Source organism: Ixodes scapularis, unplaced genomic scaffold (assembly GCF_016920785.2).
Source record: "Ixodes scapularis isolate PalLabHiFi unplaced genomic scaffold, ASM1692078v2 PGA_scaffold5__190_contigs__length_132052651, whole genome shotgun sequence".
Classification (NCBI taxonomy): Eukaryota; Metazoa; Arthropoda; class Arachnida; order Ixodida; family Ixodidae; genus Ixodes; species Ixodes scapularis.
Window position 1 is genome coordinate 13,604,397 of NW_024609880.1, and position 288,358 is coordinate 13,892,754.

At 44.3% G+C, this 288,358-nt stretch overlaps 1 pseudogene; it reads right to left on the minus strand.

Moving 5' to 3' along the window:
- Positions 1 to 9,395: 9,395 nt before the first annotated feature.
- Positions 9,396 to 133,920, minus strand: LOC120850147 (annotated as a pseudogene).
- Between the last annotated feature and the right edge of the window lie 154,438 nt (positions 133,921 to 288,358).

Consider the following 288,358-nt stretch of genomic DNA (forward strand, 5'->3'; position numbering starts at 1 on the left):
TGGTTAACATCAAAAAAGTTCTCAGCCTCCAAAAAATAAAGAAGACGCCGATTATGAGCCTTTCATATGACTTCCCCAGGCAACTAGTGAGTGCGATGGGACGGTAGCTTGTGGGGACAGATGGATCTTTTCCATGTTTCAAGAGAGGTATAACATGAGCACATTTCCAGCAGTGAGGGAATGCAGCTTGTTTCCATAGGTAATTAAAAAACGTCAGCAAATGGCAAAGTGATTCAGGGGACAGGTGTCTAAGCATTTCATAATGAATTTTATCTGGGCCTGGTGCAGCCTGCTTTTTTGTAGCAAGTGCTACTTTGTGTTCACCCATAGTGAATGGTTTGTTGTATGAAACAGTGGCAGACCCGAACATGAAGATTGACTGCTTTTCAGCAATAGACTGGAATTTCTTAAACTTTGCGCTGAAATTTGAGCAACTACTGATAAGCTGAAAATGCTCGCCAAGGATGTTTGCTTGATCTTTGAGTGATACAGAGGAGGAGGAAAAGAGAGGAGTTCGAAAGGATTGGTAATCTCCTCGGACCTTCCGCAGGCGGTCCCACACTTCTTTTAACGGTACAAAGCTATTAAGGGCTGAAATATATTTAACCCACGATGCCTTTTTGGCTTGTTTTCTCGTCCATCGAGCTTTGGCTCTGCTTTTTTTAAATTCTATCAAGTTAAGAGGCGTCGGATATCGGCGGAAGATTCCCCAAGCCCTATTTTGTTTCTTTCGAGTGGCTGTACACTCATCGTTCCACCAGGGTTTGCATCTCCTGGCGAGCTTACCAGAGGTTTGTGGGATAGACGATGCAGCAGCATTAATTAAACATTCAGTGACATAAGTTGTCGCCTCCTCTGCAGACATACTAGTAAATAAAGAGGGGTCAAACACAGCTTCTGAACCAAACAGAGCCCAGTCGGCCTTCTCAAACTTCCACCTCGGAAGGCGGGTCGAAAGCGAAGGAAGAGGTATAACTGTTTCTAAAATTATGGGGAAGTGATCCCTTCCAAAAGGATTATTTAAAACCTTCCACGAAATACATGGAAGTAAAGATGGTGATGATATGGAAAGATCTATTGATGTGAATGTGTTATGAACAGAGCTAAAAAAGGTTGGTTCTCTCTTATTCAAAAGACAGAGTCCAGATAGCGATAGGAGCCGTTCAATAACTCCACCGCGGGAATCTTGATGAGAGCTTCCCCACAAAGGATGGTGGGAATTAAAATCACCTAAGATTAAAAAAGGTTTGGGCAGTTGATCTACCAGGCCTTGGAGTTCATGAAGATGCAATGGACTGTTAGGTGGAAGGTAGAGCGACACAATGGTGATGAGGCGATCAAAGAGGACACGAACTGCCACTGCCTCAAGTGGTGTTTGAAGAGGTACTTGAGCACACACCACTCCATTCTGCACTACTACTGCAACACCACCGGAAGGAGTGGGGGAAAGGCGATCCTTCCTAAAAACTTGGTGACGACGTAAGATCTGTGTATGATTGTCATTGAGATGAGTTTCTTGTAAACAGAGCGCCACGGGACGGAGCTCATCAAGAAACATGTTCACGTCATCAATATTACGAAGAAGGCCGCGACAGTTCCATTGCATGACGCCCATATGTTTACTCATAGCAATAAAAAGGTCAAAATAAAAAATAGACTAAAAAAACAGGACGAAACATAAGATGACATCACTATGGTTTAAAATCAATTTTTACACGTGGAGCGTTTTTCTTTTTCGACGTATCAGCCGGCCTCCCAGTGGGGTCACTGAGGGCAGAGAAAGAAAACACCGATCCTGAGGAGGGAACCTCCTCGTCGGATCTGGGCCCACTCTCGTCCATGGGCTCCTCATGCGTCGCCGACGGCCGCCCCTGGGGGGTCGACTGCCGTGACGGCTCACCAGGTCTATTCGGACCAGAGGTGCGGGGTGGCCGGCCCCGACGAGGGGGGGCCTTCCCCTGCTCTGAAGTGGATGCTAGCGAGCCAGCATCCACCCTGGGCTTGGGACCCGGTGCCACTGGCACCGCCCCTGTGGGTTTAGGAGCGGACTTCAACGAGAGCCGCAGATCATCCGGAGACGTCTGGGTTCCCGTCGACGCCGTTACTGGTCGTGCCGGTCCCCTGCGCACGACCTCGGCATATCCACCCTTTGATAAGAAAGAAAATCGTTTCTTTGCTTCTACGTATGATATGTTTTCTTTGGCTTTCAGCGTCAGTATTTCTTTTTCTTGTTTCCAAAGAGGGCAGGAACGCGAGTATGAAGGGTGGTTACCTTCGCAGTTCGCATATTTTGGCTCATTGTCACAGTTGTCAGAAACATGTTCTTTGCTTGAGCACTTAGCACATGTGTCGGCCCCCCGACAGCTACGTGACCCATGGCCGAACCGCTGGCACTTGAAGCAGCGTTGGGGGTTTGGCACGTAGGGTCGGACTCTGCACTGTAAGAAGCCTGCCTTTACAGTCGCAGGGAGAGTGGTGCTGTCAAAGGTTAGGATGATGTGCTTTGTTTTCCGTTCGCTGCCATCACGACGAATATTGATTCGTCGCGCAGCAACAACTCTTTGGCTAGAGAGCCCCTCCACTAACTCTGCGTCTGATGTGTCTAGCAGGTCGTCCTCGGAAATAACTCCTTGGACAGTGTTCAGTTTGCGGTGCGGAGAAACAGTGACTTTGTAGTCCGACGCAAGTCTCAAAAGATCACGCGTGATCGCCGAGAAACCGCCAACCGCCTCTCGGTGTGTCTAAACGGGGTCGCTCGCGAACCGCATTCGCGACCGCTTCGCGAACGCGGATCCGCTTCCAGTGTGAATGCGCCATTAGACGGCAGAGCTAACTGTGTTTTCCCGCTAACCACAGTTAGCCTAAACTGAGCTTGACAACCTCAGTTTGGACTCGGAACCATCGGAACTGATAAGATGGCGGCGCCCGAAGGGGCAAGCCGTATCACAAAAACGCAGTGCCCAAAATTGTCGCAATAGGGCAAAAAGCGCATAAATCCGCCTGTCGCGACAACCAAGGCCGTAATGAGAATCTGGGAGGACAATCTGCCCGCGCTGCGGTCAAACACGCGGAATGCGGCGATCTACGCCGCAATGGCAGCGCAGCTCAGCGCCGGGCTACACTCTTAGAAAAAAGGGTACCAAAAGGAGATAACAGACCCCCTTTACCACCCTCCTCCCGGCCAGGGGTGAAGCGCTCCACTTGTTACCTCCTCAGGCGCAGCAGGCACTAAGAATGCGGTGCTACACGATGAAGTTCGCCGCGAAGGAGCACCAAGGAGGTAAGTATTACCTCCCAGAGGTGCACCTGTTTGGGCGCTGCCAAAGCCTGGGCTCTGCGATTGGCTGTGGAAAGGCGCAAACGAGTTTACTATTTGGTCTCCTTCTATGACACGTCATTCTTCGCGCATGCGTGGGAGAGTTCCTGCCCGGTTCCGAGCGCGTTCCCCGCCGACGCGTCGATGCCACCGACGCAACGGTCATTCTTCTCGAACGTTCGACGGAGGCGTCCCAGCGCAGGAACGTTCTTCATTGTTCTGTTTGGCTCAGTATCTTCTTACGAAATCACCGAGAGCGCTGCATTGACTTCAGTCGAAGATCCAAGTCGTGTGCACCGTATGCAGGTAAGGAAATGTTCTGCGCTTCCCTCTTTCCCCTTTCTCCGTGCGAGTGTTTATTGTTCCAAATCAAATGAAGAAAACAAATAAGATCTAACCTCACGACCGGCTGCCTTCATAAAATACTTGAACCCGTTGTTATTAGCTGTTCTTTCATATTTTTTATTCTTTATTCTACTTTTAAAAATTCGTACAAAGAAATTGCATTAGAAAGGAGAAAAAAAAAAACGACTAGGAACGAGCTAACGCATTTCTCGCTAAATGAATTGCACCAAAATAAAGAACACGCGATTTGGACCTGTGCATTTAACTGACCTGCCCTTTTTTTTTTGTGTGTTTTTCTTACGGGAAATAAGGTTTTGGTTTTCACATCCAAAATGTGCTTTCTAAAGAAAAAAAAAAGAAAACGCGCGAGTTCGCTACACGAAGAAACGGATCTCAATGTCCAGGTTTTCTTTTTATACCCTTTCTGTAGGGTTCGGATCGCACACGCGGGGAGTTTGTTGGGAATGAAATATAATGGTGTCAACATGCACGACTGCATTCGCCTCTTTATTAACTGTTTCAAATTGATGTGACAGTTGTTGCTCATCCGACACCGGGTGTAGCGTTTTTTCGTATCCATTTCCTACGTTTCGCTACGAACATAAGAAGCGTCAAACGTGGAAGGATGAAAGTGAAACACAGTCCGCGAAACAAAGGACGCGCAGCTATAAAAGCTGCACTTAATTTTGTTTTCCAGTTAAAGTAGAACGAGCTTTGCCTCGGTACGAGTCTTTTTTTTTAAGTTAAAGTTTTATTGGAGATGCAATAGAGTGGGTTGCGATATTTTGATCAGCGGAAGAGCCTCTTGTTTGAAGTCATTTAGTGTGTTTTCTAAGTTTTTTGAGTAAATTCTCTGAACACGCAAGTAGCTTCATCACGAACCACAAAGATTGACTGGATTGTTTTATTCCACAAGAAATCATGACTCTGTTTATTTCGTATGTGACACATATTTGCAATAAACTGCTTATTCCGTATTACTTGGCTGATACTTCGAAACGGTTGTGTGGTATAAATATTAAAATCCAATTAAAACCCCGAGAAATAAATCCAATTTGTCCGACTGTGTCATGGGCCGTATGCAGGACTGATCGTCTGACAGGAAAGTACAACTTGCCCAGCAATGACATTTGTAATTCCTATTCACCATCTTTTTTCTGAGCCTTGAACAGGAGGCGCTCGAAAAATGACCGAAAAACTCCAACTCATGGCTTTGCTTCCATCTAGCCCCCACAACAATAATCATCTCGAAATAGCGCTGCTACATGCAACCGTCACATAAAAGAAAAACAAACGAGACACAACACGATAGCAGTTGACAAAAATCACCTTCTGATTTTTAGTTCTGTTTACTGTCCTTCCTTTCTTTTCGCTCTGTCTTATATCATTGCTAACCTTCGTTTCTGTCTTCTCCCAACTAGAACACAGACAACCGCGACGGCTTGTTTTTTGGGGAAAAAATGGAACGAAAGCGTCAAGCGTCAAGAAGAAACTCGACCCTATGGCGAACTGAAGTTGGTGTGGTAGCTACCTCCCCTCCACGATTCAATAACATTCAAAGTAAGTAAACAGAAAAGAATAAAATAATTGACTTGATTTTAAGCGTAGGAAAACAATGGTAGAGAAGAAGTTCAAGGTCAGATGGGCAAGTTTGAGAGCATAATCACTTCGTTCTTTGGGTAAGAGTGTGATAATTTCAGATGGGATGACGAGGTAGAGGTGGTGAAGCACTGTTGTCTTTCATAGTTTTTCTTGGAAATATGAATCCCGGGCTAATGGCGGGATGGTGAGCGAAGTAGAGAGGAAAAATAGCGGGGGCCAGTTCGGATCCTGTATACGTCAGAAGATTTCCGTGGCTTAACTATACTTAGTTTTTGTGTTTTATATATATGTTAGAGTGATAGAGCTCCTTAAGATGGAGGTTTGGGCGCAGGCATGTAGCCAGAAAAGGGGGGGGGGGGGGCATGGGGCCCGGGCCACCCCCCTCCCCCCCTAAATCTTTCATTTCGTTGGGGCCTCCTCTCCCCCCTCCCGCTCATACAGCATTTTGCCATGGGCGCATACCCCCCCCCCCCCCCCCCCCCTTCCAAATCAAAATCCTAGCTACGTGCCTGCTGGGGCGAGTTGGCTATTCATGAGCTAAAGTTAACCGCGCAAAATATAACTCACACAGAAGGTTCCTGTTTGATGGTGTGCGTGTGGTCTTAGTGTTTGAGTTATCTTTTGCGCTGTTAGCTTTAAGGCGACATCAGTTTTGATTGACGGTGATATTTTTTCGAAGTTGACTTGTCCTGTAAGGTTGAATAAAATGAGTGCTCGTTGCTTTAAAGACAATCGGTTTTACATAACTAGACAAAAACGCAAAGTACCTTGATAGTAGGAAACTCTGAAGTATTGTATTTTGTTTTGTGATGTTGTTAAATGGGGCCAGAAAGAAGAAGGCCCCTCGATAAGGGGGGCAGCGCATCCTAGACAACAAAGCCGTAGCATTGATAGTGATCTCGTCATCAGTGAAGGCCGACGCTGGGCGCAGATTGGGCAAAACGATTGAGACAACGTTCGGCTCAAACTTGACTCGAAGCTGAGCGCTGACGCCTAACTGATTTCCAATCTGTGCCCAGCGTTAGACTTCGTTGGTGACGCAAAAATATCAGTACTCCGGCCTTGTCTTCTAAGAGGTGTTGGAGAGGAGCTTTGTGATCCCATCTCTTCTCATGAGTTCTTCTCATTTTCTTTTATTTACAGAGAGTTATCAATAAGATCAGAACAAATTTCTTTCTCTATAATTAAGCAAGCACTAAAGGGATTATTAGTCTTAAAAAAAAAAAAAACTGAACCTATAACAAGAAATATATTTAAACCTGGTTAGCACAGGAAGAGTTAATAAAAGTTTTCGTCAAAGATAATTTTTTTGTTCTGAATATTTATGCTACAATACCAATTTTTCGATTTGCGGGCGAAACACAACTTTTCCCCTATGGGATGACGATTCTACCGTTTGTACGAAACTTGTGTGCGTTTTGAGTTCGCTGAACCCCACAGCGCAGATAAGTTGTGTACAAGCGCAATTATCATCATCCCACAGGGGTACAGTCCGGTTTCGCCCGCAAATGAAAAAAAAAAATCATGTTGTAACATAAATATTTATTTAAAAAATTGTTTGGAGGACCCCTAATCTTAGAACGTCTTTTTCCAAACCATGCTAACAAAATATTCCTGGGTTTATTGTTTTTCAAAGCATTTAGGTGGCTGTCAAGGCCTTTTAGGTTACCACTTGGTGATTGTTCGAGTATGTGGAATGTTTTCGGTTGCCACCGCTGGACTGTTAGTTACTGTTGGACTGTCAGCTGCTGACGTCGATGCCGATGTTGTCGCTATACACCGTTGATGCAAATCAGTAATTTCTGGCGAATCTTCTTGTTGAGGCATTGCCCACATCAGGTGACCATGACGTCCTCTTTAAATGTTATTCGCGGGGTTTTTGAAATGACAATTCTAAGTGTCCCCTTCTGTGATCCCCGGTACTTTTTCACGCAGGTGTCATGCCCCTACGATAAAGAGCGTTCATGACCCGGCCTAGACTTCTGCTGCTTGAGTGAGAGCTCAACACTGTATCGGAGATAGCGGGCTTGAGAAGGCTCAACATATTCCGTAGCTCTCTATGCAACATGAGATTGGCTGAAAATTCTTGTGTTATAAGAAGTGTCGTATTTCTGTAGGACAACAGAAATCTGGAGACATTATATGCGAAGTACTGTTAGACTTGGTAAAAGTCTTGAAGTCCTGGACACAAATTGTAGACCACTGTTTGAAATAATGGTGACAGGCAGTTCAAAGTGTGCGAAGCAATGGTGCAGACATTTGATCACTGCTTCGGATGGCGTGGAGTTCAAGAGAAACAATTCACACCTTTTCGAGTGAACATCAAACAGCACGAAGAACATCTTGTTCATGAAAAGTCCAGCGACGTCTATAAGAACTTTCTCGTGGTTACGTTGGCGACATTCATGGATGTAATGATGCTTGTGCTGGGTTTTTAAGTTCTACTTGTCACAGCTGGTAAGTTCCTACATCCCCCTTTATGTCTTCGTCCAGCCAGGCCCACCAGACAGTGTTTCCAGCAATTTCCTTGGTACGAACGATACCATAATGATCACTGTGCTGCTCTTGCTAGCACTACATAAAGCGCCCTTGATGAATCGATAGTTCCACACGATATGTGAAGAACAGGGCCATTTATTCTGCCGGGGTTGCACTTCGCAATGCTTAAATATTTTTGCAGAGATTAGTCCAGCCTGCCAATATTTGCTTGAGATTTCTGCTAATTTATTTTAAAAAAAGGAGTAGTATGATGTATAATCTTAAACTTGAGGCGGCCACTAGTCGTTTTTGTTTTTGTCACATTTTTTACAGTGACGTAATGTGCTGTAACCGGCTGGGTGTTCTGAGCCCGGTTTAAAAATCATTTTGCACGTGTCTAACCACTAGGAAACATCGTCATTAACACCTTTAGAGAGACCTTTCTAACACAATTGAAATTTAGTAAAAGGTTCGAGTGCATAACATTATGTGGCGATTGACGCTCTCGAGAACACGGACGCCCATTGCTTTGAATTGGTTGACTCTGGTGCGTGAAATAAACGAATAGAGAAATAAAAGAATTTACCACTGAAAAAAAAGTCAAATTTGGGGGTTTTACGTGCCAAACCAACGACGGGCATCTGGCACGCCCCAGCGGAGGACTGAAGATTAATATCGACCACCTAAGGATCTTTTGACGTGCAACCGAATGCTCGATTACACGGCGCCTCCTCCGCAATAAGCCTCCGTCAGATTGCGGGCACCTCGGCCGGGATACGAACCCGCCACATGGGGATCCGTAGGCCGGCGCTCTCGCCTCGGACCCACCGAGGCGGCGGATTTATCACTGCTCTGTGTCGGAAATTGCCAACTAATGATTAAGCTGGCAACGTTTTTGAAAAAAAAAAAAAGAAACGTCAGCGAAATGTATTAATTTCATCTAATGCAACGGCAGACACTTTATAAAATATTGACGATTCTTTTATTCAAATTCAGTCAAGTTTGAGCTTAAAACTGTGTGGTGACAAGATTTGGTGGTATTCAAGCATTGCCTCCTTGATGTTCGCACGAAGATGCGGAGATCATAGACGTTTCTCACCGCAGATAAATAGCCGGAGAAATTGAAGTCTCTTTTCGCTAAATCATCGTGCACAGTTCCCTTATTTTTACAACAATTCATACCCTGCTTTGTCAACTTTTAAAGTTCAGAGGTGGTTGGTTTGTCCCAGGCCATTCCCCTTTCTTAAAAGCGAATGAGCTCTGGGTTGGCGGTGAAAATGCTCTCAGATGATGTTAATATGCGATCAACTCTTGAGGCAAAATATTTCCAGCCTAGTTCTAGAAACGGTATCAGTTCAACATGCCCTTCTTGCGTACTCATATCGAAGGGTTGACATTTTCTTTCTCCGAAGTCGAGTCGGTTCAACCGGTTCCCAACCCCGCTTAATAAGACACACAATTTGACTGTCGTTGATGGCTTGTCACAGTTTTTCACAACCACTTTGCGGTCATGATTGTCCAGACGTGGTTACCGAGATCACTGAGCGCAGGCTAATTCGACGTTTCCACGAAAGAGGGGGCAGTGGCGTGGTCCGGTCATTTCTCTGGGGATCACTGTACATGGTCTGTGAAAGCCATGACAAAGGGCCTAACCTTAGAGGCACGTCTCTTTCTGGATGACCCCTTCGAGAAGGTTGTTTTCGCTCGTGTCGGCTGGTGCACCGCCGTCCGAGTCGGCATCGTGGCACTCCCAGCGGATCGGACAACCTCCGTTGAGTTTTCACTGGCTGCCTGTCTTGTCCTCGGGCGTCCGCTTGGCTGGGTCCTGGTACACCGGAATGGACATCCTCTTGACCGCACCCAGTGACTCCTGGTCGGCGTTGCTCAGTAGCCACTGGCTCATCCTACTCTTGATTGAGTTTGGAGACGGGCTCTTGGCTACGCCTTCTCTCCTGTCCACTGTGTACAAAACAAACGAAAATAGGAAGGGAAAGGGTGTTAGGCAGATGATATACGAGTGTAACTGCAACCCATTGCCGTAAACGAGAGTGTTGATGGGAGGATGTGAAGAATTGGAAGAGAACCCCCGTGCAGCAAAACTAAGGACAGCCGCTTCTCACTGGGTGTGATCCCTTAATTAGTGCTCAGACGATGCTAATTTTCAGTGAAAAATACCGACTGAAGGTCGTACAGTCCATATTAAGAGTGCATAAATGGTGTTTCAAATTGAAAAAAACGCAGTTTTTTCTTTAGCGTCAACACTGCCAAGAGAACCGGAATATTTCGTGGATTTTTCTTTCAGTGCGAAGGCTGTGAATTACGCGGAGCTTTTCAATTCGTACCGTTGATGGCACATTCCTAGTGCAGACCAAACACAAAGAGAACACGCCAATCATGACTCATCTTCTCTAGGAGCACAGTCCTGTTGGCAGCAGAAACGCTACGTCACAACCTAGAGCTCACTGGAACAGCCCGCAGAGGGCAAGCCTCTTGTTAATGATCGAAATTACGGCTGGGCGGTGAACATCGCATTTTCGGCAGCCGCCTATGCATCGTAGTGCGAATGGATAGCGACAAGCGCGACTACCTAGGCAAGAAAAATAGGTTCGGTATCCCCACTTTAGCCGCGATTTTGACGCTAAGCAAGCGTCTTCCTCCGCACCGGCTGTTTCATTAAGCTCCTCGACGTCCTGGAGCAGATCATGAGCTGCCTCTGGATAGTGGTTTCATTAAACAAAACATCGTTCTCGTGCTCAGTATATTCTTGGTGAGCAATGTACATTATTTTTAATGCATATCATGCGATCAGCTGATAAAGTTTTCGTGCATATTGTACACCTTTTAGTAAAGCTTTGAAGTACTTTAATTTTACAAATATATTAAGATATGTACCCGTAACCAATTCAAAGCCACACCACATACGAGTGAATCATACGTATGACCAAATTGGCTGGCAATCATTTTTAATCATAATTATTTAAGCACAGCCTTATTGATGAAAGTTGTTTCATAAATGGCCACGCGTGTTGTAAACTATAGAAAGGTTTTAGAGCAGAAAATCTCCTTCATCAAAATTTAAAACATGTTATTTAACTACTTACTATTTATTCTAGGTTTCGCTAATGTAAAAACAAAACTTCTGCGTAAGTAGGTGTAACTTGGGTTTACGAATTGATCCAAGAAGCATAACATCTGGAACTAACGAGAACTGCTACATCATGCAGACAACTTAATTACTTTCGATACGGGGTGCATTGTAATTGGTAGAAGGCATTAGAACGGCAGCTTGGATTCTGATATCACTGTGAAAATATGAAGATGTCTCTTGGTGTCATTAGGCTATTATTGGGGATGCTGTTCGTCAATAGTTTGTGCCTTAATCCTCCTACCGAGAAGGGCGTCTTAATTTAATTTTATGCCATGAAGAATTTTCGAAGGTTTACAACTGTCATCATCGCCACTATCATCATCATCGGTTTATTTTATATGGTCATCAACAGCGAAATTGCCCTGATCATGATTGAATAAGACAGAATTGGATATGTTGAAGTTCATTCAATATTATCGTTATACCAAATTCTTTTTCAGTTATGAAACCAGGTATAACTGTTTAAGTAACCCATGGTGGTCTAGTTATTTTTTTTTCTCGAAAAGTTGTTTCCCATTCTCGTGTTTTGTTTTAAACAAATAGTATAAAGGAAGCGTAAATGCACCAGTGATTCCTTAATAATTTAGCGGGAACACGTAGAATGCTTGCACCCTGTTTAGGTTTAGAAGGATCAAATTAAAATATTGAAGGCCACAAGTTGTCACCGTATTTTCTTCCACTTGATGTTATTTTGGTGCATCCGCTTCAGCGAATTTCAAGAGGTTTCATATTTCTAACCGGAGGTACACTTTACAGAGCTTCTTCGTTCAATGATGAATCCTCAGTCTCTGACTTTAATTCCTAAACGCGTTAGAAGTCTGCATCGAAAGAGTCAGTGCTTCCATTGTTCCTACCACCGAAGTGGCCGATATTTGAAGTGATCATCACTGCACGGAGCGTCTAATATAGAAAAACATAAATATCCCAGCAAAGCGACACACCGCGTGAATATAGCGTTTATAGATCACCGAAGACGTAACAGGTAGCCACACCTCTGTCGGTTTGCTCAGTTTTGCGGTTAGCTGGGCTCATTGAAATATGTGATCGACGCAGTACATCTATGGTGACGACCGTCAAATGGTTAACAAAAGGAAATAGCAGAAAAACTCGATGACATGTAAAAACAGTATACACAAAATAACTTACACAAAACTCACAACAAATATCTTGTTTAGAATACATAATAAATACTCACGTATAAGTTGAAGATGCTCTAAACGCCTGAATTGAGGATATTGATACCGGTTCTGCTGAAGGTGTTAAAACGACGCTCAGTGCGACTCATTAGGCTGGTTAGCTTTATTTTTTATCTGAAAAACGGGAAGTAACTCACAATATTACTCACGGTACGGAGATACAGTCGACGAAAGCGAGGCGTCTCTTAGCACAGGCTTGAGCGTTGGGCCTTCGGGATATTTTTTGCCTCGGAACAAAAATCTCCGGTGCTTAGTACATCTGGTAAAAATGTCGCTGGGTAGACAATAGTCTTAAGAAATAAGGGAATAGATTTGTAAAGGACGAGGCCTATAATTCGCAGCCTAGAGTTGCCCACAGTAGAGCCTGCGGCACCTAAAAACCTTCCTTTTGTCAGTACAATTCTCGCATTAAATAAAAACCGTTATCTACTATCCTTCACCATTGAAACCTACGCAATCTCGAGCTCCCCGAAATATTGCCCATCGGTTCGCTTGTAGAAGTTGCGCCCCTTGAAGGTTCGCTTTCAAGGCGCACGTTCGTACATCCGCAAATGTCGCTCGAGGTTGACTGGGAATCAATATTTCTGCAAATACATTTAAAAAATCACAAAGTACGAAACTATCTCATTTTATAAACTCCTGCATGCACGTCCAGACATCGCTGCCTTCGTTTTGGCAGCTCCCTGATTACCTTGCCGTAGAAAGAACTGGAATGCATGACAGCGGTCGAACGAACCTGTGTGTGTCATTCATTTTTCAGCAGCGGTCGTCCCTCACCAAACTGCTTACAACATACGTACGCTTTTTAACGTGATAGAGACTGTCCCCCTAATGCTTCATCAAACTTCCACCTGGTTACATTTATCATTGCCCCTAACTATTAGTATGCACCACCGTTCCCCAGGTACAGACACAATACTCGCCGCCATGATAGCTGGAAACCTTGCATATGCTTCATGTAATATAGTGCAACAATGCCGCGGGTGCATGACCGGCAGGCGTGACCGGCGCGTGAACTCTGAGGTGCGCGAGCTGCCCCCGCGCTAGTGTGGTTCGATCATCGGCAACCAGCCATGGTCACTGAAGAACGCCTGTCTCCATTAAAGATGTATGTTGCCGTCATGACTCGGCTTGCATAAGCCACAACAATTGGCGACGAAGCGGACGAAGACAACGGGCAAGCGTCCGTTGTCCGGACCTCAAGGATGGCTGTGGGCGGTAACAGCGAGTATCGCCTCAGCACCAACGCTTCCTGGGACGAGTACGTAGAACGACTCGAAATGTACTGCGTAGCCAACTGTCTGACAACGCCTGAGCAGAAGCGTGCCGTCCTGCTGAGTTGCTGCGGAGAAGAAACGTACTCCTTAATCGTAACCTTGGTGAAGCCGACGAGACCGACAGCAGCAGACTATACCACGATAGTGACAGCGGTCAAGGCTCATCTGCACCCCAGGCCGTCGGAACTCTACGCAAGGTTCCTGTGCTACAAGCGCGATCAGCACGCCGGCGAGACAGTTGCAGACTACGTGACAGCGCTCCGAAAGCTGGCAGAAGACTGCGGTTTCGGAGATAGACAACTGCCACTTGAAATCATGATGCGAGACAGGTTCGTCTGCGGCATCGCGCCCGAGAGAGTGCAGCAACGGCTTTTGGCTGAACGGAACTTGACGTTCGACGTAGCCTACGACTTGGCCGTCACTGCAGAGGCAACGTCACAGCAACAGCGAGACATCAGGAAGCAACGGCAACACAGCGGCAAAGTTGACTCTGATGGTGAAATTCAAGCGACAACTATGAAACCTCAGAAGCAACCAGACAGCGAAAACTGCTACCGTTGCACCGGTAAGCACAAACCTTTCATGTGCAAATTTAAAGACTCCGTCTGCTACAAATGCCAGAAGAAGGGGCATATAGCGAAGGCATGCCACAGTAAGGCAGCCACATCAAAGAAAGGAAAAGACACAAAAAAGGGAGACAGCGTTTACGAAGTAGACGAACTCTGTTCGATCTGCGAGGTGCACGAAACCGAAGAAAAGTTTCTAGTGCCAGTAAAGATAGAGTCACAAGAAATAATCATGGAAGTTGACTCTGGAGCGTCTTGCTCTATCATGAGCGAAGAAACGTTTCGCCAGATAGACCAGAGACTGATTCCCATCGAGAGCACACCCACCAAGTTGTTAACCTGGTCAAAGCAGACATTGCCTACACTTGGCAAAGCAATGGTGAGCGTCATGTTTAAAGGACGCAAGGCTGTTTTGCCAATCATGGTTGTGGCACAGCACGGAAGAAGCTTGATGGGACGAAATTGGTTTCGACCACTAGGTATCGAGTTACACGGCATCCGACACCTCAGCACGTCCGACGAAGCGCTAACAGCGCGGTTTTCCGAGGTTTTTCGCACCGATTTGCCCGGATTCAAGGGAGCTTCGATCCACATCGAGCTCAACGACGTGCAACCCAAGTTTTAAAGAGTCGGCCAGTGCCGTTCGCCCTTCGAGAGGATGTGAGCAAGGAGTTAGATCGCCTGGAGAAGCAAGGCATCCTGGAGCCGACCCAGTACTCCGACTGGGCCACACCGCTCGTCGTGGTGAGAAAGAAAAACGGAACTTTACGCCTGTGCGGAGATTATCGTAGCACAATCAACAAGGCGGTTAAGAGCAACGTCTATCCACTACCGACTGTCACCGAGTTGTTTGCCACTCTAGGGTCCAGTAAGATATTTACGAAACTAGACCTAACCCAGGCCTATCAGCAGCTCGTACTTGACGACGAGTCATCAGAAGTCCTCACCGTGAATACGTTGAAAGGGCTGTACAAAGTTCGCCGACTTCCTTTCGGTATATCAGTCGCACCAGGATTGTTCCAGCGTGTAGTAGACAGCTTACTGTCAGGTATACCTGGAGTCGTCGTATATCTTGACGATATCGTTGTCTCGGGCTCGACCGTGGCAGAGCATGATGAAAGACTAAGAGCAGTCATGCAGCGGTTGCAAGACTCGCGTTTGCGGGTAAACAAAGACAAATGCGAGTTCGGTAAAACAAGTATAGAGTATTTGGGTCACAGAGTTGATCCTACTGGCATTCACCCAAGTGAAGAAAAAGTGACTGCAATCAAGAGTGCGCCGAGCCCTAAGAACAAAAAAGAACTACAAGCTTTTTTGGGACTTGTCAACTTTTACAGCAGATTTCTTGAAGGGAAAGCTGAAGTTGCTGAGCCATTGCACCGCCTTCTAGACCAAGGAAGAAAATGGGCGTGGACGCGGGAGCATGAGAAAGCGTACCGGAACCTAAAAGGGCTTCTCAGCTCCGACGCAGTGTTAGTACGCTACGACCCAGCCCGTCCACTGGTCTTGTCGTGTGACGCTTCACCGGTTGGTGTTGGTGCAGTTCTTTCGCACAAGGACGATGATGGTGCAGAAGTGCCGATAGCATATGCGTCACGAACATTGGGGCGAAGTGAGCGTAATTACGCTCAAATCGACAAAGAAGGGCTTGCTGTAGTTTATGGTGTTAAGCACTTTCACGAGTATCTCGCGGGAAGAGAATTCACGATCGCGACCGATCATCAACCGCTTCTTGGGATTTTTGACACAGAGAAGCCAATGCCACAATTCCTGTCACCGAGGATGCTGCGGTGGAGCTTGCTGCTGGGAGCGTACGACTACAAGCTTGTGTTTCGATCAGGAATCGACAACACCAACGCAGACGGGTTAAGCCGCCTTCCAGCACCAAGCGATGTCGACGAGCCAGTGCCACCAGGTGACGTACTCCTCCTCGAGGCCGTCCAGTACCCTCCACTGCAGGCAGCAGACATCGGAAAGCTGACAAAGCAAGACCCTACGCTGGCAAGAGTCAAGCAATGGATACTCTCGGGTTGGCCACAAGAAACCATGGGAGGATCTTTTGCACCTTTTGAGGTGAGACGCACAGAACTTTCCTTGCATCGAGATTGTATTCTGTGGGGAAATAGAGTGGTCATTCCCGAGCAAGCCACAAGGAAGGTCCTACAATTGCTTCATGCCAACCACCCAGGAATGACAGCAATGAAAACGTCGGCCAGGGCGTACATTTGGTGGCCTAAAATCGATCAAGCGATCGAAGACTTTGTGCGCCATTGCCAACAGTGCCAGGAAAACAGGCAGAGCGATCCAAAAGCACCTGTTCACTTTTGGATAAAGCCAGAACAGCCCTGGAGCCGCCTGCACGTAGATTTCGCTGGACCCGTTCGAGGTGAAAGTTTTCTCGTTGTGGTGGACGCCTTTTCTAACTGGGCCGAAGTCGAGATTATGCCATCCACGAAATCAGCTGCAGTGATTACGGCGCTGAGGAAGCTATTCGCGACACATGGGTTGCCCGACGTAATTGTGTCGGACAACGGAACGGCGTTCAAAAGTGCAGAAATGAAAGAGTTCCTGAAACTTAATGCTGTTCGCTTCATCTACACAGCCCCGTATTATCCTGCGAGCAATGGCAGGACAGAAAGAATGGTGAGGGAAGTCAAGTCTGCCTTAAAGAAGCTAACTCAAGGCGACACACAGTGCAAGATTTCACGTTTTTTGTTTAAGCAGCACACGACACCACACTCGGACACCGGGAAGACTCCGGGAGAGGTGATGATGGGCCGGAGGCTGCGGTCGCCGTTGGACAGACTGCATCCTGACCTCCAGAGAGATCCAGGAGCGGATCAACCAAAGGTCAAGCGGTTCTACGTAGGCGACACCGTCTACGCCCGAAATTTTGTGACGGGACCACGATGGAAAGCAGCAAAGGTTGTTGCAGTCACAGGACCAGTCTCCTACAAGGTACAGCTGGCCAATCGAGAAGTTCATCGCCGTCATCGTGATCACCTCAGGAAGGCTTGGCTTGACTGGGATGAGAACCTTGAAGCTGACATTGACTACGACGTCAAGCTGCCACTAACGGCTGCGCCTGGACATGGAACGCCACAAGCATCTCCTGCCAGGCGAAACCCAGAAAGACCTGTTCCTCAGGTTGTGCCATCGCCAGCGGCTCAGCCGGAGCAGCCGCTCAGAAGATCAGCACGAGAGCGACGTCCAGTCATCCGCTACGGAACTGATCCTACCTAAGGGGGAAGGAATGTAATATAGTGCAACAATGCCGCGGGTGCATGACCGGCAGGCGTGACCGGCGCGTGAACTCTGAGGTGCGCGAGCTGCCCCCGCGCTAGTGTGGTTCGATCATCGGCAACCAGCCATGGTCACTGAAGAACGCCTGTCTCCCTTAAAGATGTATGTTGCCCTCATGACTCGGCTTGCATAAGCCACAACACTTCAAATATGCCATTCAAGTTGCAGAATATTCAAGAATTGCATTAACGTTCTCCACAAGCTTGATTTACTGCACTTATTCAGATTTCTTATAAACAAAAGTCCCGGTGAGCATTTGTAGGTTTTTTAAACCTACTTCCCTCTCCTCATATAGTTCTCTTTTGATTTGTCGTTCTTAAGAAGGTCTTAATCGCCGCTAAGGTGTGTGTGTAAGATGATGTTTATGCCTGTCTCAATTTTCGGTTATGTCTGTGCTAGTTGACAGTATAATGATATCAAACGAAGAACAGCGCATGGTGCATAATTGCACGCTGCCGAAAAGACGTGACTACCAGAAGGAACTAGTCTCTTGAGCAAAGTTAAAGCTACCATATTTATTTTGGGAGGTAACATGGCTCTCGCTCGTTGGATTTCATGGCATATTATTTTAACAGAAATAATACGGCACGCCCCATGACATCACAGATGTTATTTGAAGCCGTGCCAGACGTCGTTTGATATGACAGCTATCAGAGCTTAAATACCGTATCTAAGTGCCTATGAGTTTAAGTATTGCGATTTTCATTAGCTTCACAAGGGGTAGTTCCGACCCTAATAAAAAAAAACAAGCTTACACGAGCGAGAATATGCATCAGGCTGCGGCTTCATTACACCTAAAATAACCCTATCGGTGTTCTCTCTAGAGGCGTCACAAGATTCCTGGTTCTTGTCTAGATAAATTCACCAGTCTTTTCCAAAGCTGAAAGTATTATGTATCAAAAGAAGGAACTTCAATGGCGAGACAAATAAAACCTTCATTTATTTTTGTAAAAAAGAGAAAAATAAAGCATGACAGATAATGCCTTGAGTAAACTGACAACCCTGAAGGAACCATGCCGAATCGAGTGGCAAAACAAAATTATTTAGACAGTCCTGTTCAGTATGCTTCTGGGCTACGTTTTATTGCTTCGTTTTCAGTCCACTATTTCACATATCGTAGTGTAATTTTAGTTTACCACGCAGATTGACAGGGCTCTTGAAAATGTCTCCTTTTTCGCGCAGAGAAGTTGGGTAATACAATCAGACAATAACGTAATTTGGCTCGTGCTGAAGTATTAACACAAGTTGGCAAATTCTGCTTGGGCCTAGATTTGCGGCGGTAGAGGGACTCGCAACTTTTCAGATTGCGCTGCCCTGCCATTTTTGCTAATCCCACGACGTCGAGGATCAGGAAAATACGACGCTCTGTAAATAGGTCGTTTAGGGCGTTGCCACGTGGGTAGTGTGGGTCTATGCGGATGTACACAAGTAATGTAAATAAACGTAAATGTGAGTGCCGAAAGCCTTCCCATCCCCTGCTCAACTCATGCCAACGATGCTTGCTCGGTAGGACCAAGCGAGTCACCTGTCTTCCTCTGGGATTACGGATTTTCTCGGGATTGCCGGGCTTTCAGTTACGTTTTGTTTTTGAGAGTATTTACCTAAGATCGTTCTTAGAAAAAGCTTGTTCGTAATTGCAGCAAGATAGGTGACAAACGGTACGGGGACAGGCGCTCGCTTCCGAAATTGCACTCTTGCTGCTCGGCGGAGTTAGTCATAAATCTCCATTTCGTGTCGCGCGACTAGGATATTTGTTCACGTGTCTAATACCAATACTGTGTTCTTTTGTTTGCATCTGTGAGGTAAATACATGAAGGTAATAGTGTACCGACATCTTTTTTTATTATTTGTCTATAATGCTAACAATAGCAACAAAAGAGCCTTACTACCCCAACACAATGAGCTAAAATAACAAAGTAAATACGACTCCCAAAAACATTGAAGCTGGCGACTCGAATTATGTGTGTTCGAGGGATTTCGCTTCATTGTACGGGCCGTTACGGAAAAAGATCCATAAAGCGGTAGCACATTGCGAGGATAGTTGTAAACAGCTCGTAGATTGAAGTTTTATTGTTTAACTAAAATATCGGCCCAAATCTTTAGGTGATTTAATATAGCGTCAGAAGACTACTCATTAAATATTTCTTCTGCAAATTGGCGTATACACGAACTCAACTCTCCTACGTCACGCCGCGGTGGTGGCGCGTCGGGCGCACTTCCGTCTGGGGTGGTGGGCAGAAGTCGCGGTGCGAGACATGCATTCCTGCGTTCTTTTGGGGGAAACCAGACAAAAAACCTGCCTTCTCGTCGAAATGCTGCGACGGCGGCTGTACCAAGGGAGTCTGAAAAGGTTTGAAGATCAGTTTTCATGTCTTTCTGCCCCCTCCGTTCGTCCGAGAACATGGATAGTAGCCGTGACAAGGACAAACCAGACGCTGTCGAACTACGATTGCTTGTGCGGGCAACACTTTCTGCATCTCGCCAGATGTAGTTGTTGTGTTCCAACATGAACGAGAAAAAACCGCCAAGTTGTCCGGACCACCCGCGGGTTCAGTGCGTCTTCAAATTCACACGGCCGCCTGATCGTTCGAACTTTCGTCAGCTCTTTCGAACTTGTCTGCTTTCTGTCGTCTGCTCGTTCAAACAAAAGCGGCCCGTAGACCAACCTTTGACCCGGTGATTGCAATAAGATGTAATTGCAGGCCTCAAAAGACTTAAGTGGGCTCGGTGTAAACAGTAGATACAAGATGTTAATCATTGGTACCAGTGACCATCACCGACTTGTTACGCTTGGTCTGTTCCCGCTTCCGATTTTCAGTATCGACGTCGATCATCGCCGCTACCTTCTACACTTTTGCAGAAACGAGCGACGTTGCGACCTAAAATAGCTAAAAGAATCTCATCATGATTGTGAGGTTCTGCGGCGCCCATGCGAATGAATTATCGCACGTGAAATTAGCGGCGTAACGAGCCTTGATAATTTCGCTCAGGTGATTGAAGTGGTAAGGCATTGCTATGAGGATGTCGAATAGACACTCCCAACGCGGAAAAGAGTATGCAGACTCACACAGACGCCCACAACGTGACATTCCAATGGTTTGCTGACGCGGGACGCGGTGCTTCTTGCCCGCACTCCATTGCGCATCCGTTCGACCTGCCGTGTGCTCTTTCAAACTTGTCCGCTTTTTGTCGTCAGCTCGTTCAAACGACAGCGGCCCGTAAACAAAACGTTGACCCGGTAATTGCAATAAGAAGTAAGTGCAGGCCTCCGAACTCTTCTGAAGGTTGGTTGGGGCAAGTAGGCTAAGTGTAAACAGAAGATACAAGAAGATGTTGATCACTGTTACCAGTGGCCTTCACCGACTTGTAATGCCCGATTATACTTGCGTTTTTCAGTATCGACGTCCACATCTCAGCTACGGTCCAGGCTTTTGCAGCCCGAGTGACGTCGCGACTGAAAATAGTGCGATGAATCTCATCGTGGGAGTCAGGCTTTAGCGCCCATTCTGCGGCGTCCACGTGAAATGAATCACCGCACGTCACATTATGCACTCAAACTTTTGTGGTGTAACCAGCCTCGATAATTTTGCTGAAGCCGCTCAAGTAGTCAGACATTGTTAGGAGGACATAGAATCAAGAATTCCAACGCAAAAAAGAGCACGGGGACTCACACCGACGCCGACAACAACGCAATTCAATGGTTTGTTTATGGGCGACGGCGAGCTTCTTGCCCACCGTCCACCGTCCACCGCACATGGGCGGCGCCGGTGGCGTCCACTAGGGGCGCTCCGGTTTGTTTGTAAACATGATTTGGTGTATATAATTAATACATCCAAAAAACGCAACTGTTCGAAACCGAAACCGAAACACGAGGATTGAAGCTAATAGAAGGAAGTCATCTGGATAGACTCGAACGCGTTTTCTTCCCTCAGCTGCTCCGGCCTCCAAAGCAGACGACGACGACGACAATCTTGCGTGAACAGTTTGTCGTGCGATTATTTTGCACTCGATGTTCTGCGCTCGAAGGTTGATTGGCCGGTACCACGAAGGATAGTTCCAAAGTAGCGGCCCCAGGTCCGTCGCAACGTTGGTCCGTCGTGCGCCACCATCGCGTCGTCCAGCCCGTGGCACGTCGCCATATTGAGAATAACGCGTACATGTACTTCTGTGATCTGTGCAAAATACCTTTAGTGTGCGGCTCTTAGGCGCCCGTTTCCGGCTTAAGCGGCGTCGGCGTCGCCGTCGGCGTAATCGCGCGGTGCATATGGGACGCGTGATGTCACTTATGACGTCATCGGCATCGTTATCGTCACTGGTGCCGTCATCAGTGGCGTCACTGATGACGTCATTGGCATCGGCTTCGTCATCGTCACTGATGACGTCATTGGCATCGGCATCGTCACTGATGACGTCACTCATGACGTCACCGGCATTCGCATCGTCATCGTCACTGATGACGTCACTAGTGATGATGACATCATCAGGGACGTCACTGATGACGGTACCGGGGACACGTTACCTATAGGGGTCACATGGCCCCCGTGAGGTCACGTGACCCCGGTGACGTTACATGACCCCCGTGAGGTCACGTGACTCTCGTGAGGCGACGGCGACGCCGCTCGGAGGGAGGAGTAGCAGGCAGGACGAGGAGGGAGGAGGGGTATACCTTCCCCTCAGTACCATTTCCTCCTCCTCCTCAAGAGCTGCGCTCTAATTCGGCGTTACATGGAGTTGTAAACGGCTTTCAGTTTTTTCCGGAAACACATTTGCAGCTTTTTGGATGCCACGAAAAAAAAAGTTAAGATTATTTTCTATTTTTAATATTGCATTTATGTCTTAAATAACCCACAGCTTTGAATATATTCCTTACACATAGTTTGAACGCCCCGTGAACATGGAAACAACAGTGAGCTCGATGGAAACAAGCCAATTTTACACGGACTGTTTTTGGATGGAAAGAAAACGAATTTCTAGCCGCAAATTGCGTTACGGGTAGATGGGCTCTACAGGTCATGTTCAAATGTAAACCTCGGCGAGCATAAATACACTCTAAGTGTCTTTAAGATTCCAATGATTCAAGCAATCAAAACTAGGCGCAGTAGCGACGAAATTCTCGCCCCGGAGAAATTTATATGCTTTTTGAGGGGGCAGGGGGGGGGGGGGGAGGTGACGAATAATTGCGAGCCAAACTGAAAGCCAGCGGTGCGATACCTTTGAGCAACGATCCCACTGAAAAGACACGTCTCACACCAAGGAAGTACCTTAGCATTGTTGGCCTCCCGTAAGCTTGCACATCGTTCAGACCGGAGACGACGAAAAGAATGGAGACAGGACACAGGTCTCAATAGTGAGTTTTAGTATTGCGGATGCAAGCGAACGAAAGCCCTGTGTGTTAGCGTTAGCGTTGCGTGTTCCACGCTGCGCTTGCGCCGAGCCCAAACTGCGGCATTAGATATCTGCATGGCGACTTCGCGCATGCGCCGCGTGGAGAACGCAACTTTAACGCAAACGCACAGTGCCTGCGTTTGCTCGTATACGCAATATTAAAACTCACTATTGAGACCTGTGTCGTTTCCCCATTCTTTCCGTCGTCTCCGGTCTTAACGATGTACAACCTTGAAAAACTCGCGTGTTTACTAGCTTTCTAATCCCGTAAATATGCCCGATAAAAATAGGCATTTTTAGCAAACTGTTACTGTATTCCGCGTATCGCACTACCGGACCCTTTACAGCATGCACTTAAGCGCGTGCTCGAGTGATACCGTGACCGCAGGCGCGCGCTTAAAAGCATGCGTCAAAGGCTCAGGCAGCTGCGGTACACAGAACACGGTAACGGTATGCTAAAAGTGCATAATACTATAGACGATTGCTAGCAAGGCCACTGTCCGCCGCCATGTTTCTGCTCGTGTGGACAGGTTCGTGCTATTTCAAGCTTGCCAAAGATATGTCCACGCGCAAACTGCACGTGCTTGCACTCGTGGGGTACCCGTCGGGGTGACAGGCTTGCGATTGTCTATGAAGCGCGAAAGAGGAAGCGGAGTACCGGGTACTGCAATCGAAATGCAAAAACATATTGTAACAAACATATCTTATGGCTTCGAATTTGTTGCTTTTGGCGATTGCTCTCATCTTAATTTCCGTTTCCGGAGAAACGAAACTCGCTATTTGATAGCGGGAGGTAGCTATTTTTTTATGTTAATACGACTGGTATCTCCTATTTTGACAACAAATTAGGAATCTTCATCTGTAATTTGTCTTCAGAGATGACTATTTTAATGGTTTAGTTTGTAAACATTATATGTTTAGTTGGCCCGCTATCACGTAATAAGAATATTCCAGGGATAACTTTTTTTTAAACGGACTTTCCATTTAGTTTATGATAGGAAAGAGCACAATGTAAAACCTCAAACGATGAAAACATAAGAAAATTTGATAGGCGACCATTATCTGAAAGTCGTATGATAAATGTGCGGCAGTATTTCAGGGGCGGTCGACTAAGTGTTTCTAGAAGTGCGCTTGGCGTTGGGTAGGCAAGGCCAGCCGTGTCTGCGCGGTGCTCACCGGAGTGCAGCGATTGGATGGAACTCCGACCTCTGCTGAGGAAAGTGACCGACTGGCTGAAGAGCAAGTGCCGGCGCTGCAGCTGCTTGTCCCCGCAGCCCGGACCGCGACGGTCGCAGCGCCATCTCTGGAACAACTTGCGCAGCTCCGTCTGCACCTGGGGCCGGGAGGCCAAAATACGCGAGCAGTCAGCGCGGAACGCTTCGTGGGGCGGACGCCCAGTTAGCGAAAATGAAAGAAGACACCCTTTGGTAATGGACTGCCCGAAGACAACAAATGATGATACAGGTTACATAAACGGTAGCGATAATAGAGAGTTTTAGTAGATCGTTCCCATGACTCCGATAACGATATCCCGATACTCCGCCACCTCCTCCCTTGCGCATCCATAGTATCGTTATCGGGGCTATCGGAGGTATCGGAACGATCTACTAAAACTCTCTAGTAAAGGACATGTGCTGCAATAGTTTTATAATGCAGTTATTAGAATAATCTGGCCGTTATCGAAAGGGGCGCATACAGAAAACATTCACTTTATTTAAATCAGAGCATAAAATTATCAGGGATAAAACGCAATGAGCTTAGAAGATATATTACAGTAGTATGCAAGGTTACACATGAACTTGCAGTTTTTATAAGAACTGCGACAATTCTATTTCTATTTTGTCATTGGGCAACCTGTCCTAGCCTAGGCAGACCCCGGGAAAAGTTACGATTGGAATACGTCGGTCCCGCCTTTGAACGAATGACATTTATTTTTTTAGATCGCGTCTCTTATGCGCAACGCAAGTGTGGCTCGAAAATATATTTACATTGAAGTCACGAAACTTATAATGTAAAAGTCTACTACATTGCAATAACAACTGACAACTTAAATATTGAAGACAGAACATGGCCAATCCCGAACATTTTGTTAGAGCTCCGCAGGCCAATGAGATCGGGGCGTAGGCAGATAAGAAGAGCAAAGGACGAATGATGAAGTAAGAAGCGTGAAGGTATCAGGCCACGCCCTGCGTTTCTTATGCTCTCGCCGACTATGCGGAGCGCAAGTTCGTCTGCTTCTTTTGCAGGGGTTTGTGGTGACGGATGAACGCCAAGCTCTGATTGGCTCTGATCGAAGGCCTCAAACCTCAAAGCAAGCTGCCTTGAGGTCTACCGACTCTCCTTCAATCGGAGCCAATCAGAAATCGGCGTTCTCACGTCCCCAGAACCCCTGCGAATGAAGCAGACCAACTTGCGCTCCGCACAGGCAACGTGTATCACACGGTGATACGGTAATGTAAGCACTTTTTACGATGGTACTTGGAACGTGTCCCCGACTATTGTGTTTACCGCGTTAAAATAAAAAAGTGGTCTCTCGATGTACACGTGATGATGTCATAAGAGTTTCACGCTGTCGCCGGCAGCGATCGTGGCGGCGTCGCAGCAGCGGTGGTGAATGTGACCGACGCCTATTCTGCTCCAGGTAGATCTTCGGCTTGACAGGCCACGGAAGCTTCGGCAGCCAGGAGTCGGGACGCCGTGACGAGAGGGACACTCACGTTCGCTCGTACGTTTCGCCATACGATGGCAAGACACCCCGATGTTGTGACGTCACTTGTCGCCACTTTTGGACCACTTTGGATGCAGGCGGAATGGAACGCGAAACACACCGGGCGGAGATGCGTTCCATGCATTGTCCAGGGAGGAAGAAGGACGGAAGGGGATTGGGGCGCAGCATGGGGGCGGACGTAATAAAGACGCGTATGTTGTTGGACATTTACAACTTTATTTTATACGAGACAAAGGGCATATGCCTGACATTTAATGTGTTGTTTAGATAAATGTGCACTTTCTTTCCAGGGCTTTTGTTTGGTTTCGTTATTTCCCGTTATGTGATCACGCACAGCGGCTTGTTTGTGGCTTTGTTTAAATCGGCCAGGTCATCGTCTCAGCGAGTCATATCTCTGAAGTGCAACTGAAGCGCTCGTTAGTGCTTATCAGAAGCACCTTATGCGATAAAAATATCGTGAAACATTCGAGAATCGTCGTGACGGTAAGTTTTTGTTTTAATCTTTTTTTTTTTTTTTTTGGTGTTGCACACCTAAACTCGAGCTTGTGCAACCTAACAAGGGCCTCCCCGTTGGCATGCTTCCAGTATGAGTACGCTGCCTTTATGACGCTGAGCTATAAACACAACCCGGTAGACACGAGACTCCTGCCGCTCGAGTGCAATGCAGCCCGGGCGCATTAAAAAGAAGGAGCTCGTGCTAGCTCCGAATTCACGCGATGACTCACGATAATGTCAGACAGCTGAAAAACTTCCGCATCGTTCCTGTATTTCTCCTCCGAAAGTATGGCTGTTCGAGATGTTTTAAATTATATAGCAAGCTTAGTAATGTGCCCGAATCTGATAGAGCTTCGAAGCAGGCCGAAATCAGACAAGTGAAGATCATTTCATCTAATGTGCACTGCTGTCTTCTAGGCGTCCTCAAACCTTTCCTTGTCCTTCATTTACGCTACTACGCTTTTTGGGTCAACCTGATTAACCAACCAGTTCGCTGTGGCTAGGGTCAAGTAATCAGTGTACCAAGCAGTCACGGCCAATAGTCACAACTTCCAGGAAAAACAAGTGATTTAAGCTGCGCGGTTCTAGACATATGTTCCTTTTATTCGTGTGGCATTTTACTTAACCTGGGGCATCGTTCAGGACAGTTTTGACAGTACTACTATACATGCGTGCATGGCATTCAGAAGGAAACCTGATGACTAGAGCCTCAAACAAGTGTTATAGGTGACTGTGTTTTCTTCATTAAAGGTCGTCATTGAAAGGTGCGACCGTACTGTTCCGGTTTGGGTATTCAAAGCAATTCTAAGTCACAAGCGCGCATGGTGTGACCAGGGCTGCAAAAGAAAGCCCCCGTCGCCCCAACTGATCAGATATTATCACTCGAGAGTGCTATACACAATTTTAAGTTTCAGACAAATCGGGCATGGCCAGTGCCTGGATGCAACATTGGTGCTTCAAAAGAAGTCAAACGGCGCAGAATGTTGGTCCTATGAATATGGAAGCCCCTTAATAAAAGCCCAGTGTTGCAAGGTGACAAGGATATGTCCACTGATTTCAGTGTATTGATGAGCCTAGCTCATTGTACTTAATGCAAAGTAGTCTCAGAAGATGGGCTATCTGTTTGCCAGTACCACGACGCGTGAAGCGCACTTTGATGATTTAGGGTCCCCGCTGCGTTGATGTCGCTCATTAGCTGACGCTCAGCTGTCTCATGACCTACGTTAGACTTGTTTTATTTTGATAATTTGTTTCAAGTATTGTGTATAGTACTGTAACCATGCAGTAACTGTGATTATATCACCTGATAAAATTATTCTGATGACTTTCAATCCTGGAACAATTAATGTATGTCAAAACATTTTTATAATTGGTGGTTTATTGTCCTTCAGTAACATTTGGAGTGTTAGAGGTCTTGCCATATGTCGCTAATAGCTGAGCTTGACGTCAAATCTGTCTTTTCAGCAAGTGACACTGAACGGTGTTCAGTGCCGGTGGATGAATTAACATGCTCCTTTTAATATTTATCATCCCATGCATTAACGATGAGTGTCTGGCATTGTAACTATGAAGCATGGGGAGGGACATTACAAATGCAAAGATTCAAAACTTCAAAGCTGTGTCCAGTTTTGATTGTTCGTCTCTTTCTGTCTTTCAGCCCAGGGTTATAATGTGTGTTCTCAACCAGGTTGCTTTCATAATCGCTTTGACTGTGTATCTTCAGATCTTGAATCGAAATGCATATTTTACTTAAATCTCAACCACGTTTTCCCAAAGGCGACGCTTTAGGTCCACAATAAAGACGCACAATCAGAGAAAAGCAAACAGAAGAATGGGTAACAAAAAGGTTTCAAAATACAACAAGCAGCCATCGTGCAACACTGAAGGTGTCCAGCTTTCCTTCCCTTCACCGGGCATCATTTAATAAAATATGGAGACCTTATTTGCTTTATGTGACAATAACTTGTCTATAGACCTCCATGTTGTACAAGAAATGTACCTTGGATCCAGGGACAGTGCCGGAGAGAGAGAATGCAAATGTTGGTGATATCAAAATAAATGCAGGATATCTTGATCAGATTATGAACACCCGTTCACTATTTCTAAGATGCTAGAATTCTATCTAAGAATCTTATTACTGTTTAGGTTCAAAGCAAGGAAACAAAATACCTTGAAGGTTTTTAGATAGAAAGTCATCCAAGCGTTTGCACGGTCCAGCACGGTAGAGTAAGCAGGAGTATTAAATATCATGTAAGCTAATAGTAGAAACTCCCTCGGATCGCGGGCAAAAAGTGATCGCAGCGCCCCTGGCGAGCTCGGAGTTTCCGCTAGCAGACGAATTCTACAGAACGCATTGCTTTTGCCTATCTCCGTGCGAGGTGACCAAGGAAAACAAATTGGCACGGGCATTCGCTGCTTTCAATGTTAAAAAATAGGTGCCTCCTCATGAGTCAAAGACATTTTCTTCACGTGGGAAATATGTTACAGCTTGCAGGGTACAATTTTCGGGCTCTCCGTAAGAAAAAAACTCTGTCAGAACTTACGTAATCCAGGCAAAACGCGAATGTACGTTCATCCTGTTTCCTATAAAAGAACAATGCAAAAAACAAAATTATAACAACGAATTTAGAGCTACGTTTGAACTTTACTATTCATATCGATCAATTTACTTTGTTGCAATTTCAATTTCTCATGAATGTATTGATTGGAAAACCGTTACGTCGAATAGGCGAGCAGGCGAATCCCGATCGTCTCCGGATGAAGAAGCAAAATGCAATTTGGGACCACATATGTTACTGCATGTCACTATGCTCTGGGAGAATTCGATTTTGCAGATGCAAATCTGACGCTATTACAAAACTAATAAAAGCGGAGTTACAGAGAAAAAAAAAAGAAAACATCCGTTGGACGGTCGTGCACTTCCTTCCGTTTTTCGAAGTCTACTTTCTTTTTATGTTTGAGGCGACGCTACGCCACCGCGATCTTTCTTCCTCCTGCGTTTATGCTCTTTGTTGCTTTCTATTTCTTTTGTTTACTTGACGTTCCGACCATCACGTATTTTGCTTTTTCTTCTTTGGCTTAGTTTTTACTTTCTTTCCTTCGCTTTGTCGCTTACTACCACCGGTTCGTCTGCTGCGCTATGCCCGGACTTTGGAGGGGCCTCTGCAACTTTGTTGTTGTTGTTCTTGTTGGTTCCAGTGTCATCTGCGACAACCTCCTATGTTCGCCTTCGATTGAGTTTCTGATCCGAAGCGTTCGTATCTACTTTTTGATACTTAATTAATATATTACGAAGTGTAAGCTCGTTATACGTTTCGATTCGGATTTTGTTTGAGTACATGGTCACGTCTGGCTATGGGTAATCGTTGGTTGATCAACCGGCCGCCTTCGGGCATACACCAGCGCATACATTGGAGATGGCCATGAGCCTGCCATCTCCACGTCCAAAACAAGTTTTTGTGATGTGGTGGAAAATCCTTCCGCTTCCCGAAGACCGAACAAACGTGAGTAATTAAGTTACTTCAAATTAAACTGAAAGATCTATCCAAGTCTGGCCTCAAAATTGCTACTGACGCCTCAACAGACGAATATCTGATCAGGCAAGAGTTCAGCTGAAAACGCACTTGAGGCCGCCGATCGGCACTCAAAACAAAGGCGCGGTGTGCAAAGATTGCCTGGACATGTACTGAGCGCGACACTGTTAGCGCGAACAGGCGATCGCCGGTTTTTTCAGTTTTTCTGTTTGAAACCAACAGATGTCATACAATTTATTATTGCTACGGAAAGAGCCCATTTAGTTCCATAGTGTAAGCAATAAAATTTGGTGCTCGGTAATACTATTTAGAAGCAAAAAGCGAAAATGCGCCGATGTCGTGTTTGCTCTAGCAGTGTCGCGATGTGTACGTCAACAAGTACTGGAATGTACTTTTTAACTGCTGCGCCAAGCGAGCCAACAAACAACCTGTCAAAGTCGCTGGGAAAAAAAATGCGAAAGCAAAAAAAGGTCACATACTGCTAGCTCGAAGCAGATTGCAGCTTGCGACTCTTATTTACCGGGCAGTGTGAACTGGACTACGCTATTCCTTTCCTTTCTTTTGTTCTTAGTTCCTACCAACGCCGCGAAAGCAAATAAACAAACGCGTAACGTGCAGCTGCAAAAAGAAAAAAAAAGTAAAGCTCTTTTTTTTTAGTCGTTTCGTCGTATTGCTTTTGCTTTGTTTGTTGTGGACTCAACACCAACGGCGAGCACCACCTGCTAATTTTCAATGCTCCTACCGACGCCCCATGCGATCGTCGTCGTTGAAGCAAATCTTTGCTGGGTGATTTGTACCTTTGTATCGTCTGCTAACTTCTTTGTTTCATTCGCCGTTGTTTGCGACTGTTCCCCATTTGTTTTTATTTTGGGTTGGGATGGGGACCCTATTTTTACTGCTAGCTTCGGAAAGTGTTTCCACGGTCATTTTTTTCTCGTTACTTTTGTTTTTGTAATGCTGCAGAAGCTGATGCGCTTGCTCTGGTAATTTTAACATGTTGTTTGAGCACGTTTTAATGATGACCTATTCAGGTAGAAAATTGTGACAACGCAGTCTGTAACGGATAAACAGTAACCTCTTACGACGTAGTTCGCGTAGCTAAACGCTTTTTTTCCGCTTCCCAGATGCGCTTCAAACGCATGTAATTCCCCCGAGTGGCGTTTGAGACTTCTAAATAAACTGCTCTATCTTTGTTTATGCGCGCGTTGTTATTTGTTTGTCTTCGCACTTGCGATCAGTGGATTCCACTTTGCAAGCGGACTGACCGTAATGAATTGTTTCAGCTGTTGGGGCGAAGAAACGGGGCTCGCAAAGCTCAAGGGCGTCGCAGGGCCTATACTTTTCTATTGCCTCGTCTGCTTCCGTAGACTGCGAGTCCGCTACAGGCGCCACTGTCACGTTTGCCGTCGTTCCGACAAGTTTTGGGAGGAGTTCCCAGTATTGGCGAAGCTATATCGTGTTTGGGAGTACTTACTGCTCATATTATAGGTGCCGGGAAACTTCCATATTGTGAAACCAAATGAAAAATATTTTAATTCGGTAGAAGTCACCGCGCACTTCAGCAGCTGTCAACTGGCAAGATTGGTATGAACGGTTTGAACTTCAACAACCGAGGCGCTGCGTTTCTATCTCCGTCGCATGATTGTGTCGCAATGTTGCAGCAAACAGAGTAAAACACCAGTTCTACGCGGACCGACGAAGCCTACGCACTGCCGTCGACGGAGAACGAATCCTAGCTTTTAATTTGGCTTTTGAAAGGATCCGCTCGCTCTTTTGGCCGTTAAAGTACTTCCGGTGGCCTCAAAAATAACCTTCCTGCTTTCAGTCACATCACACGAACAGTTTTAGCATGTATTCAACACAAGATCACGAAAAGCAAGGACACCAAAATACCGGCGGGAACTTTAAAATGCGTTGTTGCCAGTGTTGTACAGCGCACTCTTGGTCCAAACAAAACCAAAAAAAAATCAAAAAACACTCGCAGGGCAGCCGACGGTATCGGCCGCCATGAAAAAGACACACATGTGGTCAGACTTTCCCGTCAACTCTAACTCGAAGAGCTGCCTCAACATTGGAGACCAATATTGCTGTCATGGCCGCCACCATGGAGCGCCGCAAAGGGGGAGGGGAACGCATAGCAAACGACACCACGACCCCCCCCCCCTTACCAACCCGAACACCGTACCCTGACTATCCGCGACTCAAAAGGTGTGCATCCAATCCCAACTCCTCATTTACAGATTTTCTCGGCCGGACCGCTGACGTTTCCGCTGCAGGTTTTGACTGGCGCAAAGTCCGCTTTCCACAAAATCGCGCCTTAGACGCTGGGCGTTGTTGCATGCTTCCTCTTGGGTGTCGAATGGGAGCGTACATCTGGAGCGCTTTCTCAGGCGGTTATTCCGCAAGTACGCAAAACAAGATATGCCGCGAGTACCCTTGCTGTAATGTTCCATACCCCATATTCAGGCGCGGATTTAGAGGGGGGGTCCGGAGGTCCTGACCCCCCTCTAGATTTCTGCATCTGTAAAATTTAGAGCGTGAAACGAGGGAGAGGGGGAGGGGGTTCCTAATCATATGGTACACTGACCAACACCTGACCCCCCCCTCAGGAAATTCCTGCATCCGCCCCTGCATATTGTATTAGGAATTTCTCATAGAACTCCTCACTTTTTAGGGAATTCAGTACACACCTTCTTGCAAGTCTCATTTAAATATCATACCTGCAAATGCTCAGTTTTATTGTCGTTGCGCCAAATTGAATTAGTGAGTACTGCTTACTTTTATGCGCGAATATGTTCACAAGGAAGAGACAGACGTAGTGTTTTGAGCCTCAAAGTCAAAGGTATCACGAAAGAAAGCGCAGAACACATTTCTGGGCTTTTCTATTTATTTGTAAGCACAGGGTTGCAAAGGTTAACAAAGAAGAGCACGCATGCCACATCACGAGAATTCTAAATACATTCCTGTTACTTCTCCTGTAGAGACATATATAAAGCAGCTCTTGTTGTCCCTCATTGTTTTACATATTATGATGCATGGAACGCCGTCTTGACTAGGGTTCGATTTGAGTGATGAAAAAGTGAGAGAGTTTTCGGCTGATCCTTGCACTTTGCGGCACAGCGTGCGCAAATCAGCCAGTTAGATAGCTTTGACTCGTTCGGCAGTACACAATCGGACAATATTTTTGTGAGAGGGTATCACCAAAATACACACTGCGAGAGAAATCTCTCGGCCTTTGATGTGCTTGTCTTTAATACTACTGTATCTACCGGTGGATGCCACCTTGCGCGCGGCGGCCGACGAACTTGAGAATTGCAAACAAAGCGCGGGTTGTTCGAGATTTGCAGCTTGAAACAGCAAACTATCCCATTTTCAACCTGCGTCCGATGTCACTTTGCCGCGGCGCACAATTCGTAACAGACGATCAACTTTTTCCCCTGTCTGTCCGCAGACGACGTTCGTTGTTCTCTTTTTTATGTCTGTCTGCTAATGAGGATTCGAAGCAGACGAACCGCACCATCGCTCGCGTTAAAAGACGAACCGTCTTCTAACGCTATTCTCGCTCGCTCCACGAGAAACTAATTATATATTGCCCCCGCTCTCGTATTGATCAAAATCAGAGCCCAGGCGATAGCGCGACGGTCGTATGACATCTGGAATTCACACATCAGTTCAATAAATTGGGCAGCAGACAAAATCCTCCCCTCCCCCCCCCCCCCCCCCCCCCCCCCCGCCGATAAAGCATAACGTGACATGACTGAAATCGCCACACTTATTCTAAAAAAGTACGGGTAAAGACTGGATGTAATTTTAAGACTGAAGAAGTTTCCGCGGAACTAAATATCCGTACTACGAATTTGACTTACCTTGCCGTTCAAAAAGCAGTAGAGCAGCGCCACCACGAACCCCTGTTTCAGAAGAGGGAACGAACCATGTAAACTGAAAACTAGACAAAAATAGTCACCCCTTTTCACTATTGCTGCTGATGGGGGCAAACCTCCTTTACATGTATGGTGAGATCTACTTTGGATTACACTTGTGTTATATGGCATCCGTATTATGACTACCTTGAAAATATACAAAAGATCTTGAGAATCTGGCCATACATTTTGTTTATTAATAACTATTGGCCTCACTCTGGCATGTCAACACCCAGGGTGAGCAGGAATGGGAAATGATTATAATTAAAAAAGAACTGAGACGTAATTGTTTTATTTTACATTTTACGATAATGAAACTGATAAAAGAGGATATTATTTGAACAAAATGATTGATAAGGCGCAGGCGAGCTGGTTTACGTTCATGATTTAGAAAACCCTGAGACTGGAAAAAAAAACAGGAAGGACAAACACGACGAAATCTGTCCTTCTTGTTTTCCCCAGTCTCAGAGTTGTCTTAAATCATTTTTTTTAACCATCATACCTTTTATATGTAATAAATTCAAAGAAGTTTATGGGTGTAGCTACAGTATAGACTATTTTGAGAATTCGCTGTTAGGGCGTACAATGATTGGAGCATCCTTCTGGAGCAGTCTTTGCGCATGAAATACATTTTTTTTCTCACGCTTTTTTAACTGCACAATTTATCCACATTCAATGATGTCCACGAGGCAATTTACAGCATCTAAACTAACGCTCTTAAAGGACACATTAAAAAATATATTTTTTTTTAAACAGCTTAGATGGAAAAAGGATATCATAGAACGATTTTACAACGAAGGAAAAACATTTTTAGAGCTATATTTACGGCGCTATACGAATTTGTAGTTGGCGCCCACGAGAGCCGCCGCTGGTCACGTGGTAGGCCTGTGCGCCGTCGCGCTGCGTCGCCGCCGCCGCAAAGTCACGCCGCCGCTGCACTCTGAGCGTTGTGCGACGCCGCTTCAATGCGTTTCTCCACGTCGCCGTCGTCGCCGCCGCACAAGTTCGTCTGCTTCGGGGCGCCGCCGCCGTCATCTGACCGGCGCACAGGTCTATCATGTCTGCTTGCGCTTTTTCAGGAGTTTCCTTTGGGCTCTAAAAGTTACTTATTAATCTCAGTTTTTTGTTATACTTCACACAAAGATGAATAAAAGTTACTTTTAGAGACCATAGAAAGCTTCCGAAAGAGCGCAAGCATCACGTGATAAATAAGGGCCAGTCACGTGATAAATAGGGGCCACTTTTTAGCGGCGCCCGTGGGCGCCTACTACAAATTCGTATAGAGCCGTAAATATAGCTATAAACATTTTTTCTTCGGTGTAAAATCGTTTTATCACATCCTTTTTCCAACTAAGCTGTTTTAACAAAAAATGTTTTTTTTTCCTTTGCATGTGTCCTTTAAGGAAATTTCGACGGCCAGCAAAAATCTTTTTACAGCGTATTGCGCTGCACTTTACTACAGAGGTGGTAAGTGAAAAAAATTAAAGAGCAAACTCACCTTGTTCAGAGAAGAAAAAAAACAAAAACAGGAACCGGTTTTGAGCAGTCTACGCTCCCGATTCGCAGACGATGCACGCGAAGTGAGAAGTGCTGTCGACCGGTGGCGTAAGCTGCGTCCAGGTAGCGCCGGTCGATTCAGGTTCTTTTGAGGGATCGTCTGCTATCCTAACCAGAATCGACCGGCGCGCTCTCGGCGCGGCGTACTCCACCTGTCTGCAGCACTTCTCACTACGCGTGCATTGCCTGTGAACTGGCTGCATAAATTTCCCCAAAAAAATTCCTGATTTTTTTTTTTTTTTTGAACGAGGCAAGTGTATTCTTTGATTCTTTTCTTTTGGAAAATTTCACTACCGGCTTACACCTCTATAGTACATCGGAGTGCGATACATTGAAAAGCTTTTTTTTTTTTTTTGCGGGCCGCCTAGATTGCTTTTAAAGCGTTGTTTACACACTGTAGAATAATCTAAACATAAAAGTATTTCCAGGTCACATTAGTTCGCCCGTACAATTATCAGACAAATCTAAAAAAGTTATCAACCCAGCATGAAACTGCGGCGCTGCCATCTTGATTTAGAAATATGTGTTAAAAAGAAATCATCGGCAGTTATTATTACGATCGGTGTATACGCACAATTTTAGACTATTTCTCATTTCATTTTCATCAACAAGTTTCGTATACAAATTTGTAAATCCACGAAGGCCAAAAAAAAAACAACATAATTTAGAATGTAAAAAAAAAAAATTTTTACGAAGGATGACGGCGCACTACTTCTGCGTCGTTGAAGTGAACGGGCTAGAGTGAACACAATATATATTTCGATTCGTTTTAGCTTAGATTGGACACATCATTTTCACGCGTTAAAGGAAGTAAAAATGAGAACTCGTGAAGAGTGGATAGAGGCAAAGCAAATAAAATACCGAATTCATGAAGTGTCGCTGCCCATCTGGAAATAGCTAATGCCAAGAACAAGCAAACGATTTACGAACCAGCAAATACACACAGCAGCCGGGATCCTCGCAAAGCGTTTTTGTAGAAACCCTTCGAAAAAGGAGCTTCAGAGCTTTCAGCGTTCGCTTACTTATTTGTGCCACGTAACGCAGGCTTTTGTTCCCTATTCACCGAAGCAAATATACAGCTAGTGTTTGCACACGCCGCTACGCCGCGCCACAAGCGAGACCCCAGCATCCAGTTTCATCCACGCCGCTTTTGGATTGTCCTTTTTTGGCCGAGTTGTCGGTTTCGTAATCGAATTTCGTTCGCGCTTCTATTTGGACAATTGGTAGCGATACAACCGTAACAGCTCTTACAACACTGGACTAACGTTTATCCTGAAAAGTATTTTTTTATATCTGCGTTTTTATTCGCGCCGTGTTGCTAGGACCGGACACTTCAACCGAAACTGTGAGCGCTTGTTCTTCTATGTCTGGTCGTACTGATTCGCCAGTGGTATTTCGTTTCGTCTTTTCACACGTCAAACTCGAGTACACTCTGGAATGTGTCATTTTGCGCTGCGACGTGATAAGTTGCAACGATTTGTTCTGGTTGGCGCTGTTTCGGGGAATACTCCTTGCGTACCCGTCTTTCAAAGCATTTTCTGCTTCGAAAAAGCAAGAAGGTAACTGAAGTGCCTTCTTGCTTCTATCCTTGTTTTACTCCGCTCATATTTATCGACGTCCCACGTTGGCACAATGCATTGTATAGAATTGTTTTGAAAGAGTAACAACAGTGTTCAGTAGCAACACAAAGTGACATTGCATTATCAGTGTATTGAAGATAATTTATAAGCAAGCGAACACCTTCAAGTGAAGCTGCACGAAACCTCTTAATATTAAAGACTTTCGCATCATTTTTGAATTTAGTCATCGGCAGTGGTGGTCTTATTATACAGGGTGATTTTTTTAGGCTTTGCATAAAAGTCTTTGAAATGTCATGTAAGCTACGCGGCAAAAGGGAGATGATGAAGGCACTAATCGTCGCGATAAATCGGATTATGAGCTAAAATAATTATCTTACTTTTTTATTTGGGAAAGTGAATACTTGATACCAGTTCATAAAGGCCCGTTCACACATTTGCGTTCGGAGCGACCACTACGCTTACGGACGAATGCAACCGCTGCGACTTCAACGACAACTGTGCGCGACGTGTACACATACATGCAACCGCATGCAACCACACGAAGCAACAGCCAATGAGAAACGAGCTTCAGCTCTTGCTCCTAGCCAATAGTAAGCAACCCAGCTACGCTTACAAACATGGCGGACGGTTTCCTGCAAACGCGAGGTTGGCGAGGTCCTCAGACTCCTCACCGGAGCAGCCGGAGGTTTCGGCTACTGTGAGCAGTCACGAAGATCTGCTGTGCGCCTACAATAGCTGTGTAAAAGCTAGTTCTGACATCTGTAACGAAGCCGTTATCCACGACTGCGTCCGTTGTGACCAGAGCGACCGGAACGACCGCTCTGCGCCGCGCGTACACTCCTGCAACCGCTGCCACAAGCGCAGCTGGTCGGCAGCACGGCGACCGCCTCTCCGCCTCCGTCAGCTGTTTCGGCGGTGCCTCTAAAAAGAAGGGGACGCTCTGCCACTCACTTGCGTAACAGAAAATAGACAGACCATCTTCTATGACCTAAACTTTATTAATTTTTTCTTTTCAGGATACGCTTGCAGCGTAACGCATTAAAAAAAAAAGGAAACTATGCAGTACGCCGTCTTGCACGATCACGACTTTAATACACGACTTTGCCAACAGTACAAATCTCACCACACGCCTTTTCTACGATCATAAAAGACAATGTAATTTTAGCAGCGATATAGCAACGCCGAAATATAATTTCGTGATCAGATAGACGTTGCGAGCGTTCAGGATTGTTAACACTAATCACCTTTCTCGGGTGATGAAAACGCGTGAAAACTCGCATCCTTTATACGGTACGCACCAGTAATACCTTGAACTTGAGCACACGCATGGAATGCGCCAAAAAAAGAAATCCGGGTGGAGTTCGAGGACACAAATGCTAAGAAAGCACCAGTGTAGTCGAAGTAAACAAACACGACTGCACGGGCGTTTCTGCTGTCTTGAGAGTGCCGCCACGAGATCGCCGCTCGAGTATTTGGATCTTCCCTTCTAGAACGTGCTGGGTTATCATAACGACGCACGACGAAAATTCACAGTCAAGGATAGCGCTTTTACGGGGAGCGATAAGCGTCCACCACGCCGTCCATGTCGACGATCACCACCGATGCCATGTTTGTAAATAGAAGGAGCCTGGCACGACCGGCATGCAACGCGCGCGACCGAGCTCTCCTCGACCTGTGATTGGTCTGTCGTTCCCGCCGTTCCCGAACGTAACGAAAAAGTTCAGCCCGGCTCAACTCCTTGCGTTGCGAACGAACACGAAAGAAACGACCGTTCGGCGCTTCGTTGCTATGGTAACTTGTCGTTCCAACCGGTTGCATTCGTTCGTAAGCGTAGTGGTCGCTCCGAACGCAACTGAGTGAACGGGCCTTAAACCTTCAGGGTGTAGACGAAAGCACTCAATCTATACATTTAGAAATGCTTTAAGCGAATGAGAAGCGCGGTTGTTTTCGAGTCAGCGATACTCTTTGTACGATCTAAATGAGGTTTGCTAAAAGGTTTGTTTGGGCTGGTTGCTTGATGGGCGGTTAGGGGTAGCACAACGCAGCGTTCTTTCTGTCTTGGTGCAATGCTTAGGCGGATTTTGCCATTGTATTTATTTAGAGGAAGTGAGAAAAAGAAATTTTCAGATCACAGTCACCGAAGTGCACTACCTTGTCTTCCCCTCGCCCTTCTCCCGTTGCGCAGTTTTACCGCGAAATGTTAAATGACGAATTTAGGATGATATAAGCACGAACTTGTAAAGCGTTCACGTTTTGGTGTAGACGAACTTAAAATCGACGAATAGAAACGCCAAAAGACAACAGATTACAGTCAATGCGAATATTTTCTTTTTAAACATTGTTAAGGGACTATGGAGTTTCCATACAACTTTTAAAAGTGTAAACCGTCAGCATATCTGTGAACGTTTTAAATTCTACATGCAGTTAACGAGGATTGCTGCAAAGATTAAAATCGCGAGTGAGTAACCTGCATACCAACTCAGTAGCGCATCTCGGGTGATTTTGAGTGCAAAAACGCTCGCGGATATAGCTTTCGCTGCGGTGTTGTATATGAAGAGAGAGTAGAACTAATATTTGAGCCAAGAATGCAAGCTACAAAGTATCCGAATAACTCGTGTGAAATGGTGAGTAGGAGAAACGAAAGCTTATGCACAAGACGCCTGCAATATTTCCTGGTGCATAGTTCATCCCCTACCCCCTTTGTACCTGGATGAGCACTAGACCGGTGTACGGTCCTGAAGCCACAACCCGTTTATGCAGGCTATACCTGCTAGTTCACCAGCCGTGCTTCACCGTCTAAATTGCCCATCTACAGCCAGGACGCGAGGTGTTATTTCCGGGCCACCTAACTTTGCGCTCTCTAAATCTCAACAACATACATATATGATGTTTTTGGTCTATGCCGTTAATCCCCATAGTTTTATTAAATGCCCGTGTTAACCACAGATAGGCGCTTTGCTTTTCATTAAAAATGTACCTTCTGTTTGTAAAAGGTTATTCTGGGTTTTAACCAAAAACAAAAATACACCCCGGCAGCGATTGCAAAGCATGAGTGTAATTGTTTCGGCAGCGTGGCACACTTCACTACCCCCGAAACATGCAAACGACCTGCACATTATCTGGTGTCTTGCGATACAGAACTTAATCGACCAGGCCCAAAGCGAGAATTCCGCGTTCCTTTCAAGCCTGTGTCGTCGCGTTACCCGCATATTTTGCACTCATGCTGTGGTAAGCAAGGTATGGCCCCTTTACTAAATGCTCGTATGCTCGGAAATACTACGAACCCCACTAGAAAAGAACTTCGGTGTGGTTACACCAATTTAGAATAAATACATATTCTCAAAATTATTGCGCTGTCCCCACTCATGAGTTGCTGTTGTTTTTGTTTCTGAACAGTCGTTATAATTCATTTATATAACTGGGAATTAATTTGATACATAAAAATCAGATTTTAACCTGTGGCCCTTGGGGGTGCTACTTTAAGGACAACACAGTAAGTTTTGTTAGGAAGCTTTTAACTAGTAGTAACCTGCTACCGGCTGTAGCCAGAAGAGCGAAGGGTTAGGGAAAACTGTAAGAAAGACCTGCGCACGAATTATCGACCTCTAGTTCTAGTGGACGCCCCTTAGGCCTCCTCCGAGTCAATTGAGATAATTAGCTTTTCCAATTTCTTATTCGTGACCTAGCAATCCGCCTCACAAACACAAATGGAGAGGTCTTCTACAGACTAGGCACCCTGAGGAAGACTGCGGAACGTCGGACATGCTTCGTCCAACCGGAGCCAGGAAGGGCAAACTGAAGCTCATGTTTTGTGCCTAGTATTTGATTTAGCCGGCACTCTTCCAAAGTGGAGAACTGAAGTGTTTTTATTATTTGATTACAAATAAAGCCAGCACGCTTGACTGTCAGGAGTTTCCTTCCCTCACGCCGGCTGAAGCAAGTTGTATCCCTAGACAGTTATACGACTTGTGTAATTGAATTAACGTGCAATTTTCTTTCATGTTGTATTCCCTGGATTTAGGTTTCCCTGCCCTGTTTCCTTGTTGAAATAGTCAATGGGTTGTGCTACAGTGATTCATTAACGCTAACAACTGAAGATGCCGAAATAAAGAAGTTCAATCTTCACGCCTGCCTTTTCGGTAGGGGTGGGAGTCGTACCGGTCATAATTTGTAAAACTCGCTGTCGCATAATAGATATATACAAAAAAAAAAAAAAAAACAGTATAGCGGCACCTTCACCAGCGAAACTACACAAGCAAGTATAAGACGCTTTCTGAAAGCAACGTGATTTAATACCTTCTAGAAACATATCAAACAATTCTTGATCATCAGGCTGATGGTGTCGTTGAAGAAATCAATTTAAACGAAAGCAGAAGTTTATATTGTAAGAATAATACCAAGAACGTTTCTTATGACAAAAGTCGTTATTGTCGAGGTTTTGAGGTGGATCCCGGAGGTGTGTAGTGTGCACGCTGTGACGCGCTAAATTTGGTGGAGGATCAGTGTCACCTTACATCGTGATTCCCAACTAAATATAAAAAAAAAAAAGAAAATGTGTCTTCTAAATTGGGCGAAGGAGCACAGTGTCACCTCATACCGTGAATTGTCTGCTAAATTTAGCGAGATTCTATAGTCATATGACATCATGGTATCAGTGAAGTCACAGTGTCGACTGACGTCATTGTGTCGTGTGGCGTCATGGCGTCACGAATCATCCATGAGGGATTCAAATCCCTGTTTTTTATTCAGTGCAGGCGTTTAAAATTAGTAAGTTAACGCACTTTCAGAATTGTACATTAGAAAGACGCTCGCTCTCATAGTATGGTACCTGGAACGCGTTCCGGACTGGTGTGTTTACCGCGGCGTCCCAAAAAAGTGGACCCTCGATTTCCGCCAGGTGGCGTCATAGAAGTGTCACGCTGCAGAGCCCTGTATTGGGAGAGTTTGGCCAATAGGCGGAGCAAAGGCTGCCGCCAGCGCCGAATATTCCCCTCACGCTTAGAGTGTAAACTAAATTTGTGACACAGCGTCAACCAATCAGGAGACCCCGACGTCGCAATATTGCAAACGACATTTAAAGCGTGAAATAGAAGCTTTCAATCTCGGCTTCTCTACTTCATCTCACAAATGTCGGCAGTGAAGAGAAAGGTACAGGTCAAATTTGGGGGTTTTACGTGCCAAACCTACGACGGGCATCTGGCACGCCCCAGCGGAGGACTGAGGATTAATTTCGACCACCTGGGGATCTTTTGACGTGCAACCGAAACTTCGGTTACACGGCGCCTTCTCCGCAATAAGCCTCCGTCATATTGCGGGCACCTCGGTCGGGATTCGAACCCGCCACCTGGGGATCCGTAGGCCGGCGCTCTCGCCTCGGAGCCACCGAGGCGGCCAAGGTACAGGTACAGTGTACTAGAATACTTGGGTAGTGTTGGGACCGAAGGGGCTCGCCTGAAGCGCGTGGTATTGATCGCGACAGGTGTCGCGTCCGGCGCCTTATCCGGAAGGTGTGCGCATGCGCGGCTGCACGCGCGAAAATATGAATCTTTGGTGCCGCTTTGGTGGAGTGCACGTAGGATTTCTGATACAGCTACGACCTGCCAGCGGTCGTACCGCGGCATCAATTACGCTGCGGCACGATCGTTAGCAAAATGATGCTTCAGTGTATTGGACGGTACAAGCTACATTACCCTTCCTTCACATAAAAACAATTGCAACTTTAAAGAAGCGGTTTCGGTTTGTCGGATGGTGAGCATTTTAAATGAAATGCCCATTTCCTTGGTCGCAAATGCCGAACATTAGATATTTGAAAGGGATATCTAAAACTCGGAAGCGTTTTTTTTTTTTCCTATCTTATTTTATAACGGAACGAAACGGCACATACTAAAGTTCGAGATTGTTTTAGTATGTTTTTAATACCCCAGGTTAACTTCTCTGTCTTCTTTTCTGCCCGTCTTCTTTTTCTTGACCTTAATCAGCTCGCATCACTTGTCACTCATTCTTGTGTCCATTTATGCGACGAACGACCCAAGCGACGGTCGCAAAGGGGTGAGAACCTTCTATTTCTTCGCGGCTGCCACGACCATCCGAGAATCACCCGACGTTCACTTGAAAGAAATGGCTTATAAGCCGTGACAATTTTTATCACGCGTTTTAACATTTAACTTAAGTCCAATAACTGAGACAATGTGGGCTGAACAAGCAATGCTTTATAAAATTCAAAGAAAACAAGAAACTATTTCACATCATTTTGAGCAGAAAACATGAGCACACGTAGATCAGGCAAGGAAAAAGTTATAATAGTTTACAGCACGGCATTGAAATAAAGGCCACAATGTGCAGCGCATACATGGTTACAATATGCAGCGCATTATCCTCTTGAGGGTAAACCATCTGAAACCTACACGCTCACAACCATACATTTAACCGGCAGCTGCTTTCTGACAACCAGGTAAGTCTCGCCTGAGCTGGGTATTCGAAGGGAAACACCCATGGTTCCACAGGGGGCGTATCTGGTTCACGCAGACATTCAGGGTGTTTTTGTTTTATTCTTTACAGAACTTTACATATTTTACAAAAAAAAGATGTGTCAAATATGTGGATGCTGTCTTTCGTTATGTCTGTAGGGTTCGGTGGACAATGAATGGGTGAATAACTGTTGCAATGTTTAATAATGAACCAAGATCTGTTAGTTAACTTGTTTATTAACGGCTTAATTGGCCTTGGTGCAACTGCAGTTTTAAAAGGAGTCATTATTAAAGGCAAATACAATTTCGACAATTCGCGAAAAGGCAACGAGGTTCGCAAAATTAATTGTAAAAGTTTGCCTTTCTTCGCTTGATTCAGAAACCGCGGTGTGAAAATAATACGTAGCATAGTAACTTAGTCGTCTTGATGTGTGGCGCCGGCGAGTCCACCGAAGAAACGCTGTCGAGTTAGTGACGAGGGGACAGAAACAACCTGCGTCATTCTTCTACGCATCAATATCAGCACAACCTCATTCGCGCTTTCAGCGCGGTTTTTTTAATTAAGTGAAGAAAGGCAAAATTTTAGCGATGAATATCTCAGAACAGAACGAGCGGGTTGGTAGAGATAATTAAGCTTGAGGAAGAAACGAAAATGGACGGACAAACACAACAAAAACGAACGCTTTGTTACTTTCGCACAAAGCTCGTTGTTTGTTCGCGAACTTTTTAAATTAAGTTGGCCTTTAATGATGGCTCCCTTTAAAGCTGCAATTGCAAAATGGCCCATCAAACATTTCATTAACCCTTTGCCTACCGCAAAAATTTAAAAAAAAAGATTTGAAATTACCGATTTTTTTTACGTGCCCTATACTCTGTTTCACGTTGTGTTGTACCGCAGGAAAGGCTACAAGCGCGAGCTCCTTGCTCTAGGGCACATCTCGGCGGCACGAGCTCCCGTGCACCAAGGGAAGCTGCCAACGCTCTGAGCTCGCGCTCCTAGCTTTCGCTACATGCACCGCTCAAAGAAAAAAAAGAAAAAAAAAAAAAGGCGGGCTGCGCGAGCCGGATAACTTGACTACAGCGCCGCCACGAACTGTCAATACACGCGTCCTCACGAGCTCCCGTTGCCGAGCCGCTCCGGTCCCAACACTACCCAAGTATTCTAGTACAGTGTAGTACAGGCGTGTGAGCCTAGCTCAGCAAAACGCTTTTGTTCGTACGAGAACTCGTGCATAGGAGGCACTTTCCAAAGCCACTCGCTCGTGCCCCTCCCTTTGTCTGCACTGCTGATGTTTGTTCCCTCTGGCCGGCTTGCTAGAACAGCGTCCTGAGACTGGCTGAAAGAAAACAGTGAAAAAGGTGGGGCGCGCGAGCGTCTTGAGACGCGGAGTCCCGCTCGGCTCGTGCGCTGGCTTTGGCAGTGCTTTCTTTCCCCGTCTCAGCTGAGACGCTGTTTCTAGCAAGTCGGCCGAGGTTTAGAGCGCACGTTCGTTTTTTCTACACTTGAATATTGGCGTGACTAGCACCTCACATGCACCAAGTTTTCAGTCACCGAGAGTTAAACCTTATCACTCCAGCGACGCTAAAACGGCTTAAATTAGTCGTGTCACAAATCTAGAGCTCGCGACCACCGCTAGGGGCTGTTTCGAGGCCTGTGGTTGGCCCCGAGATGCTCGCCTATTCAAACCAATGTATGGCCAAACTCTCTCAATAAACGGCTCTGGTCACGCTGTCGCCGCTCGCGATCCTGGCGGCGTCCCAACAGCGGCGGTGGATGCGGCAGACGCCTGTTCCGCTGCAGGTCGCTCTCCAGTGTGACAGACCACGGAAGGTTCGGCAACCAGAAGTTGGAACACCGCGACGACAGCGTGATACGTGTTCGTTCGTGATTTTCGCTAGCGTTTCTGCGACCAACCGCCAGGATCGCAACATCCGACAGCGGGACACTCCAGATTCCGTGACGTCATTCGTTGCCACTTCGGGACCACTTCTGATGTATGGACAGCATGGGACGCTAAACACACCAATCGGAGACGCGCTCCAGACACTATAATCATAGTAAACATTTTCAGAAGATCGTACGCTAAGCTCAGCACCGACGTGTTACGGCGCGCTCTCAACGCTCCCGACATCTGTCGGTGACCGATAAAACTAGGCAATCACGCTCAAGACATCATCTGCATATGCCGCCGCAGATTGCCCGTAACGGGTTTTTAATTTTTCGTTCTTGAAGGAGGTACACTCTTAAAAAAAAAGGAGTAGTACTTCGTCCTTTTTGGGGACTAAATCGATGTCACTGAGAGTGATCCCCCAAAAACGGCAAAACCCCAGTTTAGTCCCTCCCTTTTTTTTTACTCCCTTTCCATTGATCCCTTCAGGTCAAAGTTTTGAACCGTTTAGAGGAGTGCTTTTGATCCCTACAGCAGGGCATCAGGGACTAAGCTTAACTCTTCAGGGGATTAATTATGGTCCCTTGAGCGCCGTCGTGTTTATAATTGGGGGAGTAACTTTGATCCCTTTGGGGATCAACAGTGGTGATTGGGGGACTAACTTTTTTTTTATATTGGGGACTAAAATTCGTCCCTTTGAGGATCAATTTTGATCCTTTTAGGGATTAATTTTATAGTATTGTATAGTACCTCAGACCTTTCACTCCCATTCACAGCTAAATATTGCAGTACATATGAAAAGTCGCACACCTTTATTTGGAAAAAGCAAGCTTTTGTTGTGAAAGAAGCTGCGAAGACTGGATATGCAGACAACACTCGTAGAACTTTCAGGCAGGTTTTTTTACAGCTAACATCACCATTTTACGAAACATTGCACCAGCTATCTGTAGAAAAAAAAACTAGCACTTTCATTGTGGAAATATATTTATTCTAGAACTACACAACACTGTAAATGAAAACAATTGCACATGACAAGAAAGTATACAAGAAAATACTGCCATCTTGGCACTGAAGAACTTGCCGAAATTTTATATGACTAGCATATATATAGGAATCTACAATGGTTCTTAGTGCTGCTGAACGAGCCCCAAAAATTGGTGCCTGCACATTAAAAGTTAAAGCATTCACTGAATGTGCATGTTACCTGTTGAAATTGTAAGGAATTTCGCCTCCTTCCTGTGAAAAATTAGACGAACTTGCCAGGGCCTACGGTGGACATGCTTGCAGCGTTAGCAATGCTTGTAAACTGCGACGTCATTTTGTTCTAAGCAAGGGAAGCAGAAGGCGATCTCATCTGCTCGTTGTGCCTACCGTGAGTTACAACCATCGCTAACTCTATCATCTGCAGACATGACTGCTATTGACACTGGCCAGTTTGTTCGTCTTATTTTTCATGTGAAGGGAGCTAAGCTTTGAAATTTCTGCAGGAAAAATTCACATTTGGTGAAATCTTAATTCAGCTTTCTACATTCAGGATCTGATTGTTCTGGCTCGTTTCACAGCACTAAAACATATTGTAGACACCCTAATATCCATTCAAAAATAAGAAAACTTGTAGAGAAAAAAAAAAGCTAACAAGAGACAGCTCTTTTTAATGTCGTTTGTTCCCTTTTTTAATGAAAATGACTATAAAAAATCAAACACCTTAGTAAAAGAGCTCCCAATCATAAAATGTGGGGCAGTAAAATTACTAGTATATTTATAAATTTAAAAAAAGAAAAAAAACCTGGGAAAGGTTTTTGGCCTGTAGGAACATATCTGCTCAAGAAATTACTAGTATAAAAGATGACTCAAGTCCCCAGGCTCGACCTAAAATGGACCGTAAAAATTGACGCCTGTACGTAGCGATCTAAATTTTTCGTCATAGGTGTATTTCACAGGTCGTTTTTTTAATTACAAAGCGTAGCTCTTTTTCTGTAAATAATAGGGCGAATAAACTTGCCACGGTCTACGACGTGAAGGCGACGACTTTTACGGTCCATTTTTGATTGAGCCCGGTGAGTTGGGTCACCCTATATTTATAAAAAAAAAAAAAAACGGAACAAAAAATTTGCCATGGGTTTTAGACCTTCAGGAAGGCATGTGCTCAAGAAAGTAAAAATAATGTTCACTTAAATGCGAATGCATTCCTTCAATGAATTACACAAGCCCAGAAAAACATTCTTTTAACAACATGTGTGGAAAAAACTTTTTTTTTAAATTTAGGATGGTCAGCAGCCTTGTGTCCATGCAGCCCAGCTTTGAATGTTTGAGACCTACAAGTCTCTCTAAACAAACAAATGTGCAAAAATATTTAACGAAGTACTGAAGGTCGAAAACCCATGCCAGGCAAACACAAAGTGCCACAGCTTCCAGAGGGCCCTCTGTCTCATAAGCCAGAATTACAAAAAGCACACTGCAGCGCTCTGTTGGGGTCCTGGACACACTTCGATGGAATAGACTGCGGAGAACGTCTGAAACAAAGGTTGGGAATTAAAACAAATCATAAAATCGAAGGCTTTCTGACAAAAAGAGAGGCCTGCCCTTAGAGCAGATACAAGTAACTGATGATAAGCAGATACAGGTAACTGATAGACTACCTGAAACAGGTTCAGTACATACTCCCTAAACCTAACACCCCAAACCAGTTACCCTAATATTGTTCTTGGCAAATCAAAGCTAAATTGGTCAATGGAGCAGCTGGAATATCCTCTCCAGGCTAGGTCATCATCGGGTACCCAAACTTCACCACGTTGTTCGACTGGTGAGCAAAGGAGTAGCACAAACAACGCAAAAGATGGACCATCTCCGGTCAACAGTAAGTTTCGGGAGCACTGCGATATCTAAAACTCCTAGATGCGGTTGATGTATATGAAAAGGCTCTTAACACGGATTCATCTAATGCCTTGCATTAAAGCCAGAAAGGTATTTCGTTTATAACGAAAAATTCAGCCTTCAGGCTCAAAATACAAACGCGAGATTTCATTTACGGATATTGTTGATCATATTCAGCCCATATCTGAACAGGACGGGTATATTTCAAATTTCGTTAAGTATCCCTTTAAAATATTTTCATACCACAGAGCACAGACACTTCAGAATTTTTTTGTCCAACCACCATCTACACTATACTCTGTATCACCTTAGTCAGGGCGCAGCGGATGCTGCGAGCCATCAGAGCAAATCCAAAGCTGTGCGGGTGTCATGTGTCCTTAGAGAGTGGGCGCGGCGACATGTGTTATGTGCTATGTTCAAAGAGCACGATTAAATGGGATTGCTCTTAGCATCCGCTGCATCCGGACATAGGGTGAAACAGTAATACCATGCAGTAAATCCTACCAGGTGAGAAATAAGGGCCTGATTTTGTTTCCTCATATGCACACAGTTAATAACAGAATAATCACCCATGCTAGTAGATTGTTTTTTAAACTAATCCTTTCAATTGTGCTCAGTGCCAAGTGTCACAGCAATTCAACACAAAATATGAAGGCTCTATTTAAGCATCACATCAGTAATGCAAATTTATATTTCTTTTTAAATACAGCCATTCCTTCATTTTTTTTAATGTTACTCATCACCAGACGGTCACTCACAATTTAAAATTAATGTACAGAAGCATTTGGAATTTCAGATGCCGTACAGATAACTGTTAGATATCTCGAATTTAATTTACATAGTTTGCACCCACCTATCACATGAACTGAGTCGGCACCAATTCGGTTGCAATAGAAAGCTAGCTGGATTGGGACTTCCGCTAACAGTCAATGAAGGCTAAATTGTAAAGCAGGTATACCTTGTTTCTCCGATTCTTTAACATCATCCATCCTTTCAACAGTCTGGTAGAAAATGTCCGGCTTTGTCTTGCGCTCTGTCAGTTCAAGGGCGGTCGCCAGGTTTTCTGAGGCAATTTAAAAAGAGAGTTGCTCGGCATCGACGCTTGTGATGCGATTAAACTCAGCAAAAATCTGAAATAAAAATAGATGATCTTTAGTGAGCCAATAAATCGTAAACTACCCTGTAGAAAAGCAGGAGATAAGAAAAAAAGATTCCCAATTTATTATGAGAAACAGAATCGTAATTGCAAAGATGTCAGTGGGATAATAAAAGACTCGTGGTGCTTGCTTTTGCCATGGAGGAAGTGCCAGTTAATAAGACTATGATGTTGTTATCAGTTTTCTGAAAGTAATTCGTTCCAAGCACATCTCATTATGCTTGTGATCACATTTAGTTTTGCCCGTGAATTGAGAAGTGCTGTTAATACTTACTTTAAAATAAACAAAGGAATAAAAACAAGTATGAAGTACCCCAATTTTCCACATAAGCCAACTAATTCAGAATGTGCAGTGTTTTTGGTTGGCCAGTTACGATCAGATACATCTCAGCTGCACCAAATCTCGCTCAGCAGGAGGAACCTACCAAAATATAAAGCTATTTGCTCGGTTTTCTAGCCCTCCAAAAATATAACTAAAACGCAAGTATTTTCTTATAATGCTGCTATAAAAAAGGCAAGCAAGAAGTGGCCTATGAGGAGAATTTTTTTTAAAGGCATGTTGAACTTGAATAATCCACACTGAATTGAGCAACAGGGCAAGGACAGTGTGCTTGCTCTCTTGAAAACTTCCAACAGGTTGGCAGGGCAGTGCCATTTTAAACCTTGTTATCACAATGGGTATGCTCTCAGATCCAGCCAGCTGTCGATCATAAAACTGGTGACCATGCTTTCTGCACATACTCATGTGCATGAGGGCAGGGTCGGGTGATGAAATACTTGTCCCGAGAGCCCGAAGTTTCTGCCAACCCGTAAGCTGAGCCCTTGGAAGGAAATTAATAGCAAAAGACGTACGGCTTCATTTACTGCAAATGTGCTGAAAAAGAAAAGTGTAATACAACAAAGGGTAAAGTGCACCTTTTTTATATCTTCTGCATCATGAAGCCTTACAATGATCTCGCAGAACAGGGCCGGTCTTGGTTTTCCCTCAGTCACCATGAGAACAGTTGGCAGGTTTTCTGAGGCAACATTCATAAATCGCTCCTTTGCCTTGGCGCCAGTACTAATACAAAAAGACACTGCAAAGATCTGCAAGAAACATTATTTTCACATTTTCAGTCTACTTGACGATATTTGTAAACTGCTCTTTTTAAAAGAAAAAGCGAAAAAAATCATTACTTATCAGTTGTAACAAAATCGTGATTGATGTAAGTGGGATAAAAAAGGAGACCCATCATGGTGCCAGACTTCACCATGACAGGACTAACGGCGCATTTGTGCCAGGCCTGGAGCCGCAACTGCAAAGCAGATCTGTGCGTTGAGGAACATTTTCCCCAACCGCGTCACCGAGATCTCCCTGCAGGAGCTTCCATTCGCTAGCAGCGCGAATGCACCATAATGGGGGTGGTCGTGGTCTTCTCAGGGAACTTACTGCTCCTAAAAGCATGAGCAACATCGCTAGTAAGCAACATATTACCTGGTCTGTGAGCTTTAGGGCTGGATAGTCGTGTACGGTGTTGAAGATTGTAGGGTGTATGCTGATGTACCCTCCTTGCCCAAAAAGTCCTCGCCATGGCATCGTTCACCATCTCCATATACGTAGTAGCTCCCTTCCTTTCTCTTCTCATTGCGTCCAAGTGGCCGGCTATAAAATTTCAATCTTCAGTCATGGGCGAGGATGCTTGCAGCTTCTGAAAATTAGAAGGAACGAAGTAAACCAACCTTGAACATAGTAAAAACACTCAGAGATTTCGAAAAAGAAAGGACAGGCAGACATAGTCTTAATTAACTAGCACCAGCTCGTTTTCGCCCTAAACCTCATAAATCAACCCTTTTCCATATGTCTGTTCTCCACCTGTGGTCGAATTTTTTTTTTTTTGCTACATCAAAAGCATTTTTTTTAATAACATTCAAGAGACAAAGAAGCCTACAAGTGCGAAATCACTAGCTTAAGGAGCTCATTAATCAAAGATTACTCAGTTAGTTCAATGCCTCCTAGATCGCAAGGCTTCAGTGTTGCTGGATTCTACCCCCTCTCATAGGTCATCGCAAGGCTGAGTGGAAAAAGTGCTGTATTTGCATTCAGCTGGAACACGTATTCTCACCAACTGAACACGAGTTCTAGGCCAATGCTAACATAGCACTGTCCACTATATACCCTGCACTGAAATATGATAACCGAGAAAGAAAATTAAGGGCTAAGGTGTTGGTATTTAGGAGATGCTAGGCCAACTAAAAATTAAAGTGTCCTTTAAATGAAGCTATAGCAACATTTTGTGTCGTGATAACTGTTCATGGCATGTGCAAATTTATTTTTACGTGACTTGTTTTTATTTTTGATTGCAGCCACTTCTGTTCCAAAATTACGATGCTATGTGGTAATACCCTATTATTTATGTAAGATACTGTCATAAAGCATAGTGTCTGTCATAACCAGAATTTATTAATGCGAAATCGAATGACAGTCAAGACGAGAAAATTGCACCCTAAAGGAAACCTGAAAAAAAAATTCGTTTAGACAGTTTATAAGGGACACAAGTGGCAAAAAAAATAAATTTTGCGCAAAAACATTTTTTAGCAATATTGACGGCGCGAGATTAATTTTCTATTAATTTCATGACGTCACGGAATAATAATACGCAATTTTCTCCTCAATAACATTGGCAGATTGGCTGAACGCGATGGCCAAGGCAATCCACCCCTCCTCCCCGCACCCGAAAGAAAACAAGTGGAAAGGACGTGATTACCGACTAAATCGCGTCTGTGACCCATGACCTGTCGATTTTTTTTTTGTTTGTTGCAAATTTAATATTGTTCACTTGTTACTATATTAATATCTTTATTTTATGTATGTGCCTCTCCCCCTCTGTAATGCCTTCGGGCCCTGCATGTATTTTCAATAAATAAATAAATAAATAAATATATAAATAAATATTACTCTAATTTTTTTTGTTGTTTATTCGCGTAAAATTTATTTTTCGACACGCGTGTCCTAACCAGACTGTTTGAAAATGCTCAGAGCCCAAAGGAAACACAGCTATCAATAACAAGCATAAAAAAAAAAAAAAAAAAAAAAAAAAAAAAAAAACTTTGAACGAAGATCACAAGAGCAGCTTTGAAGAATACAACACACATTTCGAATCCACGAGCACAAGTTACACAGGGCGAAAGCAAACTCCGAAGTGAGGATCTCAAAAGCAGAAGTATTGCAAGACAAAACACCTCTACGCTGGGCTCTATAAACAATAGTATCGTTACAGCGTTCAAGTTCAATTCCAATGTGGTGATTCCCGACCATGGTTGAAACTATAAACTGTGCCGCGGAGCCGACCAGCATCGGCCGAAACATAGAGGGCCAAAAGACACTCGGAAACCCGCAGAGAAAGTAAAAACATAAAATAATGCTTCACTAAACGCGCGCGTGCACGACTTCGCGGCACCGCTCAATTTCGTCGATACGTGCTCCTACAACGTTTCGTCGAGTTTGTTTTGTTTCGTTCACCACGGGGATTGCATTATTGGTTTAATTTCGTTCGCCGCAAACCTACCTCAACTAAAGCGGACTTGCCCAGGCGACTCTGATACGCCACAAATGAATTGGCGATCGCCGCTTTCAAACCGTCCGCACTACGCGCTGAAACCCTTCGCTCCGCTCGGAGACACTTTAATATTGATCGAGAACATGTTTATTTACGCATATCGGATACGACCATACATTTCGCCTAAGAGCGTAAGCGCGAAACAATTACTCTCGAGGCGCGAACTCGCACCAGGCCTCATGCGAACCGCAACGGTTTCGTCAAGCTCGCATCGCCTTGGTCGCCGACCGAGGCGATATGTGCGGAAAGACGCTTCCGATGAAGCGTCGCAAGGTTGGTCGATGAAACGAACACGGGTACTTTTCGATGAACCTAAGTGGCATTAAAACGCTGCTGCGTCGACGAAACCATCTGCCGGTGTTATATCGTTTGTTTGATGAACTGATTGCCGCCGGGTCTAGTTTTGAAGTGCTAGGCCTCGTTTGCACGCTAACATGGACGAGTACGAGCCCGACCGCGTCAGAGAGCGAGCGCCTATCGTACAGGGTAACCCTGCGACTTTATGAAGTACGTTCTGAAATGACTATAACATTTCTGCTGCTCAACAAGTAGCCAAAGCAATCAAAACTCACCGTCCAATCGGTTGCCACTCCGACTGCATCCGACGAGGCTTCCACCGCACCGCCACAGGTCAACTGGGTCAACCGTCACCTCCAGTTCAAACTCGGGCGCGCGCGCGGCAGTCGGAGAGTAGGTAGCCTCGTCTCCGGCGCCTCCGCGTCGCTCGGATTCCGTTCTCATGTTTTTCGCGGCCGGAAACATTCACCGAATATGCGCGTGTAGTCACAATTTCTAAATCCCGGGGCCAAAATCTTGTTTTGCCAAGGCTTCTTTCCAAAATAGCTACTCGAGTGATGCTTCGTCCACTTCATCGAAGGCTTGCGGCAGCCATTATTGGCGAGGGGACTAAAGTATTCGTTAGGGGATCAACTCCAGCGGGAGCAACGAAATGCCCGCGGGACGAGCTGCTCGAGTTACCGCTTCTGAATAGAGGGCGCTAGGGTCGCGGGGATGAAAGATGGCGATTGGTCCCTTTGCGCACCTTTTTTTTTAAGAGTGTAGCTCCATCCGTGGATATTTTTGCTGCAAATCACCACCAGCCAACCTCACCTCTATGTTAAATTTCAGCATGTTTGTTTGATAAACTGAATTTTGCGAGCCATCTAAAGTGGTTTCGAAGCGTTAGTGTATACATGCTGTATTTTAGCGAAGACTTTCGAAATACCTAAGAGTAGAGCGGTTAATGAAAAAATAAACGCTTGCTGGGAATAAACTGCCAGCCTCGGCAGACGTCAAAGATTGCAAAAAAGACGCTGATTAGCTGACTAATGAAATAATATTGAATAATGCACTTTCTAATCAAGGAAAATAAACAGACGATTTAAAGGAGAAGTTGTGTTAAGCTTATTCGAAACGCAATAAAGCAACTAATTTTCGAAACATATAAGGCTGGGACAGAATTCTACGGCGTTTTGAAACAACTCTTCATTTAGACGCGTTTCTGGATTTTGCTTTCTATCCGCCGAATCTTTGCACCAGAGGTCCTGCCTCGGGGTGCCCGAGGCGCGAAGCCACCGCATCGCCTCGCTCACAGGGTGAAGGGAAACATGACGCACGTTTGGTGCCCGTCTCGGCCGCTGGGTGCGGGACCGCTCGTGCAAAGATACGCTCTGATGGGAAACCGAAACCTAGAAACACCTTCAAACGTGAAAACAGCGCAAAAAAAATTGACAAGGGACGAGTGAAAGAAGTGCACGGACAAAGCGCTGACTACGAACTAAAGTTTAATTTTCAAGCGAACCAGAAAAATAAACACTGGGAGCATAGGAAAGAACCAATCAAAAAACAAAAAGTACAACCCAACCGACAAAATTTCTACCACTCATCACCCTCACACGTGCCTGCCATTCTCCTTGATAAAAATGACTTCATCATCCCCCAAGTGCACCGACGGTGCGCTTACGCATTTCCCTTCCCCTTTTGATAAAATAAAAAATGCCTCTTCAATCTCTCTGGCGGTCTTACTTTTATTACGCGCCAAGATCGTCAAGTCATGAAATACAGGTACGCAGCCGCATCTACTGCAATGTACCGCTAAGTGGCCAGCGGGGGAGGAACGCAGAGAAAGGGAATGCTCCCTCGCCCTCACGTTCACGCACCTCCCCGTTTGCCCAATGTACACCGGGTGCACATTGGACAGTTAATCAACAAAAAGTTAAAAGTTAATCAACAATCTTTTTAGTAAACTGACTTACCATTACAATTGTTTCCTCATTTAATGTCCGTCGACTCTGCCACTCACATGGCGAAGCCGGCACCCGAGTAATTCACACCTTTCATTAAACACACTTCCTCTAAATATCGTAGTGAGTTCCCATTTCGAGATATGTTCTACAGGCCTCCAGTGATTTGCGGAGTCTAAAATACTGTACACGTACGACACCTCGGATGTGTGAGGCTTCCGCCTTAAAGAGAGGAATGCTTTTTCCATCATTACACTGCTTTTGATAGCACTACATTGCCTATCATAATGCATCTAAAGGGGCATTAAAGAGGATTCTGCGATCATCCGTTCTTGGTCATATCTGATTCTACGGGCCCTAAGCACCCTAAACATTAAAAAAAAGTACACCCGTGAGCGATATGAAGATGAACAGCTCTCTTCTTGTTTCTGACGCTCCTGCAAGTTTTGGAACAAGCTCTGTTCCAGAAGGGGGCTAGAACGCAAAGTTTAGACCCTTGGCCATGTACCATTTGAGACGTTGAGTATTAATATAGCTTTAGGGAGCCCTAAAACAAGCAAGAAACCAGGTAAGGTGTTCACCTTCATATTGCCGGCGGGTGTACACTCACGCGACGCCGATTTCTCTATTAAAAACGTGATACAAGGTTGGGACACACCCCTTTGTGAGCGTAATTTTCCGCTCAGGAAAGGTGGGGCATTCCCAACCAGTTGTGTCAACGCGAGGACGATGGGCGCTCGACGGCCAATCGTACGCCACCTCTCTCGAAGAAACGGCTTGCAATTGAGAGGCGGCTTGCGATTGGCCGACGAGCGCCCATCGTCTTCGCGTTGACACAACTGCTTGGGGATGCCCCACCTTTACTGAGCGGAAAATTGCGCTCACAAAGGGTGTGTGCCGACCTTTCATCCTGTTTCTAAAAGGAAACTCAGCGTCGCGTCTTTGTAATTTCTGAATCTTTAGGATGCTTAGGGCCCGTGCAATAAGTTACGACCAAGAATAGACAATCGCATAATTCTATTTAGCGCCCCTTTACATGCAATGAGCAAGTGGAATGGCCCTTATCATTTCGCATTGGTGAAGAGCTATCAGGTGTGGATTGTTTTTTTTTTTATATCTGGATATACAAAAGACGAATCCGACGCGCAGTATGCATTTCCAAGCTCTGGAAGCGGACCAATGCAGGCGTGTTCTTCCTCAATCACGCGGGCAGAAATATTAGCGTAAAATTGAGACGGCAGTATTATTGCGGAACGTAAAGAGGATACGGATGCATTGAAGTGAGGATAATGTCCGCTTCAACTGAATAAAGCGTCTTTTCAGGAGAGCGTTGAAGACTTGGCGTCGGCGTCTGAAAACGTTGACGGCTCGCTGGCGAACGCCGGCGTGCGTCGCCCACGATGCGGCGCCTGGAGAGAAAAAATCAAAATAACTCCTCTTAGAAAAAAAAAAAAAATAGCAACAACAGCATTTTTTTTTTTATATGTTGAGCAGATGAGGTGGGTTCAGCTTTTCGCTATATTGAAAGTTGCGGGCACCGCTGCTCACAGTGCTTTTCTGGCTCTCAATATGGGTGTTTCTGCCTTCCTTATAGTTTTTGTCATTTTAATGAAGGCAAGAAAACGAGACTTTGAAAATTTAATACGAGCAATTCTATTATTAATTATTAGAAAAAAAAGTATTGTACCTATTACCCCAATCCAAGTTGAATAACAGAAAAAAAAAATCTCGTAACGTCTCTTTTTTTTGTTTCGAGCTCTCATTTGGACTAGAATTGACGTCTTGCAATGTTTGAGTGTGGGGCATATTATTAAGTAATTAGTCGCCCACCTAAAGTTGTGCTGTACGCCACCGCTTTTTTCAATTTTTTTTTCTTAACTACATGGGTTTCATGCAGATTTCGTAAATTTAGAACTTCATATCAGCAAAAATAAAGATAAAACGAATTTGAGAACAAAAAATCTTTTCTGTGAGTTTAGATGCTTCGTTATACAAATTAATTTTATCGTACATATCCCAGATATGAAAAAATTGCAACGTCTCCTTTGGCATGGAATGACCCAGCATCCTACCAGGCACGCAACGTCGTGTCAGCGTCGCCATGTCATCGGTTTGTACCGTTTATTTTCCTTTTCTTGTTGCTTTTAAGGCATTCGCAGCTATTTTGTTCTCGGTTGTCGTTTTTGTTTCCAATAGTGTTGTGTGGCCGGCCCAGCTTTCGGCAAGTTGAGCCGGTCAACTAGACCAACTCTCTTCGACAGTTGTACGCTAAACTTTTCAAGGCGACATCGGAGTAAAGGCCCGTTCACACTCTTGCGACCGAGTTAGACCGAGAGAGACCAAACCGGCTCTTAAGCCTCTTGCGACTTCTTAGGACCAGCTCCGCTGCATCGCATCCGGTCCTAAGAAGTCGCAAGAGGCTTAAAAACCGGTCTGGTCTCTCCCGGTCGAAGTCGGTCGCAAGAGTGTGAACGGGCCTTTATAGCGTCAGTTAGTGTGAAATTCAGCAATTAAAAACCATAACAACCCTTTATAAACAAACCTTCCAGGCCGTTGGCAACACAATCGCCATCATTGTCGAAAGCTCAGTCGCACAACAGATCCTCACCTATAGGTAATCGGCTCTTTAAAGTGGGTACTATATATTATTTCTTCAACGGCAGTGAATAAAAAACCTTGGAGGGCTACTCCTTCAGGGAACGGGAGTGCATCGCTCACCTGAGATGAAGAGAAGAGCTGGTCAACGTAGAGTCATATCAACTCCACGAGGTCCCCGGCGGCAGCCAGGGACATTCCCAGCAGGAAAGCATAGTGCGCCCCGAACAATGGGACTAGAACCAGCGTGGACATGAACCATTTCCTGCAAAACAGCAATTCAACTCCCCGTTAGCGAGGTCAGGCGCTCACGTTGAGAGATTGTGTAGCCATGACTGACTGGATAACAAATGAGGAAGACTTTGATGTGCACTAAAAAGGTCTGTGAGTTCGGAGTCGTGCAGAACACGGAAGCGGTCAATCTAGTCGAGCAATTGAAGGGTCTCAGGAATCACAAAACTCAGAGCACGATTTGACCAAATGAGCCAATATGGGTACGGACAGTGAGGATGACGTTTCGCTTTCCTTGGAACCTCACGGATGTCGTTTTTTTTCATCCAACTGCATAATAAACTTCGCCGTTTGCTGCGATGTTTTTATTGTCCACCGTGATTTGCTGACTTCGTGTTTAGCCGAAAATTAAACTCACAACCTTTTTAGTAGTGAATTCCGGTGACGTAGAGAAACTAATGGTTTTGGTGGGTTTCATCCAGGTGCTCTTACTTTTATGTAGATTTTGGTATCAGTGAAAACCCTTACTGACTGATAGAGTGGACCACAAAATTCTTAGGTCTGAGGAGCGGAAGTATAATAAGTTTTGTTGCGAAGCTCACTGGTGCAGCTTCTACCACAGCGATTCACGTACGGTACACTGTAAAAAATAACCGTCAAATTTACGGCGCTATACGCTAATAAAAACTGCAAGTACGCTGTGAAGAGGAATTACCTGAAATGCACCGTAAACGAGCAAAAAGAGCGAGAGGGAAACGCAAAACTTTATGGAGCAAGAAAACAGAAAGAAAAGACGCGCATCGCTAATTGGTCACCACGCTTGACCTTCGGAAGCTGCGGGAACCCAGAAAGCCTCCTCTCGCCCCTTCACCTCCTTTCTTTGGCCGCGCCAGCCGCGCCAACGCAGAACGTAACTGCCTTAACTAAAAAAAAAAAAAAAAAGAAAAACTATAAGCAAGCAATAGAGCAACAATGCAACGAGCTAGAAGGATAGACATAAGAAAGCAGCGTTGGTTGGGACAACGCGGGAAGAAGTGGAAGAAGCGGACGTTCGGTTCATTTTTCCGCCTTCCCGCCCGTCTCCGCGCCATTTTGTCGTCGTTCGTTCGTGGCATTCCCGGATTTTTGTGCACTTGAAAATTTGGAGCAGAAAGCAACTGGATACTCTAGACAGGTATTTCATCAATCTGCTGCTTGCTTGCCAAGGATAGTATAACGGTGGCATAAATACAACACACTAAAAGATGTTTACTTGCAGAATTTGTAGTTTCTGTTCGAGCACGCTTGCTGGTTGCGCAATTCGATGAGCACGTTTTCAGCTCTCGAATTCTTCCGTGTGTGGACGAAGGATGCTGTCGCTAATTTGCTACGTATGATGCTCTCAGGTGTCATAATTTGAGAAGACATAGGCATTCGAACGCCTAAGGGTAAGTTCGGTTTGCTTCGAGGAGTTTGGAAAATTTTCAGTGCACTTTGCCAGCATGCTTAGAGGAGTGTTACACAAGGGAGGATTTGCTAAAACATGTAAAAGGCCACATCACCGACGGTATTTTGGTTTCGTGTTCGTGCTCCAACTGTCAGAAGGTGTGAAATCATAGTTCACGGCACATTTGAACTGGGCACATTTACGAGTGACAGGTTTCTTGGGCAACGGCGCATCGCCTGCAGGCCCGCTTCAGGTTGAGGACTCTTCGACTCGGTCGACTAGTGCGGATTCTAATGAAGACGGTGCTGTTAACGTGATTCAATCCCCTGATAATAACTACGACGTGTTAATGTCCCTGTCTGCAGAAGAAAAAAAGAAAGGCCTTAAAATACGACCTTGTTTTTTTTATGTTTTTTTTTTTGTACCTGAAGGTCAACGGAAAGCTTCTTATGCCGGTATCAACAGTTAAAAAAAAAAAAACAATTTATGGATTTCAACGTCGGCATTTCTTGTACGAACAATACATGTTCGGCAAACTTGCTGAAAGCCTTCAAAACGTGCTTGGTTCAGTCGAGGTTCATAACATCATTGAGTTCATAAGATCATTATACAATGATGTTGTGACCCTGAATGCTACCACCTTTTTTCCAGAACACATAAAATCTGCATATTTGAGAAAGCACTTTTCTTCTGTGGAAACGGTGAGTATATGCACATGGGACGTAGTTATGGTCAAAATGACCGGTTTGCCCCGCATGTCCCCGTTAAAGAGGCACTAAAATACCCCTAGAAAACAAATCTATGGGCCAGGTATTTATCGAGCCTCGCAGCGAGTCCCACTTACCCAGTGGTTTGGAGGAACTTTGTGATGGTGCCTGTCAGTAAGGCCAGTCTGTAACTGACATGATTCAAGATGCACCACCCATCCCCCCATACATTCTAGTTCCTGGTGAGCATTTACTGATCGCTTTCCGAACCCCAAGTAATCAATATTGCCTATAATTTTATAATGATTTTGAACTACAACTATAGTTCTGCAATTTACTACATTTTTTATCTGCCTTCACGCCTTTTGTTTTATCCTTTCTTTTCTAGGGGAAAGCATCTACTCAGCCAGCATGTACTCGACAGGGTGTCGAACCGAAATTTTTATCGGTTCGGTTCCGGTTCGGGTTCGCGGCTTTCGGTTCGGTTCTGGTTCAGTTCCGGGGAGCAAAAATAACGGTTCAAACCGGTTCGAACCGGTTCGAACCGGTTTGAATTACTAAATTGAGAATATATTTTCCGCGTTGTTCTGGCGATATACACTATTTACGCCGTGAAGCGATTAACTAATAGTTTCTTCGATCGTCCGTGCAATTTACTTTTGTTTTTAGGTACCAAAAATATTAATTTCAGTTATTTAATTTCCACGCAAGAGTAGAAAAAAATACATACATAACGTTGTTTATACATCCCTCTGTTTACGAGTAAAATATATTTTACCTGAATCGAAATGTTTAAGTACGAGAGCAAAAAGGTTGAGCTTGTTGGTACATACCTGCAAATAGATCAGCTTCTAATTTAGAACTATACTATATTTTCTTGTCATTTCTTCGTGTTTAAATAAAATTCTAAAGTTCAAGCTGATCTATTTACATGATATAAAACGTGGTCGCGAAGTGTGGTAGGTCGTCTAAAATACCCGTGATTGGTACAACTTTGTGTCACAGTATTAAAAGTGAAATCGTGTCCTTGAACAAAGGAATTAATTACATCACATAAAATTATGAAATGAGCACCTCGGTGGCCATAAATACCCTAAAATAAGGTTTACGAAATACACTTCACAATATATATGTATATGATGACGACCCTACTGAGCTAAAAGCAATGAAATTTTCAAAATGTAACAAAAGGTTTGGGATAGTTCCTTTCATACTATTTACAGAAACACCGAGCGGAAATCCAAATACCTGTTGTTCTAACCAAACATTGTTTACACTCAGCACCGCATGCATGCGACTAATCATGCAGCAAGAAGTAATCGCAATTGTTTACTCTAATCTATACGCACCTTCGAACTCAGATCAAATCTGGCCCAAAACAGCACTTGCCCAAGTGAACATTTTCTTATACAGGGGAAGCTGGCATAGCCTGCCTGTTGAGGGTCGTTCTTGACAAGATGCCGGACAATCTAAGTTGCAAATAAGCATCACCCTTGGTAATTGATTATTTTTACACGATAGCGTTAAGGAGCTCATGTCGCAGGAAATCCGATGCCGGTGGCGTGACTACAAAAATCCATATTGGTCGATAAATTCATGACGTCAGAGCTAAATATCATTGCGCAAGATTTTAAAACAGCCCACAATGCTTACGTGAAACGTGACATCACGCGTGGAATGAGTGATTAAAACATGACATGTAATGTGAATTAAAGGTCGCCGTATGTTTCAAATGATTTTACTTTTGAAAGTAATTCCTTTGCCTTAAAGAAAAAAAAACATTTTAGGCGGGATTCGAACCTACGACCCTTTAGTTGCGAGTCAGACGCCACGCGAGGCACGCTTGCGCGGCAAATGAGAATGCGATGCAGACGAGACCCGTTGACGCTATCGCGTTCCACTTTTAAAGACGAAGCTTAAGCGTCATTTAAGATTCTTCATTGATAAGTAAAACGAAGTAGTATGTCACGTTCTACTCGACATGGCAGCTACTGAATTGGACACTTTCTGACGGTTTGCGTGGTTTACGTGCGTAATCGTCATAGCTTCGACGCGCGCCCCTGTTTACTTTGTTTTTGCCCAGCCCACAGACCCATAAAAGTAATCTTCACCACATGAAAGAGGCAATAACAGAATTCTATATTTTTGAGAAGTTAGATGTGTGAGGGAACACATAGTTATTTAAATTAGCTTCAATATCAGAAATGTATGTAAGGCCGCCCCATATCACTTACAACGTGCCTGTCGAGGATAAAAACGCCGGAAAAGATTGGCAGAACACCTTTCAAATAATTTGGGGGGCACTGCTTTAGGGTGGTCGGCCCTCTGTTTATTTCGTCAAATATTCAGTTAGTAATTAGATATATTTTATATTGATCAATAAATTTTACTTTATAAAGTTCTCATAACCGCTTGAGACCGATGATGAAGGACGATACTCGAAACTACGCGAGCTGTGGAGTCTGCGTAAAAGTGTTTTTCTGCTTGGCTGATTGGCAGTTGTGAAACATCGGATTGCAGGGTTCGCAAAAAAAGACTCTGTGCTCACATAATGGATTGGAAGTCAAATACACGAAATGCTTAAAAAGAGAAAGATAATTAATGTTATTTTTTTCCAAATAATTCCTCGCAGAGCGCCTCACTGCAAAAAGAGATGCGTATAGATGCGCGCAATGAAATTCATGATTTTGCATAAATATCGCGAAGGACAGACATAGATTCTTAAAATCTTAGTATAAATCACATTTAATCAGTTTGCATGAGCTCGAAACTTCGCGAAATACTGCCTCGGGAGGCTGATGTTATATTTGGTTTTACCTGCACTTGTTTTGGGCCCTCACTTTACACACTATGCTAGAGTAGTCATGCGCTCTAACATTTCTCTAGGCTGCCGTATATCATCGCGAAACTGCTATAAATACTGCACAACTTTACAATTAGGACATTTATTGCTAGTGTTGCGAGCATCACATTTCACCAGAAAGCTGAACTATTTAGCATGGTATGCACCTGATGTCATCACACTATAGGCTAGTGGTCATTCTGATTTCTTCTTGCTGAGAAAATCGAATTCGACGGTGCAAAAGGCACGCTGCAGAAGGTTCAAGCTCAGTGAAAGCAAAGTATTTGAAAGGCACGTATTATTCGTAGTGCATCGTCGCGAGGAAAGGCGCGAGCGTCCGGCACGACAAAAACGTGTTTTTTGTCAAGAGCGTTTTTGCAAACAAAGTAGTTTCCGGGGTCACGCTTTTTGGACTGCGCCAAAGATGGCAGGAAAGAGGAACCTTTACAACACAGTATGCTTTTAAAACTCCCCCCTCCCCCCCTCCACACATACACACAGACGCACTTCTTTATACAACGGTGCTGTTAAGGGCTAGTTTCCCAGTGTCGTGTCCGTCAACAAACGATTGATGACACTAAACTCCGCCATCTATAAATGACGACGGCAACCAGACAACCCGCTTGCCGGTTGTCTGGTTGCCACCGCCGTTCGTAGAGGGTGGCAACCCCTCCAGCCTTTTCATTCTGGCTTACCGACTTGCGGCCGGCCATTACTTCATTCCCACCATTGTACAGCTTTATTGGTCGTCACCAGAGTGGAAAGACTGAAAGTATTCCTGAGGAATTACCTCCTTCGTTTGTGTCTGTTAATTTGACAATTTTATTTGACACTTGTTAACCGCAACCCTTCATTGCTTTTATTTTGCACCCTGAGAAGTTCCAAGGGGTCATATGAAACGATATCGGGTTGGAATGTTCATGACCTTTCCGAGGCGTACTGGTCCTCTGGCCCAAGTGTACTCGCACAGGCCGCCACTGATTCAGAAGCTCCTTCGTCGTGGTGAAATTGCCAAGATTAAACGAGATTATTTCTTTTAGTCTTGCCGTCCCAAAGATTGATGACGTAATTGTGGGATTGAAACCACCCGCCTGTTGACAGTCGAGCGCGGCTCATGGATTGGATAGGAGAACTGCGTCAGCACTGGACATCGGCTCGTAACAATCAATGCCTCGGCGGACATTTGGGTAGTGGCTCGTGTCCAACCACTGCGATGATGAGAATAGCCCAACTCTAACAATGCCTGGAGCTCAGCACGCGTTTTCGTCCTTTAAAACCCCAGGGCGGCGGTATGATCAACGTTGGCAGCATAAGATCGGCACCAGGCCACGTGGCCGCTTCTGGCTCCGAGTTGAGGGGATGAACGATGCTCATATTTCTCTAACTGTTTGGCGACTTCCATTGCCTAGAAAAATAAGCAAAGCCAAGTTCAATCAGTTATTAGCGTTAGGGAGTGATCCTGAGTAGTATTTAGTAATGTATAGAAATATTTGTATAGCTCATTCAAGCAAAATACAGAGGGGGTCGAAACTTTGGCAATATTTTGAGAACAACGCTCGTGTGAGATTTACCGCGACTGCCAACCTTCGGCTGTTCCTCTGAGGTCGCTAAAATATCTTATTTTTTTAGGTATTCCTTCCGTACACACATGTAGTTCTATGTAACGTCATATTAATAAGTCGCATTTAGTCATTTCAGAACTTCTATTCTCAAGGCCATATCTCGAATGCAGTTCAGCAACAACGAAAAAATGTTTCGGTGCCTCAATAATGTAAAATTGGTCTTGCAACATTTTTTTTGTACTTTCAATAAATAGTGTTAAGAGATAACCCCTGACGTTGATAGCTTGCGGAAACATCCATTAGTTTTCCCCTAATAACAGATGCAGAAAAATAAAGGACAGATACAGCTGTCGATATCTCCTCAACTCGCAATTTGAACAAGCGGCCACGTGATCTGACGCTAATTATATACCGCCAGTGTTTGTCACAGTCATGCCCTCGGCGGCTAGGGTTTGGAAAGCAAAAGCTTGGGCAGAGCTTCAGATATTGTTGCAGTTGGGCTATTAATTATCATATTTAACTGACACGAGCCGTTACCCGAATGTTTGGTGACGCTGATTGTCACGAGCCCGAGCACTCGACTCGGGGTTATGAAAATAGCCTACGTCACGGTGTCACGTGACCCTCGGTGCGAAATCGTGATGTCATGTTTCGTCATGCTGTGAATAATGTTAATACATCTAATGACTTCGTCAAATTAAATCGAGTTGACGCAGTGTGTCACGTGACGTCACGAGGCCACGTGACATTACTTGACAACATGTATTGACACCATGACGTCATTTGACAACGTGACACTTGGTTAATCATACTGCCAATACAAAGGTGCCACGAAAACCCACAATTTCATACATTGGAATTCTGTATATGACGATCTGATCGATAGATAGAAATACAGCTGCCAATTTTTTTATTCCCATATGTTCATTTTGTGATATATACTAACAAAAAAACATATATTACCTTGAACCGTTTTGAACCGGTTACCGTTATATTTTTTTTCGGTTCGGTTCCGGTTCAGTTCCAAGATGGCGGCGAAGATTTCGGTTCGGTTCAGTTCCGGTTCGGCTAAAAATAACGGTTCTGTTCCGGTTTTCGGTTCGGTTCGGTTCCGGTTCGACACCCTGGTACTCGATCTCAATCGATGGAATAACTGTGATGGACGACATTCACATGTTCGACCACGCACTGGCTGTACTATTCAGCGCGTACTACGTTTTCAATATTCCGTACACAGAAGAGATTTGCATCACCTTGGAGTTTATTCAAAGGTATTGAGCTAATTTCTGCTTCTTGGCATCATTCCGTGTGTTTTTTGTTTGTTGTTTTGTATACTTCATCTGATCTAGCATATATTTCAGCAATGGCTCCAGACTGAGCTCCTTGTTTTAGAATGTCCATTGCTTGCATGAAAACTTGCGCAGCGAGAGTTCTTTTCAATGCTAGAGGCATGCTATGGTGAGATAGTGTAAAATAAAAAGCAAGTCTGATTATTTTATTTCGTGTTCCCTGTCCTTCGCTTACTCAACTATATTTTGTAGTGTGCGAATACACGCTACCAAACGATATTTTAATGAGAGGTACTTTTCGTTTAAAAAATTCAAATATAATTATCTTTTCATAGCATTGTCCCCGTTATAACTTAGGATGAGCTATATACTTCAAGGAATGACTGTACCTGCCTCACGACGCCACTGGCGACTAGTCTTCATTCAAAAAGACTTAAAATATTTATTCAAAATAACAAGGCTTTTATTTCCACTTTTAATTTTTACAGAACAAAAATATGAATCAGTTCCAAGGGCTACTGTTGGAGCTTTGGATCCAGTAGAGATATATATTCTGAACTTAAACATTTTCAATATCCCGAAGATGTAAAGGTCTTGTTAAAGGTGGCTCGATTGAATATTGTTGTTACATAATAATAGCAGCGTGTATATTCCAAGACAGGCAAGTTGCTTAACATAAAGACAACTAATTGGAGAGTAATTTATTAGCGCAGAACGAGGGAAAAAAAAGCAATGATCTATTTTACAGTTCTCAATACGGTTCCCTATATAGCAACCTCCGTTACAATTGTAAAATGTTATAATGTGTTGCTTTATAAACGACTATAGTTGAGAACTGGCAGATATTCCTTTCGTTCTTTATTTGCATTTTACAAGTCATCACAATATGTAATTCAGTGAATGGCTGTTCGGTCCTTAGCCTGGTATGAGTTTGGTAAAAAAGTGACTATGTGAATTTAGAAGTTCATATGGGGGAGTTTTATTAATTTACAAGATTAAGTGCCTGGCTACTTAGGCATATTCAGAAGATCAGTGTTTCAAAAGCTTTAGTCACTAGCCAATTTAGGTATTTATTGTCTCATTATTTTTAACGCGTGTTATGAACTGAGATTGTAAAAAAAAACACACACACACACAAAAAAAACGACTTCGTATATCTGTTCTTACAGGTGTCGTTGGGATCAACCCTGATCGAGGAACCCGAATAAAAAACAAGAAATCATACGTAAACAAAAAGGTTCTTCAGTTAACTGACATGTCAGAATATGAATGGAAATGCGAATAGATATAACATCTTTTTACTGTTCTTTGACAGCACGGTCACGAATATTAATGCATCGGGCGCTGCAAGAGCAGCCGACCTCGCCGCAGACAAATATTTTCTGTGCATATCTGCTTATTCACTTTAGATATGCGCGATTAAAGTCAGTTGAACAGTGCAACACAACAGCTTCAAAATACTCGGCCGACCTTTTATTTTACGTTGTATGTTTTACTTTGTTCAAATGGCTATAATGGTGGGGTCCAGTACCATAGTTTTCAAGGCTTTACGGTCGCATAAAAATGGACCGTAAAATTTACGGTCAAATACCAGGCAGCTGATGCTGCCAAAATTGTGCTGTAAAAATAACAGTGCACTGTAAATCTGGTTTACGATAAATTTAAACGGTGACCGTAGAAATCTACGGTCGCCGTTTATATCGCACCGTAAAAATAACGGCGCGCTGTAAATCTTCGTACCGTAAATTTGAAGGCCGACCGTAGATTTCTACGGTCCCCGTTTAAATTTATCGTAAACCAGATTTACAGTGCACCGTTATTTTTACTGTACAAGTTTGGCAGCATCAGCTGCCTGGTATTTGACCGTAAATTTTACGGTCCATTTTTTACAGTGTAGTTTTGAGTAGATTCCTCGTGCAATAATTGGCTAAATGATGGGCAAGGAAGTATGCTTTGCCAAAGGTTTTTCATGCGTGTGCCATTTGAGCGACGAGTTTCTGTTAAGCAGTGTTGGTGGTAAAGCGTTACAAGTAACGGCGTTACCGGTAACCCGTTACTTTTTTCGGTAACGTAGTGGCGTACTCGTTACGTTTTCAAAACGGTAACGGGTAGCGTGCTTACGTTACTTATTTCGAGTAACGGGTAACTTAGTTACATTACTCTCTACATCTTATTCGCAAAACCTAAACAAAGTACACTTATATTTTTTTCGTGTTTCAATACTTCGTTTTACCTTAGGTCCAAACGCAGCGGACGCTATAGAGCTAATGACACCAATCAGACAGCGTCAAAAGGGCGCCATCATGGCGTTCCTCATGTTTATGTACGTGTTCTATCGTCGCTGAGCCAGTCACAAACAAAAAAAGGCCCAAGTGACATGCGCTTTTGACGCTGCTCGATTGCCTCCGTTAGCCCGTCGCGTCGATTGCATTTGGACTTAACCTGAAACCAAGTATAGGAGTCAAGTAATTGTTCATTGAACTCATTCCGCATACCTTAAGCATTTTGGGTGTCTTTCCTCCACGCAAAATGTCCCATTTTAGAAACCCCCAACGTCCACCCCCTTTGTCCCAGTGTCAAAAAACGCTGTCGACAACACAAAAATGCTCTTACCGGTAATTGATAAATTAAAAGTAACGCAGAAGTAAGGTGCGTTACTTTTTATCGGTAACGGTAACCCGTGCCTCTTAATTTTATGTAACGTATGTCGGTAACGCGTTCCTTTATTTTAGAAGTAACGAGTTTTGTTTTTTGGTAACGACTACAATAATGCTGTCGAGTAAATGTAATTTACTCACAAAATATCTTACTGCACTCTGTTTTTGTGCTGTCCTATTTAATTTTAAAAAGAAAATTAAGCAAAACAACCCTATAACAAACTCACCAACTCTTAGTTCCAAGCTCATGCGAAAACTTCGAGCTTTGAGGTAAGATGAAAACAAATCTTTCGTGCAAGAAGATTTTTAGGTTGCCCGATATATGGTTGGTTGCAAAAGCGGAGTCTTGTTCGTTATTGGTAAAAATAAACATAAACAGCGTCATGCATGCAATAGCGTTTCTGGTCACCTCAGCAAAAATAACGCAAGCGTGCCGGGACACAGTTGAATGAGAATTATGCAATCGCTCCACTCCCAATAACAATAAAAAAAGATTCCACTAAATTTTCTTCATTTGTTTTATTTTTTTGCAAAAACTACGTACAAAAAAAACGTCCAAAAATATATGTATTACAATAGAGTATTTTAGTATTGTAATTATCTTAAGTGTTCGTTTACAAAAACAAAGTGTCACCGAAAGGGGTAGGCCGCTTACAATAGATCACAGAATAACTTTCCTACTTCTTCTATTTTGAAATTTACATCCTTCAAATTTTCACGCAGCTGGAATTCAACTTCCAAACTGAATTGATGTCGCACTGCCATCCCACACGCTCAGAAATCGGGGATGTAGTACTTACCCCCCTTGCATCATATATCCCAAACCTACACTTCGACGTAGAGTCCACTGCCGTAGGCCTGACGATACCAATTTTTACAAGCGGCTCTGTGTGACATAACTTACTAAAGAGCTAATATAGGTACCAAAGACGACAGAAATAAAAATAAATACTGAGGTTTTTGCAGCAGGTTTAACAAAACTTTAAGAATATTCATGTAGTCTTTAATGTTTCCATAACATATTTCAATAAGTAGTATAACTCGACTATCAAGCCGCTCATGAAAGTTGGTATCGTCAATTCGATGTCGGTGGAATGAAGGGCGAGATGTATTTTTTGGGGGTGGCTATATATAGGACAAAAATGTAAGTACAGGGAGCCCCAAACACTATTTACAATTTTTTATCGCAAAAAAAAAAGGCATTACCGAACGACATGTTTCCACCGAAATATAACCCTAGCGGCCAAAGCTTTCGAAGTAACCGTGAATCTTATTGAAGAGTTACAACCGATATTCTGATATTTTTATTGGGAAAACGGTGGCCGGTGCATCTATTATAATGCATGTAGCTAAATGGCTCCAGTCACAGAAAAATAAACTTTCTTACTGACAATTTTTGAGAAAATCACCACAAACTTTTTACAGAGAGAACGGTTAGTTTTGAAGCTTTGGCATATGGTTTCGGGTCGCTAGGGCTACACGGGGGGCTGAGAATTAGAGTTTTGTAATAAGTAGTTATGTTTTGAAGTACTTCTTGATTTCTATTGGGAGAGTCGGTTTATTTTGTTTGGAAGTAAGAGTTTAGCTGTTTAGCTGTGAAGCGAAGAGTTTAGCGAACAGAACCCGCGTGATGTTAAGAAAGAGAACGAAGTTCACCTGTAAAGAGACAGTAATGGACGAACATTAGATCAGACTCCATGGTGTTACTGTTCCACGGGAAGTAGAAAATAACAGCAGTAGAGCGGGTTTGGAAAGGTCATATCCAGAGCGTGTTCTGACATTTCGGAACAAGCGGATTCATTTTAGGGGTGTAACGAGGGTTCCGTGTTCCCGAGATTTATTATTTCCTTGTGTTTGGGGGTGCGTGTTTTTTTTTTTGTTTTTTTTTTATAAATTATGAATGGTCATAGTTATATGAAATGTCATAGTCATAACACTCAAGGAAAGTGAGTGTTAAAACTGGCTCCGGAGGTAATTGTGGAAGGTTTACTTGTGCATACCGAAAATATTAAACCCTAGTCATAGCCCACCTTGGTGTGCCTCTCCAAGCAAGACAGAAACAGAAGTCTGGAAAGTTCTCCAGGAAACCTCTGAGTGTCTTATTCTCCATTGAGCTTCCCATCGAGAGCGAGGGTTTCCAAATAAAATATTACTAAAAGACTGTGGCTCACGGATGACCGTCTTTCCAATGAAGCCCGGCTCGCGGCCCTCTGCTATCAACGCAAAACAAATCCGAGATCATTTACACACCCCTTAAGGTGTGCCACAGCGATAGTGTTTCGGCACTCGCGTAATCCGATATTATTGTAGCATGGTTGTCGCTTCTGTGCCCTCTCCTGATCGCGATTCTGAGGACTTTCCCACCATCTTCGCCTCTGTTCTGAATTCCGCTCCCGTGCCTCATTCGTACTTTGTTCACGACAAGGCTCGCCAGCATGACGTAATTTGAATTTCCGTTCTTCGGATCCTCTACGGATTTCCGAGGCTCACCTGGGCGGAGCACAAGTTCGTCTGCTTCTTATGTGGTGACGTCAAAATACCGAGCTCTGATAGGCACTGATTTAATGATAATGGGTAGATTTCAACGCAAGCTGCCTTGACGTCTAGCCGCTATCCTTCCATCAGAGTCAATCTGAGCTCGGCGTGCTGACGTCACCGAAACCCCTGTAAAAGAAGCAGACGAACTTGCGCTACCCATACGGCGTGCAAGATTGTCTGATTGGATGGTCATACAGGCGCCGGAACAACTCACACCGCTCCCACAAGCGACATGAGTAGCCTCGTTCGGTGTAGCTGCACTTCCTGCACCGGTGCAGAAAGGTGTAGGGCAGCGGTACGTGTATTGAAATACGACCGGCAGTACACAACTCTACACTTTCCTGCACCGGTGCAGGATTTGTAGGTAAATCGAACGAGGCTACTATAGTCACCGACAAGGTGAGTACGACAAGAAGGAGTTTCAGTTGCCCTGGCTCTTGCCAGAGCTTTTTAGATATTCGACAACGCTTCACCGCCACGTGCACTTCGTGCGCGCGCGCGCAGCCGAAGCGGTCGGGAAGTATGGAGCGCGTGCTGGAGGCTGGGCGTTGGAAAGAGACACCCTGACCTTTGCATTCTGTCAGTGAATATTAGTGGCGAGATGCTTTAGTGGCGCCATCCCATGGCTAGCTTTCGTGACGTCATTACCTTGCCAACAACAAGTTCGATGGTGTTGGCAATGAGCATGGTGGAAGCTTGAAATCATTACCCTCTCAAAGCGACACTGCCAACACCACCAAAAATCAAGCTCTTGCTTTCCCCTTATTTTCGTCGATGAGAAATCCTTTCCTGACGTCATAGTCAGCATTGAGTCAATCATGGCCGGCCGACCACAGCGACGCTTTCGATCGCGCACGTCGCCAATAGACATAGCCTCCTCTATACTAACAAAGCCTGGCAGTTCGCCACGAGAAGCGACCGCCGAAATGCAAAAGGTGGAGCGGCAGACAACGGGTGAGAGGAGAGCCATGTGACGGGCGCCCCGTTGCGGCGAGACGCCGAAACACACCTGTCCCGTGCGGTGGGATGTGCGCCCGTCTTCCTCGCGTTCTTAACGCTACCGCATCTTTTCTCGTCGGGTTTAGAAACCATGGTTCGGGTCCTCGCCGCTGCAAAAGCTGTGCGCTGACGTCCAGGTTGCCCGAAAAATTCTCTCTGCTACCAGATTTTCGCGCTTCAAATCTGTGACCGGGCAGTCTATGGCTCAGTTGTCGAACTGCCAGGCTTTGTTAGTATAGAGGAGGCTATGATATAGTAGATCCACGCAGCGCCACCTAGCTGACGTATGCGCTGCAGGCAGCGCGTCTCGCAGCGTCTCACAGCGCCTGCAGGAATGTTGACTAAGTGAGCCAGTGCCTTAGAGCATACCTTCTCAAAACAGGAGCGGGAAGTGTTCGCTGCAACCATAATTTTCAATTTAAGGTTTAGCTGCGTCCTATATTTGCTTTTCATTGAAACCACCGGACAGAAGTCATGTTCACATTGTTTAAATTTCATCAGGCGATTCGCACCCCCCCCCCCCCTCCAATATCCTGCAGTTAATTATGTATTGTAATCGCTGGAGCATCGAAAGTTGAAACGCAGTCAGGACACCCTACTGATCTCTATGACAATTGCTGGATTGCGTTTGCCCGCTCCGTGAATGCGGTCACTGGCTGCCATGTTTTTGGTAGAGTTATATCACCTCTAGCCAAGGTACAGCTGCTGCAGCCACTATCATCCATCCATGGCAGACAGCGTTGTGGCAGTTGTGGTGGCAGGCTGTCATCAAAATAGTGTGGGTGATATTTCGTGCTTGATTGAAATTGTTTGACAAAAAATATTTTTGAAACGAGGCGTGAACGGTAGCCCGATCTTTGAGGACCCGGTGAAAGTTTCACGAAATCGCAGCACCGGGGAAAAGCTGAACAGCACGCATCGAAAGTTTCATCGAAAGAAGCATCGAAAGCAGACGCCGGTAAAAAGTCTGCTTTCGATGCGAGCTGCGCTGCTTTCCCCCGGTGCTGTGCTTTCGTAGAGCTGTCACCCGGTTCTCAACGATGAGGCTACCGTTCACGCCGGGTTTCAAGAATCTGCTTTGTCGAACAACTTCAGTCAAGCAAGAAATATCACCCACGGTACAGTGTACTAGATCTACGGCTATATTATGGCAGCCTGCCACCATTGCGTTGTCAGTCATATTACTACGATGGCTAGAGATAATATAACTCTACCAAAAAGATGGCCGACCGTGGCCGCATTCCCGTCTATAGGCGGAGCTGGTCAAACGCGATCCAGCAAATAGACATAGAGATCAGTGGGACACCCTAAACAGGCAGCGGGCTAGGTCAGGGTGTGAAGCTACTGTCACGCATACGCGTTCACGCGTATGCGTGACAGTAGCTGCACTTTGCTTCACATCTTGCAACATTGCTGCCCTGCCTGAACAAGAGATTCGCTACCTTGATAGTACCGAATATTACACGGACATGCGTCTAATTCATCGTGTAACAGACACAGCCAACGGGAAGCTGCATAAATTTTCCTCCTAATGATGTGAGTGTGTTATTGTGAAGCTACGATACTTTTCGTCTCTTTCGCATGCAAAGAGTGCAGTACAAGCTCTTCCTTCAGAGCCCTTTATTCTTTTAACTTTATCACAACGAAAGCGAAAAAAAAAAAAAAATAACCCGCCTCCTCTCCATGGTTCGCCCTTCTAAAGGGGAGATAGTGGGGGCTCTGAGAGAAGTGCTTATTCTGCATTCTTAACCTCCAACAAAATAATCATCAGCTGCAGGCGCTGTACTTCTCCCTTACAAACTACCCGTGGAGATGTGTGGAGTATTGAAACTCGTCTTCTGTTATACGTCTAGCGAACTCGATTAAGCAAAGGTATTACCTATGCTCAGTCGAATATTACTGAATTTTCTGTTTGAGGTATGAAATCGTTTTTAATTGCATACAGCTTTTGCAGTGAAGGTATCTTTAGGTTGACAACGAAAATAAGCATTTTCGAAACAAAAAATATTCGAGGAAGATTTAATATCGTTATGGTTTTTTTCTAAAGTCATACATTTTTCTGAAATATAAGCAACAGTAATTCTATCATACATTTTCCCCCAGAACGATCGATGATATTCTATCTTTCATATAAATTTACGTTCGATGAACAAGCAAGTTAACTCACAGGCTATGCAATTTATAAATGAATCTAATGAACAGCTAAATTTTATCAGACGTGTACCGCACGAGGGTGTTACACTAAATTCTGCTTGTGCGCATGCCAATCACACGCTTCAAAGTTTGGTAAGTTTGTGTTGGTGTAAAAAAATACAGTGCTGAAGAGTTTCTACAAGCGCAAGAAAACAAAGCACAAAATAATAGTAAACACTAGTAGTCAGATACAAGTTAAAGAGATCTGAAAAGAAGACAAAATGTTTTTCTAATAATTTGGTTCGGGCCCGCTTGTCAAAAAATTAATATTACACCAAATAAAATATTTTTAGATCAATATTGACGACCGATCTCACCAGCTAGTATGAGTACGCCACCGCTGCCGATATGCATCGTGGGAGCTGTAGTCGTTCTGCACACGCGACAACCCTGCTGGAGGTCTGCGCGAGCAGAGCACGAGGCGGCATGAGCTGTCGCGTGAACTGGCGTCTGCCTCCTACTAACTACAGTTATGGCGGCGTCACGCATGCGTGGAACGCTTGGTGGGATCGGTCTATTGTTCTCTCTCTCGGCATTTTGGGCACGTGAAGGAGAGGTCGATCGGCTTCGCCTTTACGACCCATATGGTCCTTCCGAATCACCCGTGACGTCATGAACTTCCCGCAGTAAATTTCTAATTAATCTCTCGCCGTCAATATTGCTCTAAAATTGTTTTTTCGCGTAAAATTTATTTTTTCGCACACGTGTCCCAACCAGATTGTTTAAAATTTTTTTTTTTCTTTTCAAGGGTTCTTTAAGAATGTGATAGAAGCTCCTTTCAGACCGTCATGTGCGCCAGCCACTAGGGACGTCACATACATAAGTCGTCATGGCAACTGCCTTCTTTTTTTTTTTTTCATCTGTGGAGCTACGCTATGCCGCGAAAAGCACGTGGTGGTATTTATTTTGAGCATTATTAACTTAAATTTGACCATAATCTGTTGTGTACACATTTCCCATGTCTAGTGTCATTGGCTGGATAAGAAGGACAGTGTATACCGGCAAACGCACAAACCACCACTGTTCATCGAGCTAGAATGTCCTTCTCCGCAACCCACAGGTGCGCGGAAGTTCATATAACACGAAAAAGTGTTAAAAAAAATTATTTTACCCAAGACATTTGGTCAAACTCCGCCTATACTTTCCCCTTTCGATTACGTAATCCCTCTCCTGCTAAATTCGGCTCACGTGTTACTGTTGCTTGTAATAGAATTCAACGCATTGCCGATTATCTAATGCACTGAATTACGAGGAACGAAGAGCACACTAGCAAAGCTAAAGACATTCTGGTTTCCTTCTTATCCGGAAGAAAACTGAAGATAAGACTGCACGGGCATGTCAGGGCGTTAAGTTCTGATTGGAAGCAATAGTGGGTAGACGGAAAGGATGTATGTTTTTTACTTTACCCACTCTCTCCCTTCAATCAAAAAGGACGAGAGCGTCATCTGCTCTTGGCCCATTGTATGGCGTTCGAACGCCGGACACAGGCGTTCGGCGTTTGAGCGCGTTCGAACAGTGTGTAGAGACGATTTCACAACCAGAGTCCCGTGATTCGACGCTCCCGGCGCTCTCATCTTCTTCCTCTTCCACCATTCATATACGTATAAACTATGAGCAATACAGATAACAAAATTAAGTTTCGCCATATTTAGATCCCTACGCACCTTATAGGCGGTCAAGAATGGTAGTACCTTAACGTGCTTTATGGTGTATTCGCACGACGGAGTTTCTTCCCGAGGAGAAAGATAAACGTCATCGAGTTTTGAGGTCACGTGCTCCGCGTCACGAATGTTCGCTGATCCCCCGAGCTCGCGGTGTGGTCGCGGGGTCCCGAGGAGAATCTGTGACAGGCCTACAGAATCTCCGCCGTTCCGTCGGTATCCGTCGGAGCGGTCGGGCCCCCTCTTTTGTCCCCCTGCTTTTGGGGAGGGGTAATAACGAACAGCTTTGAAGTCTGGGGGGCCTTTTCTTTATTATTTTTTGCCTGCCTTTTTGTTGGATGAGCCCCCGAAAGTCGCCAGCAGGCTTGAAGTGTGGGGTGTCTTTTGTTTATTATTCTTTCCCTGCTTTTTGTTCAATGAGCCCCCGAAAGTCGCCAACAGGTTTGCGAAAACCGTCGTGCGAATGCCCGCTTAGATTTTCTCCACTTCCTCCTCCTCCTTGTGCCGTTTCCTTCTCTCAGCTCTATGACGTACTCGGCTTTCTCCGGGGATAAAGATCTCTCGTGCGAATACACCATTAATGTCGCATTATCTGGAGTTCAGAATAAGCAAGTGGTTAGAGAAAAAAACAACAACAACAGTGAGTGTTCAGACAAGCTGGCGATAACTAATATTAATGCAACACCTCAGTCTGTGTTGAGAACAAAAATTTGAATTCGAATGAAAAAAAGAAAAAAAAAAAACAGGAGTAGGAGAACGTCTAGAAAGAGACATTCTGGGACTTCTCTCTTTTTTTCGAATCGAAAGTTTCTTCACTTTTCCGCATCAGAGTCTCTGGTGTCACATTATCGTTCAGAAAGCGGTGCTGGCCCTTCATCCATCATATTCAAGAACCAGATGGATGCAGTGTTCTTCTGTCTTGAATTATTTCGCATTTGCGGTGTTTCTGAGTTCCTGTTGCCGTGAATATCGCAGGGCCTATTTATAGCAACAAGGGTGCGTTGTGCGGAGTAAGTCAAAAGCAAGTAATATTGCTGAAGTCCCCGTTAAAGAACAAAGGAAATGTCCACAAAAAAAGTACCCCTTCCGGTCTCATAAAGACAGTTATTATAAATATCGTTACTGTTTACTCTCGCGACACGACTGGAAAGTTGTACGCAAATTCTTCGCGCCAAGGTGCTCAAAGCTTTTTAAAGAAAGTCAGGGTCGTGGACATACATTTTTCAGTGACTGATTCGAAGGTGCCACGCATTCGCAATATGCTGCGTCATAATTTATTTAACTTCTCTCGAAAGGCGTTGTAGGACCGGCATTCTACGTAAGGAGTATAAAAGGACGATCTGATTTGCGAGCACGGTTTAAAGTGAATGAGTTTATTCGCAAGTTTCGGTTGAAGCCAGCTTTAATATCAAATACAAGAGTGGTGCCGATGGACCTCACATACTCTTCCCTTCCTCGATGAAAACTTCAGGAGAAGTTTTCAGATCTTTCATCGAGCTTTTTTTTTAACACATGAAATTACGCCCCTCTTAGTCTAAAATATTTCGAATCTATATTATTATATCGCTTAAACCTTTTATGTTCGCCCTAGTCACCAGCCGTGCGATTCCGTTATAGAGCATGCAATACAAAAAAATAACACATTTTGACCTGCAAAAAGTGGGAAAAATGCAGGCAAGTCAAACTAAAAGCAAGTGCACGTTACGCTTGAAACGTGAAAACCATTCTATGCCACTGCGAAAGCCGATAGAGGTTTTCACCCTCACAGAAGTTCAGCATATCAATGCGGCAACTGCCATGTAAAAAAAAGATGCATACCCTGGGGAGGAGTACGTTCTTACAACACTAGAACGTATCATAGAGAGAGAAAAAAATATTCAGTCTAAGGCGAGATATTTTGACTGACGTAACCAAAGCTACTTACTTTTCGTGAAAAACAAAAAAACAAAAACAAAAAAATAACACAATAAACGTGGCGACACGTAAACAGCCTTACTTAACATTTGTTTTTCTTTTTTCTAGCTCTTTTTTTTTTTTCAAAAAGTGAAATTGGATGTGAATTTTCCCTCATCTCCTAAGTTTATTCTGCTCGGGGTATTCCCAGAACACGTTTGGCGTCGCGACATTATTAATGCATACATTTCGTCACCATCTGCGTAATTTTCCGCGAATTCTGCCTTCAAAAATGACCGGCGCGTGAGAGAAACAAAACAAGAAAATCAGTAACCAGATGCAGAAATAAACATGAGGCCCAACTACGGCCCTGCCAGGTCAAAGCGTAATGAGGGAGCAGAGTGCGCTGCCCACGCAGTCGTCCATTGTCGGCGCGGCGCCTGGCGAATGCTTTCCTCAAAATAGACGGACCCCGCGCTCGTTACATGAATAAACGATACGTGGCGATGAACTCTCACCGAGCAGATTGCAAGGTGCAGCGGAGTGGCTGCCCTTTGGCCCCTCGTCCGGAGATACTGCTCTCCGTTTCACCTTACCCTGGGACCGACAGAGGACGCCACAAGCCATTGGAGCCATTCAAGTGCCGTGTGAGAGTCGCGTCACCCCCGGAAGAGACTCATCGACGCGCGAGGCGTGTATTCACGTGATGCCTTCGCAGCGCTGGGTTGGCGGGAATGGCTCGTGGCGTCCGTGGCGGTACATCGTAAGCTATAACGAAGTATAGACAGAAAGGGTAGAGTCCCTAGCAATTGGCAAAGGTCGTATGATTGAGAAAGAAGGTGCCTATATACTAGTGAAAGCTACATTTTTTTTTTGCTGTTTGCTCGAATAGGAAGGTGTACAAAACAAGACTCTGTCTCCTTGTGGATAAAGGCGGAATTACCGGCAGGGAACCGATACAACAGGAACTTTTAGCAAACCGCTACCGTGTTCCGCGTACCGCACTACCGGAGCCTCTGAAGCAACCTTTTAAGCGCGCGCCCGGATGATATGCGGAATCCCGGACAAAAGCTCACCGGACAAAAGCTCACCGGACAGAAGCTCACCGGACAAAAGCTCACCGGACAAAAGCTCACCCATTCTTTCACAGACCCGGACAAAAGCTCACCCATATTTTCACAGACCCGGACAAAAGCTCACCATGAGAAAATTTCATGTTGGTGTTAACACGAGTGCGGACAACTTAGGTGCATGCGCGCGACACAAAAAGGCAACGATAAATTAAATCTGACAGGCGCATGGCTTGTTGATTTTAATAGAAACAAGTTTATTTATCGATTGGTTAGAAGCGAATGCAGTCCCCCACTAGCTCCAGCTGTCTTGGTAGGTCTCGATGTACATGCAAGCCCTCGCAAATATTTCTAAGACGATTCTGCAGGTGCAGAGTAATTTTTCGCACCCGCTTTACTGTAGGCTCACCTCTCCGGGCTTTTGCCAATGCCATGGCAACGAGCGCCTGATTTTGCTGTAGGTATTCAATCAGCCTCAAGACGCTTGGATGGGCGTGGCCGACGAGCTTCTGGAACCCGGTACTCTATCTTTCGGAGGTGTTCATCCGGTCTTTATCTTGAAGAGTGGTGTCGTACATATTCCACCGTACCGGGGGAAACTCCGGTCGCCGTCGGCGCAGAGTCAGGCTAAGGGAAGAATTCGCTCTGGGTGCCGCCGCAGATGGAACAGAAGCATAAAGAAAGCGGCCGTTGACATACGTGCAATCAAAGTAGTCCAGCAGGTAGCCGATGTCACCGGTAGACTTTTCCCTGGTGGTTAGTTCTTGTGGAACAAGCTGTGGTGGAAGGAACCCGAGCCTATCTAAAATCCCTCACAATTTTCTAAATTGGTCATCTATCTGTCTTGTACTTTTCCAAAAGGCCGAAAACCCGTTCTTTCAAAGTATTTAAAAAAAAATTCGTAACTCAATGGTGGATGAGCTACAAGGTCTCCTAAAAGTGGTCCAATGTCCATTGCGTCCGCCTTTATTTCAGCCCGTGTTTCGCCCGTGTATGAAAAAAAAAAAAAGAAATCGAGGTGAGCTTTTGCCCGGGTCTGTCAAAAAACGGGTGAGCTTTTGTCCGGGTCTGTCAAAAAACGGGTGAGCTTTCATCCGGTGAGCTTTTGTCCGGTGAGCTTCTGTCCGGTGAGCTTTTGTCCGGTGAGCTTTTGTCCGGTTACCGATATGCGACACCTGTGCGCGCGCCTAAAAACATGCTGCAAAAACTCCGGTAGTGCGGTACGCGGAACACGGTAACGGTATGCTAAAAAGCCCCCAATGCGATGTCCCAACCGTATACATAGTAGGTAGGTTACCGGATTCTTGACGACAGCGAAATGGAGTGAACTTAATACTGTGTTTGTGACGCGATAGAAGCTTCGGAGGCTATTTAAATCCACGCAGGAAGCAAAATGATATTTATCCAACTGTTTCAGAATAATCAATTACGTAATCAAAATTATGTTTGATATGCCGTGTTTCAGAGGTGTACACTAATAAAATAATAATAAAAAAAGAAGATAACTCTGCCTCTTTCCGGTCAAATTCAGAATTACGTAAACGTGACTAGTAAAACTTGATGCCCCAAACAGATTTGTCAGATGACAAAACATGAGCAATGTCCAGAAACGCGTCTTCTTTGTGAATGGTGTAACATATAAAAACGTTTTGTGTGTTGTCCCCTTTTTTGTCCGCCGTCTCCGGTTTTTCCAAACTGTAGCATCAACCTGCTCGCCTGCCTACTTACTCTATCTTCAACAATATACAAGATGAGAGAATGCAGTGCGCATAATTTCCGATGATGAAGTAACACTTAATCATCCTATACTGTACTATCGTGGACACTGTTAGCTACAACACGGCAGCGGCGGCCGTCCCGTACCCCAGCGCCCCACAGCAGGCGCCATCCGAAACTCCGCGCTTGCGCCGTGTGGCGGACTCGCTCTTGCTGCCTGCGAGCACACACTCGCTTTGTTGTCTGCTAGGCACAGAGCAGACGACGCCACAGCGCTCGCCATCTCCGCTGAACACGGTTCAGCGAGCCACCGCGTAAGACGTGCCCACGGTTAATTCCCTGACTCCGCTGGCTAAGGATAATCATCGCCACTAAATGTAATATCACGGCAGATTCAATTTTTGTTATGGTACAAACTTGCAGTAATGCTCCGTTTCACTTTAGGTCTAAGCGCAGCGGACGCTGCGAGACGATAGGACCAACCAAGAGCGACAAAAACACACTTTTTGCACCTTATTGGGTCCCCCGGTGATGCACTCCGTGAAGTTGCGCTTTTGCCGCTATTTGATTGGCTCTGTCGTTTTGTAGCGTACGCTGCGGTCGGACTTAAGGAGAAACGGAGTATAACAGTCTATTTATGTATCACAACTGCTGCGCTCATACTGTTTTGCGAACGCATATGTTAAAAATGCATTGCGCACGCCTGTTTCTAAAAAAAGCAAAAAAAAATTAGAGAGGGGTACGTAATGCCTTAATGACTCTGCAATCTGCCCCAATAAAAATCGCCGTTTGAAAATGAGTTTGCGACCAGTTCGCTATGGCGAGGGTACCAGACCAGCAGCACTGTGGCATCGCCTGCTGTGCGCCTAGCAGACGACAAAGCGAGGGTGTGCTCGCAGGCAGGAAGAGCAAGTCCGCCCCATGGCGTATGCGCGGAGTTTCGGACGGCGCCTGCTATGGGGCGCTAGGGGTACGGGACGGCCGCCGCTGCCGTGTTATAGCTAACAGTGTCCACGATAGTACATATAAGACGATTAGTGCCAATAATATATAACTAATCAGGAATATGATATATGTAAGCGCTCAGCTTGTAATATCTGTGATATCTAATTACTATTTGCAACATACGGTGTCATTCAAAAAGAGCCAAGCCATAGAAGCGTACGTCATAAATGAAGAAATAATAAATAAATATATGGTCGTGTCGCGACAACAGTTTGCTCAATAGCTTAATTTTAAGCTCAGACTAGACACGCGACTTAATTTGGCAACGATCGTAACCACTCGAAAAGGGCACCCGCCGGTTGTGGTATAATTGCCGACATGATGACAACTTACTACGTGCCACCTAACGCTCAGTGTTTGCTTATTTTACAGTGTGGCGTAAAGTACATCTAAAAAGTAGTTGAAGTAAGGCACAAAGTAAACGGGAGGTCATGTACTTGAAGTAAAGTAGTAAGTACACGGGTTCCAATGTACTTGAATTAAAGGACTATAAATAGAATGTGCTTCCAAAATGTATAAGTATATTCAAAACTATCTTTCATTGTGTTCTTTCATCCTCTATGCAGTGTTTTCATTTACCAAAAGTATAGCAATCAGCTTCTAGTGAGTTTCTATTGCGCGACACTGTTAGCACCAACAAGCGATCGGCGGTTTTTTTCAGTTTTTCTTTTTGAAACAAAGGGATGTCATCCAAGTTATTATTGCTACGGAAAGAGCTCATTCAGTTCTATATTGTAAGCGATCAAATTTCCTGCTGGCTAGTAGTATTAAGTAAAATGCGAAAATGCGCCGATGCGTGTTCGCGCTAACAGTGTCGCGATGTGTACTCTATAAGAATACATTAGAAACTTTATAAGAACACATTAGAAACTCATTTAAAGCTCCAATTATTTGTGCAATTTATTTTCCCGCATGCATTGTTTTAGGAATATTTAGAGGTGCATCGGTTTCTTTTTTTTTTTTTTTTGGGGGGGGGGGGGGGCACCTATTCGTATCGGTCTTATTCCGCTATTTATAAGGCACCTATTTGTATCGGTCTTATTCCGCTATTAATTTCATCAGAGAAATGACCAGATAATGTTTCGAAATACAATAGCGCGTTTTCACATGACAATACGCCTTTTTTTTTTTTTTTTTGCTTTCAAATTTGGGGATTTTATTTCGAGGTCGCGAGTAGTATTTTCCTCGAAAAGGTTGAGAAAAAATGCGTTAGTAATGTGCAAGTACTACGTGCCAATAAAATGTACTTCAAGTAAAGCACAAGTTTCCTCAACCTACTTGAAGTCGTACATGAAGTAAAATGCACTTAAATTACTCCTCAGCACTACATTTTTTATGTAAAAACGTTGAGTAAATTATTAGGGTTTCCCGAACGATCTTTTAATCTTGGAAGATCTTTACATTCTGAGTTATGGTAGGAGAGCCTACGCAAAGAGGTCACCTTTGCGTTACCCTTTAGCACGCGATTCTTCAAGTTCAGCACAAACTACAGGAGCCCGAGATGAGCTTTATAGCTGATGCAGCATTTTGTTGCCTCCTTTGAGTGAGGATGCAGTGTGTAACATTCCAGTAATGGGCGAGAGTTCCTACGCTGGGTAGAAGTGAGGACAAGCATGTTTTCATATGCGTCCTCTCCTTGAGCTCCGGGAAAGAAAGAAACACGTCTTCAGGGGTAATTCCGGAGTTACTCGCAGACTTGTACGTAATCCGTTACAAGTAACGAAATTACTTGTAATCCCTTACATTTACCAGTAATTTAGTAACAAAATAATTACATATTTTCTAGAGTAATTTTAAAGTAATTCCCTTACATTTTTTACGTAACGGATTTCTTGTAATCCGTTACTTTATTTTTTTTAGGACCGACCCCCCCCCCCCTTTTTCTAAAGCAATTTTTTTGCGTTTTTGTCTTTTGATTTTTTTTAAAGTCGAGGCGCAGTGACACTATCACGCGAATTGACCTGCGCAAAGGGAGGCTTGGCACTCTTCAGTTCCGCAAAGCTTTTTTTCGCAACACCAAGCCCCTGAATCCATTTTTTTAGACCCTAAAAACAATGGCAAGAAGTCCAAATAAGCAATTCTACAAAAAAAAAAAAAAAAAGAAAAGAAGGGGGGGGGGGTAATTTATATCCGATTTTTTAGTCCCTTTGTTTTTTCTTTGCGATCGAAGATACGGAGAGGAGGACACCAAGTTTTTGTGTGCCTCTTCGAGAAGCTCGAGGAGGTAAGTGCACAGACGATAACTAACAATGGCCTTCTCGGTTATAGTGACTACGACCATTTTCATAATGCCACAACACAAGACAACGCTCCGTCTACCCTAAAATCCGCTAAAAGAGATGTGATAATAGGGAATTGTAGTAGGCCGTTCCCGCAGCCCGCTAAGCACCCGGATAGCGCTCCGTAATCCGCCACAAGACCTTGAACTATGCAGAGAAGGCTAGCGGCGCGCATGCGCAGCTGCGGCGTTTTCTTCAGGGATACCGTACCGGAGGAGAAAAACGATCTACTACAATTCCTTAATATGTAAAGGTGTTACTGTCACAAGCATCCTTGTTCGTTGCTGCACACTTATCATCCTCTCTTAGAAAACAGGATGCATTTTTTTTCTGTTTCTTTCACCTTATTTTACCCTGTTTTAAAAGCTACTTACCTTTTGTAAGGTAGGTTGTAGGGTTGGCCCACTTTATTTGTGAATTCCAGCCAAGTTATCTGCTTCTCAGTCGCACTTTTTGTGAGTCAGCGTTCTTCTTCCTGTTTTTACCCCAGCAGGACGCATCTTATCTCAAGCAGATATTTTTACAAATTAAACATATTGGTGTCTAACGTAGACTTGATATTCTGGGCTTGAGGAGAGAGTGAAACTCGTGAGTGTGGCCATAGCGGGGATTAGCTAGTACTATGCCCTTCGCTGCCTAGCTGTGGTATCACCGGACGTCTGTCTGGAGAACACCGGAGTAAACTGCAGTCTGTTCGTGCTCCGTGCGTTTTTGAACGGCATCAAAGAAGGTACGCACGGCAAACGTACGTTTACATTTCCTTGTTTTAATCGACGTTCTAATTAATTGTTGTTATGAGTGTACTTTTTTTCGATTACTTATGTTTATATACTCGAAACTTTCTTTTATTCACCAACGTCTCAACCGAGGCTCGACATGTTCAGAACCAAAGGAAGAAGAATATCGAGCCAAACTTTATTTATTGTTCAATTATCACCTTACTGTTACAACTATGTTTTGCTATTCTCTGGCAATATGTGCCGGTATAGTAAGATGGACATAAATAAATTATTATCCTAGTTTTGGCTAGGTGTACGATGACTTCTACTGCTTCGCGATTTCGACAATGGAGAATTTTAGTAGATCGGTCCGATGACTCCGAGAAGGATACCCGATTCTCCGCCGCCGCCTTTTCGCATTCATCACATTGTTATCGGTGGTATCGGAGGTATCGGAGCGATCTACTCAAACTCTCGAATATCAGGCGCTGGCTACAACGACGAAGCTTTGCTCTATCTTCGAGGTAAAGAGTGCATCCATTGCTTTGCTGCAGAAGCCCAATGCAGAGCATAAAACATTCATGAGGACCAACACCCGTTGCACTGAGGCACTGGATGGGAGCGCCCTGTTAATAGGGCGCTCCCATCCAGTGCCTCAGTTCAAAGGGTGTTCAGCGTAGCAGTTTACATACTCAGTAAGAAACAACGCAAAACGTCTGACGAGACTTTCAAGAGTCAGCTGTTGCTCAAAATACTCAGGGTCATTAAATGGAACAGGTTGCAACAATAAGAACTTGAATAACCGGCTCCCCTTTGTGTCTTAACTGAAGACAATAATGTTGAAAGTAACGGCACGAAAGTAACGGATTACTTTTTGGGGTAGCGGTCACTTACTTTTATGGCAGAGTAATTGTAATTGTATTAAATTACAATTTAGCCTTGAGTAATTGTAAATGCAATTGTAAATGTAATCCCCATCTATCTATCTATCTATTACTATTTTTCAGTAACGTGTACAAGTCTGGTTACTCGGCCTCACCTGCGACGTGTCTTTCCACTCCCCCCTCCCCGCTCTGCCTAAGTCGCGTGTTCTCCCTTTTTTCCAAATATCAGCTCAGTTTCGAACATCTTATCGATGTTTATGCAGGAATGTTTGTTTACAAGCAAGCCTACCACTGAAATTTGAAAGTAATTGATAATTTGAGTTGAAGTTAGTCGGGAAAAATAATTAAAGTAAACTTCAAATCACCGAAATAAATATGTAATTGAAAATTGCAAAACTGCTCAGAAAAGTTGTTGAACTACATAACTTGAGTAGAGCAGTTGAAGTACGTACAAGTCTGGTTCTATGCCACTAAACTGATAAAAATCTAATAAACCTGATTTAATATATATAAGTCAAAGATGCGTACTGTCGGAGTTACTAATTCGAAGTTTAGTAACTCCGACAGTACGCATCTTTGACTTATTAACTTTTCCCGGTCCAACCACAGAGCCACCGGCACGAGCCGGTGGCTCGTCCCGTGGCGCCGAGACAGCCCGTCGTCTTCCTCGTAGCAAATGCCCGGGTGGAAGCGTAGGTCGTCCCGACCGAAGGGCGCAGGCATTGAAGGGGATGGAGGATGGTGCTATGGTGTGAATTGTGGATGGTACGGTTTCATGCGGCTGACGTGTACAGTGTCTGTTGAGGCACGACGGCGATCGTGGAAGGGTTGCGGGAGTTCCACTCTGTAGGTCACGTCGGAGATATGGGCGACGATTTTGTAAGATCTGGCATATCGATGAAGCAGACTGGTTGCTTTGCCTTGTTGTCTAGTTGGCAACAAAATCCAAACTAAGTCGCCGACAAAACACTTTGCAGTCCGATGGGTGGCGTTGTGCCGCAGTGATTGTCTTTGGGGCGAAGCGCGGGTACGTTGACGTGTATGTTGGCGTGCTGCTTCCCAGCTCTCCCCCAGCTCTCCAACGCTGGGGGAGAGCTGGGTGACAAAATAGCGGGAAGCAAAAAGTGTGTCTAGCTGGGTTACTGGGAAAAGGTTGTAAAGAAGAGAAGATGGAGAATAGCCATGTGTGTCATGAACTGCAGTGTTATAAGCGTGTGTTACAAATGGAAGCACTGCGTCCCAGCGGCGTTGGTCGGCTTGAACATGCATGGACAGCATATCTGCAAGTGTGTTATTGAATCGTTCGACCATGCCATTTGCTTGAGAGTGGTATGCAGTCGTATGTGTGTGCACAGTGGCGCAAACATGCAAAAGATCTTAAAAAATGTGAGAAAGAAAAGCGCGACCACGACCGCTGATCAGCTGGCGAGGTGGGCATGGCGTAAAATGGCTTGAGAAAGAAGAAATGTGGCTATTTCTGTGGTTGTACCTTGAGGAAAAGGGAAGCTTCAGCGTCCCGGGAGAAATGGTCGATTGCGACAATCACCCAGCGGTTGCCTGAGAACCACTTTAGAAGCGGACCGAGGAAGTCAATGCCGACTCGCTCAAATATATAGTGAGGTGGTGGCAGGGATTGAAGGAGACCGGCTGGCGGCTGGGTAGGTTTTTTTCGCCGCTGACATTTGATGCAGGATGTGACGTATTTGAAGACATCACTGTGCATGCCTTGCCAGTAAAAGTTTGTACGGGCAGGCAAGTACGTTTTCTAAAGGCTCATATGACCGGCAGTAGGGCCGTCATGCAATGCCAAAAGAATATTCGCTTGGGGGTGTCTGGGGACGACAAACAAGAGATCAGGACCATGCGGATGATAGTTTCGGCGATACAGTATGTTATTTTGGAATACATAAAGGCGGGTTCCACGTTTGTCTCTCCGAGTTAGGTGAGGGTTTTGAAGAGTATCGACAATCTTCTGCTTTTTGGGGTCCTTCTGCTGCTCAGTGCCGAAGTCAACGGAGGATGCTAGGGACACTGCGGCGACGAGTACTCCATGGTTTTCGGGGCAAGTATCAACTGGATTCCGAGACAGGCAGTCGGGAGCTTCAAGGTTCTTTCCAGATTTGTAGCAGATAGAGATGTACTACTCTTGCATCTTGAGCGCCCATCGGCCAGGCGTTCAACTTTTCACCTGGTTTCCCAAGGACGAGAGTCTGCACGAGTGCAACAACGCCACCAAAGGCGGAATACCGCCGCGACCGACGAGCGCTTGCGGTTAAGTGTTCGTAGCTAGGCTTCGCGGGGTTTGCGGAACCTCTCCCAAACGTCATCCCCTGCATGGGAGCCCAAGCACCGGGGGTCGGGGGACGTTTGTACCCATTTAGCCGGTGGATGTCCGACGGTGGGTTTCGAACCGACGACCTCCCGTAGCCAAGGCGGACGCTCCGTGCCACTAGGCCACTTCTACTGTAGGTGGTCGGTTTCGGTTCGGGCTGCCTCGGCGCCACCGGCACGAGCCGGTGTCTCGAGCCCGTGGCGCCGAGGCAGCCCGCCGTCTTCTTCCTCGTAGCAATATATATATATATATATATGTATGTACAGTCGCCGGCCATCCCCGCAGGGGGCACCTGTGAAAGCAGGTGTGTGGAGAGTGGCGTCTCCACGTACCCCGAGCCCCACAGGGGGCGCCTGCACCTTGTGTGCTAGGTGCTTGGTGAGTAGCGTCACCACGGACCCCAGCCACGTGGGCCACCATACCCGCACGCAGGGGGCACCTACTTTAGAGTAGGTGCTTGGTGAGTGGCGTCACTACGAACCCCGAGCCATGTGGGTTCGCCCACCCACGTCTGCCTGTGCGTGGCGTACCCGTGTCCGGGGAAAAGGGGACCCTGGTGGTTGAGCTGAGCCCGGGGTATGTTTGGACCCTTCGGGGCCCCCCGGGCGAGGCAATACACCGCTTCGGCCCCTGCTTCTCGTAGACGGGTGTCCTGGCTTGGCCCGACCAGGATGATTCAGCCAGTCGCCTCTTCTACCCTATTCTTCCTTCTTTTACTTTTCCTCCCACCTCTTTCTCTTTTCTTCTACACTCTCTTTCTTCCTTTTTCACCTTCTTAGGCGGCAAGGGCCAACCTTGAGTGGAAACAGGTCCTGTCCCTGCAACCACACTAGGGTATAGTGCCCGGGCAGCACTGGTAGAGTAATTGTGTCAGCCAAGCCCATCTTGCTATGGCACATTACCTACCCTTTGTTGGGCTCCGTGGTGGGCGGTGCACCCGGGCACTGAACATTCCTCCCCATGTTATGGGTTCTCACGCTAAAACCTCCCTCGATCGGCCCCTGAAAAGGGTCCGCACCGAAGTCCAAGCCACAAAGAATACACCACCTACACCTACCAGATTCCCGAAGTTTTTGGTTCTTCACTCTGAAAGTGAGAAACAGCTGTCGAAATTATCTCCATTCCTTGTCGCAAAAACACTCGAAGGTGTTGTCGGAAAGGAATTTAAAGCCAAGAAAATGCCATCAGGTGACCTACTTGTCGAAATTGAATCAAGTGAGCAAAGTGCTGCTCTCCTTGCCTTGAGGACTGTAGCTGATCACGAAGTAACGGTCACACCTCACCGCACTTTAAACTCCATCCAAGGAGTTATCTCCGAGGATGACCTTCTTGAGACGAGTGACACCGAAATAGTTGAGGGCCTTTCTGATCAAGGAGTTATTGCTGCAAGGCGCATCTCTTTGCGTCGTGATGGCCAATAACGTAAAACCAAGCACATAGTTTTAACTTTCCAATCCACCACACTTCCTGACGCGGTGAAGGCTGGGTACCTGCACTGCAGGGTTCGGCCTTATGTTCGAAACCCTCGGAGATGTTTCAACTGCCAGCGGTTTGGCCATGGCTCCCAGCATTGCCGTGGAAAAGCCACATGTGCGAAATGTGCCAAATCTGACCACCCCGCAGAGTCCTGTACCAACGACCCACACTGTGTAAACTGCGGCGAACCCCACCCTGCATACTCTCGATCCTGCAGAACGTGGAAGGAAGAAAAGGAACTACTTACTCTTAAGGTCAAAGAAAATCTCTCCTACCCAGAGGCACGCCGTCGTTTCGCATTCTCGCGCAAGGGCAGCTATTCGCAGGTGGTGCAGCGGGGACCTGCACCACTGATGGTAGCGGTGGCGACCCAAACGTCCTTTCTGGACTATGGGAAGCCACGGCAGTCCCCTACACCCCAGCTGAAGATTCAGCTCCCGGGTCATGCAATCTCGGCTGGGCGGTCCACGGACCCTCCCAGCCAGAGTGCGAACCCTCGCACTCCAACAGGGCAACAGCCGGTGTCCTCTCAGGCTGTTTCCCAAACCCAGGATGGGCCGGTGGCTACCGCAACCGTCCCTCCTCCGCAGTCTCCTTCCAGGGAGAAGGGTGAACACTCTCGCCCACACTCCCTGGAGAGAACATCATCGAAGGAGCGGCATGGCTCTCGTGCTGCTCCTGCAACATCTAAGGGGCAGGAACGGGTGCACTTGGGCGATTCTCCGCCCAGCACCTCCTCCGCCCATTTGACTGGGGCTGGTCGTGGACGGGGCATGGCGCCCCATCCTCCGAGCCTGCCCAAACCAGCAGCAAAGGCCTCGCCTCAAGAGGTAGAGGCAATGGATGAGGGTACAGAAGTCTCCACTAATGCGTCTGAGCAAGACGACATGGAGTGGCAGACTTCTAAAAGTAAGTACAAAAACAAGAAACCTGTAATCCCTCCAAAGTGACGTTGATTTTTTGTTGCGTTATGCGGCAGATTTACAACTTTTTATATATTCTTAACTAGTTTTACTCTTTAGTTTAGCAACTTTTTAACTTCTTTTTAGAGGAATGACCAACTTTTACTTTATGCAGTGGAACTGCCGCGGTCTTTTACGCAATATTGACGATGTTAATTTTTTTATGGATGATCTACATCCTATTGCTCTCTCCTTACAAGAGACTCATCTTAGCGATCATCATAAGTCAGTGTTGTGTCGCCATCAAGTTTTTAGAAAAGATCGCCCCGCATCTAATTCATCTGGTGGATTGGCAGTTGTTGTCCAAAATGGGGTAGCCTGCTCTCAGGTTCCTCTCATTACGCCTCTTGAGGCTGTGGCTGTGCGCCTTCTTTCGGACCGCCTTATCACTGTTGTGTCTATTTATATTCCACCAAGCATTCCGCTGCATCTTCATGATCTCCAAAGACTTATTGCACAGCTTCCTCATCCTTTTTTACTTTTAGGAGATTTTAATGCTCACCACCCCTTGTGGGGTAGCGCCCGTCAAGACTCACGTGGTGGGGTTCTTGAGCGGTTTTTATTAACATCTGGACTATGCCTTATGAATAAGAGAGAGCCAACCTTTTTTAGTGCACCTCACAATTCATTTACATCTATTGATCTTTCTTTCTCATCCCCCTCATTGTTTTCTTTATTTACATGGAAAGTTTTAAATAATCCTTTCGGAAGTGACCACTTTCCAGTCGTCCTGGAGAGTTTGGTTTCTGTACCAAGCCTTATGAAACGCACCCCTCGTTGGAAACTGGAAAAAAGCAGATTGGAGTCTTTTTAGCCTAAACTCGGACCTAAAACCTCGCATGTTCCAGTCCTTAACATATGATGAAGCCACAACATACATTACTGAACAGATAATTAATGCCGCTCTTCGTTCCATCCCTCAAACTTCCTGTAAAATAGCCAAAAATGTAAGCCATGGTGGAATGATGATTGTTCCATCTCCAAGAAGAAACAGGATAAAGCTTGGGGCGTATTTCGCAGGTATCCAACATTTGTGAACTTAATAGAGTTTCAGCGAAATAGGGCTCAAGCTCGTTGGACAAGAAAGCAGGCCAAGCGGAAGTCTTGGAGGGGAGATTTGTCCTCTATTAGTAGCTATGTCCCAGCAAAAGAAGTGTGGGACCGACTTCACAAGGTCGAAGGCAGATACCGTTGTTTCACAGTTCCCCTCTTTCCATCTGCATCCTCATTGCACGACCAGGCTAATCTGTTAGGTGCACATTTTGCAGCCGTTTCAAACTCCTCGCACTACTCTTCGGCATTTTTGAAGTTAAAATCTGATGTAGAGAGAATGAGAATCAGCTTGGCAGGAGGAGCCTCTGCACCCTACAATCAACCGTTCACAATGGTGGAGCTCCTAATGGCTTTGAATATTCGGAAGCACTCTTCCCCAGGGCCTGACCGTATACACTATGAGATGATTCGACATTTATCGAAGGAATCACTCTCAGCTCTCCTCATTTATTTTAATGGCCTGTAGAGAGATTCATGCTTCCCACCGAGTGGAAACGGGCAGAAGTGATTCCGGTACTGAAGCCTGGAAACGACCCTTCCCTCCCGTCAAATTACAGGCCAATAGCATTGACAAGTTGCCTGGGAAAAACGTATGAAAGGTTAATCAACAAGCGTCTTGTTTACTTCCTTGAGCAAAATAATATTTTGGATGTAAATCAGTGTGGCTGTCGACCTGGACGCTCCACTACCGACCACTTAGTTCGGCTGGAGACTTTTGTACGGGAGGCATTTGTCAACAGGCAGCATTGCGTATCGGTATTTTTCGACTTGGAAAAGGCTTACGATACCACTTGGCCGCATGGCATCCTGCGTGACCTTTTTGAATATGGAGTACGCGGGAGATTACTTCACTGCATCAAGAACTTCTTATGTGATCGCTCTTTTCGTGTACGGCTAGGTACAACACTTTCCGACTCGTTGGTTCAGGAGAGTGGGGTTCCTCAGGGTGGAGTCTTGAGTGTCACCCTCTTTGCTGTAAAAATTAATTCTCTATGCCATGTTATACCTCCCTCCGTATCATACTCCCTTTATGTAGATGATATTCAAATTTCTGTAGCATCGTGTAATATGTCTAGCTGTGAAAGGCAGCTGCAGCTAACTATAAATAAAATGACTAAATGGGCAAATGAAAATGGTTTTAAGTTTTCTTCAGAGAAAACAGTCTGTGTGCCCTTTTCTCTGCGGCGTGGACTTTGGTTAGATCCAAATCTTACTTTAAATAGAAATAACATTGCAGTTAGACCAGAGCATAAGTTCCTTGGTGTGATTTTTGACCGCAAGCTGAACTTTTTATGCCACCTTAAGTGGTTGAAGCAAAAATGTCTACAGGCGATGAACATCTTGAAAGTTCTTTCACACAAGTCTTGGGGTTCCGATAGGAGGTGTCTACTTCGTTTGTACTCTTCTCTTGTGCGATCGCGCCTTGATTATGGTGCTATCGTGTATGCGTCTGCCCGGCCATCTGCCTTAAAAATGCTTGACCCTGTCCATCACCTTGGGTTGCGTCTTGCAACCGGTGCTTTTAGGACATCTCCTGTTTTAAGTTTGTATGCTGACTCCAATGAAATGTCTCTTGAAAAAAGGCGGCAGTATCTGAGTCTAGTTTATGCCTACGAGGTGTTATGGGAACCCAGCCATCCAACCCACAGTAGTATTCGAGAGTCAAAGTTTTGTTCCACTTTTAACCATAAACCAACTGTTATTCAACCCTTGAGTCTTCGTTTTGAGAACCTCCGCCACTCCCTTAACCTACCACGTGAGGATGTTCATTTTCTAGAAAGGGCATGTCATACTGCCCCATGGGATATTAAACCTATAGCTTGTGATTGGTATTTTACAAAATTTAATAAACATAACGTCTCTCCACTTATTCTACAACAGGAATTCCTAGCTCTGCAAGAAAAATACAGACATTACTGCCAGTTTTACACTGATGGTGCCAAGTCCTCAATTTATGTCGGCTCCGCTGTTTATTCAAATTCGTTTAGTCATGTCACTCGCCTCAGCAATGTCGCCAGCATTTTTACTGCGGAACTATATGGTGTTCTAACAGCCCTTGAATATATAATCAGGAGCAAAGTGATGAAAGCTATTCTTTTTGTAGACTCTCAAAGTGTTCTTAGTGCAGTATGTTCTGTTACATCAACTACGAATAAGTTGACTCAACTCGTACGGGCCAAAGTTCAACAAGGACTCGCTGGTGAGAATGACATCATAATTTGCTGGATCCCGAGCCATGTGGGCATTGCAGGCAACGAGGCTGCAGATAGACTAGCCGCCTCTTCACGGAACCTTTTACCATCGAATATCCGCATACCTTACCAAGACCTTAAAATGTCTGTGAGATTTTCACTTTCACTGTTATGGCAGTCTGAATGGAAGTTAGCCGATAATAATAAGCTTCATGCCATTAAACCAGAACTTGGCACATGGGAAACGTCCTATAATAAAAATCGTTTCCACGAAGTTCTCCTGTGCCGCTTGAGAATTGGCCACTCGTTCATTACTCATCAATACCTGCTGATAGGTGAGGAACCGCCATTATGCAAGTACTGTTGAGAAACTTTATCTGTTCTACATGTTCTCTTTCTTTGCCGTGGCCTTCTACAACAATACAAGACCTTTTTTCCTGAATTTTTTAAATACAGCACCCCGTTTCACCCTGTCTTGGTTCTAGGGGAACAGCCTCTCATATCATTTGAACGTCTTTTAGCTTTTCTCAAAACTACAGATATTTTACACAAACTATAGCCAGCTTCTAGTCTAGTCTTAGTGTACTTTTAACAATGTATTTTTAGCTTACCTAGTTTGGCGCAGTATGGCCATCGGAGCTCTTGCGCCATAAAACCCGCAAACAACAACAAGTCGCCGGCCATATGAGCTCCCCCGGCCGAACGCCGAGCGGATCAGCGAAAATCCCGCACGCGGCGCGTCGAGCGTTGCCGCGTTTTGGGAGCCAGGCTATTGGGACCAAACCATTCCGTTATCAGAGGGGTGGACGCATAACTTTTATCGGAATTCCAGCCTTTACAAGTGTGAATCGCAAAAACATGGCCGATTAGAATTGCCGTCTTCGGGTGTTGGTCCCAAGTGCTCAGAGATGATTTTATAACTGCTGATAAACTGGAGCTTGCTTTAGGCGTAGATAAAGCAGCAGTGTTCGATCGATGCTTATAAATGTAAAAAACCCATCTTTTATATAATATTAGGCGTGACAACAATGAACCCCCGGCAAGCGAGAAGTGGCCGACCAGGAAGCCATCTGCAAAGTCATCGTGTAGAGAATTACCCTTGGCGAAGCAACACGCTACTGAGCGCAGAACAAGAGGGTCTCGATAAAACGCGTTAATGAAAAGTGCCCGAATCTTTATTCTGCTTCGACACAAAACTTTTTTTTGTTGTTATCTATAGCATATTCTTATTGATTGAATAAATTATTTCAAAATAGCATGTCATTGTCTAGTCTAGGTTTAAGAAAGATTGTAAGAAAGCTTGTGGCATAGGATTACTTTTCCGTAGGAAACATTTAAAATGACACACCGGTTTTACAAATAAAAATAGCATATAACACGTCAGAGATATTATGCAGTGAAGACTTTCGATAGGCCGTGTGCGTTTACCTACAACCGGAAGCGGGACTGTAATCGGCCGTGCTTCAGATTCGCGTTCCAAAACGCGTAATGCTATTAAACTTCCTGTGTCCACCCCTTTGTTACCGGAATGGTTTGGTCCCAGTAGCCCGGCTCCCAGAACGCGACAACGCTCGACGCGCCGCATGCGGGATTTTTGCTGCTCCGGTCGGCGTTCGGCCGGGGGAGCTCATATTGTCACGAATGAAGGTGACGAAAAGCCGAACAGTGAACTGAAAATAAAGATTTAATGGGCGAACTTGTGCCAACCAAAAATAAATAACGAAAGAGCGTCGAAGCAGCAGAAAAGCAGGCGGCGATTCGGCGGCACTACAAAGCGCTAGCGAGACTGCGACTGACTCGACAAGGTCGCGGGCAGCTGCTTATCTACCGTGCGTCACTATCTCGAAAGTTCGGCAAGGAAGCTTCGAGCGTCGCGCGCTCGGGGCGAGGATGAACTGGCACTTTCGAGAATAACAAAGCAGGGGGAAAGTTACGTCTGCTGCGAGAATGACCGGGAATCTTCTAGAAGACCGTGACCAAGCGTTGCCTTCTCGGCTCTGCGGGTGGCATTATCCCCCCTTTAAAAGTGCATCGCCCCGATGCAAAACGAAAGGAAAACGGAAATGGCTAAAACAATTACGGCCAAACAAAACAAACATGCAGTTTCACAATCCTAACGCGCGTAGAACGGCTTGAGTCGAACTACGTGGACGACTTCGGGTCGTGGCTGGCGGCGTCCTGATGGGCGAGTTCCGTCGGGGAGCACCTCGTAGTTCAAGTCCCCAAGGCGGCGGATGACCTTGTAGGGTCCGAAGTAGCGTTTTAACAGTTTCTCGCTGAGGCCGCGGCGGCGAATGGGCGTCCACACCCATACCCTGTCTCCGGGCTGGAACTCCACGTCGCGGCGGCGAAGGTTGTACCGGCCAGCGCCCACACTTTGCTGGTCCTTTATTCGAAGACGGGCTAGCTGACGTACTTCTTCTGCTCATTGGGTGACCAACTGGGCGTCGTCGGTGCCGTCGTTCGTCGGTGCCGTCGTTCGTCGGTGCCGTCGTTCGTCGGTGCCGTCGTTCGTCGGTGCCGTCGTTCGTCGGTGCCGTCGTTCGTCGGTGCCGTCGTTCGTCGGTGCCGTCGTTCGTCGGTGCCGTCGTTCGTCGGTGCCGTCGTTCGTCGGTGCCGTCGTTCGTCGGTGCCGTCGTTCGTCGGTGCCGTCGTTCGTCGGTGCCGTCGTTCGTCGGTGCCGTCGTTCGTCGGTGCCGTCGTTCGTCGGTGCCGTCGTTCGTCGGTGCCGTCGTTCGTCGGTGCCGTCGTTCGTCGGGTCGTGAGGCAGCACGGCGTCGAGCATCGTCGTCACCTTTCTGCCGTGCACCAAATCGAGATCATGTCGGCGATGGTCTTGTTCAGTCGCTCCGTCAGCCCGTTGGTCTGCGGGTGGTATGCCGTGGTGCGGCGGTGGTCGAGGTCTGCGACGACTGGAGGTCCATTGTTGACCTCGTTGGTTGCTTGATCTTGGTTGGCAGAAATCCGAGTTCCGGGGGTAGCTCTTGGTTGCGGCGACTTGATCGGGTCTTGCTTGTGTCTTCGTTGGGTCTTCGTGGGCTTGGTGTCGGACTTGCACTGCGGGCCCTTGGAGGAGTACGCTGCAGGGACATGCGTTACCCCGCACCTCCACCAGAAATGTCACGAATGAAGGTGACGAAAAGCCGAACAGTGAACTGAAAATAAAGATTTAATGGGCGAACTTGTGCCAACCAAAAATAAATAACGAAAGAGCGTCGAAGCAGCAGAAAAGCAGGCGGCGATTCGGCGGCACCACAGAGCGCTAGCGAGACTGCGACTGACTCGACAAGGTCGCGGGCAGCTGCTTATCTACCGTGCGTCACTATCTCGAAAGTTCGGCAAGGAAGGTTCGAGCGTCGCGCGCTCGGGGCGAGGATGAACTGGCACTTTCGAGAATAACAAAGCAGGGGGAAAGTTACGCCTGCTGCGAGAATGACCGGGAATCTTCTAGAAGACCGTGACCAAGCGTTGCCTTCTCGGCTCTGCGGGTGGCAATATGGCCTGCGACTGTTTATATATATATATATATATATATATATATATATACCGGGTGTTTGTGCGAAGACTTTCAAAAATCCTAAAACTTAAAGCGTAAAAAAAAAGAAAAAAACTTTCTTCGGGAACAAACTACCAGCCACGGCGGACGTCAGGAATTGCCAAAAACATAGTAATTAGCCAAATAATTAATTAAAATTTGTTAATTAACTTTTTAATTAGTGGAAATAGACATATGGTTCTAATTAGAAAGTTGCTGAGCGTTTCGAAAACCACTAAATCAGTCACTTTCAAAAAGAATTTCGGCGCGTGAGAAGCGTAGTAGTGCACTAAAGTTACCGCTCTTTGAGCAGGTACAAGGCTGGGGCTAGATAAGAGACGGAAAAATCGCGCGGGCGCCTTATCGCAACCGCTAGCTTTGTACCTGCTCAAAGAGCGGTAACTTTAGTGCGCTACTACGCTTCTCACGCGCCGAAATTCTTTTTGAAAGTGACTGATTTAGTGGTTTTCGATAACGCTCAGCAACTTTCTAATTAGAACCATATGTCTATTTCCACTAATTAAAAAGTTAATTAACAAATTTTAATTAATTATTTGGCTAATTACTATGTTTTTGGCAATTCCTGACGTCCGCCGTGGCTGGTAGTTTGTTCCCGAAGAAAGTTTTTTCTTTTTTTTTTACGCTCTAAGTTTTAGGATTTTTGAAAGTCTTCGCACAAACACCCGGTATATATATATATATATATATATATATATATATATATATATATATATATATATATATATATATATATATATATATATATATATATATATATATATATATATATATATATATATAGGGTATATATATATATATATATATATATATATATATATATATATATATATAGGGTTTTTTGTTTTAAGCTTAACAGATTTGTTTAAAAAAAGCCGTGAAAGTTACACTTATGCCGCTTGTGGAGGTGAGTTATACGGCCAGGGGGACATATTACAGGGGCTCATCGTAACAATCAGTTGGCTAATTAATTAAAATGCGTTAAATAACTTCTTAATTAATGAAAATAGAGATCTGGTTTAAATTAGAAACTTGCTCAGCGTCATCGAAAACCACTAAATCGGTAATTTTCAGAAAGACTTTGAGCGCGTCAGAAGCGTAGTAGTGCACTAAAGTGCACTTTTGGACCAGGTACAAACCTAGCGGTTGCGATAAGGCGCCCGCGCAATTTTTTCGTCTCTTATCGAGCCCCAGCCTTGTACCTGCTCCACGAGTGGTAACTTTAGTACAATACCACGCTTCTCACGCGCCGAAAGTCTTTCTGAAAATGACTGATTTAGTGGTTTTCGATGACGCTGAGCAAGTTTTTAATTGGAGCCATATGTCTATTTTCATTAATTAGAGTTAATTAACGAATTTTAATTAATTAGCCGACTGATCGTTACGTTTAGCCCCCTATACTATGTCCCCCTGGCCGTATAACTCACCTCCACAAGCGGCATAAGTGTAACTTTCACGGCTTTTTTTAAACAAATCTGTTAAGCTTAAAAAAGACACCCCGTATACACACACGCATATATATATATATATATATATATATATATATATATATATATATATATATTGTGAACGAAGAGGGGAGAAGGTGATTATCGACTTTAGGAGCGGGGATTGAACCCGCAACCTTCGCCTGTCCGGGGCGATGCCTTAACCGATCAGACCATCCCGGCCACCTGGTTTCGGGGGACTCAATTTCATATATATTTAAAAAAAAAAAATATATGTATATATTTTTTTATCCTGGTTATGCGATTGCGCTTGGTCGTCTGAGCTGCACCCTGAGTAAGAGAACACTAACTATCGATTCGGAAAAACCACAAAACTGCTTTTTCTAGTACCTTGAAAACAAATGTTTAGGGCTGCTAGGTCTTCGTGGGGGCACGAACGAATATAAAAAAAAATTAATAAGTTATCTATCTTAATGATTATACCTGGTGCCCTTTGTGCACCTCTAAGAAACAATTGCTGTTTGAACACGTGATTTATGAATATGCATGGGTGTGGCTTGCAGGTACATTAATTATTTCAGCTATCGTTCCAGAAACAAGGCCCAGCTAGTTTCTCTAAGGCCAGGTTTGGAAACTAGTAAATAAATCTTCATTTGAAAATTAATGACTTCATTGGTTTCTTAACGTGTTGTCGAAAGGAACAGCCCATCTTTCTTAAAGGGCCCCTGAAAAGAAAAAAAAAGTTTTTTTTTAAAAACAGTTTGGTTGGGACACGCGTGTCAAAAAATAAATTTTAGGCGAAAAAAAAATTTTTTAGAGCAATAATGACGGCGAGAGATTTATTTGAAATTTTGCGCGCAAATTCCAGGTCATTCAGCTCGGCTTCTCATTGGTAACCATGGTCATTCAAATCGGCTTCTCATTGGCCAATAGAATGAGTGACAGCTTAGATGTTGGTTATAAAATCTTCGTGGTCTCTTGAGATCGCCTTTTGAATGACATATTTTTAGGTTTAAGAAAGAATCCATCGAATGAATGTCGCAATTGCTTACAAACGTTTTACAAAATCGTAACTTCCGTTCGGATACTACAACAAAACAACAAACAAACGCTTCGCCATTTTGTTTTCTGTCATGGTCACCGTCGTTGTAACGCGTCTCGCGTACCTCGGGTGGTTTTATAGTTTTATTGAGTTTATATGTGAAAACCTTCTGAAGAGGGCTTGTTGCTTGTGTTAGTCATCGTAAGTACTTAGAAGTGGCGCGGTGTGACAGGTTTTTGTTTTCCTGCTTTTCTTTGCGTGATTCGTGTGCCCCGTTTACCCCATCTTTTGTATGTTTTCTGGCGCGCGCCAGTGCCAATTTTTTTTTAGATGTCGGTTCCCGTAAAGAGTTTAGTGAAGGCACGCGGCACCGCACTCAACGTTTAATAAAAAAATGAGTCACCACTGCATGTCCTCGCGGCGGCTTGAAGGGTCGTGCGGCTCAGACGAAATCGTCGAGGCACCCGCTTCGCCGCCTTCCGCGGCGAAGTAGGTGCCTCCTCGCGAGCGGTTGTCTCGCGGCGATCGGAGCGGACGCCTTCCGGCTGGCGAGGCGTGTCCTCGTACGGGCGAAGGCCCAGTTCCTGGCAGCGTTGAAGGGTTGAAGCAACCGACGCTTCAGGTCGGGATCCATCGTGCACGATACGACGCGGTACGTCGTGCGACTGGTGCGACCGGCAGACACAGGGGCTGTGTTCCAAATCTCCAAAAGGATCCGAGTTATTCCGGCGGATCGTATCACGTGACAGCACAGATTGGAAAACGCTGTACGCGGGTAGGTTTTAGAACGCCAAGGGTACAAAACTCGAACCCTGGGGTAAGATCGAGTAAATTTTGGAACACGGCCAGGAAGTAGCAATGGCTCTCGTGCGGGGCGCAGCCAAGCCGGGAAAGTAGCCAAGCCGATCCACTACGAAGAGGCGGGGTGTACCTCTCCTCCACGCGCCCGAGATGCCGAGAGAGAAAAAGGTGGAAAGGAGGTGACTGCCGACTAAATTGCGTCTGGCGCGGTCAATATTGCTCTAAAAATATTTTTTTTTTCGCAAAATTTAATTTTTTGACACGCGTGTCCCAACCAGACTGTTTTTAAAAAAACTTTTTTTTTCTTTTCAGGGGCCCTTTAATAGCACAGGAAGTACAATCATTTATTGCGTTTTAACAGTCGCTCTAAGTATGCCACGCAACATTCTTACAGAATAGGTGGTCCGCAAGCGTTTTTTTACGTTAAAAGAACGTCAGAGAGCGTATGGAAAAATATTTCTACTATAATCGTTCATTGTTATTCGTTTGTACGTGCAGAAACATTATGTCGCCTTAAGCGCAATGACTGAAACTACTCAAAGGAGCGTTGCTAGTGGCGTAAACTATAGTCAGATCACGGCCGCTGGATCTTCTTTCGGCGCGCTGCGCGCGGAAAGGAGATCCGGCGTTTGTGGTCAGATATATCGTAAAGATTTCGCCGGAGGGCCCTCTCAAAGTCAAGTTCCCACCAAAGACTGTTCCTCAACGACGCACAAACAATCCGCCACCAAGGAGCATGTCGCGCTGCCGTTGCATATCTCGTCATCGCTATTTCCCTTTCTCATTTTTTTTTCCCGAGAAGCTGTCGGTTGCGCCGAGTGGTACGAGGAGGCATTTATCTACTCCATTTTTAACTCGCATACGAATATAGGTATGCAGCTAGTTGGCGATGCACTACCGTTTCTGAAGCACAAGTGCAACTTAAAACACTTCTTAAAATTATCTGCTTTTTGACACGAGCCTACTGAAGAAATTCAAAGTTCTTTGTTTTGCATTTTCTGAGCTTGAATCAAAATTGATGTTCGTTTTCGCTCTGGTTCGCAGTCTATGGTGAAATCGCCGTTGCTCCCGTGCACGGGGTCCTGAAAACTCGTGTAGCCCTGCTCCAAATAATTACGAATCGACGCCCGTTGGTGTAACAAGACACGAAGGTCCCTTCCTTCGACAGCTTCGCGCATATCACTGTACGGCACTATGTGTACGCTACAAGATAAGTCTCGGAACTTTTTGGACACGCCTTCTACTACGTATAAGGTGAGCGTAACAAATATATCGGTTCCCAAGTGGCAACAATGCTACCCTCTCGCCATTGCAGAGTTCATTTTTATCGAACGTTATTGCGTAAAGTTCCTTTCATTACTCGTACGCCTAATTAACACGTCGAACTAGAAGATTACATGCACAAAATCACTAACACGAGATGAAAAAACTAGCCACTCTAACAATTGCCCGAAATGCCCCGAAAAGAAAAGCTGCGGACAGTTAACCAGTCGCGAGGGGTGCGTCGAAACTGTGGTTTGCGTAGCCGGTACTGTGGCAACATGAATGATTGTCGGTAATGGTTGCGAAGGATTATGTCAAGCTCACTAGCCAATTATTTCAATACCAGTAAAAAAAAAAAAACACTACAGAAGTTTTCTTTCCAGGCGATTCCAATAACGCACGTTCAGCCATTTGAATTCGCGTATGTTGAATTCAGGGGAAGCATGCAACGCAGGACGCGGTTTATTAGCTTGATACGCTTCTTCTTGCTTCGCGATTGGTTCCTTGGTGGCCTTATCGGCTAATACAACAATCCCATTGGCTGCGGAGCAGTAATGGATATTCGAGACAAGTCTGTAGCAGACAGCGGACACCAATTTTCACTACAGCTTCATTAAAATTTCAAAATGAAGGAGCTCGATATTATACTCCGTTTCATCTCAAATCCGAGACTTTCTAAGGCTACGAGCCAATAGGGCCAATCGAGCTTTTTGGAAAGCGCTACATCAGGACATTTGTCGTATATATTTACGCGTGCTACCGCCAAACGATCCAATCAAGCGCCATGATTGCTTCGTCATATCGGGTTTTAGTTTGTGCGTTTGTGTTCTTTTCATGTCGGAAGTCGCAGTTGGCCCCTTCTCCGACTTCAGTTGAAACGTAGCATAGTTGAATCCGACTTCGCCACCGGCACCGCGCGTGTCACCTGATGCCTGCTCTCTCCATCAGGCGAACGGAGATTCTTCTCAAAATTTTTATCGCATGCAACCTCTACAACGTCTATTTGTTTTCGCTTTTCTCTCTGTTAAACGCGCAGTCTCGTTTGCCGAGGCGCGCTTGGAGTCCGCGTGAAGGAGGATTTTTGTTTCTTTCTGCACCCGTGTTTAACGGCTGCCTCGAGGCTTCTCGCCTTAACCTTTCGTTTCGAACGCATTATTTATACCCAAAACCGCCGCTGCCGGAAACTTTCCTTCTAGTAAGTTAAAAGAACCTCAAATGAAATGCAATTCCCTTGGGTACAATCAACATAATCTGATAACGCAAAAAAAAAAAAAAAAAAAAAACAAGAAAAAACGTTTTTTTTTTTTTTTTTTTAAATTTCCAAACAGTTCTTTTTTTGCGGGGTTATAATAAATCCTGCGGCTTCTTGATACGATTGTTAGAGAGAGTATTTGTTTCCCGCTACTTTTCCTCATTGGGGTCCGTTTGAATTCGTTATTTCGGGCCAGTCACCTTACGCGGATGATTTTAGGACCCAGAGATCGTTTTATTCTCAAATCGAGAAAAAGGAATACTGAATCTCTGCTTGATTAAGAGTAAAAATGCACACGTGGGTTGTGGGGAACATCTTTTTCATTGCTAGTGAAGGCACCGGCACGCTTCGATGAATTGATGCGTACACACGAGCCAGATCTATGAATGAATGTAGGTACAGTCAGCGTAAATAAGTGTTCGTCCAGTTTAGCGCTAGCCGCAAGATGCGAAATACTGCGTGGCGTGCCTCTGGCAGGATAAGCTTTAAAACTGACTATAATAATAAAACTTTAAACTATATTTTTTTTTACTCCTTAACAATTTAAGGGTTTTTGTGTACCCCCGGCATGAACACCGTTGGGCCAAGTCAAACTGTCGCACCATCTACTTCTCTTGTTTGTTATGATGCAGTTTTTTTTATGTATGTCAAAGGATATCGTGTTTTAAATATCCAAATGCGTGAGACTATTTGACGCCTCAGCGAGACCAAAGTTGCTTCTTTTTTAACATTATTAAGTATTTTAAGGCTGCTAATGTTTTAACAAAATTTGATATCTCGGATTCGTTGACGAAAAATTTCATAGTCGTCTAGGTATCTCTACAGGACGAGAACACATGGCATGGTCGTTTCAATTGAACTTTGGAGTTTCAATGCGATTCATTCGGGATGGTTCATTGCAGCATCGGGGTAAATATATCATTGAGTGTGAAGAAAGATTGGCCTCAGCCATTTTACATTTATCTGCTTCGTTATGGATAAAATAGGATGTGGAATGAAACGTAGTTTTTTTGCAAAAGTCGACAGATATTAGCGGAGGTAAAACTACCACATTACCGCGGACGACCTAGAACTGAAACTATGTGCCAGTAAGAAATCAGATGCTGGTATAACAAACTGCCCTCGGATTCACGGAAGGACAATTTCTTGCATAAAAATTATTTTTATAAATCAGTGGTAATCACCTTTCTCATAGTCCGTGTGTCTCTAAATCTGTATATGGTTATATTGAAAAGAACCATGTCTATAATTCTGAGCCTCTGTGGACGTGGCGGACACATATATGTTTGGGATGAGAGTTTCAAGGGCTAAAATGATCAACGTGTATGCCTCAAAAATTGATAAATCATCAATTCAAAATGGAGAAAACAATATTTTTAATCTGCGTACGGGGCAAAGCAAGTGTTGACCTTAATTTGGATGTAAAACTACGTAAATTCAGCCATTTCCTGAAACGAGTGACTTGTTTTACTCAGATATAGGATTTAAGTGTCCAGAATATGGTTCTTTTAAGCTCCAAAGTGCATAACTGTTTTAAACAGAGCTGCACCCACTTTTCCTCCCGACCAGCCTTTAGGTGACGAGCAAAAGCGGTAAAACAAAAACTGGAGTATAGTTTTATCAGAAGGGAAAGAGTTCAGCCGAGCTAAATAAACGACATAGTTGAACACCCTGAGAAAAGGGGAAATAAAAAAGAAACGGACAAGACAACTCAAGTTCTCAAACGCCGCTGAGTTTATTGACACGGAAGCACCGATAAATTCACTTCCTGACGGGAAAAACGGAAATAGGGACCTTAATAGACAAACCAGGACTCAAGAAACAGTCGGACTGACTGTTGGTTGTGTTTTTCCGTCTAAAAGTGCATTTATTGGTGACTCTGTCTCAAAGTGAAGTTATTGGTACTTCCGTGTCAGTAAACTCATCTGTGTTTGAGAACTTGTGTTGCCTTATCCGTTTTCTTTTTTTTCATTTCCGCTTTTCTCAGGGTTTTCAACTATGAAGCATACTTGTGCTTACTTTTATTATTTAAATTCACCGTGATGTGTTAATTTTGTATTCTTTAGCCATAGCCCTAATTGTCCTCAAGTGGGTGGTGGGCGACGGTAAAAAAGATGATTTAAAAAAAGACATGAAAAGTAAAAAAAAGACATTTTGTTTTAAAAAAAGCCTGGATGGGAAAAGGAAGTCATAAAACGAATTTAGAACGAAGAAGAAAATATTGAAATAGATATATTTACTTCACGAAAGGAATGTGTAGTTGGAACCCGGCGGCACCGCGCAAAAGTGGCCGCTATTTATAACGTTACTGGCCGCTATTTATCACGTGGTGCTTGGGCTCTTTCGGAAGCTTCCTATGGTCTCTAAAAATTTAATTATTCATTTTCGCTTCAAGTGCAACAAAAAACTTAGATTAATAGGTAAGTTTTAGAGCCCGAAGCAAGCTCCTGAAAGAGCGCTATTACCACGTGATAGACCTGTGCGCCGGTCAGAAATTGACGGGGGCAGCGCGCTGCTGTGCTTCCTTCCGGCGGCGGCGGCGGTGGCAGCGGCGTGGAGAAACGCGTTGAACCGGCGGCGCACTCTGCTCAGCGTGCGGCGGTGGGGGCGCAAAGCGGCGGCGCACAGGCCTACCACGTGACCAGCAGAGGCTGCCGCGGGCGCCAACTACAAATACGTTTTGCTACGTAAATATGGCTCTAAAAATGTTTTCTTCGTTGTAATATTCGTTTTATGACATTCTTTTTTTATGTAGGCTCCTTGAAAAAAATCCTTTTTTTTCCTTTGCATGTGTCCTTTAAAGGGATACTACAACGAAATTTCGGCGCTTATTCTTTGGTCTATACGTGTTAAAAAGGACAGTATCACATCGGACACGCCAATATCACGTTAAAAAGACACGAAACGGAATTTTAAAACAAATTAAACGATTAGCGAAGGCTACCTGGTGGATGTCGCTAAAGCCTCGTTTGTATTGCCCGTCTAGGAACCTTGACAGGTAGTGACTATAACTGTCTCGCCGAGACCTATACATGCTTTGAACCTGACGTCATCCCGAAAGCTCTACGGCCAGCACAAGAGAAGAGGGGAGGGAGGAACTCCCCACTCAACGGGACTCTCTTTTGTGCGTCCCAGACGTCGCCATTCTCCCTCTACAAGATTACTGTAGATTACTGTCACTCAAAATTCGTAAAAAGCAGCCTCTTCGGTGGCTGGAACGGATAGGGCATCGTGACGACGTCAGCCTCGCCGCAGCTTTGCTCATCCCGAGACAGACGACGTCACGATTGTGCCGGATGTGTCTTGCTCTCCGCTGGCTGCTCTCGGAGCGCTTGCCAGAGTCGCCGTTTATAATGATAAATACAGCCACCAGGCTCCAAATGCAAATGTGCGATTGTCATTTATGAATATTGTGGGTCATATTCTGCATTTTTCTGAACACGACGGCATATTTCAAATTTTCTTGAAATATCCCCTTAAGGAGTCGTGCAATATTATTTTGTATGAATATTTTTAATTTTAGTCAAGCTTACCGGCACTCGTGGGACCCAAGTGTACCCCCCCGCAACGCCACAAACCAAGAAGTTTTCTTTAGTCGCAAAATTTCAAGGATAAAAGCTTACATTTTTTTTATTCAGACTTTTTAAAACATGTTGACGATGTTGCGGGAATCGCATTGTTGGCGGTGCAAACAATTTTATCACCAGAATTTTCTTGAGTAGCTTGGCGATCCCCGTTGCATTGATTTTTAAATGTGGATTATACTCTGGACCCGAGCATTGCGTAAATGTGATTCTAACTCGTGACAATCAATGCTCCGACATCCCTTTAGTTAGTGGATAGATCCCAGTCGATGCAATGACGCGATTAGCCAAACCTTAACAATCTGTGGAACTCAAAGCTTCCCCTGTGCTTTGCTAACCCAATCTGCTGGTAATGATAAACATTTGCGGCACATAATCGGCTCCAGGTCACGTGGCCGCTTGCTTTCGCTGCGAATTTTGGGCGTAAGCGACTTTCGTTTTCTTCGATTTTTTCTGCGACTGTTATTGCTTGGAGAGCAATGAACTCAAGCGTATTTCATAGGTTATAAATGTCGAGAAATAATTCTAAGCTGTATTTACTGAATGATAAAAAAAATTGTTAATTCGCCCCTTTAAAAAAACTCACGAATATTTATAAAAACGCCCAAATAAGACATCCATCTTTTTCTTTTTCTACGGGAAATAAAATTGTTAGCGCAATATCTGCACCGAGAGACGAGATTTAGGCAGCGGTGCCCCCCCCCCCCCCCCCCCCCCCCCCCATGCTACCCTCCCCGCCCATTAACAAATAGCTGTACTCTTTTTCTCGGCTCTCATCGGTTGGAGAGATAATTGACGTGTGATATGTTCGTTGTAAAACTGTTTCTCCGTACCGCTGTGTTCGTTTATTCGACATATTTCTATTTTTGACCAAGAAACTATCGAGGCTCATTGTCGTTTTTTTTTTTTTTAATAATTGCTTTAGTTTTTCGGATTCAAACGATAACAAACATGGCTGCTGGCGATTGCAGCGACACGTTTTCCACGCCGCGTAGCTTCTTGAGTTCGCCAATATTTATGAGCAGCAAAAAAATGCCGTAAGTAAACGGCACTGGAACGAAGGCTTGCTTTCGTAGGGGGACTGGTGTACGCCTAGCGGCCCAAGTCAGCTATATTGCTTCACCTGGCTTCATTTGCTCGTTTCCGCTTTGTGATGCTGAATAGATGTGTAGGCTCCCTTAAAGCGGCCGCGCTACTCTGAGATATGGAGCAAGCGTCGTGATGGCGACCATCGTTTGATTACTGAGAGGTAACCTACATTGGTAATAAATTCCGAACTATTTGGCTGGAAATATTTGGGTGTTCGTCTCGCATCAGTATTGTCCAGGTATGTTTGCGTCATTTTGTTTTGGAAGGACCGTAACTCACAAGTTTTGAGGAATGCATTTGGTTTGCTCTAGGTGAATACTTTGAGGCCGCATTCAAATTGCGTATCATGCCGCTCACCCACAGTACTCGCAGATTTGATGCAAAAACAGAAAGAAAAGAAAGACAGAAAAGCTTGCAAGATTGAATATTGATTTTTTAAAAAATTATATTACTTCTTTCGGTCGCTTTTTACCGCTTATCGACAGAGACGCTGACAGACGCTTGTATTAGACCGTGGCTAGTCCATGATGGAACGCGAGAACACCACTCTCAAGGTTGCATCTTCCACGCGTTCCAGGTGGTTTTAGACGGGGGCAAAATGGCAGACGGACGCAAGCGATGGCGAATGCGGATAGGCGGCTATCATGGCCACGTCTAGCTGGCGTTGAAAGTAGCAGAAGAGTGTGTTCTAATTGCAGAAAATGACGTACGGTCCCGCGCGTCTGCCTACATGACTAGCAGACGGTGTCAGACGGAAGACCAGACGTACAGGAAATTGCGGCAGGGAGACAATAGGCTCGCGAACGTGTTCAGCCGGACAGCCAAGCCAATCCAGCAGTAGTCGGTGTGGCCACCGTTTTGTGCGCAGGGCCTGGAGTGGGTTGTGAACTTCACCTAAATTGAACCTAACTTCGTAAATGTTGCGGGGTAAACATTTTGTGGAATATTTTTGTGAGAATACCTGCCCCGTTTAGGCCCGTAAAACATTTATTTTTTCTTTAAATTTCAGTGTTTTTTTCAGCTTCAAACGCTTCTGCAAACAAACAACCGGAAATCCTGCATTGATTGGAACACCAGAAAATACATAGTTGAATATCAATATAAAAATGACAACTTCCTGTCGATATTTACCCGAACTGATTTGAAGATATTATTCTAATAAAAAAACATATAAGCAGTGTTAGCCGAACGTTCAAGGAGGATACTGCCAAGAGCGGCATTACTACCGAATGTCCATGCTGCACCTTCGCAGTAGGCTTTCGGCGCGCTCCAGAAGCGTGGCAACTTTCCGTGGTAGCCCAGGGCAATGCTACGCTAAAATTCTATATATGAAATGTAGAAAGGGTAACTATCGACCATTTCTTAAAAATAGAGTGTTAAACGCTGAGCATATTGCGAATTGTTTGCGATTTTTCTGTATGGGTTTTCGGCACAAGTGGTCCAGCATAAATAAAGAATTCTGCCAGACATTCTACCACGCAATCTACAAATACCAAATAGAAGACAAGGGAAGCGCTTCTCTCTAAAATGACATAGGTATCGTAACTGGCGACGCCTAAAGGGCAGGGAGGCATTTCAGTTGTCCCGCCACTAGCGCGAGATCCTTACCCTGAACAAAGCTGATGCGTCTTGCGCACATCCAGCTCGCGCGCGCAGCCGGAGCACGGTATAGAACGCTTGCTAGAGACCAGCTGTTAGAAAACACGCGCGCGCGTTTTCTAACACTGCGTGCGTGCGTTTTCTAACACTGCGTGCGCGCGCGCACGCGCGCACGCACGCACGCACGCACGCACGCACCCACCCACCCACCCACCCACCCACCCGCACGCACGCACGCACGCACGCACGCACACACACACGCACACGCGCACACACACACGCACACACACACAGACACACACACATAAGCCTGTCCTTCTCATTTTGAGAACGACTATAGAGCACCCACGCAGCGCCACCTAGGTTGTGTCAACACCGACTCTAGCGCGTCGTGCACCGTCATACAACGAGGGCGACGCTCGTTGTACGACGCTGCAGGAGCTTCAGATTGTTTTCCGCTTGGGGCGGGTCAAGAATCCACCATCAATAAGGTAATGTGAGGTGTCCTTGTCTTCTAGCTAGCATTTGCCGGGGACCGCCTGTTATGGATCGTGCGTCTCACTGGGTGATAGAAATCAGCACGGACGTCATCCGCTCGTCGGTTTCAGTGAGCACCGATTTCAGATTAGCGTCCTCACAAAGCACACTTCTCGTCTCGCCACTACCCGAAACTTTAGCCGATTTCCGACTATACTCCGCTCACTCCTAAGCTGATAGTGTTGTAGGAGCTACGCCTCCGCCGGACCAGCCAGCCGCCTCCCTTTCATCACCCGACCTCCCTCTTTGCTCGTGGCTATTGGCGGGGGCATGATCACGTGGTGAAAGATCGACGCACGACTGGTGCAACACGCGCGTAGCTTCCACCCGGATGTCAACTTAGGGGTGACCGAATTACAGCGCCGGGCACACGACTAGAAAGAGTTATGTACGCAAAGACAGGGGACGCGACAACACATCTTTCAACTTTCATCAAACAAATGATTTATTGCCGGACGCTTCGCCTTCGGAACTCCACTATAGGAGAGGAAAATTTAAAAGGAGGGGGAAGGGGAAGGAGAAGGGCAAGACAAGGCCCCGGGAGAAAACTGGGGGAAAGTAAACCGCAGAGACAGCGGGGCCAACAAGAATCGCTACGGGCACGAGATCGTGGAGGCTATACGCCATAAAAGAGGCGCCGAAGAGCATTTTGTCGGGCTCGTTGTCGCTGTCGGAGAGAGAGGTGACATTCCTGAGACCGGAGTTGACGACCTTGGCGGGCAGGCGAGTGGTCCTTGCTCCTGAGAGGGAAATCGGGACGCCTCCTCCCTTTCTCTCCTTCCCGCTGTCTCTGCGGTTTACTTTCCCTCAGTTTTCTCCCGGAGCCTTGTCTTGCCTCCCTACTTCCCCTTCCCCCTTCTTTTAAATTTCGCTCTCCTATAGCGGAGTTCCGAAAGCGAAGCGTCCGGCAATAAATCATTGCTTTGTTGAAAGTTGAAAGATGTGTTGTCCCGTTCCCTGTCCTTACGTATATAACTCTTTCTAAACTTACATCATTACCAACGCGCTCACTAAAGAGCATGCCCCTTTAACGTGACATGTGAGCTATGAACCCGCTGCTAACGTTAATAGAGTACCTTAGTTGGGGAACTCCCGCGGAGAGGAGTACCCCTGCTCACTCACTGCAGTCCGCCTCCCGTCGTTTGAAGCGCCATCTAGATTTGTGTTGCAGAACTGTGGGTTTTATAGTGTACGGTGGAACGTCATCTAGACGATGTTCTTCGCAACGTGCGTATTCGATATAATACACTGCGCACACCATAACAGCCGTCCGGCACGTGGAGCGACGGGAGGCGAGCCGTGATGAGAGAAGGTAGGGTACTGCTCGTGCGAGAAACATCTATGAGCAGTTCCGTAACTGACCTAATCTAACAACGTTGCCTGCTGGTGAATAGCAGCTCATCATTAAGGTTTACAACCAAAATCAACCATTACTGACACTTCTAGCCGCTCCCGAAAAACTACTTTTTTCGTAGGGAAAAACAGCGCGACAGGACGAGGAAAAAGAAGGATACACTGATCACCTACAAACTCCCCCAAATGTCCATTCTAATAACTTTTACTTTTATCCTCTTCAAAGTAGGGCGATATGGCTGTGCGCAAAAGAGTTGATAAGTGACGCGTGTAGGCCAAGTTGGTAAAATGGTTATGGAAATTCACCATGAAGAATTCCCTATTTCTTTCAATACAGCCGTCAACTGACTTACTTAGCCAAACATGAGCCCCCAATTTGGTTTGCCCCTGAATGACAGCCGAGTAAATGCTAGAGAGGTTATTACATGCTCTCGTGTAACCAAGTTAATTCAGTGGTCGATCCGGTTTGTAAAGTTTATTCACATGAACAAACTCGGTACAGCATAACTTTATCTCGCAGCAATCAGGTTGTATTCTTTGCGTTATGTATGTCTTAACTTCCTTACTTTTAATGTATGTTTCGTTCGCCATTGATTTGTGCCATTTCGAACATCACGAAGGAGTGTTTCGATAAGTTTTTACGTAGTACGGATATCCTTGCAAAATGCCCTTGCCCTCCATGCTGATCACTAAAAGCAAGAGTCCAATTTTTCACAATAAGTAGGGTTCTTAATGTGCCTCAAGTATAAATAGGGTTGTTCGTTTTCGGGTAAAACCCAATTTTACCCGATTTTTAAACCCCGAACATGTTTCAGGAAAATCGGGTTAAACCCGATTTCTCCCCGAATTCCAAAACCACATAAACAACCTCTTTATTTTTACGCCGCACGGAGTTTGCCGTGCACACACGCTATCTACCCTACTTCGGGACAACAGTGACCTGTAGTTCATTTCGCAAGCTGCGTACAGCACTGTGGTCGCTACACGGCTCTCAACCAACTGCCCAGCGAGCGCGCCTAACTCACCGTGGCATTCTACGGAGGCCGGCTGAGGAATATCGACAATAGGCGGTGGGCCTCGGAGGGACATTTCCGTCCCCCCGCTGTGCAGGTGGAAGCGCGTCGGCACGTCACGTAGCTTCGGCCCTGCTGCACGCAGCTTGTGAAATGCACTATCAGTCCCCCTTCGATCGCTGAGGTGTCGACGCCCAACAGGGTCTCTCGGGTAGCATGGCCATCGAGCTGACGTCCAACCTTTCTCACGAACAACGTTCGAGCCAGTCAGTCGCGTAAACAGATCGGAAAAAACTTAACAAGTTTATTTCATAGCGAAATATCTGATCGAAGACGACCGTCCCTCGAACGGTCAGGATTTTTGTTGGCACCTGAGAGAGAGGAGGATTCCTTGGGCGGTACTTCCCTTGAAGCGACCGACGGCGATCGAAGCTGGAAAACCCTGATGCCCCCCCCCCCCCCCCGCCTCCCCCCCCCCCCCGTTACCAGCTTGAAACACATCCCTAATTTTAACGCGTTAGCAATAAACAGCTCGGAATACCCTCCAATAAAAAAAAAAAAAAAAACTAATGAATACATTCGTGTATTTAACCCGAAAAAACCCAGATTTCCGAAGGTTTCCTCAAAAAAAACCGATTTCTCCCCGATTATCAGCCTGAAAAATAGCACTCGATTTTCCCCCCCGAATTTAGAAAAATATAAAACCCGAAAACGAACAACCCTAAGTATAAACTAGAGTAGAAATAAATAGGTGAATAGGTGACAATCACCTTTACAGGCATCTGTACACCTTGATAAAACGCCTGGAAAGTGTCCGCCATTTAGGCTTGCAGAATTCCAACACATAATATTGTAGAAACATTCTAAGCTGTAAGAACTATTCCTAGCTTTATATCTTCTAATGCTAAGTTATATATTTATTTATTTATTCTTCCATTTAAGTATACATTTGTTTAGTAGGTATACATGTTCCAATTCTGCATTGCAGCATGAGGGACGTAGATGCTTATATAGTCACAAAAATTGTTCAAAGAAACAATAACAGCTGACATAGAAGAAACTGAAGAACCGCCAGCCATAGTATAATGTCATCAGTATTGATAGACTCAAGAAAGTTTTACCAACAAATCATGCAACAGAATTCAGCACGCTTGGTTCAGTTGGCATCACACGCGTGCCCCAGCAGAGGCATGGGGTATAAACCTCGCCAGACTAGTATGTTATTTTACCTATTGTTAGATATAAAAAATTAACGATTGTTATTATTTACGTCCCTAATATACCACCTGCTTCCTATGACGCGATGAAAACAATATACTATCTAGCCGACTGGGGTGGTGGGTCCTATCAATCACCTGTCTTGTTCGTATTTCTTCCAAAATCTTCGAGAAAAGAAACGTGATATATAGTGCTTCTCAAAGTAGTAATCGGGCAGTTCGTCGATGATAAGTAAGTAAGTAAATAATATTTTATTTCAGCAATATCATGCTGATGGCACCACACAAAAAGGTTCCATGAGGTAGCTTGTCCGGGTCTGGTGCCCGTGCACCAGACCCGGACACCTTTCCACTCTAAATGGAAAGTTAGAAAATTCATTCCGGTATTCAAGAACGGTGATCACGCGCTTTGTTGAAACTACGCGCCGACGCGTGGCCCTGACGTCCCGGTGCAGCGGTGGCGCTGCTGTTGGCGGGCCGCATGCGCAGACCTTCATGCAAATCTGGTTTCTGCGCACACACAGTCTCCACACATCGTGTGTGGGAACTGTACATTTGCTAAAACCTCGTGTGGGGTTGTTTGTAAACAGTGCGGTGTCCTATTAGCGACGCGCGCGACCGAAAGCGTCGCTGTGGTCGCAATTCGCGATGGATGGAAAGCTCACCGTAACGTCTATGTTTGAATTTGTTATTGTGTTTCGATCAACGAAAAACAGAGCAATGCCAGAATGTCAACTGTGAAGATGTCGGTTTACCACGCGTTGCCTGGAGCATGTCTGCGACGCGTGTGTTTAGTAGAGCTTCGCCAAAAATTTCTGGAGTCTCTGGACGGCAGCGCGCGCCGCTCTTCTTGATTCGTTTGACCATGACGCTACGTAACGCGTCAGGGCTCCGAAATCTCAATTGGGTCAGACTTAATTTGCAACACGCAGTAAACATTCACTCCTTTACCTCTATCTGAAACTGTGTCACCAGCACCCCGACATCACGATTAAGAGTGGCTTCCAATACACGATTTAACACCCTCCCTTAATAAACTAGATTATGGTTAATTATACTGCCGCTCCGAACAAATATACTTGACCAGGAATCAGTACGCTGTGGGGAAGTTTAAAATTAAAGCGCCCAACGTCTATCAATGCCACACCAGTATTGGTGGTCATTCTTATTGGGAAAGTGACGGACCTTACGTGATTGCAGGTGGATATATGCTTGAAGGTGGACCATGTGCATACTTTTTATCTCTTTTCCCCGTCTCTTTTTTGGGTTCGGACGCTTTTTCTAGTTCACCTCAGAGTATATGGCAAAATGCTCAGGTAGACTTTGAATACATTCGCCTAAATAGAGGCGTACTTCTTGATCAAATGCAGTGGAGGCTGAAGTGGCATTTATGCTTCAGCAGCGGCGCCACTAGAATGGAATAGTGTATAGCGTCTAGTCTCGTGCACATGTTGACACCAGGACCATGACTGCAACGCAATATAACCCTTTGTGAAGTGGCTCGTTAACGTGTTCTTCTTCAATGTAGCCAAAGCAACCTCGGAATAAAAAGAAAAGAAGACAGGGAATAAGCGGTTGGATTGTGGCCTCCTGACGTTCTGACGTTGCTAGAAGCATGGGAAAATAAACATCAAACCGCGGCAGTGCTGGCTCTGAGTCGTTTCGTTGAGTTGAGGGACTCGATAAAGGACTTGCGTTACTATGGCAAGTTGTTTGTGTACTGCGCATTCATGCTTCAATGAAGCTTGTTGCTTTTTGTGCTCAAAATAGGCGCAATGGTTCACCTGTAATGCTCAACGAAATATGTTTATGTAAATGTCCTAGATATCGTTTTGTCTGAACCGTAAAAAAAGGAGGCCCTGTGTTGCCAGCAGGGCGCTTTTTTATATTTATCGAACTGTGGCGCAACAGGAACCACTGCCTCGATATACGTTGACGACCGAGATGACAAATACGCTTTGTGTGGGGCGCACCAAGCCCTAGAAAGAATAAAACATTCAGAAATAAAGTATTGTACAGTTATTTTTTGTGCTTCTCGTTTTAGAGCGCAGCTCTGAAGGGCCCGTTTCCGGCTTGAGGTGCGTCGGCGTCGGCGTAACCGCGAGGTCACGAGACCCCCCCCCCCCCCCCCCCGAGGTCGCGTGACGCCCCCCTCCCCCCCCCCCAGGTCGCGTGAACCCCAAGGTCACATGAGCCACCCCGAGGCCACGTGACCCCTCCCCCCCCCCCCCCCCGGAGGAGATTGAGGAATGAGGGGAGAAGGAGGAGAAGGAGGAGAAGGAGAGCTATACCCTCCCCTCAGTACCCTTTCCTCCTCTTCCTCAAGAGCTGCGCTCTAATTCGGCATTACAGGGAGTTGCCAACGGTTTTGACTTTTTTATGTTCTTCCACTGAGTGGTGGACTGCTACGTGAATTCGGCGCACAAATTTCGATTTATTAAACCCTGTCATTTCTGTTTTGATTGAAGAAATATATGACAACGTTAGTATGATACACCGATAGGTTTCTTGCTTGCGTCATAGTTGCAGTATAGCAGCTTTGGCAAACAGCACTATTCAAGCTACACACGTTGGAACTATAGATTTAATCCGGGCGTCTAGACGCAAGGATTTAAGTTGAAAAACGTCTCCATTGCGTTCTTTTTCTTTTCTTTCTTCCAGTTCCTACCAGTGTTGAAACTGGTGATCTCACGTAGTGCGTCACCGGACTTCGTAAAACGAGCTTTACTTTCTGCAAATACGCCTTATAGCGGTCAAAATTTTAAGCTGAGATTGAAGTTTAACTGAGCGAAAGGAGGATACTTTCTATTTGGCAAGTCGGGAGTTTCGTGTTTCATAAAATAGGACAATAAGAAAAACTTATAAATTTTGTGACAAAAAGCAATTCAGAATTTCGACCAGCTTAAACTGAGAAACATTGTAAAGTCTGCGCCTGATGCGTCTAAGCCATTTTTCGGTTTTATGAAATTTCAAGAAGTCCCAGTTTCCCAGCCTTAAAACTAAATCGTAACGACAAGTTGGACGTGATAAGAGCAAGCGTTGCTGCGAAATTACAAGTCGGTTTTAGAATATGCCCACTTCTACAGTTAAATCGTTTTGTTGTAAAATATCATTTACTTAACTCATGACGTTGTCGGTTATCTAAGGTATATACTCAAATGAAAAAGGTTTACTTCGCACTGCGTATTTTTATGTGATGAATTTTGATATTCAAGGAATAAATTGTTTCTCTCATTCGTTGGTGATTTTGAAGTGTAGCCCTTGCCATCGATTGGCAAACTTTATATAATTTAAAAATCGGCCATTAACGTTTTGAATAAACTCACGGAGTCATTCACAAGATTGCGGTTCAAAATATTTAAAAAATAGAATATCATAAACCACCTCAAAAATGTTCGCGATATTCACTTTAGTTTGTGCATCTTATTTTCGTGCATTTAAGTATCTCATTCACGTGCGTGCAATATGCGCTCACCCGTGGTGCGACGAAATAAAAAAAAATATTCCGCGCTATCGCTTTACATAAAAGCGAACATTCAACTGAAGGTGTAATTTTATTGTAAAAATGTCTGAATTTCTTCACACAACTTCGGCGTTGTGAGTAAGATCATGCGATCCTTTTGAGTTGAAGAAATCAGAACACGCATATCCCGGGTTAAGTAAACGCAAATGAAACTACCTTTTGTCACTTCTGCACGTCTTTATTTCTCCAACGTTCTATTGTTGCCGATAAGCTTCACATGTAAGCTCGTTCTTAAAAGCTATGAAAAGTTAAAAAAAAGAAGTTTTACAACAAAGATTATACTTTACAGGATTTTCTTATTTTTTTTTAAATTTGCGTACAAGTTGTTTTAATGTTTCAAAAATTAAGTCTGTATTAAAGCAAGGAACTTCTTTGAGGACGCGGCAAACACGTCGGTCTGAGAAGACACGCCTTCCCGGCACCATGAGCTTGAAGGTTTAAGTTTGGGCAGCGCCTGTGGCGAGCAAAATGAAGTATTTCTCGGTCGCGTTTCGGCTGTAACTTGCGAGTCCCTTACGCTTTTTCGCGTTACTAGCTGACGCTGAGCTGGTAGAATTTCATTCGTGGATGCATATTTGCGAAATAAAATAAGAACAACAAGAAAGCTTAAGGAATAGCATTCTGATCGTTTTGATAAGACAGTGGAAGTGCGAGCTGCATTTTTTTGTTTATTTAAACGTTTCCTTACATCTTTCAAAGGATAGCGGGGAAGGTGACACCAGGCGTGGAAGGGAAGTGATTAAAAGACAAGACATGTAATGCGGAATAAAGGTCGCCGCGTGTCTCAAATGATTTCCTTTCAGAAATAAATTTATTTTTCTTATCGAAACATTTGAAGAATCTTAGGCGAGATTTGCACCCACGACCCTTCGGTTGCGAGCCAGACACGCTACAGACTAGGCCATGTGCTCTGCGCTTCCTGCTCACTGACAGTAAGAGTATGAAAAGCGAAAGGAAAAGTGATGCGAACGGGGCCCGGTAACGCTATCGCGTTCCACTCTCAAAGGCGAAGCTTAACCGTTATCTAAAGTTTTTTTATTATTTTTCTGGGTTCATATTGCTCGCAGTCTAAAACGGCTCTCGCGACTTGCCAAATTCTTTAAAGAAAAGTGTAAAAAACTCACCACGATGGACGCGGTGATTGGTCCTCGGATGATCCTGAACAAGTCTTGCCTGACGTTGGTCGTCCAGCAACTGTTGCCAAAAAGTACTCAAAATGCGCTTTGTCCTGATTAATATGTAAAACTTTATCCAAACACTTAGGTACAGTAATTAAATGCCCTAACAAAAAGAAAAAAAAAGCTTTGTCTCTCTTTTTACAATTTTACGATGGTTGCCAGGGTCTGATAGTATCAGCTATGCTCCATTTCAAACTAAGTCCGAGCGCTACAACACTGCGATAAAATGTAGCGAACCAAACAGCGCCAAAGTCTCCGAACCAAACAGTGCCGTAGTCTCCGAGCGTTTACTTTCACAGGTTAGATTAAACACGCACAGTGAATGGGCCGTGATCTTGCGCTTAATAGTTTTTTTTTTTTTTTTCATTCGGGTGCACGGCATCCAGCACGGGCTCGTTGCCTTCAGTTTTAGTTTGGATGTGCGTGCGCGATTGAAGCGAATCAAAGAATGTTGGCTCTCGCTGGAGGTGCTGCAGCTGAAAGACCTTTCTGCTGTTTTCATCCTCTTAATGAGTGTCTACCAGTCTTGGGTAGTAACGCGTTACTAGTAACGCGTTACTGTAATTTCGTTACTTTTTCGGTAACTTGTAACTGTAACGAGTTACTTTTTAAGAATGTAACTTGTAACCGTAGTTCTATTACTTTTTCTGCGGTAACGATGAAAGTAACGACGTTACTTTTGTCGTTACTTTTCAGTTAGTTGTGAATAATATATCATTAAACGAGTATAACATAGCTATTCCTTGCACTTTTCAAATTATCTGTTCCAAAATTTCGAGTGTCAGTTGGCCTTGTACAAACTTGAGAATACGTTCTTTCTCGCGAGTCACTATCCGAATATAGTCACATGTAGATTTGATGGGGAAAAAAAAGAAGAATGTAGTTAGCTTTACGTACTTGCGTACTTGCTTGTACTTTGTAACTGAACACTTACATCTTAGTATATTGAAGCACTATCTCTGTTGCGATTTTTTTTTTTCTGCGCAGGCTTTTTAATTGGATGAATCAACCGTGAAAAAACAATACACGCGGAGGGAACTTCTTGTATTTTGATTAGCGCCACTACTCCGCACTGCGCATGTTTCGTATTTTGATTTGCGCCACTACTCCGGCGTGGTTTCAACGGTGTAGGCAAAATTTACTGTTGTTTGCGCAGAGCTTGTTTCTGGTTTGCGGGAACGAGCTGAAATATATCAAAGTAGTCCATGAACTCAGCGCAACCGTCAACGAGCCAGAAATGTGCTAGTGCTGCCAAGGATAGGGATGTTGATGAGAACAGAACAAAGAACTAGCATGGCCGGCGAACAGAGAGTATTTTTTCGTGGTGAAGGTGGTTGCTAACTATTTCACGGCAGTATGCAAACTTTGCAACAAGGAGTACTCCGACAAAAGTCTTCATGTTAAAATCTGAGAAAACACATCCAGTTGAAATTTGGTCTTTGTTTTTTCATAATATTGACTAATTTTCCAGCTAAATTATTAAGTTTGAATTTACCGCTATGGTGGAAGCCCGACTGATTCGTGTCTAAATTTTTTTCCTTTCAAACACTAGTTTTTCGTTAATTCTTGTGTTATAGAAAAGTAACTGAAAAGTAACGTCGTTACTTTTTTTAAAGTAACTGTAACTGTAACCAGTTACTTCTTTGTTGCGGTAACTGTAACGGTAACTTCGCTACTTTTTTCTGAAAGTAACTGTAACTGTAACGAATTACTTTTTAAAAGTAACTTATCCATGACTGGTGTCTACACGGTGTATTCTTGCAGACCGTCTGAGAGAAAGAACTACTAACTTTCGAAGGCGCGGGCGAGTTGAGAAAAGATTGAAGTGCCACTGAGCACTTAGAACCTCAGATTGAGTGAGTTCGTTATTCATGTTGGTCGACTTTGCATGGCAATAAAGAAACTGTCAGTCAAGCTTTCTCACACACAAAAGAAAAAAGGAATAAAATTCCACACAGCGCTAAATAACAATACAAAGATGTTAGTGAGCGCTGTGTGAGAGTTTTATTCTTTTTTTGTATGTGTGAAAGCTTAAGTGACAATTTTTTGAGTGCGCTGCAACGTCGATCAACCAATCGGCTTGTGCGCTGGCTTTGGCAGTGCTCTCGTTTACTTAAAGGTAGCGTCAACGCTGTGGAACTGGCCCAAATGTGGATGTTGGAACATGCCGTGCATTGACGCCGGCCGATGCTGCGATGTCTTTCGGTTACGTTAAAGCAGCTAAGATGCGCCAAACATTGTTCGCGACGTTGAAAGAGATGTTCTTGCGTGCTTTTCAGTTTTAGTGTCACGTGATAAATCGAGTCTAAAGTTAGTATTACGAAAAGCGAATTAAAATTACCTTTTTTGAACTATGCCAACGGTTAAACCCAATTTTAAAACCGGCATCAAAATTCTCGTGATATGTTTGTTTGTATGAGTTTATTTGAGACAGACTTACAGAAAGTCTCAAGGGACATGGCTATGGACACTTTGAAGTGCCTGACGAGACCACGCCACCCTTTTTGGCAACAGCTGTAGTAAAACAAAACAACAAGAGTGACATGCTTTCACTGCTATACAGTAAAAAAACAAATACAAAAGAAAACAACTAAGAAACAACCAGTGGTGTGCAAAGAGAGGTGGGCTAGTTATGTATAATATTACATTTTGCTTCAACAGATCTTTACAAAATAACTTTGTTTTTGTGCTATCAGATGCATTTATTATTCAAGAAGCTTAGGACATAGTTTTCGTTGTTTTTTTCATCCGTAAATAAAATTTCTTTCGCGTTTTTTTTTATAAATAAGGTGTGACCTGGCACTATTTAAAAGGTCTCAAATCGTTGGGTGCTGGTTAAAAAAAATCTGGTATCTGAAAATTCAGCTTCTGATCTCTATAATTTTTTCATGAACCAGATGAAATCTCGTTCATGGAGGAATGGTTCATATTTGTGTAGATTTCTTAAGCTTAATACTTGGTGTGCTCTAAAGTATTGTGTGACATTCATAAAAAATTATATACTTCCAATTGCTCGTACAAATTGCTCGTGCCAAATAAGTCAATAAATAGTAATCAAATCAGTGAAATCGAGTAATTATCACGACTTGTCCAGCTCGCTTAAACCTTTGCATTTAATTGCATCATAATAATTATCACGCTACATATTGCAGAAGTCTTCTTCCTTAGAAATGTTCTCAGTCTAAAAAATAAACAATGCTTTGACCGGATTTTTTTAAAACTACCTCCACATTATATTTATTAGAATTTCAGACAACTGTTCAAAATTCCTATGAACGGCTTCTGGGCCCACGCTTTGAATTCGGGTACGTTGTGTAGCCTTTGTAGCAAAGTTCAGTTTTTGTTTCAAGGCTCGCATGCATTAGGCATGGTTATATCGTCATCTTATGTTTCGATAATCCCAGCGACCAATGTAGTGAATGCTAAGGTTAATGAAAGTGTAATAAAAACCAAGTGAAGGTTGATGGCAGTTTGAGAAATTTAAAGAGTACAAGAAGGTGGCCGCCCTTTCCACAACAGCCAAGTAACGTTGAAGTGTTTTCTGTGCAAAAGCGTGCATTTCTGTGAGTGTGTAGTTGTATTTATATCCAAAGTACGTATCAGCACCACACTGGAAATCCTGCATTGTCAGCACGAGTGTTTCGCTACTGAAATAAAAGTATTCAAGTGGGTAGACGCTTTCTTACAAATCGGCCGGTACATAACTAAGCAAAATAAAGGTCACTTTGTAAGTTGAATCTGAGAATCTCGATACAAGAAGGGCCGCTTTGTTTATTTTCTGCCGCCAATCCACATTGATTACGAGCTTTGGCTCAATATAGTAGAGCAAATTTTCTTTGATGCTTTACGTCTAACAAACGCTGACTCAGTGTGAAATCAGAGGATGTGAACACTCCAAATAGCTGACATATTGTTTTGTAAGTTTGTACGGTTACATGGATAGGTGCTAATGTCGTTATTTGCTTTTACAACCATGCGGTACCTTTTTGACCTTCTGAACGTCATTTTCTCGCATTCTTGATGAAATAAATTACACACAAAACAACGGGTTCAACTCTTGGCCTCTGTAATTTAATATCTAAGAAAAAATATTTTAGTATATTTAAGTAACTGAATGCACTACATTGTTCATCTTCGAGTTACCCCCTTCTTGTTTCTCAAGAAGCAGACATTATGTTTCAAATCAAATCAAATCAAATCAGTTTATTTTCACCTTGTACAAAGATGAAGGAACTGTGGAAAAAAGCTGCAGCATTGCAGCTTGACGCGTCCACAGACCCTTAGTTTTGGCAGCTAAGCAGCATCCTGCTAAAGTACTTACAAAAGGGAAAAAAAAATAGAAAAACAAAAAGAAAAAGGCGGGAAGGAAAGTAATCTTAACAATACATTGCAACAACACACTTACCAAAGAACAAAACAAAAAAAAAATTGTGATCATAAATGTTTAGGGCGCACACAATTAAACGAAAAACAAACCGTAAAAAATCATACTCTGTCAGTTTCATACATTCTACGGAGTTCACTGTACTTACAGGTAAATAAATCAAAATGCACAAGATGATATTCATTTAATAAAGACGGCAGTATGAAACTTAGGCAATCTTTTCCATAGTTCGAACGAGGTGTATGCACTACCCAATTTTCTCTATGTCTTGTTGAGTAACTAATTATATTCTTTATTTGAAGATGAGCCAGATCACGTTAGTTAGTAATATTGTTTCGTGTTTCTAATTTATACCTGGTAATTAATCGATATCTATACAAGTTAAATGCACTAATCACATGGGAGCGGTGGAACAAGTTAGTACTTGGCGCTCCATAAGGCTCATTGTAAATATGACGAAGACATTTTTTTGTAATATATGAACACGTTGAAGGTTTGAAATTGTTGTTGTTCCCCATACCAATTGACAGTAGTTTAAATGAGAGTAGAAGAGCGAATTATAAAGGAGTAACTTACTTTTTGTGGAAAGAAGGTATTTAATACGACCTATAATGCCTGTGATCTGAGCTGTCTTAGTTACTATATGGCGTATGTGGCTATCCCACGACATAGTGGAAGAAAATACGACGCCAAGGCACTTAAAATGTTCAACAATTTCTATAGAACGTGAATTTAGGATGATATCTTTATGTACTGGAATTGTCTTGTTTTTTTGTCTGAATATGACTGCTTTAGTTTTTACTTCATTTATCTGCATGGAATTAGAAACTGACCACTTTTCTATTGCTTTCATTGTAAAATTACATTTGTCTACAAGTTTGTGGATGTCATTACCAGAAAAGAAAATACTTGTGTCATCCGCGTATATTATGAATATGACAGTAGGGTTGATGTTCACAATGTCATTAAGATAAATGTTAAAAAGTAGCGGCCCCAGTATACTACCCTGAGGCACGCCACAAAGGACGGGTTGAACCTTGGAGCACATATTATTTATTTGAACGACCTGCTTTCGATGAGATAAGTATGACTTCAAAAGCAACAACACCTGTCCACGAATACCGTAGCATGCAAGCTTTTTTAACAATGTATTATGATTTACTAAATCGAAAGCTTTCGAATAATCCACAAATATACCAACAACAATAGCTTTGCTTTCAAACTGTGTAAGTATGTATTCTTTTTGTTCAAGTAATGCTATTTCAGTAGATTTGTTTTTACGGAAGCCAAATTGGTATGGGGTTAACAAGTTACATTTATCGATAAAGTTCGAAAGTTTTGAATGTAAAATTTTTTCAAATACTTTTGAAAAAATGGGCAGAATAGAGACTGGTTATAATTAGCCAAATTATTTTTCTCCCCTTTTTTATAAAGAACAGTTACTCTTGCAACTTGCATCCTTTCTGGAAAAGCAGCAGCCGCTATACATTGATTAAATATTTTAGCAAGAATTGGTGCAAGGATGTGAACTACGTGCTTCACGGGCTTAATTTGTAAGCCGTCGATATCGCAGCTATTACTGTTTTTTATATTTTTGATTACTGTTATCACTTCTTCCTCGGTAATAGGATGCAAAAACATAAATCTGTCATTTTGTACATTTACATAATCGCAACACGTGCCAGGCGAGTCATCGCCGACAGCCATACTTGTAAAAAAATCATTAAATGCGTCAGCTAATTCTCTTCCGGATAATTCTTTTCCACTGACTTGCAGTTTTGAAAGGGGGGCATGTGAGGAACTGCGGTGCAGGACTGAATTTAATCTAGACCACATCACGTCACGTCTACAGTTTTTATCGTTTATAAATGAGGAGTGATATTCAGTTCGCGCACATCGTAGTTTCTTTGTTATTTTGTTTCGATATTGCTTGAAAATGGTCAAATCATCGGGTGTGCGAGTATTTAGAAATTTTTTATACAAGTTATCTCTTATTTTCATTTCCTTCCGCAATTCAGGCGTGATCCACGGCTTACGAATTTTTCCGGTTAGCCTACGCACTTTTACAGGGAAGTGAGTACAATATAAATGTTTAAAACTGCTCAAAAAGGTATTATAAATCTCGTTTGGCTCTTTTAAATTGCTTATATAGCTCCAATTTGTATGCAAGATTGCATCCTGGAACGCATTAAGTGCTGTCTCCGTAATTGACTGGTAAAGTATTTCGGATGATTTGTTTACAGCTGGCCCATTTTTTTCAACGTAAAGAAACACAGGAAGATGGTCACTAATGCAACACGATATAGCTCCCGCTTCATAATTAGATTGCACACAGTTCGTAATGAACAGATCAAGGACGGATAGACAATCCGCTGTGACCCTTGTTGGTACGTTAATCACATTAATGAAACCATTTGATAATATAAGTGCGTCAAAATCTCTGGCTGACTGGCTATTATTACCCATATCTATATTAAAATCCCCTCCTGTAATTAACAGTTTTCCATTTTCGGTCACAAATGCAAGAAATTGATCGTAGAATTCGAAAAATTTTAAAACATCTCCGTTTGGTGGTCGATAGCAAACAGAAAACACTGTGTGGCCCGAACACAGCGAAAGTACTTCATAATCAGGAGTAATTGCACTGTAACAATCAAGCAACGTGCACTCAGTACTATTGTAAAGTAGCAACGCAATCCCGCCACCTCGGCTGCTGGTTCTGTTTAAATAATAGGTTCTATAGTTCGGCAATCTAAAAACATCAAAGTCACTTGTGCTCCAAGTCTTGGTTAGCATAATAACGGAGAATTGAAACGAAAATTCAGTAAAAAACTCTTCTAAACACAAAAATTTATTTCTTACCGACCTAGTGTTAAAATGTATACATTTCAATGAAAGGGGTGAAAATCGAGGTACAAGTCCATTCACATCATTCGGCAAATAATAACGGTGTTGGTTCATTTAAAAGTTTCCCCTCAAACATCAGCAAAATTAATTCATTTAATCTGATCTGTTGGTTCTTATGTGAATAGGACGTGCTCCTTCAGTTTTCCGAACTAGAACTTTTCCATTTGTGCACCATGTATAGGCATAGCTGTTTTCCCTTGCCCGATCTTTCGCCGCCCGAAGAAGCTCTCTATTGTATCGGGTTAAGTTTTCCTGAATGAAAATCCGCTGGGCACTGCTCTTAAGTTTGCTTTTGCGCTTCAGCCACGCGTCCCTGCTCTGTTGTTTCATAAAATGGACGATTATTCCAGGTTTGTCAAATATAATTATAGACCGCTTTGTTCTTTTCGTTTTCGGAAATTCAGATGCTGCGTTTACTATCTAGGAGGAGCTTTAGTGAAACAACCTCCGTGATTTAGATTCCTTTCGATTTCGGTTTAAGCTTAAATCCTTCTATCTCTTTGTGTCCCATTGGCCAATACAACCAGATGGTTCAAGAAGTGGCAGTTGCTTTCGCAACGTGTTTTCGTTTTACGGGTCTTGAGTAACGGTCATAAAAAGGCGAGGGCGCATGCTTTCAAAGGATCCTCTCTTAGAGTATAGGTTATACTTTCCTTCGCTTCTTTCAAAACAAAATGAATGATAAGAAGCTAGAACGGTATTGATAGCTATAGTCAAGTGCACACGTCGACGTGATGCCCATTCAAAATTTCCCAAAGCGGCGTCTGCACAGGCCAATAAAATCAAACTCTCAAATATCTGATAGCAACGAACGCAGAGGTTGAACGCCTACCAACTAGTTCCCGCGTGCTACTCCGTCGATAGGATAAACAGGGCAGTGCAAATTCGGTCGGAGATGCCGGAACACTTCGGCTCCGAGTAGATCAAACATTGACGCACCTTAAGAAAGGGGACTCGTTTCCTGAGCTGTTTGAATAAAAAAAAGGAGAGAGAAAGAGAGTGTGAGCGGTAGGTCGATCAAGTGAAAACACTGAGCTGTTTAGCAGAGAGAGACAAAAATAAAAAGGCTGCTGACGTCTTTCATGTCGGTACACTTACCGCCTTGGCACATCACCGAAACGCGATTCTGCACATTTTTTTTTCTCCTGCCTTACACTAACCCTTTCTACCTCGACTTGACTGCAAGGACTTGGTGACAAAGCGTACGCGACCTATAAAGAAAGAAAGAAAAAGACGCGGGAAAGCGCCGCAACGCGAACCAAATATCGGGTCCCGCCTGAAAGCGAAAGGGTGAGGATGTGAAAGGAACGTAAGCCCCCCGTGCTCAGGGTAGTCTTAGAGAGGTGTGGCGAGCTGGAGTGGGTTTCGTCGTCTCCCTTACAGGGTGTCACCCAGCGTCGCTCGGACCACGGCCCAGGGAATGATGAACAACACGGGGAGGCCTGAAATAGAAGGAACACTACTTTGGTCACACCTGACCAAATCGTAATTCGTGGGATACGTTTTGGGTCGGTAAATCTGAGTGAAATCATTAGCGCCCCGAGGCTCGTACGAGGACATCCGACGAGAACGTCATTGGTGGTCGCTAAGTCGCACGGGTTGTTACTCCACTCACTGGGAGGAAGTCCCAACCTGAGATGAAGTACTGCTGTGGCTGTGACAATTAAAGTGTAAATCTAAATCGACATAAAATGCGCGACGGCTTTAGCGCAAAGAGGAGGTCGCCGGTTTTTCCAGTCTCTTTTTCTAAAATCTAAGGGTCGGGATCAAAAATACTCTGGTGGGGGAAAGTGCCCACTTAGTGCACTTATCTAATAAATAAATCTTGGTGCCAAATAAAAAAATCTCAAAAGAGAAAAATAAAAAAAATCGCGGATGTCGTGTGTTTTTGGTAAGGGTTTCGAGCAGAGTAATACGTGGACAAGAATTGCTCGATTGTGTGGGCCATGTACCGAGTGCCCAATTTAACAGGTTCTTCGTGTGGCACTTGTGAGTAATGCTGGTAAGTGCGAATTACTACCCTTTAAAGGATGTTAGGTGAAGAAGAGAAGTTACTGTCTTAACTATTTTAATAATGGTCTCACAGCACTGGTTAAAATAGGCGGCATAAAGTCGCCCGGCTAATAATATTCTGGCGTTTATCTTGAATTTTGAGCAGAATAATTATTTCTTTTTTATTTCTGAACATTTAGTAAAATGTAGCGACTCTTGCAATGGAAACTTATTGAGGACCACGAAGGAACGCTGCGTAGCTAAGCGCTTACACCGGAGAAGAAAGTGCAAATGTATTCATTGACGCGACAATCTACCTAAACTTTAGCAGAATGTATCCGTCTCAAACTGTGCCCATATGTTTATTAAAGTAACAGCGCGCTGATTAGATTTCAATATACGGTAGCATCTTTAAAAAATAATAGATTAATAAAAAAGCTCATTTGTATAATAATTTGCAACTATTATGTCGCCTAGAAGAAGCTTTGGGGTCATTTTATTGGAGATTTTAATATCCGGCAGCTTCTTTAAAAGACACTAGATCAAAGAAAAATATCATGTATATCAAAAATTACAAATGTAAAATTGCCTGAATGAAGCTTTTAGGTCAATTTAAAGGTGCACCAGTTCTTGAAAGCGACAATAATTTTGTATTACAAGCTAATACCTTCTTTATTTGCAAAAAAAAAGAAAAAAAAACGAAATTAAATGTTCCTGCACACACACATAACCAGCATCACGGCATATCAATCCCTTTTAATCCGCACATTGATCAATTGTTTGACTCGTGGCGACGAAGGTGCAGGGTTTATTACCCGACACTTACATCGCCACAAATAAAATATTATACAAGGGAGAGCACTAACCCGAGTAGTTACGTCGTGTATTACAATCCTCTCATATATGACTTACACACTAATATAATGGGTTTTTAGCCAACTCATGAGTGATCAGAAACGCTTGCCATTCGACACGAATTACATTTACATGAAGAACGATATAAAGCGCAATGCAACAAATTATGGATATTTTTATTTTATTACTTGACATTTTTTATGCTAATTCACCGCGGCCCTGGCTCCACAAATTTCCGCTTTGCGCGTGACGTTTCTCCGAACTGGGCTGCTTATAATGCAGACAGTTTTATTTTTGAAACACCTCCTAGACGTTCTGTTTAAATCTAACATCTGTATCACAACAGACCGCATATTATCTTGAAGATAAAGCTAGCGTTAGTGATGGAAGGTGGGTTACTCTTTCTCGGGCTTTGGGGAAATGGCGTACCGAGGTATCGCAAAAAGCTACGGCTATTTAAAGTTTTGTTTTCCGAACACCTTGCTAAATCAGCGTGTTCAACATGACTGAGCAACGCGCAATGTTCGATAACTGAGCTTCTTTATATGTTGCAAATAGTTTCAGAACGGTCGAGGGTGTATTACCCTGCTTTGTTTCGTAATAGCTTCGAGAACAACCAGCGCTCCAGGCCGACGGAGCTAAACAAGTAACGCGATGAGCGAAATGTAATGGCGTTTGTCATCTCTACGTTCTTTTGCGATCATTGGCTGAACCAACCAACTGCAGTGGTTACGCCACGATCATGCGTTTTTATTATGTTTGTTCCCGCTTTCACGTTTTCAAGATTTTGGCTGCGCTCTGACCTTTTGTAAAATATAGTTTAGTTACTCTGCGAGCCACTCACACCAAGTATTTAACGATTCTTCTGTAGCGGTTTTTACACAGGCATGGTACCATATTAAAACACTTGATTAAAATTAACAATTTAAGGAAATAAAAAATGTATGATTTGATCGTTAATTATGCTACTCTTCATATTTAAATATCAGATCATGGAATTTTTGTTGGTTACAGAGGCATAACAACCTATAAAAAAACAAACAAAAAACTCAGGATCGAAAAAAACAAAATTAAAAAAATTAAAAAAAAATGCATGATGTTTTTTTTTTTTTAAATATGATACTTTAATGCGTTTAATTCAAAATGCATTGAAAGAAGATACCTGATATGCTTTCATTTTTTTAAGCATCTGGAGGTGAAAACGTGCACTCAAAAAGCCTGAGCATTCAGGGTTAAGAGTGCCCTGTCAAAGATTCTCGCTGTTTTAACGCGGGCTGTGAGGTGTCCCAGTATATCTTTTGGGGAGACGGATGTCAGACGTTCATCAAATGTTCTGACTAGGTCTGTGCAGTCTCCAGATAGATGTGTGAGTGTTTAACGTTGTTCCAATTATATTGTTCATTACGTGCTGCAATAATGAGAGAATATGCCAACACCATTGTTTACTGCAAATACTGTAAGACAACATTCTTCTAGTGTTACCATCTGAGTGAATACATTTTTTTTAGCGCAGCTCTCGGGCGCCTGTTCCTCTCTACACGGCGACGGCGACGCCGTAACCGCGCGGTGAATTGTGGGAAGTCACAGACCTATACACCAACTGAATTTTCCACTAAATTAAGCGAAAAAGCTGAACGAGTCTTCATGTCTGTGACGTCCGATGATGCAACATTGCGCATTCAATTTCCCTGCTAAATATAGTTGTAAAACTGACATCACATGACCGCAACACCAATTCAGTTTCCCCGCTAAATTCAGCGGGGAAATAAATTGTTGATAAGGTCACGTGACGTCACTTTTCCAGCTAAATCTGGCGGAGAAAGTGAATTTTTTCATAGGTGACATGACACGAAGCCATGTGACATCATTTTCCCCGCTAAAGTTAGTGGGGCAACTGAATTGATGTTGAGGTCAGGTGTCGTCAAGTTTTTGGCTTAATTCAGCGGGAAAGGTGTGAGAGGAGGGGGTATGGGAGAGGAAGAGGGGACAATACGGAGGAGGTGGAGGAGTGGATGTGGAGGAGGAAGAAACGAGGAGGGGAGAAGTAGGAGAAGGGGAGGAGAAGAGGAGGGAAGGGGGAGGGAAAGAGAAGAGGAGCAGCGGAGAAGGGGAGGGGGACGGGAGGACAAAGGGAGAAGGAAAGAAGGAGGGAATGGTACGAAAGAGGAGGAGTTCATACCTTCCTCCGTACCCTCCCCTTTCCTCCTCAATAGCTGCGCTCTAATTTCACATTATAGAGATTTGTAAACAGCTTTCATTTTTTTTCTCAAATCATGTAGACCTTTTTGTTGGTTTTGAGGCTTTCTACATTGACCAACGCTTTTTTTTATAGCGAACGTTAAGGAGCGCCTCTGTTTATCTATAAAGTACAGCGCTCCCTGAAGGCACATTATGAAGTTATGATTAAATATGCTGAAACACCTGTTTGACATTATAATGATTTCGTTATCACAGCGTATGACAATTAAAAATGCCAGCCATCAAAACCTTTATATTCAAATCTAATTTACATTGTGTAACAGCGATACAAGCCATTAAAAGCACCCGAACACTCCAAGGTTCACAGTCATCTTCCGGCCGCATCTTCAAATTTATAAAAAAAAGAAGGAAACTTTCGAGGATGTGAGTAAGAACCTCAGAAACGCCATTGAGAATCAGACACAAACTCTCGCAATATCAGCTTCTGAAAATAAAGCTTACCCCAGCCGAGTGCCACGTATCGTAAAATCCCCGAACTGTCAGTGAAGAAGGCGAGGAAGACGAGACTGTGCAGATACAGTCCCTCCATGAGGATCCAGCAGTAGTTGGCCATCAGCACGTAGTGCTAGAAGCTCGTGAACACCTTGCAGTCCACGTTCTGAAACATATCAGCACGAAGGCAAAATACATACTTGCGGTTCCCTTCAAGACAGATGCAGAACCTCTCCTTTCTGCAAGAAATGTAACCTGCTTAATCTTATAATCCTCGTCTAGGTTCCATTTCGGTGGGACTCGCATTCAATCAGCGAGGACAGGACTACTATAATGACACTGAGGCAGCACTCGTGTAAAATCTGTGTAATGCGCTGGAATGCTGAAAGTAACGTAAACAAACAGGGCCGTGTTTCAGTGGTGCTTTGCTGCAGAATGCGTCGAAATGCGAAAGCAAGTGGTTGTCTCCTATAAAGTACATTCCACTGGACAAGCATCCCATACTCTCATCTGGCGCCTCAATGGCCCGGCGGTAAGCATGGTAGGAATTATCACGCCGCCGCTTTTTTTTTCTCCTATCGCCATTTCAGTGTAAGTAATGGCACGTGCGTAGAGGAGCGGGCAGCGCACGCGGTTTTTAGGCAGCCTAAACTGATTGGAATCCTAGCAAATAAATGTTTCACATTACTATTTGTTGCTTTGGTTCACTAATCTCTTCTTCACTCCGTTTGTTCTTTTTGCGATGCAATGTGAAAGTAGCGGTGGATCCAGTGAGCTCCTTGTCCTGCGGCCCGTGCATGCATGCGATAAACAGAGGAGAAGAATGGGGTAAAATATTTTCGCATTGAAGACGTGAATTCTGAAGAAAACCACAAGTAAATGTTTTTTTTACATTTGTAAAGTAAATGCACTAATACAAAAGTCTTGCATTCACAATGTAAATAAGCAAATATTGGGCCCCGGTGCCTCAAAGACTCGAAAGCTATAAGAGATGCTCAATATATTTTTGAGGAAAAAAAAGCTACACAGGATTAAGCCCTGCCATTTGCATTTCGAGCGCGGCAAGAAGATCAATACCACGCAGGAGGTTCCATAACACAATTTCTGTACATATCTCAAACCACGTCCACAAGTTCGGCGAATAGCTCACGTCCAATTTGTTTCCCGAAATTACAATTATTATTCAAGTAATACAATCTTTTGCGGTAACGCAAATCAACATGCTGTCTGCAATATTGTTTGGGTTCCGCTGTTGTGTGCATTTGTGTTTGTCTAATAAGAGGTTGTTGTACAAGTCTCCTTTCTTCATATCTCGCGTTTGTTGTCCTATCTAGTTACAACAGCACAAACGTTTTCAAGACGCGTCTGTATTTTTAAAGTTTATAAAAATATCGGTACATATGTTTGGGCTCCCATTCTATTAATATCAACGTCAATTTTGTGAATCAATTACTTTAGTGCTCGGAGCTTGCTAGTTTAGTTTAAAAAAAAACACACCTGGTTGCTTTGAATACATGTAATGTGTTAACAAAAGCATTTAATAAAAAAAAAAGAAAAAAAAAATGAAAACCTGCTAGACACAACTGAAAGTAGTCTAAATGTCCCGCTAGCAGCTATATTGAATTTTAACTCGCTCGAGGAGCATCGAAAACGGCTAAGAATGGTGCGAAAGCAGCTAAGTTGGCAACATTGTCGTGCAATGCTCTATCTAGTCAGGGTAAAGAGGCAGAGTATCGCTATAACAGAAAAATAGGGAAGATGGCACCCATTTTTAATAAATAATAAAGCGGCACCTTCAGGTTTACTTTAAAACCCATTTGTACATACCCGTACGCTGCAGGCATATGCCTCGAAAACACGACAAGGCTTCGCCCCAAAGTTGAAAGCCACTTCGAAATTGAGCGAAGATACAGATCGATCCAATCGTTTCTAGACGACCACCTCCTGCAAAGCGTGCTTCACCTCTTTAGTACCACTAGCGTGGAGAAGCCTACCTCTAGGGCGCAGGGGAAGCGGGGGTGAGCAACTGCCCCGGACAAATGCACAGGCTAGGTGCAGTTCAGACCCTGCAACGGACATGCATCTGCCGGATAGAATCTAAATATTTGATCAGTAATGCGTTAAAGTTAGAAGAAGTGCCAGCTTTAGATTGTGCGAGATCAGAACAAGAAAACAAATAGGATAAGAGATACAGCAAGAGTGGGATCAAATGTTTAGTACTCTCAAAACAGGTGCACAATAACTGGCTTTGTTGCAACGACACGTAGGCTCGAAATAGAAAAAAATTCCGACAAAATCCAAGCAGAAACTGGTAAGAGAGAACATCCTAATAAATATATTGTACGAAAGGTAAAAAAATTCAACCTAGTAAAAGCATGGCGGTGCAGGCGAAACGGATGCTTGTTGATCGAACCTGCGTGGAGAAATTGGATAAAAGAAGCTTTCTGGGTGCTTGCAGCAGTGGGACATAAGTGCTAAACGTAGAAAGGCTGGAAAATTGAATCGATTATAGCGGAGGATAGCGAAATATTTGCTCTATGAAATTGATCCCTTCCAGGCAAGGAAACGTGAATACTTTATGTGGATACAAGAGATTATTTTAGGTTTTGAGCCGGAAGATTTTCGGATTTTTTCGGCCGTTTACAACAGTTTGGTTTTTATTCCGGTAATTTATCTCTCCGTCATGACTGAATTTTATAACCACCAATATGTGCACCACAATACAGCATTCAGCGCACAATCGAGAAATTTATGGAAGAGAACACGGACAGTTATAGTCTAACGGGGATACACAATCATCAACACTTTAACAAACGACTGTCTTAACCCCAATTCTTATGAAACAGATATCTCTACATAGTAAGAAGAGTGTGCATCTGTAAAGCAACTTTATGGAGTATTTAATTTATAAACCGTTAAATAAAAAATCTAAACAGCTTAAACCTCGAATACAGTATGTTAATATAACACCACCTAACGTTTTAAATTTCTAGAGACATTCGTTCCTTGCTCGTTGTTCTCAATGCGTTCGCATTTCTAAGGCCACACAAACAATGAAAGAAAATGCGTCTCTCAGTCGCGGCTTAATATCTGAATTTACAAGGAAATCCTGAATTTGTATGTACTCAGATGCATACCAGATTTTCTCGCTAAAGTATCCGCTTTATGTAGAATGGGTACCTAAGATTGTGTAAACATTAATCTAACGTTCCGCTAAATATAGTGTGCAGCATTTGCCGCTACATTTGGCAATAAAACCATAGTCAGTGTATAATTATGCACAAATTACATTTGCCAGTATTTGACGCAAAACAATCGGCGCACTGATGCAGACCGAGAGCGTTAAGCTTGGCGGATATATTAAGAGGTGTAAACAATCTCAAATGCTGTGGCATCTCATGTCCTTTGGCACAAACAAGAGAATTGTTTTGGTTTATTTTGTAAGTCTTAGAGTATTGCGTTCCTAAGTTGTGGTGTGCTATTGAGATGGTAAGGAGCTACGAAAAAGAATGCGAGTCGTTACGCGTTCAAGCTTCCGTGTATTTTGTCGCTCACCCCTTGGTTGAAGTTCACGTTAGTCGAAATCCGATTCCGGCAACAAAGAGTGAATCGTTAAGCAGGAATGCCAGCGCCCTCAGCATGAAGGAAATGAACAAATGCATGTGTAGGCTGTTCCGGAGACAGCGGAGTCTCTTGAAACGCATGGGGAAAATACTCTACCCTAAATTTTGACTTAGAAAAGAATACGCGTGTTCTTGAAATGCGAGAAATAAAGATTTATAGAGAAGCACTGAAAATATGTTAGTTTGCACAGAAGCACTAAATGTGTCGCTGCTCACACGTCCATCTTTGAAGGTTCAGTATATTCAGGTTAATGACAACAGCAAATTTGATCCCATATGAAATTGTACAGCAAGAGGTAGTAAAGCCATGCTATGAACTTGGCGATAACAAAATACATGAATGTTTGACAATGTGATGAAAATTTTACATTGTGGATATCAACGAGACAAGGTAAAATTAGAGTGCAGAAAATAACTCATAAAAATAATTATGAATCAGATCATTTATAATTTGTAAGTAAAGGGCATATTCGTACTTTTATTTTCCGAACAAATAACAACAAAGTGTCGTGAAGTTTATTTTGTACCAAGTAATATTACACCGTCGCAAAGATTAAACGCGTATTATTGTTACATTGGTGGATTATAAAAAGCGCTCTTTTTTAAATATTAAAAATTGCATCTGATATGTTGTGACAAGTCATAGAAAGGTCCTCGCTAATTGAAATTACGAGAAAAGATTCATCTGATTTATTTTACTTATTTTAGAAAGACTAACAAAGACGTTGAGAGGGGTCCCTTGTGTTCAACATTTCACTGAATATCTTCACGCTACACTTCGAGTTTTTAGTATCCTAAAAAGAAACTTGATGGTGTAAATAGCAAACCGTTCAAAACGTATTGTTTCATTTCTGAATGAGTGTGGATTACATTAGATTTTTAAGTTAATTTTGCCGTGTTAGTTAGGATTTTCAGTAATGAATGCTCTTATTTATGATGTACTCGCTGCAGTACAGCATTGTTTAGATTAGTACCTAATAGTTTACGCAAACATTTTATACATAGATTTTGATAGAATGCGAGGCGTTGAGTTGCCTTGCTTTGTAACGAGCCTGCTTAATATTGTAATACATACACTCAAACACACTGGAAACTTATATGACACTAGATAATTATCATAGAGGGGTGCAATCAACAAAATGGATTAGCGTTATTAGTCTTTTAAAGACTGTAGAAGAGGCTGCCCATAAGATTTCTGAAATGAGTCATATTTCGTTGTGCGTTAGCAATAATTAATGTGCTGCAGCCTCCTTCATTCGAGTTCATTATGTCCGCAACTCAGTAAGTAAGGTTGACAGTGACTGCCACAGAACCGCGTGCTTGGGTTATTTTCATTAATTTATTTCTTCTTTAAGGCGCGATGGGACATTAAATATAAAAAGCGTGTGGGCAAGAATAATATATAACCTTGCAACACAAAAACAAAATAAAACAAAAATATATACAATATTATTACAAATTGCGTTCAGTGACAACCTAGTAGGACATTAGTAGATAGGAGAGGTGTAAGGTGACTGAACTGTGAAAAATGGATGTGTCTGGAATTACTACTATTTCGTCTGCAAAACAGTTCCAGGTGGTAATAGCCCGAGGAAAAATGTTAGCTGTAAAATGCTGGTGTTTTTACTGATATATATTTGATTGATACAACCACTGTAAATGATGAGAGAGTATATCCGGTCAGGATATCATCTCACCTCATGTGAGATGATATCTTGAACATAAAAGATTCAAACAGACACTGAAAAGCAATACATGTTGCATGTAAAACTCGTTGCGTTCAAACATGTAATCAACATACCAAAAGATATTCAACATTAGCGACGAGCTCACCATAATTACGATGGCTCTATGAACTGCTCACTGCTAAGCGCGATCGCAAATTATCGTTCAAAATATTTGAAACGAAATGTTTCCTCTAGTATCTCGTTTGTTCTGGCATTCGTTTCTTGGCAATTTAATTGACGAGAAGAAAAATACAACTGTAATCTGGAAACGAAAAACCAGACCATGCCCCCCATTGTGAAAAATATAATAATATACAAAAATTATATATGTAAATCTTAATATTCCTCTCTATTGTGTGCCCGAAATTTAAAATCTAGGTCTCATTTGTACTAAAATGAACATATTTAACAAAACAGCGTCAAATTACAAGGACTAGTAGAAGAAGACCATTTTCGCAGTTCTTTTATTATGTGTAATCACCTAGCCTGCCAACTGACTTTGATTCCGGTACTCATTGCCTTACATTTCATCTCCACCTAAAACATCAAGTAGAGCAAAAATAAACCGCCTCTGGATAAGACGCATGACTCGCCAACCACTTCATTACAGGTACTGCAATGTTTACAATGCTTCAGCATAACGCTGAAAACGACAAAAGCAACCAGCCAAGGGAACAGGTGAAATCTCAGCATTAAGGTAAGCCACCCCTCACCGCCGATTTCAAAATAATTCGATGAAGTGCCTCCTTCCGAAGTTTCTATGAGCTCAATGGGAACGTAGACTTCGCCATTTGCCGAGTTATGCTGAAGCATGCCTTAGCAATGTGGAACTCTCATCAAAGCTCTTTCATTAACCATTTGGGAGCTGTCCAAAAACGCGCGCCTCGTTTTATTACATGGAAATACTCTTGGAGTAGCATCTGTTCTTTAAAACTATCCTTATCTCTACAAATTCTCAACACTCAAAAGAAAATATACCGAGTATTTTTCATGCACAAATTTTAGTATTACCCGTGGTCTCTCCGAACCTTTTTTTTATTTCCGACCCATCATATTTCTTCTCGCTTCGATCACCCCTGCAATGTGGAACCAATTTTTTGCAAAACCAACACGTTTAATTGCTCACCATTTCCATTAAGCGCATATCAAATTGTACTAGCCTGCCCTCAAGATCTTTAACTAGTAGTAATTAAAATGTTTTCGCACGAGATTTATGAATTGGTTAAATAATGTTGAAACAATTATGTTTTCTGACCTCGTTTTTTGCTCTTGTTTGAAGTGATATTTTTATAATCCTAAAAGTAATTGAATTTGGCACCTTCCTTATGTAATGCCTTCCTAAAGAGGACCTTAAGGCAATAAAATGAAATAAAATTAAATAAACTTGACCATAGTTTAAATCACACCTGTACGTAATCCGTTACAAGTAACGAAATTACTACTAATCCCATATATTTATCGGTAATTTAGTAACGAAATAATTACATATTTTCTAGAGCAATTTTAATGTGATTTCCTTACATTTTTTACATAACGGATTGCTTGTAATTCGTTACATTTTTTTTTCAGGACCAGCTCCCCCTCCCTCCCCCCCTCGCGTTCTAAAGAAAGGGTTGTTTCCATTTTGGTAAAGTTGAGCGCAGTGACAGTCAGGCGAATCGACCAGCGTAAAGGGAGGCTTGGCACTTTTCAGTTCTGCAAAGCCTTTTTTTGCATCACTAAGCCCCTAAATCCATTTTTTAGACCTTAACAACAATGTCAAAAAATCCAAATAGACATTTCTACAAAAAAAAAAAGAGGGGGGGGGGGAGTTATATCCGCTTTTTATAGTGTCTTTGTTTTGTTTGTTTTTTGCCGATCGAAGGCGGGGAGGGGAAGACACCATGTGATTGCATGCCTCTTCAAGGAGCTGGAGGCGGTAAGCGCACAGACAATAATCAACAATGTCCTTCTCGGTTATAGTGACTAGGACCATTTTCATAATGTCACAACACGAGACAACGCTCCGTCTACCCTAATATCCACTAAAAGAGATGTGATAATATGTAAATGTGTTATTGCCACAAGCATCCTCGTTGGTCGATGCACACTTATCACATCTGCTCTTAGAAAACAGGGTGCATTTTTTTCTGCTTCTTTCACCTTCTTTAACCCTGTTTTAAAAGCTACTTATTTTTTTTTTGTTGTCCGACTTCTAGGGTTGGCCCAATTTATTTTTGACTTCCAACCAGGTTATCTGCATCTTAGGTACCCTTTTTGTGAGTCAGCTTTTTGCGAGCACTTCAAAAATGGTAATAATCTCCGTTTTTTCTTCCAGTTTTTACCCCTGCAGGAGGCATCTTATCCCAAGCAGATATTTTTACAAATAAAACATAATGGTGGCTGACGTAGACTTGAGATTCTGGGCTTGAGGAGAGAGTGAAACTCTTGAGTGGGGCCATAGCGCGGCTTGCTTAGTTCTCTGCTCTTCGCTGCCCGTGGCACCAGCAGACGTCTATCTGGATAACACCGGAGTAAACTGCAGTCGGTCCGTGCTGCGTGCGTTTTTGAATGGCACCAAGGAAGGTACACATGGCAAACGTGCGTTTACATGTCCTTGTTTTAACCAACGTTCTAATTAATTGTTGTTATGACTGTCCTGTGTTTTTTTTCTCGATTACTTATATTTAAATATTGGAAACTTTTTCTTATGCACCAAAGTCTCAACCAAGGCTCGACCTGTTCAGAACCTAAGGAAGAAGAATACCTAGCCAAACCTTATTTATTCATTAATTATCACCTTACTGTTACCAACTTTACTAAACTCTCGAATATCAGGACACGGCTGCTCTATCTTTGAGGTAAATAGTACTTCCATTGCTTCGCCGAAAAAGCTCGATGCAGAGCATGAAACATTTGTGAGGCACAATAAGGCATTCCCATCCAGTGCACCAGCTCAAAGTTTGTTCAGCGTATCAGTGGACATCTTTAGTAAGAAATAACTCCAAATGTCTTATGAGACTTTCGAGAGTCAGCTGTTGCTCAAAATACTTAAAGTCAATAAAGGGAACAGGTGGCAACAATAAGAACTTAAATAGCCTTCTTCCCTTTGTTCTTTTACTTGAGGAAAATAATGTTCAAAGTAACACCACGAATGTAACGGATTACTATTGGGGGTAACGGTCACTTACTTTTATGGGAGGGTAATTGTAATTGTAATAAATTAAAATTTAGCCTTGAGTAATTTTAAATGTGATTCCTTACTATTTTTCAGTAACGTATACAAGTCTGGTTTAAATTAAGCAGTTTAATTTATGAAAACCCACCCTAGGTCTCAACTTGAGGAGAGGGGCACTGCAATCAATGTTCACATATTATGCAAGATTATATGCGCCTCTGACAGAGTACATCACTAGAGAATGACAACTCAAGCTCAGAAAGAAACAAACACCATTTTAGTTCAAACAGAAGTTAACCCACTTGCGCAATCCACGTGCGGCATGGTAACAAACGCTCCCTATTATTGATAGAGCAGAGATACCACAAACCGACTGCAGAAACAAAACACAAAGAAGGAACAAGAAAGAAAAATCCAGCATTACCAACGCCATTACGATTGCATCCTTTTTGGGAGTTTTCATTCATCCTAGACTAAGCCGTTATTCTGTCCATCGTTCATATTAGTCGGGAACAATTCGACAAGAGCAAAGTAGCTTTCAGTGAACCACTGTGCTGCATTCTTGCATTCGCTTTGCTCCGACCAAAAAGTGTACGAAATCTTTGCACTAATCTCACACGACTGAACGTTTCCTTTCTATTTTGGTAAATTGAATCTGCATAAAGCATTATCGGTATAAAACAAAATATCTGCCTCCATGCAGTGACACGAATGATGCTTAAAATACGTTTATCAATATCTTAAATACATTATATTTTGACCACTTCCTTGTGAAAGTGCGTACACACAGTTGAGTTTTAGAAGGAATGCTCAAAGGTTGTGCGTACGCAAAGAAAAGCGCCGTCGCCATTCCGCATGCGCCAAACGCTAACCCTTTTCGTGAGCTATATTATCGTACACTATTCTCTGGAAATTGCGTTCGTATGCAAAGGGTCTTTGCGTTCCGCCAAGAAGAAATCATGATGCGCGAGATATTGGCTCAAGCCAAATCGAGTACAATTAGAATATAATGGCTGTCAAAACTGCGGCTGCGGCCGCATTGGACGCTTTGGCGGTCATCGTGAGCGCGAAGTCGGCGGCATCTTCGCTACTACGATTTAGAATGTTAGAGGAAATTGTACTCCTGCGGTAGGTGCACGATTAAGGTTGAAGGGTTTGAGGATTTTGAAAGGCAGCAGAGTTTGATAGGCTGAATGGGGTTGAAGGGCTGAGAGGGTCCCATAAGACATCAAGGTGAAGTGTTTTTTTTTCAATTTAGGTTTGAGCCACGCGCCAGTGGCATTATCACAAAGAAAATTAGAATATCTTAGGAGGACGGACAGGGCTATGCACGAGTCGTAATGAAAGGAGGATTGCTCTCATGGGGGCTCTCTATTAAAATAACCCCACAGCCCTGATATGTTATGAAATTCCCTGAGACCTTCCAACTCCTTCAGCCCTTCCGCCCTTCAGCCAGTCCGACCCTTCAGCCGTTCAGACCCTTCAATCTTTCATCCCCTTAGACCCCCAAGTGATTGTATTTGGGTCATTCTATGTCAAAAGTCCCAGAGGTAGTGCTTGACCCCTTCAGATTTCTTAAAAAAAATGCATGGCCTATTGCTGCAATGTCCATAGCCATGCCCTGAAATATTTTTGGCGAAAACAATTTTTTATGACGTCAGCGTGGTTTCAACTGTTAAAAAAGCGTGAAACTAGGCATCAGCCTAGTTTCACGCCTTTTAGTGAAACAGCCTTTTAGTGAAAAACCTAACAATATTTTTTACTTAAATTTGCATGGCTTTCGACTTACAATGTGGTCGGGCTTGTGAAGCCTTGTTTAATTTAAATATTAAAAAAAAACTAAACAATGTTGTAAACTTTAATATTTTTGTTATTTTATTTAAAAATAACTAATATCCCCCGGGACCTAATAGAACTTTTTACCGGCTGTCCTGTAGGTATATTGCCGCGAGCGCAGCTCACCAAATAGGCAGCGAGCCCATAGCCTAATCAATAAAGAAAAAAAAAAGCGAGCCCATAGCCTAGCGGTTATCGCGCTTGCCTTCCACGCAAAAGGCCATGGTTCAATTCCTGGCCGGGGCTCAACTTTTTAGAGCGCAGCTCTTAGGCGCCCGTTCCCGGCTTGAGCGGCGTCGGCGTCGCCGTCGCCGTCAATGTAACCACGCGGTGCATTATGGGTAAATTTCCCCTCCAAATCTAGCGGAAAAATTTCCCCGCTAAATCTAGCGGAAATATTTCCCCGCTAAATCTAGCGAAAAAATTTCCCCGCTAAATCTAGCGGAAAAATTTCCCCGCTAAACCTAGCGGAAAAATTTCCCCGCTAAATCTAGCGGAATAATTTCCCCGCTAAATCTAGCGGAAAAATTTCCCCGTTAAATCTAGCGGAATAATTTCCCCGCTAAATCTAGCGGAAAAATTTCTCTTGAGGTCAGGTGACCCCCCCCGAGGTCACGTGACCCCCGAAGTCACGTGACACCCCCAGGTCACGTGACCCCCACGTGACCTCGGCGAGGGGGTCATGTGACCCCTCCAAGGTCACGTGACCACCCCTCCCCCCCGATAACACGTGAACCTCAGTACCCTTCCCTCCTCCTCCTCAAGAGCTGCGCTCTAATTCGGCATTACAGGGAGTTGTAAACGGCTTTCATTTTTTTGTTAACACTATAATGTGATGTTCTGTTAAATTCGAGAACCGTCTTGGGGGGCTGATTCGAGGTTAAAATATTCTACGCGCCGAACCTTCTACGCTGAATGCTCCAGAAGCCCACGCTTGCACAAAAGCGGCTCCGCGTGGCAAGCCGGAGTCAGTTTCGCCTGAGCGCTCGAGTCTGCTGTCACGCCGACTTCGACGCCCGCGACGCTCTGCTTTATTCTGTTCAGTTTTCTTTATTTTTTTGTCACAAGTTCGCCCCATTAAACGTTTAGTTTCTCCAGTTATTATCGCCTCATCACTTGTCATTCGTGACATTTGGTGGAGGGGCGGGGTATCGCTTTCTATGCCCGTGAAGCGTACACCTACGAAGACATCCTGTCCAAGTGAAGTGCTCAGCCCCAGAAGGCTACCCTTCGCAGAACACGCCAACGTCCGAGCAAGCCGCCGTACCAAAGACCAACCACCGGGAGTCAGACCCCTGACGCAGAAACCAGAGAAGACCGCGACGATGACCACTCCGCCTGTTGTTATCCTACCCGTCGCTCCTCGCACGCCCGCGTCCTTCCATGGTGAGCCTTATGAAGACATCGAGGACTGGCTTCAACAGTACGAGCGGGTGACCCAGCACAACCGATGGACGAACGACCAGCGCCTGCAGAATCTTTACTTCGCGCTCGAAGGAACACCCAGGCACTGGTTCGAGACTCGCCAGACTTCGTTGATCTCGTGTACCGCCTGCAAGAATGAGTTGAGACAAACTTTCACCAACCAGTATCGACGGGAGAGGGTCAAGGACCTTCTTCAAATGTTGACCCAGGGCGCAAACGAAACCATCACCAGTTTCGTCGAGGATGTTCTGCGCCTGGTCGCTCGCGCCGACTCTCAGGCCACCGACGAAAAAAAGCTGCGGATCCTGATGCGAGGTGTGAAAAATAACATCTTCGAAGGTCTTGTTCGCAACCCCCCATCCAGCGTCGAAGAGTTCGTCACGGAGGCCACGAGCATAGAACGTGCTCTCCTCGCGAGAGCAAGCCACTACCATCGGTACTCAAGCGTCGCTACTGCATCTGCATCGGGCTACGACATCAGCCCTAGCGTCCCTGGCCTTCGCGACATCATCCGCGACGTCGCAAAGAAGGAGCTTAAGAAGCTTTTGCCGACTGCTGAGCGTCCGGCCACAAACTTCATCGCCGAGGTCGTCCGGGAAGAAGTTCAGCAGGCGCTGCAGACACAAGTTCTTGTCAGCGCCGCTCCCGAACCACCGACGCTGAGCTACGCCGCAGCAACCGGACGACCGCCGCCCCCTGCTCACCCGTATACGGCGCCACCCCGACGTGAACATCCAGCACCGCAGTTTTCCCGACGCCAGGAAGATTGGGCGCACGCCCATCCAGAACAAGCAGCGCCCCGAAAGACCAACGTGTGGAGGACGGCCGATCGACGCCCGTTGTGCTATCACTGCGGTGAAGCCGGCCACATCACCCGAACGACCCGCGCCCAAGGTAAGACGAACGCACTTGCGACATCGAAGAGTACCTCCGACGCTCGCCCTCCCCAGTGTCGTCTCTCCACCGTAAAGCCGGCTCCCCATCGCCACGACGTTCAACGTCGTGGCGATGGGGAGCATTGGAGACAGGCCGCAGACAGAGCCTGTCTCCAGTGCGTCGCCGGGAATACTGAGTGCGGCAACGCCTGGAGGTGACGTTGCCGAAAACGACGAAAGCAAACATCCTCCAAGAACGCCGGAGCACTCCCACTCTCGCGACCCCCCGCATCGCACCGACGTCCCTGCAACGGTGTCCAACAACCTAAGCGTTGTCATCGACGGCCACGACACATCGGCACTTGTGGACACCGGAGCAGACTACTCAGTCGTGCGTGGGAGGCTCTCCCAACGCCTTCGGAAAGTGACGACGCCGTGGGATGGCCTGCAGATACGAACCGCCGGTGGGCACCTCATCACACCAGTCTGGATTTGCACAGCTCGCGTCGAGATCCACGGTGAGACGTGCCCGGTCAAGTTCGTCGTTCTGCAAGACTGTTCGAGGGACGTTATCCTAGGAATGAACTTTCTTTGCGAGTATGGCGCCGTCATCGACCTCGAAGAAAACCGGCTGACGCTACGAAAACCTGCTCCAGCACTGGAGGAACCCAACGCGACGTCATCCGCGGTTCGAGTCCTCGCAAATCACGTGAACTTACCGCCGCGGTCGAGTGTTTTCGTACCCGTCGGTATCGATGAGGTTTTCTGCGGCGACGTCTTGCTCGAGGGAAGCCTTCAGTTGCTTCTAGGGAGAGGGATCGGCGTCGCAAGAGGCTTCGCTGAGCTCCAACACGGACACACTGTCGCACTCGTAACGAACCTCCGACAGGAGGCCCAGCACCTTACGAGAGGCACCGCCGTGGGTCACGCCGAGGAACTCCCGGACTCAGCCGCAATCGCCGGAATATCAAAAAACCTCTCTTCGTGGCCACCCAAGACAACGCCGCCTCCGCAGTTTGACATCAACCCAACCCTGCCTACCCCACAACGGCGACTGCTCAGTGACCTTCTCGCCGAGTTCAATGAGCACTTCTCCACACCGTCAAAGGTGCGCCAAACGACCGTTGCGAAACACCAAATTGTCACTGAAGACAACGCGCTTTCTGTTCATCGGTCGCCGTACCGTGTCTCTGTGAAAGAGAGAGAAGTCATCCAGAAGCAGGTCCAAGAAATGCTCGATGACGACATTGTCCAGCCCTCAAGCAGTCCGTGGGCTTCACCGGTAGTCCTGGTGAAAAAGAAAGCTTGGACTCTTCGGTTCTGCGTGGACTATCGTCGACTAAACGCCGTAACACAAAAGGGCGTCTACCTGCTGCCACGCATCGACGACACTCCGGACCAGCTGCGCCACGCCCAATACTTTTCGTCTATGGACCTGAAGAGTGGGTACTGGCAGATCGAGGTCGACGAACGGGATCGTGAGAAGACTGCCTTCGTCACGCCGGACGGACTGTACGAATTTAAAGTGATGCCGTTCGGACTGTGCACAGCACCGGCGACGTTCCAGCGCGTGATGGACACCGCTCTTACCGGCTTGAAATGGCAAAGCTGCCGCGTCTATCTCGACGACGTTGTGGTATCCGCAAGCGACTTCGACAAGCACCTGAGACGTTTGCAAGCCGTGATACAGGCTATCCAGAATGCTGTACTGACACTAAAGCCGTCAAAATGTCGGTTCGCTTACGGCGAGCTCAAATTCCTAGGTCATGTCGTGGGTGCTTAGGGTGCAAGCCCTGATCCTGCAAAGACATCCACTGCTGCCAAATTTCCGAAGTCATCGAACAAGAAAGCTGTCAGAAGATTTTTTGGGCTGTGCGCTTACTACAGACGTTTCGTTCGCGACTTTGCCAAAATGTCTGCACCGCTCACGCATCTGACGAAGGACGACGTGAACTTCCAGTGGGGGAGGAGCAGGAACAAGCGTTCAACAAACTGAAGGAAAAACTGCAGTCACCCCCTATCCTCGGACACTTCGATCGATCAGCGGAAACGGAAGTTCACACGGACGCCAGCAACGACGGATTCGGCGCGGTACTCGTCCAGAGACAAGACGGAGCAGAGAGGGTGATCACTTACGCAAGCAGGGCACTGTCCAAGGAAGAGAAAAATTACTCAACGACTGACAAAGAATGTATCGCCGTCATCTGGGCGTTAACCAAGTTCCGCCCGTACCTGTACGGGATCCCGTTCCACGTTGTCACGGACCACCACGCTCTCTGTTGACTCGCCAACCTCAAGGACCCGTCAGGACGCCTCGCTCGCTGGAGCCTTCGACTGCAAGAATTCGACGTAAGCATTGTGGATAAGTCTGGCCGCAAGCACAACGACGCCGACTGTTTGTCTAGGACCCCAATCGAATCTCCTTCCGAAAGCACTTGCGACAACGATGACGCCGTCGGCGTAACCGCGCGGTGTATTATGAGACGCGTGACGTCACTGATGACTTCATCGGCACCCGCATCGTCATCGTCCCTGATGGCGTCATCAGTGACGTCACTGATGACGTCATCGGCATCCACATCGTCATCTATGACGTCATCAGTGACGCCACTGATGACGTCATCGGCATCCGCATCATCATCGTCACTGATGACGTCATCAGCATCGCATCATCATTGTCCCTGATGACGTCATCAGTGACGTGACTGATGACGTCATCGGCATCCGCATCGTCATCGTCATCGTCACTGATGACGTCATCGGCATCCGCATCGTCATCGGCATCGTCACTGGCGACATCACCATTGATCAACGTTACTAAAACACTCAGTTGGGAAACTCGCCGTCGAAACCTGGGCCGCTGGCGTCCACCGAGACCGAGCTAAATGCGACAACAGCGCCACTCTTTTTCGTTTGTCTGTACTATGGTCACCTCGAGCTTTTTGAAAGCCTGTTTTTTGCGTAAAAACAAACGGAAAAGACTCTTCTTGTATGAAATTTATTGGAGTTTAGTACCAAATGATGGGCGCGTGATGTTTTTATCATATTTAGTTCGCAAGGTTTTGCGGAACAATTAATATTGTTTTTATAAAACCATGCCTCAGCGGGCCTTTCAGGTAGCGCGTCCCGACCTAGGTGCATTTTAACTTCAGTAGTTCAACGCGGCGCGTCCGCCGGGGAGACGGGGGTCCACCCTGTTAAAGACCAAAAATAGAAGTCGCGTGCAGTGTCTCGAGTGGCCGCTGCGGGAGAAATGGTGGCGTTGTGTACGTCATTAGCTCCGTGCTCGGAGACAGATTGGGTCCATATTTTTAGGGCTGTCTCTATGGGAGTTTCCCAACTGAGTGTTTTAGTAACGTTGCCATTGATGAAGACGTCATCAGTCACGTCACTGATGACGTCATTGACATCGTCACGGGACCTCATAGGGGTCACGTGACCCCGTGAGGTCACGTGACCCTCGTGAGGCGACGGCGACGCCGCTCGGAGTGAGGTGTAGCAGACAGGATAAGGAGCATAGGAGGAGGGAGGGAGGATATACCTTCCCCTCGGTACCCTTCCCCTCCTCCTCCTCAAGAGCTGCGCTCAAATTCGGCCTTACAGGGCTTTCATTTTTGTTGACGCACACGAAAGATCCATGAAACCCTAGCACCCCCCCCCCCCCCCATAAGCAGCTTCGCTGTAAAAAAAGAGAAGGCCGGGCGCGGCTTTCCGTGTTAGGGCTTGTTGTTTCGGTATTCGCTCTTCGGCCATCCAATCGGAAAATGCCAAAATTTCATTTGCTGGGGAACCATAACAATTTGTTTGGAACTCGGCAAGTCCTGCGATTTTAAGCTGTTATAGTCACTCGAAACTCAGGGCGAGGTGAGCTCCGCGCATCTCGTTATCGGTCCTCAGTCAATGAGCTTGCGCCATTTGTCGAGAAGATCACCGAACAACCTATCACGAAGCAAGAAGCGCTACCATAGTCAGCCACGCTCTGCGCTCTTAAAGCTTTCAGGAACCATAGAAACTGTAGAGTGACGAATTTAACAAGTAAATAAGGTCCGCCGGATACTTTGTTCGTCTGCCACGTGCATTTTCCGCTTTTGGGCTAATCAAAAATGAACTATAGGTTATTAATTTAATATTCTAAACACGCCTCCACGTATGCTTTTTCTTTTTCTTTTATTAACAGAAGTTGTATATGCTAAAGGTACTTTTGGCGGCAAGCTCTCTAATTAAGGGCACATCGGATGGCCCGGAAGGTACTCGGACCTATGTTAGCGGTAAAAAGCTTTCTCAAAGGCCGAGCTCATGCTACGCGCTCTACTTACAGAAACCATTATCTTAGTGTAAGGAGCTGGTCGATGATTATTTATGTAAATGTAAAGTAGGGTGAATTTTATTCGTATATATGATCTATAGAGTCACTAGGCCATAAAGGCTTGCGCTTTAGGTGACCATCTTGGCCGGGTTTTTTTTCGTTTTTCTTTACAAGGTTTTTTCGTTTTGTGGAGGTTTCCATCTAAGGTCAATATTGGAAGCTTATAGAAGGAGATTAAAATGGGGGTAATAATGGCGCGAGAAATGCCGGTTTGAGTTAATGGCCTCGCTACCTTCAGTTCTCCTCATTTTCTTCCTAGACTCTAAAAAATGATCTGGTTGAGATTGCGAAGAGGCGAATATGGGGTGTCGAGACGCCAATGAGCGCACAACCGGCTCCGTTTTTGGTAATCTACCGTGGCGGCCTGAACGGTTTTCAGCAACACACCCCAACACCCTCTTTTATGAATTACCGGTGCACCGTGAAAATTCAATTTGACCCGCCTAATGGGACCCTGGTGAAAACCGTCAGAGGAAGCTCTTTTCTTTCCTGAATCAGGGCCGCGCATGAGGGAGCTCGTTTTTTTACCAAAGTAAAACTTAAAAAAAAGGCAGGAACGGCCATTACATCTTTAATGTACCTGGGTTGGGAAAAATGCACCAAAAAACCATTTAGATACAACAATAGTATTTACGCGGGCATTAATGCATTTAATTCTAAAGGGTGAAAAGAAACGTGTTGTGGCATAGAGCGGTAAAGAAAATATAACTACAGTAGCAAGTAATTGAACGCCATAAAATAGTTTTCAACCAATGAACCAAAACCAACGGGAAACAAAGTTGACCGATGCGCGTGAGGGTGGACTCTTTTATTAAACACGTTACAATTCTGCTCAGTTGCAATGGAGAATCGGGATGTACTACTGAGGCGTGCATTCCAATAGGAAGGATGGTTAATCATGTATTTCCGGAAAGTTTTAAGATTTCGCATACTACAAAAAAAAAAAAAATATCACTCGCGTGAAGAATATTTAGGATCGAGTTATCCGAGAAAGTTCGATATCTGTGATTCAGTTGAAAATTCGGATTCCCCGTAATTTGTCTCGGCTAAAAGCCTGGTCAGCGGTCCTAATAAGAGGCCATTCTTTTATCTTTTCAGACATGTGATTAACACTCACATCTTCATTATCGTATGATTATATGGGGATTCATCATACATAACAACATCGAATGACAAATAATGTGCCATAAACCCCGTAGTTTAGTGACTTAGAAAGCTGCATTGAACGCACTGACAATACGGCATCGATTCATGAGAAGAGAATATTTAGCGTCAATTAGGTGATTCCTCTCTAGCTTTAGAATTATTTACGAAATAAGATTAAACTTGATTAAATCAAGTTTTATTTTACAATATTTGTTAGGCAAGGAAAACACGATAAAATCTTGTGCTGAGTGTTGATTAAAAATTTTAACCCGACAAATCGCCACCCTTGATTCTATTAATTAATCCATTAATCGGTAGCGTCCATTCCAATGCATATCAGTTTTTTAAAGAGTTAATATAATAGTGTTTGCCTTTCATGAATATGCGATAAACGACGCAATGTACAATTTCGGATTTTGTATCAGCCCTAATTTGCAGGTCGAACAGTCGAACGACAACGATACTCGAATTTTTTACTCCAGCCGCAGAGGCAAAGAGGTCGGTTGACATTCTCCGGCTAAGTCAACTCCTCTGACTGTTTACAATAGACTGCTGGACTAAACGGAAAAACTCACACGGCGTTGAAGTGGCTGGGGCATATAACCTTCTTCACCCCCCCCCCCCCCCCAACGTTATTTGGAGTTACAAATATTGCCCCTACAGTTTACTTTATGCAAACATTTCACCTTCAGTTCGCCTTCATACAGGTATACTCGTCCACGTCTGCGTGGTGAAAGCATTAAATTTGTATCTTTTGTTGTTTGTAAGAACGTTTACAATTAACCTGTTAAAAAAAACTAAACGCGATTAATGCAATAGTCGATTAATCGGTAGGTTAATCGATCGAGTGCACAGCCTGAAATCCTAATACGCAAAAGCCACAAGCAAAAGTGCTGAGACCGAGAGAACAAATTACTCGAGTACACTTAAGACTGCTTACGTGTAGGAAGGCGAAAGCCAGTCAGGGACGATTTCTAGGACGACCTCTAAAACGACCACTAGGACGGCATCAGAAACGACGTCTAGGGCGACATCTTGGACGACGTCGAGAATGACGCCTAGAGGACGATGTCTAGAACGATGTTGATAACGACGCCTACAGGAGGACACTTAAGGAGGCTGTGGCGTATTACGTGAGCGGCCACGTTTGTCTGCGGAAGTCGCCGTATTTGTAGACGCTGCTGCCGATGTCAAGGCCGTAGATGTGGACGCGCTCGCCTAACAGTCCATAGCACGAACCACACAAGGAGCAGAGATGTAGTCTGAAGCGCACCTTTTGCAGACGGCGCTCCAACGGTGACATCACGCTGATGACGTATGATGACGCCTAATGACATCACGTTGATGAGGCTAGATGATATAATTTTATGGTCATTTTTTGGGAAGAACTCTTACGCCGCCGCTTCTGTTTCACGTGCTGCGACAAGCGAAGTCGTCCTAGAGGTCTAGGACAACTTCTAGGACGACCGCCAGGACGACGCCAGGGTAATAGGACAAGGGTCGCCCACTGAGCGGCGCGTGGCGGTCAATCACACTCTTACGGCTATTTTTTCCGATATTTCGCTCAGTGGGACAATTAAGGCTTTCGCATTAAAATTAGTACCCGCCCCAGACGGGCTTCTTTGGCGCCTTGCTCTTACTGGCTAGTGATTTGGGACCTTAACAAAAACAAGTGGTGATATCGACTGAAGGCATCGTCTGTGTTTTGCTACATAAAAAAAAAATTATGCCAAGATTTACTTATCCAAATATCCCAAATATTTGTTGAAGACATAACCAGTTTGTTTTTAACTTACCATTCTAACAATGATGTATGGAATGCAATAGAGTGGAATGGTAGAATAGTTGGTGCATTCTCCGAAAATTGAAGCGACATCCGTTCGTCCGTGCATTTTTCGCTAAATTTAGCGGGGAAAGTGGAGTCACATAATTTTACACCTTGGATAAATTGACGGCATGTGACCTATACGTAAACTCAGTTTCCCCTCTAAATTTTGCGGGAAAAGTCATGTCATGTGACCAAAACATCGATTCTCTTACCCCGCTAAATTTAGCGGGAAATTTTAACTGAAATCACGTGACCGATACACCAATTTAGTTACCCGTTAAGTTTAGCTTGAAACTTCACGTCTGGTGTCCCAGAAACAATTCCAGTTCCGCCACTAAATTTAGCGGGGAAAATTGACGCCTCATTAACTGACGTCACGTAACTTATACAACTATTTAGTTTTCACGCTAAATTTAGCGGGAAAATATATGTCACGCGACACACCAATTCCCTATAACGCATGGTGTACATTATAGGACTTTAAAGATAAATGTCGCTGTCAATGTTTCTTCTCGTCATTTGATACAATGGCACGGAAGAGTTGAGAACGGCATAGGAAACGTTTCCTATTTACTTTTTTATATTTCAATTTCTAAGTCGTGTCAGGATAGTGTTTTAGTTACTCTATCTTCTCTTAATGTGTGGGCTTTCTGTGTCTTACAATTTATTGTTTTAGCATGCACGCGTTTTACCCAATTTATTATTTCTTTCCTGCTCTTTCTTTCTTAGTTATCTTTAGCACTCTCCTACCAAAAGCTTTTCAAATGTATTGATTACACACTTTAAAACTAGAAGCGTTTTCCGGAAGCGTTGGTCTTTCCTTTCGTTGGAATGTATATCTGCGTCTAGAGTACTATGGCGGAGGTCGAACCATAGTACTTTACTATAGACATATGTAATTCATATTCACTTAACCAGAATTCATCATCCACCACAAACAAACAGCTCGCCATCTTTTATTGAGTGTTTGAAGGGAAACATGTCCACACGCTTAACTTGTTGTGCTATTTGAGTTCCTTACAACTGCAAGAGAATCCTGGGGACCTTTCTTAACGAAATATTGTATATTTTTGTGGCTATCACGTGTGTCTAAACACTAATGCGAAATAACGAGCTAATAGAAGGAAAGCGACGCCATGATAGTTCTACAAGCAATCCTCCATTGTAAAAAAAAAAAAAACAAAAAAAAAACCAACTTCCTTTAGGCATACGCCATTGAATAGACAGGCGGACCATCCTCGATCGTTAACACAAGGTCCCGGATCGCTCCATAAAAACACTCAAAAAGGCGCGTAAAAATGCGCCAAATAGAAACAGACGCACGCAGTAAGACATGTGCCTAATAAAATTAATTTTGCTTTTTGCTCAACGCTTCAAGCGGGTTGCATTGCACCGTATCTCGAAGGACAATAATAAGGTCCGTGAGAGCTGCTATAGCGGCCAGCCTTTGATGTAAACGTACTATTATCTTCTTTCGACATGCGCTGAAAGAGTAATTTGGTTGCCAAGTTACGATCTGCGTTTACGGTTTACAACTGCCAAAATGAATTCGGATCTCAACTTCCTTCGGAGGCTGGCTTAGTGAACATGTTTTTATGCAATAAAAACAAGTATGGTGTTTGTTCCGCCATTGACCACCAATGATATTGAACAGAAGATACCGGGCTTGCTCCGACAAAAAACATGGAAAGCGAACTTTTTTTTTCGCGAATCACGTTCCTAATTTTCGATCTATTTCATTACTCGATAAATTTCGCCAGAATTAAAACAGCAATATTGGACATTGAATCAAGAAGCTTGGCGTCTTTTGGCGACACCGGAAGCGCCGGAGTCATGGAAATAAATGTTAGAATAAGCCACTTATGTAATGGCGTGCTTTATGAAACGTCTGAAAGTATACAATCCTGCAGAACACTGACAGCCGTTCCCGACCAAAAATAGACGGGTCCCAGCAACTAGCGAATATCAGAATGCCATTAGATTTGAAAACAATGCAATGTGCGTAAGAACCAAAAGCAAGTGAAACGGCTTTTTTTTATTGTCCCTGCTCACTGCGTATATTTATGTTCCAATGATATTATGAGTTTTCTCCTTTGATGGGATCCCTCCATTGTGCGCCGTGGTTGGCTGTCTCTTTGTTCTGCAGGAAAGTGAACTCACATGCGCCGCTTAGCTAAACTGTTCTTCCAATAACCGAGCCCAACAAAACTTGCAACATAAGGGTGTTTTTTGCGAAGTTGGCCCATAATGTTTAAGTAAAAAAAACTCGTGTTACGGGAAAAAAAAAGTTAGGGCGCAAACAAGCTGGTGAGGGTTTAACATTTTGGACAAAACCCCGAGATTGGGGGGGGGGGGGGGGGGGGGGAGGACAGCTCAACACAAAGTCCTGTTACGGCTCTTTTTTTTTCTTTCAGGGGCAAAGGGTCCTGGTGGCCTGTAGAAAAGAGGCGAAATGTGTAAATTAGTAAGCTAATGAAGCAAGAAAGCTTTAATCAGCCTTTATATTTAAATTTTTTGATACATTGGATAATGCAAGCTTGACCACAACACGGTCTAGCCGTACCGTGCAATTTCGATTAAAAATTCCTAGAGGGTGTAAGATAACTAAGAGTTCTTGTACGACCATATTTTGCATAGATTGTACAGCGACGCTGTATCCGCCGATCAAACAGTCCAATCAGCGAGTGAAGGCCTGCGTCTTGTGCTGTGATATTTCGCTTTATAAATTTAAGTTTAACATAAAGACAAGGATGGGGAACAAAGGTAAAAATAAGTGTCGTCCTTTCAACACCGTCAAACAATCAAAAACCAAAAACACGGTGCTCGGAGTTGCTGGTTGTCATTGTCACTACGAGGTTAAGAATGGTTGAGTTTGGTATATCAAGTTCACGGTTCTTTTCTGGAGATTCTTCCTCGGGTGCATCAATCGGCAAATATCGAAATTCGCCCGCAGAGCGCGAATCTAACACTTGCGTTTCGTGATGCGGTGCCGTGCGTTTCTTAATAACCTGCTATTTTCCGAGACATTGATGGAGTTTATCTGTCTAAATACTTATTTGAATATGCAATCAGTTGCTCATACAAGATTGAGAGGAGAAGGCTTAGAACAAGTCTCGCAGTATACGGAGAATTGCATCTAACTTTGAATCACATGGCCTGACCGTTTCACTATTTCCTTTCATCTTCTCTTCACAACTTTCGAATGAGCAAAACTACCCACAAATGCAAAAAAAAAAAAAAAAAAGTGAACTGACCTTCTTGTTCTATGACTATATGTTCCGTCCGTACATGGAATGTTCGGAGAGTGGAAAGGATGATATGATGTGGACGCGAAATAAAGGCTCGTTCTGTAGGGACGCCTTTCGACCTTGTTCTTTACGCGCTTCGTGTTTTCATTGTTTTACCACGGTTCAGTTTGCTTCGGCGGACTGTTTACACTCGTCCAAGTTGGACGAAGCAAAAACGAGTTGTGCGGGGGGCTGTAACGCCGAAGCCTCGACGGCACGAAGGCCTCATCGATGTCCGGTCCAGCCGATACGGCTAAGCCGTAACCATCCCGTAACCGCTACAACCCTGCGAAGACGCCGGACGTCATTGGGAAAGCCTTAACTGCAATCTGGCTAAGGTTCGGGAACGCTCAGGCGATTTCCGGCGGTCGTAGATTAGGGTATGTGCGAGAGGCGAGTCGCTGTCTATAGCGTTGCCGCTCCGCTTTACACCTCTGACTCTGGCGGGCGCGCGAAAGACAAGGGGGGGGGGGGGGGGGTTCGCGTTTACGAGGGCGTCGTTGCTTCGCGCGTCGCCTCTAGTGTTGTGTAACTCGAATTAAGCAAGATGGAGGGCCCTGCGACAGAGGGCGCAACGGATGATTTTGGCTCGCGCGTGCGGCGTATTGTCGTAGAATTCATCACCTCGCGGTCGACGTCGTAGCAGATTAATTCGTGCGGATTAAAAGCGAACAGTCTCGAACACGTTGAGTAGGGTAGAGCGAGATCCGAGGAAACACTGGTTTTGCGCCAAGAGATTAAAATCCTGGTCTGAGTAAGATTTTGAAGCTAGTTACCGTCGCACGTTTTGAATCCCTGAAGAGACGAGCTGAACTGATAGCATATTGTCATATGCTCGTGCCTTTTAGTTTTATATTCAAAAAGAAAGAACGGATTCTGATGGAATTTCCCGTAATAAGCATAGCACAAAACTGAAGGAAATGAGATTGAGCTTGAAGATACTCAATAATAGTGTATCTGCGGAAAAAAGAAGATTTATCTGGCTTTTTTTTTAAGACAGAAAAAAATCTTATTTGGCATATCTTGAAGAATGTAACCTGTAAGTGTCGTAAAAAACGAGCTCTGAAAATCGTGAAGCTTGTTCTCTACTAACATTGGGAGCGTTGGAAATTTTAAATTAGGAACATGACTCACAATATATTTAAATAATAATAAATATAATATTAATAGTCTTTATTTAAAATTGCTTACACACCTCTGACCACTTTTTTAAAAGTGGCTCACAGACCGAAAACACGCAAATACAAATATGGTACAGAACACACACACAAAATAAGTACATTAGTGATTAAAGATCGAATTGTTGAACAGACGCCGTAACTCAGGCTGATACACAAATGTCCAGGTCCGAAGTGGCGACACCTGATTGAATTGATCAATTGATTGATTTTGATCAATGGATTGAATTTGAATTTGAACCATAAATTTTCAATTTTTATGGTTTGTGTTTTTGATGGTGAATTGCAAATTGCAAAAACAAATTCAAGTCGAGACCTTACTAAGGAGTTGGAAAGATGATTTAAGCTGTAAAGGTTCCTAAAATCGTAAAGCAAGCTCGATAGAACTAAGATAATATTTTTAGGACTTCTCTCCGCGTGCAATTAGCAATTAGGAGCTTGCGCATGGGATTTGCTAAACAATTGTTCTAAAGCATGAAGAAACTAAGAAACGAAGATGGAAATTGACGTGACAAGTAACCAATCAATAAAATTTCGACCACATTTAGTTGACGTCCCTCAGAAGAAGGAAAAGATGGAGCAATATTGTGACGTCCTCATAGTGTAACTAGAAGAAGGCCATCGTATCGCCAACATTCCGGGGAAGTTTCCTGATGCCCGTCAGCTTACGCGCCATTTATGAGTCATTTTGCGAGTACCTATTATCCTCCAACCACCTATTATGCCTTAAGTAAGTAAGTGATTTATTTGCACTTAAATTGGTGCAGATACGCAAAAACCCTTACGCGTGCGCGTCTGCCAGCCTGCCGCCGTGTGCGTTGGGAGTTAAAGTACTCCCCCAGCTTTAGAAGCGTTAAAATTATGATGGCAGTGATGATGGAGGTGGTGGTGGTGACGATGATGTTGCTGATGACGGTGGCGATGGTGATGATTATGATATATCATATCATATCACATCAGATATATCATATGAGATAGACCGCGTACCTAAGGGTGACCTTAGGTACGCGGTCACCCCTAACTTCTGTTAAGGGTGTCCAGTTGGCATCCTCAACCGCAGCTGCGCTTAAGTAAGATTAGCAGTTACTGCCAACTAAGCTCCGGTTATAAGGTCACCCTCAACCGCAGTCTAGCTTAACTGATGTTAAGTTTGCCTGTGTATACCTATAGTATAGGATGACAGTGCTGTGGAAGGTATGGGATCATGGCACCCCTCATACGTGTATCTTTCGACACGTGATCACGTTTAATACTAATCCTAACCACGCGCAAAGATTTTGGTCAGGTGATGAAAGCCAGGCGGTTGATGCTGATAAGGCAAGCGAATGAAAGTCAAGCGAGGAGCACGTAACTCCTACCGCACGATCAGATTAGGGATGGACGGACTTTAGGGAACAGTGGCACACAGAAATGCGCTCCATGTTGCTTTCGAATTCTGAAGATATGAATTTTTTTTTCATATTAATTCATTTTTATTTTTATACGTTCCATTGATATGTGCCGCATTGTCGCGGTTAATAAAGAATGTGTGACCTTAGATGTACATATTAACTTTTGTTTTTGCAGAATGCATGTATACGTGCTAAATCTGAAGCGGACAATTTGGTAGACTTCGATGATGTAATACTTTATCTGATCACAGATTTGTCGCGACACATGCAAGATAAGCTGAAATGTAATCGAAGTATATTTTCAATAAAAAATATACGGAAACGAATGATTAGAATTGTGTATGACTGTTGTATTGGAAGGAAATATTTTTACCATTATGAAACGTTACTTGTTCCATTTGCGTTGCGCAAGCTTGCTCTGCGGAGGCAATACAGAGATTTTATATTTCTTCACAAAGTTGTACAGGGAGAAGTGAATTCAATTGATCTGTTGAGTTTCATAGACTTTCATGCTCCGTCAAGGGTCAGTAGGAATGTGCTAACCTTTTACCCATCTTTTATGTCACCTGTGTCTCCTTTATCGAGAATCCAATTAGCATTTAATAAGACCCACCTTGACATTTTTCTTTCTTCAAACCAGTTCACGTTTTATGTGCAAAAGTGGATGTCCTTGAATTACCTATTGTAAGGCGGGTTCTGTGTAGTCTTTTAGTTTCTGTTATCTGTTTATATTTTCATTGTGACAAGTATTTTAATGTTTGATATAGTGCTGTGTTTTAATTTTCTTTGCGTGCACCACATCATAGGCTGTAAGGTTGTTTATGGGCACGTAAAATAAAGATTTATTATATTATTATATTATATTAAGTTAGTTTCCAGGCAAAATGCAGTCAAAAGACACCTGTCCTTTTCCTTCATTACGTTAACCTACCATACAGAACGCCTAATTACAATTTGCATACGTATTGTTTTTCTTGTAGAAGGCGCAATTGGGTTTCTGGCATCAATGCGACCACATGTTTTAAAAACTCAGCTATTCAATTGCCTGTTTCCGTGATTTTGAATTTTTTGTATGTGCGTGTGTGTACTTCATCGTGATATTGCACTCATTCGCTACTGCTTCCTCCTAGTGCTGGGTATATATTAACTAGCCCATGTTGGCTTTTTGCCAGCCACAAGAGGGAACATATTTAAATCCATGAATGAACGAAAGAACGAATGAATTAATGCACTAATTAGTCAGTTTTCTATTTCATTTATTCTATCATTAAAAACTTAAAGCATGTCGCTTTTTTTTTCCTGTGGTACTTTCAAACTTCAAGAGGCAACCTCTTTTGCTGAGCTTTTTTCGACACTCCTATTCATGCCTCTCTTAGAACACGCAGAAAAAAAAAGAACGAATTATTCAGTTCAGCGGACAGGTTTTTTTTTTAATAAATCCCCCAGCAAATTAGGTAAACACAAATCTCAACGCTACACAGAGCAGAGAATATTTTACAGGCATGCGGTCAGGAAGCCAGGAAGGTCAGGTCAGGAGGTCAGGAAAGTCTGGTGAGCTCACATGCATCGTGAACATAAAAAATAAATTTATAAATCCCTGAAACGAAGAAAGCAATCAAGCGATTACGACGGGAAAAAGTGAAAGCCGTTTACAACTCCCTGTAACACCGAATTAGAGCGCAGCTCTTGAGGAGGAGGAGGGAAGGGTACTGGGGGGTGAAGTGACCTGGGGGGGGGGGGGGGTCACGTGACCTTGGGGGGTCACGTGACGATGCTGATGATGTCATCAGTGACGTCACTGATGACGTCATCCGTGATGATGACGATGACGATGCGGATGCCGGTGACGTCATCAGTGACGTCACTGATGACGTCATCAGTGATGATGACGATGACGATGCAGATGCCCGTGAGGTCATCAGTGACGTCACTGATGACGTCATCAGTGACGATGACGATGCGGACTCCGATGACGTCATCAGCGATGATGACGATGACGATGCGGATGTCGGTGACGTCATCAGTGACGTCACTGATGACGTAATCCGTGATGATGACGATGACGATGCGGATGCCGGTGACGTCATCAGTGATGATGACGATGACGATGCGGACGCCGGTGAGGTCATCAGTGACGTCACTGATGACGTCATCAGTGATGATGACGATGACGATGTGGATGCCGGTGACGTCATCAGTGACAATGACGTCATCGGGGAGGTCACGTGACCTCGGCGGGGGGGGGGGTCACGCGACCTCGGGGGGTCACGTGACTTTAAGCGTCACGTGACCTTGGGGGTCACGTGACCTTGGTGTGACCTTGGGGGCCACGTGACCTTGGGATGACCTTGGGGAGTCGCGTGACCTTGGGGTGACCTTGGTTACGCCGACGCCGACGGCGACGCCGACGCCGCTCAAGCCGGGAACGGGCCCCTAAGAGCTGCGCTCTAAAAGAAGTTCTTGAAACTCCATGGAAGGTAACGTCACTGTCTTTACTAAATGGATGTAACCGGTAGTCTGGGAACCATTTAATTCGGGCGGCTGCCCGCTTTAGGGTAGAGGGAAATGAAACAGTAAGGCAAACCCGCTAATTGAAAGGCGGAAAACCAGCTGCACCACGCTAATGAGAACCGGGCCCTCGAATGCCCCCTCGTATCCATCGCATTCCCGTATATATCTCCCCGGGCACCAAAACGATTGCGGGCACAGCAGCTCAGCTGCGGACCGCTAAGTTTCGTTTCATTTATTAGCTTTCGGCAGAGTTGCTTAACAGACCGTTCACAAGGGCGCAGTGGAATTATCGTGTGAGCTGTAGTAGTTTTCCCTCGCTCGAAAAGATTTAGGCCTGGTCTCATCAAGTGCCGGTAGAAGACTGATACCATAAAGGCATCTCGTCGTTCCTTCGTCTAATGGCGTTCTGCCGTCTTCACCCGCACACTGTTATCCTGTTTCGAAAGTTTGGAATAGCCTTCTAATGCGTTTATGAAAAAGCTTCTTTGAAGTAATAAATCTTCCTTAAAAACGCAGATAAAACTATTACAACATATATATATATAGAGAGAGAGAGAGAGAGAGATAAGCGAGATTGGCGAAGACGACGGCGTGGGCAGATAAAATGTCTAAAATATTATGAAAGCCCTCAAGTAATATTGTATCCAATGTATTCGAATTATAATTTTAAAAAAAACTAAATCCTGGAATTTTTAGAACTCGTCAGTATCATTAAATAAAAGATTTGCAGAAGGATCTCACAGAAAGGTAAGTTAACACCGCTCCTTAATTAATATATAAAATGGCGACATTCACAAATATTTCGTCCAGTATTCTAGAAATATGCCTAAACATCCATACTTTTTTTTATTACGGAAGTTTGCTTATTCTTAAAACCATTTCATGAAATAGAATGATGCTTATTATAGAACAAGTCAAAGTTCGAAGATTTTTTTGTCAGTTTGACAAATGATTTCCGGCACGCCCATGCAAAGGATTAATTTATTCAATTTGATTACATTCAATAAATCGAAATATTATTTAAACACTGCCTTTCATTTCATAACCCTCGTCAATTTGCGGGCACCTCAGCATGAATTCAACTCATCCAAGTACTACTGCAAAACAATTCGAATGCTATAAAAAAGATTGAACCAAAAGGATACATCACCTCCCAAACTTTCTTCAACTTGAACTGTGCAGGCAGAAATCATTCTACCATGTGACCCGAGTGTCATACCATCTCTGGCCATCTCCGTCGCGGAGCGGCCAAGTATAATCGTAAAATTATAAAATTAAAAATAGAGCGCGAAGACGAAAGAAAGACGAGTGGATTCACACAGAATGTTGCCTGTGCGCAGTGTTCTGTGTGAGAGGATATACAAGTCCTTCACCCATCTTCGCGCTGTTTTTACTTACACTGTTGCAGAACCAGGTCACTAAAGTTTCAACGAAACTACAAGTCCAGTGGCCCTCGCAAGCAGACAATCTAACTTCAAATACTTTTTTTTTGTAGATTCTGGAACCGTGTGGGGGGGGGGGGGGGAGGGGGGGGGGGAGGGGGGGGGGTGGCTGTTCTGTTATCTCGTCCAGGATCAAAGTAGCCATTAACCGATTTCCAATCACGCTCTTTTTTTTCGCCTTCGTCTTTTGGCAACGTAATTTACAACATAGTAAAATGCAGTTAATAAATTGACAAATTTTGTTTTTGTTTTTTGTGTACCTTGTTTGCTCACTTCTTTTTTTTCTGTTTTGACATACATACAATTGTACTGGTTTCCGGTAAAAAAAAAGAAGTCCTAAGGTCGTGAAGTGGATTCGTTGTGGCTGATCTGTCAGATGAACCCTGTCACAAATATCATATATAGAGACGCTGGTGCTTGCAAGATATATCGCTGCAAGAGAAAGAAACCTCTTATTCTGATTAATGTAAAGAACTGCTTGTTTCTCCTATGTTTAGGGACCCCAATATTTAAAAGTACCAGAAAGGTTTTAAAATAAACTTGGTCAGCATTTTAAAGCTGCCGCCCATACTTAGCCAATTATGTCGGGGAAGAAAGACACGTGTTATCGCTCTAAAGGAGTGCACTAACGCGGAGCGGTGTCAGATGCTTCGCCTCTATGCTCTTATTGGCTCACTGATGTCTTAGCTTTTAGCGTGTACCATGCAGTGCGGAACGCGAATATCGCAACGAGAACACGCTCGAAATCGATTTTTCGCCTGAAGTTCTAATCTGATTTCGCAGAACGAGTCACCGGTCGCTGTCGTCGCGAAGACGACATCATTCCAGCGCGAGGGCGTAAATCGCAAGCGAAATGACAGATCTGTGGGCCATTGCTTCGCACGAAAAAGTGTACGCCTTTGGAAACTTCGTCAAAATTCTTTTTGCTCCACTCGTTTTTTTTTTTTTTTTTTTCTAGAGCGCAGTTCTTAGGCGCCCGTTTCCGGCTTGAGCGGCGTCGCCGTCGCCGTCGGCGTCGGCGTAACCGCGCGGTGCATGATGGGTAAATTTCTCCGCTAAATTTAGCGAAAATTTTCTCCGATAAATTTAGCGGAAAATTTTCTCCGCTAAATCTAGCGGGAAATTTTCCCCGCTAAATCTAACGGAAATTTTTCCCGCTAAATTTAGCGGAAAGTTTTGCCCGCTAAATTGAGCGGAAAATTTTCCCCGCTAAATCTAGCGGAAATTTTTTGCCGCTAAATTTAGCGGAAAATTCCCCCCCCCCCCCCCTAAATTTAGCGGAAAAATTTTCCCGCTAGATTTAGTGGGGAAAATTTTCCCCTAAATGGGAGGCGAGCGGGAGAGGAGGTGGGGAATAGCCTCTTCTCCGTACCATCCCTCCTCCTCTTCAAGAGCTGCGCTCTAATTCAGCGTTACTGGGAGTTGTGAACAACTTTCATTTTTTCGCTCGTAGTTTGATGTTGATTACCTCTCCGATAGCACGAACGTGCACTATCCACCGTTTCTTTTATCGGTAGATTTTAAACTAATTATGTGACGCCGCACCGGATACCTTGCGATTTTTTTTCTTGTTTCATTTTACTATGTTAATATTTTTATTTTGTTAACGTCATAATGGACGCTTCCCTCAAATGATTGCGAACCTTTGATATCATTAATATTTCGAGACCGTTCTCGAAACATAATTTTTAATTCCGAATGAAATGATATAATGAGTGTTTCCATTTTTTTTTCTGAACTCGTACACCCTTTCCTTTATTTCCCTTTGTCTTTAGTTCTATACACTTTTTGCCTTCAGCATTATTATTTCCATTTACTCGATTCCAAGTACACGAACAAATTTTTTTTGTCTTTAGTATTAGTGTTCTCGCATGTACCGTTGTCGCCTTTAAAGGTCTTTCACACTGCACACCGCTTCTAAAAGTATTGACGAAACAAAAATTGGCAGCGATCTTTGTCTCCAAATTCTTATAATACGTGAAATTCAGCATTTTACTTATTTATCTATTTATTTATTCATTTACCCTTAAAGGCTCTATCAAGAAGCATTACATGAATGGGAGAGGAGGCTGCATGGTGTAAAAAAATACTTTTATTAAACACAAAATGCAGGTCAACAAAGAGAGTAGAAAAACAACAAAAAACATCATGCAAAAACACAGCCCAGCAAGGGTATGAAAAATATTTTACATCAACATACGGACTTCTAAGACCACACCCGTATTTTCTAAGAAATTCGTTGCTAGATTACCTTAGAAAAAGTCATGATTTTCAATTGCTACAATGAAATTAAGCAGGTTGTTCCAATCAATGATCATCTGGGAGAAGAAGGAATGGTTAAATACGTTTGTGCCACCAGGTAAGAGGGCGACCTTTCTAGAATTGCTCACTCGGGCAGATGACCTGATAGGAGTACGTTGTAGGGCATCGCGGTGTGTGAGATGATGATTCTGTATTTTTTGAAAAGCTGAAAGACATGTAATTTTACGGTAAATTTGTAGTGGCGAACTGAGGTGTTTAGCGCACAAGGTAGAGAGAAGAGCAGGACAGAATAGGAGCGCTACTCACAACTGCGTTTACTGACATGTAAACGTAGTTTGAGTACACTACCAACTAGCCTAAATGTCAACCTTGTTGTATTGGCGGAACAGCCATTTGAAATTTAAGAGCGGACACACTGAACGTGCGGTTATAATCGGAAAAAGTAAATCTTGCTGTTAGGTTTTTAACTGCTTGGATGTCGCTGATAAAGCAGATTTGATAAGGATCCCAGACTAATGCCGCGTGCTCGAGTTTTCATCGAACGAAGGTTTGAAATCAACTTTTTTAGATGAGATGAAGCGGACTTTAGGTTCCATCTATTGCAACGAAGGGTGTGGGATGCAATATCTTTAATCATTTCAGTGTGCTTAGACCATGTGAGATCTGTTGCCAATGTTACACAAATTAAATTATATGAACTTATGTCCTCAATCGGAATCTTTCCTAATGAGTATGAAACTATGACTTTGTACGTTACGAGAAAAGTGGCTGAATTAACATTTTGACTTATTCAAGGACATTAATCAGTTGATACAACATGCGTGTATTCTGTTTAGATCGCTTTGTAGGCTAGGACGATCGTTTTGATGTTTGTTTGAAAGACATTGACACTGATGCAGTTTATGTTCGACAACACTTAATCATTTTAATAAAGTGTACAGCTTATGTTTCCAGCAAGTTCTTTTTGTTTTGTTTTGTTTTCCTCGTGTACGTGCAAGCCATTTAAGGCCTACCAGATGCTTGGAAATTTAATCTTTGTACAGACGACGTGACATCATTTTTTCTGCTACAATTAGCGGGAAACTGTATTAGCGGATAGTTGTTTATTCAAAATTTCTTGCGGGCCATTTTCTGGGCATTACACAAGGAAGATTTAATCAAAGTGGAATATAAACACTTTAAAAATCACGTGCATTAAAGGAAGGTTTTTCTGCTCTCTCAGGCCATGAGCAATTTTAGTAGAAACACAGCACAATTTCTACATTTTAATACTTTTTTGGGAAGAGCGCCACGAGCATCGCAAAATCGTGTATTGTACAAAAATGTGAAACACTATTCACAGCACGTCGAGTCAGTGGGCAAATCGACTTCATTTAAAAGTCATGTGACATTGCTTTACCCGCAAATTTAGAGGGGAAACTAAATTAGTCTAAAGTTTATGTGAAATTAGCTTTTTACGCTAAATATAGTGGGAAACTGAGTTGAGCTACGAACACCACGTGACGTCAGGTCACTTGACGTTTACGCGATAAAGTTAGAAAGGAAATGCACTGACAGAAAAATTGGGATTAGCTGGTTCCGTTAAAAGAATTCCGTGTTTCGAGGAAGATAAGTGCAATTTGGTGGAGGAAAGGTTTTGTGCCAGTTTGTTCTACTGCCAGAGAGGGCAATATAAGTCTCAAAACTTCCACCGTCAGGCCGGTTAATGCCGCAGAAAATACTGGTGTTTGTAAGATGCATGGATTCAGCCTTCATATGGAAGTTCAGCTAAGACAATTTATATAGCAGAGGTTATCGCATAGTTCATAATTCTACAATAAAGTGTTTTTCACTTACTCGCATTCCTATATACTCTATTCTTCGTTAAAGGGCACACCTACGTAAAATGGTCTTTATTTCTTGCTTTGCAATGATATCGCTCTTCCTATTGGAGGCCAGAAGGTCTTTTTACTCTTTAACACTTTTAACTTAGTACATCTCTTTTTTTTCTATTTCTTTTAAAAAGCCCCCCCCCCCCTTCCCCCCTCCCCCCCCTTTCTTTAGAAAAGAAAGGGGGGGAGGGGGGGGGCAACGGTACGTCGCGGAGTTTCGGAACGAAGCACTTGAAAGGATATCATTGAGCGCGAGCGGCAAACGAATCTGGAACAAGCCAGCTTCTGCTGCCTACACTCATTAGCTTAACTAAAACAATGCGTGATATACAAAATAAAGTAGAAAGTTGGGCTAATTGGTTTTGGTTGTACGTCATGAAAAATACACAGCGGAATAAAAATACGGAACAGTTGTCATCCCGTATTTACACAAGATTTCCCATAATCTAAAAAAATCTTGGAATCCGCTATGGAGTCCCAGTGGCATTTTCAGCTCCACACAAAATTATCCAGATTTGTTCAAGAGTCAACGGCAAGGCAGAGGGAAGTCTAAAAACAGATGTTCAAAGAAGCACGCCAAGCCGTTTGTGTTATGTGCCACGGATGTTGTCTACAACATACCACGATCCTGCGGCCGCACCTACATTGGGCAAACAGGACGCTGCCTAAACGACAGGCTCCGTGAGCACTACTACTCCCCCAGAGCCACAGTGGGTGGGAATTTTTCACTTCACCGTAAAGAGTCTCTATGTGAACCGTCTTTTGATTCAACTACAGTTATGGGAAAACACCGGGACAAAACAAAATGAGAGGTGCTAGAAGCTTTTTACATCCACAGTGGAGGAGCAAGCTGTATCAGCACACCACCTGTCTCGTTCTCCAACAAAGAGTTAAGAGTTCATGAAACTGACTATGAAGGCCGAGCGCGTTCCATAACGACCACATATCATGGCACAGGTTACACGTGCGATTTATGGTGACCAAAATATTTTTCTTTCTCCTTTTCTTCTATTAAATTATCTAGTTGCGAGTCAGCGCTCTGTTCTATCCGGTGTGTCTCTTTCCTTTATGTCCTTTTGCGCTGTGTATTTTTCATTATGTACATGAGATACGTTTTTCCTCTTTTCTTGATTCTGTTAGAAAAACAAACGACAAAAACAACGGCCCATACGATGTGCCCCAGTTGGCTCTTTGAAAGTCTCTGTAGTGTGCGAGACGTAAAACATTTGCATAATGTATTCGAATGAGTTGTACAGAGCTCGCGAGCGAGAGCAAGTCGCACTTTTCTTGTCAAACAGCTTCCAGTTCGTAAATATTTTTTTTTACACACCGTACAGTATCTCATTTTTTGCCCTACTAAGTTTTGTAGAAATGCCAACGGCCTTTCGGGTTCAGACAGACCACAAAGTAATAAGAGACTGACGTGCCGGGCGGCCTGTGGCGCAAATAAATACAAGAAAAAGTCTGTACCTAAATGCAGTATTCACCTTTAAGACTCATCGGGGCAACTCTAACTTTATAAATGGTTTTATCGAAAAGAAGCAACAAGGCGTGATTGTGGCGTAATGTTGCCTACAACAACACAATCCAGTGCTTATGCGTATATGGTGATAGCGACCCTATAATCGTGCCCCCGTTATTTCGCAATATCTTGTTATTTTTTAAAGTTTAACAACGATCAGGGGACGTCTTGAACGCGTTTCCTGTTGCGAACTAGTTAGGTCCTCTATGAACGCCGCAAAGAGAGCGACAGCTCTGCTCCAGTTTGTCATACCGTTGCAACAGCGACGGCTACATGGGCTTCACCAAACATGTGATTAATACTTTGGGTATTACGGTGTAGAGTTTGATCTCGGTCGGCTCCGGGAAAGAAGCTACGAGTAGGTTTTTTTGTTTACCATCTGTAGTAACAAAATGAAACCAGTAATCGCACCAAGCTCGTTTCTACAATGACGGGCTCACGAGCCTATATCTCTAACAAAGTTAAAATAATCTTTTTTTATTTTAAATATGGCGTTTACGTAGTCAATATGTATTATTTCATTAGTACGGTGCTGTGAGGGTAATAAATGTCTTCTTCTGCAATAGTGCCACGGCAGGTACTAAATATTTTTTTTTTCTGTCGTAATCTGCAAGAACTTTGGTGATGGACGACGCGGACGGCTCAAGAAGCATAATTCAGGACTCACAATTTGATTTAATTTTCAGCGCGCCGGTCCGGGAAGCGCTTTGCCTTATTCACTTCCTCGAACGAAGCCCAAGAGCCGCAACAAAGGCAACGTTTTTATTCCGTTAACTTTCAAAATTACGTTTGCCGCAAACAAACTAAACGCGCTTGACGTCGCCAACGCGTGAAAATAAAATCGCTTGTACGGTGGAAGCAGAAACAAGAACAGCGAGAACTCCTCGTCTCTTGCGTGACTAATCGCATTCAGTCACGCCTGTAAATTAAGAAACCATGAAGCGTTGAGAAGACACGGATGACCATAAATCAGGCTGAAGTATATAGCTTGAAGTGTCGCACATCGCAGCTCTTTCTTTTTTTTTTTTTTTTTTTTGTCCGACTTAACCCAGTTAATTGTAAAAGACTCTTCATGTAGGCGTCGTTTCGGTAGTCAATGTGACTTTCACTGACTTTAACGTCCGGTTCCATAAAAACCACGTAATTGTTTTTCGTTATACTTTTGTAAAAAGTACCCCATGCTTTCGTAAAAGAGTAAGCATGTTTGCAACAAAGGCAATTCAAGTGTACTATGTGCTTCAAGCCAGTTAAATATATGATTCAACGTGAAGAGGACAATAAGAGGAAGGGGGGCACTCTATGCGCAAGATGTTGTTGATTATAATATCAAGTTCTGTGCAGCGCAGTCTGCGCTGCCAACCTATTTTTCGAAAATATCCCACGCCAGCGTCAAGAAAACCTTACATTACCCAAAGAATGTTTCTTATTACACTACATTTTATCCTACAATGCAAATCTTTGTTCGAATACCGCGGCGCATGGACTATGATGATACAGGGTAATATAAATACAGTACAAAGTGGCACGCATGCACACGCATACCTGTGTTATTCTAGAAGACCATGCTTGCATGTGCGCTGTGTTAGCATCAGCACAACAGTGATGTAGCGAGCGTGCAGACCTCACCGACCAACATGTTTAGTCGCGGCGACAGACAAGGCGGCTCATTACAAAAGTAAGCTAATCCGAGCGGTATATTAGCTTCTTTGGGTGTATACCGCCTAGGGATTCGTCAAACTAAGGTACTATGTCGACAAAACTAGGCTATTACACCAGGGGAGGATAGGAAGCCGGCGGTTCTACCGTGTTCGCTAAAGTGTCATTCGATGAAACGTCATGGTTTCTGTTTCGTTTTCTAAAACGTCGCTAAAACTCGTCGATCATCGGTGATCGACGCTCTATGGGCATGGTAAGGAACGAGTTAAAGGCCGACGACCACACACGAGATTCTGCAAGGCAGAAGATCTTCCTCACCCTGGCGGAGAAGGAAACAGACAGTGGTTGACCGGGTAGAAGGGGGAGAGGACGAAGCGATAGAAAAATGTAAAGCCCGAGCAGGTCGTCGGTCTTTAATTTGAACGCGCCATAACAAAGGAGCGCCCAGGACGAGGGGTATTTCCAGCTATGGTTATTTGCAGCATGTGAATTTTTCGTCAGCGAGTGGAAAAACGCAGTTGAACGGGTGGCCGCCGGTTCTGGTGGGCTCAAAATGGTTTCGTCCGCGGTGCCACGTGTTTCGCAGGTGTAACAAAGATCGCCGGATGGACCAGAGTCATCAGAGAAAAATTGGCGGGAACATGTCCACTGGGAAGATACCTCTTCTGGCTCCAAACTCCCTCTGCGCGACTCCCACTCCTCCCACTTGCTCCGGCTCTCCAATACTCTCCAGCTGCAATACATTTTTCAAACTATGTGCAATACATTTTTCAAACCAGCACAGTACAATTTTAGAATGTTATTACTTTTATACTTGTCTGGCAATTCGCGTCCCGTTGCTGTTGCATCAGGCGTCCCTAAGGGTGGTGTACTTGGGCCTATATTGTTTCTAATATATATCAATGACCAACCATCAATTAAATCGACAATTAGACGTTTCGCTGACGCTTGAGTTTATGGAAAATTGATACACCTATAGTGATCACAATATTCACCTGGACGATTTAAGTACAATATCATCATGGTGTTCCCTATGGCAGATGAACATTAACACATGGAAATGCAAAGAAATGTCCGTAATTAAGTCTTCCACTAAAACACTAACCCAGTTCTCGCTACTTTCCCAACATCTAGAACACTCATTGTCGTACAAGTATTTGGGCGTGTATTTTACAGACTCATTATCATGGATTGAGCAAATAACAAATAGTGCACTAAAACAATTTGTGAAAAAGCCATTTGTATGAGAAAATGTTTGTGTTCAATAAACACATGGATGATACAAGATATATAATAACCATATAAGTACTATATGAGAACTATATAAGATATATAAGAAACTTCTTACAAGTTTCTTATATAGTTGTAATCTAGTTCTTATGCGGTTCTTATAGGGCTCTTATATCTTTTTTATATCTTGTATGATTCATATGTGTTTATTAGACACAGAAATTTCTCATACAAATGAGATTTTTCAGTAAGGATTAAGACATTAAGACGAAACTACTCGCATACAAAACATTTATCCTCCCAGCATTAGAATATGCAAGCATAATTTGGAATCCACACCTAAATTACCTAATCTCGAGGCTCGAATCTTCAGAACAAAGCAGCCAGATTTATATGCAGTGATTATTCATCCGAAACTAGTGTCTCCGCTTTAAAAGCTAGCATAAATGTTCCTAATCTACAAAAACAAAAAATAGACCGATTGTGTTTTTTTTTTGTTTTGTTTTTTTCAAGATGTATATTACTCAGATTCCAATTTTCAATCTACTTAGTGCTGGGCTGCCAATTTCATATTATCCATATTAGATGATTCCTACAAGACTGAACCATTTCAGTGCCATACTTACACTTTCCTCTTTTCTTCCTTAGTACTTTGCAACACTGACTAGAACCAACTACCTGACCATATTGTAACTGAGAGATATCCCATTTCATTTAAAAAGAAGTGTATCGCTATGTCGAACCGAACCTTGATTTGTAAAACTGCATCATAACAATAACATGTTAATAAACGTTTTTTGTGTGTGTGACAATTTTTTTGTTGGTGTCGATTTTTTTATGTTTAACTACTTTTTTGCCTTTTATTTTTGAATCCCCCCTGATGTAGTGCGTCTTTAGATGCCTCTGAAGTGAATAAAATGAAATGAAATGAATGACTCTGCATCATTTATCCAATTGTTACTTTAGGTCATTTTATCTGATCCTACTACTTCGAATATTGTCATTTCATAGGGATTTTTTTTATACAACTCCCATGTCGTTCAGACATAATTACACCAACCAGTTTATCGCTTAAAAAATAACACATCTGTCTCATGATATCACTTTCTTGTATTTCACTACAATATTTGTAGGTTAGAATAATTTTCCTGCGTTCTAAAACTGGTTCTTTAAATCACTCGGCGTTCACAGCTCTCATGTTAGTTCATAAAAAATAAATACAGCGAAAACCCGCGTTTCTACGACGTAAAAGCTACGCACGAAGCCTTCAGCTCGGCTCTATAGCGCGGCGCTCGTCAGCCTGCTGCCGTGACGTCACCGGAGGCGTGTGCTGGCCTTCTCCTCTAGGTGGTGTTGAGTGCACGCAGCTGGTAGAGAGAGAGAGAGCGGAGAGAGTAACGCGCAGCTGTTGGAGAGAGGGAAGGAGGAGAGTTGCGCATGCGTAGTGTGAGTGCGGACTACGACGAGCGGGACATAGACCCGAGCAAGAGATGCTCCACATCTAAAAAAGATTGGGCCCAATAATTACATTGCAAAGATTAACTCCGGGTACGGCGCCAAGTTTGCGTCTTCGACATTATTTCGTCTCAGCTTAAAGGGCAACTCCGGTACATACTTTCGATTTTGGGATTATGACTATTTTTAGTGCAGTCAGCGTCCCTGAATTGCAAGGTGTAATTTTTTTCTCGTTATTGTGCGTAGTTTTAAAGATATCGACGCCTGAAAGTTTTGTTTGGGGCGCGGCCAACAAAACCGAAACTAGCCGCTCGAGGCCCCGGCAACACTGGAAATCAGCCGCTATGTGAACGTGACGTCAGGATCGTTCTGGTTCAACGAGTACGCAGGCCGAGCGCCACCTACCTCTGTTGCGCTAGCCGTCTAAAAATAGGAGGTAAGCTGATTTTGTTTTAATTCTGTATACGTGGTAGTTATCGAGCATATGTAGCAAGAGTTAGTGCGTATACGCAAAAGCTAGCGACTGGAAAACCCGTGAACTCGTACGGTGCCGTACTCAGCGGCCACCGCCGTACATGCGCTATGCCGTACTCGTCGCTTTTATACCCAAAAGCTAGCGACTGGAATACAAGTAAACTCATTCGGTGCCGTAGTCGGCGGCTGTCGCCGTGTGTGTGGTCTTCCGTACTCGTCGCTAGGCCTAAATTGTCATCTGGGCTACGTGGATGGAGCGGCGTTGCTTTACGCCGCGCTACCAGTGACGTACAGTACTGGGGGCCCTCTCGCTTTCGCGCTGTGGGTCAGTCCCAGACACGAATGTTTGAGGCTCTCCGGCACGGGCCGCGGCGCCCGAACACACGTGTGCTGTAGTAATGTAGAGAGTTGAGCTAGCTGGTATTTAGAACATATACCTAAAACAGCGCACACACACAAGGGGAAGAGAATAGACACAGGAAAGAGCGCTGACCCCCAACTTATATATGGTGAAAGAAGGAGAAAGACAGTGTACAGCCCAGCACACGTGTGCTGGGCTGTACACGACTGTTTTTTTCGTTCTTCTTTCATCGGGCGCGTAAAAGCCAAAGTCCAAAGTTCACTCGTCGAACAGCGTTCACCCACATCTCCAATTTCCGGTCCGTCGGACACCTGTGAAAAAGCACTTCCGTGTTGCGCAGCGGGTTGTTTGAGCAGCCCACAGCGCTACAATTTGCACTCGGCATCTTTCGAGGAACAGTTGAGCAATCTTGGGCGCACCGAGTTGCTCGTTAAAACGAGTCTTAAAGTCCTCACAAGCAAATAAACAAATGGCTATACCGAAGCTACAGGGGCTACAGATAAAAGCAACGGCTAAACACGCCAATCACAAGCCGAAGTAGCGGTGGTAGCGGCTCAAAGAAGCGCACTCTGCGCAACGCCCGGACCGCAGGAAAAAAAGAGAACGATACGGACGTCACGGCCCAATGTTGCTTTAGCGATCGGCAACCCGCTGGCCGCCCGCTAAGGAGCAGCGGCTCGCGGCGAGTCGCATTTTTGTTATCGGCATTAGTTGAGAATGCGGCGTCCCACGGACGTAATATTTTGGCTGGGGTCGTATTTTGTGTCACTACAGCTATACCAGTGATTTATTTCATTTTGAGTTTTGGCCGGAGTTGCCCTTTAAGTTCTGACGCGGCCGGCTCTACGAGGGGACGGCACTGACTAAGCAGCGTCTAAAGCGTAAGTTGGTAGGCCTTTTCGGTCTATGAATGCTTCAGCGATTGTAGAACACGTACAGAAACATGACGAACACCATGATGGTTGCTGTTTTGACGCTTTCTGATTGGTTCTAAAGTTGAGGCTTTGGCGAGTTGGTACATACTTCGGAATTAAAAACAGCGCGGAAAGACGAGGACCAGACAAAGAAGTGACACGGACGTAGCGCTGACTTACAACTGAGTTTATTGAACGCAAAATCCCAACATATATTTGCGGTGACACGAACAAAAGAACAGAAAAAATTCAGCCCATGTGATGTATCACTAATAAAAATAAAACAATGATAAAAAAACATCGAAAAAATATTAAAAATGCGCCATGACACAGCCGTACAGAGTATGTGCTAAAAAACGAGCAAGTCAGGGAACCAGAAAATTCATCTATTTGCCTGATAGGGCCACAGAAGGACTGCTTACACATGCGGCACCCAACCTCGCTATCTCAACAGCCTCTAGAATTTCCCGAGTAAGCTGGTCCCTATGACGCTTAACAACCTCACACCGTTGGAAGTCGGGTAGGCAACCACAGTCACGGCAATGAATGCCCAGATGACCAGACACGGTTGTGGAGACACTGTAAGCGTGCTCTCTTAACCTGTCGTTGAGACAGCGGCCCGTCTGGCCAACGTAGCGCCTGCCACACGTCAGAGGGAGAGAATAAACAACCCCCTCCGAACACGAGACGAAGCGATCTCGATGCCTCGTACTGCAAGCCGTGGCCGCCCTCGAAGAAGGGTTAACAGCTCTGCACAATCTGGACAGCTTGTCCGGGGCAGAGAATAAAACGTCGACGTCACACCTGCCAGCAATGCGTTTTAGGTTGTGGGACAAGCCGTAAGGGAAGGGAAAGAAGAAAGTTTGTGGTCATTCCCTACGTACACGGCTTGTCCCGCAACACAATCATTGTGTTGCGCATAAATAACATGGCGAATAACCAGATCGAGAACACGATTCTCCATACAAGTGCAATCTTCACAGATGGTAACTTCGCATGAAAACATTATCTCTGTATTGTAAACAGCTGAAATCATGCTGTCAATCGCGGTGATTGGCAATCTGCGTGCTCCGTGGAAAAGCGAACCCTCAGGTTTTCTTCATAAACAGTGTGGCCATTACTCGGGTAAATACGGTAGTTTTGTAATTAGCAGCCGCATACTGTTGCAGCGAAGCTACGTGAACGCAGGCGGGGGGGGGGGGGGGGGGGGTTAACAAGCTCCCAGTGATATACGCTCTGTCCAGCGTGAGCTCTCTGCATCGTGCGTATAGCCACTTCCGGTCAAGGTGCACGATGTCGTGCGTATAGCCTTATACAGAAACTCAACTCTTCTACGTCACGCCGCGGTGGTGGCGCTTCGGCGCTCTTCCGGTCTGGGGCGGTGGGCAGAAGTCGCCGCGCGAGACATGCATTCTTGCGTTCTTTTTAGGATAAACCAGACCAAAAACCTGCGTTCTCGTCAATATGCTGCGACCGGGGCTGTACCAAAAGAGCCTGGAAAGGTTTGAAGAGCAGTTTTCACGTGTTTCTGCCCGCTCCGTTCGTCCGAGTACGTCGGTAGTAGCCGTGAAAATGGTAAACCAGACGCCGTCGAACTACGATTGCTTGTGCGGGCAACACTTTGTGGTCGCCACATGTATTTGTTTGGTTCCAACATGAACGAGAGAAAACTGCCAAGTTGCCTGGGCCACTCGCGGGTTCAGTGCGTCTTAAAATTCACATGGCCTCCTGATCGTTCGAACTTTCGTCTGCTTTTTGTCGTCTGCTCGTTTAAACAAAAGCGGCCCGTAGACCAAACTTTGATCCGGTTATAGCAATAAGAACGGCAGGCCTCAAAAGAGTTAAGTAGGCTCGGTGTAAACAGTAGATACAAGATGTCGATCATTGGTACCAGTAGCCATCACGGACTTGTTACGCTTGTTCTGTTCCCGCTTCCGAATTTCAGTATCGACGTCGATCATCGCCGCTACCTTCTACACTTTTGCAGCACGAGCGACGTTGCGATCGAAAATATCTAGAAGAATCTCATTATGGTTTTGGCGTCCATTCTGCGGCGTTCACACGAATGAATCGCCGCTTGTCAATTTATTTACGCAAAGTTTAGTGGTGTAACGAGCCTCGATAATTTCGTTCAGGCGATTAAAGTGGTAAAGACATTGCTATGAGGACGTAGAATCTACAATTCCAACGTGAAAAATAATATGCAGACTCACACAGACGCCGACAACGTGACATTCCAATGGTTTGTTGACGCGGGACGCGGTGCTTCTTGCCCGCACTCCATTGCACAAGTGTTCAAAGTCTGCTCTTTCAAACTTGTCTGCTTTTTGTCTGCTCGTTCAAACGACAGCGGCCCGAAAACCAAACATTGATCCGGTAATTGAGATAAGAACTAAGTGCATGCCTCACAACACTTTTGAAGGTTGGTTGGGGTAAGTAGGCTAAGCGTAAACAGTTGATACAATAAGATGTTGATTGTTGTTACCGGTGGCCATCACCGATTTGTAATGCCCAATTCTACTTGCGGTTTTCAGTATCGACGTCCACCATCTCAGTTACAGTCCACGCTTTTGCAGCCCGAGCGACGTCGCGACTGAAAATTGCGAGCGAAATCTCATCATGCCAATCAGGCTTTAGCGCCCATCCCGCGGCGTACACGTGAAATGAATCGCCGCAAGTCACATTATTCACGCAAAGTTTTGAATCAATAATTTTGCTGAAGCCGCTCAAGTAGTCAGACATTGTTAGGAGGACGTAGAATCAACAATTCCAACGCGAAGAAGAGCACGGGGACTCCCACCGACGCCGAAAACAACGCAATTCAATGGTTTGTTTATGGGCGACGACGGGCTTCTTGCCCACCGCGCATGCGCAGCGCCGATGGCGTCCGCTAGGGGCGCTCCGGTCTGTTTGTAAACATGAGTTCGTGTATACCCGTGCCACACAGGCAACTCGAATGCCATTTACAATGAATGAGATTTGAACGATCGGCCAATCAGCGCGCGACACTCCGAGCGTGGGGCGTTCCACGCGCGACAGATTGCGAGCCGATTCGTAAGTCGCACGAATGTCATTCGTTGTAAATGGCATTGGAGTTGCCCGTGTGGCAGGGGTATCAGTCGTTCTATTTCCATCTCTTGAGGCTTTCCGCCGCAGCTTCCGAGAGGAGTTCCTGGCACCGGGGTACGAGTCCCGAGTTCAGCGGGAAATCGAGTGTCGCACACAGAACCCAGCAGAAGGCCTTGTGAAGTATATTCGAGTCATGCAGGAACTGCTCAACCGAGCAGTGCAAGCTGCTCTCGAGTTGCAGAGGGTTACTCGCATTGTTCGTCAGTCACCCGTTACAACATCTGTCTTCATGGATCCAACTACGACACCATTGAAGACCTCGTGTAGGAAACCATCGCGGCTTGCATGGACTACAGGCCTCCCGCCCCCAGCTGCAGAAGCCTCCGATCCGTCCTGTGCGTGGGTACCCCCCACATGTTTCGACCAAGAACGAGCAACTCCGACTCGACACCTTCCTGAAAGGGTCTGTGCCAACCTCGCCTACTTGCTCCTCGCCCTGAACCCCCTCGACTGTCATCGGGAGGTCCAATGTTTTTACAACAAGCTGGGTCGTCAAGAGTCTAAATTCCTGATCCAGGGAAGCCCCAGGAAGCTGGGATTGCCCCCCCTCCCCCGGGGGCCCGCACCAGAGCGAAATTTTGCCGCAGGTGCTGCAGACCTTCTCAAGCGGCCGGCTGCAGTCCCCCCACGGCGAAGGCCGGCTGCCTAACCGTCTTCGAGATTATTGAACGGCCAACAAATGCCCCAGCTTGGGCCGAGAGGTGGCTGGCAATGAGAGAATGAACCATTGAAGTTGAGAGGCAGCGGCCAGTGTTGGAGAGACTGGGGTAACATGTGAAATAGAGCGGCAGAAGACCGTTGGCAGCCCAGTTCCTGCTACAACTAAGGACAGCGTGGTCGTCCTTGCAGCCAATACCTGCACTGGTGGTGCCGGGGCCGGAGGAACCAAGGAAACCAACAGGGCCCGTGACGCTGAACTTCGAGATCTCGCTGCCGCCGGCCAAAGCTAGCGGCTTCCAGCTTCGGGATAAGCGAGTCGCCAGCACTTCTCTCGTCTGGGTCACTTACGACCTATAGATCAATGCATCGAGCCTTACATGACAGTTTGTCTACTTGCTGTTCCCTTTGCCGCCCTCCTTGATAACGGAGCAGAAAGTTTGCTTATTGGAGACTTTTTTGAGCTGTGCAAAACAGAAAAAGAACTGCTTAGTTCCTAAAATACACTTCAGCAGTGCGCTGCAAGGCTCGGCATTCTATTCGACGAAGAGGCACGCTAGCATTTTCTTTATCTGCCAGGATTGAACGTGCCAATTACCATTTGGTGGAGATTTTATTGCAGGCGAAAAACTTTTGCTCGACTTTGATGTCGGCGGCTATCGGCTGGATGGACATTCAGCTGGATGTGACCCCCTTCACCAGGCGAGAGGATTGCATTACCGGCGCAACTCTCCCGGCTCTCTGTACAACAAGGCTTGCTGCAGCATTTCCTGCCGGTGTCGCTGTAACGGTGAAAGATTCATACGAGTTTCCCTTGACCGACTCAAATCATGTACGTGATCGACTACACGAAAGTGTTCACAACGCTTGACTGCAGTCTAGGATAACCAATATAGACCCAGAGGAGGTTTCGACAACCGCTTTTACCTATCACAAGGGAGTGTTCGAGCCTTTCAAATTTGCCTGATACCTTTCAACATCGAATGGACATTGGTGTCGATGATACAAAGAGCAAGTTTGCGATGGTGTACATGAATGACGTCATTTTCCCCAATCTTTCAAGAAATACCTCGAACATCTTAGGATTGTCCTCAAGCAAATGCAATTTGCCAACTTGACAGTTCACCCTGAAAAGGAAATGAACCTTCTTGGCTTTGCTGTTGTTAACCCGAGTTTTTCACCCCAACCGGGACAAGATGTGTGCGATAACCGACTGCCTGCAGTGATTGCCCTCGGCTCTCGAAGGCAATCACCGACTTCGCTTCGTTAGTTTCCGGGTCTCTTTAACCTGTTTGTTGTTCAGACTGATGCCAGCGACTCTGGCCTTGGTGCAGTCCTGCTTCAGGAACAAAAAGGTGTTCTTCGGCCAGTTGCCTTTACCAGCCGCATGCCGACACCGGCCAAACACTACTATTATGCAATGGAAAAGAAGTGTCTCGCCATTATTTTTGCCCTAAAAAAATTTAGCATGTATTTAAATGGCACATACTTTCAGATCCAGACCAATCAAGTGTTTTCCTGGATGAATAATTCGCGGAATCAAGTCGGACGTCTCGCACAATGAGCTTAGACATTACAGGCATACCACTAAGCCACTACATACAAGAAGGGAGGTTTGTTGCGGCAGATGTGCTCTCGTGTGCTCCTTTGCAGGTCCTTCCCACTCAGGACGAACATGCATTGGTGGGAATACCTGGCATTGTGGCCGACACATCAGTCAGAATGGGGGACGTTGATGATCAGAGTACTTTGCAAGGCACAGTGGGAGGGGAAACTCCGTCTACGGGTGTGCGAGAAGCTTGCAGAACAAAGGGTAGGCCGCACCAAGAGCAACGGTAGGTACGACTCATACTTGCTGAGAGAGAATGGACTTGTTCTCAGCTATATTTTTCAAGCAGACGATGCCGCCCATGGCTCGCCTTTCAGGATTGTGAAACGTCGAACGCCGTTCATCAGTCACTTCCATGATTCAGCCTCATCAGGTCACAGCAGCTGCAGTATGACTTGCAATAAGTTACACCATGTCGAGACTTGATCAGGAATCAGGCAGGATATACTGAAGTATGCCCACACTTGTCCAGGATGTCAGAAGTCAAAGTCACGTGAAGGCCACCTACCAGGGTTTATACAACCAATCGCAAGCCACTCTCCTTGGCAGATTGTTGGCTGCGACCCGTAATGGGATTGTTTCCTCATAATCCGTACAGTAATCAGCATGTGTCTGTCGTGACTGATCACTTCACGAAATCGGTTGAATTGTTCCCTTTACAGAAGCTTTTTTCGCAAAAAATCTGGGATTGCCTTCTCGCCGTCCTTACCACATTCGGCTTTCTTTCAGAGCTCATGGTGGATTATACTCCTGGAGCAAGGTTGTCTCGACATCTGTGCTGTGCTTGGCATGCAGTACAAGCTCACTTTTCCGCAGTGTTTATAGTCTGTTCTGCCGCCTAGCTGTTCGTTGGCAGATTCATCACATGCACAGCGAAAGGGAACATAAAAGCAGCATAATATATTATTGGTTTCCCAGGGAAACGAACACAAGACGTGTACACTTGAGTATAGAGTATTGCTTCTTGCATCTGATCAGTGTGGTCATTGCTTCAGTTACTATGGTTAATTAATGTGGTGTCTTTTTCTTACATTCAATCAATGGATATTGTTTCAGGTGCTTCTGGTATGCTGCCTATAGGCCGTGGATGCTATGGTTGTGACGGCGACTGGGGCAAAGCAACAGGCGACCACTGCCCTCCTGCATGGTGAAAACAATTAGGGACCGATCGCCAGCAACACATTTTCCGGGTTCCTCTGCCCTGATCGCTGCGACTGAATAAAAGTGTTTTTGTTATACTGGGTATAAAACCATGTTTTTCTCACCACAAATGTAAACAATGCATCATACAATGGTTGGTCTTCACACAAATGTATTGTTAGCCGTTAGAGCCAAGTGACAACTTACTATTGCCCACTTCAAAGTTTTGATCGATTTGCATAACTTCTCACCAAGAACACTCGGGGTTTTGTTGGCTGCCATCTTTGCGGCGCTTCTGTGCAAATATTTTTGTACTCTGTTTCATCTTACAACTGACTGCAGTGGACGCTACGGGCTATTGGAGCCAATGGGCAACAAGTTACAAATAGCAGTGCCCCTAGCGGTTCAGGTGCACTCTCGGAGCAGGAGACTGTCAATAAGTAGTTTCGGTTTCGCCGGGTTTAGAATCTTTTGTCTGCTATTGTCTCCACATTGCCATTGTTCACGTCGTGGTGGATTGCTCCACACTTGTGAACGATGCACTAAGTGGCCGTTTCTTCTCGTCGCTACAAATCTGACACGGCGAATAATGAAACAATTAATTTTGCTGGCACGGGTTTTGAGCGAGAACATTCCAACGGCGAACTGAACGTAGAGCGACGTACGCCGAATGCCGTGCCAGCTCGCTGCGTGCATTTGTTTGCCACCTCGAAAACATCAACTGAGATTAGCACTCATTTTATAACACCCTTGCTTCGCCAATCGCTATTTGCAATTGGTTTAACAGAATACATGACGAAGCTCACTGTACGAGAACGTTCAAGTGCAAACTTGCGCCTTTTGCTACGTTGCTGTCTAAAAATTGGCCGCGGAAACAAGGGTGTTGTAGAAACAGAGTACTAGTCTCAGTGGCTGTTCTCAAGGTTGCAAACAAATGCATGCGGTGAACTGGCATGGCATTCGTCGATCTGCAGTCACTTGACTTCACCGTTATGGCGTTTTTGCTCGTCCCCCGTGTCAGAAAAAATCGTAATTGTTTCATTATTCGCTGCAACTGATACGTAGTAACGGGAAGAAAAGGGTACTAACTGCATCGTGCGCAAGTGTGGAGCATCCACAACATGAGCAATGATGGTGCGGAGACAAGAGCACAACAGATGCACAACCCAGTGAAACCGAAACTACCCGCTGACAGTCTCATGCTCCCAGAGTGCACCTGAACCATTAGGTGCACTGCTATTTTGCATATTGCCCATTCATAGCTGTTCGAGTTTCCCATGACATCCAAAGAAAGCACATTTTTTAAGATGGTTTGTTTTGGGTGACTCGAATTTTGTGAATTGCAGATTATCATGAAACAGCGAGACTAGATACTAGTGAGGGGCCAAACTTTTTGCCGAATCGAAAATTCGGTGCCGAATCTTAGGCCGAACAGAGCCGAATTTTCGCCGTTCTTTTTTAAATATTCGGAAAAATATTTTGTTGCCAAACCTAAAAGTTGATATTTTGTATTTCAGCAAAGGAAGTTTAGGTTTCTTTTTTTTGTTAATGTATATGGACAGTTATCACTAAATAAGGTAATATTCTGCAAGATAATTGTATAGGTGTCGTTTTTGCAAGTTTACTGGCAATTTTACAGTGACTTTTTGCAGAAGTGGTGTGACACCGAGGTTGGGTAGTAGCGATCACAGCACTATATAGCTCCTAAGAGCAGAACAATGGAATCCGTTGAACCCCCAGGGCAACGTTACTAAAACACTCAGTTGGGAAACTCGCCGTCGAAACCTGGGCCGCTGGCGTCCACCGAGACCGAGCTAAATGCGACAACAGCGCCACTCTTTATCATTTGTCTGTACTGTGGTCACCTTGAGCTTTTTGAAAGCCTGTTTTTGCGTAAAAACAAACGAAAAAGATTCTTTTTGTATGAAATTTATTGGAGTTTAGTACCAAAAGGGGGGCGCGTTATGTTTTTAAAATCTTTAGTTTGCAGGGTTTTGCGGCACAATTAATATTGTTTTTATACAACCATGCCTCAGCGGGCCTTTCAGGTAGCACGTCCCGCCCTAGGTGCATTTTAACTTCGGTAGCTCAACGCGGCGCGTCCGCCGGGGAGACGGGGGTGGCACCCTCTACCGCTATATCTGTTCTTAACGCCAAAATAGAAGTCACGTGCAGTTCTCGAGTGGCCGCTGCGGGAGAAATGGTGTCGTTGTGTTCGTCATTAGCTCGGTGCTCGGAGACAGTTTGGGGCCACTTTTTCAAAGCTGTCTCTATGGGAGTTTCCCAACTGAGTGTTTTAGTAACGTTGCCCCAGGGTTTTACCGACAACATGGCCGACAGAGCAGCTCGGCGCGAGTCACGTGGTACTCGCGGTTCCAGGAGGCGCCCAATTTATGGTAGAACACATGGAGATCGATGCAGCAAACACCGAGTTCAACTTTTCGAAACTAGTCTGTCGTGAGGTTCGTAAAGAACTAAACACTTTATCAAAGTTTTCATAATTATGAATGCGTGTAAAAATTTTGAGAAGGCAATTTCCAAGGCCATGGCTTTTGAAGCAGACAATTTTTTTACACAGCGGAGATACTTTTTGGGTTGGCCGGAGCAGGTCACGTAAACGGTGCAACAATTTTTGTGCGCATTTTCTGAACAGCGTGAGAGACCGTCAATGCATATAACTGCTTCTCAACGATCGTCCTCCACTGTGCCACGTTGTCTGCTGCATAATGCTGCTCTGGCAATTTTTTTTTAATTACGTTCTTATGTGGCTTGCAGCTTACCGCAAATTATTGTTATTCTTGAGGCAAAAAAATATTGAAGAGAACCACACTCACAAAGGCTGACAAACACGCAGTTACCATGTCGTATACTCCACACCTTACTGTAACCGCTGGTTGTACTACACTGCCCGATGGTAACCGTACGGCAAGCATTTGCAATCCATGGCTCCGTCGCATCTCACGCATGCGCAGACATCTACCAAATTTTTAACGAATTTTCAGTTTGGCATATCTGAATCTGAAGTTAGGCAGATTCGGTCCATCACTACTAGATACAGACAGAGAGAAAGACTGGCCGAAACACGAGTGCCGACAGATTATGTTGCATGTACATCCTAGTCAAGGTCTTTGTTCGCAGGGCCACATTGGCTGGGAAAACTCGTACACTACGCTGTTTAGGAACATGGCTTGCTCTAGCTCCTTCAATGCACTTACGAGTTACCCAGTAAATGAATAACTGACATTCCTTTCAGTGGTTAAAATCAAACCTTTTTGCCAAGGCACAAAGGAGAATGGTGGGGACATAGGCAAATGCTGAGCGTGCATGTCTTGGCATCTGCAACAGTTATTCTTGCACATGCCGTGTGTAAATGCACTTCCAGCATGCTCCTTGGTGCTTGGCAAAAGTTCTACTGTCCGAACAAACCTGTGCATAATCATTCGGCTTTGGCTAAAACTATTTTTATTTGTTTCCTCAAAGGTTAGCAAGGCATAATAGGTTGTAGCTTTGTGAACCAGTGAATAATCGAGAAGAGACAATGTTGCAGATGGGAGAGGAAACCGTAGTGTAGACTGGAAAATATGTTTAGCTTTGTAAGTCTGAATGGTATTGAATTTGTGTTAAACGTTTGTGCTGTCATGCACAGTTGCCCAGGTTTGGTTTATACAGTTCCAGTCTACCTCCTCGATGAAAGCCCCATTTATTAAAAACCAACAGGAGAGCTGCTTTGCCAAGGTGTAGCCTCTTCAACATGTATGTGGCAGCACATGAAAAGAAAATTCATTGCAGTATTACGTGTGAGGGACATAAAAAAATATGCAGAGAGCATGTATTTCAATACTGGTCTGTGGTGCATCGGAACACAAGGACACAAGCAATGGATAGCATAAAAAGCATGAGGAACGCACCATGACGAAGCAAGCAAGCACTGTCACTGGGCAAAATTAAAAGGGGCACGAGCATGTGGACGCATGCGGAGGGAGGGTAAACAAATGTACAAGGCGCGCAAAAATCAGACAAACTTGTAGGTTCGAGGCGCACATACGCATAGCTTACCTCTCGAAACCTTTGGCAGAGTGGGATGGAGAGTATGTCGCATCAGAGTCTGGCATGCTGCTGGGAGCAGGAAATATGCAGTTGTATGGCACCTCGCTGCTGCAGTAGGGGACGGCAGAGTCGAAAGTATCCAACGGTACTGGCTCCTCCACGACCAGGGAGATTCATCTCCACAGTGCAGTCCCTCTGGATCCTTTCCTTGCAGGATGCAGCAGTCCAGCTGCTGAGACTAGGGCCTGCAAATAGCACTTTTATACTACAATGTTTTTCACAATGCCTGAATAATGCAATTTTGGGCGATCGATAGTTTCTAAAAGTTAGAAGAATGGAGAGTTGGGCGATTTGGTGGGAATTCATCGTAGGAAACAGCAAAAAAACAGACAAGGACGTAGAAGAATCACATGGGACGAGCGCTGCGCTCGTCCCGTGTGGCTCGCGCACTAGCCGTTCAGTGCGCGAGCCACTCGTGGGAACCGGCACGACAAGCACAGGCACATCACAGGGCGTCTCATTTGGATGACCGGTTTCCACTTTCGCTCATTTCACCGTGCTTTGGCTGCGCATACACGATCCAAGCTCGCGAACGAAGCGTGTTCTCAAGCATGAAGCTCGAACCGGCAGGCCGGGAGAAAAAGAATTCCTGCCGGTGGCTTGCGAGATGTGGCAGCTGTTTGAGAAAAGAGTGCCGTGCATTCTGGTCCAAGTAAATAAACTGCGCCGCAGAGCATGACGACAATGAGTGTGCAGGCGAGCTGGTGGATGCTGATCATGCTCAAAATTACCAGAGTTTCTGGTAAAAGAGAAAAAACCTAGGTCCTAGAAGAAAAAAAAGATCGTGACGTTATTAGGCTTAGGTGGACATCGGCTCCATTCCGGTATGGGCACCATTGCCTTTTGTGACCCTGTACGCGCCGGTAACCCTCCCCCACTGAGTACAAATAAAGCATTAGTATCCTTTTGATTCAGATAACGTCATGCTTGCAAACTTTCGCATTCTGTCGCCATCACTAGCGTCTCGGCGATATTCAGCTTTCTACGATGAGTAGTTCATTTACGCAGATCGTAAAACACGGTTCTCTACAAAACACCCTCAGTTTCGAACACGTATGTCACGCAGACTGCTGCACAATGCGCCGTTCATGAAACTCACAAAAATCACCAAAACACTTACCAGGACTTTTTCGCGGGTTCCTCGCTCGGTCCCGTCGGCGACGGGAAGCAGAAGCGTCGGTACAGCAGACTGACGGCGTCCATAACTACGGTCACCGCTGGCGAATGCCTCGAAGTTGTCCGCACAGAAACGAGGAATGTGGAGGAGGTCCTCGGTGGTCGTTTTTTTGCCTGGTGCAACGTAACCACTCGCGTCTTCGCGAACCTTGCTTCGAGAACGGGATGAAGTGGGAGCCTCGGGACGAAAACCGGTAGACGACGGAGTTGAACTTGACGGAGCGACGCAGCCGCGTCGCCACGCGGGCACATGACTCCCGCGTAACAAGGCAAGGAGAAGCCATAGTTCGCTCGTTTTTAATCAATAATAGCTGTATTACGTCACCTACATTCTAAATTTTGACGTGTTTGTCAATATATAATGTACATGTGTCTAAAAAGAGCAATATTAGTAACTTTCGGAATCTCCACGAAATTAACAATTTTTATTGGTTGAATTTTACGGCGGTGGTGGGGACACAGGATGGACTCCCCAATAGGAAATAGTGCCTGCGTATTTCTTTTGCTGCCAGTTTATTTCGGCGTCTTGCCGTCTAGAACTGGTCATTTTCATTGACTGAAGCCCAACAAACAATATGCTTTCAAAAACAAACTTCTCCAAAGAGCACTTGAGTGCCCCTTTAAAATAACTCTTTCGGGTAAACGTATGGCAAGCTCGAGAACTTAAAACATATTTAGGAGACACCAGCTGAACAAACCAAGCTTAAAAATGTGAGGAGAACGAGAAAGACGCATTCAACCGCTGGTTGAATGCGTCTCTCTTTCCCGTGGGAAACTTAAAACAAATTTTATGTCCTGATCTTTTGGGGGATATTACGCTTTGACCGCGGCAGTAGAGAAGTCATTCAAAGGTGGGGCGGCAGGTCCTATATTCAGCTGCATCTAAGGAGAAACCCGTAACTTCCATTAGAATGATTCGTATTTTTCCCGAATCTTTTAACAATTTTTTTACTCGCCCGTTCCTTGTGTGCCTCGACGCGTGTACGGCTTTCCTTAAGATGTAGTCGCAAAAAGGCCCCAGAATGTTCATGTTACATCAAACCCTAAGCCTCTGAGTCTCTTTTCAATTCGGTAGTTGCGGAAAATATATTTTTGTGAATATTTTCTAGTGTCGGTCTTGGTCTTCGCAAGGCATCCACGACGAAGTAGACATCGAAATGTATAAAAAATAGGGATCAAACGCAAATCTTCTTTGTACGGCAAAAATGTGTCTATTAAAGATATGAGAAGAAAGGATGATAGGATAAAAAAAGAAGGTAAAATAGACTGGAGCGCAAGGAGAGATTCAGTTTTGAGCCGAACTTGAAGATTTCATTTTTCAACACTTCGGTGTTTTCCATGGCTCTGAATGGAGTTCTACGGTGCACGGAGAATGTCTGAACCATGAAAGCTCTCAGATAGGCGTGACGGATCTTTGGTATGAGGCACACGAGGTCTGAACATTGAGACACTGGGATCCTCAAAATTCAAATGCTTTCGAATGTAAGGCCTGGATAGTACTTAGCAGAAAGTAAAATTTTTTTTCTTTTAATTAAATTTCACAAATAAAAAAATTCAAAAGAAGAATTTGCTCCTTGAGATTTTTATTTTAATTGAATGATAAACGCGGAGATAAAAAAATATATAAGAAAAACACAAAATACTTGAGCTGGAAGTTTTGTCTTGTTTATATATTGATAAATTACATTGTGGATAACAAACAACCCGAACAATTCCAACAAAAACAATAGCATTGCTTGTGCTGAAAAACAATCAGTGTGTGCGCAATCTCAAACTCATAACATGTGAAAAATAAATACGCTTCACTCTAGTGAATGGCGATTAAAAGCGAATAAACGAGCTGGTTGTGTTAGGCTGCACAAGATGCTCGCATAATGATTATGTACCGTGAATTGATTAGTACCCATTAGGGGTCAGGACTTTTGGAGCTGAAAGCCGTTTGTACGAGCATTAAGGACTCGCATGTTCGGTTGAAATCCAAAGAGGTGATTTTCCGGAAGTTTTATTGGCTACATTGCGATTATTTTCAACCACAATGATTCACACAAATCCTGGAAACGGCAAAGCACATTCGGTGCCTCTCATTTCGACGAAATACTCTGCCTAATTTAAGGGTGACCATTGTGCAAAACAATGGCATCTTAAAGTATTGTTTTATAATTGCAACACCTATCAGAGGTACCCAGCTGATGAAGCTAACTTGAAATAAGATTACTTATTCCAGCGACCAGGATGACGCCGAAGAAGGTTGTGTACGGAAAGTGCTCCGCCCAGTTAGTTGGCAAGCAACAATTGTTGGCTTGTGCTGGAGACAGCAAGCGAAAATTCCATTGCGGCTGCCTAAACTTGGGCCCTGAAGAATACAACGTCTTAATGGCCATCCTGTTCCAGCATGTTCAAATGCAACTACTACACCCGGCGAAACCGCATCGTGCCCGGCAAGTTGTGATTTATAAATGCACATAAAAATAGTTAGCTTTGGACATCACTAATCATAAAAAAGATTGTTAGCGAAAGTGACGAAAAAGTATACCGGAGTCTAAATCCTCATCATCCTTATGAACTTACACCAGCTGGCCTGCGTATTGAATATTGTTCCGCAATATTATGGTTCCTTTTCGCACATTATTTTCTGCTACCATGAATAATTTAACCTTAGCTCTAGGCGCCTTGTGAATCTTGTCAGGAAGAGATATTTTCCTACAGGAAACTGAATATCGGGCTAATTTCAGCCGTATTTGCCTCAAAATCTTTAAACTACTTTCTACCGGTTCTTTTCGAGTTTGATCAACACAGCTAGCGTGCGATATTAGCGGTAGTTTTCAATTGATTCACTCAATATGTAGATTGTGTAGGCAATAGAGCACCCAATAGGAAGTTCAAAATTGGCTGTGCCAGTCAGTAGGTTGTGAAGATATTTTAAATTCTATGACGTTTACCACTTGGCACTGATACAGAAGTGCAATGACCTTCGCACCGCAGGCCTCGCCAACGGAGGAGAGTTTTAGAGTTTCAGTTCAGCGAACCATTAGAAATAAGCTTTCGAATAAACATACTTTTTTATATCATAGTCATTTCCTTATTCAGATGAAGCTTTTATATATATGCTTGTCCCTTATATATGCTGACACCATTTAATGAAAGAAAACGACATTCGCTCGAGCAAGGCTGAGGGCATGCCTCAAATTTTACCATCCAAATCAGTTGCGCCAATAATTAAAATAACTGTGCTTACAAGATATCGGGCAGTTAGGCAGTAGAGAGTCAATTCTCAAATATGCGCACCCACAACATGGGCTGCAAGCGATTCTCAAGTAGTGAAGCAGTGATTTCCAAGTAGACCCTGCCGCACACCGATGGCGGAAATAATAAGGAAAGCGCGCTGGTGAGGTTAATGGATGAAGAAATAGACTAAGGGAAGGGAAGAAAACAAAATCTCAAACAAAGCTGTGATTGTGACTTGCGCGTTACCGGGAACTAATGCCCGCATCGCCTGGAAAGGGGTCTCCCATTAGTGCCGAACTGCTTCAGCATTACTGACTGCAACTGAGCGGCATCGCGAGGGTTATAACAGAACACACGCACATAACCAGAGAAAGCATCCAAGAAAGTGGTTCCGATATTTCCCCCTCCCCCCACTCCACCCCCCCCCCCCCGCCCCCCTCTTTTTCACGGGCGTGCCACGTCACGCGGCCGCCATAACCTTAACCGACTCGTCCATATCGCAGGATTGTTGTTGCTTCTCTCTTTCCTACCGTCGAGCGGCAATAAAGAGAGAAAGAAGGAAGGGTGGCCGGGGAGCCACCTCTAAAGCACAGTGACGAAAGCGCCATTTTTTTTTTTATCTGGCTCATCACGTTCGTCGCGACCAACCGTCCGGCGTCTGTTTAGGCCATGTCGTTCCTCACGTTGTAGCGACCGGTAATCAGGTCGAATGGGCGCACACATTTTTGCGGGTCGCAATAAAACCCCATTACGACGTGGCAACTCTGCGAAAATGGCCTTGTCTTGAAACGGGAGCGGTTGTTCTAAAAATAGGGTCCATTGTCCGGCATCTTCAATTACCTCTGGAGATATGCTCTTCGTGTGTGAGAGTTCGTGGCAAGAGCACAGTTCCGCGCTCTGTGAGACAAAAAAAAAATATATATATAGAGGTCTCGCTGGAGAAGCTTCTGACTTTCCATGTGTTGTCGACTCAGCAGAGCACAAAATAATGTTTTAAATGTCTTTGCAGTCGGCATCGTGGGTGCGGCGTTTAGTCACATTCGATAAATTCATCGTTACTTTTCTTAGGGCCGTATTCTTAAACGGGCCTCGACTCGACACTCCACCTCGAGTCACTGGAGTGGAGGAAAGCAGCTCGCCTCCACTCGTGGAGCCATCGGGCTTCACAGACTCGCGCCTCGGCGTTTCCTCGGTTGAGGAGTTCCTCGAGAACACTTCGTCCACTCGAGGAAGCTCGAGGAGACGTGAAAGGCGTCAGGTTACGAGGTTGTAGTAAAAAACGAAGTTGAAAACAATATTGTGGTGTGAATTATGAACATGTTAGTTCATTTTATTTGAAGGGACACATTTTACTAACATTGAATTGGGAGTCTGCAAGATTTCTGCTTCGCAGCGCGCATGTTTTATGCGTTGCGGCCGGTTTTCGGACAAACAGCCACAAGCGTTCTCCAGTCTGGCAACGGTGGCGGCCGCTCTCCAGCTTTTGCGTCGTAGAGGCAGCTATAGCTCGCTACCGTCGTTCGCCTCTGCGTCTCGCCCGTCCTTCGCCGTCTCACCTTGTCTCACCGCTTATCTGCTTCGCTGTCACCGCCTAGAACGAGCATTTTCACCCTTCCTCTTTCTTCAGAGTCCTACTAGAGTGCCTTGCCCTACAACGATGTCGTTCAACGAAGGTGACAAGAAGGGGCGAGTGGTTCCACGAAGGAGGGGAGCTTCTTCGTTGTTCTACTAACAACTCCCCGGAAGAAGCTAAAATTGACGCGTAGAAGAGTCTGCACCAAGTATAAGCGCCAGCCGCATGTCCGCCCACGAGTGTTGGGACAACGGTAAACCCAAGTGGAAGAAAGCAGACTCCGAGAAGAATCAGGGCATTCACGCAACAGGTGTGTAAGCAATTTCTATATTCGGGCAGAATAACGCAACGGGTTCTCAAAATTACATGACAGGACGTGTGTACTAAATAGCTCTGCAAGGGACTTTGCTGTGGCAAACCTGCAGCTAGTCAAGCACGTTACTGTCGAGGCCGTAGGTGGGCAGTGCGGTGAATTGTCGCTATCTTTGGTGATTCTTGTGCCGGATATCGACAACTTACTTTGCGTGTTGTGCTATATCCAAGCGAAAATTACGCTGCGAACATTCTGGTTGCGCCACACTACCTTAGCCTCCGGCCACTTTCTTGAAATTAGAGGCAACCTGGACGTATAAAGAAAAACACGACGCACGAAACTGACACTAGTGCACGTAGAAGTTACGATAAGTAGGTGTTTCGACTATGTCAATTAGACCTAGCACCTCATCTCCTTGTGTGCTAATCTTTGGAAGAAAAAAAATCTTGTGCAGGTTTAATTGACTACCAGCTCTCATTTCTTAATTGTAACCTCCGAAGAAATGCCATTATGTGAACATGAGACGTGCTGGAGTCCAGTTGTTGACAGATGCCTTTTTTCAGGTGTCCATGTTAGTGTGCTACCATTTTCATTTATTTTCGAGGTTAACCAGCGCATTGTACTGGCATGATTAAGCTGACACAAATTTAATATGGGTAGAGGTATACATTATTGATTTGAAAAGTTGTGTGTCTACAATATGACTGTTGTCGATGATCACATTAAGGTACTCCAGTATTTTCCATGCATATCAAGAAACAGCACAGGTATGACATCACTTGTTTTGCATTTATTTCTTACAGTTAAGTGTCGAACAACAAATTGTACCGCATAAGTTGTAGTATGATTTGTTTTTCTTTCTGCGTTGTGCTCTGTACATCTCGACTCATGGATGCTGCCACAGGATATTCTTCGGCCTTTCATTGCAGGAGGGGACACTGGTGTCGCACCCGCTGAACAATGAGCCCGTCCCTCCATCTTGTGGGGGCACTGGTGTCCAACATGGCAATGCGGCTGCCAAGCCCGTACGACAGTGGCAGCGCCGCCCGCGCTGGTTGGCCGGTGCTCTCAATGCTACCAGCCGCCATTCCCGAAGCCACAGTGAACGAGCATGACGACTGGCATGATGCCTGGTAAAAGTTTTCGATTGCATTTGCTACGTACCCCTGAAGGTTGGTTGCTACTTGATCACACAGCTTCCAATGTTTATTTATTAAAAAATCTGTCTATGCTCTTCCGTTTATTATTTCGATTTTGGCATACTGTCTTGTAGGAACGCTAAAAACTGTGACAATGAGCGACATTTTCATGAATGCGACTTGTTAGGGGTGCCACGTAGGAACACAGTAAATTCCTTGGGTCTGGATAATGACATGTTTATTGACAAATACACCACACATGTGCCCGAGGGCCAACAAGGTCCGAGATAACAGCGCTGTTTCTTTTGACGGTATCACCATTTGGAGTCTGCCCTGCGGCTACTGACAGTATCACGGAATGGAAAGGGTCAGAACAAGGAAGGAAATCTTTCATGTTTACCAAGTGTTGGCATTTAACATTTCTGCAATGAGGTCGTTGTGACAGTTTCTACCAGTTCTCCGGTGTCTTCACCGTGCCTGTATCACTCGGTGTCAATGTGTTGTGCTTGCCTAGATTCACCTGCCTCACCGCTGCTGGACTGGGGTGGCATCATGGAGGTTGCGGTTGCTGCGCCACCAACCAAGCCCCCACCTCCTCTACCTCCTCAGCCGCCACGTGTGGGTGTCCGAGTGAAGACAACTGGAGGAGCTGCAACTGCTCCAGGTGGAGCTACGGCAGTGTCAGGTTGCCTATTAACAGACGCAGGCCCAGGTTTTCTATCAGCAGCAGCGTAACAAGCTGGTTCGAGCTTGACCTGCTTCAGCTCAACAAACTAATCACGCTGCAACAACTGCTTGTTCTCGGGGCCCAGCCACAATCAGTAGGCTGATTTATTCGATTTATTTAATCTTCCTCTTTAGTAATTACAATGTTTTACATTCTCTTTTGTGTTTAAGAATGCTTTATTAAAGTCTGTAACTTGCTTCATTTTATCCCTGACCTGAAGTTGTTACAAGTATTGACCGTATCTTGTTCGTTAAAGCCTAGCATTTTTTAGACTTGTTTCTCGACTCGCTATTTGTAGTGAACATTTTGTGCAAAAAGGCAGTTACGTCAGCTTTAAGTCTATTCTTTTAAAACTTAGAAAGTAACCGAGTATTGTTTTTCTTACTAATTACATTGTTTGTATGTTTAGACAACGGGAAGTTAGTCAGCCCCTGTGAGCAACTTATCTCCACTGTAGACGAGATATTCAGCCAGTGTCGTACCACAGCTATCCTGGGGTCTTAAACTTAAATCACAGTAGTGATACACAACCGCATGCTGTTACAATGTTCATCCACATCGATACAGGCAGAGGCAGAGATTGAACTCAAGATTCCTATGTTCAGCTGTGCGAGCTTTCACTCCACGTGCTCCAATCTGTGATCCGTTTATGCAGTCGACCACCGATCCCCTTGATGGAAATTAGGAATCTGTTCGAATGTGCAGCCAGGTGTTTCCTAAACATTGCCACTGTTATTTATGTAATGTCTCTTTTATTATGGTGTAGTCCATGTGCAGCCTCGCTCATTAAATGCTGTTGTCACAGAGTTTTGCCATAGTTTTCATTGAGTTAAGACGTCTCATTTCCTGTCCAGGGGTTTGTGCCTCGCAATCCTCTATGAACTTGCACCGCCTACCAGAGTAAAGTCACATTGACCACATTGACGAGGCTTGCCCACTGCCTTTTCATTGTGGAGGTGGCGCCGTGTCACAGAGCTTTTGGTTGCTTGTCCAAAGATCCCCAGGTGGTCAAAATTAATCCTCAGTTCTCTGCTGGGGCGTGCCAGATGCCTGCCGTTGGTTTGGCACGTAAAACCCCCAAATTTGACTTCACTGCCTTTTCACTGCACACTACTACAGTGCCGACGTAGCAATCGGGCCCAAGTTTGCAGCTGACCACACAGTGATACAGTAATTGAGCAGCGGTTCCAGCTAAACCCTGGTACGGTGCTCACCTCATTCATGCTCGCATTCAGTATTACGTAGTGTGATGCCATCAGTTTGAGTGCATGGGCCCTGCATGCTTGTGTAAGTAACTGTTAGGCAGGACACCCTTGACTGCCTAACATCCGAAGGTGTCCTCACAAGGAATTGCTGCGCTATTGTAATATTTATTCTAACCGAAAATTCTTCATGTGGGGTCACAGCTGCAACACATCATTTGGGACATTCTCATGTATAAGTTTATTTCAAACAAATGTGCACTGAACAACTGTCTGAAAAGTCTCGAGTCTGAACACGGCAAAATTTTGAGATATTTTAATGTAATTACCTGAAGCTTCTCACTTTCTTTGTATCCTGCTACCCCCCTGCTTTGTGTGATGACAAATATTGAATTGTTCTCGAGCAAAATGTTTCCACAACAAAGAGGGCAAGTTGGTCTTGCTTCTTTTGGAAGATTGATAAAACAGCAACTACCAGCATAGTTTAAAACACTGTCGTCCAGCGGGAACCTGAGTAGAACAAAGACATTGCAACAATCTGTGGTGACCAACTAGCTGAGAAACCGGCGTATTTATTTCGGTACAAATTAGAAAGTGTGTGGCCATAGTATAAGGTTGATTTGTTTCAGGCCCGATTGCATTTTGAGCTTTAACATGGCCAGTGACTTGATTCTTCGGTGACCTAAGCTAAAAAGGACATGCTCTGCATTCAGTTCCTACTGGAAACGCCACACAACGAGTTGAGCCGGCACCCATGCCCCGTTGAATGTGTCCACGGGGTCTGGAGTCGATGGGAGATGAGATTGCCTTCAGCATCGCCAGTGGGGGGTGGTACTGGTAGAACGGGAAGTGGCTCGTTCTGCAGGTGGGCCAAGTTTTGCAGTGCAAGTCCACCAGTGATCATCACAGCTGACCATTCACACTTGTGCTGCTTGCACATGTCGAAGCACGGAAAGTGCCTAGGCCCGCTGCACTGAGTTCCTAGTCCAGAAGTGGGCCTTTTGGTACCTACATAAGACAAGAATGAAGAACAATGCAGCACAAGTATTGTTTGAATAGAAAATGTGGGACTAGTTTGTGGAGTAGTGTATGTCCAATTAATGCTCAGACTACTGTTTTCGATAGAAACTGCTGTGTATGATAACACTCTTCTTCAGATGTACACACACAGCTTTTTGTCATGAGTGGATAATGTCCTTTCGCGCACATCTTAAGCTTCAGAAAGTCTCTTTTAGATGGCTGCAGGCATCAGTCCGGTTCGGGTGGTATGCTGTACGATATGGACTTTGGTACTAGTTGTATTTTCAGTACACTCGGCTGCTTGCCGAAGGATGTCAACCTGCGAATGGTGTGGTATCAACGTATGTTTCCTACATTATTGTATATTTCTGTGGACTCGTAAGCCGCGGTCTCATTTGAGCCACAAATGCCAACAACCAACAAACAACCAACCTCAATAAACAACAAATGTTATTGAGCAGTGGGTGTTCGCCGTGCAGTTTGGTTTACACGACACAAGCACATGCGGACACAAAAACTGTTTACATCCCAGGTAGCACGCCAGAGGAATGCCCAACTTGGGCAAAGGTCTGGCAAACATAAGGGCCCAACTTTGGCGCAGTTAGGTTTTTGCACCATGGCACTCATCAGTGCCAAAGTACGGTGCCTAACTATAGCCTTAGTTGGGCGATCCTAGGGCATGCCAAAGTATGGCTCTTCTCTGGTACGCCAGAGGAGTGCCAAAGTTGGTGCCATACTTGAGCCATAAGTGCCATAGTAAATCCTAATCTGGGAATGCGAGGCATGCCAAGGTTTGGCGTTTCTCTGGTCCGCCAGAGGAGCGCCAAAGTTGGTGCCATACTTCAGCCATAACTGCCAGAGCAACGCCTAATTTCGGTATTTGGGACGTGCCAAGGTTTGGCGTCTCTCTGGTCCGCCAGAGGAGCGCCAAAGTTGGTGCCATACTTCAGCCATAGCTGCCAGAGTAACGCCTAATTTCGGTATTTGGGACGTGCCAAAGTTTGGCTTTTCTCGGGTCCGCCAGAGGAGCGCCAAAGTTGGTGCCAGACTTGAGCCATAACTGCCAGAGCAGCGCCTAACTTCGGTATTTGGGACGTACCAAGGTTTGGCGTTTCTCTGGACCCGAGAAAAGCCAAAGTTTGGCTTTTCTCGGGTCCGCCAGAGGAGCGCCAAAGTTGGTGCCAGACTTGAGCCATACCTGCCAGAGCAACGCCTAACTTCGGTATTTGGGACGTGCCAAGGTTTGGCGTTTCTCTGGTCCGCCAGAGGAGCGCCAAAGTTGGTGCCATACTTCAGCCATAGCTGCCAGAGTAACGCCTAATTTCGGTATTTGGGACGTGCCAAAGTTTGGCTTTTCTCGGGTCCGCCAGAGGAGCACCAAAGTTGGTGCCATACTGCAGCCATAGCTGCCAGAGTAACGCCTAATTTCGGTATTTGGGACGTGCCAAAGTTTGGCTTTTCTCGGGTCCGCCAGAGGAGCACCAAAGTTGGTGCCATACTGCAGCCATAGCTGCCAGAGTAACGCCTAATTTCGGTATTTGGGACGTGCCAAAGTTTGGCTTTTCTCGGGTCCGCCAGAGGAGCACCAAAGTTGGTGCCATACTGCAGCCATAGCTGCCAGAGTAACGCCTAATTTCGGTATTTGGGACGTGCCAAAGTTTGGCTTTTCTCGGGTCCGCCAGAGGAGCACCAAAGTTGGTGCCATACTGCAGCCATAGCTGCCAGAGTAACGCCTAATTTCGGTATTTGGGACGTGCCAAAGTTTGGCTTTTCTCGGGTCCGCCAGAGGAGCACCAAAGTTGGTGCCATACTGCAGCCATAGCTGCCAGAGTAACGCCTAATTTCGGTATTTGGGACGTGCCAAAGTTTGGCTTTTCTCGGGTCCGCCAGAGGAGCACCAAAGTTGGTGCCATACTGCAGCCATAGCTGCCAGAGTAACGCCTAATTTCGGTATTTGGGACGTGCCAAAGTTTGGCTTTTCTCGGGTCCGCCAGAGGAGCACCAAAGTTGGTGCCATACTTCAGCCATAGCTGCCAGAGTAACGCCTAATTTCGGTATTTGGGACGTGCCAAAGTTTGGCTTTTCTCGGGTCCGCCAGAGGAGCACCAAAGTTGGTGCCATACTGCAGCCATAGCTGCCAGAGTAACGCCTAATTTCGGTATTTGGGACGTGCCAAAGTTTGGCTTTTCTCGGGTCCGCCAGAGGAGCGCCAAAGTTGGTGCCATACTTCAGCCATAGCTGCCAGAGCAACGCCTAATTTCGGTATTTGGGACGTGCCAAGGTTTGGCGTTTCTCTGGTCCGCCAGAGGAGCGCCAAAGTAAGTTCCAGACTTGAGCCATAACTGCCGCAGTAAATCTTAATTTGTCCATTCTGGGCATGCCGAAGTTTGGCTTTTCTCTGGCTACCCACTGAAGTGCCAAATAAGTGCCAAAAGTGGCAAAGAAAGCCGAGAGGCCAGCCCAAGTTTCGAATATCTCTGGTGTGTCACAGAAGTGCTCTTTCACGCGTCCCAGAAGAGAAATAAATTAAACAAGCGTTGGAAACACGATGGTAAGATGTCATCACCTCCGTTCCCAAGCAGCACGGAAATACTTTGCAGTATCGTGCCAGTGCCGGCCGAAAGTCGGTTCCAATATCGCTCAACTGTCCAGTTTTGTACCACCGTTTGATACCCGGCGGGTATTGCCGTACAGCTGTTTCGCCCCGACCTAGCGTTCGCGCAATATTGTGCGAAAACTCTACGATGCGTCTGCTTCGTATTGGCCGAACGTCGTGCAAGTATATGTACGTTGCATGTCATTTGTTGCATATCCAATCACTTATACGGACAAACAGATTTTTTTTGATCGCTCCCAGAAGTTTATTAAACAACTATCATTGCACACAGTGTATTCTCAACATATTTACAAAGGTCACACTTCTCTGTAAAACGAAAAACAAATTATAAAATACAATTAACACTGTCCTCAAGCCAAGCAAAACTCATCACACAAAAACCGCGGAGATTGAGAGGAAAGCAGGACGACTATCAGAATCATGCTTGTAGTGCACTTACTAATAAAAGAGCGATATCATGTAATCCTTGATAGATGCATAATCCAACTCAGGCACCCCACAAACACATTCGAGGATTCGAGGACTGACGTCTCGTCGTCGGCGAAGAGCAGTTTTTGTCGAAGCGTGTCCAACAAACACATCACAAGTATTCCACCAACTCCGGTGCAAAAAATGGCTGTTACCGAAAAATTAGCATGGACGTGTTCCGACCCTTTACGACGAAAAAACACAGTCGCGTCTGCAGCGCACGAAAGCAACAGAACACTGAAGAGCAGTTCGAAAACCGGACCTACGTGGCCCGCTTATTTCTATAACTAGGCAAACGGCGAAAACGACAGCCCCAGAGATCCCATCAGCGTGACAGAGAAAGTCACGTGAAAAATTTTCGTCCAAACGTTTTTGTCCTACGCGTCCTACGTAGAGAGGTCACGCTGGGTCACGCGTTTCGCTTCACCCTTTTGATTTGCTTAAAGCGGCTGTCGCGCTCGCTGACAGCCACACGAAGATACAAAAGCAGGTGGAGAGGATTTGCAAAAGGCGAGGTCGAAGGGGAATCAACAACGCATAAAAGGAAAGGCCGGTTCTGCCGGTGACCTTGTCGCCTTGCCTACTCTGTCCGCGTTCGGCTTCCATTGAGGGCCTCAGAAAGATAATCTCCATTCTTGAGAGCGAAATGGACGGGGTGATTAGACATGAGGAAGATACATAGAAAGGGGGGACGGACAACGAAGACTTCCAACTAGCAACAACATTTATTGACCCGAAGTTTGCATATATAGGTGAAGGAGGGGAGGGTGAAAGACGCTACACTGGAAAGTGGGAAAGCGATGGGAGAGGGTGTAGAGCCAGGGAAATGAGGGACGATCCCGTGGGGTAGACATCTAATCGCTTGGAACCGCGGAAACGAGGGACGTCAGCTCTGGCCCCAGGAAGTTTATCTCCCTCCTGGATAAGCCTATGGACGGGGTGGTTATGTTTTTCGGGCTTGCGCCATCCGATAAGCCTCATTATTTCTGTCAGACATGTACAAATTACTCAAAAAAGGTAGTTAAGTTAAGTTAGTGAGTATCGGCGCCAAAAGTAATTGGAGTAGAGTAGAAATTACGCATTCGTAATAGTAATTGAGTAAACTACTAACTACTGTAAAAAGTAGCGAGTTACTTTGAAGTTACTTTCGAAGTTACTTTTTTATATATTTGTGGTAGCAAAATGAACAGCAGTTTTGATCAATGAAAAACCCTGCGAGCCTAAAATAAATGCAGTCTATTTATGGCTTGCGTTTTCGCCAAAATAGTTTACTCGCTCGCAGAAGCAATTGAAAGTTCTTGATAGGAGAGTTTCCCCCTTTTCCTTCTAAAGACGTCCCCAGCCCAGCTAAATAGACGTTCCGCCGACGGGCTGGATGGAACGGCAGCGTTGAATTTGTGAAACAGGCCGTGCGGGGTCGGGTAAGCGAGTGTCGGCCTCTTAGGAGTCCATGACGAAACTTGTGAGGTTTACCTCGAGTAGAGGGTCTTTAATAACGAACTTTCCTCCTTTTTTTTTTCTTCGTCAAGTTGAGATTGTTATGACTGGCCCCTCTTCATTCCGACGTCGTTCTGAGAGTACGCTGGGCGAGTGCACCAGACCGTCAAGGGTTCAAGTCTCGCGCCACGACGATGAGATCATCCGGACGACTGTGCACACGTCGTAGTGCTAGTGCTACGCTACTGAAAAAAAAAATTGGGTGTAACAAAAGGATCTCCCAAGGGTAACTCGCAATCCTCGCCGGCGACTACAACATTCTGACTCGCCTGAATCATTTTTAACAAAGAGGAGGTCTCCCAGGCATGGATGGTCGGAAGGACGCGAAGGATTACGTGAACAAGCATCGTCGCTCGTATACAGTTGCAGCTGTAAGCGGGAACGTGCTCCCATGAACGGATTATCCGTACCAGGGTTTGTGCGCGGGAGAGTCCGGCTTTGCAAAGGCGTATGCGCTGACGACAAGGCGCCCAGCTGCGAGGTCATTCCAGTGGCGCCTCCCGTGGAACCTACCGCTTGAGTCAGAACTCACTAAAGACAGACAGCACGAAAACAACAACTCTCAGAGTGTCCCCGTCTTTCACGGTTGCAGCTGGAAACGCAGCGCTTGCGTGCATTACCGGATTAGGTCAATACCCGACCAAGGCTTGTTCAGCAAGCATCTCTTCCTGCGTTCGTGCGTGCCGGTGTTATGTTTTGGCTGCTCGTCGCCACCTTGGCCCAAGGACGCCTTCCCGAACAAGGGGGCCCCTTGTTCGGGAATGCCACTTCATCTGCCGGCGTCTTATTCATTTCTGCGCTCAAACTTTCGTGATGGGCAAAATTAGCATTATATAATTTCGAAAGTCGTTAGTAATTTGAGTAGAAGTTACCTGAAAAAAGTAGTTAAATTAAACTACTAATTACCCAAATCAAGTTGTAATTGAAAGTTACCAAGTTACTCGAAAAAGTAGCTAAACTAATGTAGTTTGAGTAGAGTAGTTGAACTACGTCGAAGTCTGATTTCTGTCCCCACTCGCTCGCAGTGGCCTCCCATGGCTGTCGTACCGGTGAAATTAGGAGCGCAAAAATACTCCAGAAGCCGGGCGAAGACATGATAAATGTAATAACAAAAACGGCTTGACATCACAAAAATAATAATTTAATTAAACGTTTCGCCTCCCATGCGGGAGGCATCTTCAGTAGAGCGCAGAGCGAGTGAGAGTCGCACAAAAAAGTTCGGCTATTTAGGCATAAAGTTTGTGTACACGTCCGGCAGGGGGCCACGGTTCTTATTTACCAGCGATGAATCACTTCCGCGTTTGTCGTTCTGGATGAACCAAGATTCCAGCAGCTTCCTCAGTCCCCACCTTTTATCCCTCGCCTTGTCAAAGTCAAATTGGTGTCCTGACGTCCATGCATGGTCGACGAGTTCGCACTTGAAGCGGGTGGCGTTCGTGGAATTGACGACATCCCGTGCGTGTTCTTTTAGTCTTGTTTTTCTTTTTCGTTCCGTCTCTCCAATGTAGGAAGCGTCACATTCCTTGCAGTGCACCTGGTAGATCACGCCCCTTTCTGCCTCTGGCGGGGTTGGGTCTTTTGGCATGGAGATAACATTGACAATTGTTCTTTCGTACCCCCAACGGCCTAAGGGCGCGTCCCAATGCCTCCGAAATCCCCTTAACTTACGGGATGCACACGACGTCACGTGTTCGTTCGGCTCGATCCGGGCGCCGACGGGGCATTTGTTTCTTAACGCGATTGATAAACCGGTCGGGTAGTTACGTTTGTTCAAAGCCTCCCGCACATGGCTAAGTTCTTGATCGCTAAATGTTGAGTTAGATGGGACTGTTTCTGTACGATGAAGGCAACGATCTTACAACTGAGCTTTTGTGTTGAGTAGGGTGATGAGAGTGGTAGTCAAGAAAGTTTTGTCTGTCACATGGTTTACCATATACGCATGTCTCCATCTTAAAGAAAGATTCACTAGTTCTATGGACACGTACATATAAAAACGGCAAGGTACTATCAGTTTCATGTTCGCAGGGGAACTGAATTGAGGGGTGGACACTATTCAAATTGCGGTGAAAATCGGTTACGTTCTCTCTGTTAACTATTACAAAAGTGTCATCGACATAGCGACGGTAGAACTTCACGGGGAAATCAATGCCAGACATTACCTTTTCCTCAACATATTCCATGACGAGATTCGAGACGGTTACGGAAACTGGACTCCCCATAGGGCATCCGCTGACCTGATGATATATGTCCCCATTAAAACTAAAATTACACTGGTTGAGACAAAAACGCAAAAGGAGTATAACGTCATCAACAAGGAGGGTTGTGCGAGTGGACAATGACTGGTCTGCCAACAACCGGTCACGGGCGACATCAACCGCCAGGGCGTTGGGGACATTCGTAAATAATGAAATCACATCAAAGGATACCATAGCCTCGTGCGGTAGCAGGGTCTGAGCGCGTATAAGTTCAACAAAGTCACGGGAATTCTGGACGCTAAACTCATTGTTTCCCGTAAGAGGGCTCAGAATCATAACCAGATATTTCGAAAGGCTGCAAGTGGATAAACCAATAACATATACAATCGGGCGTAGGGGGCAACCCGGTTTGTGAATTTTGGGGAGTCCATACATCTTGGGTGTCGCGGCGTCAAAGGAGAAGAGACGACGGTATAGGTCGTCACTGATGCGTCCTTTCTTTTTCAGCTCTCGAAGGTGGTCAGCTAACTCTCTTTCGGACTTAGCAGCGGGATCTCTTGATAGCCTCACGAAATAGCGACTGTCATTTATAACTTCATACATCTTCTTCATGTAGTCATTCCTATCAAGCACAACGGTTCCTTTTCCTTTGTCGGCCTTTAAAATCATGATGGAGTTGTCTGACTTCAACTCATTAAGAGCAATGCGTTCTTGTTGATCTAAATTTGACCCGGCCGGTTTCACATTGTTCGAAACACTGACAACGCGGCTTCTCGCGAGATTTACCCCTGTGACATCGTGCACATGTCTGAGTTTCTCTTCAATTTCAATTATAAAGTCAGGTTTTGGAACGTACCGTGGAGCAACGGCATAGTCCAGTCCTTTGGATATCAGAAATTGCAAGCCAGGGTTGGTAATAGTAACATAAGGTACGTACGGCAGAATTCCCTGCCATAACAAAAATGATTTGGCTAACGCCAATTTAACGCGAGATAGGTGCACAGAGTTTTGCGATAGGAAGCGTAAACCGAAAAAAAGGGAAATAAAAAAGAAAGAAAGACTGAAGGAAAGGAGAAATAAGAAAGAAATCTGGTGACGTGGCCAAAAAAAAAAAAATTCTGTTCATGTGATTTTTCTTGTTACGTGACCAAACAAAAAAAAATATAAAAAATAAACGAAATAAAAAAAAAGAACACGAGAAAAAAAAAACCAGCCCGGTTTCGAAGCTAGGCCCGCTTGATCGTGAAACTAGCGCGCTGTCCGTTGCGCCAAAATAACTTTTTTTTTCTTTCTTTATTGCAAGTTGCGCCAAGATAACTCTGCCTGTAATGCTCACGCATTCTCCCATCATAGGAGAAAGCTTAGTTGCCTTCGTAGTTTTTCATGCATGTGCTATTTTTATTTGTGGCAAGAGTTAACGTCCAGAATGATTTTAGAGTTTTCGAGCAAAACGAGTTTTTTTCATCCGAGTCACCTTCTAGAACCAGTAGACCGCACTGGGTCGTCCGGCTAATCAAGCAGCTTTTTTCAAATTCTCTAACGTGCCCGTCCTCGGATCTGACCCCCACGGCAGCTTTGTTCCGTCCCCACTCCCTCTCGAGAGGATGACTCGCCCCGAGGCTAATCCCATTCTCTAGACGCTCTTTCCACCCAACGATGGCCCTTTCCCTCACCGTCCCCTAGCTTCGGGAGAGAAGGTTCTTCTCTGTAGAACGTCCCGTTTGTACAGCGGCCTTTAAAGTTCAGATTTTCCTGTCTGTATTGTCCCTTTTGTGTCTCCACTTTTTAATGTTGAAAAAGTATCAACACGCTAAAATAGTACAATTTCCGGGATTTTATTTTCATTCCCCAAGTGTGATGCGGGAGCCGCGCCACGGAGCCCCAGTCGTTTCCGCTCTTTGTTATCGCTAGGATTTGACAGTGCTCAGTCACAATGCAAGACACGCACAGAGCCACGCTCGCTTTTGCAATGCGCCGCCTAATAATGATATCTCTTGTGGAAACGTGCGTACATCCGTCTTGCGCAGTGTTAGCTCAATGGCAGCACTTTCTGTAAAGGCGGGTTCACACCGGGGATGTAAGCAGTCGCGCGATCCAACTAAATCACATCGCAAAAAAAAAAAAAAATAAAGGTAATTAGTTGGTCAATTTGGCGTGCGCGATGAGCGAGTCCAACGCCTTCGTTGGCGAGTCGCTTCTCAAAAACTCTCGCTCCGAACGCCGTTGGTTGGCTCGGCCTCTCCGCGACTAGAGTGCATCGTAAAAAGTCGGGTCAGCAAGCGACTGCTCAAAACCCGTCGCTTTTTGCCCGCGATGGTCGCTTTTGCGATGAACGTTATGGCGCGACTAGATCGCATCGCCAGTGTGAACGCGCCATAATGTCGAACCAGTCTCACGGCGCGCCCCGATATTGGCTTGTGTACCTACGCGCGAGTGCAACCTCTGGCACAATTTATTTGCGTTTGCAAAGCCTGCTCCAGCCGCGTCAAAACATTCAGCCAACCTTTGGACTGCAGAAATCAAGAGACACCCAAAATAGGATAAAGTTGCCAGCCGAATAAAACTTGATTTCTATTTAATTAAGATGAAGACCACCCGCGTACATCAAATATTTCATCAGCCGAACTCCAAGGCAGTAAGCCTAGCTCTGGCAGTTGTTTGGCAACTTTGGCCCGCAGCTGCCAGATCACAGCCAAACTATCGGGAAGCGAAGCCTAACTTGGGCTCTCGTTTGGCGACTTGGGCCCAAAGATGCCAGATCTCAACCGAACTACAAGGTAGTAAGCCTAACTCTGGCACATTTGTGGCGATTTTGGCCCGAATGTGCCAGGTGACAGCCGAACTGTCAAAAAGTGAAGCCTAACTTTGGCATAAGTTTGGCGATTTTGGCCCGAAAATGCCAAAGCTCTGCCGAACTACAAGGTAGTAAGCCTAACTCTGGCACATCTCTGGCGATTTTGGCCCGAATGTGCCAGGTGACAGCCGAACTGTCAAAAAGTGAAGCCTAACTTTGGCATTAGTTCGGCGATTTTGGCCCAAAAATGCCAAAGCTCTGCCGAACTACAAGGTAGTAACCCTAACTCTGGCACATCTGTGGCGATTTCGGCCCGAATGTGCCAGGTGATAGCCGAACTATCAAAAAGTCAAGCCTAACTTTGGCATTAGTTTGGCGATTTTGGCCCAAAAATGCCAAAGATCTGCCGAACTACCGGGCAGTAGGCCTAAATCTGGCATTTTTTAGGCGATTTAGGCCCGAAGATGCCAGACGACAGCCGAACTACCCGGCAGCGAAGCCTAAGTTTGGCACTTGTTTGGCGAATTAGGGCCAAGATACCCAGACTGTTGCCAAGGGAGGTCAGGTTTGGCACTACTTTGGCTTCTTCGGGCTTTTTAATGCCCTAAACTGCCAGACGCAAGCCAAGTTTTGGCCCAGAACTCGGTGCTGCCTGGGATACGGGACTGTTGTAGTTAACAATTGCACAGACAACTTACTGAATGCCACCAAATGAATGCTTTCATGTGTATGTAGAAAGTAAACATTCGCTCATCATTTTCAATTTTAATTTAATTTTATTTTAAGTTTTCATATATGAGAATCTGACGATCAAAACGGTTCATCTGGGATGAGACTGTGTTGCAACACACATCGTCTCATCCCACATTCACTGGAAATGTGCTTTGGTCATGATCATTCTTGCAAGGAGGGTGCGCTCGGGCCGCTACTATCATTGTGCTCGGTAACCCGATCGGGAGTTCGTTTTATTTTAACGTATTTCTGTGCTTTCAAAAGAGTCGGCAACCATTTAATGACATTTGTTTTTCTTCATAAGAACGGGAGTACGTTCACGCTCGGTCGTGCAAACTGTCGCCGGATACTGATTTGTTTTAAAGTTTTGATTGATATCGTTACGTCAGAGTTTATACCCACGATATCGCATCTCAGCGTACAGTTTGATTAATTAAGTTTGGCACTCCTAACGCAAGCAACAGGGGTGAACTTACCTGCACGTTGATGGAGAAGTATCCATTTCTGTTTCGAGAACACTTCCACTTCGGGACCGCCGGGTCCTCTTATCAATGCACCCAGTCGCCCCTGGAAACTTCATTTCGCAGCAGCCCCGCACGAACGCATTAAAGTTCGCTGCGCCCTGCGGGAGCTTCACCGAGCGGGTGAAAATGGTCCGTGCGAGGAGCCGCGAAACTCGCTCCGCAATCCGGCACACAGTCGGCTGCGGCATGTTCACATGGTTCCCGTAACAACTTGGAACGTCCTGGCACCATAAAAGCTCAAAACAACGAGGAGCTGCAGCATCGTTGAGGGCGGCAGGCCTTGAGTACTCGCGCTCCTGCCAGAGACAGCAGAGTGCTCGCCGGTCGCCTTCGTGAAGCGGCACCGCACAGGAAATCCGCGGTCACTGAAGTGTTTCAGCGGGTTCAGGCGTTCTCTGAAGCTTGGTCTCGTCACACGTCTCGATTCGCTGTCGCCTGCGTCGTCGTAGAGGATCTCTTCAGCGCTTAAAACGAAGTGCACGAACTCCGCGAACGACTCGCCGGCCGCCATGACACCCCAAACTCAAGTCGAGGAGCGGCTCGAGGAAGCGCCGGACCTACCTTGGGATTCTCGAGGAAAGAGTCGAGTATTTCCTCGAGTCGAGGAGCGTTTGGAGTGGAGGTCGGTTTATGAAGCGCAAAACCGGCCTCGAGTGGAGTTTCGAGTCGAGTTTGAGTCGAGGCCCGTTTATGAATTCGGCTGTTAGTCTTACATTTTGAGTGTGGTTTTGTTGACGAGTATGTAATGCTTAAGGAAATGCTTCAAAATCTGCTTCCCCGCAGACCTGGTTGAGAACCTCTGCTTGGTGCATACCAATGGTTGAAGTCAAAATGATCGAATAACCAACGTACATTGATTTTCAGAATGGCGATTTGCGCTGATGCACGAATAATTCTGCTAAACCCAAAGAAAATGCAATTTCAATAAATCAGATTTTTGAGCTCATTATAGTAACGGCTGAAGAGCGTAGGCCGTTAGAGAATATCGAGGCTGCACTCTTAGAAAAAAAGGTCAGCATAGTCCTCCTTAAATGTAGGAACGAGTCTGACACATATGTTCCTTCAGAAATGGAGCAACTTTGCCGCCTTCAACAAGGGAGGAAAGTTGCTCCTCCGTCGAATCGGAGGCGCATTTTAAAATGGCGGCTCCAAATCGAGCGTCTATTGTAGGTCCTTCCGGCACGCTATCGACGTTCCACCAGTTCCACCGCAACGCAAAGTGTTCCGAGAGTCACCGGACAGGCAAATGCCTCCCGCTCACTGGCGGTCTGCTACTGCTTGGTCGGCAACACTCGACAGAAAAGCACCGCGTTCACCAAGCCCACCCAAATCGAGCCGAAAGTTCCAGGGCACGATGAGCACCGAATGACCACAGGACACGAGGTTTGCACGTCGTATATTTATTGGCAAATCCGGCTTCCCATGCAGGTGAGGAAATCCGCGCCCCGAATCATGTTTCGCGTCGTGAACAAAAAAAAACAGAAATTTGTCGAAACGGATAGAGCCACAATGGTCAGTCGATTTTGCGTCACTTACCCGTGCTCGTTCTCATATCGCAATTACTCCGTCGGAAATCCCACACGACGGATAGGAGCTCTGGGACCGATAGGTAATCCCAAGCAACCGATCTTTACAAATCGCCAAAAGTATGCACTGGCTGATACGAACCTCGGGCACCTCGGGTACCTCGGCGAAAGAAAATACGATGACAGTTGCACCGTCCACGGCCAGATGTCGCGCTCAAGCAAACTCCAAAAGCACTCACTGGATATATAAATATTATCCAGCGTTTAAAGCAAACTACTCCAGGTGGCGCTGTTACCGTTCAATTCAATATTTTTAAGAAAAATACTCTCTTCCTCCCAACATTCACTTCCCCGCTCCTCATTGCTTCGCACTAGAACCTAGAGGTCTCATCGTACATACACATTACGCACACAATGCACTGAACAACATGGACACATACATGGAAAGGTTACAACAGCCGCAGACACATATAACAAACAACACAACCTTCATCACTGACTCGAACGGTTGCACCAGTGGTATATATACAGTGCAAATTTGAGGCACCTATCTCCGCAATGACTGCCCAAGAAGGAATAATATTGCGAAAACATTACTGCTCTCGCACGAAAATCTGCCGATAAGAATGTTTTTAAACGTTCGAATGCATGCACCTCCAAGTAGAATGTAAGCTTAAACATGGTAATTATTTGGTGTCATCGATAAAACTACCCCGCCCGCCGGCACAAAAAGAAAAAAAAAAAAAGAATACGCGTTAATGGGTGTGCGCTGGTGCGCGCTGATGTGTCCGCTTCCCCGCGTAGCAGCTCCGACCGCCCACATATGCGTCCAGAAAGTTCAGAACGACGCGAGACAGTTTTGTTTTTTGGTGCTAGTCGAGAGAAAAACAAGAATAAAGGCTGAACCGCGCGATTAAGCAAGCGACGGTGACAGCGACGAGAGTCGGCGACGAGCGACGGAGATTTCCCACGGTCGCTCGTCGCGTACCGCTCGGCTTTTAGATTTCTAAAAGTCGTCACTCATCACCTTGGTCGCTCGCTCCCGTTGCTTTCCTGCGGTTTGCCTCACCGCGCGACTGACCGAGAGCCATCGAAGCGGGTCGCCGTACGTCGCCTGTCCTGTCGCTCGCCGAATCGCTTTCATGCGGTTTATACTTGAGAAATCACCGTCGCTCGTCGACGACTCTCGTCGCCTGTGCCGTCGCTCGCTAAATCGCTTACATCCGGTTGAGAAGTGAAGTGCGAGCGCGCGGATAGCTTTGATCGGTGCTCATTGTGCGTGAGAGCTCGAGTTTCTTTACCTTTAAAAAGTCGCGGGGCGTTATGGTGACGCGTCGACGATCGCTGCAATACTTTCGCGCGAAGCTCAGGTGTAACACCAGGCAAAATGGGTACCGCCGGTTCTCACGCCGTAATTGTTTTCGCGGTTTCTGATTATGGAATTTCTGAAGGGGGATTGAGGTAAGGAAGCTAGAGGCAGAGGTATTCGAAATGTGCCATTAGGTTTTCATAATGCTTCTGGGAGCTAGCGAAAACCCAAACAAGGCAGCGAACCCCCAGCTCAATGTCTGCTGCACTGCGTGACAGTCCTGGCAGCCTGGCAGCCTCCAGCTGCGTCTCTTGCACAAGATTTATAATTGCCCGGTATATATTCCTATGTCGATTTAGGGGCGGGGGTAACGCGGTTGTGACCTTCCCTTTTAAACTCTGTTTGTGCAACCTTTCAAAGGTACCAAAGCCTGGTCGCAATGCAAGAAGGAACAGTCAGGATGTAGTCATGCAGTGCTACAGTTTAGTGTCTTAGTTTTGTCTTGTTTACCAAGCAGGGTGTTTAGTGTTTACACTCAGTACACGACTGGGTACTTCCCCAAACATCTTATGCTAAGTCAGTCTTAACTTATCACCCCGTCTCAATCACATCAATCCTCTGTAGAACATTGGAACTTCTCCTTAACCGTGCTGTATTAAAGGGGCCCTGCAACAACTTTTTGTCTTGTTTTTAACCTGCACCGAACCTGAGTGCACTGAACGTAGTAACTTAATGAAACTTTTCTTTTCTCGAATTTCGCTTACTTTTAAACGTTATAGCCAAATTAAATTTACAAAAACAACCAAAAAATAACCTCCTTCATGACGTCCTTGGTCGCTTGAGTGGCCGTAAAATAGAGGAGGGGTAGTGAGCTCAGCGAGCGCTCACGGCTGCCGCACTCCGTGCCGACGGCTCGAGAGGACGCCGCTAAAGCATGTTCCGGATAGGCTGTATAAAGCGGGCAGCCAGGGCGGCTCGCATTGCATTTTCTCCACGATTAAACGCTAATTCGGCATGACACTTCATTGGCCACAAACGACAGCAAACACAGGGTAAAGATCAGTTCAGAACGGGAGCCACTTCGCGCTGCCATACCGCCCAAAGGCCAAACCGCAAGCCAAACATGCGCCGAAGGCCTTCGGAACGCTCGAAGCCGGTCGGATACTCGCGCCGTTATACCACCGCAGTGCCACCACATACATCCGGGACCTTTTTACGCTCGCCGCTCGTCGGTGCCTGATCCCATGCACTACCCCTTTCTAGTATGTGCCACCTTTTCTACCGCTTGGTGGTGGGTATGTCGACGGGTCATTTCTTGTTTCCGTACTTTATAAGCTGCATTTGTTTCTTTTCTGATCTAAAATACTGAACAAAAACTACTTTCATAAATAATTTTAACGGTTTGTGCCACTTATAATTTGTATTTCAACTAAAAAAAAAGCTTTTCGTGGCTCTGACCAGTAGTTAGGCCAGGACCAAAGACCTCGCATATTCTGCGCTTTCGGCACCGCGGGTCGCCCCCGTAGGTGGAGGAGGTTTCCGCGTCGTTCGGTTAAAATATGACACACTGATATTTAGTCTCCGTGCCCGCTGGCTTACCCGAAACCCAAGAGACGTGGAAACCGCAAAAAAGTTAGACGCTTAAATATGATTGCTGGGCCCCTTAACTTTTCTGGAGGAGAATGACATACTCTTGCAGTCCCAGCACGGCTTCCAGCCAAATCGCAGCAATACGAGACTGCCCTTGCCACGGTTATTCGTTACATCAATGACAGTATTGTTGTCCTGTGGCGTATACAGTGCGCCACCAATCATCATCATGGTGTTTTTAGAAGAGCACGTGAAGGCAGGTTGAGGCCGAACGAACATGTGTGTCTCGTGGTGTTGGCCGGGTCCCATGATGTAATAGTATGTATTCTCCTTTCTTGAATAATTTTCTATTTTATTCAACATATTTTCTCATATTTTAACAATTCAGAAGTGGGATGAGCTGCTCCTCATTCATACCTTACGGTGAGTGAACGAGACTTTGCGATTCGTCAAATCAGTGGTGCGAGGCCTGACATCGGAACAAGATCCAGATATTCCGACATGGCGAGTTGACCTCACTTAGATACCCGAGATGTTACTGACATGTGATCTGTGACTATGCAATGGGAAGCAAAAACAAAAAGTTTGACTCAACAGGCAAGGTCAATGCAGACGTGATAAAGATGATATGGCACGAGTGCTACGACGAAATCAAGATCTTGAGCGCCTTTCATTGACGCAGTTGAGCCGACCGACATCTTCGGATATCTCCATGCGGGTGACTCCGGATGCGTTAACTGCGATTCCCAAGTTCACCGCAAGTGATGGTGACATGGCGGCAAAACGAGTGGATTACCGAGTTTATCCACATCACTGAGTTAGCAGGGTGGGACGAGAAAAAAAGATAACCGTGGCCAAATAGAAGCTTTCAGGACCGGTGCGTCACTGGCTGAAATCCTCGGGCGAAGCTTGCAAGACTTGGCCATCCTGGAAGCCGCTTTTCGGGACGCTTACGTCTGCTTACCATCGAAAATTCAACAGTGCAGAATCATAAAACGCTGAGTGCAACAGAAGGGAGAACACCACAAAACCTATGTTCACGACAAAGAAAAGCTTTGCATTTGCCTGAAACTAAATTTAGAAGGGTCGAAGGCGGAGATTATCGCGGGACTAGCATTGAGCGAACTCAGCTATGCTACGCGAAATCGATCTCACCTTTTTATTAACGACCTCTTACGTGATATTAACAGCTACGACCATTTCCAGAAGAATCGCGACGCCAGATTCCTGTCGGACCGTAAACAACAAGACGAGAGGCCACGGAAAACTTCGAAAGCCAAGTTGTCGTCACGAGCTGAGGATGACGATTCCAACCATGCCCAGAATAAGGGGCCGAAATGTTTCAATTATCAGAAATTTGGCCTCATTGCACAAGATTGCCTGGATTCACAATGGGAAAAAATGTGCACTCGCTGTGGGGAGCAAGGACACAGTACAAATAATTGTCACGAGTGAAAAGAAAATGCACTACAAGTGGTCAAGGATAAAGACCGGCACAAAGTTTGTGGGTCGTCGCAAGCATCGAAATCAGTGAACATTGATGGAGAACCAACAGCTGCTCTTCTGGACACCGGTGCGCTCATCAGCCTGATCAAGACGAAACTTGCCGCCCAGCTAGGCAAAAAAATCAGCAGTTCCTAGCCGAAAGGAACAAGTATGGGGCGTAGGCGGAACATGCAAAACCTTAGGGGAGATCCAAGCCGACCTTGAAGTAGACAGCAACTTTTTCATGGCTGTGAGAATGGAGGTGGTTTCAGACAACATTTTCACGGGCCCTGACATCATTGTGGGAACAGACGTCATTGACACAACAAACGTTGTGGTACTTCGGAAAGAGGGAACGATTATGCTACTAGATGAACGAGACTCCATTTCTCAAAGAAATCAAGGTTGACCATGATATGCGAGTTGCGTTGTCTACCATAGGGTCAAGCTTGAGAAAAACACTGTACAATGGGTCACACTTCTTTCAGATTATGACAAACAAAACAGTCATAATTCCTTATAGCTGGGGAGGACGAGATGGACTAGCTGTGAGAGTTAAAAGACGGGGATACAAGTTTTCCTATCTTGAACGTCACCAACTCTGACGTCATCCTCAAGAAAGGCTAGACAGTTCAGCGTGGAGACCTGGTCGAACTTCAGAATACAGATAAGCTAATGCTTTAACAACATGCAGTCCACTACTTTTGAGTGTGGAAAGGAGGGCCTGTCTACAATCAACATGGAAGAGAACAAGGTTGGACCGTCTGTGACCAAGGGACACAAAAAATCTGTGAGATGTTGAACAAAAAGTGTGAATGATTTGCAATGAGCACCCAGAAACTGAGATGCATGACAGTTGCGGCCATGACTATACAGGAGAAACCAGGGAGTTCAGCGTGGGTTGACCGATCCTTACCGCGCATCATGGACAGAGCGGCAACTTACTTCGGAAAATCACCGACGAGCTTAAGACCAATGAACTCGTAAGGGACAGCAAGTCGGATTGCAGCAGTTCAGTGATCCTAGTTAAAAAAGAAGCAGAAGAAAAAATCATAGTCAAAAAGAAAACAAGAAGAAAACCAAGAAAACAGCCAGAGCGTTTCTAAGACGTGACAAACTCTGATTGAGGTAAGCCAGCAACTCAAATTTGGCTGATTGTTGTCGTGTGGTGTATAGTGTGCGCCAACAATCATCATCACGGTGTTTTTACGAGAGCATCTGAAGCCAGCACGAGACCGAACAAACATGTCTGTCTCGTGATGTTGGACGGGTCCCATGATGTACTATGTCTTCTCCTTTCTTTACTTATTTTATATTTTACTGAACATATTTTCTCAACTTTTAACAGTATCGATCGACAGTCGCATCCCTGCTGATTTAATTCAACTGATCCTCAGTAATGCGCTTGACATGCTCGATCACACCGTCCTGATCAGAAAAGCCGCTGGGGTTGGTGTCCGAGGCTCACTACTTTGGTTGACTCGCTTTATGGTGGGTTATACCCAACGCGTGCTACCGAGGGTCAATGTCCCAAAGCTATCCAGCTCTTTCTGGAGTTTCGCAAGGCTCCGTACTTGGCCCAACTTTTTCCTTGTTCTATGTTAACGACATGCCGCAAAACAGTAACACCCTACTTGAACAGTATGCAGACGACAGGTCCATTGTCGCCCGCATCATTTCTCCCGTCTGCTCTGTCCGCCTTCAAGGCTACATCACTTGCTTTTCAGAGTGGGCGCATGCAAACTGCCTGACCATGAGTGAGGGTAAGAGCATAGTGATGCGTTCCCACAACGCCAAAACTACCAGTATTCCCCTATACACTATCTCAGGATCCCCCTTATGAAAGTTACAATGCGCATCAATCCTTGGGGCAACGCTTGTAATGTTTGTACCCCAGCACTGGACTTATCTCTCCACATTTCAAACATAGTGGCTAAAGCTCGGTGCACTCTGAACTTTGTGACATGGTTGTCGAAATTTTGTGGTTTTTCAAGACTTGCTTTATACTGCACTTGTTCTACCAAAGTTGGAGCACTGCGCATATGTGTGGCACCCATCCCGAGTCCACTTGACTTACCAGCTGGAGGACGTGCAACACCATGCCATTTGAACACTGTTCACTTGTCCCGACCGCTGACGTGATACGCTTCTATCATACGAGACGTGGTTGCAGCATTGGAAGTGGCAGACGGAAAAGCACCGCCACACTGCGACTCCTGTTGCCCACCAATTGCTGCACCTTGGACCGGTCGCTCAAAGGCTCCTACATCTCAGTGGTTTGACGCAGTAGAAGGAACAGGACAGCCCGTGTTTTTATATTCCAGAACAGTACAGGCATCAAAGCGCGGTGTTGCCGCCTGCAGTTCGGGACTTTCTCGGGGTCCCGCTCGGCGTTCAAATGCCCTTTCCTGAAATTCGTGAAGAAATGCGAATTTTGTGTCGAGAACTTTCTCGGCACTCGACTTACCTCCGTCACCTAGTTATATTTTGTGTTGTTTGTTTTTCTTAACATCCATCTTCACAACCTTAGGCGATTGGCTGACAGGCACACTGCAGATGGGTTTTTGCCGTTCTGTCAAGCCTCACACGTCGCCCCGGACCACATGTCGTGCAGTTCTGGGGACGAAAAAATTAATTCCAAATTACTGGAAAAAAAAACTAAATTACATTCAGCTCGTTTTTTTTTAAATTATCTTCCAACAATCTTTGTCTTCCGGCGAGCTTCCTACAGATTGGAAAATTGGCAGAGTGGTCCCCATACACAAATCGGGGGGTCGAACTTCACCATCAAATTATCGTCCTATATCTGTAACCAGTGTCCCCTGCAAGCTACTTGAGCACATAATATATTCAAATGTCATGAAGCATTTCGAAAATAACCTTATCCTCTTTCCAAACCAACACGGGTTCAGACAATCATATTCTTGCGAAACGCAACTTGTACAACTTGTTCATGAAATACACGGTAACATCGATAATAACACACAGACAGACGCCATATTCATTGATTTTTCTAAAGCATTCGATAGGGTATCCCACAGTTTACTCATGTTCAAGATAAACCAACTTCACATTCATCCACTCGTAACATCATGGATAGGACAATTTTTAACCAATCGTACTCAGCATACTGTGATTAACAACCAGTCGTCAGCTTATTCTCCTGTATCATCCGGAGTCCCCCAGGACAGTGTTCTTGGACCTCTGCTTTTTTTAACATTTGTAAATAACCTTCCAGATCGCATAACATCCTGTATTCGACTTTTTGCTGATGACTGCGTAATTTACCGATCTGTATCTAAATTGAACGATAACATAACCCTACAAGCTGACCTTAACCTAATAGCCGACTGGTGTAAACAGTGGAAAATGACAATTAACTTTTCTAAAACAAATCTCGTTTCCTTCACGCGTGCTCCCATAGTCCTCTCTCTTTCACTTACACCATGTGCAGCCAGGTCATTACCAAGTGTCCATCTTACAAATATCTGGGTGTTTACTTATCTGACGGTCTCTCATGGAACACGCATATAACACACGTCCTGCCTAATGCTACCCGCTCTCTTGACTATCTTCGACGGAATCTGAAACTAGCACCATCATCAGTTAAACAACTAGCCTACCCTACACTCGTAAGATCGCAACTTGAATACGCGTCATCCATCAGGTCCCCTTGGCAACATTCATTGATAACAAACATAGAGGCACTTCAAAATCGCACCAATCAGATTCATTTTTTCAGATTACTCACGAGACACCAGCATCACTTCTTTACGAATGAAAGCTAACCTTGATCTCCTCTCAACCAGAAGGAAATTATCACGCCAGTCTCTTTTTCACAAGATTTACTATCATAACCATGACATCAGAACTTCACTATTATCCCCAGCCGCTCGCATATTTCCTCGCATTGATAATGTCTGTAAAGTTCGTCCAATTTTCGCCTCGTCAGTTTCGTTTCTTAACTCCACCTTGCCATTCACAATAACAGACTGGAATAGCCTGCTTAACAGTATCGTGACCCAGACAGATTATAATAAATACATATCCCAACTGACCATCCATCTGCATTTGCTCTAATGGCAAAGTCAATTCGTGTTTATAGAAATGTTTTATTTGGGTATTTCTCTGTTTCATCAGTTGTTTTTACCTAAACATGTTTTAAGTGTTTTTTTTCCTGTTTTTGCTGCTTTATATAACAATGTTTTCCAGCATGTAGCCCACTTTTTTGTTTGTTCCTTTATATAATGTTTCTTCAGCAGTTACTCCCACCTTGTGTGATGCCAGCAATGGCCTTCAAGGTTTAATAAATGATAATGATGATGAAATAAAAATTACTATTACTATGCATAGGTCACTACAAAGGTTGGAAATTGTGGCAAACAAACAAGGCAGAATCAAAAATTAAGTGTGGTGCAATTGAAGCCTCCTTTGTTTTTACCTTAAAATATTGAACAAGTGCCCCCTCAAAATTTGAAGATATTCGCAGAAAAATAGGGGATGGGCACACCTGAGGTCATCAACTTTACATAATTATGTACTGAGCATATTTCTTCAGATGTTTCAAATTTTGGGGGTGGGCACTTAGTGCGGAATGGGCAGATGCACGGTATTCTAAGGTAGATAAAAAAAAAGCCCTTCATTGTCTGCAACAGTGCCGCCTTGTGTCAGCTGCGGACTTAGGCATGTTACGACGAATCTTTTCACTTAACTTCGGTGGTGGACATTCGAGCGGTGGCGCATTACATTTTCAAGTGGTTTAAATCAGTCCCAATCACTGGAACGGTTGTGATGTGCTCCTGAAGACGCTGCACCATCACGTGCAACAGTTTCGTGTTGGTTCGGTGAATTAAGGTCTCCTCTCTCAAATGTCACAAGTGCACTGGTAGACTTTCAACAGCTGTGACCGAAGAAAACGCTGCTGCTGTGAAGAGCCTCGTTAAGGAGGATCCTCGGCTGACTGATGGTGATATCGAAGGGTCGCTAAAGATGAGTTCCCCAAGCGTTTCGGCGATTCTTCACGAGGACCTTTGTCTGACAAGTTTCATCTCTTGGGTGCCACAGAATTCGACGGTAGCTCAAAACCAGGCAAGGTTGGAATGGTGCCAAGGAATGCCATACCGATTCTAAACTGGCAACCCTAACAGAAAATATCTGACTGTAAGGAGTGACAAACGAGGACTATCCAGTGTGCTCTCGAAACCAAGCACCAGTCATCTGTTTAGATATTGTCTGGAGAAACTCCACTGCTAAGGCTCAAAATGCCAAGAGGTGTTGAAAAGAAAATGGTGGCAATTTTCTTTACAACCAATGGACAAGTGGCCACAGTGGCACTGGAAAACCAAAGACTACACAATGATGCACCACAGTTCGCCTGCCAGCAGTTTACGAGGGGAGAGACAATAAAAATCAGCTCGAGGTGTTGAAGAAGAAAGATCAGAATAGGAGAACAGAGATTAATCTGGTTTGTTTTTCCCAGTTCGCTACTCTGCTTAGGGGGAGGGGGACATGGGGATTAGAAGAGAGAATAAAAAAAAAAAAAGAAAACAGTTTGGTCCTTCAACATCAGAGGGTGAAAACACAGGCCAGCTGGTGTACAGCTCCCATCACAATCCCCAGATCGGGAACAATAAAAAGACGGACTATCACACACGTCTCAATTAATTTATGCCGACAAGAAGCAAGCTGGAAGAGGCTGTCAAGACAATACACAGAATGCCTGATCAAAGTTATGGTTTCTATCAGTTTCACAACATGACTATCCATGGGTACATCGACTACGCAGCAACCGCACATATGGTTTCCTGAAACGCTGAAACCTGAAATAGAATAGTGCAAGCAAAGAGCATACGTCAACTTCCAGCAAAACAGAAGGTGAGCTCGGCGACTGTTGGCCCCTTCGTGCACAAACACTTTCACAGTAGAGAGCACTGCCATAGTGATACTGATGACGTGCGGAGCCAAACCACCAAGACGACAGATGATCATCTGTTGGCAATGAGACACACGGTGCCATCGGCGACGGTTCACGTCTTGGGTCATGACCACTTTCACAACCGGCAGTACTGCCATAGCAAAGTTGGTTATGCGTGGAGAAACAAAACACAAGGCGATCAGCGGTTGACACACTCGGTAAGAATGTAGAATGGTAGACCCATAGACAAATAACAGGCAGAGTCGCTGCAACAGTGGATTTCGCGGTCACCATAGTCACGGGCTCACCGTCGTGACACTTAAATAGGCTCAAGCAGACTCGGGCAACCCTTGCGAATCCACCGTGACCGGTGTACGTAGCACCATTTTAGGACTTGGCGGTTCATGACGGCTTGGTTTACTTATTTGACGAAATGAAGGGCAGAAACCAGCATACTGTTCTGCGTTCTTGGCAGAATATGCTATGAACGCCCTGTGGTTGACATACAAAGGTTCACAATTTCAGGTAACTTATCGTGCTGCGTGGGCATGCGTGGGTGCACAAATACTGCATATCAAACTGCACATTCAGCGTGTCTGAAAGAAAATAATAAAGAAGTCACAAAGTCTAGAGCAGCTCACGAAGATAAGGTCGAATAACGTTCCTCCAGTCAGCCTCAAAAAGAAGCAAGACGTCCTGTTCCTTCCTGCTTCTCGGATCCGCTCGGGGGCGCGTTAGTGGAATAAAGGAAAACACGCTGTTGCTATTTTTTTTTCTCCTCCCTTTTGTCTTAGAGTGTGCAGTCACAACCTGTGACACGAAGAGCTCGATGCTGTACGCAGAAGACGCAGCTGGAGCGAAGACCTAAGGGTCTCTAGACGACATGTTGGCAGTGGCGAGGCAATTGCCAGGAACATACTGCACCCTGAACCGGTAGCGCAGCAGCTGGATGCGGAACCGCTGGACATGACGAGGCATGAGGTCGAGGTCGGTGGAGCCCAGCAACCGGACCAGCGGCTGGTGGTCGGTTTCGACAAAAGAGCTCAGATTGTGCAGCTTTATGAACCTCTGGATGGCCCACAGGACTCCCAGCGCTTCCTTCTCGATTTTGTTGTACCGCTGTTCGGCAGCAGCCAGTGAACGCGACACAAAGGCAACCGCTTGTCGCTCACCAAATGTTGCTCCTACAGAAGGACGGTACCCAGGTTGTACGAGCCGGTGCCTCCAGAAACGGTTGCTGAATATCCTGGGCTCTTTTAAGCCACGCTGGTGCTGGATGCCACCATCTTCTTTAGTGAGTCGAAGGCTGAAGCTTAGCCAGTCCCCCAAGTCCAGACCGTGCCCTTGTTTAGGACGAGCGTGATTGGTGCAGTGGCGGTGGACAGGCACAGCAAGAAATATCCAATGTGGTTCAGCATTTCCAGGAGGCGCTGCATGCCCTGCATGTCTGTTGGAAATCGCATACCCGTGATGGCGGGGTACCTTGTCGGGGTTTGGTGCTATGCCGTTGGTGCTCAACACCACACCGAGGAACTTGAGGGAGTCAACCCGAGGTGGCACTTGGAGGCATTCAGTATAACTCCTGCTTGCTGCAGTCTCTCGAGGGCAACTTGTAGTCCGCTGTCGGGTTTAGACCGGGCTCTGCCAAACACCAGGATGTTGTCTACCATGTTGACGCGTCCTTTAATTCCCTCGAGAATCAGTGACATCGGGCTCAGGAACACCTCTGGGGCCGACTTAATTGCGAAGGGCAGGCAGCAATAATAGAATCGCCCGAAGGGTGTAAGGAACGTAGTGTACTCCTGGCAGCTTTCGAAGAGGTGCACCTAGCGAAACCCATACATTGCGCCCAGTTTGGAGAAGATGGTAGCGCTTCCCGGCAACCCGAACGCCTGGTCGACAGTCGGCATTATATGCTGCTCTCGGACAATGACCTGGTTCAGCTTGATTAAACCGGCGCACAGTCGATAGCCTCCCGCTGCTTTGGCAGCCCCGACAAGGCCGGCGCACCATGCCGTAGGAGTCTCGAGCACTAAGAAAAGCAATTGTTTGAAGACAAGGACGCGTCTCCTTTCTGCAATATTTCAATGCTGTTCAGCCTTCTTTTTCCGAGAGTACAAAACGTGCGGCTAGCATGACATTGCATGCAGACGACATTAATATTGGCCATAATATGATCGAAGTCTCGGTCTAGATCAGCGTCAGAACATGATTATCTCCAGGTTGATCGATTATACCATAGTCGCACAAACGGTTCCCTAAAACACTGAAATCTTAAATAGATTAGCAGCCAGAGAGCATATGTCATCTTGCTGTGAAACACAGGGAGATTTGAGCGACCAGTCGCGTCTTTGTTCACAACCAATTCTAGGATAGACAGCACTGTTTTAGCGATACTGATGATGCACAGAGACACGAACCAAGATGATCGTCAGATGATCGTCGGTTGATACTCGGACACATGGCAACATCGGCGACCAATCGCATAGTTGTTCATGACCACTTTCACAACAGACAGCAGTGCCTGAGCATGTTGGTTATGCGGAGGAAACAAAAACAGGGCGATCAACGGTTGCCGCACCCGGCAAGAAAGTAGTACATTAGGCGCATAGACAGATAATCGGCATGAGAGCCGCAGCTATGCGGATTTCGCAGTCTCATTTGTCACAGGCAGGCAGCAGCTCTCGAGTCTTGGATGTACTCGTATCATCGGGCTTACAACTGCCTGAAACCACTCGCACGCTACTAATGACCGGCGACTTTGAACAAGAACTACCTTGGATCCGTCATGACGAACATGACATTACGAGATGTGCTAAAGACGGAAACGAGTGTGATAACACCTGATATCGGAAGCCTGACCGCAACCAAAATGTGGAACAGCACAGTTTTCAATAAACATAATTTTGGCCTGCCTAATATTTTAGTTGTGCACCCTTGGTCTAGCACTCCCAGTAGATAATAGAGTTGGTAGGAGTCGTACCCTCACTCCTAACGCACATTTCCATGAGTTCCCAGAGAGCTGTCAGGTGACGCAGTGTGTATCAAAAACCACATATTCCGCCGTTCGCATTTAATCACTTTCCGGGTAGTACCTTGTACTTGGATATGCAAAGGGAAAAAGGGCAAAAAATGCAGAGCAAGAAACGACATGAAGGGGGTTCTTCTTAAATCCTCTGAAGCCTACCAAACAAACTGGTTTTCGACGCGTTGGGATCTGCAAATTGGCCTATGATGGAGTGGCCTATTTTACAAGTTGTCTATCGACAAATTGGCCTTTTACCAACTGGCTCTCAGCAAGTTGGCCGGATACCACGACGCACAGGAATGAGCGCCCGCAGTTATATTCTTGGAGGAGGGAGAGGGGCCGGAGTAGAAATGAAAACCCTTTCGTTTTCTGGCGTCTTTCCCAGAAGCAGAAAGCTGCAACTTCCACACACCCCTCCTTGCACCAACGCCTCCGGGCGCCCTTGCACACATGGGACGTCGGCGACCGTTCGCGCCCTCGTTCGCAACAGCAGCCCCGCTATCTGCAGCTCCAGAAACACAAAATTAATGTGATTGTCGGTTGACACGATAAGGGGTAACAAGAACGAACGGGCGCTTATGCACACAGAGAACGTCGGCGACCGTTCGCGTCTTCGTACACAACAGCAGCACGGCCATCTGCAGCTCTGGAAACACAGAATTAAGGTGATGGTCGGTTGGCAAACGGTAAGGGCTGACAACACCAACCGTTGCACAGAAGACGCACAGATAAACCACACATCACAGTCGCTGCACAGCGGTCGCGAGAACAAGGAACCTCAAAGGGCCACAACACGCTTGTAGTCCTCGTAGCGTCAAAGCGTTGTAGTCTTTGCACCGTTGGTTGCAGTGGTCGCAGCCAGGGTCAGGGCCCGGCAGCCGAGGCGGCCGAGGCAGCCGAGTTACGATATATGGCCAAAGTGGCCGAAGCCCGCCGCCATCGCAGCTGATCGCAGCCGCCCATTGTACGTAGCAGCAGTGTCGGCATCGTTTCGAAGCTTAGCGATTTATGACGGATGTTTAAACTTCTTTCTTAATGAATGTCGAAAACGCCACAGTAAAAGAAACGACTGAAGGACCGATTCCATCGTCTTGGCCCCTGCGTAAACGGCTTAGATCCAACCTGGGTGCCCAAATCTTGTTTATCAAACAGCGTGGTGATGAAGCTTTTAGCAATTATATTTGTATACTTTTTCTTGGCGTCGGTAGATAATAAGGACTTTAAACTTTTTTTACATCGGTCTGGGTTTGTTTATGTGTGTTTTGGTAAATATATATATAAAAAAAAACTTTACGAAAAAAAAAAAGCAAAAAAAAAAACTCCTCCTCTCGGGATCGAACCCTTGACCACTTTGGTCAGTAGGGCGATGTTCTACCCCTGCACCAACTGAACAAGGAGGAACTCGCCCTCCTCCTTTCGTCTGAACTGGCGTTCATCCCTTCTTTGGGCAACTTGTCCGCAACAAGGAGGAACAGTCGCTGCTGCAACCTTTCTCCTCCCTTTTTTCTTAGAGTGTGGTACGAACAATGCATCGACTCCTTACCTCCTCACAGGCGCGGAGGGTGGTAACCCTTGGCGCGTGTTTATTATCACTTTTATTGGCGCGTCTAGGCACACTGTTGCCAGATGCATTAATTGTACTAATACAATTATGTTTTGTCACCATCTGTGTTGGCCTTTCGCAGAATTCCTCACGTTCTCTGTGGAGAAGTAGGCACTAAATATTAAGGTGCTCCTGTTTCTTACTTGGAAGAATCATTATTCGTATTCTTGGGAAATCTTGAATTATGAGAAAAGAAAAGGCACAAAGCAGTGCAGCTTGCATAAATTGAGTTTCTCAGTTTCAACCAAAATGAACTGTTCCGTTAGAATATGATCGAGCGCTACATACAGTTGCAAATGGTATATATGAATTGGGGAAGCATTTTTTTGTTTACTTCTGCGTTTGCTTTTTCATGGCGTTATTAGCTTACTTTATCTAAATTTTAAGTTATAATTTTTCAATATGTCCTTGGATACTAATAAAATCGTGTATTTTTTATGATCTTGCGTTTTAGAGAAAGAAGACCAGAAAAAAAATCTCCCAGTAGAGCTTTGCAGTAGAAAAGGTTTTTTTTTTGTTTTGTTTCTTTGTTGTAACATCGCTCAATTGGTTTTTGACAGGTTTAAGGCCCGCTCACACTCTTGCGACCGAGTAAGACCTAGAGAGACCAGACCTGTTTTTAAGCCTCTTGTGATCTCTTAGGACCAGCTCCACTGCATCACATCCGGTCCCAAGAAGTCGCAAAAGGCTTAAAAACCGGTTTGGTATCTTTCGGTCTTACTCGGTCGCAAGAGTGTGAACGGCGCTTTACGCTTTGCCTTTTCCAGTCTTGTCTCGCATGGCCGAAGTATAAACTTTGTAACATAATACTAGTTGGCCGGCCGCTCTTGCTGCGTTATCGATAAAAATGAAACATATATAGATATATATCTCATTTCCGCTTTTCACGACTGATATCTGAAACGTATTATCACAGCCAAAACCTCATAACAAGAAGGTAAGGTAAACAAAATATATTGACGCGAAGAGTCTCACGATACTTTAGCTCCATCGAAGTACTAATCAAACCGTTTATTCTATAAAGAAACGCCATTGATATTTGGCCAACTCTCTTACCCACGGGAATTTGACTCAGTCACCGAACTGAATAACTTGACGGCCAACTAGTGTACATAGGTGCTGTGCTGACCTCCGCTCCGACAAAACCTAAGAACAACGCGCGAACCCAAGTGAAAGGAAATCTATGTTTACCCCAGACCTCCACACACGACCGTGCACGCAGCTCTTTCTCGCGCCAGCGAAATCCCTTGGCGTGCGAAAGAGGAGTCATCTTTTCAGCTAACGGCATCATGTCGCAACAGAGTGGACCCGCCCGTGATGACCATGCGCTTCGTTTTACTGCACACTGATGAAACGGACGCCAAGAGCCATCACCGCTAATTCAGCGCTGCGGACGAACCACGTGACAACGCACAGCGTGCGTCACTGTGCGCCTCCCGAATGTCACGCGATTTTCAGTAGGCATTGTATATGCATTGATGATTTGCAGCGTCCGCTACGGTCTACCGTAATGTAAACTGTAGGATGGAAGGTAACAATTTGAGTCACGATCCCACGCCGTGAGACAGATTTGCGAGGACCGCGCCTCGGCCTTCTATAGAACAGTCCCTTTCTCATCTTGACTCGCTCGCGTTTTTAATTACGGGTCAGGGCCGTGGATTCGGTTTAGCGTGTGGCACTGCACAGTGTGGTGGCACCGAGGAGAGGTCGGAAGGCGAAGGGAGGCTTGGGTTAAGCGGGGTTTTGGGTCCGGTCGTCGGGCTGTGTCCACGGGGAATTGCCGCTAATGGCGGCACGAGCTTTAATTAGTTAGCTCCAACTGTGGACGTGAATGGTTGGCGGACTGTCCTACCGGTTTTGTTCGCACTTGTGGGTCGGGTAATTTCGTCTGGGCATCGATGTCGCGTTCCTGACCGCCTTTTTACGAGTAAACTATGCCGGTTCTTTTCTTCTTCTTTCCTCACTCAAAAGTATGCATTGTTCGCACACAGCAGTGTGCGAGACTGTGGCTCTCTTCTCGGGTTGGGTTCAGGAATATCGAAGACATTGGAACAGGAGCGTGGTTCTACGCTGTGATGCTTAGTTTGCTCGAGCTCACGCAAATGCCAGTTTGTATAAGGTGAGAAAGTGAGGAAGAGGGTAAAAGAGTTCACGGGGACGTCGGAGTGCCAATCTCTAATCGGAACGATAGCTTGGGAGCGCAAAGGTTAGTGGCCTTTGTCTCTACCACGGCGTCTCTACTCACTCTTCGAACGCGTCCGTATGCCGAACGCCCGTGCCCGGCATTTAAACGCAACATGGTGCACAAGGGGCAGACGACCTTCTTGTTGGCTTTGATTGGAGGGAATTAGTGGTTAGAGACAAAGACAACTAAGCTATGAGTCTACCCACTGATCCTTCCGGTCAGAGCTTGGCGCTCTGACGTGTCCGCGCTTTCTCAGCTTCTCCTCTCCCTTTTTATCTCCTCGTATTAGCAAAATGTTGTTTGGACCTTTGCCTCAAAGAACGCTTGCACAGAAGTCGGCAACTTCCGTGCGGCCGCATAAAAAAACTGTCAAATTTTGCAATCATCTTCCTGCCAACTTTATTTCACTGTGCACAACTTACGGGATTTTGTACCGGCCGTTTCAAAAAGGGATAATAACTCGTGCCCTTTTCTTCGCTTGATTGTAGCGGTTGGGAAGCCTGGTCTAACTTCTCAAAAGCAAGAGAAGCGCCCGTATTTGGGCTCCGCTTTGCATGTCAGAATACTGGAACGTAGACAGTTGAAATTGGCACCGATAGACTCATCAAAGATGAAGTTGGGGCCGTTATCTGCGAACTGCGCCAATTAGAATGTTCCAGTGGCGACGCCGTAGTTCTGTCGCAAGAGATTTTTGGCACACTCCGCAAACTTCAACTTGAAGTGTTCTTTATTTTTTTTTTTTAAGGGGGGGGGGGGGGGGGGGGCTGGGCTAGCACCTCTGAACGTTAAAGGAATGACGATGTTTGTAGGGAGCAGATTCGGTTTCAATCCTCTCTCTCCGTTCTCTGAACTTCGAAGCTAGCATAATTCATCCTTTTTCTTACTGTCTTGTTCATTTACGTCATCTCGTCGATTAAAAGGTTAGCATTGTAGCTTCGATTGAACTGGACGTTCCATGACCGCGTCCCTCGAAGAAGGAACTTTACATCCTGCACGTTCCCTCTTCCGCAAAGCATGGCGGCTCGCCAATCACTGCCATCAGCGGACCGAACGAAAAACGAGGGTCAAATGACGTCTACCCTAGAAATGCTCTTTGCTGAGAGGAAACAAGTGAGCGAGCTTCGGTTGACCACTAACCCGGTGGGAACCTCGTTTGCGAGTTCGACCCGGCACATCGCAGGAAAATTGGCTTCCTTAAAAGAGAAAGGAAGAGTGGAGAGCCCACAAATGCCTGCGATATTAACTCCGTCCGGTGCCATTCTCCGGTACATATCTCGCCGTCAACTACTGTTTTCGTAAACCTAATTTGGAGGCTGGACGTAGTATGGCGCTAGTATCTTGGGTCTTCATCTTTATTTTTTTGTACTCATTTAAGTACATATAGAGGTCCCGGTCCGCCATTGCATAGAAAGGGGCACCGTGAGAATCTTATGAATAAGGATGAAAAATCTCGCAATAAAATGTTGAAAAAGATCACCTCCAAAATTATTATAAAAACTAAAAATTCGCGATCTAAATTTACAGGCACCAAAGCACATACACGCACACAAACATAGTCACACGAAAAAAGCTAAATTCAAGTCAATAATTACGAGACAAATTCATAATAGATAGTCACGGTTAACAACGCGCCCAATTGAAAGACGCGGAAAATAATCACGAGTGCTGCCGTTATGTCAGCCAAAAACAGGCTTACAAGAGGTGTATTATCTTGTTAAGCGGCAGCAACATGAATTGATCGTGATTTCTGGTCAGAGCTATTTCACTTGCCAACTCATTCCAGTCAGTCGCGGCCAGAACAGAGGGGAGAAATTCAAACTAGTGAGTCATCGGAAAAGGAGGAGAAACTTTTTTAGGGTCGACATGACGGGGGAAAATGCTTACGGGTGAAAGGACGTGATCTTGACGAAATTCAATTGAGCTTTGAAAAATCGTTTGAAAAGGGGACAACCTCGCTGGATAGCTTTTCTGATTCAGCGCAAATAAACCGATTGAATTTTTAACCTGTGTAAAACTTACAATTGAATATATTTTTTAAATGAACCTAGTTGCCCTCAAGACTGTTAATTAGATATTTTTTATGTGGGTTCCAAATAGCAGACGTATATTCTAAACTAGGCCGAATGCGACTAGTGTACGCAAGAAGTTTAGTTTCCAGCGTTGCCATAAACAAATGCCTTCTTAAGAGACACAATGTTTGATTAGCACTTTTATTGAAGTATTTCATATGGATGTTTTGGAATAGGTTTGGAGTTACGTAAACTCAAAAATATTTTTATGATCTTATTGTTTATAGGTCTGAATCTATAATTTTGTAGTCATAATGAAAGGTCGAACGACAGCTAGCAAATGTCAGTGTTTTCGCCTTTCTTTTCTACATCTATTTGCATCTGCCATGTATTACACCATGAAAGTATGTTGTCCAAGTGTTTTTGAAGAGCGATATAGTAATGTTGATCAAATATAAAAAAAGTTCGCTCCTTTCTTCTTTTATATCTTTAAATTAATTTGTATATTCATTTACTTATTTATTCACCATTAAGTCATAACGCACTGTGAAGAAGAATGACTTAATAAAACTTGACATCTAAATAATACAGTGAAAAGTGAAATATAAAAGTTATAAGCACCAAATAGTCAACACATAAGTTGTAATTGGTGTCAAGATAAAATAAGTAGACGCAAAGGAACACTAGAATAAATGTTCAAGATTAATATTGTCACGAATGAACAGGCGAGGAGACAAATAATAACTGGGAAAACTGAAACGTTTATTGGACCGAACTTGTGGCCAAAATAAAAAGGAAACAGAAGATAACAGCAGAGCGTCGCGGGCGTTGAAGTCGGCGTAACCGCAGAGTCGAACGCTGGGGCGAGACTTCCCGCCGATCGCCACGCGGAGCCCCTTATGTACACGAGTGAGCTTCTGGAACAATCGGCCTAGGACGTTCGACGACTAGAACATTTGGAACTCGATCAGACGAGAATTATCTCAAACTCCCGGGAACGCAATGTTGAAAGAGTAAATAAAACAACATTCAACTGACTGGAAACGAACCTATACTTTCCGCGCGACAGTCACGCGCGGTAAACATTCGGCCACGCACGAGGTCGCTCGCCAACGCGCGTGGCAATAAAGGCTATAATGGAAACAAGCCAGCTCAATTTCAGTGAAGGTTTCTTGTCGTTGATCTCTTCTAGAGTGTGTATGTTACTCGATGCTTTGCCATCACAAGTTTGTTCAAGATACTGCAGAAGATTAAAAAAAGCTAAAAAAAAAATTAAACTTTTTTTTTAATATGCACGCCTAATGCAGCCGTATTCAGAGTAATCAGCTGCGTTTTTGCATTATTAACACAAATACAATAAAAGATCAGGATACTTTTTTATATATTCATAAACTTCATTCAGATACTATTTTTTTTACATTTTTTTGCAACTTTACATAAAGTTGTTTGCTGGTAAATATTTGAAGAATATGTCTCTGAAACGTTTTTACTCGACCTTTTGTTCCACCTTTTTTTCCATATAATTTGGTTTTATTTTAATTTTTAGCCCGTTGTGTACATGTAAACCTTAAGTGAAATGTGTAGGAAAATTCGTTACTATGTGTTTGCTTCAGTGTGAAATTGACGGCTGTACAAAATATCATAATGAAGCCGTGGAAATTTCCGCGTTCGATTCACAATTTCATACCTGTTAGGAAGAAAACATGCCTTTCACCCATATATGGTTACATAAATATTTTAAAAATATATTACTCGGAACATCATTGTACGATCTGATGTGTACACGCCCTATACAGAATATAGGGTGTGTCCAAATTTAACAACCACAAAAAGGACATATTTTTCTGACGGCGATGAGTTTTCGTACACATCTGCCTGGCTTGCTCACCGTGGAAGAGGATATGTCACTACGTAATCACAGCCATAATTGACGCGCCGGTCTTTGTGAGAACGCAGGAAAACATTTAATGATCTTAAGCCGTTGCTGCTGTGGCAGAAATGTCCGGTAAAGCGCTAGCTTTTTTTCTGCTTTAAGATCAGAAACGTTTCCTCATTTAAATTTGCTTAAACAGATCCAACCATAACTGTGTGATGCTATCACTGGAGGCATCAAGCAAACCAAACAAATATATTTTGGATGGTTTGGGAAGCTCCTAAGATTTATAGTCAGTGTTTCGGTTGTTTAGTAAGAAGAATAAAATATTTCTGGAAAACAACAAAAAAACTTTAAAGTGTTAAACAATTACGGCTGATCATTTTATTATTGCACTTAAAACAAGAAGTTTTATTTGAAAAGTAATGAAAACGCCGCGCCATTGGCTCCGTAGGATTGCCGCTCCGACTGCGTCGGACTCGGTGTGTATCCCACTGTATATGTCGTCTTGTTCTTTCAAGTAAAGTGAGAGCACAAAGGAGGCATCTTTGGATAACGAGGGAAATTCTGCAACTAAAACGAAACATAAAACGCCGAAGAAAAAACAAAGTTAGAAACACCACTGAGAGAGCGAATTTAGGGCGACAGTTAAAGGATTTTGTGACGCAAGCAAAGGAAAGCTACTGTGGTAATGTGCTCTTACGGTTCTTGATGGAATCCCCACAGAACTTTTGGCGTTTCTTTTCGACTCCGAAGGAAGAAATTGCGCAAGTGTTCATCAATAATGAAGTTGTCTCTTGTTCTTTTGCGATTGCGGAAGAATTCAACAAATACTTCCAGTCTGTCTTTGCGGTGTCACGTGACCCACCGGTAGACTGTGTCGTCATACCCAACGACTCACAAATGCCAGAGTTGGTTTTGTCTGAAAGTGGTATTTTTAATTTACTCTTGAATATAAGCGATAAAAAAGCATCCGGACCAGACACTATCCCCAACGCATTTCTGAGAAGATATGCAGAGTCGATTTCGCGGTATTTATATTTAATTTTTAGAGGGTCCCTTCTTCAGAGCAAGTTACCAGAAGACTGGCTTTGTGGGAAAATTGTGCCTATTTACGAGTCCGGAAACAAGATGGACATTCAAAATTATCGCCCCATATTTTTAACAACAACATGCTGCAAACGTTTAGAACACATAATTTCTAAACCTATAAATAAATACGTAGAGGAAAGTAACTAATTACTGCATGAACAGCTGCACGGGTTTCGGCAGGGTCTTTCGACAGGCACGCAACACATGAGATTGCATCAACAATAAACGAACGAAGTCAGGTTGACGTAATATTTATGGATTACTCTAAAGCATTTGAAAGCATTTGACCGGGTATCCCATGACAAATTAGTACAAAAATTAAACTTATTGGGATTAAATCAGATTTTGATATCTTGGATACGTTCTTATTTAGAAGGAAGAATGCAGTATGTTAGCTGTAATAAAGTTTGCTCTCCTCCGTTAGCAGTTTACTCAGGAGTACCCCAGGAATCAGTTTTAGGGCCCCTTTTATTTTTAATTTATATAAATGATATAGCAACAAATTTCCCTCCCTCGGTACAAGTTAAATTGTTTGCAGACGACTGCATGGTCTTTTCAAAAGGGGATAGTGTTCAGGACCAGGAAATTCTCAACCAGTCCCTGGAAGACATCTGCTCGCGGAGTAAGAAATGGGGTATGGTAATTAATTTTGATAAAACTGTATCTTGCTGTATTACAAATAAAAAAAGGTCTTAGACTTGCGATATTCTATAGGGGGCATTGAACTTAATAAAGTAGAAGAATTTAGGTATTTAGGAGTTATTTTAGCTAATACCCTGCACTGTAATAGTCACCTGGATCACATATCCGCCAAGGCTTATCAGAAGTTAGGCTTTCTTAGGAGGCATCTTAGATATGCAAATAGAGATGTGCTTTTAGCTGCGTATAAATTGTATGTACGTCCAATTTTGGAATACGCGGGGAGCGTACGGGACCCATACAGGAAGCAGCAGGTTGCGCAAATTGAAGGGACTCAGAATCTGGCACTTCGGTTTTTTTTTTTTTTTCTGAGTATAGGCGCACCGAGTCAGTTACGGCAATGAGATACGAAGTGCGGCTTGATTGTTTAGAGAAAAGAAGGAAAGTGTGTAGATTAAAGGAATTATACGCGGTGGCTAATGGCTTGACGAAGATTAATCCTGAAGTGTACATTTTACCTTCAACTTCACGCTCCAAAAGAACGAGCAATTCTAAAGCAATTGCACCCTACCAAAACAGAACTGATGTCTTTAAATACTGTTTCTTTTGTCGGACTATTATTGAGTGGAACACTCTGCCAGAGCAAGTTGTCAATTGTTGTAGTCCTGAATTATTTGAAGCACACCTGAATGAATTGTTTGGCTAAGTTTTGCATGTGGAAATGTATATTTTGAGCATGCGTGGGTAGCTGCAACCTACCTGCGCTCGCTTCACACGGTGAGTGCATGATTGAGTTACTTATCTTCTGTGTGTTGTTTTTTCCCCTCCTGTGTGGACCGACAGGTCCACAGTATTTCAAATAAATAAATAAATAAATAAATAGAAACTTATTATAAACAAAAAGAAATTGTTTTGGTTCTTCCGAAGGCCTTCGTGCCGATGGCATCATCGAAATGCCCGTGAAAGGGGGCGACAAGATAACGAATATGCGAATCCCAGAAATCCATAAGCAAATGAGCGGGCGTCCCCTCCTAGCGGTAGAGACGAACACCGAGGCCGGCACAGAGGGGGGGGGGGGGGGGGGGGGGTGACCTGAATGTCGGTTCCAAAAGACCGGCGCGTTGGTCGGGCAAAACGAGAGAAAGAAAGAAAAAGAAATCGCCGAGAGCGATGAGAAAATACCGGGGAGAGGTATTGGGTCCCGGAACACCCTGTCACGCGCGACAGTTTTTTCCTTGGACTTTACGTTCCCGGCACGAAAAAAGGTGTCCTTTACTCCGCTTCGTGTCACCATAAGATGGACTGCGGATGACCCACTGTGTATTGAAGCGAATGCGATGACGTGCTACAGCCACGAGGCCTTCGTGTAAGGGGCAGTGACACGTGCAGCGCGTGGTCTCGTAAAACATTCAATGCGCTGTATTCACTTTGAAAGAAAGGGTACTTTGTAGACTCTAATAAATTTTTTGATTGCGCCGGACGTCTCGAAGCTTGCTCGGTACCTTGCTCTCGGGTGATTGTATGTGGGGCTAAAGGTAGCAGCGATCTGCAGTTGCTTTCTTCTTCTTTCTCTCAGTGCTGTTTTCTTCTTCTGTTTTTGCGTGTGGCGCATCGTAGCCCGTGCGCTCCTTGGAAGCGTACCGGGGGATCGGTTCAGATGGTTGTTTGTATTTTGTATATGCCAAGATTTTAATATTAGCCGCTTTCTCAGGTTTCTTTTTCTGTCGACGATGGAACTGCCGTCAAAGGCGATGACGTGGCCGGTCTTCTGAGCATGTTCCGCAAAGCGGGTTGCCTTGGATGTCTAACTTCTTCACGTCATACTTATGTCGATTCTTTGGTTACGACTGATGTTCGTCGACTCCGAAAAATGAAAACGCAGCGCAATGGGGCGCCTTTTTTTCCCTTTTATTTACGCACATTCGTGTTTGTGTGCATATACGTGTGCGCCTCGTACAGTGATATACCCGTAGTATTGGCACAATACATAAAATCACACCTTCGCACTGCGCAGAGGGATTCCTTTATTTTTTGTGTTTTTATCGGACGAAAGATGGGAAGTGACGGCAAGACGATGTCCTGCTTGATGAGGAAAGTCGATATCTACTTGGGAAGAATGCGGAAACCGAAGAAGGTTAAAGGTTTAAGATCGAGGTCCGGAAATGGCTCGTAATACTACTGAGATGGGGGTGCGGACAGGAAATAGTGCTTCGCTCTTCCGTACGTACGGGTCTTGTTCTTCGTAGAAAGACCAGGAGGTCTTGGTAACCTTTCCCGACTTCGCACGGGGCTGGCAAGGCATTTTCTCGATATTTGCGATTGTAAGACCTAAAGAGAATCAACAATAAAAAAAATGCAAAGACATTTTTGCTTTGACGTAGACTCATTCTTATCGATATAAAGTGCACACGTATTTGCAGAGGTGTAAAAAAAATACTTCCTCAATCGCGATATGCTTCAGTCCGAAAACCAACATTTTCCTGGTGCATACGCGTGTATTGCTCACGCTTGCCTATCAGAGAAGCCTTCTATTTAGCCCCGTACGATGAATGCAGCGGACATCGTGATCAGCGCTCTTGTCCTTCGCCGCGTGACGTGAGGTTCGGCTTGTGGACTCTGGTGGCACGTCGGCTCACGGGCGTCACGGTTCGCTTGTCAACAACAGCAGGGCCCTTTTACGGTTGCATACTGCAATACACAGCCAAAAAAAAAGGCCAAACCCGAACTGAAGCCTACATCCATTTGGAGATTTGTTTGCTCACGATCTCTTCATTTTTGTTTTGTCTTTCGGAGTTTAATAGTTTAATTTGATTAGAGACTTTTTTGCTACGACTGTGTTTGCTAAAGGCAAATGATGCGTGCGCTCCCAGACGCCGCAAGACTTAGCTGCTGGATTCGGGCAAAGCTTCCGCACACGTTTTGGATTCCCGGGGTTTGGACGTGTTACGTTTTATATAATACAACAACAAATGTTTTTTGTTTTTGTTTTTGTTTGCAATACTAGTGAAAACTTATCTGGCATGCACGTATGGATGCTTTCGAATAAAACGTAAGCGATGCCCCTCTTGTCTAAGTGCAACGACGGCTCTTGATGTAAAGTATTAAATGAGCGGAGCACCGTTTTTAACCAACCGTTCTCAATTTGTGCATGCCAATGGTACTAACTCTTCACTGACTCCCGTAGGATCTGGAGTTCCCCAGGGTTCTGTTTTAGGACCGCTACTTTTCCTCATCTACATTAATGATCTCTCTGAATGTGTCTCCTCTAATATTAGTTTATTTGCTGACGATTGTGTACTATATAGAGAAATAACAAATAACTCTGACACCTCTGTTCTCCAATCTGATCTTAACTCCGTATCTGACTGGTGCGACAAGTGGTTGATGCAACTCAATCTTAATAAATGTAAATCCATGAGAGTTTCCCGTCAAACTAACATATGCTCGAATTACTACATTGACGACACTCCGCTGCAGTCTGTGTCCTCTTACAAATACTTAGGTGTTTACATAACTTCTGATCTTTCCTGGGTAACTCACACTAACTACGTAACTAACAACGCCAATCGCGTGCTTGGATATCTCAAACGAAATTTTTCACAGTCACCAGTGTCACTAAAACTCCTTTTATATACTACTTTAGTACGTACTAAACTTGAATATGCATGTTCTATCTGGGACCCCGGTCATAATACTATCATTGAAACATTGGAATCGGTTCAAAATCGTGCAGCACGTTTCATACTCTGTAATTACCATCGTACATCCAGTGTTACTTCAATGAAAAATACCCTTGGTTTACCCACACTAATGAACCGTAGACGCATTTTTCGCCTCACTTTATTTCACAAGATTTACCATAATAACCCTATCATGCGCCATGAACTTCTAACGCCACCTACTTATGTTTCATCCCGCGTAGATCACCAGTACAAAGTCGGTATCCCCAATTACAAAACTAACACTTATTATAACTCCTTCGTTCCTCGTACTAGCTCCGATTGGAATCGCCTTTCCGCTGACATAGCCTCCATAACCAATATTATTGATTTTAAAAATGCCTTGTTTGTTAGTTTTCATTAACCATTTTCTAGTTGTTATTACTGTTATAACATAGTGTAAATATTTTTGAAGTGTCTAAGCAAGCGTGCATTAATTACTGTATCATATTTCATGTATCAACAACTGTACCCTGTCACCTAATCCCCCCCCCCCCCCCCCCACTCCCCTCTGTAATGCCCTTCGGGGCCTTGAGGGTAAATAAATAAATAAATAAATAAACTTTATTCACTGCACAGTTTACAAGCAGACTGCATAGCTTATTCTGTCCGCTGAACGATTTGGTAGGACGCGGGAACATTTTTAATTACTTATGCCTGTGTAAATTATGTCTCGGGCATAGACTGTTGTGCTAAAGGGATTATGCCGTTGAGGTGACACTTTCTAAGTATAAACTACTCCGTTCATGAAATAAGTGTGATCTGAGCTTTGGCTGTCATGAGACGAAGCAAAGTCCATGCCCCAAACTAGAGCGTATACGTGTCAAACAATGCGTTGGGATCTCTACGATGACGCTCGCTTCCAAGATTCGACTTTGCAGTGAGACAGGGCGAGTGACATTCATAACATATAATCGACATCAGTGAGTAGAGGCGCGTCATGACTCGAACGAAGTGTCCTTAGTATTTGTGTTCGCCAATCGGCGCTATATTCGCGGATTGTTCTGAAGCCTCGAATCTAAAGCGTTCCGTAGGGACTACATATTATAATCAAAGTCCGTGAACCATCATTTGGACGTCGTCTTCATGAGCTCTAACGTGGACAGTGATTTGTCACGAGTGCTGCGTAAGAGTTCGACTGGGCTTCGTGTCAAATCAGCGCGTCCAAAGAAGTTCGGCGCCGGGCTCGGATCCAATAGCTGAGTTGGCGCGATGGGAGTGTGATGACGTCACGTGGAGGTACACAAGGCTGTTCATGGACTCGGGTTCTTCTAGGTTGTGTTGGTAGCATAAGTCAAATACTGACGTGAGATCAAAAATGGCTTTGCCTGTCTAAGCATTTATATATTTGCGGGGAAGCGGTGATTTCCCATGTTTCCACTTTGTGGGTGTGCTACAAGTTATGTATCCAGATCTACATTGCACGTGTTCATTTGTTTATATAAGTAGACATACTGCTGGCATTTCTGTTGCGGGATGCAGCAGGAATGCACTATAAGAAAAAATGGAGCAAAAAAGTAGCAACGCCGCGTCTTCCTCCCTTCTACTGACGCGCCCCCAAGCGGACACGAGAAAAGGGGAGGAACGAAACGTTTTTCTACTTCTCCAGGCAGACGGGAGAAAGCTTTCGCCCTCCCGACTCATCTTTTTCGGTTTCGTTTTTCGAGCAGGTCGCGTACGTTGTTTAATAAATAGCTGTTGAGTTGATTGAGCTTCAGCGGCAGCGAAGGCCGCCTGTAATTGCGTCTTCTAGTCTAAACGTGCAGAACATTTCGGTTGCATTGACGTTTTTATCACTAAATTTATCAAACGAGCAAACGAAGCCGCTAGAAACAGCGAAGTTTCGGAGCAATGCCAGCAGCGCCACGTACACTGGGGGATGGCCGTCTCCGGATTGCGGGACTCGCGCGCACGGAACTACAATAGCGAAGCCATGCGGAACTGTGTCGACGTTTTCGACGTTATGGAAACCGCAGGAACTGCGTCCAAGACAGGCAGGTTTTGCTGCCGGCTGCCTGGTTGCCTTCCGTGCTGAGTTCGGTTCTGTTTCCGATGCCGAGTGCCACCGGCGTTCAACGTGGTTCTGTATTTGTGCGTGTCGGCAACATAGCTGCAACATCATGATGGCAATGTTGTGGTTTGTGAACAGAAGACTGGAATTATCGCCGATGTGACCATGTGTTCGCGTATCACTGAGTAGTGTAACAAAAAGATGAGATCGTAAACTGTCGGGCATTGATGCCGCTGGTCGGGCCCTGATCGGAGGGGGCGGGGTGTCGCAGGTTGACATTCCGCTTTACATTAAAAAGCTTAATACCACTTGAGGGATTACGTGCAATCGATCAACGTGCGGATAGTCATGTTGGAACGCTGGTCTGAAAAGTATAAGCACCTATCGTACAGTGGCCAATGTGACTGTCAGAATTGTCTCGTCTCCGAGAGCGACTGCGCTCTGGGGCAAGGACAACATTACGAAATCGTGACGTAAAGTACGTATATTTAAAGTGTGGAATTTTAACATTAAAAACAATAGTAGGTAAAATCGAAAAAAAATCTACCCTTTATTTTGCTGTTTAAATATACTACGGTTCCTGGAGAAACTGCCCTTCAAGTGGCGCGCTGGGATGAGCGCTAGAAGTTTTCGGGCTCGCCACGACGTAGCTCCGTAAACTTAACACCTGCCGCAAGTCGCAGCTTTGACTGCATTCAAGTTGATCGAAAAACGATTTCTCAGCCCGTGAAGCATCACTTCCAACTGAGTGAATATCCGCTCTACAGAGATTAATTCAAGACGGCAATTGCAGCTGTGCGCGAACAACATAAATAGAAAACAAACACTACAATAGAAATACAGGCTACGACGTGCCGTGCGGGGGAACAAACCCATGGCTTCGAACCGCATTGGAGCGGCTTAATTTATCGGCTTTCAAATAATTACGGCATGATCGAGCGTTTGCTTCTTAATAAGAGATCCATCCCCTCAGCCATTCAAAATACTCTTAGAGGTATGGCATTGCTGGAAACAAATCAACATGCTGGGAATATTTTTTATTGCTTATTCAGTCACCGAGTAATTCCGTCCGTTCAAAACGACCAGTATAAAAGACGGAAGCGCTGATCACAGGTGTAGTGTTCGGGTTAGGGTGGTGTTCCGATGTATTGATATTTGTGTGTGCCGTGTGTGTGCTCAATGTATGTTCACCTGATGCTTCTAATAAGCGTATTGTGTGCATAGTAGAGGATCCCTAAGTGAAATAGTGGCCTGAGGAAATCAAATTATTTTTTGTAGAACATGAATTGGGCAGTACCTAGCGCCACCTAACCTAGCTACTTGCAATTACTCTGCTTGAACCCGTCAACTGGTGGCTAGCGATTTAAGCTTCTTTCACACTACGCGATAAACAGCGGCTTCGACTTTGTTCTCTGAGAGCGGCTTTTGGTTTCGCGGATTGAGTTTGCCCTTCTCCGTGAAGTGCGGTTGACGAAGGAATTGTGATTCGAGGAACACCAAAGGTAAGACGCAAAGTACGCAAAGTAACTCGGTATTGGTTATCTCCGTTTAACATCGCAGTGCTGTCGACGAGAAGACGGAGTAACTGCTTTCGAAACGCAAGTTTCTGTACCTGTGGGGGGAATCTGTCTTCGGAAATAAACACAGTTCGCGGAAACCTCGTGTTACGCTTTTATTTGCTGTTCCTCTCGTCCCGTACAAGAGACGTAGCGTCCTCGTCAAGCCTTATTGGGCTCGATTTGCTCGATTCGGGGCCTCCATATTGAGATGGAAGCGACGAGGAACTTTGCTCCCCTGCTTCAGGGACGAAAGTTTCTCCCTTTCTAAAGGAACATAGGTTACAAGACCGTTCCTCCCCTAAGGGAGGACTATCCATACCCTTTTTTCTAAGAGTGTGGGCTGCAGTAGAACGTGTAAAAAGAGAGACACGCACATTCGTGGATACCGTGTGCGGAGACGAACTGGAGCGACACTGGCCACTCTGAGGCTCAATGTAAAGAAATTGAGACTAGGGCAACATCGCTAGTATAAACCAAAAAGAGGGTGCTATTAAATTTACCTTCTTATGGAAACTGTGGAAACTACCGCTAACTGCATACTGAGAAGATTTGTATGCATTAAAATTTAGAAGAAAAAGTAATGGATGGTAAGTATTGTATCCTGCGCGCCAAATGTGAAGATGTTTATTACAGCAAGCACTCGTCGTAATGTTTTTTTTTTGTTTTTTTTTTTTTGTCCAAAACCAGTAACTGTTTTATTTTAGCAAACGCCTAGTAGGATGGGGAAAAAGACGACTAATGTTGCCTGACTAGGTTCTAGCCCAGTGTTCTGTTTAACAGCACAACAGCAAAAAAGGATGAAAATAAAACAGTCACTACATATAAATACCAACGAACATGAAAGTATTACATAAGTATTAACAAAATAAAACACTATTTGCAATACCACTTCTTACATGCCATGGGGATTATAATATTTTATGATGAAGTTAAGAAATATTCTTTTAAGATAGCTTAAAAATAGGTGTAATATTTTGGAGCTATGAACCATTGACAGTATTTCTGGTAAAATGTTTAGTAGCTGTGGTATTCTATAAGACAGTATTTTTGTTCTGCATTTACGTCATGCTCTTGGTTGGTGGTAATGGGTGTGTCTTTATCTGTAGGTTGTAGTTCTGTTAATATAATTGTCATGTATGTCAGGAGGATTTTTTATTTTTTTTATTTTGCAGAATACGCAGATTTCCAATTTTTGCATGAGTGATTGTTCCATTGTTAAAAGTGTATACTGCATGCAGTATGGGCGCGAATGTAAATAATATGGAAGATTGGCAATAGATCGCACTGCTTGTTTCTGTAACACTTGAGTTTTGAACTTTTAGGTCTTTGAGCAAGTACCCCATACTAGACTGCAATAGCTTAAGCGAGACCGAAAACTAGAATAATATAGCTGGTGCTTTACCCAAAAAGGGAAGGATATTTACCTTCTATTCAAAATGCCTATTCATCGAGAAATGGCTGGTTGTATTTGATCAATATGATAAGACCAATTTAGATTTTCTTGAAAATATGCCTCTAAAGACTTGTGTGCATATTCAGAACAAATCCCATCGTTTCTAATTTGTGATCAAATCAAGCGGTTAATATTTTATTACTTCCCCTAAATATGATACAATCTGTTTGTACACTGTTTAATTCTAGCCCATTACGTGCTAAACAAACACTTAGCTTTGTCATCAGTTCGTTAGCGAATACCTCAAGAGCATCTATGTTTGTTCCGAAGAAGGATACATTAGTGTCGTCTGTATAGACTCCGATGTCGGGAGTGGGTGGTATCTTAACACTGCCATTAATATACATAGGAAATATTAGTGACTCGGATATTGGTCATTGATCTACGCCATAACTGACATGTCCACTATCGGACTTTTCACGGTCGACAACAGTATAGTGGACACCGCATGAAACAATTTTAAATGAGATGAAACAAAATGCCTCTTATCCATAAATGTACAACTTCTTACAAATTGTTTTATGTTTGATAGAATCTATACTTTTTTTTAAATAAAAAAAAAATTGATATTTTGTAAAACTCCTCCTCAATTTTATTTCACATATTATTTTTAATACTTAGCAATACTTCCTCGGTTGACTTTCCTTTCTGAAAGCTATACTTCTGAGTAACAATAATTTATATTTACGAAAATTGTGGAGCAGTCTGTGATTTATTATTGTGCTAACTACTTTTGAAAATATTGGTAACACAGATATGTTGGTAACCATACAAATCTTACCGATTTGTATGGGTTAAGAACGGTACCATTTTTGCTAAGACGGACGAGAGCTCTTCACCGGTGCGTATCGCTAGCACTAGGGATCTAGAAAGAATTAGTTAGGAATGGAGAGTACTGTAATACATTCTGATTTTTATTCGTTTATCGACACTTTTCCTCCTAGTGCTGGCGGGCTTGCGGTCCTTCACGTGAATATCAGAAGCATTAAAAAATATTGGGACGAATTCCAGCTCAATGTTGGTGCACTTGAGACCGCTGTCGATGTTTTCGTTTTAACAGAAATAAACGTTGGGGACGTGGGAGTCGCGCAAGGCCAATTTTCTTTACCTGGTTTTGAGACTTTTTTTCTAACTCGTAACGATTCTAGAGGTGGGGGAATAGCAGTCTATGTTAGAAATACATGGTCGACAGCTACATTACAAATCCCATTCAACTATGCAGAGTGTCTCTCTTTAAAACTCTGTAAAAACAGCTTTGTAGTATCTCTTTTAGCACTTTATAGACCGCCCTCAGAAAGCGTACGTAATTTTTTAGATGAGTTAGACAGGAACTTAAAAAATATTGCGCCTGCGGATAAACTCTGTATTGTAGGTGACATCAACATCGACCTTCTTAAACCTTCGAAATCTAGTGTTTGTGATTACTTAAATATCCTTTCAAACTATAGTATTGAAAGTACAATTCAGGCACCTACCAGGGCGGAGTATTTGTCTGGTAATTTAGTTATCTCCTGTTTAGATCACATCAATATTAGAAACTTGGGTGCTCCTAATAGATCCACTGTTATTACACAAAAGTTGGCAGACCACTATTTTGTTGCCTGTCGTCTCAGCATTGATGTCATTTCTGAACCAGTAGAACAATCACAAGTAACAGTAATTGATTCACGTCACTTCGATAAACTAATTTCTGCCTATAACTGGGATATGCTCATTGAAACTTGCAACTATCAGGATGCCTACTCAAAGCTGGTCGATATTCTTTCAAACTTTAAAACCATGAGCACAAAAACCATTGATATAAAAAAACGAAGAAAGAATCGGCCATGGGTAACTACTGACGTCCTTTCCGCCATTAAAGAGAAAGATGTTTTATTGGCACGGTGGTCGTCGTTTTCCAGATAATAAATAATTAAGATTGCAATATCAAAGTCAAAGGAATCGTGTCAATGCCCTTATCCGTTCCAGAAAACATCAGCATTTCCACGAAAGGTTTTATCGCTCTCGTTTGGACGCTTCTAAGACTTGGGCCCTCGTAAATGAGGTGAAAGGATGCTCTGCTGGTTCTATTGATGACAAAATTAAAAAGAACATTTTAAATCTGATATGACATCGATTCCTGACAGTTTTAATCGCTTCTTCGCTTTGGTTTCCGGCGTATCGCATGATGAAGCCATTTCACCCATTAATCTGCAACTTTCATGTTCAGCATCTGCATTTCTGCCGAATATGACTATGGAAGACCTCCGTGCGATATTCTTTAATTTCAAGCCGAATAAAGCACCCTGCTCTGACAGTATCCGCGTTGGCGATATTCGGCGCAATTTTGAGGTCTTGGGCAATGTGTTACTATATATACTCAACGGTTGTATCAGCTCCGGAGTTATCCCTGTTGGTTACAAAAATGCGATCCTTAGGCCACTTTTCAAGGGCGGTAGGCGTGATGACGTCAAAAGCTATAGGCCCATATCTATTCTTTCGTGTCTGTCCTTAGCACTTGAAAAGCATATATTAGATATAATGACCGCGTTTCTTGATAAGTTTAGTTTGTTATCACCATCCCAATACGGCTTTATCACGGGGCGTGGCACCCAATCGCTCCTTGAGGACATCGTAGACACATTAAACACAACTCTCGACAAAAATAAGTTTGCCTGCGCGCTCTTTTTAGACGTCTCCAAGGCATTCGACTCTATTAGTCATAAAATACTACTTAAAAAAAATTTACGACTATGGTTTTAGGGGACCATTTTTTTATATTCTTAAAGATTTTTTATCTTGTCGTACGCAATATGTTTCACTTAGTAATGCCCGTAGTATTAGCGTCCTTTTGAAAGCCGGAGTACCTCAGGGATCTGTTTTGGCGCCATTATTGTTCAATCTATATGTGAATGACCTCGCTAAAAGTGTTGCTGAATGTTAAATCTACCAGTGCGCGGACGATACGTTATTACTCTCACGCCATATAGACCTATCAAATGCGATTTCTTTATTACAAGACAATGCCACTAGGGTATTAGACTGGTTTGAAGCAAACTATATTAAAGTGAACATTCCTAAGACACAACTAATGCGTTTCAACAATCCCTTAAAGCGAAAATGCCCAGTCATTCCTTTCGTGTTCCATTCGTCCAAGTGCGCCCAGTGCACATGTATTCCGCTCGAGTTCAATCAAACAATTAAGTATCTAGGAATTTATTTTGATAGTGATTTATCTTGGGACTCTCATCTCAGTTACATTGCCAAAAGATTGCGCAGTGTCCTCATGAATGTTATATTCTACAAAGACGTTTTTACCTTTTCCAATTCGAAAGATGACAGTCAACGCGCTTGCTTACGGTTTATTGCGCTATGGAATTACTGTTTATGCCAACTGTTCTATGCTCTGGCACAACAAGATTGATACGATTTTAAAAAGTATTCTGAAGGGCGTTGCGTACACCTCTTTGTCGACGCCAAGTGATGAGTTGTTTGAGTCTTTATGTCTACCTCGTTTCTCAGCCCTCTTTAAGAGAAGTGTCATTAGCAAACATTACTGGTTAAGTTCCTTTAAGATACCCCGTGTTCTAGAACGCAATCTGAGAGAAGGTGAACGTTTCGTCATTCCGCGCGTCTATACGAAGTATGGAAAACGTCATCGCTCATTTTATGTTCCTGATCTGTTTAATAGCTTATCAGATTTGTTTTCAGATATTGATTCAAAGGGACAGTTAAAAAAAGCTTTAAGGACAATATGCTAAAGCGATATTTCCTGTGTCATGAGTTTAAATCTTCTCGTCCCATTTTTCAGCTTCCTTCGTTCATCTGTTCTGTATATAATGAACCAACAAATTGAGAACTTAGTTTTACTTTGTTTTATCTTGCTTAAGTTAGACAGTTCCTTGGTGCTTTCATAGGCTTTTCATCAGTTGTTGATAGAACCTGCAACTTCGGCATCGGGTTTATTTTGTGGTGTCTTTTGTGGTTCTCTCTCATTGGTGGTTATGTGACAATATCCTGCATGTGTTTTTGATCAATTCTGTTTCATTTTCTCCAATAACTGGAATGTTTTGAACTGTATCATTTAGGGTATTAGACTGTGCTTTATAATATTTCTGTTATTTTACGCCGCTGCCGGGTCCAGTCCTACAAGCAGCTATTGGCTTTTGACGAACCCGCCTTCACATGTATTGAATTGAAAGCTGCAATAAATTGATTGATTGATGTGTTGATAGCTATTGAAGTTATTTATTGAACCAACTTTCTGAATAACTGGTGCTCAAACAATTTCGAGTCGCGCGCAACAAATTTCTGCGCTTATGATTCTGTCACAAAATTCTGAGAAAGAATTACTAATTATTTTAACAATCGCTTTCATAGGCTTAATTTTTAATTGATCATCATCGCATGCAAAGGTGTTTTAAGTAAATTTCATATAATAAACACTTTGGCTCCCGTGGTAAGCGACTAAAATATTATGTGTGAATGCGTATACGATTGAAAGGTTTTGTTTGTTGTTAACAAAGACGCTGTTGAAATGGAACGCAAAACACTTAAATTAAACAAATTAGCGAGTGTCTTACCAGAATAATCAAAATCAACATTATCTATTGTAAATAAAATATATTCATATATGTTCAGCACGAAAACATAACGCCTCAAAAAGGCACCCGTGTTTAGTTTACTTGAGCCGACACCAGCCGGTTCGCACACGCAGCGTTATGTTTCATCGCCGGCCAAAAGTAGCATGTAAATAAGGGGTGCGCGTCACTGTTAGACAGACCACTCTATCAACCCACGCTTCGTGGCAGTGCGTCGCCGTCGCCTGAAGCACACTCTATTTTCCCGATTACCTTCTGTGCACACTTGTCGCGCTGAACGAGGGTGGCTCTGGGGATTAATTTTGACAAGTCCGCTACGCACACTTGGTATGTGACGAGGCTAGTGGCACCTTAAACTGAACACGCGGCAAATTATACGTGACACGCCTTCGATTACCTTTCCGCGGTGGTTATCTTGTTTCATTTCGATGATTTATGATAAGAGTTTGATTTTATTACCTTGTCTTTCGTGGCGACCAAGTGGCGCGAGTGATCGAGGCTCTTGTGATTCTCTTGAAGCGATGGGGACGGACTAATACCACTGCCAGCCGAGCCGCCTCATCAACGGCATTTGGCGACCCCAACATTGATTCGACTCAACTGGAATGAGGTGGTGTTACACGATTATTTTGATTCCAGTGGAGAGCAAAACGAAACAAAATCTGATGTGATATGATATCGCTTAACGGTAAAATAAGCGCACTCCCACGCTTCCCAGGTGCTTCAAGATATAAAAAAATTGACCGTATTAGTCGTTTAAATTATGCTCACCAAGTTTCTACTTAAAACCATGTCTATGTTTTCGCTATTTAAAAATATAATTAAGAAATTCTCGTTCATTAACCCACTCATCGTGACGATTGGCTCCTTATAATAAATGCCCCTTGCTGTGTAACTCACCTGCACATGTCGCGTTACTGAACATTCGTGAACATTATGAGCGGGACCGCCGGAGCGTGTGGCCTTACATACATGCAGCACCGCATTTTATTTTTCGTATGTTGATAAGACACTTTACTTGCTCATTAGAAATATGTAATTAAAGTTTCGTGCTTTAACGATGGCGCAGCACACTTAAAATTTTGAATTTAGAAAATGTAATTAGTTACAGTTCATGCGGTAATTAGCTACTACTATGAAGTCCCCTGCTTTATTACACCAGCCACCAGGAGGCTCCGTGTCTGGCCATTAGCATAACGCCCCGAGAACTAATACCTAACAGTGTATTCTACAATCTGCACAAAAAAAAAAAACAAATCTACATTTTTTTAACATATCTTTTTTATTGCTTTTTTTTAAGCCTGCATGTTTTTTATTGAGACCTTGTTATCTCGAATGACGGAACTTCATCTATGAGCGAAAACATCGCTTTGCTCACCATACTATTCGAATAAAGCTCAAGTTTTAAACGTCAACTTCATCAATCTGTCGTATCTGCTTTGCTTCGCTTATATTTGTTTACTTTTTTTGCAGGTTTAAACATATTATTTTTTCATCCCACTTATACCTTATACATAAACTACCTAGCTGAAGGGGTGAGTAAAAAATATAAAATGGGCCATTCTCAGTCTTTCCTGATCAGCTTAAAAATATCGATTTTGTGCGCGACTCTTAACTCACCTCAGATAGCAGCAGGTGAAACTAAAGAGACAGAACACAGGTGCCCTCTTAAGCAGCACGGCGACAGTCGACCAGTGTCGTGCCAGTGCCAAACGACCATCGTCCCAAATATCGGCCGAAGGTCCAGATTTGCCCCACGGCCCGATATTGGACTGGTACTGCCGTACCGTCGTTCGACCACCGGCCTAGAATCGGCACGATATCCCGCGAGTCCTGTAGGGGTCGGACTGTTGCCCGGTTGTCTGCCAGATGTTGCACATGGGTCGTCTCTGTATCGGCGGGAGGTTGTACAGCGCCTGCTCTGTACCGGCCAAACGTCTGCTTGCACGATTATTGCCGAGGGGGCGCACCTCGCCCGTATAGAATTAATTACGTCTATTCAAACATAAATGACCTAATTAACTGAAACCAGTTCAAGCGAACAAAAAAGGTACAATCTTACAAACAATGTAGTCTTGGTTTCAGGTTGGAATGCGGCTCTGATTAATTTGGTCCATTTGGATGATATATAATTTATTTTAAAAATGGACGGGTTTATGTTGCAACATAAATTTTCGTTGTGGAACCCTGTAGATGTATTATGCTTCACTGCCATTTTAGCGGTTTCAATAAGAATGTGTAGTTCAGTAGTCACCGCTGCTTCATGCGCGTTAAATACCCTAAGTTAACCGTCGTACTGCTCTCTCTAAATGGCCCCTACAAACATATAAGCCGGAATCGTCAGCTCTCAACTCCACATATATATATGCATATATATATATATATATATATATATATATATATATATATATATATATATATATATATATATATATATATATATATCGCTGTGAGAGTCGCCAGTAGTTCCATTTTTTTTTACATAGTAGCCAAATCGGGGAATGAAAAGAGGGGGTGGACAGCGAAAATCTCCAATTTCGGAGTTCTGTGTTGCTCGTTCTCCCCCTCTCCCTGGGTATTTAATAACTCTCCGTCGTAAACCAGGTCACCTTGATTGCCGCTTTAGTTTCATTTTCTCTCAATTTGAAACAGCATTAAAACAACAAAACACAAACACAGGAGAAGTTCGAACGCTGCGTTGTGCGAAAGACAAACTATATACAGTATATTCTGAAGAAGAGTGGCCTCCTCTCGAAACGCCAAATAAACCTTTGTTTTTGTTCATTCCATGGATCTTGTGTATATCAACACACACACACACACACACACACACACACACACACACACACACACACACACACACACACACACACACACACACACACACACACACACACACGCGCACGCACACGCACACGCACACGCACACGCACGCACACACACACACACACAAACATATATATATATATATATATATATATATATGTATATATATAGGGAAGTAAACGTACCTCGAAGCTTTTCGTGGAGTTTTATTACATATAGGTCGACGTTTCGGCCTGAGCCAGACCTTTTTCGAGACTGGTACATGAGATGTCAGATTGACGCTTCTTGACTACATCACGTGGTATTCCAAACATCTGGTTTCTCTCAAGAGTTGACGGTACCCCCCGACCCAGGCATCCCCCCCCGCCCCCCCCCCCCCACCCCCCTGTAAACCTGACCCTGGTGAAAGAAATCGCACAATGTCGGAAAATCTAACTGAAGCAAAGCGGTGGAGGAGGGGCAGCCACAAGAAGAGCAGGCGGCAAACTCTCGCCGGGAGGGAAAAAAACAACAAAAAAAAAAAACAGCTTTTGAGAAAAATGCCTCGAGCGGTGTCCGTGCAAAAACACATATAGACATATCCCTTTTTCACGTATTGAACTTCAAGACAGGGAAGACGAGGGATGGTTCTGGACTTCCTCGCCGAAAGAGGGAAAATAAACATCCGAACCGGCTCCTCAGTGCGTAAAAAAACAATACACACACACATACATATCCCTTTTTTTTTCACAAAATAAACTTCAAGACGGGGAAGACGAGGGGAGGTTGTGGACTTTTAAACCGATATGACTGCTCAAGATGTGTTAACTGCGTGCATAGACGTCATTATTCCAGGGTGTTCATTGATCCCAGCTTTAATAGTGTTGAATTTGTAAATTAAATATGACTCCCTCTGCTCGCGATCCCGGTTAGTTTTAAAAACAGATTGTAGAAATGTCACCTCAAGCATATCGAATGAGTGTCCGGAAATACTCACGTGTTTTGAGAGGAGGATACTTGGGCAGGATCTTATATGGGACCTATGAATATTGAATCTTAAGCGGAAAGGTGTCATCGTCTGGCCCACGTACTGCTTATGGCATTTGCCACATTCCAATAGGTATACGATGTTACTTGTATGGTAGTTTAAGTTCCCGTAAATTTTGTAGGTAAAGTTGGAATTCGCACTCTCTGCGTTTTCTCTCGGCGTCACGTGCTTACATACCTCGCAGCCCTTCTTACCGTATGGCCGACTCCAAGTGCTCTTAGAGACAGTTGTCTTTGACTTAACTACTTCATCCTTAGGATTACGCGATCGTCGATACACCACTCGGGGAACGGTTGTAAAAACGTTTTTTAAGCGTTCACTCTGCTGTACGATGTTGAAATTTTTTTTTAAAAATATGACTGACGTTAGGGACGTCAGCCAAAATGAATCCTGTCTTTGAGCCAGGATTCATTTTGCTTTGAAGATCATCCTCATCTTCACTTAAAATTAGTTTGTTCATCTGCACTAAAGATTTGCTATTTATATTTTGATAAGTTAGCTGCTAATGTGACAAAGATAGCTGGCCTCCAGAGAAGTATTGAGGAACAAAAACAGAATATAGAAAAATGGTCACTTAGTTTACCCGTAATGACTCCCGAATTTGGGTCACCAGTTTCACAATTGGTTGTAGAAAGGTCAATCAATGATTTTGTTTGCTTTGTCATCCATGTAATTTTATTGATAAATGTTTATACCCGTAAGAGCAAATTATTTCTAAGCAGCTCGATTTTCGATTGTTCTGCGGACATGAAATCCGTGTTGAAATCTCCTGTTGAATTCAAAATTTAAGCCGGCATTATGCTCCGATACACGAGTAACAAAGTCGAAAAAGAATCCTTAAGGATTCATTTGGTGGTCTATATACCACAGCAACAATTATTTTATAGCATTTTTTAACTTAAGGCTCATGATTAAAACCATTGCATGTGTAATCAGTATTAACTTTATAAGTTAGGCCTTCTCAAAAATAAAGCGAAACTCCACCTGCTTTCTGATTTTCGCAATAAATACACTCAATTCTGGAATTCTCACACCTGGCAGCATAAAATGCACGTGTAAGCCACAATTTCATGAATGCTAAAATGTGGAAGCTCTGACTCAGCGAATTAAAAATATTTCATTACCGTCAGTTTCAGTCCTACCGGTTCTTTCATTTCGGTAAAAAATATACTTTTCCTTTGTTTTTTATTACATTGCTTCGCGTAAGTTTGTTAAATGTTTCAGAACTGTAGAAGCAACAGTCACCGAAGAATAGCACGATCGCCTGCTTTGTTTCTTATGAATATATTTCCGTTCGTTTGCCAGGTGAACTAATCGTTTTTTTGTTTCCTTCATCAGCTTCCGTCCTCGCCAGACGGAGAAGTTTCCTTTTCTTTGGTGTTAGCGGTTCTTAAATACAGACTTCTCTTCTCTTTCCTTGAAAACAGTTTTCTTTTTCTGCAGCGAACTATTTTCTTGTTTGTGAAGAAAAACACATCATCATTGATTGATTCATTGGGGGTTAATGGCACATCAGGATCTAAGGCGATAATGCGCCAAAAGGTTGAACTATTGCGTTAGAGGGTTAAAGAGAAGAAAGAGCTAGAGCAGGCCATGGTGTTGTGATAAACTATGAACATGCATTTCTATAAGTGTAAAAAATATGGTCATGAGTTCGGGGTGGAAATTAAAAGCACAGTCGGTGTAAAAGTCTGATATCAGTGAGGAACTGAAATCAGCAACCATGTGAAATATGTGGTTCATCACCCAGAAGCAAGACTAGGTACAGAGGGACATGTCCTTCATATAGTTCTGCGAAGTGTTTGTGACGGCACTGATCATATGTGTGGCATTCAATTGGATGCGTAAAATGCTTAAGGTTATGTTACAGTGTTCACACTCTGGAGCATCCTGCCCACTTCATAGGTGCCCATGTGTGAGACGCTTATGACCAATTCGTTGTGCATTTCAGTATTGCACTAAAGTTGCCACTTTACTCGAGTGCACCGTTTTAAAGACGCGTTATATCCCTAATAAGGTATTTTATGCAAATCTTCTTGTTTCTCGTTAGCAGAACTTGCTGCAAAATCAGCCGCTTCATTTCCCAGGATGGCAACATTGCTAGGCACCCAGCTTAAAGTTATGCGCATGTTGCTGTTTGCGGCTAAAATAATCTTGTTCTGCAGTTCAGAAACAAGTGGGTTTTTACAGGTTCCAGCAATAGGACTGATTTTAAATAACTCAAAAATCAGTGTTAAATTCTGAGCGAAAAAACCTTTTCTTGGTTATGTAGTCAACCGCCAATAGCAGACCGTAGAGCTCTGATGTGAGTATGGTGGTCTTTGCGTTGACACTAGTGATGCAAAACTATCGATAGTACTATCGATAGTATCGATAGTTGCCAGAAATCTGACTATCGATAGTTGACTATCGAGAAACTGTCGATTGTACTACCGATAGTCGACTATCGAAAAACTATCGATAGTCGAGTATCGGAAAACTATCGTTATTCAACTATCGGAAAACTATCGATAGTCAACAATCGTAAAGCTATCGATGGTACTGTCGACGATTTACTATCGATAGTAAATCGTCGACGATTTACTATCGATAGTAAAAAGGTAAGAGGGAGCTACTATCGTAGCTCCCTCTTACCTTTTTATCGCTTTATTTTTTTTTTTCAAATGGGACACAAACTAGCTCAGGCACTTACCATCCCAACTTTCGTTCAGCTTTCAGTGATGACGAAGACGTGAGTTTGGATGAGGAGAGGAGAAGGGGAGGCGAGTTGTGGACGAGGCTAAGACGGGCCGGGAAGGAGGAAGCAGACGAAACGCTGGAAAAGAGATGAGGAAACCTCCTTCTCTCTTTAGCGTTCCGTCTGCTTCTCCCTCCCCGGCCCTTCTTACCCTCGCCCTACATTCTTGAGTTGTAACAAACTATAGTGGTGCAAAACTATCGAAAGCACTATTTGATAGTCGCCAGAAATCTGACTATCAATATTAAAAATTATTATAGTCGACTATCGATAAACTATCGATAGTCGACTATAGGAAAACTGTCGTTAATCGACTATCGTCAGCCTATCGATAGTACTGTTGACAGTTTACTATCGATAGTTTTGCGACACTAGTAGTTTGCGTCGCTCCCTCTTCTCTTTTTATCGCTTAATTTTTTTTTTGTTTTTTTTTCAAATGGGACACCAACTAGCCCAGGCACTTAACATCCCAACTTTGGTTCAGCTTTCAGTGATGACGAAGATGCGAGTTTGGGAGAAAAGAGGAGAAGGGGAGGCGAGCGGTGGGGCGAGGGTGAGACGGGCCGGGGAGGAGGAAGCAGACAGAACGCTGGAGAAGGGATGGGGAAACCTCTTTCTCTCTTTAGCGTTCCGTCTGCTTCTCCCTCCCCGGCCCATCTTACCCTCGCCCTACCTTCTTGAGTTGTAACGGACTATAGTGCTGCAAAACTATCGATAGCACTATCGATAGTATCGTTAGTCGCCAGTATAGTAAAAAACTCTCGATAGTCGACTATCGAAAAACTATCGATTGTCGACTATCGAAAAACTATCGATAGTACTCTCGATAGTCGACTATCGAAAAACTATCGATAACACTATCAATAGCCGATTATCGAAAAACTATCGATAGTACTATCGATAGTTCTGAGACACTATCGATAGTTTTGGAAAAACTATCGACAGTATCGATAGTCAATTTATCGATAGTTTTGCATCACTAGTTGATACTCCTTACTCGCTTAACGAATGGTCCCATCATAGCGCGGCGTACAGTGAAGACGGTTTTTGTCCCATCATTATAGAAACTCGTATACTCTTGATATTTGCATTGGAGTTCCGAATATTCCTGCTTCATAACTTCATTTGGAACATCTTTTTTACTATATTTACTAAGTGTGAAGTCGCAGTGAATGTTGTCGTAGTTCCATGGGGCAATATATGGAGGGTATTGGACTACTGGGACCTTTCATCCATCCCAACAAAGTCTGCTGAAGTAAAATTCCTAATTGGAAAAGGAGGAACCATGGAGGGCTCTTTTGGGGATGTTCTCTGAAACCTAATGTTCTTATATTATCTCGAGCAGGGTGCCCAGCAACCCAGCGGACTCGTATGGACTACATAAAAACCAGTGCGAACCTTTTATACACCAAGGTAGGTTCATTAGCTTCTACATACAGACGAGGTACTGAGGAGGTGCAGAACGCACCAGTAGCTACTCGCAGCGCCTGATGGTGAATGGGGTCCAGCATCTTCAAAACCGATGCCCTGCCTGAAACATACACTATGCAACTATAGTCAAGCCGGGAACGAACGGCAGAGCGATATATGCGTAATAGACACAGACGATTCGAGCCCGATTACATGTGCAATAAAACCATAATAATGTTGAGAGATTCAAGACATTTAAGTTGAAAACTCTTGATATGTTTAATGAAAGTAAGTTTTGAACCAAATATAGGACCCAGAAACTTGTGATCTCTTTTTATGGAAATTGGGGTATCATACATACTCAAAGATGGATCATGGCAAATTCCACGCCGACGCGAAAAATAAACACAGGCTGTTTTTTTTCGGGCGAAAATATGAAGCCAGTTCTATGAGCCCATTTGATGAAGTTATTTACCGTGAGTTGAACCCGACGTTCGCAAATCGACAAGTTACAGGATGAAAGGGAGATATGCAAGTCGTCAGCATATATAGAATATTGTACTGAAGGCGGTATTACACGGATAATTGAATTTAACTTAACAATGAAAAGACTGACACTGAGCACGCCTCCCTGAAGGACTCTATTTTCCTGTATAAACTCTCTTGAAACTGTTGTCCCCAGATTTACACAAAAAGTACGGTGCTCTAAGTAACGTTGGGTGACAGCTATCATGCGACCTCGAACACAAAAACTAAACAAGTCTCGCAGTTTATCAAAACGCCAACTCGTGTCATAAACCTTCTCTAAATAAAAAAAACATTAAAAAAACAAAAACAAAAAACAACAGAGAGGCATTGTTGCCTGTTGACAAATGCCTCCTGCACAGAAGTCTCAAAAAGAACTAGATGATCGACTCTGAACCGAGCTGAACGAAAGCCACATTCGTACTTACCAAGTAGATTGTTTCTCTCCAAATAAAACATAAGTTACTTATTATTATCCGCTTCATAGTCCTTAAAATAGAGCTAGTGGAAGCTATGGGCCTAAAGCTAGATGAACAAGAGAGAACATTGCCTGGCTTCATCACTGGTACGATGATAGCAACCATACAAGAGGATGGGAAGTGACCCTCCAGCCAAACTCTATTAAAATCTTCAAGATGAATCCCAGGGTGGACGGATGAAGATGCTCAAGCATTTTATAATGAATCCCATATGGTACAGGGGCAGACTGCTTGGAGGAAAGAAACGCCGACTGAAGTTCATGTAGTGTGAATGGAGCATTATATGGTTTTCGCATAGCCCCGGAGGTGGTCACAGTCTTTTTTTCTGCCTGCAACTTCTATCGCTGGAAATCTTGGGTATAATGTTCGGAACTCGATAAGAATTCGAAGTGTCCACCTAGCATGTCTGCCTGCTCTTCCGGACTCGCATGGCATATTTCATTTCGACTTAAGAGTGGGACGAAAAATGCCCGGTAAGAACCATCGATTTTATGCCCTCGGTCCCCAAATCCTTTCAGAGGTTCACCGCTATTAAGAGAGGAAGCATAACCTCTAAAGCTTCGACGCTTAGCGTGCCTTCGCACATACCTCGCTTGTGCCCTCATTCTTTTGAAATTAATGAGGTCGCTCGGTGTAGGGTATCGCCCGAACATTTCCCACGCTTTTTTCGTTTTTTCTTCCAGCCTCTCGGCAGTCTTCGTTCTACCACGGCTTTGGCCTTTAAGGAAGATGGGAGGACATCATCGGTATGGAAATCATTAAAGCTTCCAGGATATGCTCTGTGATATAGTCTGTTACTTCATTGATAGAGAGTTGATGTACAGATCAAACAACTAAAAGAGGTGAGTGCTTAAAACGTGTCCAGTCAGCTTCTTCGAGCTTCCACCGAGGTGAATGCAATGAGAGTGACGCGATACTGGTTGAACTCTAAAATTAGTGGGAAGGCGACCCCTCCATGTGGATTTTGGGTGACCTTCCATGGAAGCAACGGTAATATTAAAGCATGACAAATGAATAAGTCTATTTAAGTAAACTTGTGACTGGTAGAACTAAACGTGCGTTGATGATGTTGCGTTGATGATCCTGATGCCGGGGATGAAGACACGGTCGCGTCATAGTTGATCGCACGAAGCACACAGCGAGCACAGATGAAGTGCGAAGCGCATGTTTGGCACACGACGTTCCAGTGGTGATATCCCGCTGATGACGTATGATGATGCTTGATGATATCACGCTCATGACACTTGGTGACATATTTTTATGGCCACCTTTTGGGGACAACGACGCCGCTTGCTTTTCACGTATCAGGTCAAGTGAGGTCGTCCTAGTTGTCAAGAAGGACGTCTAGGACGATCTCAAGAACGACCTCAAGGAACGCGCCGACCTTGAGCATACGATTGAACGGCGCGTGCCGCTGCACCGCATTTTTATCGCCATTTATCCCTATTTTTCTCTCAATGTGCTAAGTTAGTCTTTTGCCTTAAAACATTTGTTTTTCCGTATTTTACATTTACAGTTCTCTTTTTCTACCGGTTTTTTACCAGTGGCACGCCGAAAGAATCAATTCCACTGCCATGTAAAAAAATCCGGTGGTAAAGAAAGGTCGTGACTGATTATATATTTTTTGATTTTTTTATGTGTTTCACTCTGGAAAAAAACGATGTTGATGTCTCTAAACCAAGGACAGTCTACGTCTCAAAAAGTGATGTTTTTCTTGAGAAAGTGGTGGGCAGGTGCCTCACGCCGTTTTCTCTTGAGGTTTTATACCAATCAGTCACAAAGTTACGCATGCTTGATAAAGAAATATACAAGCGGCATTAGAGGAGACCCGCGCATCACTCTCTAGTTAGGAAAAAGGGATTTTTTTGGTGACTTCCAATAGCGTATAAATTAACATACAGTGTCTTCAAAAATCGAATACTAGTTAGTCCCAGGCAGTTATAGTCCATTGTCCTGCCTTTTTGCCGAGAATCAAACCCGATGCCACATACGGCGGCATAAATTTACCGGTTCGTTAACTCGGTTGTCGTTTAAAGTTGGAAGGGACATCGGCTGCTTTACCTCATAACACTTTTTCCAAATCTTTCTTTGTCGTAGCAAACTGAAAGTAAAATTTGAAAAAAAAAACACACACACACACGGAAACTCAATACGCGGACTGAGGCGTACAATTCCGCCTTCCAATCGCGTTTCCTTGAAAATGGAGGTATAAATTATACAAATAGCAAGTTCAGCTACCTACTCGTACCCGAAAAACCACAAAATGAGGAAAGAAACAACCAGTCGCCGTGCTCCAAATGAGCCGAAGTCACGTTCCACAAACTTGAAGACTTTCACCATAACTTCAAGACGAAAGAAAACCAAAAGGAAGCTGTCATACTCCCGTCACCTTTCATTTTCCCTTGGAAGCCGAAACTGTAATCCGCTGCCGTCAATGCCGTCTCCCCGTTTCTTGAACTCGGGTCTTCACAGGAAAGTCAGGTGACATGTCAGAGGCACAGAATTGGATCGGTCGGTTCATCGCTTTTGTCTGGAGACATAGCGAAGAGTGAACTTAGGAGAAAAGAAAGATAGCGGTTCTCGAACCATGTCCCCCATAGGATAAGACCTTAAGGCCTATGGCGGATCAATTATATCATGCTTCGAAGGCAGTAAAAAAGGACTTATGCAGGACGAATGAAAAATAAAGTGGGTGAACAGACTAACATTGCTCTTCGGACAGAGATTGTGGCTTCGCAAGTCGGTATGTAGTGCCAGAGCCGTCCTGCTTATCGTTGTATACAATGCTGTTATCTCCACGTATTATTCTTACCCTTTGTATTTTCTTCTTTCTGCGGCAAGAGTAAATGTTGGCTGCCTTCATTAGATAGAGCACGAGGTGAGCGATGTCCACTGTTTTTTGCGACTAATATCTAACGACAAAGATAGCGGTGTCCTTTTAGCGAACACTTCACGCCTACAAGCGTGATAGTGAATACACACGTTGAATGAGTGGACGCAGTAGGTGAAAGAAAAATAGATCATTCAAAACAGAACGCCGTTTTTTTAATATACTCGAGCGAGTGCAATCTGAATCAAAATAGATCAAATCAATGTTTCATAAAATTTTAAAATCAAAACAAAAGTAAATCAAGGTTTATTTTTTGAGCTTACGAAGAGCTGGCAGGCACACACATTAATTTGTACTAAAACGTATACCCAAATCAATATATGCAAATGCAAAAATGTTGGTTCCACAAGACACAGATCTGCCGAAAAAAAACTCGAGGTCAGTAAATTGCGTCTCAAAACATTTTGTATTTGTGAAGCCGGTGACAAGTGGCGGCAAATGTCTGGGTTCAACAAATAGCACTTGGAAAACTCAAATCCAGTGGACAGCCTCCTCTTCCGCCGCGTGACGTCATAAAACTTAGATGGCACCAAATCTAGAATTGCGGCCTTACAGCAATCCCGAGCGTTTTTCAATTCATTGGCTTGACATGAGGTCCAACCAAACGCCGACGCAGCATTCGAGATTCTGCAAGGCAGAAGATTCACCTCACCATGGGGGAAGAGGAAACAGGCAACGGTGCACAGGGTAAAAGTCAGAGAGGAGGAAACGAAGGAAAAGCGGAAAGCGCGAACTGGTCGTCGGCCTTTAATCTAGACGGAGACGACGCTACGAGATAATTGAACCAATCAGAGTGCGCCAAAAGCGCTAGTTCGCAGGCGTTTTATCCTTATGATTGGTTCGGCGATGATATAAAGCACGCACAGAATCATGACCAACACCATTGCGGTGTGCTCTTGACGCTGTCTGATTTCACGCATCAGAACGTCGTCAGCGAAACCGAGTATTGTGCATGGGATTTTATTATTCTAGGGGACGTTGGTAAAACAGCCTGGCGCTTGTACTATTAACGCTAGAAGGAATGGCGAGTTAATGCAGGCGAGGACCGTAGGACGCGTGAATTACCACACGCTAGAATTTGACATCTCGAAGACGCTTTCAGTCATATGAATTATAGAGCTTTCTTTGTGATATATTGAGTTATATTTGTTATGGAGTCGCCGACGCGCCGACGCTAGCGAGCTCCAAAGCCCAAAGCGACCGAGCGAGAACAACCGTTCGCGCGGAGCCCGAGATATAAACATCCGTCCCGCCGCTTCGCGCGTAACCCGAGCGCCCCGTACCAGAGGAGCCTTTCTTTTATTTCGTTTTATATGTAATAAACGAGACGTCAGTCTTCAGCCAGACTCCGGCACGAAAGGTTGTCTGTGTGTGCCCTTCGTCAAAGAACGTAAAAAGAAACATGGTGTCAGAAGTGGGATCGCTCCGCAAGTCTACTAATAATTAGTAAAGCGCAGGATCGACTACAAACGAAGGGACAATGGATAAGCCCTCAACTTCTGCCGACAACGGTGCCACCGAACAAACGGTAACGGCAACTTTTCGCATCTCGCCACCCGAAGCCTTCAGTTTTACAACACCTAACGAATGGCCGGCGTGGAAGAAGAGATTCAAGCGCTTTCACAGTGCATCAGGACTGGCATCTCAACCATCATCACACCAAGTCGACGCTCTCATTTACATCATGGGACCCCAAGCTGAAGACGGCTTACAGACCTTCAAGCTGTCCGAAACCGAGGCCCAAGATTTCGAGAAGGTGATGGAGAACTTCGAACGTTACTTCATTCCTCGTCGAAACGTGGTGTATGAGAGGGCCATGTTCAACACACGATCGCATCTGGAGACGGAAACCGTCGAGGAGTACGTCACTGCTCTCCATGGATTAGCCACTACGTGCACCTATGGACCGCTGAAGGAAGAATTGATCCGCGACAGGCTGATTGTTGGTCTTCGGGACAGCAGGACTTCAGAAAAACTTCAACTGGATCCTGATCTGGATCTGCAGAAGGCCATCGCTGCTGCGCGACAATCGGAAGTGATTAAGAAGCAACGAGTGGAACTCCGACCGACAAAAGAAAAGGATGCCAACGTTGACCGTATAGCAGCCAAAAATGGGACAGGAGAAGGAAAAACTATGGAATGTATATTTAGTATTGTTTTATCGTACATTCGAAGTACGTTCAAATTACACTTGGAAATATTTCAAACATATTTGTGCTCACTAAGGGTTGAGTTTTACGTGGATTAAGATGGAGGTTGTTTGCAGTTTATTTTTGTCGATTTATTTAGGCAATCAGGAGTGATATTCGAAGCTAATTGGTTTTCCGCAGTCTTCCAACAAATTGTATGAATAAATGGGAACAGAAGCACTTATCTAATATTAAGTCGTACAAACTTTAGCGTAGAAGGGTTTGAATTAGGGCTAGTTGGTTGAAGATGTTTAGGGTGTAAAAGCGCTAAAAAACAACGGGCGTATAGAGGAGACACAGACCACAGAGTGCTACTTAAAACGGGTTTAGTCTTGGGTAAACCCACCCACCGCAAAACCTACTACATACATATGCAATTCACGTCCAATCGTCAGTCATCCCATTTTCTGCTTTTGCACTGCAACACTCATGAGTGAACGGTGAGTGACTTTTTTTGCTGTGTACAAAGTTCAATAAGCCATCATTTGCAAGTAAGCGCTTTTCCCTCGAGCATGTTTTTTGTTGTCGTTTTTGTGTTTATTTATTAGGACTGAGCGATTGATGGATAACATTTCGATTAATCTATTAATGCTTTAATCGCGATTAATATTTTTAACTGGTTAATCGGTTGATTTGAGACGAACCGAAACAAAACAAGAACAAGAAACATACATTTTCCTCATATGGCAAACTTGGATTAAAAAAAAAAAAACAGACAACAGGTTTTAACCGAGTTCTGGAGTAGTCAATTGATTTTGGTCATAGATTTTATGCATCTAAATTCACCAAGTTGGTTACCAGCGACGTTCTCGTTCCTCCCAAAGTCGACGGCCAAGCCGGGCGTTGCGTCATTCAGTGGTGGCGCTCCGACAGAAAAGCCTGGCAGCCTAGTTGAACAATAGACAAACGGAGTCAATTTGCAAGATTCCTCCGACTGAGTTTCCCTTCAGACAGCCGAGAACAGAAAGATGAAGGACGACGTCTACATGGTTAGCAGGGTGTCGGCAGCCGCAGGGCCCAGCATGGCCTTTCCTCGGCTTGCGCCTAACGCCGAGCTTGCCTTGAAAAAAATCGCAGGGCACCCTCCGAAAAGAGCAGAGCCCACAATAGTCGAAACTGTGCACAGCAGACGCGGAGGATTATTCCAGGAAGATCAAAAGCACAAAGTGTTTTTTTTTCTTCTCTATTTTACTCGAAATTCGGGGAAAACATTTATTTCCGCTTTATGCATGCCTTTAACGAGTGTCCTCATGTGGATTTGGTTGGGACGAGGACACATGAGCAACGCTAAATTTTAACTGATACGTTCCTTGAGAAGGAAGATGCGAGACGTATACTTCGCAACTTTTACTTGCTTCAGTATTAGGCACTTCACAGGCCAGCGGTGTGCACCAATATGGAGGGTAAACTTTAGGTATAATGTTAATGTAATGTTCGCTGCAGGGTAGGTGTTTGCAACCTGCACCAAGGCGAGAATATAATATTTCACACGGTCGCTTGAGAACGCCAAGCGAGTGTCTGTTTAGCGCAGCAGTGACTATTGATAAAAAAACAAATGAACTCACTGCTGGGGGAGGATATCAACTGACGTCTCTGCATCCAGAAGTTGAAACGTAAGCTAAAAGTCTCTTCGAACTGTTCTAAAAAAAAACAAAAAAACATCAATAGTTGAAACTGAAAATATATACACTGCGTCGTTTATCACAAAGTAAAAACAAGAAGTGTAAATTCGTCCTCGTTAACACATTATGCACATAAAACAGCAAAACCGATTATGCCACTAATTAATCTATTAAAGGGTGTCGATTGATAGGGTTAAAAATTTTAATTGACGCCCAGCCCAATTTTATATACAACATCAATCAACAACTAGCTCATAGGCACTCCCTTTTTTAAACTCAACGATTTTCGCACTTAAAAATGTTCGCAACCTCGGAGCAAAAAAAAAAAAATTATGTCGAATCCATTATGCTTTGGTTATGAACGAGTCACAACATCAGAATTAGGTTTTTACGAGGTATTTGCCGTTGGTAAATATTTAAATCTCCTTTTAGTTTGTTTCGTAGATATTGTGATTATATTATCCGGGTGTGGCCGGAGAAAGAGAGGGGGAGGAGAAGTTTTCACTGCCTGCAGACAATCATTTAACGCCCATCGACGAGGGCATTTGGAGACCTATCAAGCTTCGATCCGTGTCGAGGTACCATCTGTTAATGGTTTAAATCTTCCTATTGAATCGTATTATTTTTTTCTTTCTTCAGATGCAGGTTTTTTGTAAGCCACTTCAACTTTCTTGAAAGCAAAAGAGATTTTTCCAGATACTGCGTAGAAATTAACGTGGATATTAATCTACCTATGCCGTGTATTTGGTATCAATCCAAATTAATGCTCTTGCACTTGTCAAAACGCCACTTTTTTTAAGTTTATACATCTTAATCATTAAAAAATATATTGGAAAATTTTTCAAGAAATATTCTTGATATCGTGTGGTAGTAAATTATCACTTTGCAAATAACGAATGTAGACGACTGTCTTTTCCGTTCTAATGCACATTACCCCACTCTGTCCTCTTGGTTTTCTTGTTTTTATAATGTTTGTCATCGTGCAATACATTAGAATATGCATATAATGATGTAGAATATTTTGGTCTGTGCAATAATCTCGAGAAATACGGTTGGACCGTCATCCTACGAGGTTCCAATGAAAAAGTAAAAACGCAGGATAGCTGGTAAATTACTTTCACACTTCAACGCTACAGCAGGGAAATATGAAAAAGGCATGCATCTGCGTACGTCCGTTATTATTTTTGCCTTCTCTCGGATCGAAGTACGGACGTTTCCGATAAGGATTCATTTGCAGATGGCCTTACATTACTAAACCAAAGATTTTGGTTTTCCCCAAGTACCTTAATTGTTCCGAAAGTACCCTAAATGGTTTTCTCAAAATTAACAATTTGCATTCAGCTTAAAATTGGAAACGCAACTGATACATAAAAAATATTCAGTGTTTGATATAAAATAATGGACATGTTGTGATGCACCAAAAAGCTTAAACCCTTTCGCGATATTATTAATACCATAACCAAGCGAGCCTGCCTTAATTAGGGACCTGATTGATTCGGGTGTCTCATGAAGAGCACACAACAAAGAAGCAAAATATTTGCATCATTTTATTTCATGATTTTCTATCTAAGTATCTGTTCGCAAGTGTCCTGTTCACTTACCTGTGATAATTATTTACGATTTATAGGAATTACTGTTCACGATGTCCACTGTCTTATGGGGAAAACGATTTGCAAACTATCTACCGGGTAAGACTGTAATTCTAACATTAATGTGAAAGGATGGTCCGAGATATTCGCTCCGGTTCTCAAAAAGGTGTCGAACCATTTCTTAAAATCCTTCCAAAACAATGCATATGTGTAACACATTATTACTTGACGTTCTTATTTTTATACGAAACGCGGAACGCGTTGCGCATAAAATCTCGCAGAGTGTTACATACTTTACATTGTAGATTTTATCTGGTATGATGAGTGAGTCTTCATTATCTATCATTCGCCTACACCGACCTGCCAGTATCTAGACCTCGGATCTACAGAAGGAATGAAAATTCGAGCAATGGTGTTAGCAATAAGAGAAGAGTGGATAGACGCCCACGTTGGTGATCTTGGCAATTCGTGTGCAGCTTATAGAGAAACGCACGGTTCGGTCTTCCTTCTTGGTCAGAACCGGGGGGGCGGCGGTCGATTTATTGTACAACGTTTAGGCGATGTAGTGCTAACTTTGTTGGAATAGATAGCTTCTCGCTCCTTTAAAAACTGTACTGTGATTGGCGAAACTGGTTTGCCAAGCAGAGCCCTGTGCTTGGCCACTGGATCCGGGGAGCCCCAGATGATACGGCGAAGTTATTGCCAAGTAGCTCCAGTAGCGCGTTTATGTGCCATCTCTAGTGAAGCAAAGTCCGGGTGCACCTCGATTTTCACTGGCGAATCTGTGTTCCTAGGTCGGGAGGGCCCGCAGGCTTCGGCTAGCGTGACAAACTCGGTTAAGCTGCTATAGTCTTTGATGTAGGCTATGGTCGTTTTGTTCCTCAGGCCTTGTAGCTCGTTTCAAATCTTTCTCACGTGGAACTTGATGCGGCTCTCTGGAATTCCTTTAAAGTCAATTGCTCTTTCTAGGAGCTGGGATATACTGAATTCTACCAGCAGTTAGCGCAAGTGGCCTCGTCCATAGCGGTGAGTATAATATTACTGGGTTTTTGCGGAAGGTTCAGGTGATCGGAAAGTACTCGTAGCGTAGATCATGAAGAATTCCGGTTCTCTTTTGATGGAATAAACTTCCGGGGTGTCAGCTAGTTTTTATGAAGTTCAATAACAGCGCTGTGCTTGGCTAAATGTTCATACCCAGCATAATGGCCCTGGAGCACTTCGGCAGCACGATACATTTCCAGGCTTTCATATGAATTTCGATGCCACCAATGCACCTCCCAATGGGTGTTTTCAGGGAGCCCCCGGCGGGTCTTCATAGCAGAGCGTCCCATCGCGTTGTAATTTTTCAGAGCCGACGAAAGGTCATTGCACTCAGGACCGAATAATCTGCTGCGCCCAATTGGGCGTATTTGAGAAACGCCGTAAAATGCTGCCTCTGCCCAATATCATCCTAAAATGTGTATACCGTCGCGCCCTGGCCGTCGTTTGCGGTGTTGATGTTATTTTGCGCCAAACTAAAAATATCGTTTTTGTGGTTGCCATTTTTTGTGGAGCACAGCGCAGTTCTTGGAGACGTATTTTTCCCTCCGGTTTTCCACCATGCAATCTTTAGCCGTTGCCGTATTTAATTTTCCCGGTTGATCAGTGTAGGCAAGCTGTCGTAGCCGGCGGAACTGTGAGCAAGGATGTCAAGCAGATTTGAGGAGGAACCACGTTAAGCGGTATGCACTGAGAATAAATCCCATTGGAAATACTTCTGCATGTCCCATAGCCATTCTAATAGGCGCGTTTGAAGGTCCCTTGACGCATTTTCCCGCACTTCCATCAGCCAATAGGAACACATTCGGCGGTCGGTGTGGTCGGCTTTCCCGGAGAGCTAGCGCGGCGATGATCGGTTACTCATTTGCCATAAACCGGGCGTTTCACCGAAGGGTTCAGAAATTCGAAAAAAATAGGGTGGTTCAGAAAAAATAAACTTTCGGTAAAAAAATCGCTGCGATGGCGAACGTCAAGAATTGCAAGTAACGTACTCATTAGTTAAATAATTCACTCAAATTTACAAATTAACTTTATATGTAGTGAAATAAAGACATAGTTACAATAAGAAACATGCTAAGCATCATAAAAAAAAACTAGATCAACACATTTTAGAACGATATAGGACAGAGGCAGCATTTTACGGCGTTCCTCAAATACGCCCAATTTGAACTCGTTGGTAGGTTCCGTTTTCTTATCAGAGCGCATCCTTGGGCCAGCGGTTCTGCTTTCCGATGGCTGAAGCGCGAAGCTAACACCTCGTCTCCCACGTACGATGGAAAGAAGTGTGGCGCACCTGCATTGCGCATCTTGGCCACCGGTAAACAAGACCGCTGGCGAAAGATGCGCTTCGTTGGCAAACCAAAAGGTAGAAACGCGTCCAAACTTAGGTTTTTTTTTGCGCCGTAGAACGCTGCTTTTGCTTTAAATCAACTAAAACATTAGTTGATTTAGTGGTTTAGGTTATGCTTAATAATTTTTTCATTAGAAGTAAGGCTTTTTTTTATTTAAAAAGGCAATTAACAAATCTCAGTACATTACTTCGCTAATATGTTGTTTTTTTGTTTTTTTTTCTTTTTTTTTTTTTTTTTGCAAACCTTGACGGCCGCCGTCGCTGGCAGTTTGCTCCCGGAAAGGGTTTCGTTTTTTTCTCAACCAACCTATCTTTAAGGATTTTTTTTAGTCCCTCGCTGAAAGACGCCGTATATGGCTTCCTTGGAGCACGTTCTATGGAGCAGACGTACTGGGACTGTACTTCCAGACGTCAGGAAATTTGAGACAATAAAGGTCACGTCGTTATAGATTTCGGACACGACCGGGTAGTTGATGGTTGCCTCCTAGCTATCGTCACATAGTTGAGTTTTAACGGATGCCATGGCATGAAGGAAGCTTCAAGGATGAACGCGCGTTGACCTCCTCTCGTTGAACCTCACAGATAAGGAGAGCTATCAGGTGACCAGTAGTAGGCAGCAGCCTCTGGAGATCCTCCCGTGCTACGTACCATGTGGTCTCACAAATGCCAAGGCGGTCTGAGAGTCTGGAGTCAAAGATATTTCTAAATGGCGGAAAGGCATCGACGCCGGGTACTTGATGGTTGTGACTGGCTCGGGCCAAAAGGGAACTTTCGATAGAAATTGGTGACATCGATACAAAACCATTCAACTGGTGTAGAAGATTTGCGAACGAGGCCATTTATGAAGGCTTTTACGTCTTGACTAGGAACTTTTATTCTTCCTGTTTTCTTTATTGCCTCGAGTGTCGGCGCAGGCGCAAAGGCGGCACTATCATTGGATCGTTGATGCTTGTTCGTAAAACGTTTTAGGCCCATTTCTCGTCATTACTAAACCCCCTAGATGACTTCTAGAATATATTTGACATTAATTTGAAATCATTAAGCGGCGCCTTTAATCTGCAACATACTAGTGACACAAGAGGTCCCCGGTTATTACAAAGTCGTCCCTATCGCGTATCTCGTTGAAAACACTGTGACAGTCTCTCCTTCTTCTATTTATCCGCTTCATTCATTCTGTGTTACTTCAAGGAAGCGTTATTGAGAAGCATATTCGCGACTCCAGCAAAACGGACGCCGCCAAGCGGGAAAACCGGGAACCAGCCGGTCCAGGTCGCTCCGCGCCCCTACGCATCTCTGGTAGCTTTCGCGGAGACGTGTTGTCGGCGCGGTGGCGAACAATGTAATTTGACGAAGGTCCCAATATTTCTTTAGTTTGCCTGAGTGATCATTAGTGTGGTGAAGCCTCAGTAGATTGTTTTCTTCTATTAAGTGTTTGAAAGCCCGTTTACTCCACAGCACACGGTCGCGTGCTTTCGATTTCTTGGATGGGGAGGAATCACGGAAAAACTTTTTGATTTCTTGTCTGTCTCGAATCACATTCAAAGTGACGACTGCTTGATAACTGATACTGGAGGGAACATCAGTGTTGCAGTCAAGTGAATGGGAAGGTTCGATAGCTGCTTTTTTTTAGTTTGGTTGTGTTCGGTTAGCTTCAAGTTTGAGCCACCCACGCCGGTCGGTGCGTTGGCTATTCATCTTGGCTGCTTTTCGCCGAAAAAGCCTCTGGACCACGCTGAAGGAGTTGGGTTGATTTTGCAATTACTTGATTCAGGAAAACTTGCTCGCTGCAAATGATGAATAAGGGAAATTATCTGTTTTCAAAAGGTGGGAGACAAGTCTCGCAACGTTAGATGCTGTCACGGCATTTTGACCTATCGCGCCTCCAATATTTATATTATGAGGACGTCGAAGCCAGCAGCAATATACGTCTACATTGGTCAGGTTGACCGGCCACAAAAAAATACTAATTTTCTCCGTTCAGGATTCGAAGCAAAGTTCAATGCAGAGAGGTTCTGCGTGGATCTTCAATGAAGACTCTCTTCAGTTTGTCTCCGTGCTGCCGGCTATAGAACCATTTGGCTAAGTTTAAGTAGTATGTCTCCGTCTGTCAAATATACTTTTATTCAGCAGCTCACCTAATAGCTAGTCAACTAAGCTCATATTTCAACCCGAAGAAAACACTAATATCGCCTTAGTGGGCCTCCCCCCCCCCCCCCCCCCCCATAGTACGTAATATAATACATAACCCGCTCGTCAGAATTACTTCTCGATTGCTACTAAAACCTGTATTTAAATACGAGTTTCAGCTGCTTAGTGGGGCGCCGGCGGGTTAACATGGTCCTTGGCTCAAGAAGCGGTTGCCTAATTTTCGTAATTTTCCTGCAGCCTGTGTTGTTGGCCGAGCAGACGACTGGAGCTGTTTCTTAAACGCGGATACGCACAAAAGCTCGATTTCGCGGACAGATAAGTCGCATGGTCGAGGCATGCGAGTTAGCTAAAAAGTTACTCGCTGTGGAACAATTCTATAGTCATCGCCGCTTTCCTTAGATGATCAAAACTGATTATTATATTACCGTCTCTCCGGAGCCCATAGTTTCGGTTTTGAACGAAATCTCCGAAACGAAAGTTTGACACGAAAAGAAGAAAAAAACACCGGCAAAACAAAACTATGCTTTGCAAGTTTATCTGCACCGGATACACTTAACCGTCTCAGTTCAAATACCTATAAAATTGGGCGTTAAACAAAAGAAAATCTGTTAAATTGAACGCGCCACCTGTTCAGGCGGCCCGGCCGAGCCGCCGCGACCTGGACTCAGCCGCCATGTTTGTTTGGTGGTGGCGCCCCGTATAGGTCGCTGGAGTCGCGAATAAACGACATGCTACACCAAACATAATCAAATACTCTCAGAAAAAAGGGTGTATTCTTACACCCCTCGTCCCATATACGACACCCCGAAAACTTCAGTTGGACGTACAGGGCATTGATGTCGAACAGACGGTCTCCACTCTTGCGAGGGGCTTGATAACGGTGCAACATACATAATTAAACCGATAAAGTATGTGTCAAAGACTACAAAAAAAGTTTTGCAGTAGGACCGAGGAAACTCCGATCACTTTTTTGCTGCTCGTGAAAGGTGGTAACGTGGGTTCGACGTCAGCGTATTGCATGTCGAACTGAAGTTTTAGGGTGTCGTTTATGGGACAAAGGGTGTAAGAATATACCCTTTTTTCCTGAGAGATAAGAGTCATCCTTTCTCATGTCTTCACCGGTCTGATAGTTAAAAAGAAAAATGGTAGCTGGATATTTTGAGTTGACTACAGACACAGCATTGCAAAAAAAAAAAATGTGTTTATCCTTTTCCGCGTATAAATGGTGCTCCGTTTAGAGTAAACACCGCTGGAATCTGAAGGATTCCAGCGGACGACTACGTCGCTTGGTGCTCAAGATACAAGAATATGACGTCTCCATCTTCTACTATACCGGCAAGAGGCACGAAGCCTCCGACTATCTGTTCAGGTGTCCATTAGATTCCTTCTCTGAAAACGACCGGGCTCTCGCTGCAGCCATGTCGGTCACAGACAGCCTCGATTTCAGTGCCGAAAAATTCAAAGACCCCAAACCACAGCACATCATTACTACTGTTTTCAGGTATTTCCTATATTCGAAGGAAAAACGAGGAATCCAACTGTATGTATTCGAAAATAACAGCTTATTTCTTAGAAATCATCAGCCACACGTAACTGACCCCTTGCTCGTTGCCCCAAAACAGCTTCGGATGCTCATTTTCTTGGTCTTGCATGACGTCCCCACAGCTGGCCCGCACGGGCATTCCAAAACATATATTTGCCCACACAATCTGGTGTACTGGCAAGGCGTGTATAGTGATCTCTTGAAATATGTCTCATCCTGCGAAAAATGCCAGCGACGCAAAAGTCTACCCAACCGACGGCTGGTCACTTTCAATACCTGCCTCCACCTCATTACAACTTAAAGGGACCATGAAATGATTTTAAAATCGAATTTCATCCACCGCACGTCGTAAAAGGTGTGAAAAGAAACACAAAAACACAAAACTAAGGAGCCAAAAAAAATATTTGCTATAGAACTTTTTAAAAGAAAACTGGACTCTTTTGCGCCTTCCTTCCTTCGCCTGTTCACTACGATGCATCCGCGGAAATGGAGCACGTCAGCCAAATCCAGGTCGCCTATTGGGTAAGAGCCTACCTCACCAGCACCGCGATCGTAAACAATAAATAGCCGGCGAATGTTTCCTAAAAGTTTTGTTAAAAAATATTTAGATCCACATTTTGTAGCATAATTAGAGATGTGTGGCGAAAATTGCCAAATTTGATAATGCTGAGAGCCAAGCGCCATCTATCGTGTGGTAAACGAAGCAACTACTGCGCGTGCGCAGTAGGGCAGGGCCGACATAAGAATGGTTATTTCCTTTGGTTTCCTTCCTCTCAAAACTCTGACTGACTGAACGTTTATTTTTCTATGTGTTCATCTCGCGCGTGCCGACTTCAAGCGGCAAGAAAAAAATGTACTTAAAACAAACCACGACGAACAAGAACGCTGGATCCACAAACACCCGAGAAGAGCGACAACAGCCGCGAATCCCGCTCCGACGAAGCTCTCAGAATATAGGCCTAGCAGGCACTCCGACTCGGCGCAGCGTTGCTTCGTCGCAAGACCGTCTGTCTGCCTACGACCGGCTGGCGTACTGAATGGAATATGCCCGCGCTACCCTTGTGGACCCTTCCGTATTATAGTTTGATCGCTGACCTCAATTTTAGGTTAAGAGTGAGGTCAATCTCTTCCCCTTGTTTTCCGAGGCAGTGTTGACGAACACTCGTCGAAAAGGGACCCTCGTCGATCATCTCCTTGTTTTGTGTGATATAGAGCTGAAATAAACGCTGTATGGATTACCTTCGTAGCACGGTATGTACACTTTGTTATTGGTATGCCATTTTTATTCTGACAGACTGCACGTCACTGTCGAGCTGTAACAGTTCGTGGGAGGTATACGTGCAATACCGGTCCAACCTTTCTTTGCCGAGTGTCGCGTCAGTATCGAGTTGCAATCGTAAAAGATCGGTCCCGAAGCGCTTACCAACAGCGCGAATACAGCACTTCATCAAACGCGCGCGTCCGCTCCGAGTGTGAACAGGTATTTACGTGGCTCTTGCTGACACTCGTAGTTCAAACGTATCTTTTTTAACGTCGGCTCGCTCCTGCACCTCCGAGACCGCGAAAAACGCCGCGGCAATTTGTTTCCATCTGCACTTCCCAACAGGCATACCGGCGTATGGGACTAGTCCCATGCTGTCGCTGTAGCGCAACGTATCTCATTGAATTTCGCTCAGCTGCGATGCGGCGATGAGAGGCGCCGATTCAGAAAATACGTCGGTGACATCGGCGCAGTAAAACCCTCCGGCGCACCCCAACTCGCTAACGCTCCCATCTCCTACTTCCGAGAGAACTTCCGGTTCCGGAAACATCGTACGTCACGGCTTGTTTTGCGGTAAAGAAAAATTCGATATTTCATTAATTTTTTGTGTAGAAGTTAATAAACCGAGACGAAAACGGATGCCTGTTCGGCATTCAGTGAACATTGACGGTTTATTGTAAAAGTTATCTGGAAAAAGTAAAAAAGTCATTTCATGGTCCCTTTAAAGCAAGTAGGTATCGACAACATTGTACTCTTTCCCGCAACGTATTCGGGCAACCGTAAATTGATAATTGCGCCCGATCATTTCTGGCGGTAAGTTAATGCGAGTATTTTTCCCCAAGGAACGGCGCTGAATTTGTCTGTTTTATCTTCCACGCGTCATTTTACTTCAAGTCGCACTTCGGCAAGGAATCAGTGATCGTAATCGTGTTTTTCTTTCGCTGGTATTCAATGACCTTTTGAATATTCGTGCTTCTTTTCACATACCTTCGACCGCGTACCACACTTAAACAATCGAACTGGTGGAAAGATTTATACGCACCACTGCTTATACGTTGTCTATATATATGTAGACGAAGATCAACGTCGCTGGGACGCGATACTTCCATTTGCCTTATACAAGTACAATCCTGCAGTTCATCTCACACATGGCTACTCACCCTTTTTTGTCTGCTATATAACCGTTCACCCACATCACCCTTAAGGACGCTTTTAAGTCTCCTGCAAAACGACGTCCAACTTTCGTCCAGTGTTGTCGAAATGCCCTGTTGGACTCAAAGAAGCGCGCCAACTCACGCTGCAACGTACACGCGCGTCGTAACAACAACAATCCCTACGCTACAACGCCCCTCATTGCACTGTCGCCTATTCGGCAGGCGGTTTAATTTTGATTTGGGTCTCAGCTATAGAGCAAGGCGAAACAAACAATGTGCTTCATAGCTATGAGGGCCTTTTTCAGAATCCTCTCCCAAATCTCCGACGTCACGCACAGTGTCTAACTTCTGCAGCCCTGTTTAACCGCCGTCCAAAGTCAAAAGACATTGTCCATGCTACTCGTATCAAGCCGTAATACCCACCCGTCACACCATAGCACCATCGTGCATATTCTCCAGCAGCCATGCTCTTCGGTCAAGACGACTTACACTTTTCCCCTTGGCTAATGCTACGAGGAAGAGGAAGACGGGCAGTCGCAGGTGCCGTGTCAGCTTCAGAGGTCACGAGCCCGCGGAGGCCGGTTCGAATTAAACCACGCCATTGAGCAGACGTTACGCCTCTGACTTCCAGTCATCGTAGCAGCAGGGATATTAACTGATCAGTAGTTCAAATAGTCTCAGAGTACTATGCATGTCTCATATACAACAAAATAAAAAAGTTGTATTACCAATAAGTGGAAAAAAACATAAAAAAATCGTTAGAATCTACACGTCGCGTCCTAAACAAAGTTCTTGTTTCGGAAATGATGGCACCCAATATGATGTCCTTAATATGCTACATCTTCAGTTTGGCTTACCTGGTCTCGCTACCTTCGTTTTTTTTTAATATATAGTTCTTAATTTAAGGGCCTACAAGGTGTGGGCCCTATTTGGTATGTTTCTTTGCAGAAGTGAAACCCTGGAGGGATAGGGGTTGGACTCCAAAGTTTTATCTTGACTCTTATAACCGCCAACAGACAACACATGCCACGGATTATAGAAGGGCTGTTCAAATGAGAATAGATGGTGTAAGCCAGCGTATTAGAAGGTGTAAAGGTGCCACTTATAAAAACAAAAGAATTGTCAACTTTTCTTGCTGAGGGTTTACAGCAGTCTACGTCTCAAGCGGCGATAGTGTCTGGTTATGAAAAATTACACCAAAGTTAACGAACATATTTTATATTTCTGTATTTTATTATATAAGACAACTAGGGTGTTGAACCGAACCCCGAACCCGAGCCTAAAATCGGATCAAAACCGTTATTTTTCATTGAACCGGAACAAAACCAAAACCGTATGCGAATATTTCAAACTTGAACCCAAAACGGAAGGAAACCTTAACATCATGTGTCGGTTGCCGGTTCACTTAAAACGGTTCGGTGCAATAAAATCAAGCTGTGCTTTTTTTTTTTTTTTTCGCGAGTTGCGGCGGCTGGCGCAGTGTTGCTATAATAAAAGGCCAGGGACCTTAAAAAAGCTCAAATAATAATAAAAAATAGGCTTCCGGTGTACAAGCAGCTTGACTTGTCGTCGGCGAGTCGGAGAGGAGGCGAACGTCTTCTAGCTGACAGAGCAAATGGCCGAAATACTTATTTTCTTGTTTCTTTTGTTACTGCAGCAAGAAACTAGAAGATGGAACATATCGTGGCGAATTCCACTGGTCGTTTTTAAACGCGGCGAGGTCGACTTCTCTGGAGCTCGCCTATTTCACTCGACGGTCGGGACCGAGTGGAACATGTTCCACTCGTCATTTTGGATCATCTCCCACTCCCTATCTCGATCTTGATTCGAGAAAAGTCGCTCCGCCGTTTTCGGTGGGTTCAACCGGAAGACAGCCTGGCCAGGCCTCGGCGCATAAGTGGCTTCTTTTCTCGTCTGGCATCTCGCCTCGTACGAGTTTTGTAACGCCCGTTTTACTGCTACTGCTGCTGCTTTATGAGAGCTCGTCGTCAGGTTGTACGAGCGTCTCCTCCTGTAGCAGCTGCTCGAGTAGCAGCGACTAGGAGGACTGCTTGTATGCATTCAGCACAAAAATTCGTGATACTGTTCTGTTGAAAGGCTGTTGAAAAAATTAATCAGAGGAAATAAAGTGTCAATAGTTTTTCTTCTGACTTCCTTTATCCTTTCCGTTGGCTTTCTTTTGAATATTGGCCCATTTTGTAATGCAAAAGTCTATATACTTTCTATCGTCTCCAAGATACTGTTTCTGCAGCTTTTCAATTAAACAATTATGGCCGTATAATAGAAGTTTTGCTACAGATGAGCTATCCTTCAACAAAGTTTAGGAAGCTTAGTATGGCTTTCCGCTATGCTCCAAATTGGATGAAGCTGAATTAAGGTAAAAAAAGACAAGTGATTTTTTTGTTAGTAAATAGTGCTTTTGTGGTATTTGAAAACTACATACATCCTATAACTACACATTAGAAGCGAACAGAAACACGAACATCATAGAGCATTGAACACCTGAATCACAGTCCCATCGTGGTGGTGGGTGGTGGTGGTGGTTTGTTGGGTTTAACGTCTCCTAGGTTAGCCTAGCTCTGATGTGCTGGCCTGGGCAGGTGACGAGCTCCAATAAAGCTAAAAAAAAAGAAAAAGAAACGGGGGTAATGCACTAAGAAAAACCACGGGCCTGGGCTTACTTTGGCTACAGGCGCTCAGTCAGTTCTGTATGTCGTAGGAAAGCCAACAATGCCTTGAAAATCCTCCGGCACTTTCGTCTGGGCCCGTCGGGAAAGAGCAAGCTGTCTGTTGTCACCTGGGTGTCCTCCTTAATCCGTTGACGCAGCGCTTCCCGTTGGGTCTCGTATGCCGGGCAGACGCAGAGGATGTGGTGGATCGTCTCTTCTGCCCTGCATTGAAGACAGCTTGAGCTCTGCCGTTTTCCCATTTTAAGGAATTCGTTTGTGTATGCCGTATTTGTCCGTAATCGTCACACCAGTGTCTCCGCTGCCCGGGAGAGACCGGTCAAGGTGCCTTTAGGTAAAGATTTCTCCGGCTTCTCCCGCAGGAGATGCCAGCGGACATCGTGAGCTGCCGGTTGCGGGTGTGCAGGTGTGGGGACCTGGGGGGGAAACTGATGCGCTTCCGTGGCGAGGTCATCCGCGCGTTCATTTCCCTGGATGTGCCCTGGGATCCATTGGAACCAGACTGAAGAGCCATGCGCTTCCAAGATAGCCAGGGCCTTCCTTGCAGCGGCCGTTGCAGGGACAGTCCCATCGACTGCTCCAGAGCCTTATATAGCCTACATAATGAAGGTAATCGTTTGGCTGGTGACCACCTCAGCACTTATTAAGGTTCCAAGCATTCCATCGTCTCCTTGGGAGTCTGTCAAAGGGAAAACAGTGTTTCGAAGTTCGGGGATAATTTCTCTTACTAACAAGCATTGGTACAACTAATAATAATTCAGCGCAGTCGCTAAAACAACATACACAAAAACGGCTCGTAAAAGAAATGTTATCGCTTCTCTGCATAGCGCCACTCAGGGCGAAGCGAGTCAAGGCATTTTTTTCCATTTTAAAATAGTTATTTTGCTTTTATTTACAAGGTGACTATTTAATATGGCCATTAAAGTCGCTTAGTCACGTACAAATTGAGAACGGCAGGGCGTGTCTTCCGAAGGCCTGTCATCGAGCACGCGACCCATGCCTTCCGTCGTACTTTGACTGCACGCGCGCTCTAGAGGTGCACGAACGCCGAAGAATTGTCAAGGGTAGTAGGCTCACGCTGGAGGCGGCACAACTGAACCTGCTCTCTACCGTTCTCACCTTGTCAGAGACTATTGGGAAACTTACTGACTTTTGGCATCTAGTCGAAGTGTACAATGTTCAATAAAAAGGCAACAGAAATTCTGTAGCTTTTATGGTGACACTGGTTAGAGAGAGTCAACTGAACATTTTCAACACAAAGTATACAAAACGTCTGCAGTCTTTCTGATGAAAAGTCAACAGGAAGTCAGCAGAAAAAAAACCAACCTACAGTTAATTGAAAGTCAACAGTTTTTCTATTTACTCAGGATGAAGGAAATCATCAGAAAGTCAACCAACTTCCTGTTGACCATGTCAACGTAAGGTGCAAGTCCAAAGAAAGCAATCAGAGTCAACAAGAAGTCAACACGTTTTCAATAAAAAGTCAAAAATTATTTTTATAGGGATGTCCAGCATGATTTCGACCGCCTTTTCGGACCTCCGCAGATGAGGCTGAAAATCGAGACGTGTTTATTTGACACGCTTCATGTTTATTTGACACGATTCATGTTAGTCCCAGTTTTATTCTTTTTTTTTTGCCTAAGAAAACTGAAAGATTTGTTTGTGTTTTCTAGTTGGTACGTTTTCTGATGCAGAGGTGAGTCCACATAGATCTACAACTGCATGTCAAAATAGCTATAATAAAATAATTTGCCGAGCGGAGTTTAATGCCTCTTGTATTGTTTTGGCATCTGAATTGTAGGCAGGACCTTGAAGTTTGATGCAATCAGGGAGGAAACAGAAATAATGCCACAAATATAATCATTTCATGTTATCATTTAAATACGCATTTTAATTTTTTTCATCATGATAAATTCTTTATTGAAAAAATATTATTTTAGGCGCAATTCAAATTTTATCAACATTTCTTCACTATTTTTAATGCAAATAATTATGACTATACATGAAATTATATCCTTGTTTTGCTTGCATTTCCGGATTCCCCGATATTTTATTTGTATTTTCGACACTAAAATAAGTTGTTTGATTTTTGAAACAATAAATGGTAACAATTCCTTCGGATGTACTACTTGATGATTTCACTTCAAAGATAAATTTGCGAAGCCAAATACGAATAAAGAGGTGTCGTGAATTATTTCCGCATTAATTGAAATTCAAGAATAAAAAATAAAGAAGTTATTGTTTTTTTAATAACAAAATAATCCGTGTCATGTTACCAAAAACATTGACCTTATAAAGAACAAGCGTTTTACTACGTATTCTGAAATGGGACAACCACGGTAAGTAACAATATGTGTAGTATGCGCGGTGACCGTAGTTGAGCAAACCATTATGCGTTGCTTTTTCATTCCGTTGTTTTATTTTGGTGCGATGAAAACGCTCCATCTTTGTATCACACTACTGCATGTCGCCTATGCTCAACTAAAGCAACAGGAAAGGCGTAGGCGTCAATGTTCTAAGATAGAGTTTTGAACTAATTTAAGCGGGTTTGCGCTTGGTCGAACGACTGACCGAACCGATATTTCGCAGGTTTTATTAAACTGGAGACACACGCGAACAAAATTAAAAGCTACTGAACCCGATCCCGAACTAAACCAGAATATTGAGCGGTTCAACAGCCTGGACTGACTACGTATCACAATATGTTCTGACGAGAAGAATCGGGGGACTGGGCCACCGTATAATTAGCATTGACATAAAGGGAGACTTTCTGGGCCGAGGGCATGCCGACAAGAAAGAAAGCACAATGCGGAAAGGGGGAGAGAGAGGACGCCTCATCGAAGACGTCGCTGTCGGCGGCGACAAATGCCCGTCCGCCACTTTGAGATTATAGCAACAGCGACCGCAACTGGATAGAGAACCGTGCCTCCTCGGTGGCCTCGTCCGTGTGTTGTTTGCCGGCCCGACTGTGTAGCGACGGTGAAGGAAGAAGATCGCCATGCCCTTCGTCTTCGAGCTTGTCCACTAGAGCGCTCCGCTTTATGTGAGCTGTGTTTTCGGTTGTCTTTTCCTCTGTTTGGAGCTCCAGCGCTGGAACACGAGCACCCATGACACAAAACCTGCCGCGACCTTTTTTGTCAGATAAGAAACAAACTGTAGTACGAAGATTGGCAAGCGATGCACAGTGTCCATAATGAGGGCCAACGCACACGGGTTTTGGAAGATCGCTGGAAGATCGGTACTTCCAGCTCCCCTCCGCGGCACGTCAGGAATGAATATGCGTAGAGCAAGTTCGCCTGCTACTTTTGCAGGGGTTTCTGGGGACGTCAGAACGTCGAGCTCTGATTGGTTTTGATTGAAGGATAGTGGGTAGACAGGAAGACAGCTTTGCCTTAAGGTCTACCCATTACACTCCGATCACAGTCAATCAGAGCACGTCGTTCTGACGTTATTACAGCCCGTGCAAAAGTAGCAGACAGACTTGTGCTCCGCATAGGAGTGGCCGCGTGCTGAGAAAGCAGAGCGATGCTCTCTCAAAGACGAGAGTACTTCTAGCATTTGTGTACGTGAACATATCGCCTGTGTACTAGCACACATGCAGTATGACACACTGAGTATTACTGGTACATAAAGAATATTATACAGGCAATTTAATAATGTAGGCAGTTTAATAATAAAGCTGCGTGATTCAGAAAACAGCATATTTTATATTTCTTCCGCTGAATTCGGTACAGGAGACCGGCAAGTTTTGATATTGATGGCCAAACACGGTCACCGGTGTCTCATTGAAATGAGCTTTTGACCTGTGAATGGGAACAGCATATGTATTGCGCTGACGCACCACCATACGCTGTATCAATTCCTCGTCAGGTCGTACACTGCCGCTTTTTGCTGTTTTTTTCATGAACGTACGCATCGCGGCTCCATTCAATAATTGTCTTATTTATTTTTTGTTTTTCAGTGCCTCTAACAACGTAACATAATTTAATCCTACTTAAAACGTTTTGATGTTATCTTCAATATTGTACCCCGAGAAAACCAAGATATTAGCTCATTGTTAGAATTACGGAAGAGAAATGCAATTTTTTACGATAAGGATTTTCACAACAGCAAGTTCAGCTGTCCTTTGTCGTGTTTTTTTTTTGCAGTTTTTATTTTGTAGATCAATTTCTGTAAGTGCCCGCTAAAATTCACCCGTAGAAATATTGTGTTTGGAATGGCAGTTCTCATTTTACGCAAGTTTCCTAATTCACAATTTTCGAATTCAAGTTTTTCTGTAGTGCAAATGCATACGTCTGCAGTTATACAAGCAGGAGCGGTAGTGGCGTAAAAAACAAAATGTTGAACTTGTATATTCAAATATTGGTAATTACAAATAAAAGCGACACAACACAAGTGGTGGAATGGAGAAATAAGGAACATTTAGTGACAAATTATGCTTCACGTGGCCGCGGAACAGAGCAGTGCAGCTGTTTAAAGGATCTTCAATGAGTTAGGGATTAAGTAAAGGAAATAAAAACCAAACAAACTGGTACTTAAATATACTATAAGAACGGGCTAACAGTAGACTAGTGTGAGTTTGAATAGATAAATAATTGTACAAAATTCAATTCTAATATTCTATATAATAATGCTCGACTGGCTTCAGAGAAGACAAATATGGTTTGTTATGACGTGAAAGTCACTAACAATATTGACACTGAATTCCAAAACCTTGAACGCGAATTAAAATTATATATTATGTTGTTAATAAGAAAACATATTGAGGTATACGATGTTATTACTTTTCATTTATATATACCCGTATTAAAATTGTTATTGAATGTTAGCTGCAAACTTCTAAATTCATTCAATTGCGACTTAAATTTGCACTGATTGCTTAAATGTTCACATAGATTGTCACACCTCATCGAGAAGGGACTGAGAAACGGTGTTACTCAAATAATACGGAAATGCAAACATAACTTTTGAATTAAACATAAAGCGGAAAAAAGACGGTATTAAAGGACGAAGAATTATGCAGGGCAAGCGGGAATTAAAAAGCGCTTGCTTCGTGTGCTTCTTCGCCTTTTGCCTTGTCAATTCTGCGCTAATTTTAACATAAATGTCAGTTACCAACTTGCCCCGCAGGCCCAGCTTTTACAATAAAGCTGAATATTTTATTTCTGAAAAGAGTCATGGAAGCCCATAAATTGATACATATATGACTATCTCTTTTGTAACTTTGAAACATAAATGTTTTGTTTTTAATAACTCCAAATACACGAGATAGTTCTAAAGTGCTGGTGGTAAAATAGTTCAGAACACCGGTACAAACAGAAATAAAACCAAAATTGGCTTACCGTAAAAAAGAACAAAAAAAAAACGCATTTCTCGAGTGCCTATTATTTCAGTAATCATCGTATTGCTGCTTTCAGAAATATTGTTTGGGTCGTTTCGGTGTCTTGCACAAACTGACCATTCGACTTTACGAATTGCCGATATAATTCGAGATATGAATGTGCGTAAGTAATAATCAAGCAACGAACACACGATACATCACATATTGCATCGTTCTTAAACTAGCGTCGTTAAAGATTGATTGAGTGAAAGCAGTATAATATCACGTTTTACTTACACATGGTGCTGCTGTAGGGGTGTATAAAATGGGGATTTTTATTTTGTAAATAAAAAAATGGTATATATATTTTAATTTAAATTAGATTTATTTTAGTTAAATCAAAATTCCATTATTTCGACCAAATCTGAAAGAAAATGTTTACTTTTTATTATTAGATGTGTGTTTTAATGATTGCTCGGTTTAAATTCTTTATGCTTGATAATTTTTTGCCTCAGATATAAAATAAATGCCCATGGGAAGGAAACACTGATACACAAACGGTAATTGGAAAATAATTTGAGAATATGTTTTTGGGGAAATGTTTTATTTAAATAATTAAAGCCATATGGGTGCTAGCTAATTCATGATTTAAATCAATATTTAGATGACGATCAAAATCATCTTGATAATTATTCTCCAACTTGGCTGGTGAAATGGACGCGGCGGGAACGGAGGGAGGGGGAGTGGGATGGGTTATGGGGATCAAGAAGAGACTGTGCCTCCGTTTTTGTTAAGGTGACACTTCACTTCGTCCTTGAGGTCACCCCGGCACCGCGAGCTTCCCAAAGCCCGGATTCCAGTGTTAAGTCTGGCCAGTATGCAAACCTGCGTTTCCCTAAAAAACATCCATAATGTGAGATATTAATATTATTACAAAAATGCATATTCCGACCGAGTTATTCCCGTAAGTGTAGTCCATATAGCGGATTTTTTTTTATTAGTGTGTTACGTGTAAACGAGACGGGGCGGTATTTAGGGTGCATTTTTTATTCCACGTGGACTGGTGTGATCCTGGTATTACTACCACCGGTGGACACATTTATCGAAAACGAAAATGTCTTCGTTCAGTCTCATCTTTGTCTTCCTGACACCCCATGAGCATGGAGATGTTTTTGTGGACATGTTGAATAGTATCGGGCGTAACGCTCAACCAATCGAGCTCGTTTGGTCAAAACGGTTTGAGCTGATCTATATGATATACTTGGTCATCTTCCGGCATGTTAATATTTCGTTATTTTTGTGTTTATCTTGCGAGAACGACAGAACGGACGTTGTGTGACTGTATTATATATATATTTCACAGAGTGTGTAGAAAAAAAAAATAAGAACGAACTCATCGGAAGCTAGTGATATAATCTTTATATAAAGTAGACTTCACCTCAAAATAGAGACCTTAAAAACGTTTTACTAAGCGTTTTTCGTTGAAAGGCTAAACAGACGTGATGATTGCGTGACGATTGGGTCTCCAACATTGCGCGACGGTTGGGTCTCCAACACAACAAAGCTTGAAACATAGGGATGAAAAAAATTGAATCGGGAAAATAGACATCAGCGGATTTGATCAGTGGATGTGAATAAAAGATAAACTGTTAATATTCCATATGTTCACAATGTCGTTCAACCAAGAAGTAGGTTGCCCCGTTTGAAGTGTCATTTTCCAAAAGGAGCATAGAAATGAACGCCGACCCTAATTCAGAAGAAACCAGGTGAGATTATGCATCAATAATGGCATTTATTTTTTGTCGGCTCCTGTATCATGCTCCTTGTTCTTCGCATGTCAGAACAACAGGACTATGTGTGCAGCCGCCGGTGTGATCACGTTAACTATCTGTGACATGCTGTCGCTAAGTTCAAGGTAGCTAAACAATGTGGAGTCAATTTATGTTATGCAATACATGTTTTTTTTTTAAGAATATGCGCCTTTTAGTAGCAGGTGTGACGGTTAATTGTAAGCACAATATTTTTTTTGTGAACTCAAGAACGCATCGCGCGCGAGTGCTGCCTCGGTGTTTGGTGTGAACTGTGTCCTAATCATAGCTTTGGATTCTGCGTTCGAGTCTGTCTCGCTAATTCTTCACTTTTAAGGCTTTTTGGGCTTAGTCGATGTATACTTGTTTATCCCATCTTGTTTAGGAATGGTGTGCGCTGTAGTCGCCACAATGCTTCGTATATACCTAGTCATAGCTGATGTTTGTGGTGCAAATAAACACCGAACGATTGTGCTGTATTCTGTAAACAATGAGCGCTGAACAACAAGAAGCTTACCTGTACGGTGGTTGTCTTATGCCCAGTTTCTTAAGCATGTGCTTAGTGAAAGTCGACTCGTAGCTACAAAATAAAATGTTGCATCTGAAGCAGTTCCATAGACAGCAGTTTTATTTCAGGTCGCACAAATCACTCGGGTTATCGAAAGGAACCTGACGTCCTCTGTGTCCACCAAAGAGGTTATTGCACACAGAAGAGCGCTCATCTGGAAACTCAGCACTCTACCAACTCATATAAATTGGCCCTTAAACAAAGTTACCTAGTACCCGCACACAAACACAAGATCTAGCACTCTAGAACACTAGCAGAGGAAGACAAAGTGCACCATGGCGTTGGCTATAATGAGGTCGCCGGACATCGCGAGAGAAGCGTAAACAAAAGAAGCGCCGGAAGCCAATACGTTCGAGTGGTCTGTGTAGGATGGATCCGCGCCGGTGGTTTACCCTAGCGATGTCCGTTTGGAAAATGTCCGGTGCGTGAGCAGCTCTTACATCAAGCAAACATGTCCGGCGTAAAGGATCGCTGGGTACGGGATCTTGACTAGACTCGACAAGACGGAGCAGCAGTGTCTTCATCGGTTAGGAATTATCGGGGCGCCAACTGCTCTAGACGCTGGGGGCGCTGACTTTAAGCGGAGAGAACAGTCAATTACTGCAGTGCAAACTACCTTATTTACTTATCTAACAAATAACTAGCAATGGATTGTCAGCGAAACGATTGCTGCTTTCCTTTGCTCCTTCCCGCTAAGAGATCTTGTTTTTGTCTTTTTGCATTTTTAACGGAAGTACCGTGTTTCTTTTGCGGTTTTTTGTTCTGTTTCATGGGTTGTACATGCAAATATTATGGCCGAGTTCCAATAAAACGACTCACAAAGACAATGGACACCGACAAGTCACAAGCACATGCAGCATGCACGCCAAAGCATCCTCGACAGGCTTTCGGGTACTCGTGCTTGCTCTACGGAAGTAACGTGTTTTTTTTTTGCGGTTTTTTGTTCTGTTTCATGGGTTGTACATGCAAATATTATGGCCGAGTTCCAATAGAACGACTCACAAAGACAATCGACACCGACAAGTCACAAGCACATGCAGCATGCACGCCAAAGCATCCTCGACAGGCTTTCGGGTACTCGTGCTTACTCTACGGAAGTAACGTGTTTTTTTGTTTTTTTTTGCGGTTTTTTGTTCTGTTTCATGGGTTGTACATGCAAATATTATGGCCGAGTTCCAATAGAACGACTCACAAAGACAATCGACACCGACAAGTCACAAGCACATGCAGCATGCCCGCCAAAGCATCCTCGACAGGCTTTCGGGTACTCGTGCTTACTCTACGGAAGTAACGTGTTTTTTTGTTTTTTTTGCGGTTTTTTGTTCTGTTTCATGGGTTGTACATGCAAATATTATGGCCGAGTTCCAATAGAACGACTCACAAAGACAATCGACACCGACAAGTCACAAGCACATGCAGCATGCACGCCAAAGCATCCTCGACAGGCTTTCGGGTACTCGTGCTTACTCTACGGAAGTAACGTGTTTTTTTGTTTTTTTTTGCGGTTTTTTGTTCTGTTTCATGGGTTGTACATGCAAATATTATGGCCGAGTTCCAATAGAACGACTCACAAAGACAATCGACACCGACAAGTCACAAGCACATGCAGCATGCACGCCAAAGCATCCTCGACAGGCTTTCGGGTACTCGTGCTTACTCTACGGAAGTAACGTGTTTTTTTTTTTGTTGCGGTTTTTTGTTCTGTTTCATGGGTTGTACATGCAAATATTATGGCCGAGTTCCAATAGAACGACTCACAAAGACAATCGACACCGACAAGTCACAAGCACATGCAGCATGCACGCCAAAGCATCCTCGACAGGCTTTCGGGTATTCGTGCTTACTCTACGGAAGTAACGTGTTTTTTTGCGGTTTTTTGTTCTGTTTCATGGGTTGTACATGCAAATATTATGGCCGAGTTCCAATAGAACGACTCACAAAGACAATCGACACCGACAAGTCACAAGCACATGCAGTATGCACGCCAAAGCATCCTCGACAGGCTTTCGGGTACTCGTGCTTACTCTACGGAAGTAACGTGTTTTCTTTTGCGGTTTTTGTTCTGTTTCATGGGTTGTACATGCAAATATTATGGCCGAGTTCCAATAGAACGACTCACAAAGACAATCGACACCGACAAGTCACAAGCACATGCAGCATGTACGCCAAAGCATCCTCGACAGGCTTTCGGGTACTCGTGCTTACTCTACGGAAGTAACGTGTTTTTCTTTTTGCGGTTTTTTGTTCTGTTTCATGGATTGTACATGCAAATATTAGGCCGAGTACCAATAGAACGACTCACAAAGACAATCGACACCGACAAGTCACAAGCACATGCAGCATGTACGCCAAAGCATCCTCGACAGGCTTTCGGGTACTCGTGCTTACTCTACGGAAGTAACGTGTTTTTCTTTTTGCGGTTTTTTGTTCTGTTTCATGGGTTGTACATGCAAATATTATGGCCGAGTTCCAATAGGACGACTCACAAAGACGATCGACACCGACAAGCCACAAGCACATGCAGCATGCACGCCAACGCATCCTCGACAGGCTTTCGGGTACTCGTGCTTACTCTACGGAAGTAACGTGTTTTTTTTTGCGGTTTTTTGTTCTGTTTCATGGGTTGTACATGCAAATATTATGGCCGAGTTCCAATAGAACGACTCACAAAGACAATCGACACCGATAAGTCACAAGCACATGCAGCATGCACGCCAAAGCATCCTCGACAGGCTTTCGGGTACTCGTGCTTACTCCACGGAAGTAACGTGTTTTTTTTCTCGGTTTTTTGTTCTGTTTCGTGGGTTGTACATGCAAATATTATGTCCGAGTTCCAATAGAACGACTCACAAAGACAATCGACACCGACAAGTCACAAGCACATGCAGCATGCACGCCAAAGCATCCTCGACAGGCTTTCGGGTACTCGTGCTTACTCTACGGAAGTAACGTGTTTTTTTTTTGCGGTTTTTTGTTCTGTTTCATGGGTTGTACATGCAAATATTATAGCCGAGTTCCAATAGAACGACTCACAAAGACAATCGACACCGACAAGTCACAAGCACATGCAGCATGCACGGCAAAGCATCCTCGACAGGCTTTCGGGTACTCGTGCTTACTCTACGGAAGTAACGTGTTTTTTTTGCGGTTTTTTGTTCTGTTTCATGGGTTGTACATGCAAATATTATGGCCGAGTTCCAATAGAACGACTCACAAAGACAATCGACACCGACAAGTCAGAAGCACATGCAGCATGCACGCCAAAGCATCCTCGACAGGCTTTCGGGTACTCGTGCTTACTCTACGGAAGTAACGTGTTTTTCTTTTTGCGGTTTTTTGTTCTGTTTCATGGGTTGTACATGCAAATATTATGGCCGAGTTCCAATAGAACGACTCACAAAGGCAATCGACACCGACAAGTCACAAGCACATGCAGCATGCACGCCAAAGCATCCTCGACAGCCTTTCGGGTATTCGTGCTTACTCTACGGAAGTAACGTGTTTTTTTTTGCGGTTTTTTGTTTTGTTTTATGGGTTGTACATGCAAATATTATGGCCGAGCTCCAATAGAACGACTAACAAAGGCAATCGACACCGACAAGTCACAAGCACATGCAGCATGCACGCCAAAGCATCCTCGACAGGCTTTCGGGTACTCGTGCTTACTCTACGGAAGTAACGTGTTTTTTTGTTTTTTTTTGCGGTTTTTTGTTCTGTTTCATGGGTTGTACATGCAAATATTATGGCCGAGTTCCAATAGAACGACTCACAAAGACAATCGACACCGACAAGTCACAAGCACATGCAGCATGCACGCCAAAGCATCCTCGACAGGCTTTCGGGTACTCGTGCTTACTCTACGGAAGTAACGTGTTTTTTTTTTGTTGCGGTTTTTTGTTCTGTTTCATGGGTTGTACATGCAAATATTATGGCCGAGTTCCAATAGAACGACTCACAAAGACAATCGACACCGACAAGCCACAAGCACATGCAGCATGCACGCCAAAGCATCCTCAACAGGCTTTCGGGTACTCGTGCTTACTCTACAAGCCCCGTGAGACTGCAAGCCTGCAAAAAATACCATCGAATGCCTGCTGCACGTGTCTGAGGCTTGTCGTTGTCGGTTACTTATTTGTGTCGCTCGAGCGGGGCTCGGGAATAACGACATGTGGCGGTGGTTGTCTGTGCGGTCTTGAATAGTTGAAAGCGGGCCGGTAATTGCTAAGCCAGAGGCGCAAATGAGTTTAAGAAGGACAAGGATTACAGGAGGTTTACAATGTGAACATGCATCTACGAGACAGAGCTCCGCATTTGCGGTGGGCATAGCAGTTCTCGGAGCTCATAAATGAATGACAAGTCCACTAAACCGTTGTTCCTGTCTCAAAACGCAGTTTGCTCGCCACCACGCGCCGAAATCCACAACAGAGACTCATGTATCGTCATGCTTTACTATTATGAACGTCTGACAAAATTACTATATCAATTATACATATAACAGCGCCTTCTTTGTGTTCGTACTCTCAAAGCAAACTCGATTGTTTTTACGGATTCCACTTTCTCAACGTTCGTCTGAACAATTTGCCTATTTTTTTTCATTCTTAGTTTTGAATATTTGTTTTCGTTTTTATGCTTTATCCGTCCTGAATCAATCGAAATAAAACAGCCTAATATAGACATCTTAAATTGTATTCCTTACTACGAAAGGAAGCCTTAATTAAATACTTCGGGAAAGGAGGTAGTTTTCTTTTTACGTCCCTTCCCTCCTTGTTTGGAAGAAAACAAACTGTAAAAAAGCTGCAAATCGCTTTGAGATTATGGACGTTTAGACAAAATGCTTCTAGGAAACCGCGAATCACAGAGCGTGTTTCTCGTTGCTTATCATGTGTGCGTGCGGACGGCACACTTGTACAGCGGCCACTTCACAAGCTAACGAATGTCAATTCAAGCACGACATACTGAATGGTCCACAACTGTCGAAACCTGTTTGCGCGCACCAATCGCCTTGGCCTACCACTTTTAGGAACATGACATTGGTACATACAGTCGTGATGATGGTTTCAAAAATGGTCCTATTGAAACGATACATTTTTCAAAAATAGTGCCGCTTCAATATACTTTATTTCCATCTTACGTACACTCATGGTACTGACATAATGTCTGCACGAATGACGCAAATATGGCATATATTTTGTTGTTTCGGAATGGTACGTTATTGGGATTAAATTTAGCGCTTTAATTAAGCGATGTTATATCACTGATTGACGTACGAACGCTTTTGTTCTATTTGCTGGATTATGTTGCACGTTGGTATCGTATCTGATATCCCATTACTTTTACCTGTCTTGTTTAAATAACAGATTACTTGCATCTTAGCCTAGTTATGCTAGGTACAAAACTTGCGCATATTCTGATCTCACGTAGTGTATTTCAAGTAAACTCTGAAGGAATAGTAAGCATAGATATGAATATAATAAAGTCTGCATAAAAGACAACAAAGTGCACAGATTTAGAACAAAATTTTGTCAAGACTTTTCGGAGTTCAGGTGTTTGCATCCGAGACAAATGATAGCCTTTCAATTGATGCTAAAGGCACAAACAAAAAATTCAGAAGGCGCGTTTTTTAATCGGCGAATGCACTGTGCATGTCAGGCGGATTTGCGGAAGTTAATGTGGGTTTAGACAATAGAATTTTAAGGAGATTGGCAGCAAATAGTGTATAAGCTGGGGCACTGAAAACCCGAATAAATTTACTACATAAGCAGGGTTGCCTTAAGTGGTGATGCGGGTCAAAACACGGCAATATTTTGCACACAAAAAAGTGATTTCGGGTTTTAGTATGTTGTATTATCTGTAAAACTTTATATTTTATGAATGAAGAATACAGACCGACTATGGTCGCGAGTTTAATTTAATTTAGATTTTAAACTTTCCTGGCCACCCACAAAATCAGGAACACGAGCCATGTTCGTCTGGGCTGTTCTTTTTTTTTCAAATTGTGACTTTGCTTGCCATAACAATTATTTTGAGGAGTAGGCCTAGCCATCTCCTCTCCATCGCTATATTGTGTTCCTTCAATTTAGCACAAAAATAATAACAAAAATATTATTTTATCCGCTTAGGAATGCCGTCTAAACATCTATTGCAATAATCGAACGCGTTATTCTTTTTTTGGAATTTTCGGCATCTTCAGAATTCGCTTACAAGAAGTCTTGTTCCTAATGTAGTCCTATGACAACCAAATGTAGCATGCATAAGCTTGAGCATACGTAGAATGACACTATAAACGTTATTAGCATCTATATTGTTATGTTGAACCTTGCAGCACACAAAAAACGTGGACGAAAATGAGGAAACAAAAGGAGCACACAAAACACATGTCTCGTACGTTTTTTTCCTTTGACCTCGTCTTTTGTGCGCTCTTGTGTTCGACATGTCATCATAGCAACTAGCACAGCTCAGCACCCTTCTATATGGGTATATACCTAAAAAATAAAAAAATACCCTTTGCTAGCATTTTGCGAATGGTGCCATTGCGGGTTTTACTTCTTTCAAAGTAAAATGTTTTGTACGCATTATTTTTGTATTTGAATACACTAAGGTCTTTAAAAGGAGTGAATTAGCCTATTTTACTAGACTGTTTTAAGTGTTTTGCCATGCCTCATGTGCACGGAAGAACATGTTTTTTTTTCGCACGTGCATTGCATCTAGAATATAAAGAAGCTATATTAAAACGAATGTAACCAGATTGACGGAAAGGAGATCAAGCACAATAAACTGTGAAAAGTTATTTCAATTACCTCAAATATTTTAAAAAAAGTTCCCCTGGCACATTTTCCCTTAGGCTTCTTAGTGGATGTATGAAGTGGGAACAGCATTCCCTTTGGTGCTACCTTTCTGAGAAGACTCAAATAACAAACCCGGATGAAAACCCGCTAGGTGCCAAGAAAATTGTACTTCTGAGAGTTTTTCTTTTATTGTGTGTTTGGGGGGGGGGGGGGGGGGGCATATTCGAGCGGGCTACCTCACCCCTGCGTAAAGCACGTTGAGCAAACGGTAGCTCTAAAAATGACGCTGTGATTGTTTTCGGTTTTCTTCCCCGATCTTGCCTGTTATGATTTTGGTACGAGTAGTACCGACCAGCTTTTGAGGAATACTGCTGTGTGCTGCCTATTAAAAATACCAAACTGCAGTTTTTCTGCAGTGTCATATTTTGCTTTTATCTAGGGCTTGAACCAGTGTCATCATAATTTATTATTCAATTAAATATTCAACGTTTCTGTTGCGTTGATTACTTACATCTCCTAGAACAAATATCTGAACAGTTATCCTATATTTTTCTCGGGGGTCTTTTTTGTTCAATATTTCGTCTTAAAGGTAGGAATTTGTTATGTTTCATCGAAGGAAAGCAGATCCTGTTTCACGCAAAGCCTTTTTGGCAGAACCCCCCCCCCCCTCCAAAAAAAGAAAGGAAAACAAAAACGATCAAACTTACCAGGCTGTCGAACTATTTGAACGCAGGAACTATGTCCAGGTTTCTTGTGGCTCTGGAATTCATTAAATACTGAACATAGCCCAAACGAGAATGGAACTCACAGGGGATTGCAAAAGTTAGTTCTAGCATGCTCGAGGAGGAATGAATTCGAAAGAAATGGAAATGTTTTGGATGAAAAGTGAGCACAGTACAAGGGACCTTTTATGAATAGAAAGATACAGGCGATTTTTTCTCCGGAATATTTGGACTAGATCCCTGTGATAGAAGGATAAAGACAGAAGACGCCCGCGCTCAAAGTACACGCTCATCTGAGAGTGCCACTTTTGATAGTGACAGTGATAGTGATATTTATTTCGGCGCATGTTATTGTTTTGACTGTCCATACTAAGAACGCACATGTTGCTCTCAATTTCTTAATAATTTCTTTATATCGCCAATCTCAGGTTTATATTAATAGCGTAGGTACCGGAATAGTTAGTGCGCTGTGTAAGCGGGTACACATTACATTTATAAAGGTTTTCACGCAAACGACCTTCTGAGCGGTCACATTAAAACGAGCGGAGATCGAGGGTAACTAAATGCAGGTGTAGTGACTTTTTTTTGGTTATTACTTTGTCGCTCCCGTTCTTGAAACTTGGTATTACGGTATTCTTTGAAATACAATCTGCGAACTGTAACCGACGCGTATGAAAGAGTATCCCATATGCGCACGTTCTCATTGGTGCGTAAATGTTTTCTCCATAAAGAAACACTATTCTAAAAATGCAAACGTTGGAATAATACCTATATGATTGTTATTTAACAACTTCGCAACTGAATTCCGCGGATTCCAACATTTTCCTACACAATCGCTGCTTTGCACGTCGACATCTTTGCACTAGTATATATATTGGAAGTTTGAAACAAGAAAATGGCGCCACCGTGAGGCCTCCAGCAGAGCCATTTGACACGCAAGCACAGTGTGGCAACTGACAGACAGGAAGCCTTGCGTCAGTTCTTTCTAAATAATGCCAGCTTTACTGGGCATTGCGTTACACAAAACGTTCGTTGTCAAAGTCGGCGTAAAAAAGTTTCGCACTCATTGAAATTAAAAATAAAACAAAACAAAAACAGATCCCTCCATACGCTGGTGATAAAAGCTGCGATCGTCTTATTACCATCAATATTAATTGGGGGCTAGTTGTTTGAACATCTAGACGATGGTTTAAAGAGCGGATAGGACAAAGGACCACCGTCTAGGTCTCATTACCAGTAGGCCGAGCTCAAGTTATCAGCGGGCGAAAGTAAGTTTGATAAAATTAGGAGCGGAAAATGCTTATCTAGAAGACTTAAGATATCACTCGGACTCCTAAATGTCCTCTTATAGTAGTTACCTGATCGTCGTGAACAGATGAGGACTTCGTAGGCAGAAATACACAAAACATTATGGTGCTGAGCTACCGTCGTTGCCGGTTACACTGCGAGAGCACGATTGAATCCAAATTTTCAGCTGGTCCTTCGCGTGTAATCACGTGTTAAGAAAACGGCCAAGCTAGATGAAGGTAGATTCTTGAATATCAAGGTGCGAAATATTTACTGCGGGACAGGAATCGGCACTATTTCATATTCAAGTATTCAAAATACGTATTTAAAATACCTTGACTATTGTGTAATTCGAATTTCATTGCTTATTATGAAATGTATTTGTCAACCCTATTTAAATACAAAAAATGTAGCCATAGAAGACATCTCCAAGACCGCCATAACGACACCATTTGGCCTGTTTGAGTTCACTCGCATGCCATTTGGGTTAAGAAATGCCGCACAAACTTTTCAGAGATTTATCGACGTCGTAACACGGGGACTGACGTTTGTTTTCGCGTACGTCGACGATATTCTTGTCGCAAGCACATCACCAGAGGAGCATCTCTATCATCTCCGGCTTCTGTTCGAACGCCTTCAAGACTACAACCTCATCATAAACGTGGACAAGTGTGAGTTCGGAGTTCCTTCGTTAGATTTTTTAGGACACATGGTACACAAACAAGGCATTAGACCACTGACGACGAAAGTCATGGCTATCTCAGAGTTTCCTCGCCCTGAATCCCTCCGCCAACTCCGTCGTTTTTTGGGGTTGGTAAACTTCTACCGCCGTTTTATACCACATTGCGCGACCATCCTCCGACCTCTTGAAGCAATGCTCACGCAATCCAAGTCTCCAGCAGCTGCACTCTCTTGGAATCAAGAGGCCGACAACGCTTTCTCCGCTGCCAAGAATAGTTTAGCCCAAGCGACACTGTTGGAGCATCCCCAGCACGATGCTCTTACAAGCATCATGGTAGACGCTTCCGGAGTTGCCGTCAGCGCTTTGGTACAGCAGCACCTTGGTGGAGCATGGAAACCGCTTGGTTTTTTCTCAAAAACTGATCAAGGAACGCTACGTCTGGACGGGCATGAACAGCGATGTCCGACAGTGGGCAAGAGCATGTTCGCCGTGCCAGCAAGCAAAAACACATCGGCACACCGTAACTCCACTTGTAAAGTTCCTGCCTCCCGACAGCCGTTTTGAAAAAGTTCACATTGATCTCGTCGGACCTCTACCACCCTGCAAAGGCTACCGATACCTCCTCACGATTGTTGACCGCTTCACTCGTCGGCCGGAAGCAACACCAATTCCGGATATCACAGCTAAGACCGTTGCATCAGCTTTCATCCAAACCTGGGTCGCGCGCTTCGGAACACCTACCGAGATCGTCACAGACAGGGGACGACAGTTTGAATCGGCCCTTTTCAGATGCCTCTCTGAACTACTAGGAACCACACACATACGAACAACTGCCTATCATCCGCAAGCCAATGGGCTTGTTGAGAGATTTCACCGTCAACTGAAAGCTCCCATCATGGCTCACCAAAATCCAACTTGTTGGTTGGAACTTCTTCCTATGATTCTTCTTGGTCTTCGTGCTGCTGTCAAAGAGGACCTAGCTTGTTGCCCAGCCCAACTCGTCAACGGCACTTCACTTCGTTTGCCGGCCGAGTTAGCAACGCCCTTGCACCCTACAGCAGCACCTCTCAAGGACGAGACATACGTCGAGAGACTACAGAACATCTTCAGAGAGATCAGGCAAATACCCACCCGGGCAAAAGCGACAACCAAACCATCTATCAGCAAAGACCTTCGTGAAACAACACATGTTTTTCTCAGGACAGACGCGGTACGACGCTCTCTTCAGCCACCCTACACCGGACTACATCTTGTCCTGGCGAGAAACGAAAAAAATTTTACCATCAAGATTAACGGACGAGAAGAAGTGGTTGCCACGGACCGCCTCAAACCGGCCTACCTCGACGCAATCCCAACATTGTGTTTAGAGGCCGAAACACAGTGCTCATCGAGGCAGGCAGCTTCCGGCTACTCATCGACTCTTCCTCCACGACTTCTACACAAAACGGTTCGTTGGAGCGACTCCGTCTCTGGGGAGGGGAGTCCTGTGGTGACAGAGCATCAAAGAAAAGGATGTCCACCGAATGCGGGTGCGCGGG